The sequence below is a fragment of the Apus apus genome, chromosome 17, assembly GCF_020740795.1.
Source record: "Apus apus isolate bApuApu2 chromosome 17, bApuApu2.pri.cur, whole genome shotgun sequence".
Classification (NCBI taxonomy): Eukaryota; Metazoa; Chordata; class Aves; order Apodiformes; family Apodidae; genus Apus; species Apus apus.
In genome coordinates, this window is record NC_067298.1 from 11,736,578 (window position 1) to 12,016,332 (window position 279,755).

The 279,755-nt window shown below is 49.4% G+C and overlaps 10 protein-coding genes across 31 annotated transcripts in view; 3 read left to right on the forward strand and 7 right to left on the reverse strand.

Moving 5' to 3' along the window:
* Positions 1-1,027: 1,027 nt before the first annotated feature.
* Positions 1,028-6,018, reverse strand: CHMP6 (charged multivesicular body protein 6). The gene is made up of 8 exons (XM_051635185.1): positions 5,910-6,018; positions 5,491-5,600; positions 4,864-4,951; positions 4,197-4,283; positions 4,023-4,088; positions 3,723-3,803; positions 2,883-2,937; positions 1,028-1,357 (listed from the first exon to the last, which is right to left on the reverse strand). The coding sequence occupies exons 1-8, from the start codon at positions 5,970-5,972 to the stop codon at positions 1,305-1,307; spliced, it is 603 nt and encodes a 200-aa protein (XP_051491145.1). The 5' UTR covers positions 5,973-6,018; the 3' UTR covers positions 1,028-1,304.
* Positions 6,019-6,579: 561 nt separating this feature from the next.
* On the reverse strand, positions 6,580-134,300 carry RPTOR (regulatory associated protein of MTOR complex 1). 3 transcript variants are annotated; one of them, XM_051635127.1, is made up of 35 exons: positions 133,637-134,300; positions 121,138-121,240; positions 118,080-118,162; positions 99,555-99,713; positions 93,958-94,104; positions 88,239-88,414; positions 81,974-82,033; positions 74,008-74,108; positions 72,981-73,125; positions 67,333-67,408; positions 64,437-64,538; positions 61,439-61,522; positions 59,968-60,078; positions 55,854-55,928; positions 55,173-55,238; positions 54,369-54,560; positions 53,131-53,271; positions 51,121-51,238; positions 49,551-49,691; positions 48,974-49,132; positions 43,157-43,275; positions 38,128-38,231; positions 37,545-37,728; positions 35,974-36,084; positions 30,398-30,503; positions 28,043-28,157; positions 27,546-27,670; positions 26,246-26,350; positions 22,320-22,367; positions 15,639-15,745; positions 13,545-13,672; positions 13,376-13,462; positions 11,186-11,302; positions 10,496-10,625; positions 6,580-9,075 (listed from the first exon to the last, which is right to left on the reverse strand). In XM_051635127.1, the coding sequence occupies exons 1-35, from the start codon at positions 133,796-133,798 to the stop codon at positions 9,007-9,009; spliced, it is 4,056 nt and encodes a 1,351-aa protein (XP_051491087.1). In that variant the 5' UTR covers positions 133,799-134,300; the 3' UTR covers positions 6,580-9,006. The 3 variants fall into 3 exon arrangements, with proteins under 3 accessions (XP_051491087.1, XP_051491089.1, XP_051491088.1); XM_051635129.1 differs by lacking the exon at positions 99,555-99,713; XM_051635128.1 differs by lacking the exon at positions 22,320-22,367.
* Positions 134,301-148,252: 13,952 nt separating this feature from the next.
* Positions 148,253-151,266, forward strand: NPTX1 (neuronal pentraxin 1). Its single transcript, XM_051635180.1, has 5 exons — positions 148,253-148,705; positions 148,864-149,071; positions 149,446-149,690; positions 149,786-149,965; positions 150,074-151,266. Exons 1-5 carry the CDS (start codon positions 148,259-148,261, stop codon positions 150,293-150,295), a joined length of 1,302 nt encoding a protein of 433 aa, XP_051491140.1. The 5' UTR covers positions 148,253-148,258; the 3' UTR covers positions 150,296-151,266.
* A 12,956-nt stretch (positions 151,267-164,222) lies between these two features.
* On the reverse strand, positions 164,223-174,033 carry ENDOV (endonuclease V). The gene is made up of 9 exons (XM_051635183.1): positions 173,971-174,033; positions 173,469-173,640; positions 172,205-172,339; positions 171,743-171,782; positions 171,528-171,640; positions 171,363-171,431; positions 170,611-170,739; positions 165,551-165,627; positions 164,223-164,509 (listed from the first exon to the last, which is right to left on the reverse strand). Exons 1-9 carry the CDS (start codon positions 174,012-174,014, stop codon positions 164,479-164,481), a joined length of 810 nt encoding a protein of 269 aa, XP_051491143.1. The 5' UTR covers positions 174,015-174,033; the 3' UTR covers positions 164,223-164,478.
* Positions 174,034-174,054: 21 nt separating this feature from the next.
* RNF213 (ring finger protein 213) lies at positions 174,055-224,462 on the reverse strand. Of its 4 annotated transcripts, none has more exons than XM_051635120.1 (67): positions 224,210-224,462; positions 222,266-222,386; positions 220,761-221,080; positions 219,645-220,316; positions 218,853-219,034; positions 218,051-218,209; positions 217,615-217,808; positions 217,116-217,396; positions 216,057-216,301; positions 214,877-215,074; positions 214,159-214,357; positions 213,443-213,498; positions 213,030-213,183; positions 212,404-212,541; positions 211,757-211,855; positions 210,838-210,960; positions 210,291-210,471; positions 209,489-209,662; positions 209,129-209,269; positions 208,238-208,842; positions 207,778-207,943; positions 207,022-207,239; positions 206,366-206,506; positions 206,010-206,171; positions 204,440-205,580; positions 202,838-203,031; positions 202,291-202,443; positions 198,029-201,622; positions 197,074-197,210; positions 196,664-196,759; positions 196,121-196,239; positions 195,434-195,556; positions 194,732-194,817; positions 194,243-194,390; positions 193,738-193,873; positions 193,113-193,301; positions 192,519-192,658; positions 191,947-192,098; positions 191,375-191,587; positions 190,835-191,016; positions 189,966-190,086; positions 189,755-189,855; positions 189,326-189,505; positions 188,660-188,823; positions 188,466-188,568; positions 187,671-187,785; positions 186,925-187,135; positions 185,787-185,977; positions 185,387-185,515; positions 184,474-184,584; positions 183,977-184,219; positions 183,272-183,353; positions 182,610-182,644; positions 182,209-182,303; positions 181,032-181,191; positions 180,532-180,712; positions 179,632-179,726; positions 178,812-179,063; positions 178,363-178,495; positions 177,944-178,027; positions 177,417-177,597; positions 177,093-177,294; positions 176,868-176,945; positions 176,368-176,565; positions 175,493-175,582; positions 175,216-175,394; positions 174,055-174,644 (listed from the first exon to the last, which is right to left on the reverse strand). In XM_051635120.1, the coding sequence occupies exons 2-67, from the start codon at positions 222,366-222,368 to the stop codon at positions 174,491-174,493; spliced, it is 15,582 nt and encodes a 5,193-aa protein (XP_051491080.1). In that variant the 5' UTR covers positions 222,369-222,386; positions 224,210-224,462; the 3' UTR covers positions 174,055-174,490. The 4 variants fall into 4 exon arrangements, with proteins under 4 accessions (XP_051491080.1, XP_051491078.1, XP_051491079.1 ...); XM_051635118.1 differs by having other exon boundaries at positions 212,404-212,544; XM_051635119.1 differs by lacking the exon at positions 224,210-224,462 and adding an exon at positions 223,376-223,431 and having other exon boundaries at positions 212,404-212,544.
* Positions 224,463-224,676: 214 nt separating this feature from the next.
* On the reverse strand, positions 224,677-233,334 carry SLC26A11 (solute carrier family 26 member 11). Of its 9 annotated transcripts, XM_051635149.1 has the most exons (16): positions 232,955-233,320; positions 232,487-232,679; positions 232,207-232,292; positions 231,352-231,431; positions 230,440-230,582; positions 229,978-230,153; positions 229,777-229,849; positions 229,324-229,374; positions 228,935-228,995; positions 228,501-228,556; positions 228,244-228,384; positions 227,990-228,117; positions 227,489-227,588; positions 227,082-227,218; positions 226,660-226,732; positions 224,677-226,416 (listed from the first exon to the last, which is right to left on the reverse strand). In XM_051635149.1, exons 1-16 carry the CDS (start codon positions 233,135-233,137, stop codon positions 226,322-226,324), a joined length of 1,776 nt encoding a protein of 591 aa, XP_051491109.1. In that variant the 5' UTR covers positions 233,138-233,320; the 3' UTR covers positions 224,677-226,321. The 9 variants fall into 9 exon arrangements, with proteins under 9 accessions (XP_051491109.1, XP_051491110.1, XP_051491108.1 ...); XM_051635150.1 differs by lacking the exon at positions 228,935-228,995 and having other exon boundaries at positions 228,244-228,326; positions 229,777-229,899; positions 232,955-233,322; XM_051635148.1 differs by lacking the exon at positions 229,777-229,849 and having other exon boundaries at positions 229,978-230,582; positions 232,955-233,323.
* A 21-nt stretch (positions 233,335-233,355) lies between these two features.
* Positions 233,356-237,115, forward strand: SGSH (N-sulfoglucosamine sulfohydrolase). Of its 3 annotated transcripts, none has more exons than XM_051635176.1 (8): positions 233,356-233,571; positions 233,858-234,018; positions 234,271-234,376; positions 234,884-235,034; positions 235,277-235,433; positions 235,645-235,726; positions 235,810-236,013; positions 236,328-237,115. In XM_051635176.1, exons 1-8 carry the CDS (start codon positions 233,490-233,492, stop codon positions 236,885-236,887), a joined length of 1,503 nt encoding a protein of 500 aa, XP_051491136.1. In that variant the 5' UTR covers positions 233,356-233,489; the 3' UTR covers positions 236,888-237,115. The 3 variants fall into 3 exon arrangements, with proteins under 3 accessions (XP_051491136.1, XP_051491137.1, XP_051491138.1); XM_051635177.1 differs by having other exon boundaries at positions 233,861-234,018; XM_051635178.1 differs by having other exon boundaries at positions 233,493-233,571; positions 234,970-235,034.
* Positions 237,116-237,570: 455 nt separating this feature from the next.
* Positions 237,571-244,209, reverse strand: GAA (alpha glucosidase). Its single transcript, XM_051635143.1, has 19 exons — positions 243,803-244,209; positions 243,577-243,722; positions 243,104-243,269; positions 242,682-242,778; positions 242,480-242,599; positions 242,196-242,314; positions 241,948-242,079; positions 241,679-241,789; positions 241,419-241,532; positions 241,221-241,305; positions 240,980-241,097; positions 240,484-240,617; positions 240,205-240,356; positions 239,863-240,011; positions 239,562-239,703; positions 239,225-239,323; positions 238,876-239,040; positions 238,469-238,621; positions 237,571-238,031 (listed from the first exon to the last, which is right to left on the reverse strand). The coding sequence occupies exons 1-19, from the start codon at positions 244,187-244,189 to the stop codon at positions 237,972-237,974; spliced, it is 2,649 nt and encodes an 882-aa protein (XP_051491103.1). The 5' UTR covers positions 244,190-244,209; the 3' UTR covers positions 237,571-237,971.
* Positions 244,210-244,786: 577 nt separating this feature from the next.
* CCDC40 (coiled-coil domain containing 40) lies at positions 244,787-257,639 on the reverse strand. 4 transcript variants are annotated; one of them, XM_051635138.1, is made up of 20 exons: positions 257,588-257,639; positions 257,309-257,434; positions 256,467-256,583; positions 256,071-256,227; positions 255,695-255,852; positions 255,157-255,240; positions 254,850-255,069; positions 253,867-254,024; positions 252,528-252,650; positions 252,018-252,139; positions 251,045-251,288; positions 250,756-250,938; positions 249,604-249,849; positions 248,617-248,830; positions 247,909-248,078; positions 247,694-247,785; positions 246,848-246,968; positions 246,094-246,282; positions 245,699-245,857; positions 244,787-245,127 (listed from the first exon to the last, which is right to left on the reverse strand). In XM_051635138.1, exons 2-20 carry the CDS (start codon positions 257,405-257,407, stop codon positions 244,882-244,884), a joined length of 3,102 nt encoding a protein of 1,033 aa, XP_051491098.1. In that variant the 5' UTR covers positions 257,408-257,434; positions 257,588-257,639; the 3' UTR covers positions 244,787-244,881. The 4 variants fall into 4 exon arrangements, with proteins under 4 accessions (XP_051491098.1, XP_051491100.1, XP_051491101.1 ...); XM_051635140.1 differs by lacking the exon at positions 246,848-246,968 and having other exon boundaries at positions 246,094-246,151; XM_051635141.1 differs by lacking the exon at positions 257,588-257,639 and having other exon boundaries at positions 256,543-256,583; positions 257,309-257,333.
* A 249-nt stretch (positions 257,640-257,888) lies between these two features.
* Positions 257,889-279,755, forward strand: part of TBC1D16 (TBC1 domain family member 16) — a 31,297-nt gene continuing 9,430 nt past the window's right edge. The window contains exons 1-5 of one of the 4 annotated variants that reach the window (XM_051635147.1): positions 257,890-257,989; positions 264,309-264,544; positions 265,547-265,961; positions 266,127-266,177; positions 279,716-279,755. The exon at positions 279,716-279,755 is cut by the window's right edge and continues 158 nt beyond it. In XM_051635147.1, coding sequence (XP_051491107.1) covers positions 264,367-264,544; positions 265,547-265,961; positions 266,127-266,177; positions 279,716-279,755 — 684 coding nt within the window. In that variant the 5' untranslated portion in view covers positions 257,890-257,989; positions 264,309-264,366. Of the gene's footprint in view, positions 257,990-258,329; positions 258,490-259,933; positions 259,970-264,308; positions 264,545-265,546; positions 266,178-279,715 lie in introns of those variants that run through there. The other 3 variants (XM_051635144.1, XM_051635146.1, XM_051635145.1) reach the window with 3 other exon arrangements.

Sequence of the window (279,755 nt, forward strand, 5' to 3'; positions counted from 1 at the left end):
ACCAAATCACACAACCCCAAAGGCAGTTGCTAAAAGTCGCCAAGGACCCTCTGCATCCTTCTGCTGTTGCAGAAAGAGAACTTAAGGGTTGTGGTTTCAAGAACATAATAAATAAAGAACTGCAGTGTCCTGAAGAGCATCTGCAAGCTGGCAAACAGGCTTGTTCCCAAGAACAGCTGAATCTGCTGGCTGGGCAGGCAGAGTCCCAGAGACTCCACCATCCGTGCCAACCTGCCCGCCCCTACACCAGGCAAGCACTGGACTGTCCTCAGAAGGGACTGGTGTCCCCTCCAACTAACCACTGAGCAGAGTCTTCGGAGTGTTGATCTGAGAAGCTTCATGCCTCACACGTGGTACAGAACGAGCCCCACATCTGCCACAACCTGACAAGGAAACATCCAGCAGGAGCTGGTGCCCGGGAGCAGGATCGATCTTGGCCCATCTGGACGCTGCGAAGGTGAACTCCAACGATGGTGCAGACAAAACAAGGGATGACTCCTGGCTTGTATCGTGCAGAAGACTCCTTGCTGTAATTTGAAGAGGCTCATCAGATTCCTGTCACCCTGGGTGTCACTCAGCACCACGGGCCACCCTCCAGAGGCAGTGGGAGCTGGGTGTCCATTCCCGTCTGCTGCTGGCTCCGAGGCTCTTCCCCTGGCACAGGAGATCCGGCACCACCGACCTTTGCTCAGCTGAAACACCCTCCCCTGTCAGCTGGTTTTACACCAGACAGCCCGGTTCCTGACCTCCCTGCCCCCCCTGCCCCTTGGCAGCCACGCATGTGCTGGGGGTGATTTACAGCAGGACAAGAGACATGGGCAGCCCTTCCACAAACAATCCCAAGAGGAAAAGCAAAGGGATGGAGCAGAGCGCAGACACCAGCGTGGTCCGGGGGGTCCCGAGGGCAGGGGCTCCTCCTCACCCAGCCTTGTGCCCAGGGCAGCAGATTTAATCACACAGTCACTCCGAGGTGGAACTTCCTGGGGCCTCAGGCTGAGTCACCACTGACATCAAACCCTGGGAGAGCTTTTGGCTTCAGAAGTTTGAGAGTTGTTGTTTAATCCCGAGACAGCGCAGCTGAGTGAGTTCAGAATTTAAGTTACAAAAAAAAGAAAGCACTAGAAAATAATCTTGATACAAGAGCCATAATCAGCTGAGGTTCCCCACCCTGCACAGGGAATCCTGCTCCGCAATCCGCCCAGCACAGCTGGGGTGCTGCCAAGGCATTGCTTGTTCCCAGCACACACTGGGATGGCAAACTGTCCTGGGTGAAAGTTACGTGGGGGAATCCCCAGAAGTGGGAGTTAGGATGCTGCCACCAGCTCTGGTTTTGGCCTGTTCTTGACGGGCGACGCTTCTGTGGAAGAAAAAGAAACTTGTTAAAGGAACAGAGAAGGGAAATGATCCCCAGTCACCTCCTGCAGAAGAACTAGGACTCATATTCCATTCCCCCCTAGAGCAACAAATGCTTGCACAGCACCTGAACCAATACAAGTTTCTTGTAAGTGATTCCCTAGACCCAAAATGCCCCTTTCCACGGCACTTGAAGAATCCAAACAGTTTCAGGATGTGCCCAACAGAACTTCAGTAGCCACCACCAGCCCAGTGCCACAGACTGAGGGCAGCAGCAGGACAAGCTTTTCTCCTCACCCCTTTGGTCTGACAACAAGAATCTAAATTAGGAGCAGTCAGTGCAGGCAGCAAGGGCAGCTTGTATTTTGCTTGGCCATCCTGCTGCCAGTGACAGAGATGACACCTGATCCATGTTTACTACTAAGTAAGCACTGAAGAGAAACCAGCCACCCCAGATTTCTCCTGGGCAGATTCCACACAGGGGAAATGGCTTCTTGCAGCTCCTGGTTTTCACCAGCAGGTAAGTCCTGCACCAAAGGTGCAGTGTCCTGCTGTCCCAGCAGACAGACTCATCACCAGTTTGTCTTTTGGCATCCAGCTCTGGCTCCACCTTCAGCTCTTCAGCACAGACACCCATAACACTCTGTGAAGTCTCCTTCCCCAACAGGCCAACACCTGCAGGTGTCCAGACAATGTGTAGATGTGGCACTTCTGGACATGGTTGAGTGGGCATGGTGATGCTGGGTTTATGGTTGATGATCTTAGAGGTCCCTTCCAACCTTAATCATTCCATGATTCCAACAGTGCCCATCTGATCACCCTGCCTCATGAGCTCTCTCCCACTGACCTCTTGGCACTCAGCTGCACAGATCCTGCTGCTGGGGTTTTGGAGAGCTCAGCAGCAGATACACACCCAGCATCAGCTGTGTAGAGCTCATACCCCCACAGTCCTGGAACTGTGGGACTCCAGGGATCCTCATCCAGCTGGATCAAAATTCCTGCTGTTACCTGGAGTCAGGGCACAAGAGCCACGGGTGCTCCTGAACCCCAGTGGAACCTGGTTCTGTGCAGCCAGTGCCAGGCCCTGTGGTCACAGGCAACTGTTCCTGTGCAGCAGCACCTTGGGATGGGATGGAGGGAACAGTGAGAAACCTTTGCCTGGTTTCAGCAGAAAGACAAGGAAGGAGCTTCTTGTGGGGCTTCCCAGAGGAGAACACACTGGGTGTTCTGAGGGGAGCAGCAGTCTCACAGCAGGTGTCACAAACAGGAGCTCTTCTAGAGGAGCAACCAGATGCTGAGTGAACAAAGAGCCTGGACCCTCAGGCCCTCTTATAGTAAGAGGTCAGCTGGACTTGTCAGAGCCAGGCAGGAGAAGCTTGCACAGCCCAGATCAACAAGGCTCCAAACCAGAACCTTTATGTCCTTTCACACTTGCTAGGACAAGCCTTACATCAGGAGAGGGCTCAGCCCCCTGCACAGACCTGAGCAGAAAGATGAGACACCAAAGCTGCAGAGCACATCAAGCCTACCTGGGATCTTCTCTGGGAGTGGCTCGGAAGGAACTTCTGGAAGCTCCATCTGTTCCTGCAAGAGCATTAAAGACAACACATGACACACACCTCACCCAGCAGGCTGTGTCACAGCCTCCTGCACCACAGGTCTGTGCAAAGACTGTCTGGGAACAGAGTAACAGCAGCAGAGGTTTCATGTACAAACTGACATCTGCCCCCACAGCTCCAGGAAGGGCTGTGGGCTTCAGGACTAGCCAGTCCATGAGCTCATGGCTTTTTTTCTAATTAGTAAATGACACTTCATAGGACCCCATGTAGCCATGAGTGTCCCCACATCAATGCTACCTGCTGCTTCTCTCCATCCCAGTTTCCACTGGCTGCACATTCCCTACAGTGGAGCCAAGTCCAGCCAGTGCTTGGAGGAGCCACCAGCACCACAGAGATGGGTGGAGATGACAACACACAGTGACTCGTGTGGCCTGAGCACAACCTTGGACAGTCAACACCTTCAGCTGGTGACATGGAACAGACACCCAGCAAAAACAGAGATCAGCACTGACAGGCAGCAAATAAAGCTCAACCCTTGGAAGCATCTTAGTTGTAAATGACCCCTCTGTGTGTGGCCATTACTTTTATCTTTGATGGCACAATAACTGGGCACAAACAGGTGCAATTGGGATCCCTGGCAGAGTAAGATCATATCACGGAATGGTTTGGGTTGGGAGGGACCTTAAAGATCATCTAGATCCAACCCTCCTGCTGGGCAGGTGAGGGGAAAGGTGCTTTCTCCCCCATTACAAACCCCTTCCTTGAAAATGTGGATTAAAAGTAATTACAAGAACATTAGTTTAGTCCTACCTGAGTAATAGCATTTAATTCCTCTAGAATGGCATCTTCATCCTCCTCAGTCAGACTGCCAGCCAGGATCTCATCTATTTGCTAGGGAAGAGAGGAGGAGACACATTCCAGTCAAGACAGGTGTAGCAGGAGCAGCTCCAAGCCTTGCAGGACAGGAGAGCAGTGTAACCAGGGCTGAGGGGGCACTTGGAAACTATCAAAGCTGATTTTTCTGCAGGCAACTGAGGTTTAATTCCCAACTGATTGACTCTAAAGCCAGGCTGGGAACAGGGTGCAGAGCCCCTCACACACAGCACATACCCTCTGGTACTCCACAGCATCCTGGGTTTCACCTATTATTCTTTCTACTTCTTCTATTGACATAACCTGAAGAAAAGAACCAAAGACCCAGTGTGAGTGAGGCTGGGGGGGGGAGACAGCTTCAAACACCCAGACTCTGCCAGGCAGGAGCTCAGCTGACCTGGCCACACGTACCTGGTGCATTTTGTGCAGACATTCATTGCCTATTTTCAGACCCTCAATGACTTTCATTTCAATCTGGGTGAATTCAATGTCCTGGACCTGAAAGAGGATGGAGAAGGGGTTACACAGGCTGTGACACTCCCAGTGTTGGACAGATACAGACTGCCAAGATCCCCAGAGAAACCGTCTGGAGAAACCAGTCACAGGTTCTTTCTCTAGTCAACAGGGGATTAAACTACACCAGTAGTAAGAAACATGCACACAAAGAGCCTCAGGCAGCTGCAAAAGCAAATCCTGCAGCCCTTCAGCTGATGTTCTAGCTGGCAGCCTAAGCTGAGGCTGGAGTTTCCACGGCCACCCCAGAACAAACAAGCCCATTTCAGAAATCAAGGCACTGAGGCAAAGCCCAGCAAGTTTCTCCTGCAGCTGCTCAGTGACTGAAGTTTTATGAATGTACAAACCACGTATTTAACTTGCGACCTGCCCCACAGACTCCAACCACTCACCACCTGGTTCTCTGGGGAGGAGCCAGGGCACGTGTCTGATACCAGGGACATTTGGCCTAAACCCCTGTTGGGGCTTGACAGCTGAACTGCAATTCCAATCAGAAGGAGCTCCCAGCCCAGGAAAGCAGAGCCCTCCCCAGCACCCCCAGGGGCAGCCCCTGGTCCCTGCTCACCATCCGCTCCAAGTTGCTGATTTGGTTTTCTGTCTTATCCAGAAGTTGCTCCTGGTAACGCTTCTTCTTCAGCAGGAGCAGGGCTTTCCTGAGGGAAAACAGAAGGGGGACAGCTCAGCACATCACAGCAGGGGAAGCACATCAGCCCACGACAGCCCCCTGAAAGCTGAATTTGTTGATTGCTGCTTCTAAAAGAGGAAAGAGCAGGTGCAAATTAAAAGGCAACTCTGAACTGCTCCTGTGAAGAAGGATGAGCAATCAATAACGAGCAATTAATAACGTGACCCCCGTTCTGAAGCCCCGTTTTCACACCAGCCCTGGTTGCAAGTACAAAACTTCCAACGTCCTCTCTGAAAGAACCACCCGTCACCTGCAGCTCAGCAGCCCCTCCCGCCGCGCCTTTCCCTTCCCGGGACACTCACCCCGTGTTTTGCCCCGACGGGCCCCGGAGCTGCCCAGCCCCGCACACCCCCAGCCCCGCACCCCCAGCCCCGCACCCCCCCCAGCCCCGCACTCCCAGCCCCGCACCCCCAGCCCCGCACCCCGCAGCCCCGCACCCCTCCCAGCCCCGCACCCCCCCCCGCCCCGCACCCCCAGCCCCGCACGCCCAGCGCTGCCCCCACTCACTCCTTCCTCCCGTCCCGCAGCAGCTGCCGGGCCAGCGCCCGCTCCCGCTCCAGGTTCAGGCTGACCCGCTTCTGGTACTGCCGCAGCTTGTCCCGCTGCTGCTTCAGTTGCTGCGGGCAGGGCCGGGCGGACCCGCGCTCAGACGGACGGGCCGGGCCAGGCCCGGGCAGCCCCGGCCGGCACACGGGCCCGGCCACCGGCAGCCCGAGCCCCGGGAGCCCCGCGGAGCCCCGCGGCTCCCCCCTCCCCCCTCAGCCGCCCGGGGACCCGCCAGACCCCCCCCCCAGCCCCGGGGGGCCCGGCAGGGCGGCGGCCGGCCCGGGGACAGCGGCCGGGCCCGGGAAAGGCGCCTGCCCCTCGGCCGCAGCCCGGCCCGCAGCGCGGCGGGCCCCCCCGCCCCGCGGCCCGGCCGCGCTCACCAGCACCGCCCGGTCCTGCTCCGTGATGCGGCTCCGCCGCTTCCGCCCGAACAGGTTCCCCATCGCCGCTCCGGCCCGGCCCGGCCCGCCCCGACGGCGGCCGCGCAGGGCCCGGCCCCGCAGAGCGCGAAGGCGAGAGCGGAGCCAGGGCGGGAACGGCCGCTGGGGGGCGCGATGGGGCGCGGGAGCGGGCGGGGGTCGGGGGGGGGCGCCTAGGGGAGGGATGTGCAGAGGAGGGGGGGGTGTAGGGCATGGGGGGTGTAGGGCATGGGGGGTGTAGGGGATGGGGGGGTATAGGGGATGAGGGCTGTAAGGAACAGGGGTAGAGGATGCTATGGAGAGGCCCAGGGGCTGGGAGCTCTGGGGCAGAGGATGGGGCCGGGGGCACTGCAGGAGACTGACGGGGCAGGGGCAGCTGCAGGGCTGAGGGGCAGTCAGGGAGACCCTGTCCCCACCTGCCCCCAGAGGGCCCCGGCCCCGTGTCCCCACATCCCCGCACAGGGCAGGCTGTGGGTTTGGGGCCACAAGATGCTTCCCCCTGGGATCCCCACGTGTCACCAGCCCCTTTGCTGCAGGAAAACTGCCCCCCTCACCCCCTGCCCCCCACATGTAACCACAGCTGTGCCCCCTCCCCACTTCTGCCCCAGGAAACGACCCTCAGACCAGAAAGTGTTTCTGCATTTATTTTTTATTAACCATTTATTTGTTTGTAATTGTTTTACTCTCACATTACAATTGTGTGGGTTTCTTATAATTTTTTTTAATTTTTTTTTTTTACTTTTGTAAAATAAATAGAGATAAGTGAACTTTTTTAGGTAGGATGCTCTCCCGATCCTTGGTTAAACTTCATGATTGAATCTCTGCATCAGACCTGTGCAAACACAGCCCCACACATGCTCAGATGAAAGCTCAACAGGCCACATTCATTAAAAACCCCTCCTGGCCGAGGGGCACCAGAGCAGCAGTTTCCCACCATGCACCTTCGCCCTCTGCCAGGCATTCCTGGTTCCTTTCATGAAGACACTGATAGAAGTTAAAAATCTGTGGTTTTTTTAAGCTGTGTGTGTTAATGGGTTACGTGCAGATCCCAAGCTCTGGCCCCACGCTGGCCAGCACAGCCACGAGACATCATGGGCTGCTGGGATGGAGGCTGGGGCAGCACTGGAGCAGGCTGGGAAGAGGCACAGCTCTGTTAGACCATAATTAAACTTTTGGTAATTCAAAAGTGGACTTTTAGGTAGTTTTTTCTGAAGTTTAAAGCCTTTGATTCATCATCCTGGGAAGAGGCCCTTGGCCTCCCTGGTACAGGGGGACAGGGACGGTGCTGGGGTGAGGACACAGCCCCCAGCCCGTGGTGTCTGCTCCACCCTGGCAGCTCCAGGACCCCTCACAGTCCAGATGGGTGTGTGGCACTTTGTGCCCAGGTCCCCTGTGGCAGCCCTGGGACAGGCAGCAGGGCCCCCTGTGCCCTGCACAGCCCCACAGACCAAGCTGACCCAGTGCAAGGAGCAGGGACAGGTCAGGGGCACAGGAGCCACCACACAGGGACAGAACATTTCTCACCCCTTCCCACATCAGTACTCCCTTCACCATCAGCCTCATCCCTGGCAGCCTGCTGGGAGCCTGCAGACCCCCCAAACCCTCAAAGGAAAACTGGGAACTCTGGGACTTGGCAGGTCAAGCTTTGTCACCGCAGTGATTTTTGCACAGAGCAAGTTCTGTTCCTGACCAGGTAGATCACACCTTGGCAGCACTTGAGAGAAACGTGCCCTTTGGCTGTGCCCACCCCTTCCCCACACCCATCTCCAGACCCACCATGGGTTTCAAGGGACAGAAACATTAATTATGCACATGTGGAAGGTGCAGAAGATGGAGCAGGCCAGGAAAAAGCTGTTTTCCTCAAAGCAGGATGGCCTGCTGTCTCCCCCTCTTTTAGTGATTCTCTTGTGCTCAGACCCTGTGTGGCGACGTGCCCAGTTCTGCAGGGACAGACAGACAAGCCATGGCCACACAGTATGTGCAGCTGCAAACACACCACAGCAAGTGTGCAAATCCTCCTGGCAATCAGCTTGCTGAATATTATTAGCACACTGGAGCCAGGCAGAAGCCTGTGGCTTGACCCTGGAGCCTCCCTCGCTGTCTGGGCAGAGCTCCCAGGCTTCAAACGTGGTTGTGGAGTTCACTGTGGGCACAAGGACAGTGACTGCAGCAGTGACAGTGACAGAAATACCCCAGACCTTGTCACCAGCACTGTGTGCTGGGGTGGAAAGTGGTTCCATGAGTGACTTGCTCCTGGCTCGTGGGGACATTAGAAATGTCCATTCTCTTTCTTCCCTCTTCTTCCTGGGTAGGGTGGCATCCTGCCCTGCTCCTGCCATCTCAAGCCCCTCTCCTGGGCATCCCTGCCTCTCCTTGCCACCACGCTGCCTGTGTCTCTGCTTCTGCTGGAGAGGACGCTGCAGAGAGGACAAAGTTCATGCAGAGACACTTTCCTGTAGCACCAGAGCATGTTCCTTGATTCTGCAGATGGGCAGCTCAGGTCTGGCTGCCCTGCTGGAGGAATGCTGGTCTGGCTCAGGGCTGGCAGCAGCTGGGGGGGTCCCACAGCCTGGTCAGATGCACGGAGCTGTAGGTGAGTCCTGACTTCAGTCCTTAAAGCAACTTCCATGCTTCAAGCAAGGTTTAAATGCTCCAGCAGACCAAAGAAAGTCTAAACCAGGAAGCCCTTTTTCAGGGGTATTGCCCCATTCAGTCCTGCCAAGCTCAGGAGCCGTGTTTCTAATAGAGAAGCCAACCACCAGAAACAAAAATAAAATGTTCCTTTTCTGTAGCTTTTAGAGGGTATAGCTGGGAAAAAAAACCCCACAAAACAAAACAAAAAACAAAACAACCAAGAAAGGAGATTGTCTCTTCCCCTCGTCAAAATGATCAGTAGCTGTGTTAGGAGAAAAAAAAAAAAAAGTTCAAGTTGGGGGTCGCAGCAGCAGCAGCCACACGAGACATTCAAGTCGATGGTTTCACTATGTACAGTGGGTGAGACACGGCCCTGCCCGCCGGGATCCCCTCCCGCCGGGATCCCCTCCCGCCGCTGCCGCCGTTATCTGATCCGCTTCTCCACCGAGTACACCGAGATGTAGTAGTCGTTGCTGCCGACGGCCAGGTGAGGCTGCGGGGAGAGAGGCAGGGAGCTCAGCGCCGGGCACGACCCGGGGGCGGCCCGCGCCTCCCGCAGGACCGCCCGAGGTGCGGGGAAGCTGCATCACCTGCCCCCGCAGCGATTCCTGCCGGAACCTGCCCCGTCCCGGCGAGAGATGTGCCCATTTCAGCCAGAGGGGAAAAATGATGGCAACTATTAGTTGCTAACTGCTGACATCATTTTTCCAAATGACTGCAAAGCTGCAGGTTCGGAGCAGTTCCCGGGGCTGGGCAGGAGCTGCTGCCGCTGCGGGGCCCCGGAGCCGCCCCTGCCATGGAGACCTGGGCTGGACCGGGCTCTGGTTGCTTCGTTAAAGAGCAGAACGTTTCAACTGATCTGTCCCCCAAACGGTAGGACAGCAAAACCACTCTTCAGCTTTTTGAACAATGGCTCTTGAGAACCCAGGAGATGAGCTCTCCTCTACCCCTGCGGCCACCAGGGTGCAAACTGCTCTTAAACCAGGCAGGAAAAGTGCCTCCCCAGCTCACACCCAGGGACAGCACGGCCCCCTCCCCTCTGCCAGGCTTCTTGTCACTCCTGCTGCTCCTCCCCACTATGTATCAAATATTTGTGTTCTGCTCTGCAGGTTTCTAAAATAACTCTTTGTCTAAATGCTTTCTTTACCCTCCTCCTGTTTTTCCTGTCCACGTTTCTCTCAGCCCTTTCTTCTTTTGTTCTCCTCCCTGGCTGAGCAGAAGCCCATCCTGCAGGTGGGCACCTCATGAAGCAGCACCCAGATGGTCTGCCTAACGACTCTGCAGAGCCACCTCAGCTCTGGCAGATTCTGAAATTTCCTTTTTACTCTGATTCATTCTAGACTTTCTCAGCCTTATGCCTTTCATTTTTGCGGCTCTCATTTTCCTGAGGTGCAGTTTTTCCACTGCACAGCATCAGGTCTTCCCAAAGCCTGACTGAAGGAGGCGTCAAAGCAGCCCCAGAGACACGAGGCTGATCCTCCTGTCTGCAAGAGAAGAGGCACGGAATAAATAAGCACATAAAATGTTGTGTTGGAAGTGAGAGACTGCACCTCTCCGGGCAGCTCCAGGCAAATTCACCTCAGCCAACTTCTGTGGCACCAACTAATCCAGGTTGCAGTCCCAGAGTAAAGGGAAGAAATGGGAACATGGTATTAAGTTGATCTGCAAGTGAAAAGAGCTCAGGTGTGGGGAGTTCTAGTCACAGGTGCACACCATAAACCAGCAGCACTGCCAGGGTGGTTGTCTGGAACAGCCCAGAGGACAAGCACCAAGGGCCTGGGCTGGCAGTCAGGCTCAAAGCGTCCTCAGAAAACCAGGCTGGAGCTGGAGGAGTCTCTGTGCCTGTCCTGCCTCCAGCACAGACACCACCTAAGAAACGCAAACTCCAAAATCCAACAGGAGAGAATACAGACCCAGTGTGGATGGAAAGCCAGGCAGCTGATGGCTCCAACTCTCTGTCCCATGAATCCATCGTAGTATTTGATATTGTTGATCAGCTCTCCATTTCCATTGTAGATTGCAGTGAACTGATTCATGGAGCCACTGGAATGGAGAGAAGATGGTGTCACTGCCAACACTGTGGTAACAGTGACAGTGTTGCCTACAGCTCCTTTCCAGCTCTGTTGACCTGAGCTGTTCATCAGACCAGTGTGGGATGAGTTCTGGTAAGTGGGGAGACTTACTTTAACTGTACCATGGCAACCTGAGCACAGAGATTCACAGACATGCTGGAACCACAAGCTCCCAGTCACACTGCAGGAGTGTGACAAGCACAGGAAGGGTTGATGCACACACACGAGCACATCCCTCAACAACCTCCAGGACACGTGGCTGTGGAGCAGCTGCTGGTCCCCACTGAGAGCCCAAAAATACAGAATCTGACTCTGGAAAGGGAATGTAGGACCATACCCCAGCACTGCAAGTGGCCAGTGCAGAGATTTCATTAATGCATGTGAGGGATAAAATTCTTGAGCTGCCAGCCTGGGGAAGAAGCTGCACTGTTTGTGTTAAAACAAACAAAACAACCCCCAGACCCCCACGAGTGATGTCTGCAGGGACAAACTGTCCTCTCCATCCACCCCAGGGATGAAACCAGAACTTACCATGCAAAGAGGTTGGCTTGTGGGTGAATGTCAAGGGCCGTCAGCCCTTTGACTATCTGCAGGACCTTCATGGACTCGGGCATCCGGGGGTCAAAGAACCGCACGTCCCCGTTGACGCTGCCAAGACAGGAGTGCCCTGAGGTCAGGCTGTGCCCCAAGGTCAGGCTGTGCCCCAAGGTCAGGCTGTGCCCCAAAGCCAGGCTGTGCCCCAAAGCAGAGCCCAGGGCACAGAGCCACCTGCTTTCCTGTGAGCTGGCACCTCCATCAGAAAATCAGGGCAGAGGAGACACGCAGCCTCGCCTCCCCTGGCAGTGCAGCTGAATTCCCACTGATGTCACCTCCATCTGGTATCATCCACAAGGCACCAGGAGCTCAGCCCCTGCCCACAGCAATGAGCCGTTACCGCTTCCATCGCCCACAGCTCACGGCCAAGCGCAAGTGCCTGCCCAGCTCAGTCACACCCAATACCCCAGGCTGCACGTCAGACCCCGGTTCCTTCTCCTTTTCCAGCAGGGAATTGTATTAGAATACTCCAACCAGATGGGACCTGCTGGTACCATCCACGATGCCAAATGTCTGGACGTGTCGGCCCCCCTGAGGACTTCACCAGGGGGACGGGGTGGGAAAGCAAGAGCGGCAGTGACCGAAGCTCTGCTTAGTGGATCAAGCACCTTAAGTCTCTTATTGAAACTAAATTAAAAAATCAACTCATCTGGTCTTATTCTGCTGGGTTTTGGCACCACAACTTCTAAAGTGTTTGGTTTCTTCCCAGGTTGCTGATGGGACACACTCGGGAATCACCCCCAGAGACAAGAACAAGGAAAGCACTGAGCAGCACGTTGCCTTTCCTTTCTTTACCTCTGGAATATCTAATACTGATCAAAAGGCTGTTACACAAGATCACTTGTATCATCACAAGAAGCTGCAACTCCAGCTGTCACATAATTAAAATTCAAGACAAATTAAAATTGAGATTGATTTAGATCCTACAGAGTAGATGGAAATATTATTTGAGAGAGATCAAATATGCAGTAAATTCATTTAAAGCTTTGAACCTTGGTAAGACTTGAAAATGGTTCTGAATGGATTGGAAGACCATGCAAAAGGTTTAAAGCTACACAGGAAAACACATCCCAGATGCAACAGAGTACTCTCAAGATTTTCAGGAAGTAGTTAGACCAAGACCTGCCTATGTCCTAACTGTTTTTTCTTGGACCTTGCTGTCAACTGAAGAAGAATGTGAACTGGGAGACACTGAGAGCAAGGTGGCTTGTCTCAGCAAACCCCGCTCCTTTGGGTTGGGACCAGACCTGTCTGTTGAAGTACAACCTTCTCTTGTACCTCTTAAATCCTGAGAGAAAGTACCACAAGCTGAGAAGGGCACTGAGGAGAGGGGGAAAAAGAGCCTTCAGAGCCAGGCTGGCCAAGCTTAAGAGGCCTGACCCCTGGGATTGTTGAAGGAGATTACAGAAAGGAAGATTAAAAACTCTAATATGTGAGCCCAACAAATCTGGCAGCTGCATCACATAATCCCCTTTCTGAAAATCTTAATACATTTTTGCTGGCCCACCCCCCCCTCCCCCGGAATGTTCTGAATCCCAGAAAATTGTGTTTTGTTTTCATTTTGTAATCAAGAAAAAGAGCCTCTTTGTGTGCAAACAGTGGCTTTGTGACAATAAATTATATTCTGCTGTTCTTTAATGGCCAAATAAGTATATGCTGCTCTCTCTGCAGAATTTACCAGGCAGCAGAAATGGATTTATGTGTAGAAAATTGCTAGACAGCAAAGTAATCCTGCACAGCAATATGCCTGACAGATGCAACACCAGCCTTCCTGCTTGTCTTCTCCCTCCAATGACCCCTTGGAGATGTTGGCAATAAAGAAGAACAGCCATAAGACACCATCCCCAGCCCAGCTCTCTGCTTCAACTCCATTCCTCCCTCACATGCCTCGTGACAGTGATTTCAGCACAGACGCCTTCTTGTTTACTCAAACCTCACTAACAGGCTTCCAAGGAAAGCTTCACATTTCTGCCTTCTCTCCACCAAGTCTGGAGCAGGAGTTAATGACACAAATGTCAAACTAAAGAGCTTTACCCTCTTAGCCCTTGAACTTCCAGAGGCAGATTCGGAACAGAAAATAACCTTGTGTTTAAGAGAAAACATCTCCCACAGTCACATCTCCCTTACCTGACGCTCATGATGTTGCCCTCGGGGTGTTTCTGCAGGTAAGCCTTCACCACCCAGGCCGTGTGCTCCCGGTAGGTCATGACACGGCTGAGGAACAAGGAGAGAAACATTTTGAAGGGGAGGAGGGAGCAGGAGGGTCCCAGCCAGCCGGGGAGGGACAGGCAGTTACCACTCGCTCAGCGCCATGCGCCGGTCGAAGACGCGGATGGAACCGTCCCCCAGCCCCGCCACGATCAGGGAGCGATGGGAATCACAGGAAAGGCTGGTCACACAGCTGTCTGCTCCGGTGGGGATGTCCTAGGGGGAGAGCACACAAAAGCCAACCTGAGACCACAATGTGTCTTTAAGGCACTAGAGTCAAGGTGCTAAACCAGACGGACCTCGTGTCCTCCTCCTCTTCCTTTCCCCAGCCTGTAAATCCATCCAACACTAAACCAGTTTCCAGCTGTGATGCTGCCTCAGTGTGAAGCTATTCCTCAGGAGCCAGGGACATGACCAGAAATAAGGGGTGGGAATCCTGGGGATAAGGGACATGGCTGATGCCCTGTGTTCAAGCCACAAGTGCCATAGATCAACCCAAAGAGCTGGAGGAACTCCAGCAAAAGCAGCTCTGGCAAATCACAGCTTCACAAAGCAGAAGGAAGACAAGGGCTGTCTGAGGAAGCAGGAGTTCATATCATTCTCTACTAAGAACATCTCATTAGTCAAAACAAATGGCCTGAGGAGTTATTTCTCCATAAACCATCTTTGTTGTGTACACGTTGTAAATGCCACTGGAGTGGCAGGAAGGACAGGATATATTTGGAGGAGAAGGGTCATGTGAGACAAACACACCTGTGGAGAGTGGAAGCTCATCATGGCCCAAATAAAACCACACACAAACCAAACTTACAGAACACTATAGGTAACAACACCCACAAAAAAAAGGTGCAAAGCTGCAAGGTATTAGTCCTTTTCATTCATCAAATCAAGACCCGAAGAAGTTCCAGGAAGTTATTTAAATGCCAGCCAGAGCTGTGCCACCATGGGGACACGGGACAAGCAGATCCAGGGCCTCTCATTAGAAGCCAGACACTGTGTGTATTAAAAAAAAACTGATGTGGAAGGAGGAGGCTGAAGCTGGCCAGGCCAGCTGTGCTGGGAGCACAGGGCCCCCCTATCCCTGCTGCTCTCCCACTTTTCCCTCGCTGTGACCAAAAGAATAGCTTGGAAAATGTCTGTGCCTGCTAGCAGGAAAAACATTTTCAACTGAAACAGGGAAAAGAAGCAGGATATCAGTCAGGAGGCAAGCAGGCAATGCATTAGCTGATTTCACACCTCAGTCCTGTTCCTGGCTCCGTGCACATTCCCCTTTCCCAGCCACGACTCCCGGGCTCAGCCGAGCAAAGCTGGGGGGGCTGGAGGTGCTGGCCGGGGCTGCCCCCCCACATCCTGCCTTTGAAGCAGAAGTGAAAATAAAGCCCTTGCTTCTTCAGCTACATCCCCAGTGCTGCCAGAGGTTCACTCTCCATAGTCCAAAGAGTGGGAAGGCACCTTTATTCGCTGGGATGACAGAGCTCTGCTGCTCTTTGTGCTGAATTTCACTTTTCCAGTGTTACTGAGTCAGGCTGTTTCAATCACTTGAATTTCAACACAATCTTTGCAGTTAAAAGAGAAACAACCTGGTTGTAGACACTTTCAACACAATCATTAATCATCATAATTCAAAAGATTTTCAGCTCCTGAATTTTACTTTTGCCTAATGTACATAGAAAAAATAATATGTGAAAGTAATTAAGATTAACATAGGCTTAATGATCATGCATTGCAGGGTCAAAGTGTTGTAATTAACGTTCATCCAAAGTTAATTAATTTCTAGAAGCTTTGAAAACTAGTCTTCCTTTTTTCTTCAGCATGGTGACTCCATTCTCATGGACCAGCTGCTTCTGCCTCTCATTCCTGAGCAGCTTTTATTTGATGCCAACTGACACCCAGGCTTGCAGAGCCCTTCTCCATCACAGCTCTGCATCCCGGGACCCACCTGGGGATGTCCCAGCCTCCCCTTTCCCAGCCACTGCTGCACACTGCCTGGGAAGACCTGACCCCCTCACTAAGTGGGTGTGTATTTTTATTTATCTTGTCACGCTACCCTGAGGGCAGGAAGGTGAAGCTCCAGGCCCTGTCAGCTCTGCACAGGCCACACTCTGGCTGAGCACGGGGGAACTGGCTGCACAGGATGACTTCTGGGAGGGAAAGGGGGAAGGGACAGGCAGGCAGATCTTACCTGTACTTTCATTTCCCGGTCCGTGTCCCAGATCCGGATGATCCTCACATCTCCCGATGTCATCAGGAGCCCAGTTTCTTGTTCCCAGTCGACCACCATTCCTGCTCCTAGGACAGAGCACAGGCAGGGCCTGCAAATCAACCTCTGCACTAATCATAGCACCGGCCTTTATGACCTCATGCTACAGAAACTATCACTGTCAGAGGAAATAAAAATTACATACAGGCACATCCACACCTCCTCCAAATGGGATCAAATCAGCTGGCTCTGGATTTGACTCCAAAATATGACTCTGACCCCTTGTCTAGCTTCAGAGCTCAGAAAAGCTGTGGATCCAGGCAGGTGAACACAGCCCTCCAGGGACACTGGAAGCTGCTGGGCACTTCCAAGGGAGTCTTGATAAATTATCCAGCACTTTATGAGAACCTCAGATTACATGATGATTGAAGTAGACTAAACTGGTGACACCTCACACAGCAGGACCTGAGAGCCTCTGGAATACCATGATTCCTCATCCTAATAGAAATATGTGGCTAAGGGGAGATGTTTCTAAACAAGGAATCGCAAAGTCACTGCTGCAAGACATTGAATTAAACAGCTTGGGAGGAGTAAAAATCCATTTGCCACACAGACAGACAGGGAGGGGAGCAGGTGCAATAGCTACAATACATTTACAAGAGCTTTTGCTCCTCATCTTTGAGGGCAGAAACTGCTGGACAGGTGAAGCTCAGAAAAAACTCCCATCCGTGCTGCAAGAGAATTACAAGAGATTTTCTACCCCCAAAACACCTGACCCAGGCCCCTGCTTACAGAGGTTCACAGACTGCAGGAACTCCTGAGCTCTGCTGCTACTGCAGTTTCCAGAGCAGAGCACGTGTGTGTCACCTCCTTCCCCAGCTGGGGGAATAAGATGCCCAAAAGCCACCAAACAAGCTGGCTCTCCTGGGCACAGAGCACAGAGTATCAGAACAAACCAGACAATGGCATGAGGGAAGTAGCTGGCAATTAAACCCCTGATCTGGTGGGGGAACCTCCAAGGAGCAATTCTTGTACGTTTAATTAGAAGGACTTTTCTTACCTGTGTGCCAGCTCCACAGTACAGAAATACTTTCCTTAAAGCAGGGAGCTGCACAGCAATTGTCTTCTGGTTTTGTTCTGCAAAGGCTGACCAACCCCAAACCTGGGAATTTTTCTGGGAGACTCTTAGTCATACATTAAAACCACAAACATAAAAACCCCAGGAGGGCTATAGGAGGGAACCAGGGAACAACTCCAGGTTTTGTTTGTTCCCATCTCCCAGGGCAGGGCTCTCCCTCCAGGGCAGCATCCCTGCCTGCAGAGCCCTGGCTCAGCCTCTGACCAGCACCAAACGGGGCCTCTGGTGCTGAGCAGTGTTTGGTAACCACACAGAACCCAGAACCAGGACACACTCTGCAGCACCTCAGACCTGCAGCCTCCTGCTCCCAGCCCAGTACAGCCACTGTCAGTGGTATGTCTGCATTTCCACCCTGCAACTTGCTTGTCCAGAAGGTACAAATGTGAATTTGTCTCAATTTACTGCTAGGAATTAGTCCCAGAAGGACATTTAAACCTACCCCAACATGGTCTTTGTCACCAAAGGGCCATAAGTACTTTTTACCAGACCAAATGCCTTTACAGGGCACAAAGGACACAAGGGAGGCATCCTATAAACACCAAGTGCTCTTCAAAGATGATGAAATGTCCTTGTTTTGTGTAGATCCAGAGAAAATAATTTGCTCATCTCCCCTTCCTAGGCATCACACCCAAATCATTTCCTGACCCTGCTGCACAGCCCTAAGAAGGTTCCTGATGTTTACTGAAGGTCCATCATTTTACTGCAGGAAATTTGGGACTCTCAGCTAAGCCCAGAGCTTGCATCTTTAACATGAAAGTCCAATGGATTGTTACTTCAGCTTGCCTGGCAGCTCGGAGGGCTGCTTGAGATCTAAGGCAAACAAGAAGGCAGTGATTTAGATGATAAACATCACTGAAGTGTTTTCATTTGTCATCTTGTTTATGGTCCATGTGACAAGATGAACCTGGCAGGCTGAGACAGACACCGCCGTTGCCACCACGGATGGAGCGAAGCAGGCAACGTGCTCTTAGGCAGTTTTAAAGCTCTCAATTTTCCAGTTACATTCCCCAGTTTGAAGACAATGTTTTCTCCAGTCTGATGGGGAGCAGCAGCACCCAGCCTGCTGCAGTCCCAGGTGTCTTTCCTGGGGAAGGGGACAGAGGCAGTGCATTCCCAGCACTGACTGGCAGTTCTGGTGCTTGTCTTGGCATCTCTTAGGAATTTAAGCCCTGGGGATGCTCAGTGATGCCATCCAGGCAGCTTGGGAAAGTTTCACTGATGGCAGAAGCTCTGGAGGGGTTTTGCTTCATGCAAAATGGCAGAGAGATCTCCTGTGAGAGACAACCCGATGGAAAGGACACAAGCTGGCCCCAGACCAGGAGCTGACAGAGAGCTCACAAGGGAATAGAATGCATATGATCCTAGATTCATGGAATGGTTTGGGTGTGAAGGGACCTTAAAGATGATCTAGTTCCAACCCCCGCCTTGGGCAGGGACACCTTCCACTAGACCAGGTTGCTCCAAGCCCCATCCAATGATGCTGATCCATGGTGAGCCTTGTGGTCACCCAAGCAGCCAATGCAGCTCCTGCCTTTCTTATAAAACTGAAATAGTCCATCTAAGTGATAATTTCTACTCTCTGGAAGAGGCAAGTGCAGCATTTTGATCATCCCAAAACAAGGGATCTTCCCTTTCTACCACCAGCCTTCTCCCTCTCTCCAGGAAGCACAAAATACCATTTTGCTGCTTCCGATGCTCAGCACTCACAGGTGCTCTCAGGGCATCACCACCACCCTGGACCAAACCCAGCATCCACAGAAGCAGCACAACATTTGCAGAAAAGCTGCAGCCCAGGACAACTCCCAGCCCCTTCCAGCTGGGAGCCAGGATGGCCCCGTGCAGAGGGTGTGTGGGTGCTGAGCCCCAGCCCAGGGGCTGATCCTGCTGCAGCCCAGGCAGTGCCCTGCCAAAAAGGGGGTGAAGGGGGAAAAAGAACACCAGGATGCAACTGGAAACACTACACCAGTATTCTGAAAGGAAGAAAAGCCTTTGTAGATTCATTTAAGTCGTTCACCAGCATGTGAGGGGGAAGGAAGCTTTCTCAGACTGCAAAGTGTTGAACTCAAAGACAACAGGCACGGTGCGGAACGGGACAGAAATAACTGAACTATTTCTATGTACAAGGAAATATCTTCATGGTGGAAATGACACAGTATTGGCTCATGTTTTTATGTTAAATTCCTAGTATTTTGGGATGAGAAGCAAATGTGGGACAATACTAATTATAATTTCCTTTTTAATTAACAGAGGTCCTTCTCCAGGATGCTACAGCTAAGCCTGCAGTTCTCCTGCTGTGCTTTGGCTCGCAGGGTTGGCACCCGAGATGCTTCTCAGGCTCATTCTGGCAAAAAGGGAACGTCCCCTGCAAACCCCTGCAAGCTCAGCTCCCTGCCTGAGCCAGGCTGGGCATTACCTGCCACCTATTTCCAAGCTCCCACCTGCTTCCAGAAATGGAGAGGACAGGGACAGTGCTGTGACACCATCACCACCACCTGGGAAGGGTGGCAGTGAAGCCTGGTGCTCTCAGCAGGGCAGAAACAGGGACCCTGGTAACGCACAGTAGTTAAGGCACAATTTTCCCATAACAAACATTATGTTCTCAGATGATGAGCCACAAATCTTCCAGAGCTCAGGAGAAGAAATTTTTAAAGGTCTGTGTCTTGTTTTGTTGGGGTTTTTTCCCCATTTTTTTTATTGAGTCTTTTAAGGCAAGTACCTGCAGTTCTCTACAACTCCAGCCTATGCACAAGGCAAACACACCAGCCTCTCCTGAAGCTGTAACTTTCTATGGCTGTTCCCTCAGGATACCCCCTGAGCAACAGGCATTTGTCTGGATGGGATAGTTCCTTGTAGAAATGTCAATAAATAACACTGGTGTTGAAAGCAGCTGCATTACAAGGGTCTGCACTTCTCTTTAATGTCACTGGAACGTGGCCAACCTGCACTTGGCATTTCAGTGAAAGCAGGAATCCTCCTCAGATCACAACATAAAAGCATCTCGGATTCTGACTGATGATTTTCTACTCATGGGCCCTCCTGGATGAGCAACGAGGCTCAGCACAGTTTTAATTTCCAGGAAGCAGTGGGAGGGTTGTATGACCTCACTTGTCATTAATTTCTACAACATCCTTTCAGAAAGTGTCACTCCCCTTATGCCAAGGACAACGTGCAGCAAGTGAGAAGAGTAGCTGTGATGCTGGGAATCCAATTAAAAGAACACAAACCCCTGGAGCTGCAAGTTCTCCAGTTTTATTGCCATTAAAAAAACCTGACCAGAAATAAGGTGCTTTTCCCAAACTTCTTACTCCTAAAGGACAAGATACCAACCCCTGGGGAGACGTGGGAAGACTCACTCTCCTTTTCTCTCTCTCTCTCCTGTTCTCCAGGGTAAGCTCTGTCCCAGTTTGAGCAGCTCCTTCTGCAGGTCAGAGCCTTCCCTCCGCCACGTTCCTGTGTCCCAGGCTGCCCCACACAGCCCCAGAGCCCTCCAGCTCCCCACAAAACCTCTCTTCCACTGCCCTGCTAGCTTGTATGTCCAAGGAGGTGCCGAGGCTGCCCCTCCACCCTCTCCCACCCGATCTCTGCCTGCCTGCCAAAGAGTCAGCATGATTCAAAGCAGAGCGGTGCCTCCGGAGGCCACGGCCCTGGTTTGCTGCAGGGCAGGTACCTGATGTCTTTCACTTCGTTTTGGAAGTGCCCCTGCCCAGGAGAGCAGGAAGGAAGCAGGGAACTGGCAAACGTGCTTATTTTTTCTTGCTCGGCATCAGCATAAGTTTTCTGGAGGTAAAACAGAGCATGGCTGCTGACACAGCAGCACCAGCGCCCGAGGCAGCGATGGAGGGAGGTGGGCACAGGACAGAGGGACAGTCTCTTCTTCACACCATCTCCTTCCCATCACGCACGGTTGGGAGGCAAAGCAGGGCTGTGCTGAGATCCCAGGGGAGCTGGGGGGCAGGAGGTGAAGCAGCCTGGGCAGAGGGTCACAGGAAAGCATCTCAAGCCTCCCGCTGGCTCTGCTGGATGTGCTGGCTGCAGAACCTGCTCACCCCAATGCTGGGGAGTCGGGGTGACCTGATACCACCCCAACCATCACACCATTGCTCCTCCTCTCAGCTCCCACTGCCCTGCCCTACAGCAGTGCCCAGTGACCCCTGCCCACAACCAGCACCCAGCGATGCCAGAGTGAAGAGACAGTCCCTGTCCTGCTCTGGGCAAAAATTCCTCACAGCAACCTGGGCTACAAGACCAGATTTTCTGAGCTTTGGTGACAAAAATATTAGATTTTATCTATATATCACCCGTGTCTTTTTCTGTAAAGCAAACAACTAATCTCACACGTTTTTAAGACTTCTTCAGGGAGACAGAAGGAATCCTTTTGCTGCATTCTTCATCCGGAGAACACCTGGCCAGAAAATACTGGTAAATGGTTTTTATTGATCCAGTTCTTTGTGCTCAGGACAGAACTTGGGAGCAGCAGCATCGACCCCGGGAGGGGGTGGCTGGTGTTTCCTGAAGCTGCTGAGATGCCTGGGTTACTGAGCAGGGAATTCCCTGCAGTCAAGTCTTGCTAATTTTAGCCTTTCCATTTGCCAGTGGATTTTTGAGTGAAAGGCAGAGCTGGGCAGCAGCTCATCAGCTTTGCTAATTTCCATCCCAGTGCTCTGACTCTGAACAATGAGAGAGAGATTTGCAGAGACCCCAAGCTAAAGAGCTCTGAGTCACACACCATTGCCATCATCTCTGTCCTGGTAATCATTACAGGCATTCAGCTCTTATCAGTCAGCAAATATTAATAATTGATGAATAACCCAAGACTACTACGTCAACGTGAACATCCCCAGACGTGCACACACGGTGCCCTGACACATCAGCCATCTGTTTCCCCAGAGGACCTCGGAGGTGGAAGAGGGGACCAGGCTCCAGGGCAATGCAGACACTGCACAGTCCTGGCTGCCACAGATGTAGGCTGGGGAGTTCATTTCCCTTCCTTCCACGTGAAATAACAGAATTTGGAAAATTCATTAAGCATATCTTTGCCAAAAGTCCACTAGTCTAAGCCTCCTGGGAAAGATTCATCAGCTTCTCCTTTTCACATGATCCTCACAGCTAAAGTGTATCACAAACAGACCCCAGTAAAATCCACAGCAGCTCCATGGCCATTCCCATTTGGAACCTGCTGTTCAAAGCCTTTTGTCTAGGGATGCTGAGAAATCTGCCTGGAAGTAGAGAGTCTTGTACATCCCATCCAAACCTCTGCCCACTGCAGAGACAATGGTCCTTTTCCCAGTGGTTTGCTATGTTTCCGTAGAGAGCACAGGCACCCTCTGGCATTCCTCACAACTGTTATGGACACAAGGCAAGGAATGGGAGAGACAGGAGCAGCAAAGCTTTCAGGAACCACAAGGAAGCAGCTCTCATTCAGACAATGCCAAAAAAACCAACCAACCAGTCCATCAACCCAAAGCCAGAGGAGGAGGTCCTTCCCACCCCAGCTGGTCATAGGTAAGAGGAAAGAAAGCACTCACCTCCCTGTTTACTTCTGTCAAGATAGATTGAAACCCTTCGGGCCAGACCTGTGAGAAGACAGGGATTAAGGGGTTGACGCGAAGGGCAGGGCAGTCAGCCAGAGCCAAAACAAATCTTAAAAATAAGGATTAGAAAAAGCAACTCAAATTAAAGGAAAGATTGTAAAAGAGAAGCAGAAGCCCCGGGAGCAGCACAGCCCTCCACCCAGAGAGCAGGCACTGGTTCCACCACCACGTTCCTGCGAGAGCTGTCAAGGGCTTGTGGCGTGTGAAGCCAGTACTGAGGCTGGAGGGCAACAGCATGGATCTGACCCTGCTTCCTGAAGGAGACCAGCCCTGGGAGAGCTGGGCCCTGCTCTGCAGTACAGCTCACCAGGAAGCAACAGGCAGAATCCAAACAGCCCCAACACAGAACACAAAGGTTCTGCCAGGGAAGGCCTGGGCTCCCACAGCCAGTGCCACGGCCCCGGGGGCTCCTTGGGGACAGGGGACAGCTGACCAGCAGCACAGGCTGCAACAACCTGCTGGTGGCCCTGGTAAACAACCCCTGGTTAGCCACAGACATGGGGCAGTTTCCAGCCATCAGGCAGTCAGACAGCACTGTAGCACGTGGGGAAGTGAGAGGCACCTTGGAACAACCCTGGGAAGTCTTGTCCAGGAGCTCCAGGCATGCAGGGACAGACAGGACTGAGCCCTTCCCAGTACCCCTTTGGAGGTGCTGCACTGGTTCTCTCTGCTGGAGAGGGGAAAACAACACAGGCATCTGCAACAGCCCCGAGGAGCTAGGAGGGACACTGAGAAGACACATCTGATCCTGGGAAGCAGCTAGTCACACTTCTGTGTTCTCCACAGTCCAGAACTGAAATGCTTTAAAGGGCAGAGCCCTTCTGACCAGGGGACGGTGGCTTGTTTCCCTTTGTCACACAGGAACATACAAAACAGGGCATTTTCATTCAGAAGCACAAGCAGGGCCACTTGCCACAGGGTGATGCTGCCCCAGCCCCAGCCATGGTCCCTGTGCTGCTCTGCTCTCACACAGCCTTCCAACAGCCTTCTGGATAGAAACTGCCAGAACTCGCAAAGCCTCCTGCTGTGAGATCACAGCTTCAGAGCCCATCAGGCTTATGCTCTTCCTATGCTGCTCACCAGAAAATGCTGGGTTTTCCTCCCTCTTTTGAAACCCTGGGCCAACAACACCAGGCATTTGCCTTCTCCTCAGCCTCTCCAGTGCTCAAGCCAGGGGTTCCCAGTCACTCCTCACACCAGAGAACCTGGTCCCAGTGCTGCTTTACACACCCCAGCTTTGACTGAAAGAAACTTCCTTGGTACATCACAAGTGCAGACCTAAACGAGGCCAAAATCAAAACCTCAGACACAGAAAAAAGAGGGTGCCCACACAGGAGTTTGCCAGGGTTTAAATTAAGACTACCCTGAGTCTCAAGTCAACTGTTAAGTGCAATGAGCTGGGGCCAAGTTCAACACAGAAACTTGACTGCATCAGCTCATTTCTCCTACCTTGGGCTGCACATCACCATCAGGTCCTTCACTGAACGTAGAAGTTTAAGTTCTGTGCCTCACTTGGGTCTACTCCCCTCTCTCAGGCAGCCCCTGAGCACATTGCTGTAAACCTCCCATCACTGGGACAGCCCAGGGATGCCTTCCCAGCTTCCAAAGGATGTATTTTGGTATTGCATATTCCTCACTCCTTTTATAACTGGGAAAACTGCTGAGAAAAGTCAGTACTCTTGTTGCTGTCAAGAAAGTTATTAAATTCAGAGATGACTATGACACAGGGGAAAAGGGTGGGAAAGAAGGAAATCAATAGTAGGAGCAAACAAACTTCAGTAGAACTCCTGAGCTCTGCAGCTTCAAAGATGCATCTTCAGTTTTATGAGCCAGTGCTGGACCACAGCTACGGACTTGGCAGCAGAACTGCTCAGGGGAGTCTCATTTCCAAGGGGACCTGATCCACAATAGCTCTTTTGAAGTCACTGCATTCTTTCTTTCTCCACAAAGGAATCTGTCCTTCCATTTTTCTGAACCTAATTCTACTGCTTAAAGGTGCAACAGGACCCAGACTTCCTAAGACTGCAAGGGAAAGAAAAGGGCAAAAAGCTGTCTTAAGAGAACAGAATTAAAAGTTTCAACACTCTTCTTTTGGTCAGTGTAACCACTACATTCTCAGAGCTATATCAGCTCATGCCTCAGCTCTTTCCCTCTGCACTGCCCAACAGAGACACCAACGTTCCTTCCTGCTGTTTGAAAGGCCTGTAGAGAGCGAGGTGGGATCAGCAACTGCTGCCCCTGGTGAGGGCCAGTGGGAAGCAAGGTAGAGAAGGGGAGTCAGCCCGAGGGGTTCAGAACCAGCTGGTGCTCAGAGCAGCCTGGAGGAGCCTCAGCTCTTTGGGAGAGTCCATTCCAGCCCCAAGGGAGCAAGATCCTGAATCCAGGGATGGCAAACACTAACCAGCATCCCTCGGGAAAGCTGATGTTGAAAAAAAAGACATACAGACCAACTGAATGACACTACAAAGGGCAACTTGAGATGACTACTGGACACCTTCCTCTCCACTTAAGGAGGTCCAGGCCTTTCACCACTCCCTGCATTACCACTGTTTTCCTCCTGCTTTTCCTGACATCTCTGCAAAGAGCAGGTTTTGACCATGGCAACTTTCAGTGTGCTGCAAACTTCCAGCAGCTTATAATCAGTTTTGTGCACACACTGCAGTGAGGCACAGAGCCTGAAGTCACCTCAGCCACAGCTCCTCTCCCCTAAAACACCAGAGACCAGCCACGAGGTGCTAAGGAAAACATAACAGCTATGAGCTCAACAAGGCAGCACGGGTGAAATCCAATGAATAGCTAAAAGAGCAGTGTCAGACTCCTGTGATGAACCACACTGGCTCAGAAATGAGAACTGTCAGATTTTAAGGTCAGGATAAATTATTATGGTCATCTCATCTGACCTCCTGCATGGCACAAGCCAGGGAGCCTCACCCAGCAATTCCTGCATCAATCCTGCAGGTGCTGACTGAACCACCACACATCTAGAAAAACTTGTAGCCTTGATTAAAAATATTAAAGTGACAGAGAATCACCAGTAGAGCATTAGTACCTTACCAGGCCTTGGAAGGATGAAATTTCCACCTCCTTTAATGCCCTAAAACAGACCCCAGGGTTACTCAAACTGCTCTTCTGGTTTCCCCCTGTGTATGGCTGGATGCCAGTGCTCCTTTTTACAGCTTTTTCTATCCAACTTCTCTAACATTCAAAGGAGGTCAATGTCTAACTGTGCTGTCCTTCTGCCCATGTCAGATTTAGACTGTGCATTCTCTTGCCACCTCCTGACCCACAATAAACAGCAAAGAATAATTGCCAAAACTTGAGCTCAGGCTAAAGGAGGTCACAGGTGCAGCATGCAAAGCCGTGCAAAGGCTGAGCAGCCCACCAGAAGGAAAGAGGCAACAAGTGAGCACAAATCCCACCCAGAATAAGAAGAATAACTTCCTGTCATGACCAGCACAGAGCAGGCAGTGCCCTGTCCCACCCTTGTTCCACAGCTCTCTTCTTGGGGACACAGATAAGGGGAATGCTTGGGCGAGACAGCTGCTGTGATGCATGTACAGGACAAGGACTTTGTACCCTTCTGCTCATCAGCAAGAAGCTGCTCTGGTTGTTCTTCAGCCTGTGTGTGAGGTTGCTGTGTTGGACTTTCAGTTTTGTTGGTTTGTTTTGTGAGAACTGGAAGAGCAATTCTTCCCCAAGGCCTGACAAAGGCCATTTCAGAAGGCAGAGACTGTTGAACAAGGATGGTACCAATGGCTGAAGCTGAGAAACCCATTTTACTCCCCCCATCCCTAGAAAAAAACCCCACCATCACAAATTGTTTTTACCTCCTCCCCCACCAAAACTTAGTGGGGACCCACCTCGTGTAGTTGGCAGCATGTCTGACAGCCCCTGCCAGGCAGTTACCATCTCTGGGTTCTTCTCCAGGTCTGCAAAATTCTTCCACACTCTGATGGCACCATCATCTTGGGGAGCACAGAAAACAGGAACACAATGCAACATCACTGCTCACAATTACTTGTGCACAACAAAGGGAGAACAGAAGCAGAACTGTAGCATCCAAACTCCAGAACTAAGAGCGTCACTTGAACTTAATCCTTGTTTTTCCTCTCTAATCTTACATCCATGAAAGCTAAAGCATTGTTCTACTGGGAGCTGCTCTGGAAGAGTTTTTCTCCTCCCCTCAAATAACACCTGCCATTAGATGTCACTCCATTTCTTTGACCCATTCATTTTCTCTAGGACTTGTCTCTGTCCTCCGTGCTATCGGTGCTGAGAGCCACAGAAGTACCCTGCTCAATACAAAATCCAACCCCTCAGAAGCAGCTGAATCAAAGCCCAGCCCATCAGCAGCAAATCTTACAAGAACATAATGTCTTTTTTCAATTTGTTCCCTATCTGTGAAACTTTCATGTTAAGAATCAATAAATTGAAAGGAAAATGTCCTAAAGGCCCTCTCAGCTCCTCTTCCACCTCTCTTAATTATACCCAACCTGTAGATTTCAGCAACAAGTTTGAAAAGCTGTTGAAAACACTCAGACTGACAGGTTTGGAAGGGTTCCTTGGGAGAGGAGCAGATCTTACTCAGAGCTTCACAGCCCAATGAATGGGGAAGGGCTCTTCATGCTCCCTTACAGGAGGAACAGGGCACCCTACAGAACAGCTTCCCTTGGGTGAGCTACATGAACTAGAGAGAAACTCAGAACTCCTGGAGAGGTTTTGTGTCCAAAATAAGCCCTGCCTGCTCTAGACTTAAACCAGCACAAGTAACAGAATTTGATTTCTTCTACTTTGCAACACAATTTCCTTTTCAGCTCTGGGCATCCACCTTGAACAACTAAGATCACACTGGTACAGGAGCAGGTTACCATGAACCTGCAATTAATGAAGCTGGGACTGGAAACAGTTTCAGGGAGCGTTTGATCTGCTGGTTATCTGAAACCTTTGCAACACTTACTGAAGCAGTTCAGAGAACTCAGTGCTGCCAGAAACAACTCTCAGGTTTGATGCTGGAGCTAGCTGGGAGCAGGTACCAGGCAGGGAAGGGTCAGGCTGGGCCAGATCCATAGAGTGGAGAACAAGAGGACCAGAACAGCTCCAGTTCCAGTTCCAGGAAGCCCCCCCAGTGCTGCCTCGTACGTGGGAAAAGCTGCTCTTTACCTGTGGCAGTCAGCAGCAGGGAGCAGTCCTGCCCATTCAGGTATTCCATTGCTGTGATCCTGGTGTATCGAGGGTTCCCGTTGTGGAAATAGTCCAACTTTTCCCCTTTCTCCCAGTCCCAGAAACTGGGGGAGGAAAAAAATATCCTATTAGTTTTTGGTTCTCCGTGTGAGCTATAAGACATCCACTCATTAGAGCAAAGCTAAAAATTATACACAGTGGATGCCACTGTGACCTGTTTTTCTCCTTTGGTATCAGCAGCATTTTATTAATAATGACGTTGAACTCCTGCAAAAGCAGATGGATAAAATCCCAGCTGTAACTCCTGCAAGTGTCAGGACCCCCTGGCAGCCCTCTGAGCCAGCACAGCTAAGGACCTGGTGCCAGGCTAGGAACCCCGGGAGGACCCTGCTCTGGAAGAGGGATGGATGGGCAGGGAGGGAGCAGGGACAAGAAAAGCAGCAGGACAGGGCAGTGCCACCCGCAGGAGCTCCTACCAGATGCTGTCCTTGTCGGCCACCGCAATGCAGGGCGTGAAGGGGTGGAACTTCACCACTGAGGGGACCCCTGGGTTCCTGTTGAGGAAGATCTGATCATCCAGCCGGGAAATGCCTGCGGGGGGACAGAGGCAGCCAGAGCTCAATGTCTGGGACATCCTGCCCGAGGGACGAGGCTCTGACCCCTCAAGCTTCCAGTGCCACCGCTCTCCCCTTCCCCCCAGACCTCACCTGCAAACCCCAACACTTTTGTCCTCCCAGAACATTTTCTGTCCCCAGTTATTCACACTCATCTGACAGTCCCAGCTCCTCCGTGCTGCCTGCCTCATGTCTTAAGGTACAAACTAAAAACTGCAGTAACAACCAGGGGCCTTTACTTTGGCAACGGAAGAGAACAGGGCAAGCAAGCAAACCAACCCATGAGAAGCACCACTTTATGTTGACAGAAAAATCACTATTATTTTTTCAATTTTTTTTTTCAACTTAAAGCAGCGTTTAATTTTAGCTCCTGGTTTATTTGTTTAGGCTTCCATGAAAGTTATTTTCAATTTTAGGTTAATTTGCAAGTGAAAAATATATTTTCCAGGAGACACAAAAATAATGGTTAAAGGCCTTTCCCAACTTTTCTTCAGAACAGTTTGCTGTTAATGAACAGTTTTGGTACCCCTGACACTGCCATTTTTTGGCACAGTATGAATTCATCAAAACCATAAGCCCAAAGGAGACATTGACTCACTTTGTTTCAGAATGCACCCATTCAATCTCATTTTCATTAAAAGATTGTAAGTCTATTTTAATTCTTTTTAATATTTCACTTTTTCATTTTTTTTTAATGAGCACTGGCACTGGAGTTGCTCGGGTCAAGCAACCAGCTATGAACACTGTCTAGAAGATGATTTAACTTCCTCAGGTGAGCATGAAAAATCCCCTTCTTTGCATTCAAAAAGATCTCCCAAGCCACCTCCTGGGCTCCAGCTTCATTTCTGCGTTACTCTGGTTTATGATATTCTGCAGTTTCATGATACTAAGTTGCCCATTGTACTGACACCAGCCCAGCAAACCTCCAGACAACCAGGTACAGCAGGAGGCAGAGCCTTGGGCAGTTCTTCATTCAGCAAATTATTATTTCCAACCCGGCGTGCCTTGGTGAGCATCCCAGGGGAGGAACAGTCCCCATGCACACAGCTCTGCCCCGGGAATGCTGCCGGGAGGATCCCCAGAGAAGGGCTCCATAAAAACCACTCCTCAGCCTCTGCTGTTCCAGGCACACACAGGAATAATTTAAGCATGCAAATTCCTGAGAAAACATAATGGGGTTCCAGTATATTTGAATAAATTCCAGTGCTAAACGAGCTGTAGCCCAACCACTGCCTGGGGGAGGCACAGAGAGTCACAACTGCCAGCACCACCTTTTGGGGCACTGAAACGGGAAACTGAGGCCTGTTAGAGAAGATGTGTAGGCACACATAAAGCCATTCAGACAAGCCTTACAAATATGATGGGATATAGGAAGTAAGAAATCATGTACAGGGTTCAGCAGGGAAGGGAATATGGAAGACACGGCTGAGATCTCTGCTGAGCAAACAAGGACACGTCCAGCAGCTTGGTGGGGCTGGTTTGCCATCACCAGGCGACCAGATGGTTTCTAACACACATCCACACTGCCTGAGCCTCCTCAGCCAGGCTGCAGCTCTGAGTCTCATCCTACACCAGTCTGCCTTCTGTCCCCTTAAAAACAACTTCCAGCATCCGCCCAAACTGTGCAGAGCAGGGAGGAAAAGCCCAAATAGTAAATCAATAAGGTCCGCTCAGGGTCTGTGGATTATCGATTCCACGCTGGCTGCTCTGGCTCTGTGTGGAACACAGCAGAGGAGCTGCTGCCCAGCAGCCCAGAGGGCTTGGGAACAAACTCCTGCATTGGAAATAGGATGCTCTGTCAGCTCCTGTCAGGGGGAAGCCTGCCCTCAGGAAGAGCTCTCTCCTCTCTCAAAGGAATCGGTGCTCTTGGGTGGGTGAGCCAGCCTGGCCGAGCATCCTGCCTGTCACCCACACCTCATTCTCTCACACAGTGCTCTGGGTGTGTTTTCCAAGGGACAGGCAGACATTTGACATTTTAAGGTCCCCTTCCTGATCTGGCAAAGAAAAGCAGCAGCTGAACATGGAAAGGGGAGTGACCATTAGTGAACCCCCCCAGCAGCACAGCCCCACCAAGAGGAGCAAGCGTAGGGGCCCCTTCCCAGGCTGAGGGCCAGCATGGGACATTCACTGGAGCTTTACAGTTCAGCATCTTGGCTAAGGACAGTGCTTGGAGCTCAGGGAAGCTACCTACAGCTTGGGAAGAGTGGAATCGCTCACCTTTCTGGATGATCTTCTGGGCTTGCTTCCTGACCCGGGCATTGCGCAGGAACCGCCACTCTCTCTCCTTGCGGATCTGGCTCTCCAGGTCATGCTCTTCTGGGATCTTTCAGGATATCAACATATTCACAACATGAAACAACAGTGACCATCAAAACTCCATGAATTCCCTTGGCAACACACATCAGACTATGCCATAAATTCTTTAGGGTCTCCAGCTTCAGGCAGTAAAGGGAAGAACTCTTGGGATGATGGGTTATTAGATACTTGAGCATCTTTCTGATCTAAATCTTGCTCATCATCTCTAATCTCTTCTCATTTTGCTGTCCTCTATTTTGTTTTGTTTTTAAGTCATAGGCATTTATCCAAAGTGAATGACAAGGGGTCTCTGAGCAGCCATGCACACCCAAATCACTCACCCCTGTACTGCATGGGACAGGTTGGTGAGGAACCTCCTTTCACCGCACCCCCAGGGTCCCTCACTCCTTTCCTCCCGAGGTCAGTGCAGTACAGGTTGCTCTGCTTAACACTTTCAGCTGCAAAGCATCACGTAGCAATTCTGAGATCAGAAAACACAGCTTTGATACAGACATAAAGCTCAGCATACATTAAGATCTTTCCTTGCTTGCTAATAGATGACTGCAGGCCAAAAAAGACATTATTTTCAAATCCCCGAGATGCTCAAGTTCCCAACATCCCATTTACCACTAACAGCAACTGTTTCAGTTTCCCACATCAGAATTGATCACCAGAAAATGATGCCCCTGTGTCACCTTGGGTTGATCACACTCAAACTTCCACCCAAAATCAGAGTGTGACCTGGAGTAGCACCCAGCCCCTCTGAGCTAGGTTATGGTCTTGATTGTATTTATTGACACCTCCTGGCCCAGGCTTTGGGGCAGTGCTCTGGATTTCCCACAGAACGTGTCCTGTGGCCACAGGGCAGCTCTGGGCTCAGCACTAGCACTGCCTGCAGCTCCTGCCAGGGACTGGAGAAGTTGAGGTGCTGCTCTGAGCGACTGGCAGAGCATGGGTGTTCCTGCCCTTTGTCAAAGCACAGGATCAAAAGGAATAGAATCATATGATGATAGACTCAGGATGATTCTATATGATCTCACCCCTAAAACACTGCAGGAATTGGGTATGATATGTCTTTTTAAGCATTAAATAAAATTATCCAGGGCTAGTAACACCACTGCTCTGGAAACATCATTGGATCAATGAAGGAGCTGAGCTACAGGACTTTAATCCAGCTTCTTTTGCTAAAGGAAATGATGGCTCTTCCAACAGGAGTAACTCTTGGAGAAAGGAGACATAAAACACAAAGTCCTTTTGCTCCTTCCTCATTCCCCACAAACACATAGTTAATTTTCCTGGAAGTCCTTAAATTGTCTGTCACTGTTATATACTCTGCAAAATGCACCACACCTGGGAAAGCAACTATTACTGAGTGGAATTTCTGCTTCTTTAAAGCAAATAAAAAATAGGAAACCCACCCTCCATCTTCCCTTCTGGCAAAAAAAACCCCAACAAACAAAAAAACCCCACTACTATTCCAATTTTTCAGGAATACAACAGCCATTAGAAAGGCAATGACAAATGACTGATCATGCAAAGCAATAAACAAACCTAAGATAAAATACATCAAAGGAGATTTGAGAGCTGAGATATTACACCTTAATGAAAACCCAGTCTCTCTGGGAATAAATTAAAGGCAGACCTAAAAGGCCAAAGGAAGAGGAGGGAAGGAGTAGAATGGTAAATCCTCCTACAGGCACCTAGCAGCTTCCAGAGCCCAGGACCAAGAAGCAGGCAGCTGCAGGGCTGAGCAAAGCACTCTTCATTCCAGCAGATAAAGAATATCAGATTAAAGAGCTTCTGGGCTTCTCAGGTCTGAAGAAAAATAACTCAAGTCTTCCAAGGAGGCTGAGCAGGCAGTTGCTTTCATCATCTGCTATCAGTGATAAAGATTCCTCCTGTAAGGAGATCTCTCAGGGCATGGTCCCTGGACACACAGCCCAGTGTCCCGCAGGTGGCACCAGGCTGGGACACACGCTCAGTGCCAGGGACTGCAGAGTGGAACTCAGAGTGTGCAGGCTGCCAGCCAGGAGGTACAGTGACACAAAGGCAGTGCTCAGGGCAGGGCAGCCACAGCAGTTGGTGGAGACCAGCAGACACCCTACTGGACGTGCTGGGTGGTGACTGCCTGTCCTCCCAGGCTCACCAGGACAGGTTCTGCCCCAGCAGTGAGATGGGTTTGGTGCCAGACAGGGTCACAGTTCCCAGAGTTCCTCCACGCAGAGTCACTTGAAAGCCAGCAGAGTTCTTCTTCCTTCACACTCTGTCTCTCCCTCTCGACATGGAAGCCAGAATCCAGGGCAGGCTCAACAGGTGGCTCCAGAAGTCAACCCAGTTTCTCCCTGGTTACTGTCTCTACAGCAATTGCAGGGAAAGCTCACTTTTCCACCAGGACTTTGAACAACAGCCAAGCCACAGCGCTGAAGCGAAGGCAGGGACTTATGAGGAAGGATTTCTTATGTAATTCTCACCTTCCAGGATCCTTACCAGCTCCTGCATGTTCTGCCAGTCCTGGAAATGACAGATGCTGGCTCCCGCTCCCCTTGACTCAGGCTTCCTGACAGCTGGCAGCCAGGCTTTCCTGTGCCTCTCCGGCCAAGACCGCCCGTGGTTACCAGAACAGCCTCTTGCCATAGGAGTTTTCAGGAAAAGGAAAGACTTTTGTAGAGATCAGAGCTGGGGTAGGTAGCTGTTTTCCCTGGCACATTGAGAATTCATAATGCAGTATTTTCTTTCTCCATTTATTTGATTAGATAATCAATAAATCAAATTCAGCATGATGGCTTGAAACTGAGCCAGTGATTTACACTGGAAATTAATCCCTCAATCTTTCCAGTGAAAGCATTCTCAGAGCAAAGTCCATGAAGCAAAACTAAACTCATAAATTAAATATGACTAAGATGCACTCACAGTCGTTTTATGTTTATTCATTACAGGAATAGTTGCCTTGTGTTTCCCTGTTTATGATGATAGGCAGCACCTCCAAATGAAGCACTGGAATTCACCACCACCACCATCTTTCTCCATCAGTTCTTCATGAGGCTGAAGTTCCCACAAGACAGCAGCCACCAGCCAGGGCTGTTTGTTCCTTGACACTGCAGGAACAGCAGTTCTGGGAAAGGAGCACTCTACAGAACCCAGCCCTGAGTCCCTGGATGGCCAGTCCTGCTTGGTTACACCAGAAACGCCAAAGGAAGTTCTTGTAGAAAGACTTCTCCCCATCCCTGGCACACATCCCACCCACTCCAATTACAAAATTACAGAGAATTCCCTGTCAGTCCAGAGTAACACTCAGGGTTTTCTGCAGAAACCCTCTACGTTCTTTGAAAGCTGCTTAGAGAAGTAATGGGGAAATCAATTCCCTTCCTTGTGTTACTGGAACACACAGTTTCCTCTTACTCCAGCTTCTCCTAAAATGTTGCTGCTGAGGACAGCCAGTGCTCAGAAGACTCAACGCCAGGCAGGGGGCATTTCCAAAGGAAAACAAACACCTGGGGAACACTCACAGGACCCATCACCTCCCAGGGGAGCAGCTGAGCAGGCAGAGCCCCCAGCCCCCAGGGGACATGGCACATGCTGGGACTCGCTGGGGTGCTGGGAGCCTCCAGCTCCCTGACTCCCCCTCCCTGGCTTCTGTGAATCAGTACAGAGATACTTCATAAAGTAATTTCCTCTGTTTTATGCAAATGAAGTTCTAAACACACACACATACACTCCCTGTGTACCCACAGAACCTGCCTTCCATTGCCTACCCACTGTGATTTATTTTACTAATAAGACACCCCTCTTCCCTGGGAAAAGCTTTCCTTAGAAAGCAGACAAATGTTTTTAATACAAACTATGAGATGGAACAACATCCTCCTCCTCTTGTACTCTCTTCTAGACTTGAACCAAATACCAAAACTCACCTTGATGAGAGGAAAACCTGGTTTAAAGCTTGAACAAGCCCCACAGAGCAGACATTTGTCCTAATGAATTATTCTGGTAATGATACCAGCAGACAGTTAATTCCACTAGCAGCTAAGGAAGTGTCAGGCAATCACTTTACCATCCAGTCTTTCCTCCTGGTGATTCTCTAGAGGAATCAAAGCTACACAGAAGCTACCTGCCATGTACCTGGTCTTCTGATATCCTTAAACTTGGGGGCAATTACCTCAGCAAACAATTCAATACGCCCAAAGACTGGAAGGGGCAGTGCCCAGGGGCAACCCTTGGATGAGACAGCCCATAAAATGTACCATTTCTTCATTAGTAAGATTTAAATATCAGTAGCTGGATATAATAAACAACCTTGCCAAGTAGCTCAGGCAATGGCATTAACAAAGACTGTACATTATTATTGACATAAATTGCAACACCTCCAAGAAATTAACCTGGAAGTTCTGTTGCAGTTGGTGCTGCTGGGCTCCCAAGGCCCCTGGAGGTTTTCTCAGAACAAGGTGAGATTTACCTCTCATTTCATACTTAAAACTGAAACCTGATCTTTGGCTACAAGATTCTGGGAAATGCACGGTTTCTGTTTCCAGTCACTGACAATCTCTGCCCACCTCTTAAGAGCTCTGCTTTGTTTTTTCCCTGGGACAAGGCTTCAGTGTGTCTCTCAAAGCCAGTTTACCTATCAGAACACACTCCCTGCTACAGAGATCCCACTGGAGGTCTCTCATCACTACCCTCCTTTGCCATAACTTTTTTTTTTCAGCTTTTAAATACAACAATAACACTTCCAAAGCCCCCCCAGCAGTTACTGTCACTTTCTCTTTTTAAGTTCCAGGCGTGTACACAGGTGCCTAGAAGCACAGCACAGCTCTGAAGACAGACCACAGTGTCCAGCCTGGCTCCAAGTGCAGGGCATGTTCTGCTACCTCTGGGGGACTTTGTCCAGGGCAGCAGTTTCCACCATTTCTCTGCCTGTTTTAGCATCATCATAGCCAGGAAATTCAGCTCAAATGTCAGAGAGAAAACAGCATCTTTCCTCCTTTCGCCTCTTACAGCCCTTTCTGGAATAAAGGACCTTCCTGATTCCATTTATTTATGTTTAAAAATCAATTTTTATCATAATGCAATTTTCAATTTACAAATAAGCACAAGATTCACAAGGGAACAGCTCTGCAATGCAACCTGCAACTGTGCCAAACTGCTGGATCCAGAGCAACCACAGAACCTCTCCTCATTCTCCCATTCTTTCTTGCAGGTGCTCCCTGGGGTGCAGAGCTTTTGTTCCAAACTCTTTCCCCAGTAACACCTCACTGTTCCTCCTGTCACTAACTCTTCTGCTCCCTCCAATGATTTCTTCTCCCTTACTTTCCAAGCACCGTGGTCGCTCAGCTCCCTAGAGCAGCACGATGCCAGTAAGTCCATTCCTTTCCCTTCCCAGGCTGAAGGAAAAGGAAGGGAAAAAGAGCTGGGAAAGCCACTTGTCCATGCTCGGGACAGCAGCACTTCTCAAGAGCTGCAGAGCTGGGATTCAGAAAGCATGGACAGAGATAACAAGGAATTACCTTCATGACTGGCTGAGCAAAATACTTGGCACTCCAGTCACAAAAGCCCGTCTGCACCGTGGCCGAGATGAAACTTTTGTGTCCAACGGTGTCATCGGCGTCGTCAGCCGTCTGTGCAGAGAGAACTGCAGTTACAAGGAGCACACCCAGCAGCACCCAGACTGCCTCCAACACACCCCCAGGCAGAAAAACACTCACACACCTTGCCAAGGATATGGAATTTTGACATTTAGCTTTAAGATCATGGTCATCACATTAACTCTTTTGAAATGTGCAAATTCCCTCATCTGCACAGCACAAGACATCACTGAGCGACTGCACACATCAGGGCTGAAGCATCAGTGTGTCATCAAAATGATGAGTTTTCTGACTGTCTCCCAAGCATCTGGCATGAGAAACAGTGGAGCAGGGAGGATGAATCAGGATAAAGCTCAGTGGGACACAGCTTCACATCAAGGGACTGAGTATTTGTTATGAAGCACAAGACATACAAAAAGAAAACAGAAAGACAGCTCCATTCAACAAAGTTTCATCCAGTTTTTCAGAAGTATGACCCAGGCTAGTGCTGCCATCCCCATGAGAAGTCAAGGTGTTCCTGCTAAGGCTTCAACATGTTTTCTGTTTGGGTTTTTTTTGGTTTGCTGTGAGATCACTCTCTGAAGAAAGGCAGAAACACCAGTTTGAAGTCAAGAGGGAGAAGCAGACAGAAGTTATTGCCAGATGGCCAAATCCTGAAGAACACTGTCCATTGATGAGCACTGTCTCTGTCTTCATGTGATGGCCACAAGCACGTGGTGCTTGGATTCAACCACATTCATCTGACATGACTCATCTGAAGGTGACTCTGAGGATCCTTTGTGCATACCAAAATCCGACTGATTGCTCCACTTGGCACCACATCAGTCCTTCCTGCTTCTGTAAATGGAAAAATGCCCAGTACCCGATGACTGTCTTTAGAATGCTAAAGTGTATGTAAAGCCCTGGCTGGCTCACTTGTGTGCTGAGGGAGGAGTCCCTGCTGGTCCTCCCAGAGGTCCCCTCAGCTCTTCACTATCAGCTCTCTTCCAGCAGGGTGACCTGCACTGAGCTTCGGTCTTCCTGGGCTCACAACCTCCCTCATGCACAGTGGAGAAGGGCTGCCAAGAGCAGGGTGGGTACAGGCTGCTGGAAAAAGGGGAACACTCCATTGCAGAAGCACTTATCAGTCTCTCGAGGAGAATGCCAGCTTGTATGGCACAGGAGGAGGAATCTCTCCTTTTGCTCCTCAGCCCCTGCTTGGCTGAGGATGGAGAAAAAGCATCTGAGGGTCACAGATCTGACTCTGCATTATCACTCAGGTAGACAAATGTTTATGAGAGAATAAACTATCAACCCTGATTAAACACTTCTCAGTAGCAGCAGAAGTGAGTAATGCCCTCTGAAAAGCCATAAACCAAAATTTATCCTGAAGAAAAAACCAATGTTTTTAAATTATTGGTTAGAGGAAGCCAACCTGGAGTTAACAGCAAACAAGAGAGATGTAGAAATAAAAGACAAAGAGCAGAATGTGTAACAAAATAAAACCTCTTTACCTGCTCTGGCCCTTTGTCAAACATTTTCCTTGTCCTGGGGAACTGGTGGGAGTGGGGGGTGTACTGCACCCCCATGTTGCCAACATTGGCAGGTCTCACAGATGCCATGTCCCGACTGACTGGTTGTTTTGTCACATCATTTGTCAGGCTGGAGCTGCTTGTACTCGTGGTTGGAGGTGACCCTCTAAAGATCAAAAAACAGGGAAAGGATTTAGATAGCACTGGCCATGAGACACCCTCATTTGCTGAACCACTGATGTGTCCCCTGAAACCTGACATGTCTCAGTGAACTGTGGTGCTGACGTGCTCTCCACCTTTGACAATCAACCTGGTTTGCCCCAAACAGAAGGCAGCTCAACGCTCCCTCTCTGCCCACCAAACATGGAGGGCAGAGGACACCACCAGCACCAGTGGTACCTGCTCCACTGCCCCTACTCATGGGAATTACCCTACTCACCACACACTTCACTGCTGTGCTTCCTCTACAAAACCAAAACAAAGCCAAATGACCCAACCCCTGAGCGAGGTGACAGGCAGCGAAAACCTAAGGGTGGAAGTGCTGGAGGGCCCAGCTGGAGCTTACCCCACTTGCTGGATGTGCATGCCCTTGTTGGTGGGGCTGGCAGGGGCAGACTGGGTCAGTGAGGAGGTGTCGAGGATGCGCTGGGGACGAGCGTTCACTGTTGCCTAGAGAAGGAACAGAGCAGAGTCCTGAGCAGCCCAGGCCAGGGAGCAGCAACTGGCTTGTGATGAACACAACTGCACACCTGGGGCTACAGGGGGTCACACTGTCGGTGTGTGTGCTTAAAAATGTGTATGAAAAAAAGCCCCTGAGCAGTTCCCAACACATACGTTGATTGTACTAGTGTTTTAGTCAGAAAGCACTTACCAGAAAGTACCTTTCTGCTGCTTACAGGGAACTGGCTCTCACTAACACAGAAGCCCTTTCCCTACACCCGCTGCAGCCTCCGACCTGCACTGGCACCTGGAAACTAGCTGCAGAGCCCAGGGCTTCCCCTTCAGCAACCAGGCTCCCCCTCTCGAGCACAGGACTGCATTCCTCACCACACCATTACCTGAGCACCCACCCTGACACCCTTCACATTCTAGTCAGAATTCTCCTCATCAATGCAGCAGCCACCTAAAACTGCCTCCTGCTGCTCCTCCATCTCCCCTAGCGAGGGCCAAGCTTCTCCAGGGCTGGCCAGAGGATGCCCTTTCCAGCAGGACCCAGGGGGAGAGAACCGTTTCTGAAAGATCCTAAGAAATTATTGTCCTTTCTCCTGGGGAAGGCCTGAAGCACCAGCCAGGGAAAGGCAGCAAGAAGCCACCAGCTGCACCAGCATCTCATGCCCCTCCAGGCCAAGCACTGCTCACACCCTGCAAACAAGCCTCTGGAGAAGGGGAGAAGTCCTCCATGGCTTACAGACTCCTTTCCTCTTCTTCCCCATTACCCTGCCTTCTGTGAAATGGTTGAAATCTTTCGCATACTGAAATCACTTTTAAAGGAAGCCCCAGACTGGCACAAAAAACCTGGGGGGACAAATGGAGCTGTCCCCCAGGCCCCTCTGGACACTACAAAAATCCCCATCTCACAGCGCAAGAGCCAGCCAGGCTCTCGGGTGACAACACTGGGCTCCTATCCAGCTGAACCCAAGCTAAGCAAGGTAGGACCAGCAGCTACAGAAACAGAGAGCAGGCAGAAAGCAAGAGCTGCCTACACAGTCTCCTGGAGCCCAGCCAGCTAACAAGCCTGTTATAAGCAAACGCAGAACCAACAACTATGGTGAACAAGACTTTGCAGTCAAAGCCCACACGTGTCTGCTGCAGAGGGAAACGTGAGGCACTCATGCTTGGGAGACATGCTGCCCTCTCCTTACAGGAGCCAAAAGGTCTTTGGACATGATCTCCACTTCCCTCTTCCTCAAACCACCCAGTGAGGTTTCCACCCCCCTCGCTGGGTCCAAGTCCTCCTGAGCACCGTTTGTTGGGCTCTGAAGCTGAGGAGCAGTGATGACCATGACCACCCAGCACTCCTACACACGGCAAGCACCAGATCACTCTGGTTGGGAGGACAAGTGCCACGACCCCAGTTAGCCTGGCTGCCTCCAAGCTGGCCTCTTATCAGACACTCAACTTCTGTGTTATTTTCCTCCTTGTCAGCAGGGGGTGGGAAGGTCCTAAAGGCATCCATCTCTCCATCACCCAGGAATGCCATGGGGTCTACAGAGAGCAGATGTCACTGCATGGGGCTGGGGCAGATGATCACACCATGAGAACAGAATGAAAGCAGAAACAATTTAGCAACTAGTGACATGTTATTATTCATAACTTATTTTAATTAGTCACAGAAGGCTCAGTTTTAAGATTCTTGCAGTCAGGTGTCAGTCACCTGAAATGGGTCAGGTCACCTTGTTTCACAGCAGAGGGACAAGGTCAGCTAATGATAATTTGCTGAAGGGGTAGACAGAGAGATGAGCATGGCAGGCAGCTCTCCTTTCCCTGGGAAAAATAAAAAAGCAATTTCTTTTCCAAAGGCAGCAGGCAGAGCAAGGGCTGCAGTTCAGGGACATGTCAGTGTGTTCAGCTGGAGGCAGCAGCTCCCTGTTTCCTGGGGATTTGCCCCTCTGCCAGTCAAACCATCTATTTTCAGGAAGGGAGATGATAATTCATAATTTTGCAAATTAACTCCAGGTTAAAAATTAAAAAAAAAAAAAAAAGAGCACACTGTCAGAATTACTTGGTTATGCACAAAAAAGCCTGAACCATAGAGAGAGGTTGTAGAGGAATAACTCCTGGGATAACTCAGCCTCCAGCCTTCCATTAAAAACAGCTGGATGAAGTAACCTGGGAGGAAGCAAACTCCATTTAATTAATTGTGATTTCAAAGTCTCAAAAGGCCAGCATTGCTTACTGGGTCCTTTTTGTTTGTTTTGGTACAGGCAAAAAGCATGTTTGGGATTTTTTAGAAGATCAGGCTGGGAATGAGAGTTGTACCATTCCCACCATTATCACAAATATAAATGACAACACGGCACAGCCTGTGTGAGAGCCAGGGAGGTCTCACCAGCCCATGGAACCCAACAGCACATTCCCACCCAGGAAGCCTGCACGTCTGTGCAACCTACTCATCGGCTGCTCAGAAAGACTTCTCCCTATTTAAAGACCCCTGGAGCTCTGCAGCAGACAAAGATCTACACTCGTGGCTCCATTAGAAAACATGAACAGGACTCATCTCACGTCACACAACCTGCCTGTTTTGTTCAGTTGTGTTCATGTCAGGACACTTCTGCTGTCCAAGTTCCAAAATGAAGCCTCTTGTTCCCTCAATTTTGCATTACTCAGCACAAAAGGGTTTAATCCCTAGCATATTTAAGTGCTTCACCTGAAGCAGTATTTTTGTTTAAGCAAGATAATCAACTTTTGCTTTTATTCAGTGAAAAATTCAAGCAACAAAATGGGAAATGTGCTGCTTGCACACACTCAGGAGGACCAAAGGGCCTGTCGGCAGCATCCAGGCTGCTCCCTTTCACATCCAACTGAGCTTGATTAGCACCAGGCAAACATCTCAAGATACAGTTAGCAAAAATATAATTGTTACTAGTTTGCATTACATATCAGACAACTCCTGCAATCTGAGCTCCCACCAGCAGAGTACACGGAGCTCAGGCTGGAAATCCTGGCAGCAGAGCTCACAGTGGGAGCTTTGTCCATAATGACATGAATAAAGGCCAGATCATAACCCAGAATCTGAAGCCTTAACTTCCTTTTTGATGGGTTCTTAATAGGGTTGTGGGTTTTTTTAATTAAAAAAAAAAAAAAGGCTTTTTAGAAGCTACCTAAGCCAGGTGGCACTGGCACAAGCAAAGCCCACAGTATGAGCAGTGCACAGCACTTAGCCCACCATGCAGGCAGCTGCCCAAGCTGCTTAGTTAAATACTTTCCTTATGGATCTTAGGGCAAAGGCAAAGAACAAATACGTTTGCTTCACTGAAGCATCCCCAGGTACAAACCTTTGTAAATGGGAATGTTTCTTTTATTATTTTGCAAAACCATTTGAACAGCCACTGCCTTAGAAAGCCATGGACAGAGCAGCTGCCTGAGCAGCAGAGAGAGAGAGAGGTGCAGGACACCCATCCACTGGAGTTTTTGGACTCCATTCAGTACCAAGACATTTAGGTCCAAACTTGCCACAATCAACAGAGAATTTACCACATTGGTCATAACATTCACTACAGATAACACAAGATAATGATCAATATTCCTGCTGGCTGAGCAGCCCCACAGCAGCACTAGTGAAGAAATCTGCAGCAGCAGCTTTATTAATATCCACATATCTCTGTCCACCAGCCAGGGAGTGAGTCCTGAAAACATACTTAATACAGGAAAAGCAGATCCAGTTCCCTTCTATATATCTTTTAATCCTACAGTAGGAGTAACATTCCACTTTCTGAAAAGCCTTCCAAAACACAAAACCAACCTAGTTTCATGCATGGTGAGCAAAGAGGGAAATCTGTCACCTCTTCATATCCACCTTAGTCTGGCCATCTCCAGCCTGGCAGTGACTTGCTTTACACCTCAATCATCAGGGCAGAGCTGACCCTGTTGCCACCACTGCCAAAGTAATTCTCTGTCCCAAACCCCAGACTTCACTGACATGGATACTCTAAACAAAGAGTAGTTGAAAAAAAGTAACTATTTTCTCAACTGCAAATCAGATTTCAAAGCAATAAAGCTCTAAGGCATTGAGATGGTAGTGCACAATGCTGGCATCTCTTACTGCCACTTTAGCTTAGAAGCCTAAGTCTGGAGCTTTAGGATTATTCACCAGAAGTCACCAGTAAGAGACGTCACCTTGCATTGCAATGGCTCATGGTCTGGATGCTACAGCAACTGGGAAGCAGGTGGGAAGGGCTGGGTCAGAGAGCTTCCCCACACCATGGGGCAGAGAGGGGAAGGCAGCTGGTGAGAAGATGTTCTGGGGTGGCCTGGTGCTTTGTTCCAGGTGGAAGGTGAGGGTGCTTCTACAGCTCCCCAGGCTGGCGGTTCAGAATCAGCAGTGATGGCCTCCAGGGACATCCTGTCACCCTTGGAGAATGGGATGAGATGAGGATGGTGGTTTAGGCGGGTTAGGCCTGAGTTGGAGAGGTGAGTAGTGGCAGGGGTGTCTGCATGCTGACTCACATGTACTAGTTCACCTGGGTTGGAGAGCCGTTGTGGCTTCAGTCTGCAGGCCAGTCCCACTTGCATAATCTAAATCAGTTTGCAAACGGACAATTTAATGAAGTATACTTGAGGTTTCTCCCAGGGACTGATCTAGATAAGTAGACTTCTAAATGAGACCTTCTGTCAGAGGTCTGTACCTAATTTATACCCTAAAACAATCCCAGGCCCTCCCCCATTTATTTCCTTTACCTGACCAAGAGTTCATAGGAGTGTTTATCAGCTTGAAACATTAAAATTTCTTTCTGCAATAGATCCAGACTGAACTAGGACCACTTACCAGAGCCTCCGTGGGTCTGCTCACTTCAGTTTACCTATGCTTTGCCTAAGCATGAAAAGAATTAACAGACAACAGCCTCAGGGACACACACCAACACAGGAAGGCATACCTTGTAGGCAATACTGTTGAGAACTTTCATGGCCAAGTCAGAGACGTCTGGATAGGGGTCAGCAGCTAAGTGAAGGAGTACTCTCCAAATCTGGGTGTAAACACTGTTGAAACTCACACCTAAAATAATATTTTAAAAAGTATATCAAAAAACAAAGTCCCATAGCACATGACAACCCATCAACTCAAACTCTTTGATCTTATGTGAGAAAATTCATTAGAACTCCAAACAGCACAATGACATCTACAAAAACATCAAGAGAAGAGCTCAAAAACACCTTACGTGGGCATTTTGTCTCCATTTTGTCTCCTTTGTGAACTCTGCAAGAGCTTGTAAACTGAAAGTGGGAGAAAGCAAACTAAAGGCTCCCTAAATAAGCTTCAGTTAAACTGCAGGTTTTCTAGGCTCCTGAAGCAAATAAACTGAAAAGGCCAAATGGAAGATCAGCTAATGTCTTTGGAGCTCCTGAGCTAAAACTCTAAGCAGTATAAAACCACTGTTACTGGCTTGTATTTTTATGGTTATTTTTATTGCTGTTTTAAGTATTAATACTCAGCTCGAACATCCAGGGTTTTATATATTCTACCAGTTTACTAAATGTCTAGATGGTAAAAATGAAGCTTTAGGACCTGTACCTTTCAGAAGCAGAAAGCCTTTCCCACTGACATTTGTATCAACTCCTCAATGGCCAATTTGTTATCTAAAGAGAATATCTGCCATTTGGTATTTCAGCAGAAGGGACTGACAGATTCAAAGTACAAATCAAATTAATAAGCATTTGCAACAAGTCACAAAATTCTGTGAACATTTTATTTTGCTGCTTTTAGGCAATTATTGAATTTGTTATTCTTTTCTTTAGCCCTCACAGTGTCTAATAGTTGTAGCACCGTTGTTTGGGAGTTGAGCCATTTGGTCCATATTAAAGTGGTTGTACTAACAAAAAAAGGAACTAAAATAGGGATTTCAGATGAGTCACAATTAATGGTAAATGACAGATCAAGCTGTTACTGCATTTCCTTTTGTGCTTCTGGAGGCATCTAAATATAAAGTGTTAACTGAGGAAGAAAGGGCTCTTTGGTCAACAAGCAGCCTCTCACCTTGGATAGCTGCTACACCTGATACTCAAACCCACAGAAAATAGACTTGGACAGTCCAGTTTTGAACTCTGGCTGAAGGACACAAGCAGTGCATGGTAATAAGCTCCAGGAGTACACAGGCTGCACTTCATGTGCTTGTCTGTGTTGGCCAAGGGAATCTTTCTTCTGCCAGAAAAAAAAGACAAAGCACTCTGAGAAATGCCAAGGCAATGACTCAACTCCAGCCCCTCACCTGACCAGCAAAGGAAAGGGTCTCTCCTCAGCTGACATCATTTTCCAAGCACTGTCTGCTCACAGTTTCCCACAGAAATCACACAAATCTTTACGACAGCAGCACTTGGACAGTGCTGCCCTTGGCTGGGGCCACCTACACACCAGGCTCCTACAGCTGATCCCAATCCTGCCAAGACAGGGGAGACACAGGGTCTGACAAGGACACAACAATACTGAATCCACCCAGGAAAAATGAGGAAGTTGATGATCTGAGTGAGCAGTAACAACTGTCAAGACACAGTTGAGTCAAAGGCTGCTGATCTGTCTTGTCTGGTCTGTGCCAGCTGAGGGTAGAACCCAAAGACTACAACATGAAGGAACAGGTAAGGACAGTGGGCAGGAGCCCAGAAGCTCTCATTTCCATATTTAAATAAAGAAAAGGTTAATACACAATAAAGTAAGCCTCTGCTTGGGGGAGGGCAGGGCCTCCCAACCATAAAGGATGGTGACAAAACACTGCTCTGTCTTCTCCATGCTTCTGACCATTTAGGTTGTGGTTTTGCTCATCTTGGAAACTTCTGTTACCACAAAAGAAATAGAGGAGGGGGAAGGAGAAAGAGCAAGAGAGGGAGAGAGACAAAGTGCTGTAAAGCTGTAAGAGGAAAAAAATCCTCCCCAGCTGCCGAAGCAGGCAGGTAATGTCACCCAAGGTCTGCGCAGAGCTCTGCCTCCCACACTGGTTCTGTGCTGGAAGTTACATAAGGACCAATGGGAAACGGGAACGGCTCCATTTCTTGTAAAGCTCTTGAAAGAGAGTAAAAGGAAAGGGAGAGAAAGGCAGAGCAAGAGGGTACCCATCAGATTTTCCAGTGTCTCTGATAACCACCTCACTCATGACGCAGTCATGAAGAAAAAAAAAACCAATGACATTTTTTATACATCTGAGCATAATGAAAAAAAACCCACTTGAAGGCAGAACTGCACCAACACAATCCCTCACTCACCCGCAGCCTTTGAAAAGAACAGAGGGAATTTCTAGAAAGGCAACTCAGGCTCAGAGCTGGTGCTCAGAGGACCAGTCCTTTCTTCTGCCATCCCCCCCTGCCCATGTTGGTTGTTCCTTGCACTGACTCAATCGAGCGACACGTCTGACACTGCTCCTTGAAAAATCCTGAGCACTGAATCAGTGGGATAATGGGAGGCAGCAGAGGTGGCAGGAGGAACAGCAGCTTGATTTCATGTAATGGACTCAAATGCAAAAAATATCCATGAGATGCAAACAAAGAGCCGAGCAAGGCGGACGGGGTGTTAATCTAAGCAGACAGCTCTGTAATTAGTCAGACTGATTCAAAGCCAGTTAAATGGACCTTGCAGTACAGATTTATGTTCACAAAATGATTCCTCTCCACTAAGAGTGTCAAAAATAAACTGCCTGCCTTTACTGATGACTTTGATTTTCTTTGCATATGCAGAACTTGGATCAATTAACCAGCAAGCTCCAGGAGGCCTGAGAAAGGCCCTGGCTGAGGGGCTGAGCGGGTCCCTGCGCATGGAGGGCAGAACCAGCCTGGCTGCAAAAATGAATGCTGAGGGATCTGTTTGCTCCTTGTGCTTTGCCAGGCTTCCTTCCCAGTCCCCTGTAAAAATGACTGCAGTGACTTTAAGCCTCCATCTCCGGAAGAAGGTGCAGCTCACTCCCCACCCAACACAGCAGCAGAACCTGGCCAATAGGCGCAGGGACACGGGGCCTGAGCTCCTGCGTGGGAGCAGCAGGGTCCATGCGCGCCAGGACACGGCGCTGGAACGTGCCCAGCTGGATGGGACCTGAGGACCTGGGTGTCTGCTTCCCATCAACACTCATCCCACCTGCTTTGTAAACCTGCATCCCACAAGTCTCTCCTCTTCCCTCGACTGACACAGAACATCCTAGGAGAGCTCCTGGGATGAGGAGAGCGTCTGAACTCCAGGCTGCTCTCTGGCCTGTCCCTGGAGCAGCACGGTCGGCAGCCTGTTCCCAAGGGAGCAGCACATCCATGCTCCCTGCCAGCCCTGGCAGGCTGCAAGCTGGTCCCTCTGCACAGGGCCGTGCCAAGGGGCTCTTGCACCCTCCAGCCCCTGATGCTGATTCACGTGGCAAACATGAGCTTTTCATGTTTGAACAGAAAACAGAAGCAGCTCAGTAGGAAACAGTACGTTCCCCCCAAGCAGGAGTGTTCCCCTGGCTCAGGGCTGTCACAGCCACAAGAAAGCAGCCCACCATGACCAGCCTCCACATCAAGCTTCCACTTCCAAAACCCACTCAGATCCCTGTATTTTGCTACTATGTAAGTTACTATTTATAAATGCTGCTGGTTGGCCAGTTACTTCTCATTATGTCTGTGCATTTACATATATTGTCTAGTGGGAGAGCAGGAGGCTCTACCTATCACAACACTCACTCTCATTTGCTGCAGCTCACTGTCCACCTACATCTCTTGCTCTCCTCACCCTCCCTGCTGTAACCTCCAGCTTCAAGTGTTACAAGGCAGCTCTTCAGGGCAGATCCCATGACATGGCAAACAGGTTTCTGCCCCCAGCCTCTCCTGCTGGAAAAAAGAACTATTCCCCAACATTGAATCACTCCAAGACTTATTTTACCCCTTCTTTGATAATTCCTTAATATAATCTTTCCAGTGATGCTCTCTGTAGGACAAAGACTTTAATCACGCAGTTTTGATATTAATAATTAGCCTCAAGGTACACAAAACTTCATCTTAATTTCTTCTGTTTTCCTGTCTTAAAACTAAACAAAAAATTTCCAGGACAGCAAGATTAATGACCAGTTGCATGGAAAAAGCAGCAGGGTTCAGCTCCCCATCCAAACTGATGTCTTTGTTGACTAACCAAAAGCTGCCTCTTGCCAGCTTGAAAATTTGGGCCAGAAATTAATGTATCTTCTGGTAAAGAGGATTGTCTGGCCAAGGAACAGTCTGATACAAAACAGTACATCTAGAGTAAACGTATATGTTGTATTTCAGGGGGGCATGACACAGGGGCAATTGGGGCTGTAGTTAGCTAAGAATCTCTTCATAAAATGGCACAAGAAGGAACAGAGAGGTTTTCCTCAAGTTTATGGGAAGAACCTCACCATACAATGCTGCAATGCCAGTAAAGTGGGTAGACTGATCCAAAAGAATCCTTCTAGCACCTTGTTCCTAAAAACTCAGAGACAAATAAAGCCCTGAGTAACACTGCAGAGTCCAGAACACAGAACTAAACTGGGGCTGAAAATGTCTACTTTTATTATCACAGCCTCAATTTCTTCTTCCCGCTCTGCCCATCTTAAATTCTTGGCAGATCATTATTGCAGAGCCAAACCACCATTACTGCCTCCAAAAGACAGAGAGTAGAGAAAACATTTCTTCAGTGAAGACAAGTCTGTCACCCCAGAGGACTCCTTTCTGAGTTCCCCCACCCCTGCTAGCTTCACAGCAGCATTTTATTGTTCACTAACATGTTGAAGAAAGGGGTTGAGCTGAGCCTGGGCTGGCTGTGCCGCAGAACGGCCAAGGGCAGCTGGGGCTGCTGGTGTTCCAAACACTCCTCCCTGGGGAGCAGGAAGGAGCAGGCTGGAGGGTGGTGATTCTTCAGCAGCAATGAAAAAGACTGGCTTTCAGCAGCCACAGAGGAAGGTAATGGGATTCTGTGAGAGTTATGAATTTTAAACACTTCTATAAGCTCAGTCGTTTCCAGCTGGATATGAGCTCTTCCAATTGAATAGGAATGAGGCAGGCTTTGGAGAACTGCTCTTTTTGTTTCCCTAGGTCTCCCTCACTCATGTCTAGATTCTTTTCCAACTACTCTTTAAAGCTCTTGTGAGACACACACAAGCCATCAAGCAGACACCAGTTTACACCAGTGGAAATGAGGAAAACTCCAGTTCCAGCTTAAGATGGTAAGAGGGAGAGAAATTTCCTAACATTCCTGCCATGCTTTAGAAGACCCCATTTCATTACCTACAATAACAAGTAAAGGAACTGATCAAGTTTCTAAGGAACACATGGCTTTAAACTGCCACAGGGGCACAGGAGTTACAAGCCCAGGAGGACACTGTTCCAAAAGCCAGGTTCTTCTGCACATGCCTGTGCAGGAGGTGGTGAGACACTGGCCCAGGTTGCCCAGATAAGCTGTGGCTGCCCCATCCCTGGAATTCTTCAAGGGCAGGTTGGACGGGGTCTACTGGGAGGTGTTCCTGCCCATGCAGCAGGGTTGGACCTAGATAAGCTTTAAGGTCCCTTCCAAACAATAGCATTCTGTGATTCTATGATTCCCAGTCCCTCCATCAGAGAAGGAGGGACTCTGCTCTGCACATCACCCACCCAAACACAAGAGCAGCTCTTCTAGTGTTGTGAGAAATTCAACTGGAGTAAGATCTAGCAGGAGCCAAGATCCAAACCTTCCACAAAAGTTACTGCAAGTGTGTGAAGAAAGGAGTCAGCAAAGGAAGGGTACAAGAGGCTTTGCTCACCTATCAGTGAGTTCAGAGAAGAGTACGAGCTGACTCGTCTCATCTTGTCAATGGTCTCGAAGGACAGGATATACTCCTCGTTCTCTGGGCTGCCCAGGGTGCTGCTGGCACTGCTGCTGGTGCTGAGATTCCCAGGAGAAAATGCAACAGAGCTTCCAGCTGCCAAAAGAAAAGAGGACAGATGCTGAAACCAGAACTGGTGAGAGAACAAGTTTCACCCAAGCCTAACAGCCCTTCTCTAAATCCTGCAGCACGCAGCGAAGCTGCAGGAAAATCCACAACGTCCCCTTTTAAACATCCAATGTTTAAATACAGAGTAAGCATCAAGGGGTCAGAAAAGATTCAGTTAGAAATCCATGCATGTTAGGAAGTCAGAAGGCTCCTTTTTGGTCCCCAAACACTCAGAAAAATCAATACTAATGACCAAAAAATTGAAACTAATTATGAGGGGGCTTCTCACCTAAGCCCTTGGAGCTGGCAGTTGCAGCTCATGTCTTGCACGTGGTGCTTCCCAGCTTGCAGAAGAGGGGGAAACAACAGACAAAGAGAAATGAAAGAACTTTAAAATGTCTCTTACATTCTTCATTCAAGCTGAGGTTCTGCAAGGACTTGTTCAGGTTCCTGGCTGTGGTAACTGCTCGGATGTTCCCGTAGGAGCTGACGGACCGCAGCCTGGGTGTGCACGGCCCATCTCGCACTGGTGTCAAACTGCCCCCCTCTGTGGAGGCAAAACGTAGCACTTAGAGATGTAAGCAAAGCAACCACAGCCTTATGATCATGTCCCAGCAAATACATAAGTCAAATACTACCAATATGAAGGGAATTTAGTCCTTGCTCCTTATGCTGAAACAGAATGAGGTGCGACAGAGGATCCTCTGAGCACAGAACCAGCAAGGACCACGTGTCTCTGCTGTGCAGGCTGTGACCCCCTTGCACCAACAGAACCAGGTGAGCTGAGCCCTGCAGTGTCTGCAGACCACTCAGGAGAGACACAAGGACTCTTCTCTCCAGGTTGAAGCTGGGCCACTGCCCACACACTGTGCTAGGACATGAAGCTGCAGCAGATGCCATTTAGCAGGCAGCACCTGCAGGGCTCTCTCTGCTGCTGCTCATTAAAGATCCAGTACATTTTCTCATTATAAAGAGTTATGAAAATTCTGGTTCCCTGATCAAACTTCAGGCCTAGTTTCAACTCATGTTTCACACGACCTGGGTTCTTATAACGTCCCAGATGTTCTCCTTTTCACTCCTGCATGCACACACAGGACCATGGCTTCAGAACAGCAGTTTTGTTGCACTGCAGGGGTGGCTGTTTTGGTGTTGGGGCCAGTGCTTCCAGCACATCCTCCTTACAGGATCCTTTAGGATTCTTTTGGCTATAAAAAGCACTATATAAATTGCATGCAATGTTTATTTCATGCAGCAAAAAGGCCAAATGGGAAGAATATTATTTTCCAAAATTATTTAGTTCTTCAGACAACAGGGAGATTAAACCACTCATTGCTGAGACAGAGAATCCTCTTGTCTCCAAGTTTCCATTGCAACAGTCCCACTATCCCTCAAGATTTCCAATGTATTCAACATCTAAAGAAAATACAAAGTTAACAACAATTTCACTAGGGCTTTTCATTCCTCACATAAAGCAAAAGACAAAACAAAAGGGGTGGGACCATAGGCACAGAACATAAAGTTCTTCACAGCTTCTTGTTTGGTGCTTTAGAGAAGAAAAGAGTCTCCTTGGCTCCCTGTGGTGAGGTGATGCTACTCAGGAGGTCAAAGTTTCAGTTATAACTTGAAGGGGAAAAAAAAAAAGTCTGGTAAGTCTGTGTACTGCCTTGAGAAATATACTTCAATCTTGATCTGAAGGGAATCCCTCTGAATTTGACAGGGTGTTCAGGTTCTACAACTTGCTGGTGAGCTATGGCCGTGTTTCAGATGGAGGCTCAGCAGAGGATGCATTTCTCCAGTAACAATATATTATGGTGCTGAAGGGACATCAGAGCTGCCCACCATGTCACTCATCTCTGTAGCAATGGTGTTTGATAAATCACCACCTGCAAAAATTTCATTGTGTTGGGCAGACTCCTCAAATGAAACTTCCCAGGTGCTTTTGGGCTGTACATTTTCCTGCCCACACAAACACCCACCTGGGGCTGCTGGAGAAGGGAGAGGGTAATTCTTCTCCTCTTCCATGAACTGCAAGGCCACGGTGCAAAAATTGCTCTCATACTGAACCACTAGGTGACTTAAAGCCACCACCAGCTCCTGTGGGAAGAGCAGAAGAAACAAGTATTTCATGATTAAGTAGGTCAGAAACAGAACAATGTGGTCGCTATTGTTGATGTTTTTGAGTGGCTGTCCAGACTAATGATTGTCCCTTCACTTCCCAGGGTTGAACTGAAGAAAGCCAGCATGCTGTGTTTCAAACCTAATTCTTCGCAAGTCTTTTACCCCTGAACAGGCTCCCACTGCTCTTTGACTCTGCCCAGTATTGTCAAACTGATGCAGTGTCACAGAAAGCCCTGATCTGGTGACTGGCAGCCAGGCCCCTGTGCCCACCACAGCCTGGCCCACAGGCAGTGTGTCCCCTGGGAGCAGGATGAGCGGTGCCAGGGATCGGTGTGCTCAGCCCTTCAGGCACAGCCCGGCCCCTCCCGTGCTGCACACCTGGGCAGGGAGCAGGGCTCTTGTCCTCAGTCTTTCCTGTGTGTGCTCTCAGCTGAAGGAAACTGAACCTGACCAGAGGCCCCTGGGGAGATGGCTCAGCTTTCCCTCAACGAGTCCTGGCGCTGAGCCCCACAGCCTCGTACTGACCTGCAGCACCAGCAGCTGAGGTGAGAAGGTGCTCCCCACTCACAGGGGACCCTCAGCCCCTTCCTTCCCTCAGCTGCAGGCTGAGAACCTGAATTACTGGGCTGGGCAGGGCAGAGAAGGTGAAGTTCAGACCCACAGTTAGGCAGCACTTGAGAGACAGACACTTGGCAACAGCAAAGAGGAGAGGTGGAGAGCTGGCCTGGGTTGCTGTTCACTGTTCAGGGGACTAATCTCCAAAAGAGAGATTTATGAATCTGGAAGAGCATATAGTGTGACATGCAGTTCTCTCTTGAATTAAACTGATTAAATGCTGGAATGAGACAACGAAAATTAATCCTCACAATGCTGGTGACAACTGTCAGGGTGTTGATGTTGCAGTTAAGTAAACACAAGCATTAAGCAGGACACCCAAGTACACCCATCAAGAACAATCCAGAATGTCAAAAGCTATTTAATGTACTATTGATGTAGAATGGCACATCAGAAATTGTCATTCTCCAAAACCTGGTGAATTGCTTTGAAACAGCCTGTCATCTATCCTTGGGGTTTCTAAAAGCAGCAACATCTTTTTGTTGGACAGAGATCTCATGTTCTCTCCACAGCACTCTTCCTCCCTCTCCTCTTCCTCCCCTAGGACTGCCACTTACTCCACGTTTCCAGCAACACATTACTATTGCATTTAAAACCTGAGATCCTTTAATGTAAAATATTGCAATCCAAACAGAACAGTAATCAACAGAAAAGCATTAGTAGAAGAGTAGTCCAGCAAAAATTCTCAGTGTTTTGTGCACCTGAAAAAGGCTTCAGTGTAATTGCTCTTTCCTTAGCTCTGTCTTCACATTCTCTTCAAATTAAAAAAAAAAGGATATAAAAATTCCCACAAAACCCCTGAGATTGTTACTCCTATTTCAGACATTAGCTCAGAGGAATACACAACCTGAATCAGAGGTCCACTGTTAAGCAGCAGACATATTTTGATCTGATCAACAATCTTGTCAACACCTGGACACCAGGACAGGCTACCCCAGTGTCAGCCCTGTCAGTGGGCTCCTGGCACTGCAGAGGAAATTCTGCAGCATGTGCACTGAAAAAGGGCCAGTGGATAAAAGCATCCCTGAGCACTGCTCCATGTGACACCCTGGGGCTCAGCACAGCCCTCAGCCCCAGCACAGCCTGATGCTGCAATTTCCACTGGTGTCATCACTGTTTCCTAGCAGAAACTGAAGTTAAAATCAACATGATGGAACCAGTGAGTCAAATTCATTGAAAATAACACACACTTTGATTAAGCACAGCTCAGAGCTGACCAAGGTGAGCCCTCCCAGCTCCTGCCCTGTCCATACCTTCCTGACCATGGGGCTCCCATCATTGATGAGCTGGGCCAACATCATGGCCACGTTGTGGTCGATGGTGGTGGAGTGATCGGTCCGTTCTGCAGAGTTGCCCACAAATGTTCCCAGAGCAAAGACTGCAGCACAGCGAACCTGTCAGACACAAACACTCATCAGTATTTTCCTCTTCTTTCCAGCCTGAAGTTTGCCAGCGGGATTTTTTTATACCCACAAATGAAATCTCTGGAAACCTGGAGTACTGTGCCAGCTAAACAGAGAGGGTTAAAGGGAAGCCCATGGAGAGTAAAAACCAAAACAGGTTCAGCAAAGCACCGAGTTTTAAGTATTCACAGATGCAGGAATACATTTAATTTCCCAGAATACTCTGTGACCTCCCCATGGGTGATTTTTCCAGTTGATGTTGCCTAGAATATTAATTAACAGGAATAAGGTATACAGGGAGTTACTGTTGGGATGTGAATCTCCTTAGGAAGAGTGCTGAGCTACAGTCTTCAGATAAGGGCTTACAGGAAGGTAGGAGATGATGTAAAAAGAGCAGAAAAGACAGCAGCTCAAATTGGGGCAAACTGTGCCACGTGACACACAAATCAGAGGGATCGGGGGGGCAATCTTACAGCTGGCCTGGGCTGAGCCTGCCAGAGGTGGAGGCAGGGCAGAAGGACTGAAAGTGAAGGGGAATCCAATATTTAATTCCTGCATGTTGGCCATGGTGTTTATCTCCAGGAGTACTTCTCCCACATCATGGAATTCCACTGGGGCCTGACAAGCTCTGTCAGTCACAGCCGGGTCTGCACAGGAATCACTTCTCTCCCCCAGAGTTTGTCACCAAGGTAAAACACTTAAAGATGTATTTTCACACATACCAGAAGAACAGTTCTCATACTCGGACCAAAAGGCTAGAGGGCTTTTTGCAACACACACTGAGTTTTGGGACCACATCTTTAACAAGCTTCTGATATGCAAGTAAGTAGAAGCTGTGGTGTTTCCTAACTCTGGTGCCAAGATTCCAGGGCTTTGGGCTGCAGAAACTCCCCCTGCTTTTCTTTGGTTACTTCTCCTGCAGGGCTTGTATCATTTGCACTTCCTTGAAGAAACAGCAATAAGATCCTTCTCTGAACCAGACACAATCATAAAGCTCCTGAAGGCCCTGGTTTTGTAAGCAGTTCTGTAGCCCCCTGCCAGAATTCTGACAGTTTAACTGCCATTTACTTAAAAAGTTGGATTTTTACCTCTGGGATTGGATCCGAGAGGAGGCTGTAGAGCTTTTCATGAGCACTGTCTCTCACACCACACCACCTGGCTGAGTCAAAGTTCTGCCAAATGCGTCCTAAACAAATGGCCACCCACTGACGCAGGAGAGGATGGGGATCGTTTAACTGCTCCAGGCAAATAGCAATCAGGTTTCCTTGAAGGCAAGCTTCCTAAAACACAAATCAATGCAATTTATTTTGGATGACAGCTTCCCACCTGATCATCAAAAAAGAAGATTATTTCTGAAATAGACAGGAAATCAAGATAAAATAATTATTCTGCGGATAGATACTGACTTTGTTAGAAAACACCATTTGGAAGCAGCATGAAGGGAAGGTCAACTACACACTGTCATAGCCAGTTAAATAAATAGCTGAGCACTAGAAATGCTTCCTGCAAGGCATAAAGCCTTTCCTCATTGGAAACATTCCTTGCACCTAAGCCCTGAGGTTTACGGCTCATTCCATACACCCTTCCCAAGAACACCACTACAGCCACCAAGTTCCCACTTGACAGGACCAGGCACCATTTCTCTGACAGCCCATCAGGCACTGCCTGCAGGGGCAGCTGAGTGACTTGTGTCCTTAACCTCCAGTTCCGGGTGCCAGGCACATCAAGCCTTCGTCACACCTCCAGGCCGTTGGCTTTTTTTTATTGACACAAAAATAAGGAAAGCAATCTTGTGTTTCTGTTTTCCAGGCCAAGATACTTTGATCGGAGCAAAGGCACAACGCAGAGATGATGTAGGAGAAAATGAATGGGAAAAGGATGCTGGGACTCACCTGTCCAGTGTTGTAGTTGTTAACAATCACAGCCAGGATGAAAGCTGTCATGGTCCTGTGTTCAGCCTTAAAACAACATACAACTACTTATTAGCTAGAAAACAGGCCAGAGAACAGCTCTATCCTATGCTTTCTGAAACATGAGATTATTCTAAGTGTAGTTTGTAGCACACTAAAAGCACAAGAGAGGGAAAGCAAGCTAGAATGTTCTTGTCATCCTGTCCTGTCACTAGTTCTATCTGGACCTTCACCAGACTGTCAGTACAATCCTTTCAACCAACCTCCCTCTCCTGCTCTGAGAAGGGACACAAACACCTTCCACAGCAAAGCACAAAACAACTTTTTCAGAGGGGACTATGAAAGTTACAGAGCAATCAGGCTGCCTCTGTGCTCAGCCCCGGGAGCCCCAGCTCCCATGGTCACCACTGAATAATCTGCACTGATACAACCCAAATCCATGTTTCCTTTGGCTGTTTGCACAACCCAGACTGGCAGGAGCATGTTGGCCTCCCTGGTCACTGACCCCACAGTGCAGCTGTGACTGCAGCGGGGCAGGGGGTGCCCCAGGGGGTGGAGGTGGGAGGCAGCCCCACGTGAGCACCATCACAGCAGCAACAGAGCAGCAAAATGACAAGCAAAGCAAATGCTGGAAGAGTCTGAGTAAAGATGACTTGTCCTTACTGGCATATAAGGATCTGCCAGCACTGAAAGGAAATACTTGTGACCGTTGTCCTTCACAAGGTCAGCTTGGCAGGACTGAAAAATGAGACAAAGAAAAACACAATGAGCATTCTAACATAATAATATTTTTTCCTCTGATGATGTATGAATTATTTCATGTCTTACTCATTTTTCTCAAATCTATTTTTCATTTGAGAAGCAAAATAAAGCACAACCCTCCATGGGGGCTGGAACCAAGCACCCTGCAGGAGCAGGGCCAGCAGGGATCCCTCTGCCCCCTCCAGCACAGCTGTCTGGTACCACCTTCCACACACAGGACAGCTCTTGGACACTGCTGCACACAATAAACCCAGCACATGTTTCTCTCACAGGAACCCACTGAGCAATTACCAGTAAATCTGTAAGGATGGGGGGTGGAGGAGGAATTACTCATTCTTTAGATATTCATTCTTCATATTCTGTCCAGTTCCCCACCCAGGAAGGGCTTGATTTTGACAAGAAGATTTCAAGTCATCTACCCAAACGAGACCAGTGGCTGTGTCCTTCGGTCACACACTAACGTGTATTAACCCCTCCAGCAGCAGCACACACACCAAAAACTGCTGAGCAGCTCCCCTGCTTTGGAAAGCCTGCAAGGGAAGGCAGCAGGTTCTCCTGGGGCAGTATCAGCCGGGAAACACATGGTGCACACCAGGGTTTTGCTCACATACCAGCTCAGGCTTCAGGCTGACACGTTAGGGTCAGATCAAAGCACACACACTACCAGAGGGCAAACCTAAGGGAGGGAATTCTGCCCTGGCCATCCCTGGCTCCGTTGTGCGCTTCACGCTGGAGACGGGATTGTAGCTTTATTATCAGGCATAGAAGGTGAAGGAGGAAACTAATGGTTGAAAGGAGAGGGGGTGGAAAGACAGAGATGCAAGTGAATATTTTATTGCTGAAGGGAGTAAAGATGCTGGGTTTGGCAGACCAAAGAGCAGCAGGAATGGCTTGATGCCAGGCTGCAGCACGAGAGGCTTTCCTGACTTGTGTGCGATGCTGCACGCAATCCAAGCTTCCTTTCCCCACCTCACTCCCAGCAGGAACCTTTCTGTGCCTCACAAAAACCAACCTCCTTGCTACAATGCAGGCAGGCACCAAGAAAGAGAAGGCTGCCCATCCCCACACTGCAGGTACTGTGCTGCCACTGGTACTCCCAACACCTGAGCCTGGAGGGAGGGAGGCAATTCTCTAAAGCCAGTGTACTTGCTCAGACCCTTCCTGCTTAGATCCTGGGAGCAATATGGAATAAGCCAGCATCAGTAACACCTCCTCCTCCTCAAGAAATAAGCAGCTACACTTGTGAATAATAACACAACATGACCAAAACAAGCTGCAGGCTTGTGACAGTTCAGAACTTACATAAAGGACTCAGTGCTGGGGAAGGACTGGAGCACAGATCTCCTCTTTCTCTTCTATGTGACTTACTCCTAAAAATCTCACAAGTTCCTGGAATCCAGCAGTACAGCCACAGCTCGGGGTGTCCTGGGCAAGCACACTGGGCAGTGAACCTCATCCCTGTGATGGGCAGTTTTATCAAAACACCCTTGGGGAACACTGACCATGAATATTTGTATCAATCCTAAGACGAGATATGGCAGCCTTTGCTAACAAAGGACACATCTGGAAAGTAAGCATACTAATTATGTCATTCCATTGCTTTAAAAAGATGAGAAATGTTCTCTGTTGTCTTCAGCACTTCAACCAATTGCTTGGAGTAGAAAGATCTCTTTTTTTTCTGTCTCACTTTAGTAGTATTCACACTTGCAGTACTGTTTAATGTGCAGGATTTTTTGGTCTTGCTTAAGTTCCTGATTATTCTTAGCCCAGGCAGGGGAGAGATTTTTTTTCCCTTTCAATTCAAGTATTTAAGATTAAGAAGGTGCTGTCTACTAAACATTATCCATGTTGCATGTAGTGAATTCTTGACCTGAACTGTACTTGCCAGTGTGACAGCCACCTCCATGTGGCAGCACACAACATGACTCCTGCCCTACCTCCCCCTGCCAGATCCCTGCAGGAAGCAGCCCTGGATCCCTCACCACACAGCTCTGCAGGTGGATTGTCTGGAAATACTCCCACAGGCTTCAGGCAGAGATGACCAGAGTCCTCAATGCATATCCTTGAAAAATCGTCTGATTATACATGGCACTAAAGCAGACTAACCTGAATATTCCAGTGTTTGCTAGGGACACCTTCCTATCACACACAAACAGTTCTGAGTGAGGTGCAATGTTTCTGTAGCACTGCTGACTGATCCTGTGATTTGTATGACACACAACCCTCCCCAGCACACCCTGCTTCCTGAAGGTCTGACCAGCCACATGGCACACCACTCTGCTGCCAGAACACCTTCCTTCTGCCTCCCTGCCCAGGGAGGGAGGGACCACCACAAAAATGTTCTCTTAGCAGGATCTCCTGCTCCCCAGGGCACTACAGAGGCTGATGCAACTTCTCAGTCACATCCAAATCAAAGAGGAAGGAGCAATCAGCTGAGCTCCAGTCCTATGAAAGCCATTTCAGCAGCTACATTCCTGAAACCAAACCAAACACAGAAGGGAGAGCAGCTGAAGGAGAGAGCCAGCACTGCACAGTCAGGGGGAGGGTGAAGATTACCTGGGAGAACGTTTGAAAATAAACACATTCCTGCCTGGAGGATGGAGGTGGCACCCACTCAAACCAGAGCTGCTGACATGAGATACAGCTGTTTTTTTGCTTCCTTTGTGCTGTGACCACTGGAGTCACTGCCTGTCCCCTCCCTCAGCAGCACCCAGAGCCCTCCCTGCTGCCCTGCCCTCTCCTCCCTCCTCACTTGCACCTCTTGTTTGTGGAGCTACTGAGTGAAACAGTGGAAAGAAATCCAAATACAACACTTTGGAGGATTTTTTTTTGTTGCTTTGTTGTGAAGCACAGCCCACCACAGGAGTGGGGCCATCAAACACAGCATAGGAGGGAGCAGGCTGATGGTGGCAGAAGGGGATGAGGGGGAAAGAGCTCTCTCAGATTGGCCTCACCAGCAAAGAGGGAAGGATGACACAACACTCCATGTAAATTATCCATGAACCTACTCTGAAACGTACCTGGGGCTGAGGTGTCAGCCATGGAGAGGCATGCATCAAAAATAAGCTTTTCAAGAGTAGCTTTAAGATGAATAGTTTTCATTTTCTTTGCTTTCCAAAATCCTCTTAGGATGTTAATGAAAATATATTTATAAAACCAAATCTGACAATGCTAGATCAACAGTGGGGAAAAATTCCAACAAATTCAATATCATTCTCCATACTGAAATGGAAGAGACACAACAAAAATAAACCCCCGAGTAGGCAAGATCCAACTTCTACAAGCAATTCAGACAATTTTATATCAGCTTATAATCGTGCCTGCAATTAACTGCCTGCACCCCTCCTAATCATTTTATATTGCTCGACTAATTGCACCCACAAACCACACAGTCATTTATATGACTACACAAACTTAAATGCAATTATTTACTTGCTTAGTTATTTAAACTCCACAAACCAGAGCTCTGGCTAAAGCCATCTTTAAAAATCAGGGCTCAGATTTTAAACCTCATCCCAAAAGGTGCAAAAATACTGTAGAGAAGACCAGAGTCCTGGACCCACGACAGGAATAACCTGTTGTCTGTGGGGGGTAAAATTCTGTGCCAACCACCTTCCATGCATCAGCATGTGCATTAGACTTGGAGCAGAACTTACAAGTTGAAGTCACCAAAAATTACTTTTGATTTATTTCCAGAAAAATTCTGTGTCTGAAGACTGCCCACAGCCTGTTTTGACAACTGACAGGAACAAAACAAGTTTGATACCAGCCTAAGTGAACAAGCAGAGGGAGAGTCTGAGCATGTGTGCTCTCACCTGGGAATATGTGACAGAAGCTGTCATACCAGTGCAATAAATTAATGAGATAATTTGCTGGTCTCCAGCTACTGCAGCGTGGGTTCCAAGGACCTCAGGAGAAAGTCTCAAGTCTAAAGCAACTGGATAAAGCATATGAGGGGTGGGGGGGAAAGGCTCGTTGCTGAAACCCAAAAGCAGCCAAGTTCAGAAGTACTCACGCTGTCCACTGCCAGGATTTTGGCCCAGATGAAGACAAGAAGTGGTCTCAGCTCACGAGCTGAACTTTGAAGCAGCTTCAGCACATACGGGAAAATGCCAACAGAGAGGGCCTGGGGAGGCAGAGAGAAGAGCAAACCCTGGAGAGCAGCTCAGCTCTGCCACAGGGGCAGGACTGAGCACTCGTGAAGGCGCAGCCAGTTTAACAACACAGATGAATTTGGTAGGAAACAACTTCATACATTTCTAGTGAAGAGGGGATCCCTGTGTATTTATCTATTGCTCGTTTTTATCTTGGATGCCACTAGATATTTTCAGACTCATTTGGTTCGCAGAGACTCAGAGTTAATCCAGCCCTGGCTTTTACTTGTTACAGCATCAGGCTCTCCTCAGACGGGGCTGTTTGCTCTCCCAACTGAACATTCTGCAGCAGCTCAGTCACTGCAGCCTTCCCCCTAGAAATGAAACAGGTCTCTTGCCCTGCATGGACTTCTTAGCAAGCCTTTTTAGGGGGATTAGAGACCATGCTCACCCAACAGGCAACGAGAGAAATCTTTGAGAATCCCCCGGCTGCTGCAGACACCCTTCCCGAAGGGCCACGCAGAGGGAAGGTCTGGAGGGGGGTCATCACCCACCCAACCTGGCAGCAGCCCAGCAGCATCCAGTGACACGGCCAGCAAGGTCTATAAAGCACCTAATATAGCCAGAGCAAAGGCCATGGGGACTGACCTGCAGCTGTGCTTTGATCTGCACAAAAGTTTATAATCCAGAAGGCTTAAAATCTCCTTTAATGCATAATTTCTTCCTACTGCTGAGGGCTAAGCTGCATGCAGACACAGTCTTGGCTGAGATGAAGAAGGAAGGCAAAGAAAACCACTAAGAAGTCCCATCATAGAGCTATTCCACAACCAGCTGGTGGTTTGTCTTCATCACTTATCAACAAATAGCTCCATTTACAAGAGTGTTTTAAACTGCTCCTCTGTTTAATTCTTATTTATTATCCACACTGTGCTAGCCACTTCCCAAAACACTGCTGCCTCTGAGAAGAGCTTATAAAATCCAGACACCAAATAAATAAAGGGAGAGAAGAAAATGATGCAGCCAGTAAGCTGAGAGCACATGACAATCATACGTGCTATGTTTTTGTTAGTGATTTTACATAACAAATATTCTTCTCTGACCAGAGATTTCCTCCTGTTTTGTCCCTTACAATATTTTACACTGAACTGCTCCCCAGGAGCTCCTCTTTGCTGTAATGCAAACAAACAGCTATCCAGCCTTTTTGATTAATACAAACCACTTTTCTTTTAGGGATGCTTGCTCCATTTTACACTCGTGAACACACAGAATACCGGTCATTTGTCAGATCTGTGGAGTATCTTCCACATTCTCCTTCCATAAATCATCATTTGTATTGATGCCTATTCTGAGAGGAACTGAACTTTTACAAGACAATATGGAACATCCACGCACCAAGCTAACTGCCCAGGGGCCCAGGTCCAAAAATCTTCCCAGCAAATCAAGAGCTCGCAGCCGATGCACCTGGCTCAGCAGCACCTGCAGAGGAGAGGGACAAGGGTTATTGCTAAAAAGAACAAAAACCCTGGAGCCTGCAGAGCAGAAGCCAGAGGAGCTCAGGGTTGTTCTGTGACTTGGAACAGGCTGGTGGTCTGAACGAAAAAGCTGGAAGACAAACCCTGAGTGCTGACAACCTTCATCCCAGTGAGCAATGTCACCCAGGGTCACTGCCCCTCCTTCCAAAGCTTCTGCAGACACGTGCAGATGTTTTCCTAGGAATGCTGTTATCCTCAGGCTCCACACCAGCGCGCCCTCGCTCCCTTTGCTGTGCCCCTGGAGCGTGGTGGTTCCCATACAGCAGAGTTCTGCTAGCTGGGAGCAGCCCCTATGGATTTCCAATACTCCCCTCATACCCCAGCAGAGCAGGAACACGACTGCAGCTGCAGGAAAGATTCAAAGGTGAGGAAAAGGCCCAGCCCCCCATGACTCAGAAGCAGAAACAGGGGCTTTACTCTCTTTGGCAAATCGATGTAAGAGACTTAAGAGGGAATCAAAAGGTCACATTAGTCATTAATAAAAATCTCATTAAAAGGGAGTCTGACAATGATAACGAGGTGGTAGTTTACTGGCTTATACCTATCCTGGTGTGAAATATTAACAGACAGACTTTCAATTCTTAATCTCCTTAACAGATGTAAGATATTGGAACACAACATTTAATCCTCAGTTTAAATTGAGTAACATCCCTCAGTGTGGGTCTCAGGGAGAGAGACTCGTTGATTTAGCTCCCCAGATCCATCTCCTTCTCAGTGTTTTTCCACACTGCATATTCAAATTAAATTTTTCTTCATGTTTAAAATTGAAGAATAACTAAATTACTTGGCTCATGTCTCATGCTTTGGACAACTGATACAAGATACTAAAGTTGCACCGAGAAAGTTCAGAAAAAAAAGACAGGAGGATGTGTTAACTGCTCTCATCATTTCACCTCTGAATATCAGAGCTTAGATCTCCAGAGAGGTCATAAGAGAAAGGATTTTGGTCATCCTGCTCTAGTTGGCATCAGACTATTCCATAAACTTACTACAGGCACAATTAACAACAGGCTCTAAAGATGCCCAGCACAGGAATAACAGGGGCAGCTGCTGGAGATTAAAGCAGTAACAGAAACCAGGGCAGGGGGGGAAGCTGGGGCAGGGCTGGAGCAGCAGACAGGAATGTGTCCAGTGTGGGGTTGTGGGGAGGTGTGCAGGTCTGACAATGCTGCTGTTATCTGACCTTCAGAAAAAAACATGTAAATCCACAAATCTTGTTGTAGCTGGAGAAAAAAAGGATGTAACTGAAAAGGCTTTGCAGGCAAAGACAGGACTGTTCATCTCTACACTGCCAGCACCCCACAAGAACCTGGAGCCAAATCAGACTGTCTTATTTTAAAAGCTCCATTTCATTATTTTCAAAACCAAAAAAATCTATCAGACTCTCTCAGGTTTTTATATTCCCACTTCCCAAACTGATTTGCACAATAACTTGCAGCCAAAACTGACACAAGTTCTAGAGGCTTGGCAGAGGATGTGGGGAGTCTGTGCAACATTTATGAGCTTGAGTGCAATCAGGAAATTGTCACACTGTGCCACCACACACACAGCACTCCCTCCCCTCTCTTCACCAGTTGGTCTCTGATTCAAAGTATCTCAAACCTGTTAACAGGCAACCTTATTCCACTATACAATTAATATGCTTCAATTATAAGAATAATTACCTCGTCCTAGCTCATTTTTTGCTCCAGGAAGGGAAGCAGGTTCCTTTGCCAGGTGACCTCTCAGTTCCACTGCAATGCTGACCTACCTGCAGAGCCCTCTGGTGCCAACCCATCGGCTGGGAAGCAGCAGAGCTGGTGCTGGGGTGCAAGGCTGCCCTCCCCCACTGCAGCGACAGGGACCAACCACACCTCTCCTTATCCCTCTGATCTCTCAAGGCTTGGGAGGCTCAGGGAAATTAAGAGCTGGTCTTACAAAGATTGATGGTGCTGTCAAGTCACAAAACAAGCTGGTAGCTAACACAGGCAAGGTGAGTCTTCTTTCATCTAGTGAAAGAAATCACAGCCTTCTTACCAGTGTCTAGAATCATATTCCTTTGAACAGAAAGACTTCTGCTGCCTGGTAGAGATAAGACCACGGCTACCTTGACAAGATTTTGTATTTCTGTCAATACAAACTCCCAGGGAGGAGAGGGCAAGAGCAGACGGCAACTGTGATATGTGCCTTGTCATAAAATATTATCAGAAACGAGGTGATGTGTTTCTTCTAGATTTCCTTCTCCTTTATACATATGAATTTTGCCTAGTCTGAGGAAATGACTACCAGAACTCTACATTCCTTCCAAGAATGGTCTTCAGAGACTTGTTTCTACGTTCTTGCAGCACATTTTCAGCATCACATTAAAGGGAACACTTTCCAGGCTGTACCAGCCAGATAAAGAAGCCATTTCCAAACTATTTACACTGCAGTAACTTCCACTTTCTGGAAACAGAGAGAAGATGAAGTCTCTGCCTGAAAGAGCTGGCATGTGAGAGGAGATAATACAGGAGAAAACAACAAAGATGGGCTGCTCTGTGAAGAATTCTTGCGACCTCAGAGCACAAGAGGAGGCAGCAGAGCCTGATGCTGTTGAAGCTGCAAATGGATTATAGCAGGATGCTTTGCCCAATAGCAAGTGCAGGTTTGGGGGAAGAACAGCACTTTGTCTTCATCTGCACAGGCCCAGTGCACAGGCAGGCAGCTTCCAGTCAGACTGGGGAGCCCACGTAAAGTATGCAGCCAAACACCATCTGGGTGATAGCAGAGGAGTGGGTGGGCAGGGGGAGGATGCTCAGATCCCCTGCCCTGCTGGTGCTGAGCCCCCCACCCTGGCCACCCCGAAGCCCCCAGCCCAGCCAGCCCCAGCCCCCTCTGACCTGCAGGACGATGGGGAGCTGCTCCGGGGGGTTGCGGTTCTCCACGCCCATGGTCAGCCAGACCTGGAACGCCGTCAGCTGCTCGGCAAAGAACGGACTGTGCTGTGGGAGCAAGGGCAGGATGAGGGCTTGGGGTTTGCAACAAGAGAAACAAGTGAAGCAAATAGTTTTGGCACCTCTGGGTTCACACAGTTTACTGCTTCCAAAAATGATTATTTTTAATTGGCAAACATTTGTTTGAGGCTGCTTTGATGAATAAACATTTTCCAAAAACTGACCAGACACAGACTCTGTATTTGTGCTGGCATTCTCTAGTGGTTTTGAAAGAAGCAGAAGGAAAGAGTAGAGGAACAGGAAAAGATACCACAAAAGGTCTCAGGGAAATCTGGATGATCTTTTCCACACGAGAAGCAGGTGGAACAGCAGAAGGTTGATCTGCTCTGCAGAGCCAGCTCCACTGCTGCAGCACACGGTGCTGCCTCTGCCCTGCCCACAGAGAACACCATCCAACAGCAACCAGAAACCTGCCCATCCATGTCTCAGGCCTTCCTGGCTGCCATAAACCTCTCCCACAAACAGGTGGCAATTCAGATATACTGGTTTGGGCTATAAGAAGGCTGCCTCCTATTTATCAGTTTTTTAATTCAAGCCTTTTATTTAGTAAATATGTTAGTAAGTACAGGTAAACAAACAAACAAATTACTTAAGATAATGAATCCACTTATTTAAATAGAGCTATTCTGGTAGTGTGAGTAAATGAGCATAAAACTAACATGCAGAGTGCTACAATATGTAACAGCCTTTACACTAGTGTCCTACTAGAGATCTGGGGAGTGATCTCCCACCTACCAACACCCACCAGTTATATTTTAGTACTTAGTACTTCACGCAGTTCAATCAGAGGTTATTTTACAAAATGCATCTGAATGGCATTCAGTAAATATAAAGGCTTCTGGCCTTCTTGTATCATCTCCAGACAGAAAGTAATCTAGTTTAGGGGACAACCCAAGCCTGCCAGAAGGCCACTCACTCCCTCACCGCCCCCAGACAAGAGCTGTGAGCCCCCAGGCCCTTCTCCAGCAGGTTACTGTATTTTCCAGCTCTGACTAGGAAAGAATACCTAGAGAATAAGCAGGAGTCAGATGCACATGGTTTATACTGTGCTGCTGAAACGTAACAGCCCTGAAGAGATTATCAGTTGCTTTATCTAGGGCCAGCCTGGACTCCAAACCACAGGGAAGGGCTGGCAGCAGGTCACCCTGTGACTGCCCCAGGTGTTGACAGCAGGTCACCCTGTGACTGCCCCAGGTGTTGACAGCCAGACCCTGCCTGCTGCTGCTGCCAGCCAGGCTAGAGAGGGGCTGAATAACCTCCAGAACATCCACTCCCTTCCCTGCCTCCCCCAGGCACTGCTGCCCAGTAGCAGCCAACCCCCCTGACACACAGCACTCCTCTGGGCAGAAATCCAGAGGTTTGGGAGCAAAATGTTGATGAGGACACAAGGAACAGATCAGAGGTGAGCAACAGCCTGTCTGCTCTGAGCATGTGTCACAGCACAGAGCTGAACCTTCCACTCCCAAACACCAGCCAAGGCTCCTGCTGTGGGTGCACCACAAGGAAACCTTCCATAGGACAACCTGTCCCCTCCTACAGAGCAGGCACAAACCTACACAGAATTAATCCTGCTGGGTTTTAGATGGAAGTGTAAGGAAGAGGTCAGAAGACTTGAGCCTTTACCCACCTCACATTCTAATCACAATTCATCATCATTTACATTTTTCAGGCTTAAAAATCTGCTTGCAAATTGTTTCCACCCTACCCTGAATCAATCACTAGTTGAGAAGTACCACTCTTATTTGCTGGTATCTTCCCTAATCCCTGGCAAGAATTTGCCTCCTCTCATCCCTGAAGTACATAGAAATTTGCTGCATTTCACCTCACTTCATGGTGAGTGCCCACATTAGGTCTAAGACCAATATAAAAGCATCCAGTGACATTGTTAGAGACCTGAAATAAAAATGAAAGTTAGCTAGGAGAGGAAAAATCATATTTGTTTGAATTTACAAATACACCCCATACAGTTGGGGGAAAAAGGAGCAGGAGAATAAAAACTTTAGGGCATCTTTATCAACCCCCACCAGAAGTCCACAGCTCTCCTCCTGTACTCAGGTCTTTGGAGACAACCTGCAATCACAACCAGAAAACCTTTGGGAAGTTTGGTAACATCAATAAAATGCAGGAATGTTATTGTAAAATTAGAGACACATCAAGGTGGGAGAGGTACCTGAGGTTCAGTTGAAGGTTTCCATTCATGAAATGTCAAAGGAACCTCAAGAAAAATCCACACTGACTAGAACAATTTAAGCCAAATATAACATTAAAAAAAATTACTTTTCTATTCTTTGAGACTAATTAGAGAAAAAATACAAACCCTGTGACTCATAGTAATGATACTGTGATTCAGGAAATTCTTGGGACAGACTCTCAGGCTCTAGTTTGTGTTTATTTGAAAATAACTCCACTAAGAGATAATTTTTGTGTTCAAATTTTTAATCTCAAAATCATGCTGACATGTTAGGATTTTTTTTGGCAACAAGGTTGTTGGTCAAGACCAAGTGCTCTGGAATTTCTAGAGTCGGGTCTCAGGCACCATTTCCACTGATAAGAGCTCCCTCCTCACCAACAGGTGCAGCTGAATCAGCTCATACAACAGTGAAGAACTTAAATTTGATTTTCAATCTGTTCCTCTAAGGGAGGTGAGTAGACGTTTACAATTTTCCAAAAATATAAACCCTTAAACTGCAACAATTCAAGACTCAAGAAGTCGAAGCAAACTGAGGTTTCAATAATGGGTTAAAATTGGGCACACAAGTTTTCAGGATATTCTTCAACTTACCCTAAAGGCAGTTCCTTCCTCTATAATTGTAGGTAACTGGGAAAGGCAAATATCAACAGCAAGGTCCCATGCTTGCCTGGAGAAAAAGGCAAAGGAGGAAAGAGACATCAGTGAAAGTTACCTAGAAGTAATATCAAGGTAAATTTAAATACAGATCATACTTGTATGTGCACAAAGCAGAAAGAGGACCACACTGAAATAAATGCATTTGGTCTCCAAGGTTCCTAAAGCACCTCTAAAAAAGTGAAACAGTTACTTTTTATCCCAGAAACTATTATTCCTACTCTAACCATGAAGTTCCATGCACTTTTCATTTAAACATGTGAACTGATCCACTCTGAAGTGAGTCAAACCACCTCCTGCTGGGTTGCTTACACAAAACAAACTAATTCACTCTCCAGACACATCTGCTCTTCTGTGGCTTGTGGCCATCACGTGTTAACATCAATAGGCCAAGCAGTTTTTCTTCTCCTAGAAACATTTGCAGACATAAGGCCATAGGTGATAATCAATACAGTTTATTTTAGTTACTTGCTCTAATAAGTTCTAAAATCACCTTGGTTTGAGTCAAAGTCTTCCATCAGAATGACTCCTGTGCACAATCTATCCCAGCAGCCTAACTGGCAGCTGTTCTCAACCAAAATCCATCTCTCCAATTAGATGGAAAATAAACTATAAGGCTCTTGCATTTTTTCTTTGGATTCAAGAGATGCAGCTTGTTTTAGTTGCCCCAGACCTTGTCCCTCTGCTCCACACCTTCTACCTGCCAATATGCTGCCAATATAATTAGGAGGTAATCAAGAGGCAATCAAAACTCAGGCAACAAATGCTTCCCACATGCTCAATAAAGACCCATGCTGGAGACAAAATGTTCACAGAGCTGATGAGAGAGAGATATATTCCTGATTGAGGCAGAGGCAAAGTAAATTAGTACAAATATAAAGGTAATTTTACCTCAAGCAAAGAATGAATCCTCCTGAATTTCTTGGAGGAAGGAGTGATCCCATCCAAAGAAATTCTCTCAAACATTAGAAAACATCAACACACGGTGCTTTTGAGGTAAGTTTTACTACACGAGGGAAAAAATGTTTCAGAGATCAGAGACAACTGGTCTTACTTGGGCTGCCTAGGAAAGGATCCTGTGTAGGTCACTACTCTGCAGAGGCACAGAACTAAGATGCTGAGCACCTCAAAGTCATTTTAGGTAAGAAGCACTAATACTGCTATCAAAATGTCCAAAGCAGCCCCACAAGGCCAAATCTCAAACATTTTAAGTGCTTTTCAGAAAGAACCAACAAAAATTTAGGAAGAGATTTTAGTAGATTAAACCACAATCTCTTTTTACACTTCTAAAGCACAGGCAATTAAAAATCAAGGCAGCCACACAGCCAGTTACTCAACCTTTTAAAAGAGTAACCACTAACAGAAGATCTTAACAGAGAGCTGCTGATCACCATCCATTCAAACACCGAAAATGATCCTCCAGCCTTTCCCAGCCAGTACAGCCTGGTGTTGCTCTGTCTCCACGGGAAACTGAAACCCTCCCACCCAAGGACACACATAAGCAAACACCAGCTGGGCCTGAAGACAAGCTTCAGGAGTTCCAAGCACTTGAGCAGCCACACATTCCTGGTGAGACTCTGGGCTGACTGGCGACTGAGCGCTGGCAAAACAGACCATGGTGTTAAACAGGCACTGCAGTAATTCAAAGATTCCAAACAAGCCCCAAAGAAACGGTAGAGAACTAAGGCCAGAGAGGATGTGAAGAGAAAGAGAAGGGGAAAAATACTTGCTGCAGTCATGGTGACAAGCAGGGCTGGTGGTGGTGGAGGGGGAGCAAGGTGGGCACTGGCAGGGGGGCTGGCTGACATGAGCTGGCACCTCAGCACACAAACAAGATACAGATTTGGGAGCAGCAGGGAACAGGGATGGGGGGTGTTGCATCCTAGGAATGATTTATGAAAGCCAACCCAGGAGATCATCACCTCCCTCCCTTCTTTGCAGAGGTTGCTGTTTGCAAACACTTTGGTAGATTTGTTTTCACCCCATTAGGTAGGAAAGGAGCTGGGCAACCCCTCAGCACTGCTCCCTCCTCATCCTTATCCTGCTTTTCCGAGACCCTGTGCCCCCCCCTGTGACAGAACGGCAGGGTGATGTGACAACCTGCTGACACACTGCAGCCCTTCAACTTCACCACATTCTGCTACTGAAGAATGTGTTAATAAGGGGTTTTATACAATGTTGCCCCCATGGCTCTGTAGGTACAACAAACTGACTGAGCACTGGCACTAGAAGAGAAGACATCTCCTCTGTGTACACCTGGTTAATTAGATCTATCACACACATAAGGTTTCATACACATTCCTGTTATGTCTCCCCAAAAAGGGCAATAAAACCAAGCAATCCCATGCAGTGATTGACCTGGCCTTTCCATCACTCCCCACCTATGAGCAGGAGTGGTCACTTCTGTGTGGTCCAAACCCAGCGTGTATGAGGCAGTAACTCAAGAAGGCCTGGAAAGAGGCACCACAGGAGATGAAGCTCCAGGTACCCACCAGGGTATCTGCTTCTTCTGAACTGTCTGGAACTGGTAAATATTTCAGACTTTATCAAGTGTGTTGGACAAGATTGTTCCTGTTTGTTTTTTCTGCAAGTCCAACAACATCCCCTGCTTGGCTGAATGTTCAGATTTCAGCCTGAATTCACTCATGCCCCAGTGACACTGAACTCCCTGAGCCTGCTTTATGGGACACAGCTGGGGAGCTGCTCACAGCTAGTTTAGAAAATGTGTATTGCTGTGATTATTTGTTACAACCATGACATCCTTCTTCCTTCTAGCAATGCATTCCCCTGCTCTAGCCACAACTTACAGCACATGCTTTGTTATTTGTGTCCTACATTTCTCTCCATTAAACTCTTTGCAGACTGTGAATGGGTCTTGGAGAAGTTAAGATTAACACACAGACATTAAAAAATCTGGTTAAATCAACAGTGTAATCTGCACTAATCCAATCCTTTCAGTGTCAAACAGCTACAAATACCCTTCCAAACAATCATTTTCTTCTTGCTGAGATACTGAGACTTTCCTGTGCAGCTGAATGAGTCTAATTTCTGTGAGAAATGGGTGCCCAGACCTGCATCCATCCTCACCCCTCTCACAGCCCTCAAAAGCTCCAGCTCTTCTCTTACCTGTAATTGGGTTGCTACATTATGGTTTTCTTTTCAGCTACCATTTCAAGCTTATTTTATTTGCAGTATCTGTTATGACTTTCCTTCAACTAGAATTTCATGGCTGGTGTACACAATATTACAGTATTTCTATTCTGGACAAATCATAGCTCTTCCAAGGCACAATTAAGGTTCTTGATTTCTAATATATTACCTGTGTTAGGAAATACTTCCAAACACATTATTAGGTCTTTTCAAAGGCCATGAACATAACTTACTGCCAAAGCAGTAATGTATAAACCATAATCCATCACAACAGAGATATCAAGGTGCTGACAGAGCACCAGGCCCCCTATTCTTGCTGCACAATAGATGAAAGGCCTCTGGAAGTGGAACAGCAGAGCCAGGCAATCAATAGATATTAATATTAATACTTGTATTGTAGCAGTGCCTGCAGCAGCCAAGAACCCAGTGCCAGGCACCACACAAGTGCAAACAGCCCATGCCCAGAGGGCTTGTGCCAAAGCAGGAGAAAGCCAATAAAAGGAAGACAGACATGAAGGAATGAAATAAGTCAGACCTGCCAAGCGAGTGTTAGGTAAGTGTAGGTGATTATTTTTAGAAAATATTTAGGCAAGCCCTAAATTAGTTTCTAAATACGTCCTTACTAAGAGTTCACAATAATGAACTGAGCCACCTCTGGCAAAAGTGGAATTTTCCCCCTTCCTAGATTTGCCTCAAAGTGAGCACTTTCTGGAGGACACAGAATAAAGTGTGTCACGGGACCTTTTGCTCACTGCCATCTGCTCTGCTGGTGTTTGTGATTCCAAGGATAAAAGGCCCCGTGTGTGACTTTTCTTAAGGAATTTCTTCTGGTAAATTCTAAAAAGTGGCACCAATACCATTATCCTGTGACTCTGAGGAGCTTTGCAAAGGTAGTTACACACCAGTTTGCACCAGGAGAAACACAAGAAAAATAAGTATTCCTAGAATTCCTGATGCAGCCACACGATCTGGGAGGGGCACAGAATGGAATTCAGTTCTTCCAAGTTCCATTCCTGTGGGGCAGCACGTGGATGGCAACACCAAACTGCAAGTCAAGCCATATGCCCGTGGGAAACCAGTAATATTGGCTTTTAATAGTCTGGCAGGAAGAATGAACTCTATTCCCATGAGGAACTGGCAGTACAGGGTTCAACATGCTGGCCACAAACAAGCTACAGATAAAGCAAGACATTTACTGCTTTAATTTCACAATTTCTGCAACAACGTGTTCCATCCCACAGCAAGCAGAAAGACACAGCCCTGTGGCTCAAGCTCTGCCACATCCACCTGCAGCATCCTCTGAAGGACACCACGGGAACTCTGGTGGGTTCTCCTGCTCTTACCTTCTGAATGTCCCAGTCCCTTATGTGACACAAGGACAAAACAATTTTCCACATTTACAAACAACCAAAACAATTTTCCCCAAAAGCTGCTAACCCAGAACTTCAGAAGATTGTTTGCCATGGACAAACACAGCTAGTGAGGCTGCCCGGTTGCTGACAGCTCCATCCAAAGTCTCCCTTGTTGCCTCCAAGCTTTTCAATAATTAAATCAACCTGGCACCTGCACAGGCTCCCGGGGCTCTGGGGGTTATCTTGTCTCCATCTCTTAGAGAAACCACAGCACAAGAATGGAACTCTGAGATGCTGCCACCAGTTTCACACTGGTCAGCATCCCTTCATACCTCCTCTGCTTTTGTTTCCCTCCACAATTTTATGGAGGACACTTATCAAAAGGATTCTGAAGATGCAGGCAAATGGAGCCCCCACAGCTACATTTACCTGCCATTTTATTGGCCTTTCAGCAAGTTTCCCAGATCCCACTTTCCCCTACAGGGACTACATGAGTTTGACTGAATGAAGCTGAACTTTGTACTGCTCTATTCTTCATCATATTGAATAAAAAACTAAAAGTGTTTTTGCTATTACTGTTATTATTATTTTTATTATTATAATTCACATTAGTTTTTTGATAGTCAAAACCACATTGAAGAGCTTTTCAATACCTGTGCCACCTACATCTCCATTAATCATCTTAAAAGCAACAGTAAAAGGGAGATGAACTTTGCAGCAAAACATTTCTTCTACTTCAACAACACAAGTTCAGGATTTTTCCCCTCAGGCCCTCAGCTCTCCCCTGCCTTCACAATCACAGGTGACTAGCTTTGCTTTGTGAAGATAAGGTAGCAGCTGCCCAATTCTTTTTCTGTTTGGAGAGAAAGATGACATGGCAGCACTGGAGCTTCTGTGTTCCAGAACTACATTATCATTAGGTTTGGAGACAGGCACGATGCTGCCACATGCTGCTGCATTTCTGATCCACTGAATTAATCAATAAAGCACTATGTAGACTTAAGGAGGAACAATCTTTCATGGCTGCAGTGCCCAAAACCTCCTGAAGGCCTCAGCAGGCAGCCCTGGGGCCAGAGGACTTACCACATGGCGTGCATGTAGGTGGGCGGCAGGCGGGGGCTGCTGACTGGGGTGCAGTTGTAAGATCTCATGATCCTTTCTGCCAACAGGAAGTTACGGAATAAACTGGCCACAAGCAGGTCCTGCCTGAAGAGCTTCTGGAAGAGATCTGCCAAGAGATTGCATGAATTACCAGATGCAACTTGAGTACCTCAGGTAATAAGCAAAAATAATTTAGAACGTTAAAATATGTTTATATTTCATTCATAAGGAGGAACCTGCAACAGTTCTGCAGTGACACAATGTGACAACTAGTACACAGAAACCTGCCCTCTGAGTTCCCTTAAAACAGTTGCTCTCCATTAACAGAATTAAATACTTTCTACCTCAGGTTGGTTTTTGCCTTTTCTGGAGAAAATGCTCCTGTTGGTGTTTCACTTAACCTCAGCCTCTCAACATTGTTGGAAATCACTGAGAGAGAAAAGGACCTGTGTGTATTATTTAAACAAGAATTATACATCTGTTAATTGGCAGTTTGTAGTGCTCATGAGAAGCCAAAATTAATCCTAAAAGATAGAAAACGCACCTCCCTCTACAGAGGCAAAGAAGAATTTACATTGTACTGAGCACCAGAAAGAGCCCAGTTGGAAAACTGTTTACAGACTTGGGCACCCATGCTCCAGAGGAACTAATTCAGAGCAGAACAGAGGCAAAGAAATGGGATTCAGTTACTCCTGGGAGAAACAGACTGTTTTACCAGCAAAGAGGAAAAATACCTTTCTTTATGATACTAATGAAGGATGAAAGAAAATAGATGGCTCTTTACAAATAGAGTCAGAAAGGAAACCATGGAAGCTAAAGCACTCCTGTTAGCACTAGACAGAACCCTTCTGGTTTCTAATGACCAGGCTGCTGAAATGCTTTGGTAAAAGAGTGAATTTTAAAAATGTAACCAGCTTTCAACCTCAGGCTTTCATTGTTGCCTTACTTCAGTCTCATTTATCCTGCAACGCTCACATCTGATGCAAACCTGACCCTGCCCAGGCCTCACCTCTGGGCAGGACGTTCCATGCAATGGTGTCTGTGATGGCTGTGAAGATCCAGTTCAGCTCTCCCAGGGGAGTTCTCCTGTCATTCAGTCTTCCAGGAATTCTACAAGCGGGAGAAAAAAAACAAGTACGTTTCCTATTGGAAAACCTGTTGTTTTAGGTACAGACACACAGCTCTGGGCCTCTACCAAGGCTCACAAAAGACAGGGTTTCCAGAACCTTAATTCTTGACCAAGAGCTAATGTTGCCAGACAAACTTTCCTTATCCAAAATCTGTTACATTTGAATTTGTTTGTGATGTGAAGAAGACAAACAAGGAGTTGTTTACAGACAACTGAGCTAAAGGAAAACATCTGGGAACATCTCACAGAGATGATGTTGATTTCTGAGATTCTACAGAAATGCTTTTCTTATTCACTTCTTGTTGAAATATTTAATAACTCAATTTATATTATAACCTGTATGCTCATGATCCATAATGTCCCCATGTAAGCACTTTTGAGCAATCATATTCCAGAAAAAAAATTAAAATTCAAAGTCAGAAAACTCAGAACAGTTGGAAAACAGGGTCCTTTTGTTAACAACTGTCTGACAGTAATGTATTGCATTACAGCTCCCTGTTACTGCAAAGTGCTGCCTGTTGGAGGAGAAACCTTTGCTGTTTCTTACCAAGACACACAGTGTTTCAACCAGTAGGTTCTTTGAAAACTTGAGTTCATTAATTTAGTGCTTATCTGTCTAAGATTTGTTGCCACCAGGGCTGCATGCAGGTGCAAATACAGTATCTTGTTAAAATGTTACTGAGCATAATCAGCAGCTTTTCAGAGAGGAGACATTTTCTGCAATTAAGAACTTTCCAATTAGTGCCCTGGCATTCATGGAAATCAGTACCTCGAATGCCAGCTCCTTAACCTAATACAAGATTAACCTATTGCCCCACAGGACCTCAACAGCAAAAAACACATTATTTCTAAATTCTGTAAATCACAAACCACTAAATCTAGGGTGAAAATCATCACTTGGAGAAGCACCTTTTAAGGAACCCACCAAAGGGCTGTTGGACACTCTGCTCCAGAGCCCTCCTGGCCCAAAGTCCCAGCACCAGGGGAGGCACCAAACCTCAGCCTGTGCTGGCATGGGCAGGATTTGATGCTTGGCTAGGAAGTATTTACCCAAGCCAGGTGCTGGTGTATTCACGTTCTGGCGTTCATTTGAACTGCTTAAAGACAGGACACACAAAATCTAGAAGGTGCAGAAAAAGCTTACAAGAAAAAGACAGTGAATGAATGTGACACAGGGAGGAACTCAAGGAGGTCACCCTAGCTACTCTATCAGGAACAACTTAAACACTGTGGATAAACACCCACAAGAGAGAAAAATCTTAGTGTCCACAAATACTCAAGTGGAGAAAGGAAGAAGAGCACTTGACCCTTGAGAGAAAGGGAAGCAATTCAATCTTCACCTTTCCAGGTTCAAGACAGACACACAACACTTCAGGGTTATTTGGCTCTGCTCAGGAGGAACCTGGTGAAATTCCGTAGCCCCAAATATGCAGTTCAGAGCAGACAAACTAATGGTCTCCTCTGGGCTTAACATTTATTATTGTAAGGACCAATACACACAGAGACAATGGCCTGACCGAAGCACATTCCATGAAGGTTGAATAGTAATGTCCACCAGGAATCTCACTGGTCCAGGATCTTGCTTTTGTGGACTGATACTCAAATGTATTTTATCCAGGGGCTGAACCAAGACCTCATAGTGTATTTTTTCATTTGTAGCAAGACATGAGGTCCAGAGGAACTGCAGCCCAGTGTGCAGTCTGGTGTGAGTGATTTAGGAAAGCAAACCACAGCCTGTGGGGACTCAAAACCAGCACATGCACAACTCCACTAAAAGGAAAAAATATGGCTGCAGACTGTTCTTCATTATCTCGCAGCTTCTGCCCCAGTCATCTTCCCTGAAGATGCTTTCTGATGCTTTTGAGCTTCTTACAAAAACAAGAAAAAGGAAAACCAGGAAGCCCACCCAACCAAGCAACAACAGACTCTGTCCTGTCTTGTCAATCCTCAGACACTCAAACACATCAACCCAACCTGGTGCTCTCAAGCACAGCTCTTTTCCCCCTGAGAAAGCATCAGAGAGAGGATGGGGAAGTTCCAGAAACATGCAGCCCACCTGGTAAGACATGCAACAGATTCAGTCCCCATGTGCCCCAGCTTCCCTCCTGCAGCAGGTTTTCAAATATTAAAAGTATCAAGCCAAGATGAAGCAAGTGCTTCCTCTGGGGCAACTTACTCCTCTCACGTGTAGAGCAGTGTTCTTCCCATGCAGGTTCAGATGAAGCAAATTCCATAGCAGCTAGAAATTAACAACTTATAAAAAATTCCTGTCTGTCTTGGTATCAGAGGAAAAACCTACGTATCTAAACCAGTGTTTGTTAACTGATCCCCACACAGGGCCACCCAACTGCTCTTGGGAGGATTCCCATCAGTGTTTGCATTGCAGAACACCCTCTGCAGCCAAACCAGCCCTTCCTAAGTCAGAATGTTAGCAATTAAGAACCAAAGTGATCCTTGCTGAGATTCCCTAGCAAGCCAGTTGCTGAGCTCAGACCATTTGATGGCCACTTTCAAGCCAGTTTTCAGTGGAAACAGCAAGAGGGTGTTCATGGCACAGTTTGAATCACTACATGAGATGCAGAGCTCTGCACACTGCTCATACCAAACTGTCTTTATTAAATGCAGATTGTGAGCTGGTATGTATCTCACTGATGGTATGAAGCAGGAATGAGAGGCTGAAATCCATAGTTGCTGCTAGCAGCCCAGCCTTGGAAACTCCTTGACACTTCAATAATCTCACAGAATCATAGGATCATTAAGATGGAATAAGCCCTCTGAGATGATCAAGTCCAACCTCCCTGGGGAACAAGGTATGCTGCTTCTCTTTAGTATTTAAAGATTTAAAATAACTAGGTAGTGTAGTATAGTATAGGTTTTATTTTGGATTTTAAAATGCATCTGCTGTTTTCCCACAACATGACTGTCCTTTCTAAAAGTTACTGCAATATCCCTAGAAAATCCAGCTACCTAGGAGGGGCTGCAGTCAAGAAGCAGAAATTAATAGGATGTCATTCTCACCCCAGGTGAGGTCATTTTCTTCCTGCCCTCATATACAGTCTGGGAGACACTCATTTTGTACCCAGCTCCAGTGTTCTGAAGATTAATGCTGCTCAGAGCTTTGAACCTCTGTATTACGTGTTAATGGGGAGGGCAGAGAGCGCAGGGAATGGCAGCAGAATGAAAGGCAATCCATTCCCATAATGGCACAAAACCCTACCTGAGCTTTCAGGTTTTGAGCTGGAACGAGACAGCAGCTATTAAAGGGCCTGGCAGCAGGGCAGCTCTCTGTGCACACAGGAATCAACTAAAGCTGCAGCAGTCAGCAGTAAGAATGGGCAGATGAAAATAAACACCATGTATTTTCTGTTCCTGGATGAAACTACTCAAAATCTCATCCCAGGAACTGAAGGACAGTTTGTAAAACTCCAGTGACAAGCTGAGTGACCCTTGGAAGGGATTTTTAAAATGGTATCACTCAATGACAGTTGATCTGAATCATTTTTGGGAATTAAAGTTTAAGCTTTCAAAGGCAATAGAAGAGTGATTCTTAGCTCTCAGATTGCATTCCAACATACTCTGAGGATGGGGATAGTTATGCACTTTTTTTTTTTTTTACAGCACCATCCATACCTCTCTTAAAGAAGTAGAGGTCACTTCACTGTTATTTTTGCAGAGTTCCACTACAACCATTTAATTAATGTCATTATTCAGAGGGTTACATCTCCCTTGCACAACATGCTCTTTCCAATCCATCCTGGCTGTAAACCAAAGCTTCTTTTAATTTCTCTTTGGGCATGCAGCTGCACCACTGGAAGGTTGCAAGGCTCCTGAAAGGAATTTTCCCCACGAGGAATACTGCTGTTGTCTTGATCTCACTTCTCCTGGTGTCTTTCACATTATGCCCTGACAATCAGCAAGAGCCTTTGACAGTAAGGACAAAGCAATCTTCATTTGTAGAAACTGTTCTGGAGGGAGGGAAAGAAAAGGAAGAAAGGGCAGGCTGTCTCAGCTGCTTGCTGCAATTTAACATCTCTGGACTCTCAAGTGCTTCTTCCATCAGCTTCCTGACAGATGCCTTTACAGAGACCTAAATCACGACAGTCTATTGTGAAAAGTGAGGACTACAAAATGTCAGGGTCACTGAAGAGCTCATGCAGGGTGTAACTATCAATGTCCTTGTCAGAAATTTAGCAAAATCCCATGAATCACTTTAATTACAGGGGAAGTGTTGGCTTCAAAGGATGCCAGGTTTTCCCTCTGGATGGGCTCCATCATTATCTCTACTGTTGGAACATAAGGAGTGTAACACTGGGACTAGACTTAGACTTCAGAAAACCAGAGGCTTTGGCATCGATATACACCTGCAAACATTGGCAGTAATTTTAGGCTTTTTTGGGAAAAAAAGTATGTATATCCCACATCTCATTCTTTCAGGAAAAAGGGAGAGAGTATATCCCAGAAAATGGTAAAAGAGGAAACAGGCAGGATACATCCTGTCAAAATGTCCTGAACTGGCAAGAGTTGCTTAGACAGGATCAGTGCAGTTGAGGTGCTCAAACACACTATGTCCTTATCCCAGAGTGACAGGGATGACACAGCTGTGCCATGACTGGGCTCTGAAACCTTGGCAAACTGCTCGAGAAAGACAAAACCTTTGAGGTTCTTAAATTATTTGTTCAGGAGAGCTGAAAGGCTTTGTACATGCGTGCTCAACTCAGTCATCCCCCTGCATAAAAGAGATGAAGTGTTGCCATGAAAACCATCCTCTGAGCACAGTCTTCACTACGTATTTACAACAGACTTTGCCTACACTAGAGACTTGACACCCTGTAACAATGAGGATAAAATTAAACAGTGCATTTCAATAAAACCAGATTTATTATGGAAGAGAAACTTTTCAGAATAACATTTTTCCTCAACTCCAGAGCTAATGAGCAGGACATCACCCCCCAGGCAGCCAGAGCAGCCCTGCTACACCGTGGCTAACACTGCTTCCTAAAGCACACTCTGACATATGCTCCAGCACACTCTACTGCATTTTCTGGAAGAAAACAAGGGGGCTGAGAGCTGCCTAACCTGGGTCTAAAGGCAAACTAAGAATTTTAGGTTTTCCACTATAAATAAAATAATAAATATAAAAAACCCCAGGCTGCAGGATTTCAGAATCTGGACTAGTGCACGTTTGATTAAATATCTACAAAGACATCTCCACTTGTGGCTGCTGTGATGACACAGGCCACAGTCCTGCCAACACTAGAACTGCCCTACTGCCTTCAACCCCCTTTAGTCACTTGCTCAAGAGAAAATTAAGAGCATTTTCCCTTTTAGCCCTGCTGCAAATAACAGAGCTCTTCCAGTCAAATGCCTCCTGCAGCAGGTTGCAAACCTCACCTCGATCCCAGCTCCTGCTGCACCTCCTGGTGCTTGCGTTTTGAGGCACCACTGCATCCTGATGGAAACACAGTTGCAGTTTTACATTTGGCCTCATTTGCTCTCCCAGAAATAGCAATTTTGTTTATTACACAGGGTAATGTGTGTAACACTGTTACCACTCACTTATCCAAACAAACCACCATTTCCAAGGACTGTCCCATCCCGGAGGCAACTGGCCAGCTCAGTCAGGAGGGCACCCACCAAAAGTATCCCCTATATTACAGTTTCATTTCTACATTTTCTTCAATGACATTAGTTTTGCCATGTGGCATCTTGGGATTTTATTCTCCCTACTTTATCCTTAAATTGGCTCCTGCTGAACCACTGCTCATCAATAACCCACAGACATTAAAGCATTAATAATTTCCAGTCAGTGACGTCTGGCAACACTTAGAGAGGAAACAAAACTAATTTTAGTCTCAAATTTGTTATTTCTGGCAATTTTAATAAATGGATTTTGTGCTGGTGAGTGACAGCCATGGGATGGGCTCTGCTCTCAGAACTAGACAGACAAGGCTCTCTCTGCTCCTGGCCTGGGAGCTGCCACCAAACAGGGCCCGTGGTCACAAACCCCTGGGAAAGGGACCTGTGGCACCCTATTCATGTGGTCACTTAAAAACACTGTCTTCCAAGCGGTCACACCAGAAGCATCTCAGGTCACTGGAATCTTTGTTTAGAGAAATCCCTCCCTGTGCAAAGGGAAAGCAACAGACCATTCCTGCTCTCCTGAGAAGGTGATTCCAGGAGGAGCCTAACACAGCAGAGCAGATTAAAGCATTCTTGTACCTCCCTGATTCTTGGCACCCAGCTTTGTATGCCCACCCTACACCAAGTCCAACAATCCCTTAGAATTTTTTCCCCAGCTCATTCCCCCCCGCAGCCACACACCCCTGTGACCAAGCCAGGGCCTGTGACCAAGCAGACAAGACCAGCCAAGGCAGGGATGCCTGGCAGGGATGCTGTCACTGGAGAGTCCCAGGAAGGAGCATCCAGGGGTTCCTGAATCCCTAGCCCTCCACCATCATCATTTTCCTTCCTTTTTTCTTTACATTGTACTGTCTGGCTCCAGCAAAGATCTCTGTTTCTAAACTAGGGATTATTTTGGCTTCCTCTCAGAAGATCTGTAACATAAATGCACATCAGGATCCACTACATTTATTTACCAGGATGCTGGTGCAGCCCAGATAATTACATCTGAGCCCTCCAAAGAAGGTGCAGCCTCATTTAGTCTCAAAGTCTGCAGCCTAATTGCAATATAAACTGCTTCAAAGACAACAAAATTATAAATTACAATATACACAGAGGCAATCCATGTCTATCTCAAGACTGTAATAAAAAATGTGTTTTCTGTAATTGATATATGCAGCAGATTAAGATCATGAGGTTTAAATATTTGATATCCACAGAAATCTACTTCTGGCATGCTTGTCATGACAACAGCCACTGAAGAATGCCTGTGAGCTGTGGTGTTACCAACAACAGTCAAGAACAATGAAGAAAATTATTTTTCTTGCTAGTAAACCATTATTTAAAAGAGTATTTAACCCCCACCAGCACAGCCCAATGTACAGTGAAGCCAGTTCTTGACTTCCCTGCCTCAGACCTTCATTGACCCTCACCATATGGTTTGATTAGATAGACTCTTGTAGCAATATGTTAATTGCAATTAACATCATATAATCATTATACTGGAACACATTTATCCAGTGGCCTGAGGTGATCTCAGTCCGTTCTGATGATGAGCCCACTAGCTCAGGAAGTACCTCTGCTCACCTGTCCTGTCATTAAGAATATGTTTCCCATTTAACAAAATAACAATAAAAATCCTAAAACCCAGCAGAGATTACAGTGGACAATTAGCATTATTTCACGGTCTGCCCTGTTTGCATAAACTGAAGTAGAATTTGAAGAAAAGTTGCCTTTGTTAATAATCAGTTGGCCTCAGCTGCCTGACGACCTGCAATCATGCTGAAACACTGCTCGGATGAAAGGACTGCACTGGTGTTAGGTCTGAAACACAGCAGCCCTAGCAGACAAAGAGCAGGAGGCCAGCAGAGTGAAGGGAAAAACTGTATTTTTGGTAAGTATTTTTCTGTTCATTAGTTGGTTTTGGTAACCAAATGCTCCTATGGTCAAAACCCATGTCAAAACCAGCCGCACCCGTGGCTTTTCCGTGCTGGACTCCCAGGAAGGCGGCCACAACCTGTGCCTGCAGAGGCCACTTCCCCGGGCGGCCCAGGCCAGGGCCCATTTCAGCAATGCACAGTGAGGTAAGAAATCACAAACACTGCAGCTGCAGAACCTGTGAGAAGCTTCTCAAAGAAATCTCCCCTCTGACAAGCAGGAGAAATGCCAGGAATAAAGAGGAAATGAAGAGCAACAGGAAAACCAGAAATGATAACATTTGGCTTACTTCTCTATCAAATCCAGCGTGACTCCTGGCACCAGTCTGACACTCTTCTGCATGCAGAACCTGCAGGGAAGGGAATAAAAATAAAACACACTAATTGAATATTTAATGACAAGGCTCTGTGGAAAGAATATGGAAGGAGGTTTCTTTATTACAGTGTTTTTGCTTTTATAATGGTGTTCGGGTAGAAAACTTCGCCACAGCATAATAAGAATCAAACAAAGCCCTTAATATTTGTCACACTCATGATTATGCGGCGATTTCCATCGTCAGGTGTCAAAACTGGGGTATTGTAGCTGTCAGAGTGACAAGATTTCCAGCACACAGCGTGTGGGAAAGGGCTCAGAGTCATCCAGCACAGCCCCTCGGGAGCAGCGAGGCGACACAAGAGCCGGGGAGCTGGATGCTTCTGGAATCATGATCAGCCTGGCTGGGTTTCCCTGAAGAGATCTGGCACCGCAGGCAGGAAAGCAAGAAAGGGAGGGAATGAGGGGGATGTGTCAAGTTCAAACACCCTAGCTATTTAATTAAAAAAAGTGCTGACTCCGTTTCCTCAGCATTACAAATATCAGTGCCTCAGGAACACCAGCCCTGGAAAATGCAGAGTCTCGTTAACACTCCCTGTGCCTGGGAAATCCAAGGTGTCACTAAAGCCCAGCAGGTGTGGGAAGGTGGCAGGACAACCAGTCCAGATTCCCAAGCATTTCTCTCCCAGTCCTCCAGGACTCCCAGGGGCACACTTTGTGGCCCAGAGGGCAGAAGTGGGAAACAACAGAACTAGGAAGAAGAAAAACAAGCAAATTCCACTTGATAAATTGCTTCCTCAGTGATACCCCTGCCTTCCCAGCCCATTTTCCCAGTACTCCAGAAATCCACTCTCTGTTCAGTGAAGAATTTACCCCTCAGTGTAACCTGTAAGCTGATATTTAACCCCTGTCCCTCATGCTGTGCCAGACCAAGAAGCTCCATGGGCACTGTGGGATCGGGAGGACCTGGCTGCCCAGGAAACCCATGTCCCACATCCAGCAGCAGCTGGAATTGCTGCAGCCAGAGCCCCTCTGCTCACCAGAGCCACAACACCCACATCCAACAGGCTCTTCTTCAGGTAAGGGAGAGAATAACTCCTTCTTTACAGACCAGATATGTAGAACCTGTTCTTGAAATCTTGAGGACCCTCCACAGTTTTCTTGCTGCATCCCCTGCCTGTGGGACATCCCTTATTGCCAGGAAAAGGGATGGGCTCTGAAAAGCTAAGTCGTCTCAGGCTGCTTTTCTGTTGTGTGCGTCATCCACCTTAAAAAAAAATAGTCATAAAGCTCTCTATGAACACTCCAGTGGGATCCCTAGATAATCTGCTAAAAGATAAAAACCTTACAGCACAGCTTTACAGAACCAGGCAGGGAAATACCCTCCCAAGCCAGGACTGCAGGCAGGATCCAGAACAGCAGAACTAGGCCATTGGAATCAGGCCGGAATCTCCCCACAGGACAGGGATGCCAAAGACTTTCTAGCTCCTCTGTCAGCGCCTCTACATTACAACACAGCTGAATGAGGACAGAGCCAGCACACCTTGGCGTTGTCACACATTTGCTTTCTATAAAGAAAAGAGAGTCCCACCTCTCAGCACGTCACACAGTGCTCTGTATTTCCTTGGGAAGCCTCATCCAGGCCATTAATCCACCTGACCTCACTCCCTCAGAAATATTGTACAGGCTGACACTGCTGCAGGACTCAGTGTGAAAAAGGATGAGCATCCTACCCCTGCTCAGCACAGCCTGGCTCCTCTGAGCTTGAGAAGGGCTGAGTAGGCTCTGGCCTGGCAGCTGCACACTTGCCACAGGGCAAACAAAAACATTAGGCTCCTTTTTCAGGGATTTCTCCTAAGCACAAGGCTTCTAATCACAGCTGGTTGGATTGGAGGTGGACAGCTTGCCCCACGTGTTCAGGACACACAACTTCCATCACTCCAAGGCTCTAACTGGAATGTCTCAAGTGGTGGTTGGTGTCACCAGCATGAACATCAGGTGAAATATGGTAGAGCTGCATGGGAACGTCCCAATAAACACCAGACAATAGAGGAGAAAACCAGAAATGCACATAACAATGCTCAGCTGGGCTCTGCTCAGGTACCACAGGAAGATTTTGAAACTCAGTTTAGATTTTCTGAAGAAATCTGAGACAGAGGATTGGCTCAGCTAGCCTCCCCCCCCCAAATCTCAAGCAGAAATGCAAAATAAATACATCAGAAAAAATAAAACCACTTCAAAAGTTTGGTTTAATTGACCGGATAAAAAAATCAGCCGTCACAGGCCAAGTTATTTTTCCTGTGCACCTACAAGCTTGCTAAGAGTGTCCTGCTGCACAACTGCATATCTGAAATTCCCCACTCTGAGAAGTTCCCAAACTTTTTGTAGCTTTTTTGGCATGGGAGTTTTCCAGCACTTTTCAGGAGCATTATTGCTCTATTATGAGTGGGACTTCGTGGTTCAGAGCCAGAAGGTCCTTAAGACAATTTCGACAAGCACAGCCTTCTCCCTGATGTGTAAAATTCTGAACATTTAATTGCAGCTTGTTTATGTCTTCAGGGAATGACGACAATAAAAGCCTGTGACTCACTAATGATCACAACTTCCAATAGACTTGATTTTTGCTTTCGGCAGCATGAGACATAGATTTGTGTAAAACTGCACCAAACACATCCTGATTCCTGCCTGTTCCTGCCAGAGCTGCATCCTCTTCCTGATCCACGCATATCAGTCATGGTTAACAATCCACACAGCTTATCCCTAAGCTTGTCTCACATGTGGCTATTTATAGTTTCAACAGATACCTGGAATAGAGCAGCTCACAACAGTCCCTGCATATGGGGACAGGCAGCACCAGGTTAGCCAGACTGTACACCCCGCACTCCTGAAACTGCCAGTAAGTTCCATGCACCACGTTCAGAGGGCTCTATTAACCTGTGTTTCCCTTCCCAGCATCAAGTTTTCTTCCCCTGAGATTAGACTGAAGTGGATGCATCTGTAACCCTATTTGCTAAGTGATTCTGTCCATCAGTTGTTTTCTTAAAATACCAAGCACAAAATGGGATGTATAGAAATTCATCAAACTTTTATTTGCCCATAAACTCAGCAGATGAAACCTTAACTGCCTGTCACTCCAGAATTGCAAAAAATGTTCTATTTCAAAAGCAATTCTAGATCAGCTTTAGTAAAAGAGAATTTTTAATGATAAAGGTTTTCACCTCCATGTTCAGTTAACTGTCTGCTTTGGGACACCAACATTCTGTTTGCACCAAACAGCTGGAATGCAGGAGTGGGGTCTTGCTGTGCTCCAGTAACAAGCTCTTAGTAGTTACAAGACGTGCATGGATAAAAACACATGGTAATAATACCAATCATCAGGCAATGTAAAAGGATCATAAACTTCAACAGGGAATATTGGAGAATGTTTTCTGTGTGCAGTAAGCAACACAATGACCACTGGATTGGAGCCAATAGGAAGTGCTTTCCTACCCAGCAGCTCACATGACACCTCCCCGCTCCAGGAGCAGCTGAGGTTGAGATTTTCAAACCCTTCCCCTGAGGTGCACTTTTACTAACGTGTTTCCTGTCAAACACAAAGGAGACACAACTTGGAGAATCTCTCATGCTTGTGGCAGGTGAATCTCTGATGAAGAACCTGCCTTGCCCACCCCCTCAGCCATGTTCCCATGGAGATGAAATAACAAGATTTCTGAACAGCTCATAATTACCAAAAACCCCTTTCTCTGTATAAGGAAACTGTGCATTAAGCACTGTTGTATAAAGCAGTATAAATGACTTTCTTCCAAAAAAATAATCCAGAGAAACAAAAAACAAAAGCCAAAACAAAAACCCCAAACAAAACCCCTCCTACAGAGCCACAGCATTTTCATTTTAAACATGACACAAGCAATGAAGCTTGATCCTGGGAACTGCAAGGGAGGGAGAACCCTCAAGTCCCAGTGTCAATAGCTTTCACTTCTCTCAGGAAGCTTCAGTTTGTTATAAACCAGTTAATCTTCAAAAGGCACCAACCAAAGCCCATGCTGAGGATTCTCACAAAGATTTAATGAATTAGTGAAAACAACAAAAATGAAGTGGTGTTACTGCCTGCACAGTATTGACTTAACACACATACACAACGAGTTATTCAGAATAACCACCAGGCTCAGCACACCCATCCTGCAAAGCAATTGTTTCTTGCTCCCCTCCACTGTAACATGGTATTTTGGTGAAAACATTTTCCCTTGAACCTGAACTTCAACCTCTGTTTGCTGAATCCTGTGTCACTTTTTATTTATTGGTTGTGAACTCCACTTCAACAAGTAATTTTTTCAAAAGCATCATTTGTATTTACAAAGTTGCATTCCTTGTCATCTGCTGATAGTCTGGAGCTAATCAGGTGGAACATTAAGTTAAATTTCCAAGTCTTTCTCCACAGATAAAACCAGCAGACACCCAAACTCCTTCCTGTTAGGATAGCACCGATCCAAAGGCAGCTTCATGAGAAAAGTAGTTCCCTGCAACCTTATTTTCCTGGTTATAAAACACAGGGTATCCCAAAGTTCCCCTATAGGAATTTTGCCACAAATTAATTTTCTTTAGCTTTTAAGAAGGATTTAAGCAGGCAGCTTGAGACTCTTCCAACAGCAGGCAGGGTTCAGAGGGAGCCACCACCACTCAGCATGGGGAGAAGCTCCACGTCAAGACAGTCAGTTCAGCAGCAAGGAGCTGTCAGGCAACAGCTATACTGGAAGTGAACCTCCTCCTTCCTTTCACCTGGCCCAGAAGGAAGCAAATCATTCCTTCAGGACTAGATAAGATTAAATGTCTCTGGCTAATCAGCAGGCTCAATCCTGTCGCATGCCAGGCAAGCGCTCACTGGTGAGTTGCGATGAGTTGTTAGTACAGCAGCCAGACTGGGAGCTTGGAAAAACAACATCATGCTCCATTTTGACAAAAAAAAAAAAAAAAAAAAAAAAGGCAGACAAAAAGATCAAAAGGATACTAAAGCTGTGAAAGGAGCACACACCTGCCAACTTATTCAGAGTTTGCTGTTCCTTGGCTGAAACTCTAGGCTAGTCTCCCACTACTTCAGACTCCTGGTCCATGACACCTGGGTCAGAAAAATCATTTTCTTCCCAGCTCTCAAAACCTTCCCTTGAAAATATGCCTAATGTCACTGAAGCTCTTTGCCCTGCTTTCCATAATTATCCAAGACTTCTGCCAATGTTTACAACAGAGACTCTCCTCTGTGAGAAAATACCCTGTGAGTTCACAAAATAAAAAATGGGTCAAAAAATCAAATGGATCTTCTGCTGTCCCCCACATGAGCAGAAGGCACCAGCAAAAGGCACTGTGTGTCTAAACCAGAACCTGGACAAATTAACCCAGTTTGTGCTTAGGGAAGTGAGAAAGAGTGTAAGAATTGACAGTTATTATCAGTATCTCCAAAAGATAGCTCACAACTCTTGAAGATGTGGGGACTCAATTGCTCACCCTTGTCTGCAACATCCATAGGCTCCCACCTATTTTAACCCAGTCTGGCAAATGACCCAAAGTTTTTCATTCTGGACCACACTCATAACCTTGAGAGGATCAAGTGGAATGTGCTGGCAGAAATTAATGGACAGAGGTCTGTACTACCTGGCTGCACCCACCAGGTTCCTCACACTGTGTCCTCAGTTGGCACCACAACTGCTTGTGATCCCTCTGGTGTTGGGTGCACATAGCTCCTCAAAAGCTACTGCTATCTGTAGCAGTCTTTTATAACTTCCTGCCTAATTAACTTGCTATATCATTCCATAACATCTTTCCTTTGTTTATTGCTCAATTTCTTTCACTACAGCATTATTTAATGCCACTGCATTATTTACAGCAGCTGCAATATTTGGAACACAACTTGCACAAAGGACACAATTCACAAAAAGTTGCACTGCATGATGTACTATTTCTGCCCTCTGAACAAGCAGATATTTAATTCCCAGAACAGTAAATCTCTTAATCTGAGCAAACCTAGATATTGAGCTGGAAACTAAAATGTAATCAGTAGAAGATAACAATACTTTCACCTTTCTAGTTCTGACTAATAAAACACTGTCCCAAATGCACAGCTCAAATCCCATCATTCAATATTGCAGAGAAACTTTAGGTGAGATGAAGCACTTGGATTAACAAATCTATCAGTTCAACAGACAGGTTATACAAATAATGCACTTGGCTTCAATCATGGGGAAGATACTCACCATCTCAGAGCAATTTTGATGGGTGTAGTAAGGCATGAGGTGAAAAGGTCTGCGGGCAGGTCGGGGATCATGGGCAGCAGCTCGTTGGCCTCGCAGGCTGCCAGCTGGATGCAGTTCTTCATGGAGGGGGGCAAAGGCATCTGAGCAAGTGGGTGGTTGGGGTTAATTGCAGCCACCTGAAGAGACCCAGGAAAGGACCCAACTGGTGAATTCAGTACAGTCAATTTTCCACACCACTTTGAACACAACCAATGAAGAGCTCATTGAAATGTTGATTAAGAGTATGATTTTGGAGACCAATAATTCACAGAATGATAAATAAAAATACTGTTTCCAGTGCCTTACTTGAAACAAAATTAAAACTTCAGCCACCTAAAACTTTCACATCACATTCAAAGGTTCTTACAGGAATAGGAGGGAAAGAAATGTAACACGTGGTGTGTTTGTTGCCCTTTCATCCAAGAGTCAGAAAGCAAAGCCCCATCCCAGAGGTCTGCAGGCTGTGCTCTCCGTAACAGCAGCATCTTCTTTCAAAGACCAGCACTTCAGCCAGTTGCATTTTTAAACCACTGGAGTAAGGTGATGCAGTCGACTAACAAACTCATTCTTTACCACCTTTATACACCAAAACTTCCATCTATCTGAAGAAGAAATCTATTTGGTGTCTCAGAAGGGTCGATGGGGAACAGAATGCTCGTGTTACCGACGCAGAGCCTGGCACAATCATACACTTCTTCTCTAGCAAAGCAACCTGGGAAGCTATGGAGAAGTTCCTGATGCTAGTTCACAAATTCTGCAACCTAGTAAGTTTTTTGATTCTTTAAATGTATTTTTTTTTTCTCCCTTCTAATCCCAGAGGCAGCAGTGACACACTTTGGCTTTCGCAAGTCATCCAAATTAGCTAAGACTTGTCCTCGCTCTCAGCTGAGTTGTGCTGCTTCAGCAAGGACTCATGCCACACCTTGGGGGACAGGAAGCTACACCTAAGTCCTCACTTGTCCTCTAGTGATATCTACACTTAATAAATCTTAAGCTGTATGCTAATAATAAAAAGAAGGTAATTAAAATACCGAATAGAACTTTTGAGGAGAAAAGCATGAGAAACAGTGTGGAAAAGCATTAGCTCTTCACAAATTTACACACAAAGCAGGCAAACTGCTTAGCCATGGCTGTTCCCTTCCTGAAGAAAGACTCGCCCTCTGGGCATCCTCATAAATGGGCTCTGTAGGTGGGAGGTACATTTAGATGGATTTTCTGCTTTCTGAGTAGTGTGAGGCACTGATGACTGGGCACTTGCCATGGTCTGGCAGTGTTCCTGGGTTCAGGGAAGTGTCTCATGCTCCAAGACCTGCTCTCTTGGCTTCCACATAGAAAGGCAGATTATAGAGGCTGTGACACAGGCAGTGCAAATATTTGTCCATTAGGAGATGAACTATTAACAACCATAAATGAACATTCAATACCAGCTACTAATTGCAGATCTTCTCAGACTCCTAGGGATAATGATGTGCAAGCCAAGCTTTTACAAGAAAGGGCAAGGGGGGAGGGGGGGGGGGGCGGGAAGAGAGGGTCCAGTAAAGCCCACTACAAACACTTATTTTTGCATCCTTAGAACATCCACTAACACCAGACTTTCCAGACTGCTTAGTTCCCTCACAAATGTAAATTTTTATTAGGGCAAGATAACAAATAAGTAGAAGGCTAAAGAGTAAAAAACAAACTGGCAAAAATGTACTAATTCACAACAGTAAGAACAGTGAATAAAGTATGTAAAGTGACCATGTACAAAAGGTTATCAAAGTTATCAATATGCACTTAGCTACAATCTTTGATTGTGGTGGGGTTTTATACGCCAGCTGTTTCTGTAAGCAATTAATTAGATGTGGGCCTTACAGCAGCCACAAGGAACTCAAAGCTTCCTTCAGCAGAAACAGTCCCCAGGCAAAGTCAGGCCTGTTTTCTGTGTAAGCTTTGTAAGTAAAAATCCCTTATTACCGACAGAGTTCTTGTTGTGCTACTTATTGTTATTTCAGGGCAACTGATAATCCACAGCCTTGCAGACAAATTAATAGTGGTAATACAAATTTATCAATTACACTGAAATATGCTGTCACTCCTGCAAGATGGTAATTAATTTGTTCTGAATACAACCCCCCCTGCCCAAGCTAAGGAGCACTCAGCTTTGCCGCGCTCCGTCTGTCCGGGGGAAGCGCCAACGGATCTGCAAGTTGTAAGGCTTGTAATTAACGGGAAGGGGAACAATATGTGTGTTTTACTGTTCCTGAAAACACTTCTGTACCTATTAATTAGGCTGAGGAACAAGCACTTGACAGAAAACCAAGCCTTTTTTGAATTAACAGCCGTGTTCCAGGTGAAGTTGGGAGGAACTCTGCCCCAAGACAGAATCCAGCAGTTGTTCTTCCAAGCGCTGACCAGACCTGCAGCCTCACACAGCTCCTGCTGTGAGAATCCTCTGCCCCTGGGGAACACAGCACTGCAGCTACAGGAGAGATGTTCCTCTCTCCCAGCAGATGGTGGCTTAGAAAAATTCTCCCCCCAGACACAGTGCTGTGCCAGAAGACATTCTGCTGTGCTGCTGTTAAGCTAATTTTTTTTTATTTCTTTTTTGCGAATTAATTTTGAAGAAGGAAAAATAAAAACTTTGAGTTCCTCAGCTCCAATTAGGACTAGTTAGTCATGTACCCTGCTAGAGGGGAAACCAAACAGGCTCCCACCACAACATCCAACTCCTACGTGGGGAATAAATGGAGTCAGTTCACAGCTGTAAGGTGTGTGGTGGAAAAATTCACACAACAAAGCTGAAAATGAAGAAGTTGTATCATGCAGCAAAACACACACCAAGGAGACATATGTCAGCCTTCACTTCTGAATGTCTCCAGTGTGGCCTGAAGACAGCAGACCTTTGCTGTATGGAACAAGTATGAGCCAATGTCACATACAATTAGACAGAAAGTTTATCAGAAATAACCAGCCTAGTGTTTTATCATTGTTAGCACAGCACTTAAAGTGCCTGCTTGATGCTCCAGAGCTACAGTGTATTTTTATACCCTCACAGAGTCACCAGAGCTGGCTAATTACTAAGAATGGTGGGGACTGGCAGACTTTATTAGCTTAATTGTTGCCCTACACAAAGCTACAACAAATGACAAAATAATCTTCACATCTGTCCATCCCCATCCCAAAACACAGTTCCAGCTGAACTGGCTCTGGCATCTTTAGAGCCAGTTCCTTTGCCTTCACCCCCCTCCTCAGAGAAGCACCTTGTTTAAGATACAAATACTTCCAGGGGCAATCTGTCCCCAGGGTGAGAGAGGACAGATTCCTGCCTCAGGTAAACAAACTCACCTACTTAGTGAAACCCAGATGCTTCAATTTGTCTACACAGTTCTCCACTCACACACACTAGCCATGTTTTATTTACTAACAAAAGGCAAAAAAAATAAATGTATTTACTATTCAAGTGCTATTTTGGAGGTCTCTGAAGAGGACAATGCACCGTGCAGTGCTACATTATCATCTTTGCTCAGGTATCTCAGAGAATCATTAACTGCTTTTCTATCATCCCCAAGTTATCGTTTCTTTTAGTGCTTCCTCTCTTTGGAGGCTGAACATGATTTAGACTTTACATTAGGAAAGAGCAGGAGCCTTTAAAGCACAATGAAAACCCAATATAACTGGCTTGCCTACAAATATGTTTGAATTAATTTTTAAGTTTCTGGTGGATCTATGTATAATCTTATGGCATCTGGCCAGTGCTCTGTGCCACCCAAAAAAGGGATCCCGCCAAAAATAACACAAAGAGCCATGGCTCCCCTCAGCCTTCACCCCGTCACAGCAAGAGCACAGCAAGATCCTCTAATCTTCTTTCAGTAAGATGGGTTAACAATTATCTTCATCACTCTAGCAGCCCCCCTTCAGTGCCAGTTCCAGCTTGACTTCACTTTTCATGAATTTGAACAATTCTATCACTTCTAGTTTTCCAAATGAATTCTCATCCATGCTTTGTATGGCACCGTAAGCATGTTCCTATCCCTGTTATCAAGTCTTCTGCTTTCTAGAACTCCCAGGAGCTCAGAAAGTGGTCAGCAGTTAAGGAAACCTAAAGGCATAGGATGGAAAGCTGGTTAACTGGTGGCTTTAACCTGTGCTGCAGAGAGAGGAAACACTGCAGCAGTTTTCCCATGTAACCTCACGTACTTTGCAAAATAAAGTAAATAAATTAACCAGAGCAAATGGCATTTAATATTTTTGTTGGAATAAAGACTGACAATGTTACTTGTGCTCATCTTTCTCCTGGTGAGCAGCTATCCCTGTCTGCAGACAGGCTGGTGGGACTGACTTGCAGGGAGGACCTTTTCCTGCACAAGCTTCACTGGAGCCATTTCTGTCTCACAGCAGTAACCAGCAGAGATGCCTGTGGCTGCCTTCCTTCCAGAGCAGCTTCACAGAGCCCAGCAAGAGCCAAGGAGAAAAGGAAATTCATGCAGAAAGCTGGACAGCAAAGGCTTTTAACCTACCAAGGAACTGAGAGAGAAAACAAACCTAAAACCCAGAAGGTGTGAGAAAGACCCTGGGAAATATCACAATGGGACCCACAGCTGAGAGGAAGACTTGGAAAAGGAGAACAGAATTTGACCACCAGACATTCTCCTTGACTTGAAAAGGTGGTAACCTTCAAAAGGCATCTGTTACCAACACCACTGATCTGTGTCTTGCAGTTTCATGTCCTTCCCAAGCCACAGACTTTGGGAAGTTTCTTGTATTTACAAAATATGGCATTATCACTGACTGAAGAGAAGGAATAAGGAAACTGCCTAGATATCTCCAGCTGTTAGACTGTCTTCCATCAGTAGAATGGCATTTCCACCTGCCAAAAGAGTCACCACAAAAGCATCTCCAAACCCTGACATTTGGAATGAAAGAAATTATATACCTGGAGATACTGTTAATACCTGCTTGAAGGCTGTACTTGTGACAGTCACTTGTCTGATTAATTATATTCCTTCCTTGAAGCTTTTTGTGTTTGTTTTAAAATGCAGTGTCTCAGAAGTGTGACAGTGTAAGAAGTTACCCATTAGAAATGTGCTTTCTGTGTAAGCCAAAGCCAGCAGGACTTTCTGGCCATGGGGGTTCTGCCATCCTCAGCTGCTCCACAAAGAATCCTGACTTCTTACCTTCCACTTTGCATTTCAGATGGACTTCAATACATTTATTTGTGATGACATTTGCAATGAGACAGCTTTTGATGAGAAACACATTCAACTGAAGCACCCTGTGGGACTTAAGACTACCAGTGACAATCCCTCTGTGTATCAAGGTTGTTTGATTTTGTTTCACATTTTCACTTTCAGTTCAATAGCACAAAACTCCAACTGCATCCAAACACGTGCCCAGATACTAGACTTTCACAACTAAAATAAATATGTCTAGTTCACCTCCACATTTATCTCAGCAGAAAAGACCATTAAGGCACAAATTGATTCTATTAACATTACCATTTAATTAGCACTTGTATTAAAAATTGTTTCAAGTTTAATAGGGTAGTAAACTGAACCAGAAAGATTGGAGTGGCAAAATTATTTGCAAATTAATTTGCCAACATAGTTTTAAACTAATTTCTCAGCTGTGTCTATAGTAAAGCAAGTTCAACTTAACCCCGAGGCACAAACACAAGAAATCTTGGCAATAGTGATCTCACCTCCAGCTCTTGCTCCCTCTGTAGTGCAAATTGTTTGAAGGACTTGACAATAAGGCCAGCGTTGGAGCAGTCATAGACAAAGATGGAAGGACTGCCCATCCAGGTCTGCAGGTCATAGATGGACAGAGGGATGTACTGAGTATAGTTCTGCAAGGAGAGAAGAAACACTTGAGTTACAGACAGACAGAGAAGCAGCAGAACCATCCATGGAGAGATATTAAAACACATCCCAAAAATTCTGAAATCACAAAATAAAACCCAGATTGGACACTGGGCATGTTAATCAATCCAAATACCAAACAACAGCTACTAACTATGAGGACTATGAACTCAAAACCAACACAAATGACAAGTAGATTTCATTGTGGTATTGTTTGAAATGCTAAACTCCAAGCAACAATTCTGAAACTCAGCAGAGAGCTCTGAGTGTGCTAACAACTCCAACCAGCATGTGACAGTCCCATTTTATCTCAGATTTCTGCAACACTGCTGAAGGATGTAGAACAGCTGTCTTTAATTTAACATCAAATCTCTTAAACTGAAACTCCATCAATAAGTCAAGATTGGTAATTAAAACTATGCAGCCCATCAGCAGCTATGCCATCTCAGTTTAACAAGATGCTTCATAATTTTATTACAGCCTTTAACTTCTAGGCAACTTTCAGAATTATCCAATACAACTAAACCCAATAAAGTCTCCCTGCAACAAAGTGAAGTACCAGCCATTCAGTTTCTGAAAATAGGAATTATTTTGTTCTGTCTCTTCCATCTTAATGCCCCCAAATAATTTGATGCAAGAGCTTCTTAAAGGAGGATCAAAAATCAGGTATTTCAAATTAGCTATGAAGAGCCACACCCTAAACCAAGTGGCAGAACTGAACCAACCAAAGCAGATTTGTGCCCTTTGGGCCTGCAGAGCCCAGTGAAAGAATCCTCCCCATTTGCAGCCAGAGGGCAACCTGTCCATGTCCCTGCTGCACTGAGCTTGGCCCAGAATCTACAGAAAAAGCTGAGATGTTCCTATTAACATCAGCAGAATGATGGATAGGATCATAACTCCCATTTAAATTCAAGAGACTTAAAATAGCTGTAATAAAACCAGTAAACTTTTACAAAAACCCAATTTTCAAGGACATGTATCAGCCTATATAAAGACAGGAGGGACCACAAAGTAGATGTTATGCACGGTAGGAAACAGTCATTTCAAAATCCAGTCTTGCCCATATAGAACAGTTTCATTGTTTCATTAAAATTAACAGGGAAAATTGTTGATAAAAGCCAAAGCTTTAGGGAGTTGGGAGCATTACAAATTGTTGCAGACTAGAACACACATGAACTACCCCCAGACCTTTCCTAAGGGCATCATTCAGTTTAAGCACGTTCCAATCGTAGCAGTTTACATACAAAAAGCCTGCTCTGACACACATAATCAATGAGATTTTATGGGCAATGCATTGTTTTAACTTCGTATTTACGGTGCACACTGCTACAGTTATGACTGGATTATAGCTCTGATTAATATGATGATATTTCCAACCACAAGGATTTTATTTTCCAGCTTTACTGCGAGGGTCACACATAACTTATCAAATTGGCTAATGACATGTAAATGAGACAGTCTGAAGAAAAAAGGAGTGTTACAAAATAGCTTTCTAGTATGGTTGCTCAGGATGATCTTTTGATGACTGCTCATCTTGCCTCTGCCACCCTGGGGCTGGGAGTAGGAAAGAACTTGTCCGTGTGTTTTGTTCTCAGCATTGGCTTTGGTTTCCAGCAAGAAAGTTTCTACAACAGCTCCCACCACCCCTCTGTGACTGTTGGGAGGCACGACACAACAAACAACTAAACTAGAAACTGATTTTGATGATATTTCATAACCAATTCTTTAACAAACAACTCAAATTAAAAAAAAGAAAAAAAAAAAAAAGAAGAACAAACCCACCCTTCAGATTTTGCAAAGAAGTTCCCCAGAACTTCAGAATAAACTAGGTTGAAGTGGGAGGGGGGCTGGATTTTTAGCTTTTTGAAACCATGCTGGTATCTGGGATTTTCTGAGAAAATATTAGCAAGAAAAACCAAAAAGAGAACACTGCTCCTTACTAATACAACAGCATCCACAATAAATACACAAGAAGCATATTATTGCATCTTCAACACCTGGTAAAATGCCAGATAATGCCAAATTAACAGCTTTACAAGGACTGTCTGATCCTTCCTTTATGCACCAATGCTGCAGAGTGAGCCAGAGCAGGAAACCTACAGCAAAATAATGTACAAGTCCATAATTAGGTACTGGCTTGTAACACATGTCATCAGGAGCAGACAGTTAAAACAACAAGCCAAGAGAACCTTCTTCAGCATGCAGGAGGACAGCAGCTCCTGGCCCTTGTCTGGTCAAACAGAGGGTGTTTCAGCAGAGCTGTGGAGGGGAGGAGGAATACCTAAATACCTTCCAAAGGACTTAATAGGAAGACAATGATGGTGCACATTCTGTGATTCACATTCTGTGATTCACATTCCCGTGCTAGCAGCAGAGTTTGCTCCTGACAAAGGCCAGGCTTCACCTCTCTGTGCCACAGCAGGACACACCAGAGCCAGGAAAAGGACATTTTCTAAATAATCATTCCTTCCAAAGCATGGTACAATTTCTCTTTCCATTTCCTATCAAAGATGAAATGATGCTTGAAGAATATTCTCTACAGAGATTCCTCTCAAGCTAAAATGTTTCCCCTGAAGGTTGCTGTGCTCAGCTTCAGGCCTGGGATTTCTGCACTTTGTGGAACCCCTCAGAAATCTCAGGAGATGAATCTTGTGACAATGAGCCTATGGGAATCCACCCCCAGTTCTTCCTATACATCTTATTATCTCTCTAACTGAAAAGGTTCAGGAGCATTTTGTTTGTTGAGGTGCCAGTTCAGAGATCAGCTACAAATCGAGGAGCCTCCCTCGGACAAAGCGGGGGACAACCCGGCAGTGCCACAACCCCCCGGGCAGAGGAACAGCAGAGCCAGAGCAGGGCTGCCCATCCAGGCCTTCCTGGGACACCTTCAGGAACCTGCCAGCCCCTCTGTCAACTCATTAAATGTTTTTTTCCAAGGAGTAGCTAATAAAGCTTATGAAGGAAGCATCCTCCTTATATTACCATTTTAAAAGAGCAGTTCAGACCAAGCACCAACTGTGCAAGGGCAGAGGTCTAAATTAATTCTAAAATACCAACTCTTGAGAAATTAAGGGGAAGATATTAATGATCTAACACTTTGTGAACTTTCTCTAGCATCATTACAAAGTGCTCCTCCACCTCTACATCTATTGGCTGTCTCGGATAGCCTGCTGGCACACATGGGGAGGTTTGAATGTGACACTAGAAAAAGGTGAAGAGAAGCACTAAGGTCCTCTAAGTTTCCAGGCTCCCTGGTAGCAGCTCCCAACAGCTGCAAAGCTGCTTCACTTCTCCCCTCACAATAAAGCACCACAAAAGAGACATTGAACAGACATTGAGTCTGCTGGCCCATGCATCCTGGGAAGCTCTGGCAGCCCGAAGGCACAAGGTCATCTCCAATCCAACAGCAGAAGTCCTCTCTGTCCCCATCTACACCATCAGCTCCCCAATGGCTGCACAACGATTTTATGGAAGAAAAAATGAAAAAGGAAAGGAAAAATGAGCATCTAGAGACTGAAAACAAAAGTATATTAAAAGGTTTGGACAGATTCTGGAAATTCCATTGTCCTTGATCCTTGCAGATGTCCCTCTCCTGCCTGCCCCACACCTCTGCCCTCCTGCACAGAACCTGCCTGACAGGCCTCACCAGGACCACGGGCTCTGGGGAGCAGGAGTAGGATGCTCAACCTCACCCCAGGGGAGATGGGTGTAAATCCAAAATCTGTTGTTTGCTCTGACAAACACAGGCCAGCCTGTACCACACCACCAGCAAGGCCTGTCCCACTCCTCTTGGCCCCTCACTTGGATGACCTCAAGGTCCCTCTCAGCTCTGCCTTCCTGCTCTCATAACTGAGACTTCAAGCACATGCACAAGCATTTCAAACCACATTTTTAAATGTCAGCACAGTCACATTTCAGCACCTCTACTACTTCCAGTCAAGAGGGCCCTGACACTGAGCCTCATCAGGCCTCTGCTTAGAGCTGAGACTGAATTCTTTAGGACTCATTTCTAAACGGCTGATTTTCTCCTTCCAGTATTTCCTTACATTTAACCAAAATAAAAGTTCCATTCCTGACTCTTTCTTTCCAAAAAAGCCAATATTTAGTAACATGAAGCAAAATTTACCAAGTTTCAACTTTCCCCATCAATCTCTGTGACTAATATTTCTCCCCATCTGTAAGATACACCAGAGCAACCCCAGCTCCCAGTTCCCAGTGGTGCCACACCACGTTGCTCCAGCTGATACTGCAAACTGGCAAATGTCCAGAAAGCTCTTCACAAAGCATGTGGCACAACACAACTTCATGGAGCAATTCCCTCTTCTTGCTGCTCATTGCTCTTTGTGCCATGTTTAGTACCCACCGGCTGTTAAGTAAGGAGGTGGTCACTACTGTTTCTTCTTACAACACCAAATTCAGCTTCAAAATGCATCAGTATTCCCAGCAATTGTTTATTGGTCTGTATGCTAACAAAGCCTCCAATATAGAAGCAGAGAATGAAGAGATACCCTCTCGCACCTCCTCCCCTCCCCTTCTGCCTTGCTCTTTCAGATTACCAGTGAATGGTCATTCAATTATGAAAAATAATACACATGAAGTATGAGAAAAGCAGCTCAATTAATCCCCCAAATAAAACAGAAGCATATCTAATAATAATGTGAGTCATATCATAACAATGTGGCAGCTGAATGCACCTTTCAGCCACAAGCAGCATCTCTCCATCTCCTAAGACTCCCTTCTAAATCAGTTACCCTTGATAGACACTAAATAGCTTCACTGAAGGGAAAGCAAAGCACATTCAGGTCACACTGGAGTCACTCGAAGGGTGCTGCACGTGATCTGTGTAGCTGCACACTGCATGGCCACAAACCATGGCAAAGCAGGAGGCACAGAAGTCTTCAAAAGAACAGACAATTATATTGTGCTGGGAGGCTCTTCAGTGCCCTGGAAGGAGAGCCAGCCACCGGGTTTATTGTTCTCAGGCAGTATCTCTAGGTAGTTTGAACAATGGCTTTTTGGAGTTAATAGACATTTTAAGCATAAACTGAATGGTAAGAACTTAATAACCAGTCACTGACATAAGTAAGGCAGCAAAGCCAAGGCCACGGGGAGCCTCACTGCGTGCCCAGGACAAAGCTGTGGTGCCACCTCTGCCAAGTAGAGGAAGCAAGGGGCAGTCACTAGGTGATCAAAGTTTTGCACATGAGCTTCAAGGCATCTGAGAGAAGACCCTCCAGCCCCACCAGGGGTGAGGGACAACCCATTGAGTCCCAAAGAACTCCAAGAACACCCAGCAAGCAAACAGCTGTCAGCAGGAACCAAACACACACCCGCAAACATATTTCAAACCCTGAAAACCCCATTGTTGTCTCCCCGCACACTGTGCCACAGCAGGGCAAAGGATCCAGCTGCCCAGCACTGCTTCCCCAGGACGCACCTTATTGAAGACCCAGATCTCCCCATTTACTGTGGGCCTGGGGACGCCATGTCCATTGTAGTGGAAAAGAACCCGCTCTTCCTTGGCGTTGCGCCGCAGGGACGTACACAGTTTCTTAACTTCATCCACCGTAGGATCAAGACTCTGCTTGTACCTGGCCTAGTAACATAAAATGTAAGATAATCTTTGTAAGTGTACAAACAAATCTCTTTAAGATGCAGGCACCTAGTTAAGACAGAAGCATGGATACAAATGGGTTATGTTGGAAAAGGAAAACGCAAAACATTTACTGTAGAGCTGAGGAAAGAAAATGTGTCTGATGCATGTGGGACTGCACGGGTCTGAGTGAGCTGGTTGTGGCTCTGACCTCCTCTCTGTTTCGCTTGGGGATTATCAACATTCAAAAAGCCTTAGGAAGGTCAAATCTGTTTTCAAAGTGAGCCAGCCTCAAAAATAACCCTGCAGAATTTCTTAATCCTCAAATTCATACCATGTACTTCTCCAACTGAACAATATTCCCACTTACAGAGGGAAAATTGCATAAATTCTGTAAACCTCAAATCTCATCCTCAAGTGTTCCTTCCCTCCCATCTGGAAGAGGGACACAGCTCTTGCTTCAAGACTTAAAAGGAAGGAAAATACCAGACTGAAGGGTAGAGGAGAAGCTCAGATAGCTATCTGGCCTTCATGGAATACGTATAGCAGCAGCCTCATCCTCTTCCTAAGCCCCAGCTGGTTAGTTCTTTTACTAATAAGATAGACATAAGAAACCTGGCCAACACCTCTGCTGCTGAGCCCAGATGGAGTTTTGCCTTTTCTAGACAGACCCACAGCAGACACAGTGAAACATTCTATGGCAAAAAAAGTTTTGTCTTCAAGAAGACAAGCAGCCAACTTCTTGCAGCCCTATGGGCACACTCATGTTCAGTAATGAGTTTACTTTGAACTTGCAGACCTCTCCATCCCAGCAGCTCATCACCACTGGTCCCACCAGGCCAGAAACACGACTGGTTCAAGAGCTCTTGTCTGCTCTTCCCACACAAGAGGCAGAGAGAGACTCCTGGCTGAAGGCACAGAGGTTTTGTGAGCAGACTGGGTACCTGCAGACACTAGAAGAGACTTCAGAAACCTACAGAATTACAGAAAGATGAACGGATCTGCAATCAGCAAGTATATGATAATTTTATTCAATGTTCAGTGACAGATAAAAACGGGGGGGATCAAAGCAATCTAGCATAACACTAACACACTTTTAAATTTGCTTAATAACTTGGAGCAGTTAAGATCAGGTTACACCAGATTGTACTGCACCCCTCCTGCAGAAGGGTTATGAATATCACCATATTTCATTAACCTCACCCCAAGCGGCTTATACTTTTTAAGACAACACTAAAGTGCACAGAAGACCCAGGAATCTGATATTCACAGGGCTGGGTAAAAATAGGAAAAACTGATTGAGAGCCCTTGGCAACTGGCCCTTGCTTTTGGAAAAATGTCCTATTTGATGTCATCACACCTTTGGCTGTGCACAGTACATGCTTCTTCTATGTTGGAGATAGAAAAACCTGTTAAAAAATCCCAATACTTCAAAAACATTTTTCCTCAGCTAGCTCAAGATGTCTATGGAGCAGCTAGCTTGTCATACTCAGAAGTGCATTCTTTTGAAGCAAGGCCAATTAATAACCAGTCTTTGAACTGTCCTTCGAAAGACGAAAGCCTGTTTCTTCCTCTCTTCTCCAGAACTGCAGAGAGAGACCGAGAACCCAGAATCACAAAGGCTTAAAATTAAAGCTGTTGTATTGAAATAAAGAAGCCAGTTTAAGTGCAGGACAACAATACAACAACAGACACACCTCCACCAAAACCTGCTATTGGAAGCCTCTCTGGAAACCAAATAAAGGTCTCAGAAGTTTGGGCTTTTAAAGAGTTTCTTCTATGACAAGCAACAACAAAGTCTTAAACTATCATAGTAGGAGAGGATGAAGCACGTTGATATAAAAATGCTTTGCTTATCTATGAAGCTTGAAAAACAGCTCTAATGCTGGCTCAGTGATCAGCATCTCAGGCCAACAGACACGGTGAGCACGAGTGGCATCATTTGCATGGCTGCAACAGTGAAGAAAAGCATAAGGAGGGAAAATTTGAAGACTCAGTGCTCTGAAACAGCCTTTTGGGGACCTTCCACACCAAGTAAAGATAAGAGGCTACATTCATCTTCACACAGATCCTCCCGTGTCTCTTTCTCTCTCAGTTCAATGTTGTTATGAAGGTGTTGATTTGCAAAAACGTGCACCTTAAATCACCCCTGTCCTGCTGGGCTCTGGTGGTTGGTGATTGTTCAGCTCCTTTTTTTCATGCTCACTGAACACTCCTCACAGCCTTTTAGCATAAATATTAAACACAGCTGGCAATTAATGGAGGTGGATTCACACTCTGAAACTAAAGCCTGTAGATCTAAATATCCAAACTGCAAACTTATCATATGGGCATGAGAACCACCAGGCTGAGAAGGATGAAATGGAGAGGAGGGAGCCCATAAATAAGCAGACAGTCTTAGTCCTCCCTGTCAGGCCAGGTCTTCCAAGTGTGAGTTTATTACACATCCTTCCTGGGTATAGGACAAGGAACAGGGATCTTAGTCACAAATTAGACCAGGGGTTGTCTTCCCCCCCCCCCCCCTCCAAAAAAATTACCTTCAAGACTTTTTTCATTGGTTTGCAAAAAAACACCAGGTAAGTACAGTAAATACAACAGATGTTCAGGGCTTGTTCATCTGATTGATGACACAGGGTGTTAGTTATGGGGGAAGAGGAAAAACCCAGCCAAAACCCTTGAAAGGTCCAATCTTAGCAACTTCTGCATCAATCACACAGACACACCACCAAGCTTTAGGTTTTGTTGTCCCCTTATTATGAGCTAGTGACCAGTTTCATACTGTCATTGTGTCTGACAACCACAGTGGTCTTCCCTGCCTTCTCTGGTGTCTGATGACAGATATTTTCTGGTGTTTGGTGAGGAGTCTTTGCTTCCTGACACAATTACCAGCCAAGCCAGCCTAGCCTTGGATCCCTGGGCAGCTGCAGCTCAACTCTATCTGCTGCTCCAGTTGAGGCTGCAATCTATAGGCTAGGGCTATATATTAGGGCTGTATCTGGTTTGAAAACTGTAATTAGGATCCCACCAGCTCCATGTCCTTTTCACCAGCAGTGAGCCAGAGGGGAAGGAGCCAGGAGGTTCAGGAAGACACCAGGGAAAACTGTCAGTGGGCAAATAAAGGGGAGTTCCAACTGGATGGGTGTCAGCTCCCAGCCCAGCCTGCTCCAGGGGCAGCCCTGGCCACACCAGGACTCCAACAACACACAAAGCAGCAGCAGCAGCAAAGCACCAGCATTGTCCCACTTGTTTCATAAGGAATTTAGTTCTTTCAAAGGATAAACAAAACACCCACACATTCACCTATTAGCAGGTGATAGCTGCAGCCTCTCCAAGATGAGTCTGTCTGGAGGGGAAAAAAACAATTTACTGTGTTCATCTACTTCTGCCTCACTGGGAAATGTCAGTATGTACTGGCTGCCTCAAGGAATCCCCCCCCCCCAGTTCTGTGGATTCTGTGCTTAAATTAACAGCTCTGCTTTGGAAACTTCACCTAATTACAGGGTTTTTCTTTTACCAAAATATAAATCCAAGCAAGTCCCACCAAGCTATGCCCAAAAGGGCAGGGGCTGCAGGAGCTCAGTGGTATCATGAGCTTTTGCTGTCACCTCAGAACTCGGCACATGGCTCATGATTTGCTCTGCAAACCCTGGTGTGCTCAGTCCTGCCAGGTGCTGAGCTCAGGAAACTCACTGCTGGATTAGGGCCTATAAAAGGGAAGAAACACTGAATGCTAAAGGTAACAACTTGAGAATAAGTGATTTAAGTTGCTGATGTTGCTTAAGTATTAATGGGCAATGGGGAGAAAAAGTGCTTTGGAAGCCAGGCCAGGTTTCCATCATCTGGCACTCCTTGATCCAGCAGTGTGACATGCTGGAGCACTATGGCATTTGCATCAGGGAGATGATTTCTTTCACCTCAAAAAAACACAAGGGCATGCCTATTTTTATAAAATTTGTACGTTATAAAATTTAAGTCTTGATCTTTTGTTTTCCTGAAGACTCAGACCTCACTCTTGATTCCAGAAAGACTTCATGAGACTTAGACCACAGTGTGTGGGTGGTTCAATGCCAAACCAGCAACACTGACCACAGCAGGTAAGAACTGTAAGAAAAATTCACCTTTTGCCTTCACAACCCCAACTATTTATTTTTATTGCTCTCTTTTCATCCAGCATAACAAAAGCCCTAAGTCATTTGCCTTTTATCCCCAAGACACCTTACTAAACCTGATAGACATAACTTCCATAAAAATAAATTCCTACTCCAGTTGTTGCAGCTCACACTGGCACATGATCCCCAAGTTGCTTTCCCTGGGAACTGCACATCACTGAGGTGTGATGATCTGGGTAAGTCTGGGTTGAAGAACAAAGGTATTCCAGTGATTTCCCCACTGCTGCAGAGACACTAACCAGTGTGCGCTGCTGTAACGAGGGTAGAGGGTAAAACTGTGCTCATCTGAGTGGAGAAAAGGCATCACCTGCACAAGGTCAGAGGCTCACACTTCAAAAACAAGAAATTCTCTGCTGTAACTTGGTTAAGCAGGATTTAAGCCTCAGCCAGCATTTGCAGATGAAGCTCTACAAGATTGGCAGGAGTAGGGTTACAGGGCCCCAGCAGGAAACAACTTGAGAGAAGTGACTGGAGGTGAAACAATCCTAGGAAACAGTCTGAAACAACTTGGAATACGCTGTATAAAGATCGAGGAAGCTCTCCATGAAATCACAGCTCTGTTTCTGTTCATGTCTGCCCTCCTCTCATTCCCATCTCTCCTTGAAAGGACCAAAAATCACCCAACTGACACTGTGTCAGGTCCAAGATTCCTGCAGCCTGCCATCTTACTGCTTAGTCCCCCATTACCTCAGACAGCGAGGCTGGGCTGGACTCCCTGCAGTACTCTACTCCCATCCCAGTTAACCTGATGCAGAATCAATTCCATCCACCTCCCTCCTGACAACTGGCCATCCAACCTGTGCCACAGCCTTCCTACAGCAGGTGCCCAGATCCCTGCAGGGCAGTAAGTGCTGCGTCTCCCTTATCCTTACAAACATCTCCTAACATTGCCTAATTCTTCCTTATAATGATTCCTAACCTTTTCTGCTGCATTCTTCAAAGCAACACTCGTGCTCAAGGTGAACCTCTCCATAAATGGGACACCACAGGATGTTGTGCAGCTGCTGCGCTTGGATCAGATCTGAATCCCAGTTTCCAAATGCAGAAAATACATTAAACCTGAGACTTTGCCATGCACAAGCCAGCCTGCTTAACATGATTTAATTAAAAGGAATCAAAGCAATCTAATTATTTCAAGAGAGTGTTTTTGGAACAATGCCCAAATTTGGAAAATGGAAATATCAAAAGCCTTACAAAGAAGTAAGTTACTAAAACCCAGGCGTGATGAAACCAGCACTTTTGAGGGTCAAAGCTGTGCAGGTCCCACCCTGCTGCTGGTGGTCGTGTGCATCCTGGGGCCTTCAGCCCAGCACACAAATCCCTCTGCTGCTGCTCAAGGGGTCAAGGTCACTAACCGTGACACCACCAGACATCCCACATCCCTATCAGCTCCAGGAGCTACGGAACAAAAGTGGAAACTAAATTAACCCAAGCATCAAATTACTGAACTTGGACTGAGTTTAAAACTGCCTGGCTCTCAGGAAACATGCAAGCACAGAGGATGACATCATATTTTTAAATGCATCCACAGCAGTCTGCTGGCTCTGCTGAGCACACTGGCAGGAATAATAATAAACAAACAGAAACATGAATAAACACCTCAGGGAAGAGCCCACTTAGCATTTATAATGAAGATTCATGCTTTTTTTTTTTTTTAAATCAAATTCTTATATTCTAGAGTTTTTTAAAGAAATCAAAGAGCACAGAGATGAGAGGAAATATCTTTTTGATATAAACCCATTTTGATTCCCAGAAGACATTTAGCAAGATCTTAACACCTGATTTGGAGGAAAGTCCATATATAAAGACTTGCTTATAAAACAGGCAGATGGGGGGAGAATCATTAATTTTGTCCCTGGAGGGAAGTTGCACTGGATCCAAGGGCATCAGTTTTGTAGCGTGAACCATTCAACACATTAATAAACACTCCTGAGAAGGGAGGGAACAGAAACACAACAGCCTGCTGATGACAGAGGGTTATTCAGAATTCCTGCAGGCAGAAGCGTGGAAAGGGACATCCAGTACAGACACATTTACGTGTTGTGCAAGACGAAACTCCATTCTGGTTTTACACAGAAAACAATTATCCTTGAACTACGGAGAGGCAAGATCCTGGGGTGTCATGGGCACAAGTTGCTCCTGGGGAGATTTCGACTGGACACAACAGGTAAATTTTTCACCATCAGGACAGTCAAACATTGGAATAGTCTCCCAAGGGAAGAGGTAGATTCCCTCACACTGGGCAGTTTGAAGTCTCAGCTGGACAGGGTGCTGAGCCATTTCATATCAACTACAGTAGTTGGACCACATGATCCTTGAGGTCCCTTCCAACCTGGCATTCTAGGATTCTAGGAAGGAGCTGCTCTGTATGAACATCAGCCCATGAGCAGTGATAAAAGCAAGCACAGAGTTAGGAAAGCATTTCATTAGGAAGCCAAGCAAGAAGCCCCCAGACCACCATTCCACTGGGGAGACCCAGCAAACATCTCTAGCTTGCAGATGGCTGTTTGGGTTTTTTAAGGTGTGCAAGGGCTTTCACATGAGCAGTGATTAAAAGGCCAAGGGTTCATCTGCCAAGAGATAAGGATCCAGCAGCTGTGGATAACAGTGGCCTGTAAAATGAGAATCCGGGAGGTTTTATTCATTTTCCCTTGGCCAGCTATTATTTCTTCCAATACTAGAAACAGCAGAAATAAAATTAAAATATCCATTGCCATGTTTAGTGGAAAACAACAGAGACACTCAGCTTAACTAAACATTGTAGATAATAACAACTTTCATTACTAGTTGCTTTATACCCACTAATTTATTTTCAATTAACTTCATTACCATGGACTTGTCACAATGCTGTTACTCCCACATTTTTCTTTCTCTATACATGACACTAAGCTGGCCTCTCTCCAAGTCTTCTGACGTTGAAGCTATTTTAGTGTAAAACTACATACTTCATTCATAATAAAACACTTTGTTCTTTGGTTCATTCAGAATTATTATTAATATCTCAATCTTGTGATTTACCATGATTTAATTTTCACAGTTACTAAACACATCCATTTTCTCACATCAAAGTAAGACTTAGGATCCTGAATTTACACTGGCTTTGGAAACACATCAAAGATTAGACAAATTTAGAACCGTACACAAACTTTTATTTTTGCACAACTTCACAATAAATGAGCAATCTACACAGAAAATAATTTATTTTATGAGTAGGAGAATCAAGCCAAAATTTCCCCAACTTTACTGCTCATTTTTGGATTTTCTATCACCTAAATAGCTCTTTGCAATCTCTTTCTGAAGGTTTGGGTGTTAATGGTGTCTTCTCTTCCCTCCCCATGCATGGCTGGTTAAATCTGATGAGGGCTGGGCTCAGACTGCAGGCCCTGCCCAAACTGACCAGGAGAGTGACCATTTCCTCAGGAAATCTGTCCAAAATACATCCAAGTCTTTGGAATCATAGAATCATAGAATGTTTAAGGTTGGAAGCAACCTTAAAGATCATCAGGTTCCAACCTCCCTGCTATGACACCCCCCACCAGCCCAGGCTGCACAAGCCTGTACACCTCCAGGGAGAGGGCAGCAATACAACAACCTCCCTGGGCAACCTATTCCAGCACTTCATCACCCTCATGGTGAATAATTTCTTCCTAACGTCCAACCTAAATCTCCCCTCTTTCAGCTTAAAACCATTCCCTCTCATCCCATCCCTCCCTGCCCTTGTCCCAAGCCCCTCTCCAGCTTTCCTGGAGCCCCTTCAGGCCCTGGAAGGTGCTCTAAGGTCTCCCTGGAGCCTTCTCTTCTCCAGACTGAACACCCCAACTCTCTCAGTCTGTTGGAATTCATGCAGCAACACATCCTGCACCACTCTGTGAGAAGCATTTGCTTAACATAACCCTTACAACATGGATGAGAAGAATGTCTTGCAATAAACATGGATCCTTTTCTCTAGAGCCACTGACAGTTGATCCAAGAGCAATGCACTTGACCTCAGCTGCTTCCACATCCATCCCAAACAAGGGAAACAACAGCAACACCTCAGTGTGTGTGACAGCTTCAGAGACTGATTCAGCAATGTAAGCAGTGATCCCAGTTTTAGGCTATGGGCACATGAAATCAGCCTGATATAAATTCATGAGGATTAATCCAAGTTAATCAGAAACTGTATATTTAAGTAGAAGGGAGTCTTCTGGAGGCCCCCAACTGATGTTACACCAACAGCCTAACCTGGTTAATGCAGCCCATGAAAAGGTGGTTCTGATAAAATTACTAGTTATTGCTAACTCAAAAAATATTAATTACAGTGAAGACATACTATAACTCACAGACATTTACAATTGAATTTGAAGCTAAGCCACAAGTAATACTCTCTCAAGTCCTGGACAAGTCCTCTTTAGATATCTGGTAGCATTTAACAAATCCATCTCAATCTCCTATGTGCTAATATATTCAAAAGCAGCCCAAGACTTAAACAGCCTAATTTGCTAGATGTCTGGAATCAAATGCATTACCAGAGCTAGGCTGTAAAGGTGGAACATTTATTCACTTGACTGTAGTCAGCAGTGTAGTGACTTCTCCTTTCCTCTGCAGAGTCTTTGACCTTGCTTTTAAGTCCAATGTGAAATGAGTTCTAAAGTATCTAATCCTCGTTGTGTGCACTCAGTATCCAATAATACTCCCAAAAAATACCTTTGAGCAGTCTGTTCATGAGACCTGATGTTGGCAGGGAAGGCAAAAACCCTGAGTCTCTGCTACAGTAGATTGAGGAGCCAGGCATGTCTCTCAGCAATTCCAAGCTGCTGCACACTACAAGTTTGCTCCGAGATTTACAGAAATTCTACCCACCAGCATGCCCTGGATGGTAGGAATCCCTCCCTTTCCTATCTGTTCAAAAAATAAACTTCCTACATAAATAAGCACTTCTGCATAAATATTAGTTTAATTTTAAACAAAGGAAATTGTAAAATAAGTTAAATCTGCTTTTCCTATGCCAGCTCCCTGTCCTCAGGCTGGCACTTTGATGGGTCACATCACAAACTGCTCTAACAGGCTTTTCAGTACACACCAGGACACCTCTTTAAAACCTACTTAGTCAAATAACATAACTCCTAAGCAACAGCATCACTTTTAGTACTATTCCTTCTTTATAACCTCTACTTTAAGAGCCCTTAAAAGTTTATAAAGATGCTCTAAGGTTTGCCTAAAACTCTGGTGTCTATTCAGAAAGAAACTGTCAGTTCCATGTCCATGTTTGCAGGGACAGGATCCTTGTCCAGCAGACACTGTGTGGTAGTTAGCAAATAAAACAGAACCAGAGTGGGTGCAAGTGGATCTGCAGAAGGCTCCTCCCTGTCTCCAGTGATTCACTACTCCCCATGGAACACATAGACAAAGTATTTTTAAATAGGTCACACAGAGGCTGGGTGGTAATTACAGACAAACGTTAATCAGATTTGAAGAGGCAGAGCTGCTTATCTCTTTCAAGAAGCCTTTCTACACATCTTAGGACAAACTATCAGTAAGAGCACAGTCATCACATAAAAATACCTCAGAATACACAAATCTTGCTCATCTACCAATTCTGGTCTAATTTTGGTGACAAAATACAAAACAGAGAGGGAGTGCACAACATGTGAGTGGATCTTCTTCTCAGAAGACTGGAAAGCAGAGCAGGAGAAAGCACGGCCACTGAACGGCTGCGTCCCAAAGGAGGATTCCAAAATTAGTAAGAGTTCAGATGCCGGGTGATAAAGCAGAGGAAAAGCATTTCAGTGGCAGTCTCAGGAAGTTCCTCCTTGGCAAGGGGTGCCCACTGCTCCCTCAAATGCAGAAGTGTGTAAGGGAAGGGAAGGGAAGGCAGCAGGAAAAATGAGAACCTGGTCCCGGATGGTCTCCTGCCCTCAGAGGTGTCCTTGCCCTGCAGCCCTTCCTGACCACACAGCTGGAGGTCTGACCAGGCTGCTCCAGGTGTTCTCAAGGGGGCTGTTCAAACCATGCAGCACTAGTGGTGGGTGTTCTGGAGCCTCCATCCTGCCGTGAGGTGGCTCTGCCCCTACGCCCAGCACAGCAGGGCAGGCACCACGGCCCAGCAGCTGCTGGAGCAGCTGGGTCATTTGGAGACTGCCACGTCCAGAGCTGCCCAGCAGCCACAGCACTGCATCCCTTCCTGATCCAACAGGAAGGAACGCTGCTTACAACTTAAATGTCACTTTCATTGAGGTTCAAACTCATCTTTCCAGAGTTTGGCAACAGCTTCCCCTTTGCCCCATTGCCTCCAGCCAAGGTCACTCCTGCCTGCCCTGCCTGAGACTTTCAGCAAGATGGAAACACCCAGAGGATTTTCCCACTAAACTGATTTTGCAAGTTTGTTGACTTAGTTCCAGAATGCCAGATCACTGCTCATCTGCAATGCATGAACAGTTCCATTCACAAAAGAGCTTCATGCCCTTTCTTTGTCTTTACAGCTCCTGAAAACACTTCATATAAGTTCACACCTTTCACTGTTTTTTTCTTTTTTGTAACTCATTTTTCCACGAAATTGTCAGGGAAATCAGCATTAAGTACATGACTGCTGCACTTCCACAGCTTCCACTTTATTTTTAGTGGTGTGGTATTTACCATATTTTATTTTTTCCCCCCACTATCAAATGAATGAAACCCTTCTCCTCAGACAGCCCCAGAACTGCAGCAGGGAGCTTTCCACATGGACAGCTCACTCCCAGATCCTTCAGCTATCATTGTTAGAGATTTTTTTAGGTCCCGGTGGTTGAGCTGCTCCCACACAAAGGCAGTCACACCAGCAGTGCCTACAGTTCGCTGCAATTCAGGCTGCAAAGCCCCAGGGAACCTCTGCAGTGGTTCAAGATGCTAAACCCTCCACAGTCAGTCCTCATGGCTCCCTCCTGGTGCTCAGTGCCTGACTGCAGAGGAAAAGAGATGGCCCAGTTCAGAATTTTCAGCACAAAAGAGAGCAGCTTCAAGGCAAGGCCTCTTTGCTGATGGTTCCCACAGAGTCCCTGGTCTCATGCTCCCCCTGCCAAGCTCTGCCCTGGATAGGTGGGTGGTTGGGTTGCAGAGCACTCTGACAACTTCCAAGAGGAAAACCACAACTCAGATACTGATACTCAGATCTACTCAGATACAACTCGATATTCACAAGACATAAAAAAGCAGCTTTCACCATTTACCACACTTACAATCTGTACTTTTCTGGCTAAACTACCAGTTCTTCTGGAGGGGTATTTTGCAGAAACAGCCCATGGCCAACAGGCAAACTCAGAGTGGTTCCATGACCATTCTTTTGACAGAATGAGAATGTGACTAACTGGTTTTGGCATTTATACTTGTCGACCTCTCTTTTATGACAAACTTCTTTTTCTGGAAAAAAAAAAATGCTGGTTTATGCTGAAGACAGTTGATCTCTAACAAGACAGCAAAGGATTGATACAGCAAAATTTTTCAGAGCCTGAAATAGCTGCCAAATTCAAGAGGCTGTTGGGAAATAAAAACCAGCAAACGAAGTCCTCTTAGGAAAACCTGGCTTTGTTAAACAAGGTCACAATGTCTTCTTTTTTCTTTTTTGGTCTTCATTTTTTGTTACATGTTCCTACATACGCAGAGCAGGGAGACCAAGTACAAGTTTTCATTTCCCCCCTTGGAATTCTACAGGGTTTCTTTAGCAGAAGTAATTAGTATTTGCTGTTGTTTTAAAAGAAAAACCCTACAGAAATAAAGGAAAGTATGACTCACAGAGACCAATAATTAGGTCATGTGTTCAATTAGTTTTCATGCTTAACTAGTTACTCTTTAGGAAATGCTCAACCTTTGATGTGCAGCAGGCAACTTAGCAATTAATTAGGCAGAAGGAAGCAATGCAAGGAATGAAACCTCAAGACTGTATCAAAGCCCAGAGATATCTAATGAGGGAAACAACAGCATCAACAACAGAAAACATGTACAAAAAGGTAGACACTCTAAATTATCTGTTTCAAGTATCTTGGCTGCACTTCCTTTGAAATTAAGAGAAAAGGGCTGAAAAGCAGACTCAGAAGAGAGAAAGAAACAGGCTCATTGGATCAGAAGAGCATCAGTGTTTCCTTGAAAGCTGCCACAAGAAGTATAATCTGTCCTTGTTGTATGACGTTTCCTCAGAGACCATCACTCCTGGGTGGCTGGAAGAGCCATCACACACTCTGTGACACTGGATTAGGGGGAAAAAAAAAGAAAAACTTTTCTTTACAAACTTGCATAGTTAAGCACAATGGGACAAGCAAACTGCTGAGAGTCTCAATCTGGAATAAAGAACTTGGGGGAAAGGATAATATATAGCCACAGCTTAACTAACACTTGTCTTAGTGCCATACACAAAAGGAGCAGGAATTCCTACTTGGGAGCAGCTCCCTGGGGCCCACTGCAACACCAGATTTCTGCAGTTGCTCCTCCTTGGTTATGTCACCTCTTTGAACTGAGTGAAAAAATGGGTACAATCACAGGAATTAAATGGCCTGGAAAGACCTAAACCACACCCAGACCTGCCAGACTAATGAGCTCAGACACGTTACTGCCTGTCTCTTGTAAGTGACACTAATGTGAGCAATGGAGCGTCAAGAAGAGGAGTGCATAAGGGACAGAAGCAAAACAGCTGTGTGACAGTGTCCACTGCCTAAATGGAATGTCTGAAGCTCTTTGGTGTTCCTGGTGCTGGTTGTGGCACGAGGAGGTGCAGAAGCCCTGGAGCTACAGTCTGAAAAGGCAGGAGGGGGAGTGGGGGAAATAAAGGTGGCACAGATGACAAATTACAGACCTTGCTGTGGTTAAATCGTACAGGGAGGCACAAACCTCTCACACTCCATTAAGTTCCTTACCAGAGGATGTAAAAAATCCGAAATTCCATAGAAGAACTGACCTTCAGCTTGAAGTTAAAGTCTCTATACAAAAGTAAGATCCCACTGAAACAGTTTTGCAGGATCTCAGAGCGCCTCACACCTCTGCACCTTCACTGGCTCGGTTCCAAACCTCTCCCAGAGCAGGGCCCAGCTCCCTCCAGCTGCCACAGTCTGTTTGGAGGCACCTGAGCACCATACCACTGCCCCACAGACAGCACTCAACTTGCTAGATGGGTCTCCAGATCTCCTTCCCCCTCTCCTGGAACCTCTGTACACATCAAAATAAGGCATCAGACCAAAGCCGACCTTAAATATAGCAGAAAATGCAGCTTTCCTTTCCTCCTAACCCATCCGTGGTTCTCAGCTCCTGTGAGCTGTAAACTACAGCTTTAATTTCTGTAACAGCCCAGCTTAAAGGGATAACAGCTCCACTTCAGTGGAATCCCTTCACGTGCCACAGAGGGGTGTAAGTGTCTCTGAGACAGCTTTCCTACCCTCACCTCAGGAAGAGCTATGAACAGCAGCTTTTGACCCTTCAGTGGCAGGACTGGGAAAGTTTCTGTCAGAGAATAAAGAGCTGTATAGCAAAAAGCAGCTGGTGCAGGAGTGCCCTAAGCTTCATCTGGACTGGGAGAAACCACCACAGAAGCTTTGAAATTATTGGGCGAGATGAGAGAAAGGAAGAGAAAAAGTCCTGTGAATTCTGGCCAGTTTAGAGCTAAAGGAAGAATCTGGCCAAAAGCCACAGCTAACACAAAGGAAAAAAAAAAATCTATAATTTCATGCAAATGTAATAAATATAAGCTCCACACTGCTTCATACCAGACCCTGAATTACGTGAATTGTGCATCATTCAGCCTACAGATCTGCCTTTGGCTCCACAGCCCTGATCTCAAAGGCACAGACACAGGAACGGAAGGAAACTTTACTGTCTTGGGAAGGTCAGAAGCCAAGGAATGAGGTGTCCATTATGGGTGGGGAAGAAGTAATCTGGGACCCTCCTAAGGACGAAGGCAGCAATCATAGTGACCCTACCTTGGAGCATTCTGTACAACACTGCACACAACGATCACCTCACAAGAGGGAACCGGTGCTTTTTGTACAGAAGTGCTGCAGCCCAGCTCAGAGAACTCCAGCCAAGAGGATGCAGAAAAACACACTCTCTCAAGCCAGCTCACCAGAAAAGGAGCAGCATACTGTGCAGAGCAGCAGAAAGCTGACTAACACCTTCATCCTCTCCACTAACCCCTCTGCTCCAGCTCTGCAGTGTTACAGCAAAGAGCCCAAGTCCCAGTTGCTGCTGATAAATGGATGCAAACTGGGACTTGAGTAACAGTAACTCCTGCTCATAAAAATCCCCACCAGCTACTGCATCTCCATAAACCACCTCACTGCAGCAGCACTCATAATTCGCAGTCTATTATTCCTATTTTCAAAGTCTGATGACTTTTAAACCAAGGAAAGTTCCTGCTTTTTGAATGGCATGATATGCAATGCTGCCAAGAAAGCTACATTTGCATCCCCACAACAGGGAAAATATCTGCTCCTTGCTGCCAGCACAGCAGAGGAGTGAGTGCTCTGCTGGTCACTGAGCACCACACTGCACCTAACACAGGTGGCATCCTGCAACGGGCAATAAGTGAAGATCAGAAGCAGAGAAATACCATTTCAGTGTGATCAATTTCTTATCTAAATATTTTAAATACCGACCGTGTGATGAATCTTCAATACAAAAGTAAAGTATTTTCTTTTGGGCAACTGAAGTGATCTAACCTGCTGTCTCAGGCTCTTCTTTTCCAGGGTGTGCTCCTGACACTGCCTGGCACACACTCTGATCCAGGTCCTGGCACTGCCAGGCCCCACTTTTGCTCAGCCCCAGCAGCCTCTCCCTGACCCACCAGCCAGCAGGTTCCCCAGTGGCAGAGAAGGTTCTTCCCCTCCCAACAGGCTGAGCATTCCGGGGTCTAGTGCTCACAACTTTCTCTGCCTTTTCCTCCTTTCATTCTCAGCTGCTTAAGCTGCCCCTTTTATCCCCTGTAATTGAGCCTGCTTTTCAGATTACCCTCAGCTGTAACCCCTTCCCTGCCCACTGACACTCAGCCCCCAGAACGGTGAGAGTAGAGAAGAGGTCTTATTTTCTTTCCACTTTTTCACTAGCACCTAAATTATCTTTGCACTGAATTGTAAGAACTCTTACTTGTTCAGACAATTCTTTACGAAGATAGATAAAACCTACAGCTTTGTCATCTCCTACCCTCTTCCCCCAGTAAAATTTTCATTTGAGAATTGCAATGAACCAACCGAGTATTGTTTTACAGATGAAAAAACAGCTGATGTGTTTTTCACTCCTGCAGCACACAAGTTCATGCAGCCACACAAAAATAAAGCAAAGTCTTAAATTTAATCAGAAGTAATACTTCAAGCAATGGCAAGCTGATAAATTATTTAGAAAGGGGCTCACTAAGACCTGGAAGGAAATATCCATCAGCTGTGCAGCCTGGGAGATTCCAGAAACAAAGAATTTTTGTGCTTACCCCTTTTAAGGCTTTTTTTTACCTAAGCTATTTGTAGTTAACAAAAACGGGCATCTATTTGAACACGCTACAGATGCTAAGCAGACAAGGGCTAGATAGGGATGTCACAGGACTTCTCCCACAGTTAATTACTGCCATGACCCACTTCCCAGCAGTTGGCACCACTTATGCCCTCACAGCAGGTCACTGAGCACAGGCACTGCCCAGTGCAGGACCCACACTGGAGCCCAGGAACACTGGCTGTTTCTGAAGATCATGAGTTGGTCGTTTGTTCAGACTGCCTAGTTTCCCCCAAATGGTCTTCCTTCCATCAATTCTTCAACCATCCCAAAACACTGAGAAATAGACAAAACTAGATGTATTAGTATTTATACAAAAGTTCTAGGAAATTCAATAATGTTCCTATTGTTTTATTGCAGATGGCACATCAACTTCTCTTTATTACTGCAGAAAACTCAAGAGCCCTGCAGAGTGCAATAAAGCAGGACGTGTTTAGCTTTGCAATGTTTCAAAGGGCTGTGATTTACTGCTAAGAACCAGGCACCTTGCACACAAACATCTGAGCTCGGTAATTGCCTCATGTTTTGTGCAAACTCTACAAGGCAGCGTGAGGTCAGCCCACACAGGCTCCCTGCTGCTCCTGGATGCCTGTCCCTCATGCCTCAGTAATACCGACTCTGTTACTTAAGAGGGGAGAAAAAGGTTTGTTTTCACCTTTGCATCAAGATGTTTTACTCTCCTGTTTGACTTCAGACACTATTCAAATTTTCTGCCAAATTCTTGGGCTGGTAGAGATTAAAAAACTGTCAATATACCAAGCAGAAAAATGCAGAAGTAAATTCTCGTCTTAAATATACCAGATCCGTGCTCCCAGCCAAGTCCTTCTTACATAAATACACTTACAAAACGCTTCAGCAAAAAGCATACCCACAGATTTAGTTGTGTAAACACTTCAGCTCTGCAAACAGTTGAGTCTCCTTCAGGCAGCACATTCAGCTTTTACCAAATGACAAACTCAGTTCTAGTCAGTCAGCCCTGAACAGGGGGACAGGAAGTACCACGCAGAGACAAGAGGTAAAGAACCAGTATGAACCACGTTTACATTTCTCTGGATATACTATTATTTCCATCAAGCTTGAGTCAGAAAGAGGAACTCTGCATCATCCATAGAGCAAACTCCTTCAACCAGCTGCCTCAAACAGCACACACACCAACAACTTTTTTTTTTTTTTCAGTGAAAAATGTTCTCAGCAGTGTCTGGCAAAAGAAAAGTTTGTATTTACTGTTGCCAAGGTCATCTCACCACCACTTGGCCTTTATCTGAAGGCACTGGTCCTTCATGCAGGAATGGAAGACTTGGGGGACAAAACCCCAAAGCCCGCCAGTTGTGTCTCCCTGTAGGAACAGGGACACTCGGAGCTTCCAGACCTGAACAAAACGTCAGCAGTGACAATCTATTCTTATTGATTTTAATAAATTATAAAGAAACAAGTGAATGAAAGTAACTCACAACAGTTTAAACAGACAAAACTACCTAAGAGCACTGCTGCCTCAACCAGTTGGCCTGTCCAGAAGGTAGGAAAATACCAGTAACCTTTCCACTGTAACCATGCACTGGCAGACACTGCAGAGACACTTGGGTGGTTACTTATACATTAAGTAAAGCCGTGAGCAATGTTAGAAACAGAAAAGACAGTCCTGGTGCTCTCAAAAATGCACATAATCGTTATTTCTGAAGACAATCTAAAAAGAAGAAACAATGTATCCTTAAAAGAATGAAGACCAGGTCAGTATGCACTCCACAGCAAAAGGGAAAAAATACTAAAGGAAAAAAATATATTAAAGCAAATCTATAGGTAGGTTCACTCAGTGGAGTTACTATTTCTGTTTGGGGCACACATCACATGCTTATGATGATAAATTTATGATGTAGTAGTCGATAGTGCAGGTACTTTCAGAAGAAATATGTTGACCCAAAGTGCCCAGAGCATACAGATAAGGACAGGAATGTGCTGTGGAACAGGAACAGAGAAGGTGATCCTAAAGTTTGGGTTTTGTCTCTGTTTGATAAATGCTGCAGACTTGGAATTTCATTCCTTAGATCTTTCTGTAGTTTACTTACTGAGACACATGAAACCCTGGACATTGAAATATCCAGAAGCAAAACACTTCCTCAAGGTGAAAGAGAGAGACGTTACAGATCAGGAAATGACCAGTTGTAACTCCTGCCACTATTGTCCAAAACATTCCTTTTCAAAATGTACACACACCTTATACTTTTGTTAGAATTAGTGCCACCAAAACTCTGAAACTGTGTTTTACAACAAAACCAAAAGCCTTCCTCAGCTACTGACTGTACAACATTCACTGCTCCCAAGGATAACAACAGTACTGAGGAGAGCTGGGACACAGGGTGTGGAACCAGCTGAGGCCAAACACATTTTTAAACCAGAAGAAAGTAGAAACTCAGAATGAAAAACTTCAGAATATCTCAAAAATACAACAGTCAGAGGAACCTAAATTTTTTTTTAAATCACTGTAGGACTTCAAACAAACACCCCAGACATGACCAAAGAAAGTGCTGTCCAAGGGGGCATCAGCTAGAAAGCCACAAATCTGACCTCTTCCAATAATTTATTCCCAGGGATGGATGAAGGAAGCAACAAATGCTGCAAGACCACCAGGCCACACAACAGACACATCCCAGCTTTCAGCCCACACTGCCTGCTCTCAGGCATCTCACATCTCCAGCTGCAAGGGGAGGGAGGCCCCAGGGATACTCACTCGTGGCTGCCAGTTCTCATACTGCTTCTGCAAATTCGCACCGATGGTCTCCAGAGCCTTTTGAGGACCCATGGACAGAGGATCTAGGACATACAACACGAAGGAGAATTTTTGACCACAAATGAATCACGCAGCTTGACAAGAGGCTGGAATTATTTCCAGTTCTATATGTACTTAAACCTTAAGCTACAACAAATTACATTTCTGTAAAATCCAGGTCTACGACCTGGGAGACCCAAGTCTGCATCACAAATAGTACGTTCCTTGTGGAATTTACTTGGATGCAATACCTAAAAATTATCCCCAAATTTTCATGCAAGTACAACATAAATACCATTAAAGACTGTCAAATTTGGAAGATTCAGAAGGTAACAAAACCAATTCTGCTTTGAAAGAGAGGAGAGACATAACTTTCATTTCTTTTAGTAGTGAATAAAAGGTCTCTAAAGTAAATAATGACAAAAATTTAAATTGGTTAAATATTTGATGACAAACATTTTTTCTTGATGAATGCAAAATCCTTCCTTATTTACTTGCATTACTTCCTGCTTCAGAAATTACACATCGTTTGTAATGTTCAGTAAGTTAATTTTATCACTAGATCATTCCAACCATCCATACACACTAATAAAGCTTCTGTGCTTTACTCAAACACCAAGGCCATGTAATTGACACTATAACGAGTTCCAAAAAAACTAGAAGCTAATATCTCACAATTTGATATAAATTATTTTTAAAGCATGAAACCAAATCAATACAGTTATTAAAAAAACCCAAACCTTTACAAATATATTACCTTGTACTGTCAGAAACAAAATACAATGAAGTAGGATGAAAGCAGGATTTTATGAGTTATTTTCTTTAAATGAATAAAAGCAAGGGTGTTATTTAAATGTCAGTGCACTTTTGTAGAAATGTTTAAGGTAATGTGAGTTCCGTTCAGGTTTTTCCAAAACAAACACAAACAGTGGTAAGTTGTCTGCTGCCCTTGGCTGAGCTGCAACTGCTGCTCCAAAGCCTCTCCAGAGCCACCTCCAGGATGGAGCCAGCACCCACTCCCCACCTCAAACCCTGCCTTTCAGAAACACCTCGGTGTCCTGCAGCAGTCTGTGCTGAACTGCTGCAGCCCCCTTGCTATTTCAGGCAAGCTTTGAGCTGATCCCCTCAAGATGTAGAACAGCAATCCCCTAAAAGTATGTACTTTTCCTCCTCTTGTTAATTAATAAACCATCAGCTACTGCTCACATTCTAAAAAGGAAACAGAGAAATGGCATAAACACACCCATTGTTTTTTTTCTTGAGGACCAAACTGAACTTCAGCAAAGAAACATGCACTTTGAGAGCAGAGGAATGTAGTCCCTGGGCTCTGGAGTGCCTTCAGACTCATTAGCACTATTAACAATACCCTCCCCATGAAAATAAAGCACAGTGGTGCCATTCCAAGAGCCAAACAATGGAAACAAACTATTTTCCTAAATATAGGTCGTGCCAGTAACAGGAGCTTTCAGCCTCCCTTGCTGAGTGCACATGCAGGCTGGTGGAGGCAGCAGGTCCAGCTCCAGGAGACCCTCAGTATGACCAGGCACGAAGCTCCCCGTGCCTTTAAGGGTGCCAGGCTGACACTATGGCACAAGTGTCAGCTAAGGTTGAATTCTGGAGAAAAACAAGACACTTGAGCTGGTCTAGAGGTGCCTCTGGAAGGGGCAGTAAGAATCACCAGCAGCTTTGTCTGAGCCTGTTCGTGCAGAGCTCACAAGCTGGTGACCACAGCCCAGCTGCAAAGAGCAGCAGGTGCACCACAGCAGTTTCCACACTCATTTGCACATCTAGCAAGGAGATGATGTTTCCACAACACACACCATTAGCTGCTCTTGAGACTGTTGCAGAGAAGAAGAAAAAACAGGGAATATTTTTGCAGTTACCTTTTTCAGAAGCGCAAAGCTGGCTGGAAGTGCAAATGAGTGCTGGGGTATATACACACATTAAACATTTAATTAGAAAACTGCATTCAAAATTCTCTTTGTTGATGATAGTCACTAAGAACTTCATTTTAATGACTTTGCAATGCTCCTCATTCTCTTTGCTCTCCACTCATGTATCAATGAGCAATGAGAGCTGTTCACTGAATAGAGGTATTTGTTAGTGTGTGCTCATGGCTTTTCAACTGCTTTAAAGTCATCAGCACTTCTAGGTTGAAAAGAAGAGATGCCCTGATTCCCAAAGCAGGTGAGGCAAGGTTAGAAACGAGGCATTCTGGAAGTTTTTAAAGAAACCCAGTTTGTGCAAAGACCAGTTTGCTTCTGCAGCCTATCACAGGTCCCAGGGTTCAGGATCACAGTGCTCTGCACCTTACTTGCTGAAGACCAATCATTTTCAATTCCTAGATAAAAGCCAACTCTCTCTTAGAAAGCTTTTTACACAAGGTATTTCTTTCTAATACTACTTCAGATTTGTCTTATCTTGATAATCAGAGTCGATCTCCAAAACCAAGGGAACTTTTCCTTTCTTAAGAAAAATCTAGGAATTTAGTCCAACACTGCATCAAAGTAGCAAGCCCAGGTGCTGGAATTGCTTGGACATCCTTGGAAATAATTCCAGGTCTTCTGAATTCATGGTCCCAATGAAAGAGCCACAGAGCAGTCACCTCAACATGCAGTAAAGTCCACGTATTTTACAGAAACTCATTTCTCTATTGTATGATGCAGGGTAAGTTTAAACCTTTGCAGATCACATTTCTAAGGATGTTACTGCTCAGAAATTTCCTCAGGTTTTTATAAATCCACAACAATTAAAAGGAAGTTAAACAGCTAATTGTTAATATTTTTTTCCTCTCCAGGCTCTCTCATTTTAGATTAAGGCAGGAGAAATTACCTGTGCAAGGTTACTGCTGCACACTCCATAAGCTCACATAGGCAGAGTGAACTCTGTTACCAAATTCCTTCTGCACACCCTAGTTTTAAGCCCAGGAAACACAACCTCCAAATGACTGTATATGCTACAGCTCAGTATTTATAAGACTAAAACAGTTAACTGGAGACTGGAAGTTCTCAAGCCTTACCAATCCAGCACTCCAGCCGGGCACAGGGAGTTGTTTTCACCACATCAGGAGGGTCCACACCAACATTGAGGCACAAAACTAAGGCAACACTGACAGTCTTCATCTGCAAAGACAGACAACAAAATGCTTGCTTAGTGTAGAAACAAAATTAATTTTCACTTGAGTGGAAATGTTATAACTTTTGATGAGTTTCAGCAAAGCTTTGCTACGTGCTCTTTAACACAGACTATTTTAAGCAAGGTGTGACTGACTAAATCTTTCATTTCTTCTTCTTTACTAGAACAGTACTGAGATTTTGTGTTACTATTTTTATTGTTATTTCCAGAGCCCATTCTTCTTTTACAGACCATGGAAATGGATATCATTGGACTTCTGCTACTCATCCTAAATTAGACATTGTCCAACTGAAACACATTATTAAAACATGAGAAGAAGCTGTTCAGGTCCCTGATGGATATCAGGGTGCAGCGGGTCTGCCCCAGTGCTAGAGCGAGGAGCACTGCGAGGGGGAAACCCCCAAGTGATCAACCACACCATAACAAAATGTTTGGTCCATTTGTTTTGTTTTGATCACATTTTAATTACCCTTTATATTATTATTTTAGGAGAAACCACCCCCTGGCTCCCCCCAGCCCTGGTGTCTCCTGCAGCTCCAGCTCCCGGGGCTGACACTTGGACACACTCAGCAGCCACAAGGGGCACCATGAACATGCAGCATCCAAAACCACCGATCCCTTCCCCAGGACACAAAAGCTGCACTCAACCCATGACTCAGCACTGTGGCCAGTAAATACATTGCTTGAAAATTATTACTTCCCTCCTTTCTGCTCCACACTCCCTCATCCCAATATCTAAACCACAGAAGGAAAATAAATGAAGCAACGTGGCTCGTGGTACTTCTACCAAGTGTCCAGCACTCCCTGGCAATGCCATCCACACCTCCACCTCCCCAGGGTGCTCACTGCAATTCAGAACAGCAGGAAAAAAGATGGAAAAGAAAATCCAAACCCCACACTTGCAGAAAAATCTAGAGCACACAAATATATAATTTATAAAGAAAGTGGAAACTGCAGGAGAGAGACACTTCAGACCGAGGAGGGAGGACAGGCTCTACAGTAAGCCAGGAAGGCTGAGCACCCACCACCTCATGTCTGTGCTGGGAACCCGGAGTGAAAAATGAGCAAGAAATCTGGTTAATGGCTTCATCCCAACCACGTTCTTGCTAACAAAACCCTGCAATCACGTAGGAATTCCTCATCCCTGTGAATGAACAAGGAGGAAGCAGCAGCACCTTCCCAAACACAGACGTTCCCAAAGGAGTGTGCACAGGCAGGGGGAAAGACACAGGGTGGGAGCTTAGCACCAAGTATACATGCACTAGGAATACTGGATCAGAATTAACAACACAGTGAGTACAGTTTCTGGCAAAATGAGGAGCAGCTGGAAGGCACAGCTGGCTCCCCAGGGGCAGCTGGGCAGCCCAGAGGCAACAGGACCAAGACTCAACCTCCTGCCACCAAACCCGAGGCTCGGGGTGGAGAGCAGACAGCTGTGCTGACCACCACCCTGAGTCACTCCTCTCCCCCTGGAAGGCTTTTCCATCCTCCTCTCTACCTGCTTCTCATCTTTCACTTTCATCTTTCTTTTCCCCTCACTTTCCTTCACTTACCTTATCAAGACCAAAGTGTGCCACCCATGTGGTGCCGACACTGCTCACATTGCTCACACACATCTCACCCTTCCCTTGGGTTTTTTTGCTTTGTTTAGAAAATAATTTTACCTGGACACAGAGCAGCTGCTGCTCTAGTTTTACAGAACCCATCACAAAGATCCCACTGGTGGTTTGCTACAATAAAGCCTCCAATAAAGGCCATCCTAGGACAGCTGCAACAAACGCCCAGTGTATTTACAAATGTAACAGGCACACATGACATTCTTTAACTGGGTGTACTTCTTGTGAACAAAGTTACTTCAACATCCAAGTACTGACTGTTTTACCTCCTGACCCAAAGCACACCCTGAGAACCCCTGAGCCCCCAAACAACACAAAACTCTCTCCCCAGCCTGAGAACCACACACAGCTGCACAGGGAGCTCTTCTCAAGACACATCAAGGTAACAAAATAACATCCAGCACTAGTAATAGGAAGAAGAGTTCTACAATTTTTGATTTTTCAATTCACATAGTGAAAAAATGGTGTGCTATAAAAATAGTCTGATTTTTACAAATGATGAGAGAGACCTGGAAGCTCCCTGCACCTCCAGCTCCCAGAACACTGGCTCTGAACAGATCAGCTCCCACACAATGCAGGTGTGTCCCCAACAGGGACAGTTGCACCAAGGAAAACATCGTGTCACTTTGGTACTGCAAGAAACACTTGGTGCAACAGGCAGTTTGAAACCTTCCTATTCCTTTTGAGAAAAGATAAGGAAATAGCTCCACTTAGAAAGCAACATCTTTCAAGATTATTATTTAGTGACATATTTTCCTGCCTTCCCTCTCCCAAAACCACTGAACATATTGAGAGCAGGAAGAGGGACACAGCTCCTGGTGAGACTTTGGCTTGACCCACCTGTGAACTGGCAGAGACAAGACACTGATCACATTTAACAAAAGCTCTTAAATGGGTAACCCTTTACTATTTCAAGCAGCACGAAGTGTCATGTACCAATTATGCACATTTGTTGGGAACATTAGTGCTCAGCAGTGTGATCTGGGAGAAAGAAGGAAAAAAAAATAATGATTAAGAAAAAAAATCCCCACCAAGCATGTGACCGTTACAGAGCTACGTGCACAGGCTGCGCTGTAACCTGCACTGGAGGACACCTTTTCAGTTTGCCACATCCACCTCCAGCTCCCAGCCTCAGAGAGAACATCCCGAGAAGTGACCACACGCTGGCAAACGGACACTAAACACCCAGAAGGAAACGGAGGAAACTACACAACAAAATAACTTATTGGAAACAAAAACATACAAATAATTCTTTCAAGAGAAGGCAGCCTGCCAAACGATCTTCCCTGCCCCATTTCTTCTGTGTTTCCCACTGTGGTCTAATGCTGACTTGATTGTCAATATTTTACTGGTAATGTCTGGTCTGTGACTTGCACTGAACAGGCTGATACTTCTTTTCCATTCCCAAGTCCTGTGTTTTAAATAAGCACTTCTCCTTGCGAGCAGACAGCAAACCAGGAATGAAAAGTAACAGTCCAACAGATCCCAGACAAATGGGGCTGTTTCCCTTCTGCCCACCTCCCCTCCAAGGGTGTAAAGTATTAGACTTCACGACTATTTGTTCTGCTAATAAAGAGCACATCTTCAGGAAGAATTACAGCTCGCTCATCCTCCCCTCTGACTCCTACTCAACATCCATCTGTGCTGTTGAATCATGACAGATCAAAAGAAAACCTGAGCCCAAGAAACTGAAGAATACTTTTCACATTTCTAAACTGTTTTTGAACACACGACCAGAAACTTTGTAGCATATTTAAAGCTTCTTAATACAAGAAGTACCAGGACATTCTCATCTGTCATTAAGACAGTGGAAATTTTCTTTTCTACGTTTCAATAATATATCCACCTGAATACCTTCCGATGGGTATTTGTTAGAATTTTAAAATGAAGCATAAGAATGTTTGGCAAGCTTCTAGGAAAACCAAAATATTTTCTTAGCAAAGGCTCAAAATCAAAACCACAGAAGCTCTTACTGTGGGCTTTGCTCTACACAGTGCAATTTGTAGGTGAAAAAAAACTGATACAATTTCCAACTTTGTATTGCATTCAATATAAAATTATTTCACAAGCCTGGGTCAGAACTTGCAATACTTGTATTGCAAAATCCATTTGGTCAAAAAGCTCTTCCTGAGAAGTAATGCACTGAATTGAAAGCCCAAACCCATCAAAAATAGAAGTGAAGAGAGGTAGTTCTGTCTATTCATAAGAGAAGATGTTTATTTGATATTAAAATTTACATATTATACTAAATATCAGAGAACTTGTAAAAGACTTTTAATCTGCCTCTTACTTCATAGAGACAAAACAGAAGAGAGAGAGTAACTTCATCCCCAGGCAGCTCAAGCCAAAATTACTGCCATTCGTGCTGGTATTTTCAGCTAGAAGAAACATCCTATTACCTTCATAAGAACAGTTTTGATTTGAAACCTGAAGTTTTATCATCACAGGGAGCCCAAATTATCCTATTGTAGCACACTTGAAAGTAACTCCAGCCCAGACTGTAACTGAGACACTGCATCTCAGCAGGTGCTAAAGGTTTCCTCCAGGCTAAGGAAGAATAGGGTTAGCAATTAAGAAGAGTAATTTAACTGTCCTAGCTTCTAGTTCAGTCATATCAAGAGCAAGTCTATCAATCAATTTATGAAAGATTTTGCACTTTATGGTAAGACCCTCACCTAACATTTCAGAATGGACATTTTAAAACCCATACATATTTTATTTCCACACCACAGTTTTAAAGCTGAAACATTTTTGTGTGGACACTCCACAGATGAACATTCAGCCATTGTAAACTTGCCTGGTTTTATGACAGTAAGTTAAAATTGCTACTGAGTTAATATAAACACAAGGTTAAGTCAGCATTAAACATAAAACAGATCCTCCTACATTATTTCACAGAGCTAAGGGTGAACTTAGCAGCATTAAAGACAAATCCTGGGCCAGATTTCCAGAGTGGGAAATCCTCACATCTCTCTCCTCTGGAAACCTTCACTTTTTTTTTATTTATTATAAAGTTTAAGAGAAATAAATTGTTACGGGAAAAAATCTCAATGTGCTTCTCCACAATGACAAAAATAGTAGAAGGCAAAGAGCTGCTTGAAGTTAACATTAATAATTCAACACCTCTGCAGGTAGTCTTCAGCCATCTGTACCCAAAAGGTCGGTTCTTGCTGTGTCTGTTGTGACAACACACACTAGATTCCTAGATCAACTCCTCCTTACTGCCTATTTTCCTTTTCTAACCTCTGTAATTCTGCACTAATACCATGAATTTTCTTCAGAGGTTTTTCATGTCCAACATGTTCATTTACCAGTGAATGCAACTACTACTATACAGAGTTCAAGCACAGCCAGCAATGTTAACACAGCTCCTCACAACACACACTTTTACCCGCTGGCTGCAGTATTTACTTGATAAGCACTGCTCACACTAGGGGATGAATTCCCACTGCCCATCAATACCCAAGAAATACCTGTACACTTGCTATTTACTTGCTGTGGGAGCAGTGTGCTTCTCTGACAGGGAGCACCAGCACCTGGTGAGCCCTCAGGCTCTGAAGGTGTCCTGGGAGAGCAGAGGTCAGAGCTGCTCAGAAGGTTAAAAGCCACAAGGTCTAGTAGCAGTAGGCTGCTTCACTCTGCCACTGCAAAGCATCAAAGTATTGCCTTTAAATCCCTGCTTTGTTGCATTTAATCAAAATGCTGTTTTCTTGTCCCTGCCAATCATTTCTTAAAAATAATGGAAAATAATATGAAGCAAATATGTTCCTTTTATGATCTTTGATTTCTTTATACAACATGCAAAAAGAGACATTTTCTAGATGGCATTCCTCATTTGATCTGTGACAACAGCCTTCCTTCTCACCTCAGCACAACTCTCTATCTGCCTTGCATTCTGTACAAGCTCCTTTTCATCACTCCACCACATTCCCACTCCTGTCTAGCACTATCTTTAAAAAGGTGCCCATCTTTCCTTGCACTGACTTCCTCGTCTTCAGATCTTCCTTACAAAATAGCATTTCAAATTATTCCTGGAAGACATGTTTAGATCTTAACTACCTGCTATACAACATCCATTTGATCAGGAATCACACTGTCCCCTTTCAGTGGAGCCCCTGAACTAAAGCCAACTTCACTAAAATAAAATAGGAAGCTTCCTGAGCTTACGAGAGCAAATAGGAGGAAATGCTAAGGACACGATCAAGTCCATAACTTCAGCTGAAGTGTCAGCAACAGAAAGATTAAGATGTTTGGTGGCATTTGAGAGCCACAGGGTGCACAACGCTGGACTCCTGCCTAAGAAGGCTCAACCACCTGGTGACTTCAAGGGCTTTAAACTCCTCACTGCTTATGTGCCATGGGGAGAAAGGAGGGATCACTGAGAGAAGACAATCAAGCTTCTCAGAGCAAACCATGCTGCAGACTGTGCCCCTTCTATAGGGAAGTCAAGCAGCGGGCCAGCCAGGAGCAGAGCTCCATCAGACAGCTGCCTGCACAGACAGGGAGGGAATGACTCAGTTCATCACCTTCACCAGAGATGATCTTGTGCACCTCCAAGGCACTGCTCCTCTTCCCTGCTCTGCAGAGCAGAGCACTAATTATATTGCTGCTCCCATCTCTACCCACCTACCCTGGCTGTAGATCACCCTGACAGAACACAGCAAGGATAAATAAATACATACAAACAGAGAAGTAAAAATATTGGTGAGGATGTCACTGGTATAACCACTGGGATGAAAAGATGAGAGGATCCTTTGGGCCCTGAGCCCCTCTGCCACCAAGTGGAGCCCACATCACAGCTGTGTATTGAAGAATGTCATTGACAGGAACCTGGTTCTGTTAAGTATTTCATTAGATAATTTATCTAAAGTGCATTCCTTACAGAAGAATAGAATAGCAAGAAAAACATCTTGGGTTTGTCAGATTTACTTGAAAATGGCAGTTAAAGCTCCAAGACACAGACCAATCAATAAGCTCCCTCAGTTCTCCAAGGCCACACTGTGCTGACTGTCACCTTTGGAAACGCTCAAGGATAGAAGATCAGCACAGCAGCGAGACAATTAAAACATGTCAGACAGAAAAACAATCAAAACCCCTAAATTTGACAGAAAAACTACATAATCCATGGAAACAAACAAACATGAAACTCCAAGCAAGTCTGGTGCCCTTGAGTTTCTCTCTCCACAAAGGCAGAGAGAAAAAAGGTAAGAACCAAAGAAGCATTAACAAAATGTTTACAAAACATTCACGTAACCTTCAGTCTCTCAGCTCTGGGAACACACACACTGCCAAGACAGAGTGGTGACTGTCAGAACAGATGTTTCCCAGTCTTCTCCACCAGAGCTTCAAGCTCTGTCCCATCTGCCTGTTTACACCACACCAGGGCTGTCCCCATGAGCAGCAACCCTGGCCACACTTGAGGAACGAGAGGAAGAGCCTCATACGATGATGAACATTGTTAATTAAAGTATGCAATTTGCAGTAATAATCCAGCACTCGTATATATTTCAAGGCGCATATTTTTTTCAGCATCCACTATTCACAGACCTTTCAGATTTCCACAGACATGCTGGGGGGGGGCAGGAAGGTAATTAGCCACCCCAACACAGATGTTGATTTTAACTAGCACTAATTGCCTGACTCCTCTCCAAACACAATATGCCCAGCAGAGCAGCACCACCAGTCTCCAAGACTGCCCTTCTCTCCAAGACAAAAAGTGAAGCACGTTATTTATGAACACATGCTCTTCCATTGCAGGTTTTGAATGGAGAAGCACAGATATGTTCCTGCTGTCACCCCCTGTGCTCACGGGGAGGCCGCTCCACTCTACAGTTATCCCTGCACGTGACAGTGTTGCCAGCTCCTTGCCCACACGTTACACTGCTCTTCTATCACTTACTGCTCATCTTGCAAATGTAATTACAATGAAGCACTCTCAGAGAGCTATTGAAGGGAATAAGACTCCTGTACATTTCTTTATATTAAGCCGTTACAATTTCAGATTTACAAAAACTATTTTCTTTCCCTCCCAACTGGTAGAAACTCACAACTGCACAAACTCACAGCTACTCCCTGTGTTCAATCATCATTACAAATTTGCTTTCCATCTTGCAAAAAGTCCTCACAACAATCTTACGAAAAATCAATCCCTGGGTATGTTCAGCATAAGAAATTACCTAAACTCCTGGAGTTCTCCTAACGCTCCACCCAAGCTAGTTAAGCACACAGCAGGGGTTCAAGCCTAACAGTCTCCACAGAAAAATGGAGAGACCACATCATTGTCCTACCATGAGTCTGGTTTGCTTGAAGTTACCCCAGTAGCTGTGGTACTGAGATCCAGGAGAGTGCCCCTGGGAAGGACAGGGTGTCCTGCTGGCAGCCACCACCCAGCATCCATCTGACATCCCTGTGGGCCCAGCTGGAGTGGGGCAGTTCACAGAATGAGAACAGGATTGACCGAGTTGCAGATTTCAGTGTTTCCTACTGGTGTATAAAAGCGAGATCTTTTTCTTTCCAAGGCTGTGACCAGCTGTACTCCTCAGGACTGTTAATCACTCTCCTCTCTGCTTGGACACAAGGCCCTCTGCAGATGGTGGCAGGTCCCAGCTCTGCCCAATCAACACACACCCATCTCCCTCCATTCACAGCTAGCTTTGTTCCAGGGAAGAGAAGCTACCAATCTGTAGCTCAGATGACAGTGCTCATGACTTACAGCAGGGCTTCAGTTTTTGCTTGTTTTTAAAGACATCTGCAAACCAGCAGGTGCCCTGAGCTCCCACCCCACTCACAGACCTCACTGGGAAGAAGTTGCCACTTGTAGTGACAATTGAGCTGCACTGGATTGCAACCACTGACCTGGGGAGAGGGCCTCAGCAACACCAGCACTCAGGGCAGCGCTACAGTGGCAAAACAATGTGCTCCAAGCTGGTCTTCTTCATACCAGGGAAGAGGAGAAACTCCCTGTCATTTGGGTTAAAGCCCAGGCTGCTCCCTGGGTTGTGAGCTTCCCAGCCACCAGCACAGCTGACAGTCGTGAGCAAACAGAAACCAAATGTTTCAGATGGAGTAAGTCAAACCCAAGCAAAGGCTGCTGCCAAAATACAAACTCCCACCCTCTCCCCCACCAGGTTCCTGCTGCTTCAGCTCAGCTCACAGGAAACACACTCAACCAGACTGAGAGGGGGGAGATGAGCCTCAGTGCTCCAAGGACAAGCAGTGCCCAAGCCACAGCTGTCACAAGAGGCCTGGAAAGCTTCCTCAGAAGGACACAACTACTTCAGGCTGAAGTGAGACACACAAACTTCCAGTGCTACTGCCCTTCATTCATCTCCTTTGACACTTCTAACGTTTCCCAAGCAGGCAGGTAAACCCTGCTTGTCTGAATTAAGCACATTTGTATGCAGTCCTGCTTCAATCTGCATTTCCATAGAAACCCAATTGTGCATTCCTCTCCTCATAAAAACAGAATTTAATTCTCACTCAGCAAGTTACAAGGCAGCAGGAAAAAAATGTTAAAGTAAAACTATTATTATCAGCTTTGTTGCTCTCTGCTTATTTCAGAAATCAAGACAAGTACAGCACATCTTAATTTAAATACTCTGAATTTAGTAGCAACTTGTCAGTAAAACCTGGTGTATTTGAAATCTTTGTATTTAAATCAAATTTCATGATCCAGTTGCTACTGAGGTTGAGAGATTTAATTCAATACACAAAGCATAAGTCCAACCCTCTCATGTTAAAAACATCCTTTAAATAAATCATAGATCAAAGCAGTGTCACTTTGATGGCACAGGTACCTCAAGAGAGCAGGAGATGAAGGATTAAATGTTTTCAGTCCTGGAAGAAGGGGGGCGGGGGGGCAAATATATGTTCAGTTATTTTATCTAGATCTACCACTCATTACTTTTCTTATTTGATTCTTCCCTCTTACTAGAGTTCTGCCTTCTAAAGAACCTTCAAATTCATATAGACTCTGGGGTTTTTACAGCAATGAAGCAAGATTAAAAAAAAATAATCCCAAATCTTAGTGGATAATTTCCTCTAACTACAGCAAAGCCAGCACCAGTCCCTGGGACCACTGCAGATGGTGAGTAAGGGCAAAGTTCCACCAGCACCCACATTTTTTCATGACCTACAGGGGAAAAATGCTACAGATCTCTCTGCAACTTGGGCAGATAGAGCCTTGTTTTGGTTAAACTTTCAGAATTTCTTGATTTAGAGCTAGGTTGGTGTGGTTAAATACAGGTAGTATTTCCCATCCCAGTGGGAAACGCTTCATACTAAAACCCTCACCAGGCTCAAGTTCCTGCACCTTTGTCGAGGTGATTGGTCTCCTGGACAAACCCATTACACTCCAGTTGCCATTTTCAGTTGGTCTGTGTGAAACCAGCCAGCTTGTTCATGTACCACAAGGTCAACCCAGATTATATGAGTTCATGAATAATTTCACAGCATGAATCAAGCCTGAGTTAGCTGGGGGGAAATATTTAACTGCTGTTTTCCATACAGAATTCCAAACACCCCATCTTCAGCCCCTTCCTTCACCAGCTGAAGTTCCAACAAGTTTGTTACATCTCATCAAATGCTAAGGAGACACCAGTGACAGCTGAAAAGTTGGATAAAATACAAGACATGAGAAATCACTGTTAAGATCATAAAGTAATGAGATTGAGCATTCCCAAATCAGCTTCTCTTCCTCTCTCAGATATCTTTACATGCTTTATATATATTCCTGTATATTTCTCTCTACATTCCCTGTTCTATATATTCCCTTTTCTATGTATTCCCAGTTTTAAGCAAAAAGTAATTAGACACAACAACAAGTTTGTCCAAACAACACCTGATGAAGCTGTCCAGATACAAATGACACACGAGCAGCACCACTGATCTTGACTGAAAGTTATTTATTCCAAGCTGATGGTGAAAACAAAAGGACTAAACAGAATATTCTGGATTTTCTCATGTTTTCTTCATTTATAAAAAGAAGACTCAGTATCCTGACTCAGAATCACAGAATGCAGGAAGGGACCTCTGGAGACCACTGAGTCCAACCCCCTGCCAGAGCAGGACCACATCTAGGACAAGTCACTCAGAAATGCATCCAGATGGGTCTTGAAAGTCTCTGGAGAAGGAGACTCCACAACCTCTCCGGGGAGCCAGACCTGAGCTCCCTCCCAGTGGGCAGTTCACTGCTTTGTGGAAGGCACACAGGGCTCTGACCAGCAGGAACTGCAGCTCCCCAGCAGTGTGGGTGGTGGAAACTGGGCTGGGATGATCACTGTGACCCCTGCTCCGTCTTCACTGACCTGACTCTCTTTGGCTGTAAAATGCTTATGAAATGTTTAACAATACCTCTAGGCAGGACAGCTGGTTACCACCACGTTACTCACACTTATACTGTCCAACCTATTGATTATCTTGATCAGGTCAATGTCATTCCCAATTTAGAAAGAGACAACTCTGCAGATCAGGAAACAAGTGAACAGGAAGCTTTGCAGAGGGATCACTAAAATAGCCAAGCAAGCTCATCACACCTCCACAGTCTAGTAGAGAAAAATATCTTCTTTGCCAAAGCCCTTTAAAGAAGACACACCAGAAAACTCTGTGTTCTGTGGCTCATTTAAATTCCATTAAAAAAAATGAAAACAAACAAACAAGTAAACAACCACCTCAATTCAACCATGGATGATCTGCCAAGCCAAATTTTCAGCACATGATTCTACTCAGTCAAATTACTCTGGTTCAGCCAGGGCCTTCCCAGGACCCCTGAGTACCACAGCCAGGTAGGTGAACACCCTCTAGGAAGGTTAAGACATGAGTGTAACATCTTCATGCCTGGTCATAATGCCTCTGGAAAGAGACTACATGACAGAGCTTCACCAGCAGTTCCCAAATTATTCCACAGTATTAAAAGAGTGATCATAAACAAAACAGAAGTTTGGTCACCAAAAAAGTTCATATACCTTCACAAGCAAAGTTTACAACACAACTTGGGAGACCTACAGAATCCTGTAACTCAAAGCAGACTCCGAGAACAGAACGAGTGGAGCTGATTTCCATGACCTCTGTTAGTGCTTTGTTTTTAACTTGAGCATTTAAGCTGGGACAGGGACACCACATGGGCCTCAAGATTCCCTGGCAAGGATCTTTCCTTGACACATTAGGCTTTGTCAGTCTAACATGCAACATTTACCCAATCACACAAGAAGCATTTTGCTTTAATCCACTAAGGGCTTCATTTAATAATTATTTTCTGCCTTTAAAATCACCCAAAATTCATTTTCCTCACACACAAAGGATGCCTTCATATTCCACATAACATGCTGGTGGCCAACTTCAAAACCACAAGGCTTCCATGCATCCTTACCACCAAACAACTCTAATGACTACATTTATTTCACCTTGCGCTTGCACCACTAACCTGCTGATCCAGAGAGCTCTTTAAGAGCTCAGGAATTTTGTTGCCTTCCCTGAAAAACACCGAGTACTTAAATGTCACTTAAAGATGTTCACGGAGGGGGCTACTCAGAGGATGCACTCCCATGAACTTGGAACTGTTACTTCTCACCCATCTGCACGTTTGCCTCCCCTAATACTACACTGAAGATCCACAAACTAAAGGCAAGTTAGACTCTCAAACACCCAGGGCTTTCTCTGAAAATTAATTGCTGCTTGAAGCACAGCAGCCCTCTCAGCACTTTTGCCTCACTTTTCACCACCAGTCCCCCCCACTCCTCCTCCAAAACCCATCCTGCCCTTCAGCATTACCCGGTCCTTCATCCTCCAGCTCTGAGCCAAAGACTTGGAGCCTTCAATCTTCTCGCAATGTCTTTTCTTCATAAAGGCCAGAGGCAAGTTCCAGTCAGTTAGGTCAGACTCATCCTCCTCCCCCAGCCCCAGAAGAGGCGACTGCAGCATCTCAGACTCCATGGGAGGGGAAGCGCCGGGCAACAAGCGAGCAGCGAGCGGCAGCGGGGAGCGAGGGGTCCCTGCGGCAGGTGGATGCCCGGGGAGGACGGGGCAAGGGCAGCGGGAGGCTCCTCTCCCAGGTCTGCAGGTCAGGACGAGCCCGGGGGAAGCGGCGCCTTCCACCTGGCCACTCTCCTCCCTCTCCGTCGCCCGCGGACCGCAGCCCCGTCCGGCTCCCGAGGGACGCGGCGCCTCCCGGCCCCGCGCGGTCCGAGCGGCCGGCGGGGAGCGGGCCCGGGCCTCCCCCGCGCCTCTAGCCCCGCGGGCCCTGCGCTCTCTGCGGCGGGAGGCGCGCCCGGCCCATGGCGGCTCCCAGCGCCCTCGCACACCGGCGGGCCGCGAGCGGGCGGGCGGGCTGCGGAGCGGGAGCGGGCGGGCGGCGGGAGGAGCGGAGGAGACGCGTCCTGCGGCGCCGGAGAGCCCGACTCCTCTCACCGCCACATGCAGGAGGCGGCCATCTTCCCCCGGCCCACAATGCACCGCGCTACGGGCACCCGGGTGGGACAAGCCGAGCGGCCGCGGTCCAGCCGCTGTTACCATGGTTACAGCGCGGCCTGTCCCGGGCCTAGCGCGGGCCAGGCGGCCCCGGGACCCTTCCCGGAGCCCCGGGACTTAGAGCAGGCCGTCCTCCTCGGAGCCTGCGGGGACCGCCTGGGCAAAGGTCTCGGGCTCTGCCGGCCCTTCCCCGGCGGCGCGCGGCGGCAGCGCAGGCTGGGCGGGCCCGGGGCTGCCTGCGGGCTGCAGGCGCTGCGGGGGCAGAACCGGCACCGCGGGGATCCCAGCCCCGGTGAGCCGAGAGGCTGCCGGGGGGCGCGGGGCTTGGCCGACCCGGGCCGGGGGTGACAGCCCGTCCGCGCTGCGCGGAGAGCCCGGAGCTGATCCGCACCGCGCTGCCTCGCGCTGCCCCCGGGCTGCCCGGCCCGCAGGCTGCGGCGCCCGCGGCCCCTCCGAGGCTCTTCCCTCCCGTAGCACGGAAGGGACGGATCCGTTCAGCACTTTCAGGGCGCGAAAAAGTGAACACGCCACAAAAAAAAAACCAAAACACCCCAATAAAAATCAACACGACTCAGGTTTCCATCGCTTGCAGCAGCACAGGACTGACCGCACAGCACAGCGAGCCTGCCAGGCCGGGCCGGGCCCCTTCAGCAGGGCACAGATCAAGCCGTGCAGCAGGAGCTGCCGGGTCCTGCTTCCCACGCATTCCCACACGCATTCCCACACGCGGGCACCGCCGCTCGCCCCGCTCAGAGCTCCCTTCCTCCCCGCGCTGTGGCCCTTCACCCCGGGGCAAAGGAGCAGCGCGGTGCGGGGCAGCAGGCAGCGCGGTGCGGGGCAGCAGGCAGCACGGTGCGGGGCAGCAGGCAGCGCGGTGCGGGGCAGCAGGCAGCGCGGTGCGGGGCTGCAGGCAGCACGGTGCGGGGCTGCAGGCAGCACGGTGCGGGGCAGCAGGCAGCGCGGTGCGGGGCAGCAGGCAGCGCGGTGCGGGGCAGCAGGCAGCGCGGTGCGGGGCTGCAGGCAGCACGGTGCGGGGCTGCAGGCAGCACGGTGCGGGGCAGCAGGCAGCACGGTGCGGGGCAGCAGGCAGCGCGGTGCGGGGCTGCAGCCCGCCCGCGCCCGCACCGACCCTCACGGCTTCTGCACAGGAGGAAAAGCAAACGTGTTATTCCAGGAATCTGTCAAATAAACTGAAGGTTAATGAATATCAAATATCGTTCCTAATCGAAGTTCTCAGTGTTTGCTCTTAGCAGACAGAAATGAAGCCCAACCGCATTCGTGTTTGTAATATTTTAGATGTGTAAAACTTATTTCAAAGTAGAAGTCAAAGAACGGCTGCGTGATGTGATGTATAGAATCATAGTATTTTTCATTAATATTTACGCTGTGCTTACACTCATGGACTATTTTAAATGCGAAGATCGTTCTCTACAGGAGATGGGAAGATAATGTTTCCTGGAGGCTCTGGGGTGGCCGCGTCTGCTTTTCCTCCCGGGATTTAGGGGCTGAGCTGGATTCACGGCTCCGCGGGTGCCTGATGCCGCTGGCTGATCAGAACTGCCTGGTTGTTACTGAATTCCCGCGGCCTGGAAAGCTCTTAGGGCCGCGTTTCTGCAAACCTGTCATGAACTCCTCAAACCACGGCAGCTGCACAAAGTGGGAGTAACAATCCCAACACACCACCTGAAAAAAGACCCCGGGCACTGGGGCGCCGATCCCGGATCCCGGCAGCTTTCGGGAGCCGGGCGGGCTGCTCTGCGGCCGCTCCAGAGGTGCCTTTGAAGGACACAGCGGCCAGAGGGCAGGGAGCACAGATCTGCCTCGCTGCCCGTGTGCACGGCTTTAAAACCGGGATGATTTAAGCTAAGGGCCACGTGTTGTCACGGTCAGCCCGGCAAAGCCCATCCCTCTGCTGGAAGAGCCACGCGTGCCCCGTTCCCTGCACATCCCTCTGGTTTAGGGGTTCTCTGGAGCACTGCCCTGCTTCTTTGAGGCTCTCGGTGCTCCCGGTGCTTCCATCCCATCCACACCAGCATCTCTGCTGGGATCCCCCTGAGAGGGGCTCCAGGGCAGGGGAGGCAGGAGGGCTCCGCAGGGCAGAGCGACGGCCGGGCCGCCGGGATGAGGGACAGCGGGAGCCAGCAGATTCCCACACAGCTCTGCGTGCAGCAGTGCTCCCATTATCCCAGACAGGCACTTCCCAGGAGGACCTCAGTCTGTTCCCATTGAGGATCCACCCCGTCCCCACGTAGCTGCATCCTTTCTTGCCACCGCTGGCCAGGAATCCCGGTGCTGCCGGCAGCTCCAGAAGGAAGGCAGCACACGGTGGCGCGTGTCACTGCTACCAGGTCCCCTGGTTTCCTGCCTCTGGCCCCAGATTCGTAGAATAACAGATTAAATCAACAAATTGCAACGATTCTTGCCTTGGCACAATAGGTCTCTACACACAAGCTGTTCCTTATACCTGTGATTCATTCCAATTTCCATCAAAAATTGCAAAATTAGGAATTCAAATGGAGACTGATCCTCAGTGACCTGCAGAACGTGTCCTTTAGAAAAGGGTATTTCTGAGGATTATTCAGAGATAAATGCAGATAATTTTTTTCATTTGATATTTACTGGCTCTGGTCAGTTCACAAATTCCCAGTCACAGACTTGCTGAAACTAAATGTTACGCCCTTTTCATGGCATGTTCAAAAATACCATCTATTTAGCACAGCGATGATGTCCTCCCAGCCAGGTCTCAGAAGGTGTCCCCAGACCAGCCCCTCCTTTGCTGTGGTTGGGGGGCTGTGCCCTGGTGGCCCAGGCCTGTGCTGGGGGGCAGCAGTTGGTCACCCGGTGGCTGCAAGTGCTTCATTCCTACCCTTATTTATCATCCTGCTTATTTCTCCACACTGGAGTGAAACAAAATCTTTTTAGACTTCTCCAATTTGTCCAAACCTTTCTTAATTCCATTCCCATCCCCTGACACCCTCCAGGCACACTCAGCTTTAGTCTGATAATCTACTCAGCACGACTCGGGATCACTCATCCTGGCTGGCAATGGAAGTCCCCAAGGCAGCTCCCAGCCCCAGATGGATCTCTGGAATGTCCTGCTCCTTCCATGTGGGCAGCGAGCCCTTGATAACACTTATCAGCACCCGACCTGCTGTGATTTCATCTGGAACACACTTCTGATGACTGCATGTGCCGCGTGGTCTGTGCCAGGCAGGTGCCCGTGTCCATGCGAGGCACCGGGGCTGCTGCTGGAGACCATAAGGAGCTGGTCAAGCCAGTCAGCAGAGCCTGGGAGTGCAATTCCTCTGGAAAATCACAGAGTGAAGCGAACTCTGTTCTCAGGTTGGTTGGCAGGTCTCTGCCTGCCCAACAAGGAGAACATCAGTCCATTCACTCTGGAATGCCAGTTATGTTTTAGTGCTCCAAAAATCCAACTGCGAGTCCCCCAGCCAAATGCCCAGGTCATTTATTCTCCTTTACATTTCAACACCAGGGAAGTTTGTAGTGCAAGTGCAGGAAGATGCTCCAGCACCTGCTCCCTGGGGAGGTACTTTATCAGGTTTGTATTTGTTTAGTGCACTCCCACAACCACCTGCCTGCAGGCGGAATTTTTCCCTTGGAATTCTGTGTGGCACATATCACCTAGCTGGCTTTGCACCCTCCTAAAACACACAGACACACTCATAGGCAGAACTTCACCTTCTGTACTTCAAGTTGGGAGCTCACTGTGCTTCAGATCCCTGGGTTGCAGTCCTAGTTTTATCCTTTATAGAGCTAAGCCCTAGTTCAGTACACCTGCTCTCAATCACATATCCTTGATACAATTCCCTGGCATTGTAAAACCCTTGTTGCTAGGGAATGTGAGGAGTGGAAACACCATGTCAAGGAAGGCACATTCAGTGATGTCCTAAAAACCAAAATGCAGAAGGATTATCTTCCAGAAACACACTTGGACAAATTCTTCCACCTGTCACTCTTTTTAATGAAAAATCCTCCTATCTCAGCCTCTGTCAGTGTCCTTTGTTTTGCTTTATTTGGCAGCTAATTCTGATTCCACTCTTGGCAGGAAGAACGGAAGGTATGGAGAGAAGGTTACTCAAAAATATCAGGAGAGATTCTATCTTTAATTTTTATTAGTCAAAATCACAGGTCACTAAATGATCCCAAGTCAGAGGCAAAGGTCTGTGCCCTCATCTTTGCCTTTCCCAAGGCTTTAGGAGTCGTTTGTTTAGATGCACACGCATGAGAACACCCCCTGTCAGCCAAGCACTGCTTGTACAGCTGTGGCTGGGGTTGTTTTCAGCATTTAGGGGCTAACAACAAGGTTTGTTTTAACACTTCAGCCAGGGGAGCTTTATCTCCTAAAGACAGTAGGTAAAATATTTATTAGGAAGAATATCTATTTTTAACTACGTGTGATTTCAGTTCTATTATTTATGCATGTACAGCACATAGACTTCCACACTTGTCTCCTTGCAGTAAATGGGAAGCTAAGGAGCTTAGATTCAGACCTGAGGCTGGAACCAGGGGGGAAGGGATGGGGAGGCAGGTGAGAAGGGGGTGGTGGGTGTTTGGCGCCGAAACCAACACACAGCAAAAAATTATTCATAAAATTGACTCTCCATCTCGTAAAAGAATCCCAGTGAGCTCCCTCTGTATGAATGGGAACTGATGAGTCTCTTCCTGGCACTGCCACGCTCTTCCTAACCCGCTTCCTTTCCACCCAGCTGGCGGGAAGCGCGTGCCCCTCCAGCGCTGCCGGGAAGTGGCTCTAGCCCTAACCATGCCAGACTGGGCTGGGAGCTCCTGCCTGCCAAGGAGCTCCAGGATAAAATACCACCTCAGGAGGAACTGCTGCTCGACTCCTGCTTTCCCAGCAGTCTATCTGCAGCACAGGGGTGGGAACAGAAAAACTGGGGCTTTCCCCTGCCCAGACAAGAACTTGTTGGAGAAGACTGAGTACAGAAGATGAATCAAACCTGAAGCAGAGGAAACAACCATAGGGCCACCAAGCCTTATCCCAACTCCTTTGGCTTCCTGAGAGGGGAATACACATCCATAGGGATGGGATCACACCACCCTGCTCAACACAGAGCCCTGCAGCACCTGCAGAGCAGCCACCTCTACCCTGCAGGAAGGACACAAGTGTCCCTCTGAAAATCCTTTGCCATCTGCATTTGAGCATCCCACAGCTGACACAGAGGGACCTAGCAGCCCCTTATTCCAGGAGATGCAGACAGGCCTTAGGGAGGGCTGAGGATCATGTCCAGAGCATTTTAGATGCCAGTTGTCCTTAAGTGGCCCCCACCCTCCTGCCTGATGCCATGAGCTGTTATGAACACACTCAGACTGCCTGGAAATTATGGGAGACATAAAATGGGTGCAAAGCTGAGTCTGAGTCAGGAGTGCTCCATTAGGAATATGATGGATTCTTCTCCTCTTCTTATGTTGAAAAAGGCCAGAATAAATACTAGGTCAAAAATCTCTCCTTGCCCTTTTAGTGGAAGAAATGCTTTGACATCGGGGAAATTTTTCACTAAGGAAAAGCAGAGAAAGAGGAGGGGATGCAGCAGCTGGAAGCAGAAAGTGTGAGAGTTCTCTCCTTTCTTTTTGTCACTACTGAACTATAAAGGGGCAAGTTTCTTGGTGAATCACTAGCTAGAGAGTTTAGTTAATGAGTGTATTTGACATCCTTGGATACAAGGTAGTAAAGGAGTTAGAAGTAATTTAGACTGTGAAGCAATAGCTGCTTTTCACCCCAAAGGTGGCTTCAGGTCACCGACAAATGTAAAGATTTCTGTGTTCCTGCTCACACGGGGGCGACTGAAATGACCACTCCAAAGACCAACCAAAATTGGCTGCTTAATGGAGATGTTTTCCTCATAAAGCCTGAGTGAAGCTGCACTCAATACATTTGGGGATACATAGATTAGACATTTTGTAGAAGCTGTTAATAGAGTTCTCAGACCACTTTGCCATCCATCTCAATGAAAGGCGTTGCAGAAATGTGAGCTCATTTGTTATCATTATCTCCCTTTGTCTCTCTGCAATCTGGATAATTTGCTAGGTTATCGGGCTATGTGTGTTTAAAAACACATGATAGATGTCACCTCGGCAGATATTTACTGCTTTTCTCATTATTATGAGCAGAAATGTTTCCTTAATCAGTCTGTAGCTATTACAGATCAGTATCAGCCCTGACTCAGTGACAAAACCACCCCAATACACCAGGAGCAGAAGTCAATGAACTCTGCTGGCTCCTTCTGAGTCTGTCAAAACTGTTCAGACCAAACCCTGTTTCCTGGCATGTCTCGTTGCAATTAGCTTGCCAAGCACACCTTCCCACTGACTCAATATTGCCTTTAACCAGAGCTGAGCTGGCTGATAGGAAGTAATTCAACATTTTACAGGGAGTTCTCAAACCATTTTCTTTTGGGGCTTGGGAATGGGGAAGTTATTTCATGGAGCAGCCTTTAAAAAATGCCTGAGCAGTGATGCAGAGATTGTATCAGAATCAGAACCACCACAGTCTGGTTTCATGATGGGCAATAACAAAGGCAGCAACCAAGAGACTTGGATCCAGCCTAAAGAAACCCTGAATAGAAAGACACAGCCTGGGTTGGCCCATGTAGTGTTACCACTAACATTGCTGTAGATGGACATAAACCCAAAAATCTCTCCCTACACCCAGGAAATGTAATTACCCTCAGAGTCAGCACAATTCTCTAGTTCTCTTTTCACCATTCCCATTAAATACATCACTCAAAACCTTTTCCTTATGCCTAGGATGTCTCAAACTCAAATTTCTGATACAAAGTGACACAGTGATCAACACTTATTTCCCAAGCCTTGGTGGGTTTCATGGCTGGTATGTTACCTGCTGAAATTCAGCAGGCTTCTAAGAAATTGGGTGACTAGTCTCATTATAATTAATGGAAGTGAGATGAACAGATATGCAAACTTCTCCTCCTGTCATTTACACTGGGGAGTATCTATACAGCTGGAAAGGAAAGCCTTTTCTACATGGTAAAATAAGCACTACATAAATATAAAATGTGAATTTATAGTACACTAATGACTTGCCATTAAACTGCTGATTGAACAGTTAGGATGCAACAAGCATGAGAAGCTTGTTCCACTTCCAAAGACCATGCCAAGACTTTCTGTCCTTGGAAGCAGTGCAGCATAGCTAGCATATTCTGGATTCAGGACTTAATTTATTTTGCATTTCCCATGCAGAAAAGCCCTAAGAAATAAGAGCACGAGGAGATCAGCCCCACAGGCCACACGCTGACAAGGCTGTTGTTGTGCCCAGTGAAGCAGGGCAGTGCTGTGCCTTCAGGTTTGGGTGGCATTTCTGCAAGTCCCAAATGTTGTCACAAACAACACAAGGAATGTGTTGCTCCAGGAGGAGCCCAGAGTTTTGCAAGTCCTTCTTTCACCTCTGGAAGGACAGTGTTCCAGGGCTTCCACTGCTGTCCCAGTCCTGGCTCAGAGCTGGCTGGGAGGGCCCTGTGCTGGGCTCCTGCCATCCCTTGCATCTCCAGCTCCAGAAGCACCAGTACCAGCCAACGTGGCTCCAGCTTCACTTACTGCCTGGAAGCAGCTCCTGTGTCATTCCAGTTACACTCACTATCTCCGCAGCTTCTTAAGCCTCAAGTCTTGAACAGGAATCAATAACACACCCAGCCCTAATGGTATCCTTTCCAGTAACAGATCTTCAGTGCCCTGAGAACTCCTTTCTCCCACTGACCCTTTGGGTAGGGGTCAGCCCTCCCAGCAGGCAAATGCAATGAATTCCTGTTGCATGATCACATTTTTATCTATCCTGCCTCCAGAACCTTGCTGGTTTTTAACTCCAAACCATCATGAGCACAGACATTGACTTTGGCACAGACAATCCAAGCTCTCACCCACCAGGCAGGACCAGAGTGTTCCCCCCTCTGGGGAGCTCTGTCTCTCTGGGACCTCATCATCCCTGCTCCTGCTTCTCCCTCTTTGGGAGCAGGTGCCAACACAGAGCTCCCAGCTCCCTGACCTGGGGCTTGCATCTTCCCTGCGCCTGCCTGGCCCGGACCAGCTGTCCATCTGCCTCGTGTCTGCTCCTAGCTCCCTCCAGACTGCCCAGCCACTCTTCCCTCACTCCATCCCAAAGGTGTGCACAGAGGCAAGCCCAGCCTCCACAGACATTAACATAATAGAGCAGAGAGCGTGGGAGAAAGAGAGCAAGAGACTGTGAAAAATGATAAATAACCACGGAAAAAACTAGGGCACCGACAGCGCTGCTGGCTTTTGATGTTTCCCTCTTATCCTGCCCTGCCTTTTCTCCTGTGAAAAGGGAGCACTGCAAGGTGGGAAGAAGCCCCAGAGGGACAGGGACACAGGGCTGCTCCTGGTCAGAAGTGCTAGCAGGATTACAGCTAAATATTGAAGCTATCAAAGAGGCTTAAAGGATTTAGGGACCCACTCCCCATTATTATCCTCTCTGGGGGGAGGGGAAGCAATCTTTTACAGAGACCTACAGCAAACAGCAGGACAGTCCTGACTTTGGGAGCACCCTGCTGTCCTCAGAGAGTGCCTCTCCTCCTTTGGGCAGGGAAAAATGGCAAATGTGGGTTTTATAATAGAGTCACAGTTTGTCTTGTGGGTGCTGCAGCAAGAGGCTCCATGCAGACCACCTGTGTTAGATGGAGGTTGTGGGTAGGAGCAGCAGGTCCCATCCCACTGCCTGGGCAGGGCTGGGAGGTCCATGTCCAGGTCTGGATCCATCACCCAGCTGGCACTCTGCTTTCTCTTACAGCAGGTAAATCCTGAGGAAGCTGGAAAATTACTTCAGGGATGGTATGGAAGGAAAAGCTGTTGGTTCTTCTGCTGTTTGTGTGTGCAGACAGGGGCGGAAATTACTGTACAAATCGATTCTGAAAGGGAGAGGCGGGTGTGGGATGTTTTAAACCTGCCTCCATTCAGACCTGCTGCTGGGGCGTCACAACAAAACCTCATTAACAAAACATGACACCGGCCCGTTCCTGCTCCACATTCAGTTCCCACCACAGGACAACTTCCCTGACAGAAAGGAAACTGTGAATGTGCACCAGCGCAGGCCAGTGGAGGAGGATGTGTCTGTGACCTGCACAAAGCCATCAGCATCCTCTCCTCCGGGACTCCTGGGCTCACAGCTCATTCCCCAGGAGCCTGCAGGAGACAGAGCCCAGCTCCTGTCCTACAGCCCCAGGGCACAGCACGAATTTCTCTCTCCTTCTGCACTCCCCAGAAGTTCCTGTCTCCTTCCCACACAAACTAAATCCCAGATGGGTGCACGAGGCTGGGGTGTGGTGCACTGAGGACGGGGTACGGCCCTTTTTGTGCTTACACTTGGTTGCTAACCAGAGACACGGGTTAATGCTCAATTCTCTACTCAGAAAAGGCATCTCACAGCTGGCAGGAACCCAGGAGGAGGCCGTACAGGCAGCTGCCAAGCCTGAGCTCCCTCCCTCTCCTGGTCCAGCCCGCTGGATCCCTGAGCAGGGAGCATCACCACGGCACCCAGCCCCTCCTGCAGCTCTCCCTGCAATTTTGGCTATTGCAAGATCAGCCCTCAAGCAGCCAAAATGGTTTCTCTGCTACACTTTTAAGGGAATGCTGCAGTTTTAAACCACAAATTAAATTTTTAATGAAACTTCATAACTGTTGTACCCAAATGTAATGTAATATTGATAGGAACTGTGCATCCAGCTAGCATGAGATTGCCCTAGAAAGCCTTTTAGGATGTTATGCAATATATAGCCAAATTAATTATTTGTAATGAAGGGATCTGTGTCCCTATAGCATCACTGAGACCTACTAGTACAAAGAACACACTCCTCATTCTCACTGGACATAAACGTCAGGCAATTTAGAAAGAAATTTACTTTTGAGATGCAAACAATGAAAAAAAGGGAGAGAATGAATGTGTGTGTGTGAGAGAGGGAGAGAAACAGAGAGGGAGAGACCTGCAAAGAAAGACTGCAGCAAAATGCAGCAAATTTCCAAACTCCAGTCCAAAGTGTTTGTCTGTTACAGAAGGGAATACTCCACTTTACAGGCACTGTATTTGCACTAGTTCCACACCAGGCTCAAGCTGCTCTCATGGCAGCTGTAGATTTTAGAACGTATAAAAAAATAAAAAGATTTTACATATGCACTATTCTGCAAACTTAACCATGGAGCTGCTGAGGGCTGTGTGCTGGTTTTGTGTGTCTTGTCTGGCTGCACAAGGCAAAAGGCTTTGGAAAGGGTCCATGTGTGGGATCCACCCGGGCAGTGGGGCTGCAGGGTAACCAAGGATCCTGTTCTTGCTGGAGGCTCCCTGAGAACAAGCCCTTATATTAATAAACCCCAACCAAACAGCATCACAGGCACTGCCATGTCCTGCTTTAAGCATGTTGGGGATGGGGGTGCAGAGCCAGGGGCTGGAGTGGATGATCCCTCAGGGAACCTCAGAGACAACACAGGCCCAACCAGCAGCTGAGCTGTGGACCAGGTGGATGCACAAAGGGAGAAACGTTTCTTGCTCGGTGAAGTCTGCTCACTACTATTCCTGTTGCAAAGTTGTCTCCATCTCAAAATGGATCATGTTGTTCCCCCTCTGCAGAAGGGACTGAACTGTGGAATCAGCTTGACCCCATAGGAGATGTTTTGTGTACATCAGGCTGCACAAACAGGGGAGGAAGCTTCCGCTCCCTGCTCCCTAGGGCTCCAGCTCCTGGGATTAAAGAGATTTGTCCACTTAAAAAAAAAAAAAAAAAATCTAGCTTTGAACAGATCAAACCTGCACATTCCTTCCCTCTGCACCTGACAGCTGGGGGGGCACGGGGAGCCAGGCCCCCTGAGGGAGCACCCTGGACTGTCCAAAATTATACTCATCCATCACAAATACAAATGTGCCTGCTGGCTCCTGTTCAGAACTAAATCATCTCCAAGGGTCCTTGATAGCTGTGCTCAGCTCTTTTCAGCCTCAGAGCCATAAATCAGCTACAGAGTGCCTTGGGAGAGGCAAGAGAAGAGTTAAAAATAATAGGGGCTCCATTATTCTATTATACCTATACAGCTCCCAAATCTATGAAAGCAATAACGGATCCTACTGCATGATGCAGTGATTCTGGGAAAGCTGAAATCTTGATTATATTTTCTAGTTCTTTCTTTGCATTAGGAGACACGGGGGTTATCTTGCTTATCTCTTGTAGCTCAGCTTTGTTGTTCTCTCCTATCTGGGTGTTTAGAGCCTCCATCACCACCGTATCGAGTGTTTATTTTATTGCACCTGTCACCTTGGTCTCATCTCAGCATAATGTACTGTGGGTGACAAAAGATTCCTGGTGAAATTGGTTTGGTAACATTAACAGCTTTGTCAATATCATGCAGATGCTGCCAGAAGTGGGTACTGCTCGGGCTGCCTCTCAGACCAGTTCCACGCTGGTGTAATTGTATCGCCTGCAGTAACATTATTTCTGGTTTGCGCTCCTGCCTGTGGCAGAAGAATTAGACCTGCAGTCTGATCAGCCTTTTACCATAGCGTTCCTTTTCTCAGAAAGAGCCCAAACCAAATCTAAAACAACAGAACAAAACTAGCACAGAAGGGAGACTGGTCTGCCCAGTAAAACATCCTCCCTGCCCCCTCCTTATCTCCTCTCTGTTCCATTCCTGTTGCACTGAAATGCTGCACAGCACAGAGAACAAACCGGAGGCAAAGTAACCAGGGCAGTCAAACCAGCAGTGAAGAACCCAGTGGAAAAGCAGATTTCCCCCCAGAATTTCCTGAAGCAAAGCACACAGCACCAGAGGTGAGCTGCCCACAGGTTTCAGGGGCTCAGAACCACTGTGTGGGGGCAGGAGCAACACTGAGAACCAGAAGCCTTAGGAAGGCTACACGTAACAAGTCTCTGCAGTCCCCATGAGCTCTAGGACAGGTTTGATGGAAAGTAGCAACAAAAGGACTCCAGGATCCGAGCAAAGGTGCTGCAGAAGCACTGGGCACTGTGGAACATCTCCACACCTTGTGGCCACATTTGTCCCTGCCCTGTCCTGGTCCCCTGGGCTGGGCATCACCAGTTGCACCCAGCCCAGCAGAGAAATGGGGTGTTTGCCAATCCCACCACCCTCCTTCTGCTGTGCCCCAAGACAACCCCACAACTCTGGGATTGGCCATGAAATACTGTTTAAACTGTATCCTACAGAGCACTGATTGGTGAGAGATGGGACCTCCCAAAGGCAGCCGAGACACCTTGGGGAAGAAAAACCTTCATGCCCAGGCTGTGTGTCATCAAGCTAGGGGGGCTGGACAAGCACCTGCAACAGAAAAGGTACCAAACGGAGCCACAGCACGACGGGTCTGGCTGTGAGCAGCTCCGGGTGCACCAGCTCCCAGAGAGGGCTCAGCTGGCCACATCAGAGAGGAGATAAGTGGAGGGAAGGACCATGGATGGAGTGGTCATACTTCGTCTTTTGCAGATCCACGCACTGAAAAGGCTTTGTATTTTACTGACCCACTTCACTAATCAAAATTAATTGCTTCATATTTCACAGGATAACTTGGCATTATGTAAATACTCCAGCCATATGGACTGCTGCAGTGCAGGTTGGGTAGAGCAGGCAGTGAACGGAGCTGGGAGGGCCAAATTCCCCCCGGTATCATCAGAAGCACATTCAGCCAGGGGGTCTGCAAGCTAAACCTCGCAGCGGTTCAGGCATTTCCTAACACAAGACAACACCATGGAGAGATGGGGATAAAACGACCAGGTAAGGAGAGTCCCAGGGAGCTGCGGCTGCAGGGGCTGGCAGGGGCCAGGTCGTGCCCATGAGTCTTGGCCAAGGGAAGGCTGTGAGGAACAGCTGCAGGGAGAAGCCACACGCTCACTTCTCCAGAACTGAAGAGGAATCAGCCTTGGCTGAACTGCTGAAGAAGAAAAAGACAGCAGCTCTGGTAGCCACGAACCATTTCTACCAAGGACAGATCCAAATATTACCTGGGGATTTTTATTTTTTTTCCTGCCCGTTAAACACGAAGAAGAAAAGCAGCCGCTGTTCTCCTGTGCCCAGAGCAGAGCTGTGCACCAACACCACCGCGCTGCAACTTATTCCTGAGGACAAGAGGGATTCCGGGCTCGGTCCGTGCTCCAGCAGCACCCACCCGGGGCCCGCAGCCCCTCAAGCCGGCGCTCGGCTTCGAGCCCGAGCGAGCGGCTGGGACCGGGGGGTGGGGAGGGGGCAGCGCCTGAGGCTCAGGGGGCAGGGCCGGGGGTGCCCGGGGGAGTCTGGGGGAACGGCTTTATCGAGCCGCCGGGAACAGCCCCGGGGCGGTGCGAGAAAACGGCACCGCCGACACCGAGCCCGCCCCCGCAGCTACCCCGCAGGCAGGCGGGGAACCGTGCGCGGTCCCCACGGACACGCGGAGAACGGCAGCGGCCCCGTCCACGCACGGCCCAGCGCGCACACACGCACCGCCCCAGCCTCTCCAGCCGCCCCCCCGCGGCACCGCACGCACATCTGTATGCACGCGCACTCACTTGCACACACGCACATGTGCACGCACATACACGCACATGTGCACGCACACACGCGCAGCCCCGCACACCCCCCCGCTGTCGCCCCCTCCTCCGCACGCCCGCCCCCGCTGCACGATCTCGCGCCGCGCCCCCCCCCCCCTTCCCCGTGCGAACACGGACACACGCGCGCACCCACCCCTGCACACACCCCCCCTGCTCACACCCACCCCCGCTCACACTCGCTCTCACACACTCACGCTCACTGTCCCCCCCCGGGACTGCCCCCCCCGTCGCGCGGCCGGGATTCCACGCGCCGTGACGTCAGGTCCCGCGGCCCCGCCCGGGCGCTATAAGAGGGGCCTCGTGCCGCAGTGGGCCCGGCGAGAGCGGCGGCCCCAGCGCAGCCATGGCCGCGGGGCTCCCCGGCAGCCTCCCGCTCCTCCTCTCGCTGCTCTGCCTGCGCGGCCGCGGGCAGAGCTTCGGGCAGACGCGCTTCATCTGCACCTCGGTGCCGCTGGACGGGGACATGTGCGCGGCCACCGCGCCGGGCACCGGCTCGGCCGAAGAGCTGAAGAGCACCGTGCTGCAGCTGCGGGAAACGGTGCTGCAGCAGAAGGAGACTATCATGAACCAGAAGGAAACCATCCGGGAGCTGACGGCCAAGCTGGGCCGGTGCGAGAGCCAGAGCGTGCTGGAGGGGCTGCCCGGCGAGAGCAAGGGCGGCGGGGCCGGCAGGAAGGGGGGCTTCTCCAAAAACACCATGGGGGACCTGTCGCGGACACCGGCGGCTGAGACCCTCAGCCAGCTCGGGCAGACGCTGCAGTCCCTGAAGACCAGGCTGGAGAACCTCGAGGTACGCGCTCCATCCTCGCCACCCCGGGCGAGCCGCACCGGGCACCGGGAACCGCACCGGGCACCGGGAGCCGCTGCCTGGAGCGGAGCGCGGGAGCCTGTCCGGGTACGGCGGCAGGTCGGGCGGTAACAGCCCGCCCCTGTGCTCGCCCCTTGCAGCAGTTCAGCAGGATGAACTCCTCCAGCCAGACCAACAACCTGAAGGACATCCTGCAGAACAAAATCGACGACTTGGAGAAGCAAGTGCTGTCCCGGGTGAACAGCCTGGAGGAGGGCAAGTACAACCCCAAAAACGAGTCCGAGGAGCGCGGCAAGATCGAGAGCACCCTCACGTCGCTGCACCAGCGCATCAGCGACCTGGAGAAAGGTACCGGGCGCTCCCCAGCCCCCCTGTCCCCGGGTCACCCTCCCGGCGGGGTCCCGGAGCACCCCCCTCCGACACCCCGCACTCGCCGGGGACCGGGCTGGATGCGGATCCGCTCCAGTTTTGTGCCTGTTCCCCACCGCTGGAGCGGTCCCTTTCTCCCGGCTGTAGGCAGCCGGTGCCCACGGGCTCGGTGGCAGGAGCCGGGATGCTCCGGGCGCTTCCTGTGCTGGGGATTAGGGAGCCGCGCGGGGCTGGAGGGATTTGCTCCTCACTGCCCGTTACATAAGGGGGGTGGGGGGGCGGGAGGAGGACGGACCCCCAAACCGTGCAGAGAGGGGGTCTGGCTGGAGCCCACTGCACCTCTGCCCCCACAGGCCAGAAGGACAACCGGCCCCCGGACAGGTTCCAGCTCACCTTCCCGCTGCGCACCAACTACATGTATGCCAAGGTGAAGAAGAGCCTGCCCGAGATGTATGCCTTCAGCATCTGCATGTGGCTCAAGTCCAACGCCTCCCCTGGCATGGGCACCCCTTTCTCCTATGCTGTGCCGGGGCAGGCTAATGAGCTGGTGCTCATTGAGTGGGGCAACAATCCCATGGAGATCCTCATCAATGACAAGGTACAGCCCTGGGGAGGGTGCGGGGCAGGGAGGGGACTGCCTTGGGGGCTGCATGAGGGACCCCCACACCCACCACCCTGACCGACCACCCGCAGGTGGCCAAACTGCCCTTTGTCATCAACGACGGGAAGTGGCACCACATCTGCGTCACTTGGACCACACGGGACGGTGTGTGGGAAGCCTACCAGGACGGCACGCAGACCGGCAACGGCGAGAACCTGGCACCCTACCACCCCATCAAGCCCCAGGGCGTCCTGGTCCTGGGCCAGGAGCAGGTAAAGGGTGGGGGCACAGGTTTGGGAGGGTCCCTGCTAGGCTGGGTGCTCCCAGGGTGGACGGGGCAGCCTGGCCGTGTGCCCCCAGTGACGGTGGCTCCTCCACAGGACACGCTGGGCGGCGGGTTCGACGCCACGCAGGCCTTCGTGGGGGAGCTGGCCCACTTCAACGTGTGGGACAGGAAGCTGAGCCCCGGGGAGGTGTATGGCCTGGCCACCTGCAGCACCAAGGCGCTGGCGGGCAACGTCATCGCCTGGGCCGAGGCCAACATCGACATCTACGGCGGGGCCAGCAAATGGACTTTCGAGGCCTGTCGCCAGCTCAACTAGGGCCACGGACAAGCGAAAGAAACCTCCTCATCGGGCTCTTTTTTTTTTTTTTTTTTTTCTCTCCTTTTTTCTTTCTTTTTTTTTTTTTTTCCCCGCGCAAAGCCAACGGAGAACGAAGCCTCCCGGCCGGTCCCGAGGAGCGGGGATGCCCCGGCAGCGGGGCCGCCCGCCCCCGGAGCCCCACGACCCTCCGGTTTCTGTCTTGCCAACGTCCTTCAACGCCTGCGTGCCTTGGCCTGGCGCGGCTGCGCCCCCTCCCGCCCCCCTCCCCGGGCCCGGCCCCCGCTTCGCCGCCGCCTCCCCCTCCGGGGCAGCCCCGCTTGCCCTGGGCACCGGCGCCTTAAAAGGCTGCGGGGCCCGGACCGGAGTCTCCCCCCCGGGCTCCTCTCCCTCCAGCCTGAAGCCCCGTCCCGGGAGGGTGATGCCCCCGGAGCCGGGGGAGGGTTGCAGCCCCCCCGGGGGTGCTCCCACGCGGGAGCCGGGGCCGCAGCAGTGCCCAGGGCTCCAAGGAGGGGGCGACCTCCCTGCTCGCACCCCCGGGGTAGGGAACCCTCCCCTTCCCCGACCAGCGCCGCTCTCCAGCACCACAGCCATAGCCCCGGGCTGCGGCGGGCACCGGGACGGGACCCTCTTCGACGGGAACCCCCGCCGGCCCCGCTCCCCGACCTGCCGCACTCAGGTACGTCCCCCCGGCCCCGCCTGCAGCCCCCGAGGCCTCCTACGCGCCGTAGCTGGTGAAAAAATAGCCTTTACCGTCCCCTGGAAGTTTAGCTACCACTAAAAAGTCTGAAGCCTTTCTGCTTTTGATAATACACTCTTGTTTTTTCTCTTACTGTAAAGGGAAGTTTATTACCATAAAAAAAAGGTATTTTTATGAAGATAAAAAATATAGAATTAAGCAGTGCTCCCTGAGAAAAAAGTACTTTGAGATTCTGCAGGAAAAAGAGATAAAGATGCATATTTTGAAATAATAGATGCATTTTGTATGGTTTCCTTTTCTAAACTCCTGGTTTGTACTATGGATTGCAGAAATCACCCCCTCCCCCCAGCCCCCCCACTGACCCCCCGAGGGCTGCCCTGGGTGGCAGTGGAGGATGAGGCAGAGAATTCCCACAGGGTTCCAGAGCCTCCCTGATCAGCTCTAAAGATGTGGCAGAGACGTGCAGAGTGGAGGGGCCTGCAGGGGCCAGGGGAGGCCAAGGCCACCCCTGGCCAGGAGCACAGAGCTGGCCCAGCCGCTGCCACCTCGGGGAACCAGCGCCCAGCCCGAGAGCAGCACACGCACCCCCAGGTACCTCTCTACCAACTGTGGCTCAGGGCAGCTTATTTTAAACTGTGCTCTTTTTAAAACAAACAGACAAACAAAAGAAACCAACCCATCGTGAATCAATTTAAGTTCCTCCTAAGAACCTGTTCACATCAGCAAAGTGACAAGCACAACCTGCTGAGAAGAACAAAGCCACTGAAAAGGTTTAACCTACAGTCCCAGGTGCGTCAGATTTGCCAAAAAATAAGGGTGTGATGTCAACACAATGTACATAGTGTATAATAGGGGAGAATATAAATGTATCTTAATTTGTCATTATTTTGCTAACCAAAGCTGTACATTTTTCCTGTTATTTGCTCTCTGTCTCCTTTGGGTTTTGAATGGGTTACAATATACTGCACACCTAGTCCACAGCAGCAGTCCTGAAATGCACTGTTTCTACTGATACTCATGCTTTTCCATTTTACTGCCGAGATTACATGAATTGTTGACTTTATTTTTACACAATAAAGAGCGAAGAAAGACACTGGGTTCTCTTGAATGTGTCAGGTCCCAGAGCCACCAGTGCTCAGGAGCTGATCTTAATCTACAGGAAGGTTCTGCCTGCATAAAGCAGGAGTTTCTCCCCGCTTCCCCTTGGAGCCTGCACCCCCTGAGCCTCTGCCAGGCTCTCTCCATCTCCTGCAGCACTACACAGAGCTTGCCCTGGTTTATGCAAGCCCATCATGCAAATTAATTCTGTTTTTTCCCTCCCCAGGAGGCAGGCTGGCAGCTCAGCTCCCTCGGGTCGCTGTGCCAGGCTGGCCATGGCAGGGACAGTGACCCCCACAGCCCACAGTGACCGAAGCCCCTTGTGTCCCTGCAGCCAATGCTCCTGGTGCAGGCAGGACCGTGGGGCTCTCAATGCCTCCTGAAGGCAGGAGCTGCGCTTGGGGCATTTAATGAGTCCTTCAGGGAGCCAGGCTGGGCTCTCACTGCTATTCCCAGCAGGATCACTCCAAGAACAAACCTGAGCATACGGGTGACACTGGGGCACCTGGCTTGGAGGGTGGCATGGCCAGAGGCCATGCGTGTGTCACAGGGACTTGGTGGCATGCACAGGGCTGTGCCCCACAGGGGGGGTTATGCTGTGCCTAATGCTATGAATTCCCCCTGGTTACACATCTGCAGCAGAACAGACTTGCCAGATAAACAAATGGCTTTGAGTGTCAAGGATACAAGTAGGAAAAAAAATCACTATTTACTCCTTATAACCAGCCAGAAACAATTCCCCCCCTCCCAGTGCAGCTGGGAATGGGAGCTGTGTGTGTCCTGCTCAGTACTGCTGCCTCAGGCACCATATCCCCTGGAGACACCAGGTCTCCCCTTCCTTCCTCCGTAAGAGCAAGGACATGGTGACACAGCCGGAGGGATGCAGCAGAGCCCTCCCTGCTGCCATACTTGTGGCCAGTGGGTCTCAGCTTCCAGGACCTGGGGGAGTATGGGGAGGGTCCCACAGCCACTTGTGCTGCATCTTCCCAAGCACCATCTGCAACCAACAGCATCCCTGACTGGTCACCCACCAACCCTGCAGCTCCTGCTGCCAGGGAACAGCCACCCCAGACCCTCTCCTTCCCCCAGTAGTGCCTGCCACCCTAATAAAGCCTCTTTTCCTTAGGAGGGTTTGCTTCTGTGGATGCTCCAGGTCCTTTCCAGGATGCCTCAAGTCATAACCATCATAATACAGCCAAAAAGGTGAGGTAGAGGAGGAGGATGCCCCAAGCCAAACTGCAGGTCTGGGGACCTGGTATGTGTTGCTGTGCCACCAAACAGCAGCAGATGCAGAATACCAAGCACCACACCCTTGGCAGGGGCTGGTCAGCATTGGGAATCCTCTGGGGTAAGAGGTGAAATGATACATCAAAACTTTTAAGGCATTTTACTGAGCACCCCAGGGGCCAGGCCGAGTGTCAGACACCACACACAGGTCTCTCCTGAGGGGGAAGAGGAAGGAGGCACAGATGAGCTGTCCAGGGAGCCCCGAGCAAGGTTCCTGGGCAGGCAGGATCAGGAGCAACCAAGGATGGGAACTACCACAGGAGCACGAAGCCAGAGGACACGGAAGGGGTGTTGAAGAGGATGGTGCTGCCAGGTGTCTCCTCCCCGATTGCCCAGATCCCCCCCAGGCACAGAAGGGTTTTAGCTCAACATCTTCACAGCCTTGCAAAGGCACCAATATTGCAGAGGTCCAGCCAGAAATCCCCCTTCCCCAGCAGCCCCGGGAGCAGAGCTCAGCCCTCTCTGGCAATGCAGATCCCTTCCCCCCCACCCCTGAAAACCAGCTGCTCCAAGGACAGGCTGTTTGGTTTTGTGTCACTGGGAACAGCCTACATCTTTGCAAGGGGAATGCTATTTTTACCCAGGGAACGGGTGACAGCTCCTGTATTGTTCTCAGCCACCGCCAGCCCACCCAGCCCTGGCCCAGCTCCGAGCAGGGCTCTGCCCGCGGGGACAGCAGCTTCTCAGCCACCCCGGGTGCCAAAACTACAGTGCCCACTTGCTCCTGGAGAGGGAAATCATACCCTCAGCTGGAGGCTTGTGCTGCACTACTATTTAAACTGCAATTAAAAAAAATAAATAAAATTACACCCCAACAGACATATTAACGTTTTGCTGCTGGAGCAGGGAAGCGTTGCGGGGCCAAAGCGGGGCTGTGGCAGCGGGATGGCACGGGCAGGGATGGGGCTGGTGGATGAGAGAGCTGGAGCGGCTGAGGCTTCTGCCTCAAGACCTCAACAAACCTCCTGGCTCACCAACTCCCAGGCTCCCCGAGGCCATCAGGGGACCCTTGTTCTGCCTCTCAGCCCCACAAAAACTTGTGGGAACCGACCCCCCATACCTGCCCTCCTGCTTACAGACCTGCAGGGGTGAGAGAGGGGCAGAGCAGCCTTGGGGCCACCCCTGCCTGTCCCTGCCCAGGCAGCTCAGCAGCAGCTCCAGGCGTGTGCCCTGCATGTCCCAGCACTACTGCCACTGCAGCGGTGGCAGTTCCCATGCAGGCTGACAGGGAGCCAGCACAGGAGATGAGCAGCACAGGCCCATCAATAAGACACACCAACCCTGGCACCTCACCCCACAGCCAGAGAGTGCTGCTGTGGGCTGAAAGCTGGCTAGTGGCACCAGCTCTGCCTGGTGATGCTGGTGACAGCCTGTCCCGCATCCCCTGTGGGCACAGGGATAAGGAGAGTGTTACCGGCCCGAGTGGGCTAAATCCAGGAGGCTTTTAGAGCTGCAGAGCAGATGGAGCTCTTGGGCTGCATGAGGACAGGCCCCACGACTCAGGAGGTGGCTCAGAAATATTGACGGGGGCGAGGGAGAGTTCTTAAGGGCAGGATACAGCTGGGATTTACAGCTCTGATCCGACTTCTCGCTGGTGACTCACATGGAAGAGAAACCACTCTCGCGCGCGGGCATTTTGCACCCCATTACCCAGCCTCTTCCCTCCCCGGCTCAGGTCAGCTCCACCTAGGGCTTCCAAAAGGTGAGAGGAGGTGATGGGATAGATGCCAAAATTAAATTGGCTGCTTCTTATAGCAAAACACCCACAAAAAAACCAGAGACAGCATGTCCTGAGATGGCCTCTCCCACATCCCTGCCCTGCGCAGGAGGGCCCAGGGCCATGCAGCCCTTGGAGGGGAAGGGCTGCCTGCAAGCACAGCTGCCTGCAACCCTGGGTCCAGAAGCACCCCAGAGCATCATTGTTATGCAGTGCCCAAGGCATGCTAGGCACATAATAACACGAGGCTAGATTAATTAGCAGTGTGTCATGCTGTATGCCTGGCTGGTGTGCTGGGAGCACACGGATCCACGAGACTTGGTTTAAACACCCATGAAACACAGAGCAGGGAGCCTGTGTGTGGTGGACACAGATCCAGGAGCTGCAAGGGGGTGCTCAGCTCTGAGTATGGGCAAGGCTATGTCAAGTAAATGACAGAAATGTTGCCACATGCCTAAAGAAAATACTTGTCTTCATTTCACAAAAAAATAGGGATGATGGAGTGGGGTGGGTGGGGAAGAAGACAGCAGGCAGGGGTGGTAGAATTCCCTGATGTGTGGAGATAAAGCATCAGGACAACACTGCTGCAGTGACAAGGCAGGAGGAGCAGGACAAGAACAGGACCCCAGAGTCAGGGGACACCCAGAGCTGTGGGGGCCATGGCCGAGCTGTGCTGCTGATGCTGAGGGAACACAGGGACCAGCTGGGTCCCCGCGGGCGGCTGGACGCGACCCTGGGCACAATGTCAAGGCTGACAGACTGTTCCGGTGACAGGGTGAGTCATGGCTGGTGACACAGTGTCCCTCAGATGCTGCTCAGGAGTCTTGGCTGGCAGAGCAGGGTCTCCCCACACCTCCGCAGCACAGCTGTGGCACTGCCTGGGCTTCCCTTCCAGGCACACGCCAGGAAGGGACTTCCTCAAGCCCTTCCTTGCCCCTGGGAAACCCAACCAGACCTGGCCAGGGCCCTACTGAAATGGAGCCAGAGGTGCCCTCTACAGTGCCCTAGCAGGCACATAACACAGGCCCAGCCTGTCCCGTGCTGCAGTGCCAGAGGAACATAAAATCTGTTTAGCACAGCAAGACAAGCCTCTGGCCGGACCATCTTTATCCAGGACCTCGCAGAGACTGTTCCTACAGCAGGAGTAATGAATCCTTAACATGAAAATCTCCCCTAAGACACCAGCTCCAAGATCCCTGAGCAAGCCAGCCACAGCTCCCAGCACAGTCACAGCAGCTCAGACCTCAGCCAGGCTGCAAACCCTACCCAGGGTCTCCAAGCACCCACACATGGTGGGACAGCACAGGGCACCCCTTCTGCCTTCACCCAAATGGCACCAGGAACAAATGTCATTTCACTGTGCTGAGCCATAGCTGCAGTCAGAGCAGCAGCAGCCTGGAGGGGGTCAGGGGCAGCAGCCCCTTCACAGCCACCTGGCAGGGAGAAGACGTCAGTAGAGGCAAGGGAGAAGGTGCTGCTTCCTGGGGGTCCCAGGTGAATCAATGGAAAAGGGTCCCTTTGGTAGCCCAGATTCTGCAGTTTCACTGGGCTTGCGGTGGCTGCAGGATTTAACCAAATCATGAGGCACTGGGGAGACTTGATGCGGAGCAGAGAGCCCTGCAGAGGTCTGTGGCACATCTCCAGCCCATGGACCCCACAGCAGCTTTGGACACAGCCTCCTCAGTCTGGCCTTCTCAGAATATTTTTGCAACCTTCTGCCATGCTCCTCCTCCTGCAGTTTCCCAAGTTGCTGCTGAACACCCCCCTGACAATATTGAGCTCCATCCTTTCCATCCATCCATCCCTGCTGATAGATTACGGAGGGGCTGGGATCTCAGCAGGAGCCCCAGACTCTGCCAAGGAATTTGAGGGGGGATGCTGCTCTGGCTGGGGATCCCAGGAGGGATCCCAGCCCTATTCCAGAAGTGTGAACTGCAAAAGCAACTGATTTCCCAGCAGAGGGTCCCCGACTAAGCACCACTGCCATGGGAGAGGCTGCCGGTGAGCACGGAGCAGAAGCAAGAGTGTATCTTCCAAAGCTGATTAAAAATAGATGCAGCATCCTGCTAATTATGCTGTGTAATTAGCATTTGTTTTCTGCTTAGCAGAAATCTGCAGGGAGCAAAGCTGAGCTGGACCCTGTGTATCTCATTTGCCCCAGCTTGGGCACAGGAGGCTCATCCCAGGGAGGGAAGGGCTGCAGGGGGGTCACAGCCCCCCCGACCTGCCCCAGCCCCACACAGTGTGGGTCCCTGCACCAGCCAGGGCTGGGGGTAGTGGGGCAGCAGAGCCCGGGGATCCCACACATCCTCTCCCACATTTAGGTCCCTGCCAGCCCATCCACAGCCCAGGCTGTAAGCAACAGATGACAAGATCACAGCGATGCTGGAAATTAGGTCAGCAATAGCCTGCAGCAGATTTTAACATTTATCATCTCGGGGAGGCTCTTATGCAAGTCAGAGCTGCCCCAGGGCAGCCCCGCGCCAGCGGCCGCCCCCGGCCCAGCTGGCCGAGAGCAAAGGAGGGGTGCAAAGGCCTGGACCACCCCCAAGCCCCCTCCTGCCAAGGAGGGAGAGGAGGGGCACAGGCTCCACCGCGCCGCTGACTCGGTGCTTGTGAAAGCCAGGGACCAGCAGCCTCCCCCTCCCCGACACCCACACGCCTCCCCACCCTCCTGGTCTCTCACCCCACACGCCGTTAGGGTGGGCAAACCCCCAAGTGCCGATTTATTCTCTCCCAAAAGGAGAGCAGGACCCCAACTCCCCAGCAGAGCCCTGTACGCAGCCCCAGCTCACACCAGCCTTTTCTCTCCAGCCCCCCACCCGGTGCCACCCCATGCTCAGAGACCGGGTTGGTTTCCTGCCCTGCTGTTACACCTGGGATGGTTTGTGCTTCACGACCGGCAGCGCCTTCTGCTCCTTCCCAGGTCACCCGGAGATTGGGCCGTTCATACTCAGGAGCTGGGAGCAGGAGCCCCCGCCCGGCGCTGCCGCCCCCTGCCCGGCGCCCATCCCCGCGCTGCTGACGGGCTGCCCGATGCCCAGGGAGGGCAGAGCGCGGCCAGGGCTGCCCGGCCCGTCTCGGGGCTCTCCCCCGCGGCAGGAACACTCTCTGGAGCCGGATGTGCCCGCAGCCCCTCCACGCCGGGCTCAGCCCCGACCCTTCCTCAGCCCCACCCACCTCGCCCCCCCGACACCCAAGGGCCCTTCCCGAGGGCTCCTACTATTTAGGGAGCGGCTTTTGCACCCTCGGCTGCTTGCCTTGCTCCGGACTCTGCCCCCGCAGGGTCCGCGGCAGCTCCCGGGGAGGAGGCAGGAGCGCAGGGAGCGGGCGGGGCGCGGGGCTGTTCTCGCAGCACGGAATTCACGCACCTCCTGCGGGGCCGGGGCCACAGCCCGGCCTGACCACGGGGCTCCGACCGCCGGGCTCCGCTCCGCGGCAAGGGCAGGAGACCTGCGGTGTTATCCTCACCGGCTGGGATTTCCCGGCCCAGGTGCTGCCCCACGGGTGGGCACAGCCCTGCCCCTGCCCCTGCCTGGTCCCCCAGGCCGCGGTGGTGTCAGTCACAAGCAACAACCACATCAAATTAATCGGGTACCGGTTTACTGCAAGCAAAGAGAAACCAGGTGATGTTTACCTTGCAAACACATTGATACCCAAGCAATTTGTTGGAAAAACCTTGTTTTATGCCAGCTGGATTTCCCAACCCCTCCCAGTCCTGCTCGTTACTAAAAAGGTTTGTGTATTAAGCAGAGAACTTCAATCATGTTGCCACCTATCACGATTTTCAGCAAGTTACAAAGCTACCAGATTTACCACAAGCTTTCAGGTCCCTCCAGACACACCTGGTGGAGCACATCCTCCTCACCAGGAGAAATAGCTCCAGTCAAAACATCAGCTGGGGGATGCTGATCCCCCCAGCAGAGCCACCCATGTCAGGCTGGGCACGAGCAGGAGCCCCAGCAATCACCTGAGGCCTCCCAGGCACAAGGTTCTCGGGAGTGCTCAATAAACATAACATAAAAAAAAAATAAATTAAAAGTCAATGCAGTAGCTCACAAGGGCCAGCAGTGGAGTGTGACCAGCTGGGGCTGCAGGCAGAGGTACAACAAACCAGGCAGCCAGTCCAGGAACAGCAAGAAAAAGCACGTTCCTAAGGAAACATTCTACAGCCAACCCTTGAGTTGGGAACTAACCCGGGAACTAATTACAGGCTGATTTTATGGCCTTTACTTTGTGTGTTTAAAGCTGGTCAGGCCTTCAGAGCAGGAACAGGGGGCCTCAGAATGAAGCTGGCACAGGCAGGGTCAGGGGAGCAGCCGGGTGCAGGGCTGGGGGCTGCACCCAAGGGAAGACCCCAGCCCCACTGCTCTGCCTCCCTCATCCTTCCCCTCCAGCCCAGGCGTGCAGGAGGAGGCTTGTGGCTGGGTCTGCTCAGCACCCACAGTTCTGTGGCCCCCAGCAAATCCATCCCCCTCCCCAGTCACCTCTTTTGGGGGGTGGGGGAGAGGCACAGGCACAGCTCTGCTCAGACACAGCCACTACCCCCCAGAAAGGAGAGCTCTGTGTGTGCTCTGCATATCTGCTGCCCTTTTTTTGGGCTAAGCTGCTCCTTCACCTTAATGACACAGCTTATAATTATCTCATTCACTATTAATTTGGATGTCAAGAGAAATTCCACTCATTTGCTTTTAATTAATATGGCCTTAAAATAAAGCCAGGGGGCTGGCAGGACTCTGGCAAGAAGTGTCTGCATCAGTACTGGAGAGGATTAGCCAAGACCAACACAGGGAAGAGCAGTTGGGATGGAGAAGTAGTTATAGGACAAAAGGAGACAACTGCAAGGGAATGTGATGCTTCCCACTCTCACCAGTGCCCTCTGCACACACAGGCACTGTCTGCTTGCACCAACGGCCACATCCAAAGCACAGGAGGCTTCTGGATGTCCTGATGAGGCTCAGCTGCCCCAGAGAGGACCAACACTAAAACTGCCTGTTTGCAGCCAGAGACTGGGGTCCAAAGCTGGGGAGTAGCCTCCCTGCTCCAAGCAGAGCAGGAGGGTTGGAACCAATGGCACAGGGCACAGCTGCCCTGACCAGCTTCACACAAGCCAAATGCCCCAGGAATATGGGAGGGGAAGCTCAGCTGCTTGTGGCAGGAGCTCAGTAGATGCACACTGTGCTCTCTGCCTTGATGCCACCAGTCTACAGATGAACCTGGTTTGGGGGAAGCATGGGGGAAAGTGCCCCTCCTAAATGCACTTGGCCAGCACAAGCCAAAAGGGAAGAGGAATGAGAATTGAGGGGGCAGGGTTGGAAATCCAAACAAAGCCACTTTCTGTATCCCCAGCGTGAGTGTCCTGAAATGCAAACCCAGAGCTCAGTCCTTGCAATACAAGCTGCACAAGCAGCATCCAGCTTACCACAAGTCTCAGACATGGGGGTGGGAATTAATCTCACTCAGATATCTGTTAGATTCCCTCAATAACCAGAGAAGAAACACAGACTTGCATCCTAAATCATCTTCTCTCCCTTATTGAGAGACCCTATATCCTAATCTCCAGGTGTCCACAAAAATAGAGAAACCAGATCCAGAGAACCTGTAGCAGAAAAATAATTTAGCCATTGTCTGGCACAGATCTGCCACCCCCTCAAAGGGCAAACAAAGCTGTGAAACCAGTGGCCTTAAGAGCTCTCAGGAGTCAGGTGAGAAGCTCCTACCTGGATGGGTGGCAACAACACTGAGTTCAGAAGGGGAATGGGGTTGTTTACTTCTGCCAGCCCAGGTTTGGATAGAGAAGCCTTTGATATAGCTCTAATTGTGTGCAGGGCTGAGCCTGACCTGCAGAAGTCAAGCATGCAGTGAGGAGGCTCCACATGGGGCAGCTCAGGTTTAATTAAACCAATGCAGGTCGTGGCTGTTGATGAGCCTGCAGCGTGGCAGCCAGAAAGGACTCTCCAACATGTGCATCTCAGCAGGGCAAGCGGCTCCCTCCATCCTCCCCACCAGTGAAGCCAAGAAATGGTTCCTGCTTTAATTACCAGCTTCCTGGAGGAAGGAGCTGGCTGCAGGGCAGTAGCTGGGAGCCCTGGAGGGACATGCAGCCTGTCTTGGCTCGGAAGCAACCAGGCCACATGCTCCACAAGCAGATGCTGTGCTCGGGAGGCTGCACAGGGCAGGTCTCTAAAGCTTCCCCACTCACACATCCCCTCCCAGCAGCACATTCTCACTCAGGGAAGGGATACCACACACTCCACACCTCCAGCACCACTTCGGCAGGAAACATTTTGCAAAGCTGTCTCGGTGCCTCATCTCTCGCAGAGAAGACAGCAGAGAGTCAGGAAACCCAAACCCACAAGGCATTTCCCAACAGCAGGAGGGGGCTGTGCCACAGCCCAGCCCCACCTGGCAGCACCAGCTGAATGATAAGGCAGCAGAGGTGGCAGATTAGCTTAATTGAAGCTAATCAGCCTTGATCTATCAACCAGGTGCAGAGTAGAGGGGTCAGCATTGTGTTACAGTTCACAATTTCACTGTAGTGAGAAGCTAAAGACCTATCCCAACAACCTTCTTTTTACAGAGTCCCACCATAGCCATGAGAAAGGATGTAACCACCTTCCTGCATCTCCCCATCTTTCCCTTCCCTTTCACTTCATTCTAACTCTTCTTCCCATCCATGCCCCAGATTTCTGCCAGCCCTTAGTTACTTGTATTCAGCAATTAGCACTAGTGAACAATCCTGCCCCAGCCCTTGCTGGTCACCCAGAGGCATCACCGCACAACCGCGTCCCTGCTTCCAGCAGCTCCAGCCCCACACCCTGGTCACCAGCAACACTGAGGAATTCCTGAGGCAGGAGACCGCTTCAGAGACTACTGATTCTATCTGACTGTTCAGGAAAGAGAAAAGTATCTTCAGTGATCACAAAAGGCAAGGCTTATAACATGGCAGCAATACATTGTTTGGAACAGGGGAACTTAGCACCCAATAAAGCTGATTTTCAGTAATCAGAGTTAAAAAGGAAGAGATGTGAGTTTCCCCAGGAAGGACACTCAGGCTCCAGCCTCCGAGTTTCCATTAAGAGAAGGTTTCATGCACTACAAAGCGATTTCCCCTTCGCTAGTTAATAAGCCAATTAGATAAAGACCAAGTTAATCCCGTATTGTGTTCAGAGAGCCACGGGAGCACCAAACACAGCGATTAGTCCCCGTGTTTATCTGCCGGGCCAGGTTCGGCAGCCAGAAAGCACCGGGCAGCGGCGGGGGAGCCCCGAGCCCGGCAGAACCGAGCCCTGCCCGCCCAGCACCCCGGGAAGGCTGCAGCCCGGAGCCGCCCCCTCGGGGGGTCCTGCCCGCGGGCACCGGGACGCGGCGCGTCCGGGGGAAGCAGCGACGCCCGGGGCGGGCAGCGCAGAGCGAGGCTTTTTGGCCTTTGGTTATCGTCAGCTTTCCCGACCCCTTCGCCCAGCGCTGCTGCGGGGCACAGCCCTGTCCTCCTGCTGCCCGGGCCTCACGCACCCCGCAAAGCCCGGGCGGACCAGGAGAGGCCCCCCAAGCTGCAGACCCGGCACAGCGGGAGCCTCATGTTCCCGTCGAGAACCCCAGCTCAGTGTGACCCAGCTCACATCTTCTGCTGCAAAGCCTCTACTGACCAGCACATCCCGACCCTCTCGTGGTCAAACACAAACCAGAAGCGCACACGAAATCACCAAGAAATATAACAAGAGAACTTAAAACTGCAAACACTCACCCACTTCTGTTGCATAGCCAGGTCAGGAGGAGCTCCAGCCTCATCCACAGAGAACACCCCCTTATCTAGCAGGGCAGGAGCTGCTCTGTTCCCGACAGACCCTCCCTAGGCACAGCTGAGCCCCATGAAGTGATTCAGCACCCCTGAGGTCGATTTACAGTGGGAGTGGTGAGACCCAGGACTTGGGCTGAGCTGGGGCTCCCTTGGCCAGCAACACCCAGGCCAAGGCAAGCAGGGGGAAAAATAAAAAAGATTTATTTCTCCAGTGACCTACCCAGGAGAGCCAAGAACCAGCTGTCCCCTACTCACAGTGTGTCATATGTGCTTAAATTTGTGACAGGCTTCAGAAGAACCTGTCCCCATGGTTTAGTGGAGTTGCTGCTGCACGTGGTTGGAATGAGGAATGGGTGGAAGCTGCCAAGAGCAGTCCCACAGCTGCTGGGGAGAGCTGGGAAAGGTCCCAGACCATTTCCTCCCAGTAGGAGCTCACTAGGTGATGCCCCTGTCCCTACCAGCTGGGGGGTCCTGCAGGGCTCACCCCAGGCCTGATGGGAAGAGGAAAGGGGGGTGTTTGTGCTCAGAGCAGAAGGCACTGGCTGTGCGCCGACACGGGAAGCACAGAAGGGGGCTTCAGGAGGTGTGGGGGTCCCCAGCCAGCAGAGCTCTGCATGCCAACAGCTGTGCACAGCAAGCCCTTCCTCGTTAAGCCTGAGGTGCCTGTTGCAGGGAGAGTGGGTCACTGCTGCTAATTACATGACTAATGCTCCTCCTGCACAGCAGGTCACTACCAGGGTCCTTCCTTCAGGAAGAGCTGGTCTGCACCATGAGCCTCCTGCCTCACTCACTGGCAGGAGGGTGACAGTGGCACCAAGCATGTCTGGGTACCATAATCCCCACAGAGCAAGTTCCCACCAAGACCAGCAGCACTGGAGCACCACATGCCCAGCACGGACTGTGACCCACAGATCATGGGGTTGGGTGTCTGCTGCACAATCCCCAGGCACACAGAGCCACTGACACCAAACAGGCAGAAAGCTCCTCAGGTGCTGGAGCTCAGATCTCTGAGCTTCTTCCCAAACCCATGGCAGAGGGTTGGCTCCATCCCCTCCCTCCTGAGCCACATGCCCACCTGAACACCCGTGCCCAGGGGCTGGCCCAGCCGGGGCGGCGCTGGGCTCCTGCTCCCCAGAGATGTGGAAGCAACTGTGAGAGTGCAGGGACAGGGGGGAAGCTGTGCCAGGAATTATGAGAAGGGAAGTCTCTGTGCCAGAGGGGTGGAGTGTGAACCAAAGGCCAGCTCTGGAGTTTGTTCAGTGCCTCTAAACCACCTCCTGCAACTGGCCAAGTATGCAAGAAAGTTGTTGCAAAACTACAAGTGTACATTTACGTATGCAAATATTTTTACAATGCTTAAAAATCAACCCTGAGAAATACACTCTGAGCATTATCCTTGAAGAGAAGCTGGTCTGCCTGCCCACCAGAACCACACAGAGTGGCTGGTGTGGCCTGATGGACACGGTCCTGCACAGCTGTCCCCTGGGGTGGCACTCAGCTGTTGCACTCAACAGAACCACAGTCTTGGTGGAGGAGAGGATCCAGGGAAGAGGGGCCCTGCAGTTCCTTCTGGCACCAGTCTAATCATCCAGTTCAGCCTCCTTTTTAGTGCTAGGAACAAAAACAAGGATCACAGACTTAAAAAAAAATAATAGTTGAAATCAAGCAGAACAAGTAACTACGTCACTTGGTGAATAAAGGGCTCAGAGACACAGGTTTTGAGGCACATGGTCATAGAAGCAACGAGTTTGTTTTTTCTGTTGCACAGACCTCCAAACTAGTCAGCCTTTGTGTGAGCTTCAGCATCTGCCATGGCAGGAAAGTGTTAGAGATGAATCTCCAGCAGAAATGGGGGACACTCAGCACAGGGCTACCCCCATGGCCTGGCCATGCTGCACAACTGCCACTACAAGAGTGGAGAAAGGCCCTTGTGCTTCTGGCTGCACAACTCAAAGAATAGAGGAGGTGAGCAGAGTATGAGGATTTGCACCATCCAGGTGTTCTTAAGGGCTGCCTCAGTAATCCCTCACCTCTGCCATCAGCAGCCTTCACTCCTGGTCCATCAGGACCCTCAGAGCAGAGTGGGCTTTGAGTCCTGGCAAACTTTGTTCACCCCCGAGCAGCTCTTCTGGCCACTCTGCCTGGTGTGTGCCCAGCCTGGTCCCAGGGTGGCTCTGAGGGAACCCAGCACCACCTTGGTGAAGTGGGCTGAGGGGGCAGCGTGGCCACCAGGCCAGGAGCTCCGGCGCCTCCGGGCACTTGCTGTGGATTTTACACCCTTGACCAGAGCTGCCCACGTTATGCAAGAGTGGGGCAGCCTGACCCCCCCCGCTGCCTGGGGCAGAACCCAGCTCCCTGCAGGTGTTTCTGTTCACCCCCGTGTCACCCTGGGGGTGTTGGTGCTCTGCTAATGCAGGCGCCAGAAACAGCTCAAATCCCCAGTGACCTTCCCCGGCCCCGGCTCTGCCAACAGCCTGGGAGCTGCCTGGGCTACAAGCACCAGAAATCACCCTTTTTGGAGGCAGCAGGTGTCCTGATGTCACTTGAGCTCACCTTGTTACCCTGCCTGGCCCTTTAATGCCATTACTGAAGATCATTACATGAGCAGATCCCCTTTGAAGAGGCAGCTGCTTGGGCTGCCCACACACCCACCTCTCTGGCCCAGCAGACAGGACCTCCAGCGGTGAGCACAGCTGCTTCCGAATATACTCCCTTGACCTCATATCAGCCTGGATTGAAGGAGGAAAACAAGTCAAAATGGACTGACCATCCTGCTTGGTGCCTGCCCTTTGTTCTCTCAGCACACACCATGGTGTCAGCACGAGACAAATCGCTCTTGTTCAACTGTGTTGCAAAGAGGAACCTGCATGTTTCCTTCTTTGGTTTCCACAGTCCCTGCAAGCTCACTGCCCACTCTTCTATGTCCTGGGATCTCCCTCATCCTTTTTGCTCCAAGCTAGTGAAATCCCTCAGCCTACACTGATGTACAAAAGCAGCATGTTCCTTGGCTCCAGAAAGTTGTTGGAAGTGCTAAAACCATGTGGGATATGAAGGCAGATCTCTGCAGCATTGCAGGGCAACTTGGCATGAGAGAGGGGCTCACTGACCCCTCCTCAAAAGGGGGGGAACAGCTGGAGTGTTTCACTGACTTGTCCTAGAGCAGCAGAACGTCCCACGGACAGGGACTCCACTCCCACTGCAGCCTCCAGCCTCACAGCACTCAAAGATCATCCACAGTCTGTGTAGCTGTGGCACTGTGATGTTCCCAAAGGATTAGCTTTTCTTGTCACTATCAGCTGAGAAATAGGACTCTGCCCTCCCCAGCAAACTGTGCACCGAGAGGGGGAACAAGGCTATGGAGAAGGCTGTGAAGAGCTTGGGAATATGGCAATGGAATCCTCAAGAAGAGATGGGATGAAAAGAGGGAAGCTGGCATTGCCTGTTCTTGCACCCATCCCTTTCCTTCCTCTGTTCCAGCAGCTGCATGTGCAGCAGCAGCTGGAGCAGCACCACTCATCTGCTGTGCATCCTCTTCTCCAGCCAAGAGCCTGGCTCATCCTGCTTGCATGCCTGGTGGCTGCCTGGGCAGCAGCAACTCTGCTGCTAAAGCAGGTAAAAACATCCACCAAGAGCAAAGAGAGAGAAGACACCATCACATCCTTGGCTCCATGGCTTCTTGGCAGCAGCTGCAAGTGGCTGGCACACCCTGCACACTGTCCTGCCTCAGGAGACCCAGGGCAGAGCTGCCAAGGCACCATCAGGTCCTGCCCATGCTCTGGGTTCTGCTTTCCAGTACCAAGATCAAAAGGACTCATGCTGACACTCCACCAAGTTCATGGTTTATTGCCCTCCTCCTTTGAAACAGAGCATCAGACCCATCCTCATGCAAATATCCAGTTCCTCCCTTCCTTTTCTGACACACCCTCCTGTGACATGAGCCCCCCTGAGCTCACCAGGAACACTGGATTACTGGGTCTCACCAGCAAGGCAGGACAGCAGGTGGCCAGAGCAGGGCAAGGAGAACACCAGCAGAAAACCCAAGAGCTACAGAAAGCATTGCTGGACATTTACTGCATGACCTTGTCCCTCAGAAGCTATTGACCAGCTTTCCAGTTAAGAAGACTCTTCTATGCTATGACAAGCACGCAGACCCTGGGCCCCTGGACAACTCTGAGAACTGGCAGTTGATTTTTACATTCCCTCAAAGAGTTTTTCTTTTCTTTAGAAACCTCTGTCTCAAAAACACTGCCATGACATTTTAGACCAGCTGCTGTGCCCCACCTCAGAGGCAGAGTGTCTCTCTCCACTTAAAAAGCAGTATGTGACCTTCCCAGCTGGAAAACCTTCCCAGCATATGACGATCACACTAATAAAGTGGGTTAATGCACCCCCAGTGGCACTTCTTGAAGCCTTTGCTGCTCTCACCACTGTCCTGCTGAAGAGCCCCTCCTGCACCCCAACATGTTCCCCACCACCCCCCATCCCTGCTGCTCCCCTGGGATGGAGGCTCTGCCTGCTCCCTGCTGGGAACACAGCTCCATAACTGCTTAAGGATTCCACAAGCTCCAGAATGAAAAATAGTTACATAAGGGAAGGTTTGTTTTGGAGATTTATTTTTTTTTCCCCTTCTCTCTATAATTGCACAGTTTCATAACTGAACTGACAAGTAACTTTGATCACTCTTCAGGATAAGAGATTACGTGATGCATTTTATAACAAGGGAAGGAGCCTGTTCAATAGAGTCCTTGCTGGGAGACCAAGGCAGCAAGAGTCACATCTACAAACTACTTTTCTAGGGAAGAAAAACCCCAACCAGTTTCTGCTGGTAACATCAGCTAACACCTGATCAGGTGGTGAGTTACTGGCCAGTCCTCACTCCTGAGGCAGAGCTGAGAGACAGCTTAACCCCAGGCATTAAGCAGCAGGCTAATCAATAAGATGGATAACTGTCCTGCAATAATCCTCACAGATTGTTTCTATTTTTAGAGGGGACTAGTGCTGGCATTAGGGTCTGGAATTGTTGCTCTGCCTATTAGGTGAGGGGCAGTGGTGACCCCTGTGCTCACAGCAAGCTTGCAGCAAGGGCACATATGGAGGGAGCTGGAATTTCTGATTTCCCTGTGGAGCAGCAGGAGCTGCTGGCAGAGGAGGGGGATGATGGCTCATTTCTCAGTTCTCCTGAGGCAAGTGTGCAACATTTCACATGGAGTGACCTGCAGAAATGAACAGCTCTGACTCTCAGACCTACTTCTGTCCCTCTTGGTGGGCTGGAGCAACATCAGGCTGTCCCACCAGCTACTTTCTGAGCCAGTGGGAAGCATCTGGCTAAGGGGCCAGCCAGAGGTAAAAGGATCAGGTGAGCTGGAGGCTGCTGTGCAGCCAACCAGGAGCAGGGAGAGCAGAATCAGTCCCAGTGCAATCCCTGTCAGCTGAAGGGTGTTAAAGCTCCTGTTTCCCTGCTGTGCATGGGGATGCTGGGGCTGAGCAGGCTGGGGGGTGGGCAAGCACTGGAGAGGGGTCCTGACCAGGGCAGCTGCTCTCGGGAGGGGTTGGTGCTGTCCCAGAATCATAGAACTATTCAGGTTGGAAAAGCCCCTTGGGATCACTGAGTCCAACCATCATCCCTACTCTACAAAGTTCTCCCCTAAACCACATCCACCAACAGAGCCACCCAGTTTGAATGCTTTGCTTATTAATCTGTGATGACAGCTCCTGCCTACCTCAATCCCTGTCTGGGTAGCTCCAAATGATCAATTCTCTGCAGAAGAACCTCAAAATCTCTCAAGCTGGCTGGGCAGAGAGATCAGCCCCAAGCAAGCAGAATTCTCCCAGAGGGGCCTTGCACTTCCACGTGGGATAAGGAGTAAGTGGGTTGTAAACACTAGCTGCAGGTGATAATTAACTTCCTTCTGCTTCTCTGGGAGATCACTTCCCTCACCTGCATCTCAGCCCCAGTTCCTTTGGCAGCATGACCACGTTGTGGGCTGGATGCAAATCCAACTGTTTCCAATCCCTGCCCGGTCAGTGCTGGGTGCTCAAGAGGCACAGCTGTCCCACACGGGCTGGCAGGTGCCTCCAGGAAAGCAGGAGGTTCCAGTTCCCAAGCAGTTGCCCAGTACTCCTGAGCTGCAGCACAGAGCTGCTTCCACACAGGCCACCAGCACAGCCTCAGGAGGGGGGCAGCTGAGCTCTCCTAAGAGCATTACAGTCCTAGGGCCACCAGAACCTGCACGCTAAGAGCTAATGATCCAGAATCTTTGGTGATGCTGGGAAAGCCAGAAGCACATCAGGTCTGCAAGCTTGTCCTGGGGACACAGCAGAGCAAAAAGGCCAAGTCAGTCACCCATGGCTGGCCTTCCCACACCTTCCAGCCCCCAGCTCCAGCTTTAGGTACTCACAAACTGATGCTTCCAGCACTGCCCTGTGTCATGATCTGTGACAGATACCACACAGAACAACTGTGACAGGGACAGGTCCCACAGAAAGGTTTAAGGACCTCATCTCCTGCCATCCCTCTCCCTCTACCCTAAACACACTCCCTCTGGGTTTTCAATCTCCCAGAAGAAAAGCAACAATTCGTTACATCCCTTTTAATAAAGGTTGTAGTTAGAGAACTGAAGAGTCTCAGAACACAGACACTGGAGATACTTGGAAGTGAAATGAGGATGATGAAAAGCTCCAAGACACCTCTTTGTTTCCCAAGGGAATGCTCTTCAGCTATCCTCTGAGCTTGCAGAGCTGCAGAGCTAGCTCAGAGCTCTGCAGAGGCATCTGTCCCTTGCTGGAAGAACTTACATAAGGAGCCACCAGCCCACTCCCATCTGGCAGGTGGTGCTTCCTGAGACCAGAACTCCAGCTCTGCTACGGACACTTCAAGGTTTGTTTTGCTCCAAGGTGTGAGATTTTTGTCTGGTCTGTAATACTCTGCTTTCAGCAAACGCTGCAGTGCCAACGAGAGGCTCCCGTGTGCAGGGACAGTGGAACAGCCCCCGGCAGGACCCGAGGAGCAAAGGTGGCCAGACACCCACCAGCACGCTGGGGTAGGAACCAGTGGCGTGTTCCAGGAACACGGACATGGGAACAGACCCTAATCCCTGGACAGGCACTGGTACGGGCCTGCCTGAGCCACCACCAGCAGCGTGACCCTGAGGGAAGCACTTGTCAGGCTAGAAGTCCTAGGGGCTTCTGCCTCTCCAGATCCTTCGTCAAGCCCTGCTGCGAGTCAGCCAGTCTGAAGGCTCGGAGGGAGCGCGGCTCCCTGGGTGATCCAGTGCTGTCACCTACTGGCTGCTGCCCGCAGCTCCTTGCGGAGTGCAGCAGCACGGAAAGCCCAGAGGAGCAGCACTGCAGTCTGTGCTAAGGTCCAAGAGCCCAGGAAAACTGCATTTCCAGCTCCTGTGTATCAACATCAGCCTCCCAGAAGTTGCCTGCAGAGAGGATCCACGGAATCAGTCAGGCTGGGTCTGCAGGGAGGGCTGTGTGTGCTGGGCACTGCATCAGGAGAACAAGGAGGAAGGAGCAGGTAACTACCACATGAACAGCAGTGCAACAGGCTGGGGAGAAGAAGGGTGCCCACTGCAGAACTGCCAGCTGCAGATGAGAGGAAAACTGAGGCTCTGAAACATCACCAGAGGCTTGGCATCCACAGCCCCCTCCACTGCCTGCTTCCCTGCTCCAGGCCTGTCTCCCCCTCCTCAGCTCAGCTTCAGTACCTGACGGATGGGCTCGGGGATCCGGAACCTGCAGCAGGACCTGAGCAGGCGCACGGCTGTCCCCAGGCTCACCTTGTGACCCACGGAGACATAAAGAGGCCTCGAGCTCTTGCTGTGGCTACGCAGGGCCTGCGCGTTCAGAAACAAGAAAGATCAAGCACTTAAGAGGCTTATTTTAACCAACACAGAGTGGCAGATTAGTTCTAAGCTAGCCAGTTGTCTACAGAAGGGATGGTGGCTCTGTGTGGTAACTCCCTGCCTTCTTCATCTTCAGCCCCCTGGTATCTCCTCGCAGGGACTGTCTGCCCTTCTGGACCCCAGAGCCCCTTCCCCAAAAGCCTCACCCTCCTGTGAAGCAGTGAGACTTGCTACTCCAGACTATGGTGAATTAACTCCAGACATGGGAAGTTCCTTCCATCTGTCTGTCTCCCGTGCAGCGCTCTCTGGGGTTGGATGCTCCAGTGTTTCCTCCTGGTATGAGCTGCTACGGAACTGGCACCTCTCCATGCCCATGGTACATCCACGGGGGGCTGGAGCACAGCACCTCAGATGCCACAGACGTGAACATACCCAGCACCTGAACTGTCAACTTTGCCTACAAATGTCTGAGCTCATAGAGAGAGGAAGGGTACCTGCTCACACTGTACCTTCCTGAACAACTACCACCAGGACAGCCCCACCACAGAGACACGACCCTCCAGTGCTCCCAGCTACACACAGCTGGAAAACCCAAGAAACTCCCCACAGCTTACCATGCCCAGGACTCTCCCTGATGTGCCCATCAGTGGGAATGAGTCTCCTTCCCTCTGTAGGGAACGAATCTAGGGAGGAACATGCACAGGGTCAGTTGTTTAGAAGTTGTCACAATTCTCTTAAGTTATTAAATAAGCGGAAATAAATTCCCAGCCTGGCCTAACCTGCTCTTTGTGCAGCTCATCCTTGGCCAAGCCATCCACATGCAGGAGATTCTTGGCTACACCAATGCACGGTATATCTGTCAGGACCCCGAGGTGACAGGCCACACCAAATCCTGCCAACAATGAGTTATGGTAACTGCAGGACACCAGGGAACAGGAATCTCATGTGGCATCACAGGGACTCTGGAGGGCAGGGCTCTCCAGTAGAGTCCTACCTCTGGGATGGAGCAGGCCATTCCCATCTACAAGAAGAACCTGAAAACACCAAAAAAGAAATGTTATTTCCTGTGTACTGTGACCCACTTGATCAGGCAAACAGTGACACTGGGCCCATGAAGGAGGAGAAGCATGTCTGTCCTGTCAGCTCTCTCTACAGGGCTCTTCCTGTGGTGCTGTCTCCACCTGACTACAGGATCAGCAGCAGGGGCTGCCAGCAGCTGGCATTGCTCCTCACTGGTGCTGCACACAGGACAGAACTCCCACTGCCATGGGAGGTCTGGGTGTTCTTGGCTGAGCATCCCTGGTCCCCAGGGAAAGGCCTCACTACAGCTCACGCTGTGCTTCCTGCCCTGCCAGCGGAAAACAGGCAGTGAGGCCTCAGGAGAGGGAGGAACACCTCCCAGCAGCACTCTGTGACCTCCTGACATCTCAACTCATGACAAAGAAATGTGACACACCTGAGGCGTGAGCCTGGGCTGCTCCTGCTGCAGTCTCTGAAGAGCTTCCACCAGGAAAGGGACCTCTCGGAAGGCCAAGAATCCTGCCACGTACGGGGCATCCACAGCCACCATCCGGCAATCCTCGTACAGCACCTGGCAGCGGCAGGACAGCAGGGACACTGACCTCCAGGACTCTGCTGCTCGCTTCCCGACAGTTTCAGAGGCATCTCTGCTGGTTCACGTCCCTAACTCTCATATTTTTTTAAAGCAGTCTGCTTCTGGATCTCTCCCACTAAGCCGAGGGGTCGTGGCAGTCTGTCACTCAGGGCAGGGGGTGGATAATGGACTCTTGACAGAAGAGGGCTGGACATCACCACCAGACCCTGCTTGAGAGCAAAGCCCTTGAAACAAAACTGGGGCAGCCCTTCAAACACACAGTGGGACCTGAAAGTTCACCCAGCCAGAGCATGATCAGAGGTGTCTGTCCGTGCTGGGAGAGGCCAAAAGAAACACTGCAAGTCAAGGCAGGTCAGAAAACAATCATGCAGGGCAAGTCAAGAATCAAGGCAGGACTTGAAATTCTGTTCATAAAAACCCCCGTGTCCTGTAGCAAACTTTATTTCTCTGCTTGTTATAGGTTTTATAGTTAATTTTTTCTACCATTTTGAAAGCTGGGAAAGAGACCAAAAATCTTTATTAATTCAAGTAAAATGACTGTAGGATTCATGGCCATTTGGAAAAGGCTTTTATACGTTACATCCCATGTTATGGGGTGATTCCCAGCAGGAACTCACAACCAAGACACCTGCTGCTTGAGTGCAACAAATGCTTTAATTTCTGCTGTTGACTGGCCCTGAAACAACGGTCCTGTTTGTGCCCTGGGTACTGGCCATGACTAATTCTTTCCAACACCAGTTCAATACCCAGACCAGTGCAGGTCTCCTGTGCCTGGCCCCAGACTGCAGCTCATCACAGCATTTTCTGATCTACCAACTAACCTGAATGCCAAACCTATCCCTCCAGACCTTGTAAGTCCCCACAATCCCACCACACTCTTGCCAAATTAGGAGCAGTTTGCATCACATCTTCCTGAATTCTGTCTAAATCCTCACATAATTCTTTTTTCTGTTTCTTGCGAACAGAGGGTGGGAGGCCTGTCCCGTCCCCCCGGGAACTGCCTGACGCCCCGCCAGGCGGAGGCACAGGAGGTTACAGCCCTTCTGGAACCCTTCTCTGAACCCCCCTCTACTGGACGCAGCCCCAGGGCCGGTGCCTGCGTTACCTCCAGGCCCGGGTAGCTGAGCACCACCAGGGACGCGCAGGCGCGGGTCTCGTCTCCTTTCACATAGGACAAATCCACGCCTCCCACTCGCTCCAGTCCCGCGAAGCCGGGCTGTCGCTGCCACTCCTCGGTGTCCCGCTCCAGCACGCCGGCCCGCAGCCGGGCCTGCTCCCTGCCGGGGGCACGGGCCGCGCTCAGCGGCTGCCCCGCCCGCCGCACCGGCCCCCGCGGACGCGGCTACGGGGACCGAGCACCGGGCGGCCGCTCCCGGGAGGTCGCAGCGCTTGGAAGGAGACGGGAGCCCCCCGAACCGCCCCCCCCCCCCCCCCCCCCCCCCCCCACCGCCCTGCAAAGGGGAGCCCGGGGGCCGCCCAGGGAAGGGGAAGGCCCGGAACCGAGATGCGGGAGAAGGCGGAAAAGCGAGACACCCCCCCCCCCCCCCCGGGCCCGCCCGGGAACGCGGCGCCCGGTTGCCATGGTCACCGCCCCGCGCCGCCGGTACCGGGCCCAGCGGCCGAGCGCGTCCTGCGGCGGCGGCCCCGCCATGGCGCCGGGGCGGGGCACGCGCGAGGGAGGAGCCGCGGGAGCCGAACCAGAACGAGCTTTATTGGGAAGCGGCCCCGCGGCGGCGGGGAGCGCGGGGCCCGGGGCCAGCCGGGCTAAGGCAGCGGCGGAGCAGGGTCCGCCGGGCGGGGGGGGCCGGGGTTTGGATCCGGTTTGGTCCTAACGCGGGGGTGACGCCGACACGGCTCCTCGCAGGGGGGAGGAAGAACCTGAGCTGCACCATCATAAAAACAAACAAAAAACACAAACAAACCACCAACCCAAAAAAACACCCCAAGGCCCGCGGCTGCCCCAGCGGGGGAAACGGCTCTTTGAAAAATTCCTTCATGTGTACCGGGGGGGGCTGTTCTTCCAGGCAGCCTCTGTCTCTCCATCCTCCTCTGCACCAGAATCAGTAAAACCGCCCGCCCCTCGCTGGGCACAGCGAGCCCCGGCGGGGCAGGGCGGGGCCGGCGCTCCTAGCTGCCCCTGCGCTCTCTCTTGAAGCCAGCGGCTGCTTTCCAGGTGGCTGTGGCGTGGGAGAGAAGGATCTGCCCTGGGAACAGCTCCTCCAGCTCTGGAGCCAGCGCAGAGTCTTTTGCCTCGAGGTGAGGAAGGAGCGAGTCCCTCAGCCTGGAAAACAGAGCAAGAGGCATGTGAGGAGAGGGGGGGCGGCCAAGGGCAAAGGCCAGCTGCTGGTGTGGGGGGCAGGAAGGCACCGGGCTAAGTGGACAGAGTTTTAATGTGTTATAATGGATAGCCCGTCAGATTTAGAGGCTGCAGCACCCAGAAATGGGAGCTGCAGGTCAGAACCAAACTGTCAGGGCCAGGCTGTGTGGGGGGGAAGCTGAGTGAGAGCAGAAGTGCTTGTGTTTATCCTCAACAGCAGCTCCTGGTGCATCACAGCAGTGTTCCTGAAACGGAGCGTGTGAGTGAAGATTGACACATGCCAGAACCAGGCAGTGTGTCAGAACTAGCTGCCTGTTCTACATGCTAGTGGTTGTGCTGTGTGTCTAGCAGGACAGTCCTGTCCCAAGGGAAGAGTTTAATGGAATCGTTTTGGTTGGAAAAAAACCTTTAAGATCACCAGGTCCAGCTGTTAACCAGCACTGCCAAGACCTCTAAACCATGTTTCCATCTCAGGCCTTTTCAGAGGCAGAAAATCTAAACAACTGTGGGTTCATTTGGGCTGTGTAACTGTTACCCGTATGTGGGATTGAATACATCCACAGCTTGGACATGTCTCAGCTTCAAGATGATCATTTCATGGAGCTCCCGCAGGAAGGTTTCCAGCCTTGAGTGGACAAGGAAGATGTTGAGGAGCTTGGCCATCTCTTGAGTGAGCTCAGCTTTGTAGGCTGTACTGATGTCTACAAAAGGATCCTGAAAATGAAGCAGTGGGGAAAAAACAACCATACACACCCGAGCAACAATTTAGAGGAACCAGCTGCTTAGGCACTGAGGTTAGTGGTGTATGGTACCTGTTTGAGGCGCAGAAGCTGCTCAGATTTGCAGGTAGAGAGGAGATTCCAGAGGGCAATGCTGTGCTTTAGGTGGCACCGTCTCAGGACCTGAAAGAAGGACACACAGGGAGTGAACATGGGTGTGAAGGATATATCCAGGAGCCTGTCCACAGCCTGCAGGTCAAACCTGTGGAGCAGCACAGGCACAGAGCGAGGTCAGGAGCTGTTCACTGAGCCCTGCCAACCCAGGTGTAGAACCTGGTCTGCAGTGGGCTTCTCTCCTCTTCTTCCCCATTTTGCCTTCAACAATCCATCCTATTGCTATCATGAAAGGGAGTGAGAAAGTGATAGGGCTGGTGTCACACAACTTGTCACAACATAGTGCCTGTGTCAGTGAAGGGCTCTTTTCACACACCATTAGCAGAAAAAACCTCCTACCACCACATTTGAGAGGTAAAGGGATGTTTTCAATCCTGTTCAGCACCAGGCAATCCAGTGTCACTCAAAACTGACTCATAACTGAAAGTTCTCCCTTTTCTCAGCTTTAGCATTGCAACTAATCATGCTGACACTCAACTGAGAATTCTCCTTCCTGGTGCTGAGAGAAGAGCTTGGATCTGCAGAGAAGGGTTTGACCTTCTGCACACCTGATCTTTCTGTAGGGTTTGAAGGAACCTGATGAGCATCACAAGCTATCAGACCTTCCCAAATACTGGTTGCAGGGAAAGTGAAAATTATTTCTCCCTTGCTATGGAATATGATGGAGAGAGAATTCTACACATTCCTTTTCAAGCTGAACTTTTGCTGGGCTTGAAGATCAGACTGGCTGGATTTAGTATAAGCCAGTGCAGATTTGATCCTGTAAGAAAAAGAGCTTTGTTCTTGGGACTCACCTGCAGTACATGAGGGTTTGTCTGATCCCCCATCTGTAGGACTGTTTCAACGTAGTCAGTCAGAGGCATTTCAGGATTCTCTCCAGCCATGGCCAGGAATCCCAGGGTGATTTCAGTGACAGACAGAGCATCACAGACATCACTGTAGGACTGTAGCTCCCCACTGATCGTGGTCATAACAGAGCTGGGGAGAGCACTCTGAAAACCATGAAGTCAAAGCAGTTCTAGTATTAGTTTTGAGCCATTTCTTACTGCTGCTGAAGTTGCTAAAGTCACGGAAAATGGCTGAGTCCCAGGTTTAAGAAACTGAAAGTGCTTCACTGTGTCCCCTTCCTCTGTACATCTTAACACAGAAGCCCAGTTTGTACATATTCAGGACACGCAGAGCTTAGCAGACAAGCCTTCAGCTGAATAAGGCAACTGACAGAAGACAAACCTAACATTTCTTGGCATGTCAGCAGTCACATGCTTGCCCTACTTCCTCCAGTGCAGAAACCCACCTGATCCAGCTTATTCCTGACATCACTGAACAGCTGTTCATAATTCCGATCATGCCTGTACACAAGGGTAGGTATTCCCTGTCAGGAGAGAAACCCATGGCTGAAAAGCTTTGGCAACATTGCTAACCCTGCTAGAGGGCATGCCTGGCTGCAGCAAACACTGCAGGGCTCCAGCAGCAGCCAAGAAGTTGTCTGCAGAAAGCCCATCTAGCTGCCTTCTCCTACCCTCAGGGTGATGAGTGGTTTCCCCTGCAGGAACTTGCTGATGACTTGCTGCTGGATCTTCTCCAGATCAAAGTCCTGCAATGTCTCCCCTCCCTTCTCCATGCTGTACTGGCAGTTGGATGAGATCAGAGGGATCAGGTCTCTCTCAACCTCGTAACTGATCAAGTGCAGCTCAGCCACTTCTGAGGCACTGACCAAGTACCTGCAGAAGAGAATACAGGCTCCATGTAGAGCAACAAGTCCTTATGGGCCAGGGAAGGCTGATTGTGTGCTAGCAGGGAATAGAACAGAGCCAAAAAAAGCCCAGCTGGAATGGCAACATACTTGTCATCTTCCTTGGTGTGTTTGTTCACAGAGTGGATGAAGTTGTTGTGCAGACCAATGAGGTAACTGGCCAAGGCTGTGGAGCAGAGCCCCAGGCCTCGCCGACGTGGCAGAAGGACCTCAAGTCTGTCATCCAGGGTCAGGTCAGCATCACAGTAGCCTTCAGGAAGTTTAATTTCCCCTGAAACAAAAGGCAGAGAAGACTGCTGGGGGTGGCCCAGAGCCAGCCCACAAGGAGCAGGCCTCTCCTAAGCTGACCCAGGAGGAGAAAGGATAGAGCCCAAACAGACAGGGCACTTCCCAGTGCTTATAAGCACCAGAGGGAGCAAGGTGAGAATACTACAAGAGGGAAACACTTCCATTTGCATCTTAAACCTTTAATGACCAAGGTCAGTTCTGAGGATATGTCTCAGCATCCCTGGTGGAAGGAACCTGAGCTGCTGAAGGGCAGAGGAGCATGGTCTGACAGCTGAGAAGCTGTTGCTTCCATCCTTCTCAGAGCAATGCTGAGAAAGAAGAGAACTAACCATTGGTGTCCAGTGAACTTCTCAGCTTGTTCCAAACAGACAGAAACACATTCACTCTCCTCTGGAACACGTCCCTCATCACATCTGAAGAACAACAAAGACAAACCCATGAGACACCTTTTACTGGCAACACCATGAAACTCAGTAACATACCAATGCTCAAAGCACACCATGGAACTCCAGGCAACTGCTCAAACAGATCACAAGAGACTAAACAGACATGAAACATGAAAGCCACCTGCTGACTTTTCCAAGCATAACTCCCAAGGTTAAGGTCTCCAATTCATTTGGATGGGAATTAACAAGAAAATAGGAGAGCATAAGGTTGCAAACTCAAGGGAAGTTTTCACCTTAGTTTTCAACCAGACTGTCCAGTGCTTTTTGTTTCACTAATTACTGTCTTGGTCAAGGCTTCTCACCTGAGAGGGGTTCGTTGAGGAAGTCTCTGATGGAGCAGTGCTTGACATCACCAGTGTTCTGAAATCTCCTCACCAGGTCTCTCTGCAGAGCCAGAATCTCTGGTAAGAATTTAATCAGCCTCAGTTCTGTTTCCTGGAAGAGAAAAGGGGGTCTATGAGTAAGGGTGTCCTTGGACAAACCAGTTTTGAATACTTATGGAGTTACTTTTTAAACATTTAGTTTAAAAATGTTTTACATGTGCAGTTCTCAAGAATATAGAAAGTTAAGAGACTCAAGACACTGTATAATCCAAGAGTGGCTTGGTCCTGGGAAACCAGCTCTAGGTGACCCTGCCTGAGCAGGGGATTGGACCAGGTGACCTCCAGAGGTCCCTTCAACCTCAACCATCTGTGATCCCTTGAGCTGATCTCTTGAATGTTGCAGTCTCCCATCCCTGTGTCACACCCACCTTCTGCAGAAACTTCCAAAGGAGAGGGACAGTGTCCTTGGCATTCTTTTGCTGGACTACATGGCCCAGGTTCTCCACCGAAATCCTCTTTCGGCAGCTCCACATCTTGGAATGATGGATGTGACTGTCCTTGGGCAGCTGGGACAGGAAGGGACCTGGGTCCCCATACACTATTTTCACTATTGGATTGGAAGAAATTCTCTCATCCTCTTGTATTCGTCTGTTTAACTGCAGAAGTTTTTTATCCAAATCCTGCATTTAAAAAAAGAAATGCTATCAGAACTGGTAGCATCCTGCATGTTGAACCTCCCCTAGAGAATATTTCCCCAGTAGCTTGGTGGCCATTGACACAGAAATATGTCAAGGCAGAAGATGAACTCCTAGGGAAGGCCTGTAGAACACACAGCAATACAGCTGTTTATACCATGAAGTTCTCCTTCTTTCTCCTGCTCATCCCTCCTTGAGATGATAGGGGGAAAAAGGGCAGAGAGGATCCATTCGGGGCAACCATATCCTCCCATGCACAAATACCTTCAGCTGAGCTAAGACATTTCTGCTTTTTCAGCTACACAAAATCCTCACAGCACAACTCTAGTCTCAGATGTTCATTTTCACAGGTAGAATAAAGCTGGCTGACTCCTACAAATTAAAGCTAACCTGCACTTATGCCATGGATGGCTTGGCTTTAGGAACAGCTGGGTGAAAAGTGTAGCACAGATGTTACAGCAGGTCCAAGTAAGTGGATTTTGAACTGTAGTAGGTTGTTTGTTTGTTTTTTTTTTTTTTCAACTACTTAAGTTTTGTACAGCAAACTTCTCACCTTCAATTCAGGAGCAATAATTGTGTTTGCAACAATTTCTTCCCATTTGTTTCTCTTCTCCTTGGTGGAGAGCACGTTATCAAACTGAACTGGCCCTGCAACAGGAATATTTAGTCTCACATCTGCAATATTTCAGTTAAAAGAAAGCACAGATTCTCTAAGCTTCCAGATGTGACATCCTTGTGAGCATGATGAGTCAAGAGTGATTACAGAAGTCCTAGAAGCTAAACAAGTATCTTGGTCTAGCTGGAGAGTGTCCTCCAAAGCAGCACACAGTGGTCACAAGCTTTCAGAAGCTCCAGTCACTTCATTATTTTGAATGGTGGGGACATTTGTACAAGTAATTATTAATCCCAGAAAGGTTAAATAAGTTGTCCAAGCTCAGATCATGATTGATGACAGACCAAAGCACAGAGCCTGGAATACTGATCTGTGCTGTCACACTAAAAATGTGGTTATTATGTATAAACACCCACCATGACACAGTGACTTGTCAACTTGAGCTCCAGATTCTACCATGAACCATCCCCTGCCATCCCTCTCCTACCAAGCAGCCTCTGGTAGTCACTTAGGGGGCAGTTTACAGATTATACACAAGAGCCACTGTGCTTTGAGTAGTGCCTCTGAAAGCTCTGCCTATTGTCATGAGGTTATCTATTCAATAATCCCTTTCCAGAATTGTGCACCAATCCTTCCAAACCCCACGTACTTAATGGAAAGAGAAGTAAACAGCAGAATTCACTCCCTACAGCAAGAAACAAGCCTCAAATCTCTGGATCTTCCTCATCAGCTCAGTTACTGCCTGTTGGAAAGGGCCTGTTAGCAAAGGAGCTAAATAGCTCCTGCCCTTGAAATGCTGCTAGAGCCTTAAGGTGTGATATGGCAGGTAGTTTTCCTTACACTGGTCTGGGTGCTGATGGGGGTCCCTGAGAAGGCTGCTGAGGACAAGATGAAGAATATTGATAGCGTCATCCACACTCTTCCCCAAAACTCTGGTCAGCTGTGCCAAGTCCTCCTGAATATGCTGCTGCAGGAAACTCACTGGGTTGTCCACCGGTGGCTTGATAATACTTTGCAGTGCCTGAAGAGAAACAAAAGGGAAGAATGAGCACAGCCAAAAATGTCCAGGTGAAGCACAAGGCATGCAGAGCCTGACCAGAGAGTCTCAGCTCCATCCTATAGGATCTCTACCACTTGAACAAATAAAAGCAGGTGTGTGCATGTAAGTGCAGGCAAGTGCACAAAGGAGCCAAAAATCACTCCTAAGGAGGGAAGAGAATTTGGATCTTACACCTTGAAAAACTACCCAAGTCACTTGGCAACATGATGGAAAGGACCAGCATTGTACAAAGGTTTCAATGTGTTTCATGTGGCTGCTTGGAACAGTTACTGGAAGATACCTGAGGATCTTTTATGGCTCCCAGCAACATTGTGAGATGTGTGAGCACACGGATCAGAATGAAGGCCACGGGGGACATGGCCCGCTCAGACACTCCCATTGATCTTCTGTGCTCTGCATCTCCAAGGATGTGGCCAGTTTGAGTTCTGTCTTCATGATCCCTGTTGGAAAGTGTATATATATTATTTTGCCTTGACAAAAAAAAAAAAAAAAAAAACCACACAAGAGATGTCTTTGATACCCAGTAATGTCTTTTTGACTCCTAAGTTCTTTAAATGCCACAATAGCTGCGCATTGGAAGTGCTACAGGGGAATGAGGACTTCCAGTAAGTTCTGTACATAAATAAACCCATTTGGTTTTGCTGGCTGATTACTGGCCCTTGGACATCTCTTCCTAATATGTTTCCTATGGAAGAGGCAACATCCAGCCCTGTAGGGCATGATTAGCCAGCTCTGTGCTGGAGAGATAAGAAGCCACTGCTGCTAGAATTAGAAACTAACATTCTTACACAAGGGCTCCAAGTGCTAATCCAGAGAGCTAAGGAGGAGCACAAGTTACAGTTACCAGAGCTCTAGAAGAAGTTCTTCAGTCATGCTGATCCATGTTGGCTATTATTGTATGCTGGTGCAGAACCACACAACCTGGATCAGCCTGGGTGAGCAGGAGGTGGAAAACCCTAAACCAGCAGCTTGACAAGATCCAGTACTTGGAAGGGGCCTACAGGAAAGCTGGGGAAGGAACTTTTACAAGAGTGTGTAGTGATAGGACAAGGGGGAGTGAAGCAGAACTGGAAGAGGGGAGGTTTAGATTAGACATTAGGAAGAAATTCTTCCTTGTGTGGGTGGTGAGACCCTGGCCCAGGCTGCCCAGGGAAGCTGTGGCTGCCCCATCCCTGGCAGTGTTGAAGGGCAGGTTGGATGGGGCTTGGAGCAGCCTGGGCTGGTGGGAGGCGCCCCTGCCATGAGGGGGAACTAGATGACCTTGAAGGTCCCTTCCAACCCAAACCATTCCATGATTCTGTGACCTTCTGTTGAGGCAGTTTCTGCAAAACCCGAGTCATGCCCGCACGCCAAGAGCTGAGCCTCTTCCCCTCTCAGCGGCCAGGTGAAGCGGCTGGTACCTTTCGCCCTCGAGGCACGAGGGGGAAGTGCTGCCTGGTCCAGCACTGCAGACCTACCCGAGCGCCTGGAAGCCGGGCACGGGGCGGTGCTGCTGCCCTCCCACCTCTGCCCCGCAGTCCACGCAGCGACTGGTCTCCATGGGGCGCCCGCACTGCCAGGAAGCACAAGGACAACACTCAGCCCCAGAGAAACAGCCTCTCCAGCAGCCAAACAAAACCCCAAGCTCTAACTGCTTCGCTCCAAACCTGCTCCATACCGGGACAAAGGAGCCTGCCTCTGGTCTCCTAGATTTACGGCATAAGCTGCTCAGAGCTCAGAGCTGCTCTAAATGTTACATGACGATGACAAAATCATTAGTAATATAGAGAATTTTGGAAGTTAACATAAAAATCAATAAATTAAACAGTTTGTGGAAAACACCACCTGCTTTAAAAACCCACCACTCTCAAATTCTTACCTCTCCCACAAGGCAGGGGTGGCCTTTTGGACACTCTATCAAAAAGAAAAACAAACAGCACATTGTTATAAGACAGACATGTATAAAGCCCCTGGTATTTCCTGTCACAGGAACCACCACCTTGGAGCAAGAGATATGCTTCAAGATCTCATCAAAAGCCCTGACAGCCCCAAAGCTCAAAGGACACATAGGCCCACACAGGAACCCAAGGGATTTTTCAGTGCTTCTTTCCTTGAGGAACAAGGAATGGAAGCCTAAAAGATTCTGCTGCTGAGCACCAAACAGGCTGGGAAGCATGACTTCTCCCAGGCCCAGATTCCTAGTCTGCAGTAAGCTCCTACTGTGGAAAGCAGAGAACTGAAAGGTGGCCAGGAAGGGGGCAGAGTACTCCCCTGCCCCTCACACCACTTGAGCATTGCCAGAAGTAACAGGACAGGTTTTCTGAGCACTCAAACTTTGTAAACAGCTATAGAATTGAGACTAAATAGAAGCTCGATGCACTTCAGTGCATTACTCACATAAACTGTAGCTACAAATCTTATTTTGCAAAGGATAACTCATGCTGAGGAGAGGAGTGTGCCTGTCCTCACATTTGGAACAGTTTCATTCAAAAACCAAGGATTATCCTTTAATTTCTTTCACAACTAGTCAGGAGCACTTACTGTACCAGTGCAGAGAGCTCAGTCCTTCCCAGGTCCTTGCCTGGGCCAATACATCTTCTGGCATTGTAGGCAGAAAGGAGTGCTGAGGAGGAAAAAGGAGTGAAAGGGGATTAATTTATACATAAATCAGTTCTTCTCTGCAGCAGTTGCTCAGTGGCTCCTTATTCATGAGGAGGAAGAAAAGACATGTACAAGATGAGGTACATGCCTGTTTTTAAATTCTGCCTTTGAAAATCCTCTCCCAAGAACTGCCAATATTCCTACACCTTGCACATGCACTCTCCAGACATGCTGGATTCCTCCTGAGGTAGCCCAGTGCACCCTGGTGGGTACCAGCATGTTTCCTTATGTCTTGGACAACCAGCAGCAGCTTCCTCTGCCCCGGCTCAGCCCAGGGTTCCAGGAGCAGTTAACCTGCCCAGGATGACCTGCCAACTCTTTCAGACTTTCTCTCTCAAATGTCAGCAAAAGTATTTGCCTGAAACTGTTCAGGATGCAGAGGTACCTTGAAAAGGTCCCAGTCCAGAGCTGCCTGTTGTGCTAATTAATCCCAACAACACCAAAGTCATTGTACACCAGTAATTCACAGCTCAAACAGTAAGTTGGTGCTTTTGATGTTAAGAGAGGTCAGGCTAGAGAGGACCCAGCAGACAGATGAAAGAACTAGCAATATGTTGAAATACCAATTGAGTTAAATCTCTTTACCTGCATGTCCTGTGGGTGGAATGCCAGATTCCTCAAGGGCTGCAGGAGGGGGCTGTGCCCACACAGCAGGACAGCTGCAGTGTGAACAGCCACCTCAATGACAGCCCCATCCTGGCTGAAGCTCTGAGGATGCACTTCCAGTGAGGGCACTGCATTCCTCACAAGAGAGGCTGCAAAGTGCTGCAAGTCTGGAGAACTCAGGACTTGGGAGTTGTTGATGAACTCAGTCATAGCATCTGTTTGCTGAAAGCACATATTTTAAAATAAATAAAACCAGCATGGTATTGCCCACCAAACTGAAGAGGACTATCAGCTGCTTCCCAAGGTGTGCTGCTCCTGCTTTGAAAACGTTTTCAAATGTTTTCAGTCCCCTCTGATCAGGACATAGCTGTATTTGGGGCAGAAGAACAACAGGCTCTTTCACCAATGATTTAAGTATCATTCATCCTCAGCAATGAAGCGTGTTTGTCATGAGCTTCCAAAGTGAACTATCTTACCTGCTGCTTGGGATGAAGATTTGAGTCACTAACTCCATACAGGGCAGTGACCTCCCTGAAAATAGCCAGGAGCAGATGGACAGATTGCACAGCCTGGGAGCTGCTGGATGCCTAGGAAAGAAAACTGATAAGGCACAGAAGGGGCTATGGTTGTGACAACTCAGATTTGACAAGGTTTCAGCTGGTTACTGTGTGTGCAGGCTGCAGCAGCTGTGCAGTGCAGCTCTGCCCACAAATGAGGGGGACAGTGTAGAAATGGCTGCTCAAGCCATAAATAAGTAATTTGACAGCACTCAAGCTGATTGAGAGAGTTTTAACACAAAAACCTCTCAGGTATTTCATTCTTCTAACATCTGGTCAGAATTGTGGATGCAATAGGCAGCAACCTGTACGTGCCTTCCATCAAATCTACACACAAGTGGAAAAATCCAGCCAGAGAATAATAGTTGGTAACTGAAGGGCACGTTGTTTGCAGACTTCTTCCTGAGGATTTTCATGCACAAAATACAGATTGGAAAAATGTTCCAATTGCACAGAAATCCCGTTTGGTTTTTGTGTGGCAAGACACCAGGCCAGGCTGAGGTGGGCAGGCGGGGAAGGGGCACAAAGCTTTGTTTCTCATCTGGCTGCTCTGCAGTCAGCTGCTGCAAGGGGCCTGTTCTGCTCCCTGCACAGCAACCCATGTGGCACACTGCACGGGAGGAGTGAGAGGAGGCAGGAACAACCTCAGAGTTGTGTGTGCTGAACACGGGTGGGAAAGCAAAGCAAAGGTGTCTGCCAGCAGAAGCCACAGTGGCTTTCAAGCAAGACAACCCAGGCATCTCCACTGGAAGAGACGTTGCCAGCAGGAACAGCAGGCTTCAGCAGTGGCCATCCAGGCCCACAGGAGGACTCGGGTGAGAACGTGGCCTACCTTCTCAGCCTCCAGAAGACCCTCAGTCTTGCACTTCATCATGGCCTTCCCCACAGCGTCACGCAGGACTCTGTAGCTCTCACCACATGCCAGGTAACGATCGATGTGATTAGTCTGTCTGTTCTGCACCTGCAGAGGGAAAAGCCCATGGTGAGCACTCTGGACATTCACCAGCCACTGGACAAGGCAGAATCCCCTCTGCCTCCCAGGAACTGAGGCATTTCAGCCTTCATGAAGGGACAGCAGGGCAGGCGCAGCAACCCAGCCAGCTCCTCACTGCCCTAACAGCCTCCATCCACCAGAGAGGGAGAAGAAGTCATCTTTATGCAACAGCAGAAACCCCCCAAAGCAGCACAGACTGAAGGAGACCAGAGCCCTCTCCAAGGAGACACCTCTTTACCTGTTGCAGAATTTCTGCTGGGAACACCCAGTTAAACCGTGTGTCCATGACAAGCTTCTGAGCAAATTCCATCCCGTACTGACTAGCAATCTTCCTGATGAGGAACACACGGTGCCAGTTGTTCTTGGCAAGGCTACAGAAAGACCTCACATTGGCCAAGAAATACTGCTTCTCCTTCACCTGCTTTTGCTCTGGAAGGGAAAAAAAAATACAAACACCACAGGCAAAACCACATCTTACCTTGTAACACTTTTCTGTCAGCACTAGCTGCAGCCCCAAGCTCCTTTTGCTAGTACTCACTAACTACACAGGAGATCTTGAGCCCTCTCTTCCTCAGATACTCATCTAGAGTGTTTCCTCAGATTTTACACAATTACTCACTTCTTCAACAGAGTATAACATACTCTACTTCCATTTCCTTCTCTCAAGGACAAGTTTTCCTATTTACTGGTAGTTTGTTCTCAGCACTTTTCCATCTTGTTCAAGAATGTCTTTCCACCGTCTCAACTGCCAAGGTGATGGTGCTCCCTAAGAACAATCTCCTGGGGTGATTTCACTAGTCTGATCCTCAGTGCAAGGGCTGGATCCAAATTGGTTATGTTACTGCACTTCAATGCTTCATGGACTGCATAAGTATCAGACTTTTCCCAACTGTTCTCCTTTATTGAGTCAGTAAATCAGCTCAAAAAAATAATTAAAAGGAGTTTTAAGTATTCATCCTTGTTAGCTGTGCAGAGCTCTTATTCACATAAAACACTAAGCCTTACAGCCAAGCATCTGAAGCATCATTTTATGCTTTATTCATTAAAGTTCAATTTAGTTTGCCCTAAATAAAATTTCATTGTTAGCATCTGGAGAATAAATCTCCTTCTAAAGGCCTGGCTGCTGTGCAACTGCACCCTAGGGGTCACCAGCACCTTGCTACTAGTTATTGAGCACTGCTAATACATGAAGAGGGCAAATAGTAACTGACACTCCTAATGAAACAGAAGAGAAAAAGCTGATGCACTCGCTGTTGTCCATGCATCAAGACAAGTTCTAGCACAGCACAGGTGCACTGGCTGTGCCCAGCCCACCTCCTGTGGTACTTTGCTCTGTGTACAGCATTTCCATTTGACAGCAGGATAATCAGACTCACCTGTGGGCCTGTGTAGGTCATAGAGCAGCTCTGCAGCCTTGCTCAGGTACAAGCGAACCTTGGCTACTGCCTGCAGGTACTCAACAGATGATTCCTGAGGAGCTTCTCCATTGCTCTTTGGGAGGTAGTTCTCTGGAAAGCCTCTGTCTCCATGCAGATAGTTCATATGCTTATATCCAAGGTTGCCCTCAGACTTTTCACACATGGAATCCTAAAATGGACCAGAATATTGCATGAGTGGCAGAACCACTGCATCAGTTGTCCTGTGCACTGGTACTTTATACCTTCAATGCAGCCACACTGCAGTGAGCACATGAAAGTTTCATGTCTCACAGCACCCTGCAGCCCAATGCCATTAGCTCCTCCCTCTGACTCTGTGGTGCTTATCCTAAAGCTCTGCCACATCAAACACATTCTTGAGCAATATATGCCCAAGCTCTCCCCAGTATGTTGGATTTTGAGTGCAGCTGGACCTCATGTAACACTTAGACACCTGTCCAAGGTGCCTATGAGAAAGGAGAATTTCTGTCATGCTGCAAACACACACAAGCCTGACCTGGAAAACTAAGGCTAGTTACTGAGAGCAGGCTCTGACCAGGTGATTTGATATAATCTTCCTTTTGGGCTTTCTAGTTGGGCAGCTGGTATGTTAATGAACTTGCCTAACAATGAAAGAGAATTGCTATTCTTGACTTTATTTCTGCAACAGCTGTATTGCCCAGCTCTTACCCTCCCAGCACTCTTACCTCTAAGCAGTTGACAAACAGCAAGTAGAGTTCCTTTTTATCATTTCTCTCTAGGATCTCACTGTGCTCCACCAGGGAGAGGTAGCGCTGCACGTCGTTCTTCACTTCCTTGAAGCTACAGGAGAGAGAAACACCCCCTTTCCACAGCTGCAATACTGACACCCTGCCTGTGTTGTACAGCATGATGGAACTACTAGCCATGTCCATGGTACAGGCAGGGGTCACTCTGGATCCATCTGGAAGATGGAAAGGCAATTGTGCCACCTTTTGCCAGACGACATCTCGCTCCACACTGAGCTAGGCTTCTCATCAGCCACGCCAAGTTGGCATCCCTAGGGTATAAGTTGTTTAATCTGTTCAAGGCATCTAATTGAGGAGGTGATCATGCTTGAGAAATGGTTTCTGTGTACTGGCTGCCAAGGGAGGCTGGTGTGAACTGAGAGGTCTGTGTAAGCAATCAGCTTGACCAAATGTGTGTGGACAAGGAGCACTGCTGTGCTGATCTGGAGTGTCTCCATTGGTCAGCTACCTCTGGGTCACCCAAGCCACCCACAATAAGCACAGGTTCAGGTTAAGAACAGCCAGCTACACCCTGGCACAGCCTGGGCATGTACTGGACACAAGCTCCAAGCAGACCAGCCAAGCTGCATAACTAATGCATAGGCACAGGATGAATGTCACCCTGTGGCAGTTCAAATTCAATGAGTAGCATGAAGTGAGGAGAACCATCAGACTCTGGTCTGATGAAAACCAAAGCTGAACCAAGTGTAACATCCACCATTTGTCTGTGCTCACCTGTACTTCAAGAGGAGCTTCAGCATTACCGAGCGGATCATGGGAGTCTCATCCACTTCCTCATCAAATGGGGACAGGAATTTTGTGTAGATCTCCGGGTGGTCTGAGGAGACACAAGAGATGAGCCCGACAAGTGACAAAGTGGCAAGAGGATCAGGTCCATGAGGCCGAGCATCAAGGTGAAGGGAGCTCACCTGAACCTTTCAGGAGGACTCTGTGAACAAACAGCAGGTCAAGGAGCTCTCTGATCACCTCTGCCTCAGGGGGCTCATTGTCCTTGAAGCACATGGTAGTGACCACATCGATGAAGAAGTTATTGCAGCACTGCCGGAACTTGGCGTTTCTTGCTATGGCATCTCTGGGGGAAGGCAAAAAGCATGAGGGCAGCATTCAAACACAGAACCACCCCAGTCATGGGTGAAGCAAGGCAGACACAGCCAAGTCACTGAAGTAAGGCCCTTCTCCAGCTTTCCAAAAGGCTGTTTTTGTGCCACACCTCAGTAGCAAAGGCTGCTCCATGCTGACAGGCAGGACCACGAAAGGCAACATGGTGCCAGGTACCTTCACTGAGAGCTTTGTGCTGTCACAAAGCAATCCAAGGTGACAAGCAGTTCCCCTGTCCCATTCAGCCACTGACAGTGCTTTAGCTTGACCATATTTTGTAACTAGTTTTCTTATAGGTCCAAGGCAACTTCCTCCTTTCTTTTGAAACAGTAAAGAGAAAAGAGACAGGACCTGCTCATGCTCCAGAGAGCAGAGTTCCCTCCACCCATTCTGCTTCTGCTGGCAACTTCGGAGCTGCCAATCAGAATTTCCTCACACAACCAGCCTGACTGCAACACTTGGACAGGGTTAAGTACCTGAGCTCCACAGAGACACTTAAATTCTCATCCTCAATGGCCACTCTGCAGCACGGACAGTGCATCTGTGCTGGCACGAGCCACATTCGGATGCACTTGTGACAGAACACGTGGTAGCAAGGGAGGGAGACTGGATCCTTCGGCTCCCCCAGGCAGATGGAACAGGACCTCAGATCGTATCTGTAATTCAGAAACAGCAACAAACACAATTGCTCCAATGTTGTCTAACCAAAAGCCTTTAATAAGATACTAATCTGCAAGTAGACCAAGAGGAGATAATGCAAAGCCTGTTGGCTGTCTGCTTAGCTTCAGGGTGCTCTTCACTTGGCTTTTATGACATTGCATGTGGCAGTGCCTTACACCCAGAAACAGGCTGGCAACAGAGGCACTATTCCTACCAGAGCCTGCAACTTGTCTCCATGTCACTACCTGTAGAGCCTGCTGCTGAATTCCTCCTTACATTGGCACAGAACTTTCATCACTGCAACAAAAGTTGGATGAGTCTTCATGTCTGAGCCGTGCTGAAAACACTGCAGAGGAAAAGGACAAAGCTGAATGACTCAGCTCTAAGACCAGAGACAAAAATTCACAATATCAGCAGAGCCAAACAGGGAAGAGGTGAAATCACCTCTTTGCTTACCTTGCCAAGTAGTAAAGTGTATTTTTTCACCACACTGTCAAATCCTGGCATCAGAGTATTGACATCAAGCAACACATGTTTGACAAACAGGGACATGGACAAGACCCGGTTCCAGCAGACTCTGGGGGAAGGAAAGGGACATTTCTCTGAGCTGAGAGAACCAACAGAAGGGCAGTATGAGGTCACTAATAATCTCACTGCTTTTTGTGCTCACCACTAAAGCAGTTGTGCACTTTAATGCAATTTCTTCCTTTGCCCTTTGGTTTTCAGCCCTGGCTTTTTGTCCAGGACAAAACACATACCAGCACCTCACATGGTGAGTTCATGGCACAGGAACCTGTCCTGAGACACTGCAGCAGAATGAAAACCACTGTGAAGACGTTCTCACACCTCTAACTTCTACATTAAGGAAGTAATTTTAAAAACTATCCACAATTAACTGTGCTTTCTTCATTTTGCTTAAACTAAACAAGGTCTGTGAGAAACTGGGGCAGCTCTATGGGCTTGTCTGCCAAGAGACAAGACTCCATCTCAAATGCATTGAATTTCCCCATCTCTCAGTGTTTATGCACATGGGATGAAATGAGGAGACATGGCTGGATAACAGGAACCTAAGAAGAGCTTTAAATACCTTCTGAACCCAGCTGGAATGCACTGAAGGACACTACCAGATTTAGAAGGAGAATCTACATGAGATAAGGAAAGAAAATCTGGCTGTTGATGCTTGGTCTGTAATTGAGCCTAGCAGGAACCTGGACAGGCTTGAAAAGTCCTTGAGAAAAGCAGCACCAGAGCAGCTTTCAACCTGTACTCATGTTCTGAACAGCAAGGCAAAGGATTCAGATTGTCAGTGGATCTGAGGTACATACTCAAGTTCTTTTAGCAGCTGATGGCACCAACTCCTGCTCCTCTGAAGATCCTTCTCCTTACAAAGAAATTCCAGAGGCATTTGAAGATTCTTCACTTTCTGCAGCCAGATCTCTGGGTCAGTTCCCTCCACTTGATTCTCCAGCTCCTCAGCACACGCTGTTGCAGCTAGCACATCTAAAACCTAGACACACACAGGGTGTAAGGATAAGGCACCAATTGCATTTCAGAATGATTTATGAGCCCTGGGTTCTCCATCTGCTTTGCTAGAGCACATGTTCTACTGAATAATGTTCTACTTGATTCTCTTAAGCTCTGGAATGCTCATGGCTCAGATAATTAGCACATCCCATTAACTGATGTGAAAGCAGGGCAAACTATTTTAAATCCTGCTAGTAGCAACGATAACAGAGCAGATTATTCCTGAGGATTCTGAGCTTGTGCTTCCTACTTCACTGTTCCTGAAATCAAAAGGAAACTGAGCAGCTAATTCAGTGAAGACAGAGCCCTGAGGATCACAAAGTGTCTGACAGTGACTCTACCATCTCTTTATGAGATTTTCCATCTCTTGTCAGGTTAATAAGGTGGTGAACCACATGGGGGTGGACAGCCAGGATCCTGGAGAAGTTCTGCAGGCGGCTCTTGAACTGGTTGTATCCAAGGTGGACCCAAGGCAAGGATGGCACCATCTCCTCTCTTCTGGGAGATGCTGCTTTCCATTCCTCTATGCAGGATAAGAATGCACTTCGCAGACACTGGAAGTTTAGAAAAGAGTTAACATAATTAAAAAGAACTTTTATAGCCCATTTTGTACTGGAAACCCTGGGAAAAATCAATCCTCTGAAACAAGAGAGTCAGTATTTTACGAGGAGAGCCTTAAATGATGCCTCAGCTCATATGGGTGCTCCTGTGGAATTGCTCTTCTGAGCAAGGTCTCAGCAATTTCAGCAGCCATTCTGTATCAAATACATCTGCTTTGTGGCCACCCTGCTATTAGCCTGTCTCAGAGGGGATTTTATCTGAGAAGAAAAGACTGATACAGAAGGGCATGTCCATGGGCATCACACTCTTCTCTCCATCCAAAGGGTTCCCAGCTCTTGTTCCAGACACTGACCTGCAGCTCTAGTGAGGACACACCAATGCTCAAGGCTATAAAGTCTGTGATGTAGCACTGGAAGAGCATCTGCCTTTCTTCCTCAGTCAGAGCAGAGATAAATTTTCCCAATGCAGTTTTCTGGAAGATATCCAGAAACTTCTCAGCTTGGTCTGGAAAATGAGAATGTAGATTAAAACTCCGTATTAGGAGGAGCCTGGGTTTGACACAGCTTCTATCCTCAAGAGACTGACACCTAATTAATCACTGATGCATATGTAACTCCCCTCATTCAGAGCACTAATGAGGGATTTGGGGCCAGGCCTTCTCAGCCCAGGCACCAGGGTCATATTTATGGAATCTCACCTTGTTCTTAACTTTTGGCATTTCCACAGCCTTTTGAATACAAGGGCACAGAAAGAGTAAGAAGCACAAAGAAAAGCTACTTGGACAAAGCTCTGCTGGCTCCTGTGAGCACAGAGATTGAAGGTGGCACCAGATTGACAAAGGTAGAGGCATAGTAGTGACAAACCAGAGTTTACAGGGCAAATGGTGGAGATGCTCTGTGTCAGGAGCTCAAGCCAGGCTCTCACCTTCAATGTTCTGGATGTACTGAGCTTCCAACCACATGTCATCCAAGTACTCCTTTATCCTCCAGCTGAAGGGCATTTCATTCCCAGCATCAGCAGACACCATCATGTTGTTCTGCACCAGAATGATCTCTGGCTGAGAGCTAGGAGATTAAAAGCTCATTAATAGACTAGGCTCTTGCCTGGGAAACACATTCAGACAGAGGCAGGAAGGTGCAGAAACCAGAAAGTTAGACCCAGAAGGGAATGGGAAGGGGAAAGAATCAAAGGACTCATTAATACAGCTGATCCTGCTGACTCTGTAGCATTAGGACTAGCTCAGCATTCCCTCGCAAAAGGGCTGCAGTAGCAGGACACGTGGGCTTCAAGAACTGGGTAAGAATGGTGACTATGCCAAGAGCTGGAGAGCAAAGCCCAGGAGCACCAGGGACAAGGTAGAAAGAACAGGTTGGTGAAATGACCCAGGACTGCCCTGCTGCCCTCAGCACAGCACAAGGGAGCAACCAGCAGTGCTCCTCTCCTGTGTGGATGCAAACCAGTGCTGGACTGGTCCGTGCTGCCAGCCAAGCACTCCTGCTGCTCCCTCCAGGGGCTCACCTGTTCTTGCCCACACTGTAAGGGACAGTCAGAAGTTTTGTATCACTGAAGATGAACATCCACAGGTTTGTCACCCACTCAGCTGCCGGCCTGGCCAACAGCTCCAGGTTCCCATTTCTGTCTATGACAGAAATCAGGAGAGCCAGGAACGGAGTGATCACACTCTGGACTCGCTTCCACAAGGTGTGCCTGTGGGGGCAGAAAGAGATTAAGACACCCCCAGGAAAGGTGAGCAACAATATCTGCAAATCAGGAGGTGGTTGTCCTGAAAAAACGCTGACATTTGCATGTGAGAAACTTCTGATCCTGCCTTCAAGGCAAAGAAACCACCATCAACAAAAACCTCTAGACTTCTCTCTCTCGTGGCTTGTCTGTAATCCCACTGCTCCTCTCACAGCACTTGTGCATTTGCCCATTCCTGCCCCCGTACAGCCCATTCAGCAATAAGTCACCCTCCCTCAGGAGCCAGGAGAGGACAAAACTGCCTTCAGAAAGTTTCCAGCACAGATTGGAGACTGACATTGCAAATATTCAGATTACACAGAACTGCTGTCTCTGCTGCACAGCTGCCATTTGCAGATGTTTCTTGGGAGCCTGCAGGTTCCAAGAGCGTTTCTGTGCTCACCTGAAGGTGCCTGCCTCCTGGAGAGCACTGCTGTTGAAGGCTACCCGAAGCACCCATTTTTTTGGGTTAAGAGAATTTTCCTCTTGCTTCTTCAAAAGGTTGGAGAGACGAGCCTTTGTTATCTTCAGGAAAGAGGCTGGAAAGCAACAGGGAACTTGCATTTTCTCTTCTAATAGCATTGGATCAAAACCCAAATATCACACTGAGCACAGCATTTTACAGTTGTGTCAATAATTGGCTAAGGGGAAAATAAAAATCAGCCACCAGTGTTAGCCCAGACAGAGAAAAAGCCATGCTCTGAACTCCAGGAAGAGCCCTACAGCCATCAAAGGAGCAACAGACTGGAGCACAGACACATCCCTCCTTGGGAGATTGCCTGGGAGATCCACCTTGTCCACAATACAGCATAGACCACTGACCTTTGGGCCCCCAGTGAACTAGCTCATGTTTTGCTGGTCCCCTAGACCACCAAGGGCACTGTCTGCTGCAGCCAGGGGGCACACACCTTTCAAGTCATCCTCTTTGGACAGAAGACCAAGGAGTATCTTAATTCTCTTTCTGCTTCGGCTAAGGTCTTCATTTTGGTCCCGCAGCATCCCCACAGCACCCTGCACACAGGTCCTCAGGAGCACAGTGGTGTCCAGGATTTCACCCTTCCCCGGAACAGCATGAAAACAAGTTCATTACTCTTCAGCCTTACACCCTCCAGGGTGCAGAAAGACAACAGACACTTACAAAGCTGATTTTTAAAACACAGGAGTGTGAAATCACTAAGGTATTAGAGGGTCCTTAGAATGGTTTGCTTCTTTAATGATGCTGACTTTGATTGGGCTGCAGTGGGAGGAATTTATGTCTGATCATTAACATGATACAAATAATCTTCCTGATGGATTTCAAGTGAACAGGGATACAAAAGGTGTGTTGCACCTGTGGATGGCAAAGTGCAAAGAGCCATATTGACAGCTGAGAAGCAGACAACATGTTCTGAACTGACCTCATAGTGCTCTGCTTCTGGCATTGGTGTTTCTACCTCCATTTCATTTTCCTCCTGTTCTTCTTCATTCACAGGCAGAGCTGAAACTAAGGAGTAGACTTTATATCAGAAAGAAGCAGTACACTTCTGCATCAGTCAAGTAACAGTTTATTTAACAACTGGATCCCAGAACATCTGCCAGAAATCCATCATCACCTGCATGAGAAGCTGAGATCCACCTCTCCAAACACAGCTAAGCTGCTAAGGCTGTCAAGCCTCAGGCAGCAAGAACTGGAAGAAACAAGACACTAAATGCTCCTGGACTAAACTCTGCCAGAATCCTGTAGGGCAGGATGGTGAAAGGAAAAAGTGTGAGAAAAAAAATGAGGTAAAATAAAAAGTATTTTCTAACCTTGCTATAGGTTTAGGTCTATATTCACACAAGATATATTGTCTGGAGTGATTCCCTGCCAGGAGTCTCTGAACAGAACAGAGGGTGCTGAACAGAACACTTGTCAAAAGGAAAAACCACCAAATGATTCAACGTTGCTGTAACAAACTAAACAGAAATACAAGTTGGCAGCCATGTGGGGACCCCCACAAAGAACAGATGCTGAGCAGGGAAAAGCATTAGGTTCCACTAGCACCAAGTTGAGACCACATGTCCCCTCCTCTCCACCAGTGTAACACCACCACTGGCTGCAGAGCCAGCATGCAGCTCACCTTGGGTTTTACCTGAACCCTCACAGAACATCTGGCTGATGGTGAAGTTCTGCAGGGCAGTCAGATCAGAGATCATGTCTTTGGATCTGCGGAGATCATCTATGTGCACTGACTGCCACAGTCCTAAAGGCAGAGGACCAAAAAACCAAATCATTTTGTGCCTGCAGCATGCTCTTCTAGAAGAGCTTCCCTAGAATTATCTCCCGGTACCTGTGGGCTAGCAGCTCACATTCAGAGTTTGCCTACTTTCACTTCTTGATGTAGAAAGAGAAAGCAGCAATGCCCTTTTAACACATACTCTGTCTGCAAGGCTGGGAGGCTCCCAGGACCCACCACCCATGGCAGGAACCTCTCTGCTGAAAGCAGAACACAGGAGGACATACTCAGGAACCTCCTGGAGGACAATATGCAAATGCAATTAGCATAATGATTGCTGCTTTCCAGCTGGCTAGAAAGAGGACTCGTCTGTCAGTGGGCAAGGTGAGGAGCTCTCCCAGGAGATGAGGACTCCAAGGCACTGACTCCCTGGGGGCTGTCCCTGTAGGTAAGGGAAGCAGCTCTTGACAACCCCCAGGGCAGATTCCAGATTTTAAGCATTAGAAGGGAAAGTGAACAAATGAAATGTTGCTTTGGTATGTTTGCCTGAAGCCAGCTGAAGAGCAAGGAGCCATGGTTGGCCAGACCCACCTCCATGGAATCCCACATAGGATGTTCCTCCTTCCACCCGGGAAAGCTTCATAATAAAGTAAACAAAGACAGAGACTTCTCCCAGGTCCACCTTGTTGATCTCATTAACAACAGTGTATCTACAACAAAGAGGAAATGTGGTTGACAGATCACAGGCAGACAGAGGTTCATGGCCATGAGTCCTTCCTGTGTCAGAGGACAAAAGTGACTCACTCACCCCTTCCCTCCCAGCCTCCAGTTGTGTCCCAGTGATACCCCTGGCCCTCAGCTCTTTGGGGTTTCTGCAGCCATTGACAAGAATTCACACTTCAAAGGTGATTTTTTTTGGTGATCTGACCCAGCTTAGGGTTTGGTTTTTTTTTTCACTTGGGTTATGAATTCTTATTTGAAATACAATTAGTGCTTCTAGATTCATTCCAGTACAGAATAAAGAAAGGATTACTCGCTCCTGATTCTGCAGTCCCCAAATCAGCACTGAATCAGATGGGGGTGAGGAGACACCAGCAGAACAGCAAGCTGGGAACCACTCCACACTTGACTTACTTGGCTGAGGCAATGAGCTGGGCATTCTGAGAGCCATCTTCAAAGTCTGTCTGGATAATAAGGACTTTGTTTCCTGATGTGGCATCAAGGAAATCTCTGAAGAATGAAAGGAGATTCAAAAGGAGTCACTAAGTGTAAAAACAGAGCATGGAAGACTGTAGAAGTAGACACTCCACATTAGCTTTGGCTGGTGCAGGCAGGAGGAGAGATTAAATCACCCTCCCTACAGGGATGCAGAACTTCAACAGCCCATCTGGCTACGATGGAGCTCAGAGTCAGAGCCAGGCCACTGCTCAGCACAGCAGGGCCACCTGCCTCCCTCTTCTATATGGGTTGCTCCAAAGGTTCTGCCCATGCATCCCCCACCCAAGCAGCCCATTCAGAGCAGGATGATGCACACCCAGACTCACCGGATGCCCTTCAGGAATGAGTACTCTGTGTCAAACTGCTGTAGAAACAGGATTTGAGGCTTCTGTGCTTTACCCTGCACTTCTCTCTCCAGACAAGCAGCGTCAGCGCTAGTGAGGAGCCTGGAGAAGGTGGTGACCTGGGAGTGCAAGAGGTAGGTTTGCTCTTTGCTTGGGAAAGCAGCAGACCCTTTCTCATCTGTGCTCCCAGATGCTGCTACCTTGCTGCAGAGCTGGACTGCACCCCAAAAAAGGCCACTGCCAGGTATCCTGACACAGTGACTCTTGGTGCTGCCAGAGGTGGGGCCAGAGAGGCAGCTGAGAAGGGGCAGCCCAGGCTTTGAGGAGGTCCTGGTGAAGCCCTGTAGAAGTTCTGTTCCTGCCAGGGAGCACCAAGTCCTGCCCCACAGAAAGCACCTTGTCTCCACATGAAGCAGGAGAGGGAGAAATTCTCCATAGCCCATCACAGCTGAAGCCTTTTAGCTTTAGTACTAAGCAAAAATAAACCAGAGATATCCCCATTAAAGGCCCACAAGATCTCTGGCTGTTTGCAGCTCAACTGGGCTAAAATCTTTTGTATCTTTAAGCCCAGAGGCAGAGAGAAAGAAATGAAGGTTCAAAGGCTCTTGAGGACTTTCTGCAGCCAGCAGCCTGTTTGGCAGGCTGTGTTCATGGAGATAGAGCTACTTTCAAAGCAAAGAGACACATCAACCACCCAAACTCACTTCAAACTCCCACTTGTCAAGGAGCATCAAATACTACGTCACACAGGGGAGGCATCAGACTCTCCAGGATGCAACGACCCACCTGCTGAAAACCCAGCTCTGCACACCAGCTCCTGGGCAGCAAGGCCATGACCAAGACCCCTCTGGTGTAGCCGCAGCAGAGCCCTGGCAGCACCAACCAGCCAGCTCAGGGCAGGCTGGGGGGTTTGGAGAGGACACTGCAGAACACTCACCTCTGTGAAGACGGTCTGGCAGCCAGCCCCAGTGCAGACGTGGGCTCGGAGGAAGTCTGCGAAGGAGGTGTGCTGCTGCTGCCTGAAGTACTGCCTGGCCAGGGCACCTGCCACGTGCAGCCCCACTGAGCTGCAGCGCCGGATGACAGAGTCTGGGGTGGCACAGTTCAGCAGGGCCAGCTGGCCTTCCCTCACCACGCGGGACAGGAGCTCACCAGGAGGACACTCCTGTTTCAGCTTTTCCGTCACCTGCAGGACCACCGAGGCGCAGGTGGTGGAGTGGTAGCCCACAAACACATCCGAAGGGCTGTACTTCTGCTTGCCTATCAAGTGCTCTTCTGCACTGGCTGCAGTGAACTCATGCACCCACTTCTGCAGCTCCTTCACAGCTTCTCTTTGCCCCTTGTCCAGGACGGTACTGATATCCAGGTAGTGCTTTTCCAGCCTGTTGATCAGCGGGATGGGGAAGTGCTTGTACACCACGTCCTTCTCCTCAATGACGATCAGCCGAAACCTGGGGTGCACCCGGCACTTCACCCGGTGGGTGCCCAGCCCCAGATCAACATACTTCTGGCCAGCCAGGTACACATAGTATTGATTGAGGGCATCATAGAGGCTTTCATAAAGGTTTTGCAAGTTGAGCAGCACAACCATTTGGCCAGTTTCCATGCAGACCTTCACACGGTTGATGTTCCTGCATATCTGGGTATACTCCTGGTCCTTAGGGAAGCTGGAGCCAAAGATAATTTCTGGCTGATGTCGGGCAGTAAAGAAAGCTTGCTGGAGGATCTGCAGCGCTGCGTAGTTCTCAGTCAACACGAGCAGGTACCTGCAGTCACCAGCCTCACCACTGCTCTGAATGTTCTGTCGCACCAGATCAATTCTACTGATATCATGAGCACGAATTTCTCCTTTTTCTGGTAACTGTGAGGTGAATATTTCCAAGGCATTGACATCATCTTTGCCACCAAAGTTACGAAGAACAAGTTCTGCTATGTCTTGAGGCGTGGGATCACTTTTGGTGCTTTTAGCTAAGGCAAAAAACATCTTTATGAGGCTGTAGTAGTCACGCAGACCAAAAAACTCCCTGTCTTGGGCCTCGCAAATCTTTTCATATGCATCTGCAAAGTGAGAAAAATACTGTTCAATCTTCTGCAGAGCCCCTCGTGCTGAGCAACAAATCCCCTTCGCACTTTCTACAAGCTCTTTTTTGCTGGGGTCACCACGTGAGACAAAGATGCCTCGATTCATTTTAGCAGGGTCCAAAGCCCAGTTGGAAATCCCAATGAAGCCAACCTTTTTGTGAGGAAGAGGGACATCATCTATGCAGCCATCTTCCAAAAGGGGATGCAAAGTCTTCAAGGGCATTTTGGGAGAGTCTTCTGCCAGCCCAATCTCATCCAAAACCACCACTGAGACGTATTCCTCTAAGTTCTTCCCTTCCTGGAATCGAGCACAGTGCTTGAAAGTGCCTATGATGCCCTCTGGAGTGGAGAGAGGGCTGCACTGAAAAGACACCAGATGGATCTGCTTCAGGTCCTTGAACAAATCTGACTGGGCTGCTTGGCCCTGCATAGCATCAGCCACAATGGTTTTTGCAAGGGATTTGGAGCTCCCAGGCTTCCCAACAAGGAACAGAGGGATTTTCAACTCAATGCAGATGACCATCATGAAGACATTTTCCTTTAAGGCCAAGTTTCTTGCTATGGTATCCCGGACTTGCACGCCACTCAGGAATAAGTCCTGCATCAGAGAGATGTCTTCCAAAATCTTTTTCTGGTTACTGTAGGGTCTTGGAAGGACCTTGCTGATAGCACTCCTATATTCCTCCTTCTTTTCCAAGGATGCATGATAGCAGACCCCGACTGCCAGCACTAAGGCCCAGATGATGTCGTTTCTCTCATCGGTGCTCTTTGAAGGTTTCTTCTCAGCAAGGTACTTCTCCAGCTCTCTCAGGAGCAGCTCACTGTGCCTGTGAAACCACTTGAAAACTTCCATGCAGCGTTCCACGTCCCGCAGGCTGACGAAGGTGCACTCATCCTCCCTCCGCCTCATGTACTGCTGGGAAGCAAAAAGCACTTCTGTGATCACCTCGGCCTCCAGCGACGCCATCGGGACGTGCTCTGTAACTCTCTGCACAATCTGCTGAATATACATTTTTTCAGTTAAGTTGTTCAGCTGCCCAAAGTCCCACACTAAAGGGATCATGCTGGGTGGGAGAGCATGGACCCGGTACACAAGCTGTCTCAGGGGAATAGATCCAAGCTTGTCCTTTGTCTCCTCTGCCGTGACACGGTAGCCCAACCCAGCTAATTCCAGGCGCTGGATCATCTTTGGTGTGTGCTTACGGTAAGGGTTGCAGGCTGCTATGATCTTCAGGCCAGAGCCAGAGACCAAAGGCTGCCCCTCTACTGTGTGGTCACACAGAACTTCCTTGATGCTGCTTACAGCCTCTGTGGTGTTGGCTTCATCAAAAAAGAGGACTGTGTCCAACCCGTGCTGCTCCTTGTTGATTTTAGCAAGGGCTTCTGCTTCTCTGATCCTGGCATAAATCATCTCTGCAGTGGTACCTCCGTGGACTTTCACAAGCCTCATGTTCTCTACCTCTAAATAGCTCCTGCGTAACTTGCACAGAAACTTGATAAGTCTGGTTTTCCCACAGCCTGTTTCTCCCATGATCACGACTGGGATGTTGCACCTGAACCGCATCTCAATAGCCAGGATTTTCAGCATGTTGTCCGTTGTCAGCTCGTATGTCTCATCGGGGTCAATCACCCAGGGGATGCCCAAAACCATGCAAAGCTTCTCTAGCTTCTCGTGACGAGGCAACTGGTCAAATGGAACATTGAAGGGAACTCTTTGGAGTAACAGGCCCTTGTACAGCCTTGTAGTCATGACATTTCTCTTGATAATGCTGCCATCCAAAGGATTAATGGCATCAACACCGTGATGGCCATTATGCTGGAAGTGGAATCCAATGAATGTCATAGACACACGATCTTCATTGAAAAACAAGTATGGATGAGGCTCAGACTCCCACTTTTTCCGAATGCGGAAAGGAAGAAGATCTTCTTCTGCAATGTTCTCCAGGTGGAAGGCCTTCCTTCCTGAACTTTGATCAGAAATGTTTAGGGAAGGTGTTGCAAAATCCCTTGCCATTAAAATCATGAAGGCAACGACAAAGGTTTTGAAACCTTGCAAAGTGTCCTGGATAAAGTCAGGGTTGCAAAAGACAGAAGCTTCACAGTCTCTCAACTGAGTGTTGAGAAACCAGGTGAAGTTTCGCAGTTCTGCCCAGGAGGGCTCCGTGACCCCGCAGTGCAGGAGGAGCTGCTGCAGGCATTCTGCTGGGCTGCCCTCCACCGAGTGGGCTTCATAACAGAACATGTCCAGATCCTGCCCCTGGTCAAACCTCTTCAGATACTGGAAAGGTCTCTGGAAGGCCTCACTGCAGAATTCCTCCTTGTCCATTCCTGGGTCTGAAACATCCCCAGACTGGTTCCCAAGTGTCTCCATTTCTAGTACTTCCTTGGGAGACTTGCATGTTACTTTAGGGAACACATCAAAGAAATTAAACTTGTGGCTCACTGACATCTGGAGTAAAGGAACAGAAAAAAATGTCATTACAAAGCTGTAGCCTCAACCTTCCTCAGGCTGTTTCATCTGTTCTTAACAGTGCTCTTGCCTAAAATTCCAAGGCCTAACTGAATACCAGCAGCTGGCCTATGTAGCCATGACACTTCTTCCACTGTGCATCACTTCTGCTTAAAAAATTAATCCTGTTTCCTCCTGCAGTCTCCTTCCTGAAGCCCTTTTGTCAGCTCCAGCCCCCTCTCAGTGCTACCTCAAAGAAAACTAAGCCCAAAACCTGTTATTTATCCCTGTCATTTCTACACTGTTCTTATAGCTGCCTATAAATATTCTGCTGCTTTCAAACATGCAAAGTAACATGGGCAAGACTAGATTTTGCATTTTTGTTTCCTATAAATATTTCAGTGGGGCCAGTGAAGCTTGGACTAACAGGCCTTCAGAGATCAACCCAAGAAAAACATATGACAGGTATAATTTACTGCCTGGTGTTACCATCACTTTGTACAACAGCAGAGACATCCCTTGGGATGCACAATGTCCCCTGATACAGACAGGGAGTCCCTATGCTATGGTTACAGGTATAGTCTCTGCAACTCCTGTGTAGCTACATACAAACATACATGCAAGATGACTGAGGGACTGAAAGCAACCAGGTGCTGCTGTGTACATACATGTCTTGCTGCTTTCTTTGACACTGGTGATACCTCAAGGATTTCAATGATGTACAAATGGCTCTGCTGCCGTAACCACATATTTCCATTATTATCTGTCAGGTACTGCAAAACCAGCAGCTTGAACAGAAACTCTGGAATTCCTCTTTGTACCTGTCACAAGAGAAGACAGAAAGGCATTTCCTCTTTATTTACTCATCATAACTTCATGGAATCATAGAGCAGTTGAGGGTGGAAAGGATCTCTGGAGACCATCTTGCCTGACCTCCCAGCTCAAAGGCTCAGCTAGAGCAGTTGTCCAAGACCATGGCCAGTCAGGCTTTTAATATCTCCAAGGTTGGAGACTCCACAGCTTCTCTGGGCAACCTATTCCAGAGTTCAGCCACCTTGATGGTAAAGAGTTCTTTATGTTACTGACTTACACAACAATTAGAAAACACATCCTAGGAAATGGCTTACTAAGCAACAAAAGCTTTGGAGAAACAACGTCTGGAAGGATGCACATAGAACTTGTAGGATAAGGCAGCCATGGGAGGGATGTACTTACTGAAGAGGTGATATCAAAATGGAATATCATGGGCTTTGTCTGATGTTCTTTCTTCAAAAAAGGCAGAAGAGATTTTAGCACTTTATCTTCATCCACTTCTGGTTCAATTAGTCTGATGGTTTTCAGAAGTTCTGTACAGTCAGGCTGCTCTTCTTGCAGTCTCTCATGTAGCCTTTTCACATACAGAGATTTCCCTGTAATCATAAAAACCCAAAGGAATTAAAGTTATCTTTATCAATTACATCCTATTATGATCATAACAGAAAGAAGGAAGTTAAAGGCTCAAGCACTGTGTTCTCTGAAATTTCTGAATTTTAGAAGAAAGCCTAAAACTGATCAATTTGCCTAAATGTGCAGCCTGGAATCCAAGCCATTGTTGTTGTTGGCCACTGAGGGCTGTCACTATCCTCATGGATTTTTTTGCTTAGACTACCTGAGGAAGAGTTTACGTTTCATTAGGACTTCAATCTACTCTGTTACAAAGTTGCCTCTCAAGCCCAAACATGGTGGAGGGGAACGGTTGCTGTCAAGGAGAAAAGCATCCTACAGGATAAGCTGGGAAACTTGAGGAACTGATTTTCCCAGTGACTTTGTTGCTTGCAGCTGGCTCTAGTCTGTATCTGCTGGGTTTGTACAGACTTCCAGACTGGAGCTGAGGCAGCAGCCATTTCACAGTTAACACCCAAGAGCTGCCCTGGATTTCTGAAGTTTGACAAATAACAGAACTTGTTACCAAAACAGTTTGGGATTTTCTCACTGATCCCTGGAAAACAGTGTAGCACACTTTTCCCTTGGAGCCCAGCCATTTTCACTGGGGTGGTATTCTGTCAAAGCCCAGGAGCAGTTGGTGTAAGGGAAAAGCAAGGTCTGACGTTGCTCCTGTGTGTGCACTAGAAACTCTTCAGACTCAAAGCTGACACAAGGAGCAGGCAGAGCTGGGCAGCCAAGGCACTTTCTGGACCAGTAGTGTCTACCAGGGGACAGCAGCTAAGGAACAGGGTGAGAACAGAGATGACACACAACCACTCTTTCCCAGTCTTTTTCCAGTGGTTTGCAGCTCAGGAACTCCAATGTCAAAGATAGCATCTTTGTGTTTGTAGCACTTCACAGATGTTTCTCTCATGACTTTATCTAATAACTTTTTAAGCCTGTGTAAAGCCTTGGGTTTCACAATTTAATGAAGCACTGGTTGAAGAACCACCTTTTATTTGCTTTTCAGCCTGCCAAGTACTTCCTGCCCTCCAGCTTTTTGCATTAAGACAGCCAACCATCCCCTCCTAGGCAAGAATACCAGCCAGGTTTTCCAGCCCTTGGCCCATCTCACATGTATTTTCCTGCAGGCATGTTTTAACCTCAGGTCAGATATACCTCATCATAACTAGTTTATGTTAAGGATATAAGTCAGGTGTCAGATTAGCAAGATGAACCATCCATAGAGGTGTCTGTGGACAAGGCTTACAGCTTTCACCTCACTCCACTGACTGTAGTGTGAATCATTCTTTTTTTACTAGATGCTTATCACTCAGGCAGAAAACCTGGCAAGGTGAACACTGCTCTGGTTTTCAACACTCAGCAGACCCCACTTGGCATGCGACATCTTACCCATGCCAGCTCTTTTGGAGGACACGATCCCAACACACATATTGTCCTTGAACACAGAAGCAGCTGATCTCGAAGGCTGAGCGACTCTGTAGTGGTGCTGAAGGTATCTCTGGATTTCAGCTAGTGACCTCTGGGGTATCATGTGCACCTTGTACTGGCTGAAGACAGAAGGGATGTAGCTGTGCTCCCTCTCGCTGCTGCAGAGGATGAGGAGGCGGTAGGCACTGTTGCAGTGCTGCAGGTGCTGGAACAGCTCCTCTGCTCTGCAGCTGACATCGTAGCTCAGCTCATCTGCATACAGCATGGTGTAAATTTTCTGTCCTCTGCTGCAGGGAATGAGGCACCTCCTGAGGAAGAGCCCCACTTGCTCTGCAGTGGTCTGAGGGGTGCACAGCAGAACTTCGTCAAAAGTGGGAAGGGGCTGGTGGGGGCTGTTCATGTAAACAGCCAGAGCAGAAGTGAGCACCTCAGAGCGAGGGCACGTGATGAGGTTGGGCTGGCCAACGGACAGAAGATCCTGTGGAAAGTCTCGTGTGACATGCTTTGTCTCCCAGCTGGCCAGGTTCCTCAGCCACCCACCCAGCGTATCAATATCCAGGCAGTTTGGAAGGAAGGAGCCCATGTTGCCCATGTAGGACTCCCAGATGCACCTCAGCTGTGCAGTCAGGTCCTTCTCCCTAACCAGCCGCATTTGCAGGTCAGAAATAGCCCTCCTTGAACTGGAAGGCAGCTCTCTCCTGGAGGCTCCAAGGACATCCTGCTGGGTGCAGTTGTGTTTTAGGAAGGAAAGCATCATCAGGGCCCTCTGGCTGGGCACCTCCTGCCCCAGCTCTGTGCACAGATAGACCAGCTGCTCAGCACTGTAGTAGTTCAGGTAGAAATGCTGGAGCCGTTTTTCATTCATGAAGCTTTTCCAGCTCCCCAGGAAACTCTCCATTGTCTTGCAGATGCTTGGGAGCACAGCTGCCACATCTCCTTGCCCTTCTAGCACAGGGATCAGTCCCAAAGAGAAGTCCATAAAAACACACGACTCCCTTTTGGGTGAACAATACAATTGAGCAAGCCAGGAGCGGAAGAGCATGTTCCCAGCTGAATAAAGGTCTATCAAGGCCTGTGCAAGTCTTTGGACATTGGAAAATATCTGTGTGAGGGTAGAGGAGACAAAAAAACACTAAGTTGATTTGCCAAGACAAGCCCCTTTTAGGAAACCACAGAAAAGAATTCAAAGGACAGGCTTTGGTCCCAAGCCAGGTGAGGCAGGCCTGACCTAGTAACCAAAGACTCTGTGGCTTTTTAACAGCAATATCCCCAGGAAAACAGTAAAGAATCCCCAGCTTGCTCCAAAAGCCCAGCCACCCTCCTGGCCAGGAACATTCCCAGAGGATGGGGGTACCAGACTACTGTCCAGTCTCCAGCTTAATTCCACCATAACAGGGAACCAAAGAGGCAGGAACACCTGCCTGCCACTACTCCTCCCCAGCAACTCAGCTGTAAACCACAGCTTTAACAGCTGCTATTCAAGGCAGAATCCAGCCCCAGCACCACTGAAACACTGGCTTTGAAATCTGACCTCAGAGAATCTCTCCACCTCCAAGCCTTGCTCTCCCTTTGCTGACATGAGCATCAGTTTGTTCTGCAGTTCACGGAGCTCTGCCAGAGAGTATTTCCATGATGCCTGATTATCCCCAGAGCTCCCTGGGAGGGTGAAGCACAGGACGTTGTCCAAAGAGACCTGACAGAGAAGAAGTCATTAGTGCTGACGAACACTGACGCTCTGCTCCCGAGGCTCAGCGAGGGGAGCACTTGGCAGCAACCCCCAAAAAGGAACTGTGCAAGGTGGGAGAGGAGCTGCAGCACATTGCAGACAGTCATGATCATGAGAGCAGTGTTATCTGCAGGAGGGGAGGGAAAGCCAAGCAGCCTCACCTTTTGGCCATCGGCTGGTGCACGGAGAACATAGATCCCTCTGCTATTGATGGCAGCTGCCAGCGACAGAGAGGACAGCTCCACAGAGCCGTGGCTCTCCTTCACTGTCTTCAGCCACTCCAGGTGCTGAGCTGAAGCACGCTGTGGGGAGAAGAGACAAGACACTGCCTAGCACAGCTTTTCAGGATGACGTGTGTCCTGGACAAACAGCTTGGGCTGGTGGAAAAGCTTCAGGATGGGGAAGGAAGACAGGAATGACCATGGGCCACAACACCATGGGAGGCTGAACAGACAGAGCCCACAGTGCTGCAGTGCCTCTTGCTGTAGATCATGCCCTGCTGCAAAGACTAAGAATCCCACCCCTCCATCTGCCTTCCCTCTTCTGCATCCTCATTCAAATTCCTGCAAGAGCCAAGCTACACCATGTCATGGTGGAAAGCCTCACCCGTGCTCTAGAGAGATCTGTGCTGTACCAGCTACAGCTGCTGCAGTGAACATCTGTGCCACAGAAATATAGGACATTTTTCTTACAACACCAAAAGCTGCTGTGATGTCTCCACACGAGAGCAATTTGCCCTGTGCAATCAATCTTCCAGACATTCTTGGAAAGCAGAAATACAAGAGGATGCAGAAAAACCTGCTCCAGCAGGACTCACCAGTTTCTTGGGAAGATTCTCATCACTGTCCAGGGCTCGCCAGAGCTTCTTCAGACAGTGCATGAAGTCCTTAAACCCTGACTCCTGCCTGAGCTCATACAGCAGGGAAGAGTAGCCATGTACAGTGTCATGGAAAAAGGCCACACGGTCCACATCCGTGTCATTCTCCCCAGCAGAGATGGAGGCCAAGTCTACAAATACCTTCAGCTCATTTATATCTTAAATGAAACAAACACAGGAATGAAGAGCAAATGAGGCAGCTTTAATGCAATTCCACATCACCACCTTTCACAGAAAATGCAGAAGGGATGCCTTGGAACAGCATCTCCTGTGCAACCTCCCTCCACCCACCCTGCCAGCAACTTCACTAGCCAATTCATCCCCACTAATGACATCCTGGGCCCTGGTTTTTCTCCACATTGCCACAAACAGCAGGTTCACAGGCAGGATGGAAGCAACACAAAGGGTGTCTCTCTGCACGTAAGACAACTAAGCTGGCAGACCCAGAGCTCAAAGCACTGCCCAGCTATGGAGCAGGTGCTGCATGGGACTACTGTGGCATGGGCATGCTTAAAAGGACAGCTTCATAGCATGTCCCACAAAATCCTTGAGATGCTTGTAACTATCAATACCAGAGGCTGTGGCGGCATAAAATAGATAGCAGATGAGTCAGGGACATGGCATTCCTTCTGCCCCCACACAAACTGGCATCCCTTCCAGTGCTGTCTGGCTAATTCCTGGGTGAGCAGCACACACCTTTCAGTGCTTCTCTGACCCAGCAGACAAACTCCTTCTGCTGGGCCAGCTCCCTCAGACACCCCCGGCGGTTCACAGTGATCCCCTGCAGCAGACTCTTGGCAGACACAAGCTCAGGGCCGATGGAATCCAGCGTCTGTGTCTTGTATGAGTCAAGCTTTTCAGTCTACAAAGCAAGTGGTGCAAACAAACATTCAGTCTGAAAATGGGAACTACAACCCATTCTCCAGCAGGGAAAAGAAAGCCCTCTGCAAAGGCACACCCCAAACAGGAATAGCATCTTCTCCCTTCTCAGAAAGATTAAACAAAAGCACTTTGTTTGAACACTTAATTTTTATCTCAAGTATTCTGGGACAAGGAAGAGCTCTTGACAGACTGATATAGACTTGCAAGAAGGTTAAGATTTACCCAAGCTCTCTAGCCACCACCCTGACAGTACAGAGCTGAAGTGGATACTTACTATGTCCAACAAGTTTTCCAGGATAGTGAAGTCACCAGAGAGGTTTAAATTGTCTTTGACATGGGCAATGATCTTGGCAGCATCCAAAGTCACATGCATTTCATGGTACTGCTGGATCTGCTGAAATCGCTGATCCACCCAGTCGCTGGCTTCTCCAGGTCTAAGCTTACATATGGTATTTAGTTCAGTTTTGATATCTTCAGGATTGCTTACGAATTCCTGAAAGATTGTATCAACTGCAGAAAGTGTGAGACTTCCAGACCGGAGATCATCATACAGCCTTTCATAGCTGGCAAAGCACGGGGTGATGAGACTGCTTAAAACACCATCAAGGTCCAAGGTAGGAATGTCCTCCTCCTCTCCTGCACTTTCCCATTCCTCTCCATCACTTTCCCACTTTTCTCCTAGAGTCTGTGCTGCTTCCTCCCAGAACTTCTGGAAGATCAGGCTATCCTTAAGAGAGTGCATTTTCTGGGCAAACTTCTTCAGCTCTGGACTCAAGCTGTAGTAGGTCTGCAGGGGTCTCCTTTCCACAGTCACAAATGTGTTTAGTCTTTCTGAGCTAAGATCTTGCAAGTGTTCATGTTCCACTTCATGTACATCCACTTTAAAACAGAGAGACAGGTCAGATATTGGATATTTAGCCCATGTCCAGCTTCCTTCACCTCATCCACCGAGTTACAAAATGCTACTGGGCATGTAGACTCCTACAACTGTCGTTTGATGCATAAGCACTCATTTGATCCCTTAAATGCTCTATGTTTACTTCCCCCATCCCTCCTCATGCTCACTGTGATTTAGAATAAAACCTGTTTACAAAGCCTAGTAGCGTTCAGAGAAAATTATGTTTTCTGGAGCTGCCACTTTCAAATCACTCCCCCCCAACACTACCTTTCACAGATGCCTGCACCTTCCTACACATGCTCAGAAAGGTTCCTATTGCTTTTTTCTCTTCTTTGAGATGTGTCAATTCTTCCCGCCTCCTCTGCAGCAATTCCTTCAGTTCTTTGTCTCCAGGTAACTGCTGGTGGTCTGAAAAAAACCTCAGCTGTAGTCACAAGGCAGCCACTTCCCACCCCCTGCACCCCCTTGGATTTGCAGCACCACAGCACAGTGAAATGCAGACAACACACTGGAGCTGGGAGCTCCATACGAAGCACAAAGCCAAGGGCAACATTGCTGCCTGCTGCAGCACCTCAGTAGCATTACTGATCACTGAAGCAGGTTAACAGATCATAATGGTGCTCTTACTTATCTCCCAGATACAGATGAACTGCTTCTCATGCTGGAAAATCTCCTCCAGATGTTTCACAAGGATACAGCCTTTACAGAGGTCATGGCTGACATTCATGAACACAGAGTCTGCTATGGCCATTATATTCTTGGCTTCATCTGTAAGTTTCTCTACAAGCTCTTCATTATTTCCTGTTGCAGAAACAAAGCATGAACACCTGAGCATGAACACCTGGTCAGCCCTACTTGGCAAGAACTGGGCATAACCAGTAACTGCTCAGTGTCCTGATGCAGAGTCCTTCCACTTCCCATTCAAATCCCTACCTAAAAGCCTGTGAACTCATCATCACACCACCCTCCAACCCACCCCCCGCCATGCTTTTCTGAACAGAAATGGCCAGGGTTTCAGGAGAGCACTTCAGAAACCTTCCCATGGAGAGCCCATACCCAAAAAAACCTGTGGAGGAAACACAAGCCATTTTGTTCGATTCACATGACAAAGACTTTTGCATTTTGGTGTAGCAGCAACTTATTAGAACTTCTCAGAGAAAGAAGTTATGTTCTACAAATACACATGGACTGCAGGTTCAGCAGTCCAGTACAAATCCTCAACTGGCCACAGTGGATTAACACCCAAGGAATACCAGCTCCCTCTCCTTAGCCCTTCCTCTTCAGTAGCAGGCTGAATACCTCAAGCTTTCAGATAGGAAATAAAACAAGACCAGGACACTTATTATATATTTGTTTACTACTCTGCAAAGTGGGAATGGCAAGTCAGAAAACAGCTTTCCATAGACTGCTCTAAATCTAATAGACATACCATGGAAGCTGAAGACATGTTTGATGTCAGGCCACGTCAGCACGTGGTGCAAAGCCTCATCAAAATGCCCCTGGGACCATTCACTCTCAATTGGCCAGGACTTCACAATAATAGCTGACACAAGCTTGCTAAACTGGCCTATGCTGCGGGAAGGAATCTTCTCCAGGAGATTGCTCTCAGTCTGTTGGAGGCAAAGGAGACAGAGGGAGGAATGAATCAGTGCTCTGGGGATCAGGCACTGATGACAAGAAGTGACCAAGTGACACCTCCAGTGCTGAAGCACGTGCCAAAAAAGGCACATGATGTGACTGACACCAGAAGCCAGGATGGCAAAAGCATTACAAGCATTTTTCATTGTCCCTGCATAAGTGAATCTTCATTTCCTGATTTTTTGTCAATATTTTTGTGTTGGCTTAACAAACTTAAATCATCTACAACAACTCAAGCAATGAGAGACTGGATGTGCAGGTCCCCTTCCACCACAATGCACAGCATTCCTATGCAACAAGAAATTTGACTTTTCCTACCTGGAGGGAAAATACAATACCTGGCAAGCTACAGTTACAGCCTCTATGGCACAATTACAGAAAGACCAGTCAATGGAAGAGTCAAGTTCTGCAAACCAGGGGTGTTGACAGCAGTAGGCTAAGATTTGGTTAACTGGAGGCTCCTACAGGGAAAAAGGGAGATTTCTTATCAACTTTATTCTTTCAGAAGGAACACTTTAGAGAATGAGTGTTGCTACTGAGTCAATAAAAGGTATTAACTAAAAAAAAATTAAGTTTCCCTGTGCAGCCAAGCACCTGCCCGCTTATCATAGCTTGGAAGAGAGATTCAAAACCAATAAATGCCTGAAAAATCTTTTACATTGTTTCCATCTAAAATGTGTGATTAGTTAACGTGCACCTCTTCAAGCCAAGCTTCCACCAGAAAAAAAAAAAATGTCTCCTGATCATACCATGAAAATCAATGGCTTAGAGAATTTTGCAAGTGATGTAGAAAGGAGATGAGGAGCTACAGAAGCTGAGTTCAGAAGGGACCTACACAGTGTGTGCATTTGGGAGCCTTAAAAACAGTTTCTGCACAACTTAAAAAGAGACAACTGCCAACTTTGCTTCTGTAAGACCTTGAGGGCCTACTTTACAGCCACTGCTTCCTAAAACTATAGGGGTGGTAATTGCTCAAAATGTGTCATTTCCTTTAGAGCATCAGGATATCAGTCACTGCTGGAAACAGGTGCAGGTGCTGGAACCTGACACCAAGAACACAGCTCGGGGCAGTTTCATGTCCAGGCTCTGAGCCTCCACAACATGGTTCATAACAGCAATGACAATTTTATGACCAAAGTCAGTGTTTCCACGTGCCCGTTCAGGCTCTAGAAGCTACTCTGTAAGCTCAGCAGAAGACTGACTACCCAGGCTGAACTTGGCCCCTGGCACATGCTACCTGCCCACAGTCCCCCCTACCTCCTGAATTCTTTTCTTCAGATCTGCAAGTAAAGCCTTCTTCCACTCCTTGGTGAACTGTTCATCTGGAAAGCTGATCCTCACAAATTCATCCCAGGCCTGCAGGTAAGGAGCAAAAAAACCAAAAACATTAAGTGCTGAGTTTTAACATTCAAATAAGGCAACTAAAAGAACTATGCTGAGGAAAGGCCCCACACAGATGTTTCCATCCAGAAGATAGAGGAGCACTCCCAGAGCTGCAAAAAGCAGTTTTTAAGCCCAAACAGTGTCAAAATGTCCCAGTTGCTAAAAGAGACATTTGGATGCAACACTTCCACCTTGATGCTGGAAACTGCCCCGGGGAGGGCTGGGGTCAGCTGCTCTGAGCTCAGCCAGATGGAAGGCCTGGAAGACAGCTCAGGCAACACACAGGGTGAGCAACACCTCTTGAAAGAGCCAAGGAAAAGGAGAAATAAGGCGAGGTGAGCAGCAGCAATTACAGCCTCTGCATTTCAGCCCAACGGTGTTTAAAACACTGCCCGTCCTCATCCCGTTCCTTACCCAGCCACAGCCGCTGTGGCTCCCAGCAAGGAGCCCTTAGACTCAGCACCACATTGTTAAGCTAGGGTAAACTACCTATTTATTCATATTATTAGAAGATGACAAACCCGAAGTTCCATGGGAAAAGAGAAATAAACGTGATTCAGAGATTCTTTCAGTAACTCCTTGTTTAAAACATTTCTGAACCAGGTTCGAGTGTGTCCCAGAGCGTCTCTGAACGCTTCCTGCACAGCACCTCTGGGATCCTGCTGCACACACAGGAGAGGAAAAAAACAGAACAGTTCAAGCTGGAGAGCAATGTACAGCTGATTTAAATAAGTCTTCCTAAAAGAGAAGGCCTGAATACATCCAAAGCACAAACATGCCCAGCAACAGTGACCCACCACTACTTGAATAAAGGATAAAGGGAGGCTGGGAAAATGCAGTGCTTAGAAATGGTTTGTGCTTAAGGATGGTTATTCCAGGAAGACAACATACATTTCAGGGGAAATAAACCAACATAAAACAAAACCCATGACAGCCAACCTAGGAATTTGACCTTATTTTCAATGAGAAGACTCAAAAGCGTTAAATGATTTCACAACTTTCTGGAAATACCACAGCCTTGGTTAACTGAGAGTATTAGGTTTTCCAGTTTAAGAATGGAAATGTTCTGAGGCCAGTTTGAGCCACTCTTGTAATACTTCCAGATATCTTGCTCATATCAGGCCCTGGCAGGTTCCTTGGTACTCACTGCTGTGGGCTGAAGTTTGGCAACCTTTGAAATCATCAAGGCAGAAGTGGCAGGAAGCATGTAGAACTTTACAAACTTCACACTCTTGCAGACCATCTTGTGCAGCTTGAGGCAAGAGGTCAAGCAGGACTGCCAAGAGCAAGTGTCCAGAGCTCTGAGGGACAGCAATAAAGAAGAATTTGTTTTCTGCTTGGAGGAAAAAAAAAAAAAGAAACCCCACCAAATTCAATACAGTGTGAGCACAACCATCCCTCCCTCAGATGGACTTAAAGTGTTGCTGTCTGACAGAGGAACAGAAACATAGGATTCTTTTATTCATCTAGATTTCAGTGCACACGGTCAAGCTCCAAGTATAATTCCACCCCACAGGCACGGTGAAAACAAATGCTCTCACAGCAGCACATTTCAGTTACCTGGCCTGTTCCTCATCCAAGGTACTCAGCACTGTCTGGACGAGTTTCTCTACTACCTAAGAATTAAAATATAGAAATATTAAAGTGTGGAAGGAACATTACAAACGGTTGTCTCCTTAGCTGAAGGGAGGCTGTGGAAGAGGACATTCAATATTCTTCCAGGTCTTCATCAATTATTTTATAACTACACCCTAAAACTGCAAAAATTATTTACTAGTTGTCAGAGTCAACATGTAGGTGGCTATTACTGTACAACCAAAACCTGCACTTCTTACTATCTAGGGGTTTTAAAACTACTATTACTTCTTGCAGTGTCCAGCTCCTGCTGCCCTCACACAAATACAAGTGTTCTCGTGACAGGCAGGAAATGCTCTCAAAGCAGCAGCACTGAGCCCAAACCCCCAAGAGCTGTGCAGAACATCCTTTCAAGGCAGTCACCTGGGGATCTCAGGGCTAAAATATTTGTCATCAGTAACTAAGACCAAAGCCAGAGAAGCAGGCCCTTCTCTCAGCAATGCCAACATTTTTTGCTACAGATACATTCCCTCACCTCTTCTTAGGAAGCAGCTACTTTTGCTTTTAGCTAAGTGTTAGGCTCTTTGTGCTCTGCCCTGCTATCAACCACATTCCCCTCAGTGACAGCTCTGCTTAAAGGCACACGACAGCCCAGTTTCAGTCTTTATCCCTTAGCTGGGTAAAGCTGCCAGAAGACAAACCTCGCAGGTCCTCCATGGAAGGTCAAGATTCTCTAGTCTGTAAGAAACACCTTGAAGAGCAACTAAGAAATCACTGGAGAAGTCCTTTATAAATTCAGCCAAGCTCTCCAGGGGCAGCACACAGATCCAGGACTTGACCAGAGTTGTATCGAATTCCATCAAGTATTTCTTTTCTTTCATTAGCTGCAGTAGGGTTCTCCTGAAGGGAAGAAAAAACAAAATATTCAAGTTTCCTAGGTACAACAAAAGCTGAGAGCTTGTTCAGCCCATGCAGCACTTTTATTCTCAATCCTGCGTTTTTTTCATTTACAGTTGAAAAATCCATAGAAGACCCCAGGACACAGAGATCACAGCAGCAGTGTCAAACCACTGAGCAGAAGCACTCAAGGAAATAAACTCCAGGTTTTGCTCAGATTCTGCACAAGGCATATCACAGGCTGCTTTAACTCACACCAGGCATCACCAACCAAACAAGCTTCACCTCAGCTTGCAGCATGAAGGGTGGTTTGTGTCTAAAAGTAATAGTGCACAGCTTTGCTATGCACGATTATCTCTGAGCAACCACTGTCTGTGTTCAGGTATCCTCAATGTCCATCATCAACACACTACATTTCTTACTTTTTAAAAAGAAAGGAGAGGAAAAAAAAAAAATATAAGAGGTGATCACCAACTGCAGTGTCAAGGCACTGGATGTAACCAGCAGTTCTGGAAAACTCACGTATCTTGCCTCTTCCTGGTTTCAGCAAATGAAAGCCCTTCCAGCCCTGCCCAGACTTCTTCTGCCATGGGCAAGTGGCGACGCTGACACGGAGCCACGCAGAGATGCAGCAGAGGAAGGATCCACACCCACTGGTCTACTTGGTCATCAATGCATCTCTGGCACAGGCATGTCAGGTAAATCTTTAAATCAGGAAAACTGTCCAAAGAAATACACACAGTAAAAGAAAAGCTTTTTACAGGACTCAAGAATGTCCCTCAGGGTGTGGGGGCTACATCTCAATCTCACTATGTACCTTGAAGTAACTTCTGGTAATTATTTTGGCTCAATCTTATCATAGAATAGTTTGGGTTGGAAGGGACCTTAAAGATCATCTAGTTCCAACCCCCCTGCATGGCAGGAACACATCCCACTAGACCAGGTTGCTCTAAGCCCCATCTCTTCGTTGAAGAATAGATATGGCAAAAGTTTAAGACTCAAAGCTGTAATCTTACCTGAATCTCTCTGCACAAACCCTAAGAAGTGCCAATACTTTATTTACAATTCCCATGTGTGTCCCCCGAGCTCAGTGGGGGACGGGGTGACAGATGCAGAGCCAGGCATTCTAGGGACAACTCTCAGCCTCCTTGGTTGGGCTGAAGCACTACAGAAGTCTCAAAGGGAAATTTAATAACTCCAGCTGCACAAGTGACAAAGCACAAATTCAAGTGCCAGATAAACAGTTAGATAAGAGTCTAATAAGCAGGCACATGGAGGGGAAAAAAAACCCAAGCAAAAAACCCCATGTGTAATGATGCACGTCAGAGGAGACAACTCAGTTTAAAGGAGTAACCACATGATGCCCTCGATCACTGCAGGCTGTAAGCACAAATAGCAAACAAGTAAGCAGGTAGAAACTGCCTGACTGAAAAGGATAACAAGTAAGATTTTTATAATAGCTTTAACTCAATCTATACTCTGACAAGAGTGACAAGTTGCACTACAGAAAATCCTGTTTGGACAGAAGTAAAATGTTTTTCACATTGAGGCTGGAACAGAGACCTCTAAAGACACCTTCAAGTTCTCTTTTTTTTTTCTGATTCTCTGACACTAGGGAGCTGAATCCCTCCTTGCCTTATCACACAGTGCTGTGCTTGCAGCAAACCAGCCCAGTCTTGAAGTGCTGGAGTCACACACATACCCAGGAAGCGTGGCAAAAGCCTTTTTGATTTGATGAAAGTCATCCAGCAGGGCTTGCTGCGGCACCTTGTCCAAGCACAGGAGGCTGCACAGCTGAGCCAGATCACTTTTGGAGGGATCAAGATTCCAAAAGTTCATTACTGTGAGAATGGTGAGTCCCAGAGCAAGTTTACTTTTTATTACCAAGTCCTCCTGTGATGAAAGAAGACCTATTTTCCTCATGTATTGCAGCAGCAGATCATTCACCTAGGATGAAGGGAAGAAACAAGCCAGCCACAGGATTAGGTCCACAACAGGTCTTTTTCTTCTGAAGCCATTTTCTTCTGCTGGTTACAGCGAGGACACTCAATAGCTCTATACACCCCACAGCACTGTGGTGGTTGCAGGTGGCACTGACCACCACCAGAACATCAGACCTGGCACCCCAGTACCTATGACTGTTTGGTATCCCTCTCTGTGCTACCAGCTCCCACCACCCAGTTACTGCTGCACCCTCCCACAACCAGCAGATCTGGGGAGCATCAAGGGACTGTGGCAGATCTCAGGAAGGGACTGATGAGCTGAGCAGCTGTACACCCAGTGTTGCCTTAGGTCCTCCTCACACACCACAGTCTTACTCAGCAAGCAGACTCCAACTTCCCAGTGGACTCAGGCTTAGTCAGGAGCCAGGAAAGGGAGAGATTTCAGTCCTTACCCACTGGCCCCAAAAGCTATTCTGAAACCACATCCAGGGGCTCCATACTACTGTACCTGGCATCACCAAAATCACCCTCCTGAAAAACAGCAGCGATACAAAGCCCCCGTGTGCCACCTTGTGGGCTCTCCCGAGTCCCCAAGGAGGAGGTGGGCTGGGAACCAGCAGCCCTGGCACTGGTTGGAAGCCCCAAAAAAGGCAACGTGACATTTCTGCCCTATTTCATAAATATGCTAGGCAAGAAATTTAGGACTCCAGAAGGCTGAACCTTCTGACTGAAAAAGCAAAATTAACCCAACAATCTCAACAGCAAAATTAAAGTTCTGTGTTTAGTAACTGAAAGTCTGTTTTCTAGCTCCTGTTTACCTGACGCATCCCAAAGCCTAACTCCGTCCACAGCATTTGCTTCTCCTCATACACCTGTGGCTCTTTTGTAACCACATAGAACTGCCTCAGCTGGAAGAAGAAGTTCCTCAGGTTGTCAGGACTCCAGGTTCCAAGAATGCTGAAGATATTTTCTAACATAATATTTGCAGCTATTATCTTCCCTTCCACCACATCTTTGTTTTTATTGCCAACAAACGTATTCCAGAATATTTTCCAGGCAGAAGGCTTGGCACACACGATGTCATCATACTGGTGCCACTCTAGAATAAGCAGCACAGGAGAAAAGTCATTTGAGAAGCAGACACATTTGCACCTGCCCTCATTCTTTCAGCTGTCACTAATACCCCCTCTGCCCCATTCAGTTCCCAGCTTCAGACAGTGCTGTCTGAAAGGAATACAGGTTCATACAACGTTAGAAATCACCCCACCAAAAACCCACAGACCACTCCAAAATGCAGATCCAGGCAGAAAAGCTCACCTCCATTGTTGAGCAGTTCTTCTCTTATATATAAGCAGCGATTCACATGTTTCTTTGCTACCGGACGCTTGTAAATGAATTCATAGTCCCCTTTGCCAGAGGCAACCCAGTATTTGTAAGAAATGTATTTATCCACATATTTTTTTGCAAGAGTTACAGTGCCTTCAATGAGGTATCCATGTTCTCCTAGACACCTAGGAAACAACACAGCAAAGGAAGGCAAAGGACACATCAGCTGATTTATACTTGCTTTTCCATGCATCACTCCATCTTTAACAGGAATGGTGATTATTATTTCATCACTAATGTTTTAAAATCATTATCTCCACTATGAAAACCCTCTGTAGTAATATCCACCTGTGGACTTATAGCCACAGTATCATTGCATCCTGTTCTCCAGGGCCAAAACACTCCTGTGCCTCCAGAGGGTACTTACTTGGTGCAGGTCAGCTCACAAATGTTGTCCTTCATGTCTGCATAGGGAGAAATGCCCTCAGCCCTGATGAACACTTTCTCGGTCTCAGGGTCTATTTTGAAGTCTTTGGATAATATTGCATGGAAACACACTCTAACACCATCACTTTGGCTCACAGAACTACAAGGAAAAGTTAGAAGGAAAACAGAAAACAACATCTAACTTAGACCTTAAGCAACAAATAAGTTTTAGCCACTACTTTACTGGATGCAAGACCCACAGGCTCTGTCAGCAGTTCACTCAAATGGCTGCTACACAACAGGCCCAGAGCAAAGCCTAGTGCAAAAAGGAGAATTGGGTTCCTAAAGGCAGCAGGCAAAGTTCTGGCCATATGCCCCTGAGACACAGCACTTGCCAGCCAACAGAAATACCTCACCCAGCAGAGTCCCCCAAAACAGCCGTGCCTTCTGCCCCAGCTCACACACATTCAGCAAAACAAGTTATACTAACCAAAACAGCTCTTCACACCACTGATGTGGAGTTACCTGTGTGAAGCACACAGTGCTCTTAAGAAATAACAGGTCAATCTCTTGTTTATTTATCAGATACTCAAAAAGGTTCAAGTAGCAGGGGTACCACGTTACCCAGTCCATGACCTGGGCTGCAACTCCCAATTACACACTGGCTCTCTCTTGCACAAGCAGCAGTTTACCTCAGTTTTGAGGCAATTCTATTTCCACATATCCAACTGGATACTCTGTACTTTAATCACTGCTTCAGTCTGGAGTCCTCTAGTCTGGGGGAGCAGTAGGGCTGTTCTCACCTTTCTTTAGTCTTATTCACAGGTCCCTGGTTCCCTGGTTGCTGTTTGGCCTTGCAGCTGCCCGTCACAGCTGAAGCATCATCCTTTTGAGCAGTCTCAGGTCTTTTGGCCTGACTTGTCTTCTCAGTTTTTTCATGCACTTTCTCACCTGGGCTCTTCTTTTTCTCCTTTGTGTCTTCATTCTGTGGTAGGAAGACCCACAGAATGACCAATTAAACAGGGGACTCTGGAACTATGTCTGCAGAAACATCCAACATCTCTTCAGATGGCAGGGAATATCCAGAAATCACAGCATACCAGGTAGCTTCATGCTTCTGGAAAAACTAATCCCTCATTGCAAGAAGCTACTAGTTAAGGAAACAGTGCAAGATTGCAAGAGGAGCCCAACCCAAACACACTGGTGAGAAGTCAGGTTGTTAAGCCACAGGTCTCCAGAGGCTAGAGCATAAAGAAAACAAAAGATAACCCCCAGCTTAACAGGCCCATCTGTGAGCACAGGCACCTAAAAAGCATGAACATCTCCTCAGAAATCCAAGAGAGCTCAATGGAAGAGATGGCTGGAGAGGAGACAAGTTCACAGCTCCTGGGGAGAACTGAGCAACCATTCAGTGAGAGAGCTGGGCTAGAACTAACACCCCAGGAGAGCAAAACTTGAAAGAAACACTTGACAGTGACCCCTGCTTCCTCCCCACATCCCCACTCTTGTGGTCTTCAGCCTTGCTGACACAGCACAAACGAATCTTCTCCAAAGAGAAACTTTGCCCGGCTCACCCAGGTGACACCCACACTCACCTGGGAAGCCGAGCAGCTCCGTGGCTGGCTGGGGCGTCCTTTGTCCTTCCCAGCCTGCAGGCAGGAGGAGGGAGTCTCTGTGTCTTGGCTCCAATGTCCAGCACAAGGAGCTGCAGGTTTACTTGTAGGTGCTTCTGTAGCAAGAGACAACCCAGAGGAAATGTTCACTCCCTCTCCTGTTGATGCCAGTTTCTTCGTGCTACCCGAGGACTGGGAATCTGGCCTGGTTCCTGGAAGCTGGCCAGCAGCAGAGGCATGACTGCCCCCTTCCACATCTCCACACTCTGTGGTACTTCCACCCCCCATCTTCTCCTTTAGCACTGCAGAGCTTGGGAATGGGGCAGCCCCACCATCCATGCTGCTCTGCTTTGGTGGGGCCATCACATCCACGCTGCTGGGACCACCTTCTGCAACCACTTCCAGACCTCCAGCTTCCCTTCCCAAGTGACACACAGCACTGTTGCTTTCCCGTGTGCCTCCACTGTCACCAACAAGGACATCAGCACCTGGTTTGGCTACTTCATTGCCTGGGGATTGCATTTCTTGTGGAACAACGTGTGTATCAGGCAATTCTGTGGTTTGAGCTGGTGCTGTGCTTAGAAGAGGCAGAGAATCCTGCTCTCGAGAGCTGGAAGAACCATTATTTGTTTTCTTCTTCTTCTTCTTCCTTTTCTATTAGAAAAAAAAAAAAAAAAAGGAACAACACAATGTCTGTTCATTTATTGTCAAAGAAATACTTTGTCACCTCCTTCATTGCAGCTGGTACCAGCACCTTCCTGCTACACTGGGTCAACAGAGGACCATCAGGAAGAGAAGGAACAAGACCAGCTACCATCTTCTAGCATAGGTGAAATGCAAGTAATGCTTGAGAATTCTGTAGGTTTAATACTCAAGATTCTCTCAGCAGGAACTAAGAGCAGCACGATGTTCACTAACAAGATCAGACCAATTACTAAGCTGAATTCTGTACCAGTTCCCTCAATGCAGCAAAGGTTCAGTTAGGGACACCCTCAGCATGCCAGCAGCTGCATACACAGCACATCCCACAAGCACATAGCCTGCAGTCTGCCTGGGAACCCTGGCAACTGGAGCCAGATTCTGGATTCAGATTCTTACCTTCTTCCGTGACTTCTCAGGAGAATCCCCAGCCATGCTCTCAGGTGCAGTCTCTAAGCTGTCACCTGGGGATGTTACACTCTCCAGCAGTGATGTTCCCTCCTTCTCCTCCTGTGTTCCAACAGAGGAAGGAGGCCCAACAGCAGTGCACTCTGGTGTGGACTCCAAGGGGTTGATCAGAGGTCCTATGTTCTCCATCAGCAAACCTCCCTCCTTCATTTCAATGGAAGAAGGAGGCCCATCAGCACCTTCTCCCTTCACATCTCCCCCAGCCTCTGCTCCTGTATCTGAGTCCAGACCAAGCATCACCTCTCTTCTTCCTGCAACAGAGGACAAGGCTCCTTGTTAAACTAGAGAGCCCAGGAAGAAAACGCTTCTCAGCTGGTGGTGAGCAAGCAAGGTCTCCCACGGCCTAAATGTATCAGTTGAACACACAGGAGCCACTTTGTTGTTCCCTGTATAAGAGCTCCCACTAGCAATGACACCCTCCTCCCTAACACAGCCTCCTTTCCTCTCCAAGGCCCCTGCAGCCAGCAGCAGAATAATTGAGATAAGAAACCACTGTGCAGATGTACTGACCTATCCCTATCCTACCTCCACCTGGAGGTGACCTCTACCACACAGTGATGAATAAACAAGAGATTGACCTCTTATTTCTTAGGAGCAATGTGTGCTTCACACAGTGTTGTGTCCAGGAAGGCACGGGAAACTCTCTTTTTATTTTTAACGCTTTTATCCAGTCCTTAAAACACATGGAAAGGCAGCTCAGTTCCGAGCCTGGCATCAGAGCAGGTCTCTGCCTCCTGCAGGCACGTTCCACGGGCTCTTCAGCACTGCCTCTGCACCAATTTTGGGAGCAAAAGCTTTTAACCTCTTTGAGTGGAGATCAACAAACATCAACATCAAGAAATGTTGATTTCCTCTGGGTATTTTTGGGAGGAGAAGCATAAAAAAAAATTTAAAAAAATCACAGCAAAGGCAGCTCACAGCCCCTTTCTGGATTACATTATACTCTATAAATATATTTCCCCTAGTGTAACTGCAGTAATTGTGTATTTGATTCTGTTGCTGCCACAGAGGCAGAATTAGTGTGTTGTCAAATAGAAATTCAGGGAGTGCAACAAGAAGTTGGAGATAGGAAATTCTGCTTAAAGAGGGACTAGACAGGTCTTTGAAATACAGCAATCCATAAAACCAACATCAGTTCACTGGCAAAACAAAAATTAGTTCAACACTGGAGATCTGAGTGTGGAGAATGTGTGTAGGGGGCATCAGCAACTGACTCTTCCTCCTCCATCCCCCACCAGCCACCACAAAACGAGGAAAACTCAGTCTCTGGCCAGGAATGCAGAAGTTTGAGATAAGAGCAGCACGTCATGACCTGAGCTGAGCAACCCAGAGACACAAGAGCACTGGGGCTCACACAAGAGCCAGGGACGCCCACAGCCTGTGCTCCAGCCAGACCCCACACAGTGCCTCCCAGCCCCCCCACAGCATCCTCCTACCTGAGTTCTTGTCCTCAGCTCCAGGAGCCAGCTGGGCCCCACATTTGCTGCAAGAACCAGGAGAACCATTCCCAGAACCGAAGTGACACTCACAGCACTCCATGCTTCCCAGTCACAAACTCTGAGAAAAGTTGTTTGGAGTCACAGAGGGAGAGAAAAGGATGGGCAGAAAGAGAAATACAAACATGAACATGAAGGCATGAACCTTTATCACACAACCTTCCTCCCAGCTCCAGTTGCATTTTCAGGAACTCAACTGTGACCCTCAGGAGCGGCCACGGGGGCTGCACCAGCTCCCAGGCTGGGGAATGAACCAACAAAGGCCTGAAGAAATAAACAAAAATAGCCGCTCCGCTGTGCGCAGAGACCTCTGCGAATTAAGCTCCCTTGCGAACGCACCGGGCGCGGCGGGGCAGAGCGAGGGCGGCGCGGCCCGGAGCCGGCTGAGCCATGAGCCATGAGCGGGCCGGGCGGCCCCGCCTCGTGCCCCTGGCCCTGAAGGGCGATGTCCCGGCAGGAGGGCCGGGAGCCGAGCCGAGCCGAGCCGAGCCGAGCCGAGCCGAGCCGAGAGCCCCACCCGCACCTGCCCCGGCCGGGGTGGGAGGCGGGCGTGACCCATGGGCGGAGTCTATATTCAAATGAAGCACCCCTCCCTCCCCGCGGATTGGCGGAGAGCCCTCCATCCCCCGGAGGATATGCAAACGACCGGGTGGATGGGCCAATGGCATGGCGAAGGGCGGGAAGAATGCAAATTAGCTCCGGTATCAGAGGGCGGTGCTGTCGGCGGGGCGCGATCTCCGCGGGGGGCATCAGAAATACTGGGGGGTCCCGGGCCAGGATGGCCGGGAGCTGGGAGGCACTGGGGGGGCCGGGGTGCACGGCGGGGTGCACAGGGCTCACCACGGGGTACGGGTGTCCCGGAGGAGAGAGGGGAGGAGTGCCCAGGGCACGGCCGGGCGCACGGGGGTCCGAGCGCACCGGGGTGAACGGGGAGCACCGGGGGGCTGCAGCGGGGCCCAGAGCCCGCAGCATGCCGCCCCGCCCCTACGGAAGTCCCCCGCAAGCCCAGTCCCGGTGCCCCGGTCCGCCGCCGCCCATAACGCTACTCACCGACGGGCCGGGGACCGGTCCCCAGCGCCCGCTCCGCCGCCTCCTGCGTGACGAAGTTTCGCTTTTCCCCCGAGGTGCCAAGTTTCGTTTCTGGGACTTCCCTGCCACCGCCCCCTCCCGGCCCCGGCCAATCCCGCAGCACCGGGACCGGCAGCCGCTCCGGCCACCTCCCACCGGGCGGCTCCCACCGGGGTCCCGCCCCGCCGCGGCTGCCGGGGATGGGGGGGTCTGTGCCCCCCAGAGCAGACCGGGCCGCTGGGCATCCTCCCGGGCACCGCTGCGGGAGGGGGAGGCACCTGCCTCGGTACGGCTGCATCGGGAGGGCTGGGGAGAGGGTCTCCATTGACCCGATGGCCAGTTCCTACCCAGAGCTGGGTGCCCGCTGCTCAGCCCCCTCCCACATCTCCAGCAAAGCCCCTCTGCTTCAGACACACCAAACCCCGCCCCCACTGCCTGGAGGGAAGAGTCCCTCGGGCCACGATGGATGGTTTCTTGTCCCATCCGGTCTCTGCGCTGCTGCAATAACACGGGGAGGTCATCAAGGGGCTCCCGACAGTGCAGGATGCAGGAGGGCTCATGCCGGCAGCCGCGGGGAGGGCAAGGGTGCCGGAGGAAAATACACCCAGAAAAATACACACCAACAGCCAGAAGTGGGGACACTGGTGTCACCCCGTCCCTAGAGCTAACAGGGACCGAGCTGCAGGCGGGCTCCCAGCGCTCACACATTCTCACATAGACGGGTTCGAGCACGCAGGCTATTGACACACGACCAGCCCTTTTTACCCCCATAGCCCCTCTTTTTCCCACTCTTGCTGCTTCGGCATCCTTGGTTACCTGAGATCTCCCCTACGCCGTCCGGCTGATCTCGTCTGGGTGTGCAGAGCAGTCCTTCCTCGTCTGGGGAAACAGAGGGATGGGCAAAGACGGACAGATGGACGGGCAGAGAGGGCCCATGTGCCCTTCCAGTTCTGCAAACGCTTTTACCCTCTGCCGGAGCAGCGAGGGATTCAACGCCGAGAAGCCCCCCCAGGCCCTGGCGATGGGACCTGTTGGCCCTGGCGGGTCCGTGGCTCCCGGGCAGCTCTGCCAACCCCCAGACCTGCCGAGCCTTTGGCAGGAGGAGCTTGTGCCTTCCGGCCGTGACCCACGGAGCAGCCTCAGCTTGGTTTCGCTTTCATTTCCCTGGTCTGCTCAGCAGCGGCCAGAAATGCAAGCTTGATTTTTTTCCTTCCCACATGATAGGCAAAAGCTTTCCCAAAAGGAAAGCAGAAACCATGCTGACTCATTTGCAGTTACTGCTTTATTATACTCTCCTTACGGGAGTGTCAGCCAAGGACATTCCAGGAGAATGTCTTTCTCCTGAACCCAGCCCCCCTGCCTGGCCATTGCTTTTTGCACCCATTTCACAGCAAGGCCAGCACAAGCTGGTGTCCCTGGGCCTGTCCCCTTGGGTGCCTGGCAGAAGTCAGGCAAAGGGCTGCACCCACAGGGGGACAGCCCAGCCCTGCCTGATGGCAGCATTTGGCAGAACACCCCACAAACCAAGAGGCATCAGTAAGGAGTAAAACCACTGCTGTTTTCCATCTCCCAGCAGGAAGAGGTTGGGAACTGCAGCCTGCCCTTGGGCAGCACCAGCATCCTTGAAATTCACTTTGACAAAAGTACCTGCTGCATCAGAATTCAGCACGTCCTAGAATAATAAAAGTCTCCATAATTAAAATAGCTGATTTAAAAAAAGACAACAGCTTCGAGGATGAGGAAGGCCTGGAGGAGGGATGGATTCTTCCTGATGACACTGACAGGAAACAGTTTTGCAGGGAGCAGTTTTGCCCCACTAATCCCTCCCATGGACCACCTGTCCTTAGCCGTCGTCTGCCCTGCCCTGCATGGGACATGGGGATGGTCCCAGCCTGACACACATCCATCCCACCAGCCACCCAGGACGCAGGAAAGGGAGGCAGCTCCCATGGAGGCTGTTGGTTGGGTGTCACAGTGTGCTGGTTTTGGCTGGTATAGAGTTAATTTTCTCCACAGTAGCTGTCAAGGTGCCACGGTGTCAGTTTGTGCTTTTCTTACTGCTGAGCTGTGCTTACATAGTGTAAAGGCCTTTTCTGCTCCTCACCCCAACCCACCAGAGACTGGGCCAGGGGTGCACAAAAAGATGGAAGGGACACAGCCAGGACAGCTGACCCCAACTCACCAAAGAGATGTTTCAAACCATATGTTGTCATGCTCAGCGTATAAAGCTGGAGAAGAAGAAGGAAGAAGCGACGGCTTCTGTCTTCCCAAGTCACCATTATGTGTGAAGGAGCCCTGCTTTCCTGGAGATGGCTGAACATCTGCTTGCTGATAGGAATTCCTTGTTTTGCTTTCTTGTGTGGACAGCTTTTGCTTTACTGATCCAACTGTCTTTATCTCAACCCAGGAGTTTTTACACTTTTACTCTTTCAATTCTCCCCCCCCATCCTGCTGGGGGGAATGAGCAAGCGGTTCCGAGGGGCTTAGCTGCCAGCTGGGGTTAAACCACCACAGACCCTTTTGGTGCCCAATGAGGGGCTCAAGGGGTTTGAGATAACAACAGATTTGATTGGAATGTGCTAGGTGGAATTCATAGCTGTTTTGTTGTTTAGCTATTAACTGGCAGGCTCCTGTCCTTGACATAGGGCTTGCTTGCCTTACAGTAGATTAGTCTCATGTTCATTAGGAGCTGCTTTCTGCTTTCACTGCTCACTGTACTGCTGCACTGCTTATCACTTGAGTCTGCTGAGCCTGGGAACGTTCTGATAACAGCAGTGGTGGTGGCTGGGGCACCACTGCTGGTTCTGTGCTGGACAGCCTGGAACTCCCATGTGACCTCGAGTAGTAGGGACTGTGACCTGTGGATGAGTCCATGGAGTGGAGCCAGCATGGCACTGCTGAGGAGAAGGTCCCAGGTGGCTCCTCGACTCACTGGATGAGTCCTGTGGGCAGCAGTGAGCTCTGGCTGGTGCTGGTGAAGGGGGCTGCCCTGCCACCCTCCGACTCTGCTCCTGCAGCCCGCTCTGAGAGAGGAAGGGGAGAAGCAGGACAGAGCTAAGCCAAGCCTCACCATGAATCCCCAAGGCCAGGGTGCCCTGCTCTCTGGAGGAGTTCCTGCCTTCCTGGGAGCCAGGGCCCTGCAGCCCCACGCTGCAGCTTTGGGCTAGACAAAGGCCAGACAGTCAGGCTCTTCTTCCAAAGCCCTCTAAGCAGCAGTCTGGGGGACCCCCGTCCCAGGAGAGCACCTGGGGCAGCCCACAGCTCACCTGCCTCTTCCAGGCTGGGGAAATGCTGGAATCCTTCTAAGTCTGCAGACAGCAGGACTTGGAGAACAGTGTCCTGAGGGCAGAGAAAACTGGGCTGGGAGAGCCTGCTGCTGGCCCCTTCCCATCTCTCAGGGGTGTGAGCCCCTCACTCAGCCCAGGGCAGAGGATGCAGCCCTTCCCCACCACCCTTCATCCCTCAGCTGGACTGAGATGCTGCAGCCTCCACCTGTTTGAGATGAAGGCACTTGAGATGATGGAAGTGCTACCAGAAGAGAGTTGGCAGCATCCTAAGGGGGGTGTGCCAGCAGCAGGCACAGACCGTGTGGGGCTGAGTCCACGGGCACAAAGCCTGTGGAGCAGATCAACGCCTGGCACGGGCAGCAGGAAGGGGCAGGGGGCAGCCCAGGCTGTGTCCCACCTACCTGCACGCTGCAGAAGGCCAGCGAGAGGCTGTGGTTGTGCAGCTCCTGCAGCAGCTCTGCCAGCCCCACCACCGCCGTGTAATCAATGCTGCTGATGTGGTGACAGTCCAGGATGATGGAACGTGGTGGAGATGGTGCTGGAAGAAGAGCATACGGTCATGTCCCTGTTGAGTTCAGAAATGACCAGCCCAGGGGACACAGCCCTGAGAGACAGAGCCATGGCTGGAACAGGTGAGACAGAAGAGCAGCAGCAGCCTGGGGCTGGTCCCCACCACAGGGAAGCTCCTCTGGCTCTGCTTGCACTGCAGGTCTGGACAGCACAAGTCCCTGCCCCAGAAGTGATCCAGGTGGGCACCAAGTTACAGCTGGGTCTCCAGGACAAGCCGGCGGGGAGGGGAGAACTGTACCTGCCAGGGCACGGCTGCAGATGGCGTCCCGGAGGCACTCGACGGCTGGGAAGTGCAGGCTGCTCCCCGGCTGCACAACGAGCACGTCCCCCTCCAACACCTGCGCAAGACCCCGGAGGAGGGGGACAAGTCACAGAGAGCTCGGGAATGTGACCTTCCCCAGGCAGGGACAATTGCCTGTGTGACAAGGCAAACCACTGTCCTCCTGGCTGAAGGAGGACACACGGAAGCCCCCCATCCCTCAGAGGAAACCCCTCTCCTGCACACGCCCCAGTATCAGCAGGAACAGGCACAGGAATTCCTCCATCTCCTGCTCTCAGCTCCTGGGATGCCCCTTTCCTCGTGCTCCTTGAAAGGCATCCCGGCAGACATGGGAGAGGGTGGGAGCAGGACAGAAGCACCCTGCAGCCCAACACTCCAGTGCCCTCAGGGTGTCCTCTCCCAGCTCCCTGGTAAGCCCAGCTGTCCCTGGCACATCCAAGAGGAAGTTATGAAGCCCACCTTTATTGGGGGCCTGGCAATTGAGTAGAGGAGGAGAATCCCCGAGACCAGCACCCCAGCCACAATGCCATACTGGACCTCCCAGAAGCAGAGCAGGAACGTCACACAGAGGGGCACGAGGTCCAGCCCTACAAGAGATGTGACCCAGGCTCAGGTGCGCCTTGTCCCCGTGTCACAGGGCCCTCCGGGACAGCGCCTGCTGCCGGCAGAGCCGGCTGCACCGGGAGATCGACCGTCCCCGGTGGTGCCCTCACTCTTAACCCGCCACAGCGTCCTGAAGATCTCAGCGTCAAACATGGGGACCACAGCCGAGATGATGACAGCGGCCAGCGCTGCTCTGGGGATGTAGTAGAAGAGCGAGGTGAGATACGCCAGTGAGAGCAGGACCAGGGTGCCTGTGGGAGGTGGGGAGCTCCTGAGCCGTGGAGCCCCCGCACCCAGGACGCCTGGGGGAGTGGGTGCTGGGCACGGGGGTCTGCAGAGCACCTCACGGGGGAGTCAAGAGCTCTACCTGTGACCAACCCTCCTGCGGGGGTGCAGACACCCGACTGCGCGTTCACGGCTGTCCTGAAATGTGAAGTCAAGGTGACATCCCAGACTGTGCTGGGGCTGGCTCCTGCCCCCACCCACTGCCCAGAGACCCCCAGCCCATCCAAGAAAACCACCCCCATTCCCCCCCATCATACCCCACCAGGGAGAAACACAAGCAAGCCCACGGCTCCCACCCTGCAGCAGCACTGCAGAGCACACAAGATGGGAAGGAAGGTCTCTGTGGGACACAGGCATGGCCCAGCAGCCAAAGTGGGCAGGTGGGGAGCTGCCATGAGCTCTGGGACCCACCAGGTTCTGCAGAACCTTCCACCCAAGACCTTGCAGGGCCCTCTCACCACACAGCCCCAGCGAGCATCCTGCTGCTGGGGCTCTGCTCCCCTTCCTGCTACCCACCGGCCAAAGCTGCCCGTGATGGGATACGACGAGACAAAGGATCCCAGGATGTTGGCAAAGCCTGCAGTGGGGAAGGAGAGGGGCTGGGGAGGCAGCTCCTATGGGAGGCAGCACCCAGGGCTCTAAGACTGGTCTGTGCCCCTGCTGTCACTTCCTCTATCTCCAGGCTGGTACCCAGGGCCAGACTGGAGCCCATCCAGCCACGTGAGATAGGCTCAGGGTGCTCTGGAAACTGCTGAACTGTGAGAAAGGCTGGGGGGGCACCATGCAAGATGAGAAAGATAAAACTTCAGAATGGGGGTCCCTGGTAGCTCAGGGGCTGTGGAACACACAGCAGTGCTCAGACCAGACCCCCATCGCCTGGCCCCCTGCTCTGAGCAGCCTCTTACCCAGAGCCAGCAGCTCCTGGTTGGGGTCAATCCTGTAACTGTTCTGAGAGGCTGGAAGGAGAAGAGCAGCATCACCCAGAGCTTCCAGCAGGCATGACCTGCCACGCACACAGAGTGGGGCTGGCAGTGCCTGGGACAGCCATGGGACCCCATACCAGCAACCCCCAACCCAGCACCACCAAGCAGCCCAAAACAATGCTCAGCTCCAGCCATGCACAAAGCAGGACCCCCCTGTCCACTCCCCACTCGGGCTCAGGGCAGCTGCCTGGCCAGGGGAGGGGTCAGCAGCACCTGGTGGGAGCCCCCCGGACAGCCCACACAATGAACCAAGCTTGGCATGGGCAGCCCAGTCCCTTGCACTGCCCCCATGGGAACAGCAAAACCCCCAGCACCCCAAGCCCCCCCCAGAGACCCCCCTGGGAGGGCAGGGGCAGGAGCCTGCTGCAGCTGTACCAAAAGCCTTGGCAATCGCAATGGTCTCCAGCAGGCCCATGAGCGGGACCACGGCCAGCCCGACCCCCATGTCCTGGGAGGGAAGGACACAGTGAGTGTTACCACCAAGGGACAAAGGTCACCCTGCAGAACAGGAGTCAGCAAATGAAGGAGATGGCAGCCCATGGCGGGCCCAGCCTCCGCCAGCAGCCTGGCACCCACCTCCACCATGCTCCGGAAGGGGACGGTGCCGTTGGGTGCAGCCATGGAGAAGCGCGGCAGCCGGAAGGCCGGGAGGCCCCGGGGGATGCTGCCGGTGAGTGTCAGTGGCTGGGAGCCCATCACCTGGAAGGAGTAGGCAACCAGGCCAGCAAACAGGACCACCAGGGCGTTGCGTGCTGCAGCAGAGAGAGCAACCATGAAAACATGCCTGGAGCCCAGAGCAGCAGGAGGGACAGCAGGAGGTGGGTATCCGGGCTGCTGAGGACTTCCAAGCCTTAGGAAGGGACATGTACAATGGCAGGACCAACCTTGGGACTTGGTCCTCAGTGACCCACCTCCAAGTCTCAGCTCCTGCTGACCTGGTCTTTACCAGTTTCAGGCTATCTCTTCCCTGCCCCAGAGAGACAGGACCCCAGCAGGGACAACCACGTGAGGGGAGCGAGCAGGGGGTGGCCAGCGCACCCGTGGCAGTGGTCCAGACGATAAGGTAGCTGACCCTGGCAGCCAGCGGCTCAGCACCAGCAGCTCGGGGCAGGCGGCTCTTCATGGCCTGGAGCCCTGCCAGCGCAGCCAGGCAGGCCAGCCCCAGGACGGCGTCCCCAGCCCTGCAACAGGAACATCAGTGCCAGCCCAAACACTCTGCGGGGCACAGGGATTGCTACCCCGGAGCCCCACGGGAGGAAGAGTGTGCCCAGGCACACCCGTGGCAGCTGGCAGGGACGCTGGTGACACCTCCGCACCACCAGCAAAACACGTCATCTCCCTGGGGGACAAGGGAGGAAGGTGGTATGATGCTAATGGGTTTGTGGGTTCTTTATAAAGAAGGAAGAAGGTCCCCTGTGACAGGCAGGATCCATGTGGTGGGATCTGCCTCCTCCCCTTCCTGATGCTGCCCCTCACAGCCAGGCAGGGAGGTCTCTGCCAGCCGGGACGAAGCTGTCCCCTGGTGTCACTGCATGTGAACCCCAGACTGCAGCATCAACCCTGTGCAGCTACAAGGAGCAGGTGGGGATGCACAGGGATACCTGAGCTCCCTCTTGGACTGTCAAAAACTGGAGGAGGACTTGCAGCACAGTCAGTCCCAAGGGTATATCTTTGGGCTGGCAAAACCCTGGTGTACATAACTGGGAGTGGAAAACTGGGCCAGCCTTCCCCATCCTCCCCCATCCTCCCCTTTCAGCAGCTTGGGAGCCTGTGTCCTCCCTCATCTTCAAATTTCCAGATCAAATGGAAATGGCTGAGAACAAACACTTGCGTCACAGCTCTGGGCAGGCACCAAGAAACCAGTCCAAGGTGTGACCACAGAGATGGGGAGGGAAGCAGCAGAGCCCCAGACCCCGCAGCTGTGGGGGACGGCACAGGGACGGTGCTGACCTGGTCTCCCCGATCCTCCGCAGTGTTTCATACACCTGCAGGAAAAACTGCCGAGGGATCCCCTGCAGCCCCAGGATGTTCTGTACAGGAAGACAAAGCCCGGTGAAAGCCCAGCACAGTCCGAGCCGTCAGGTGCCACAGAGGGACTGCCAGGAGCACCAGGGCCAGCCCTGCACGGGGTCCTGGCACACACATGGTGTGGTGCTGCTAGTGGGAGCAGCAACACCGGCTCCATGCAGGCAGGGCACAGAAATGCTCTGTTTTTTTCCACACTCCCAGGTCCTGCGATCCCTCCATCCCATCACACACACCCTCACAGAGGGTGTTCAGTTCAGAACCCCAGCCCTGCCATCCCCTGAACCCTGCCAGTAGCAGCAGCAAGGGCCCAGCGCTGCGACCGCAGCCATTAGCCAACACCAGCCCGCTGGTTCCTGGCACAGCCTGACACCACCTCCCAGAGCCTCTGATTTTGGTTAACCACAAAGGAAGCACTGCAGCCCCAGAAGAGCCAGAGTGACTCAGGTCTCCAAGAGGCCGGCAAGGGAGAGTAGAGCTGCAAACTCACCGTGCTGAGAGGACCACCGAGCACCTCTTGCAAGTGGTCAAATCAAATGTCCTGTTTGACTGGTGTCTTGAATGCCACCAGCTGTCACAGGCAGAGGGTGTGCTCAGCTTGCTCTCCTCAGAGTAAAGCACCAGAACCAGAGGGAACCTGTGCCTATTTGGGGCTCTTTCCTCTCCTTCCTCTCCCACCAAGCATATCCCCCGGCCTGATACCAAACATCCCAGATCTGCAGCACGACTGGCTCCAGCAGAGAGCAGGCAAGGTGTCTGGAGAGCTCCTGCAGACCCTACCTTGACCTGGTTGAAGCTAATGGTGATGGAAGCAGCCGATGTAAACCCTTTAATGACCGGGCAGGAAATGAAGTCCAGAAGGAAACCTGCACAGGACAGGGGGCGGTAAGCACGCTTCTGGCCCCGACGGGGAGAACAGGGTGTCTGCAGTACACGAAGCTGCCACAAGTGTTAGCAGGAAAGTGCCAGTGTCTGGGAGAGCACAGGGGAGAGGGGGAACAACTACAGGATGTACAGCAATATCCTAAAAATACAACCACACATAGCGAGAGCTTCTCACCGAGGTGCAGGAGCCCCATGGCCAGCTGGATGCAGCCGGAGAGGAAGGCAAGCAGGACGGCATAGACAGGCTCGTGGAAGGCGTAAGAGGAGACAAGCAGCGACATGATGGCTGTGGGACCCAGAGTCACGTCCTTGGCAGTGCCCAGGAAGCAGTAGACAAAGCAGCCCGTGAAGGAAGAGTAGAGGCCGTACTGCACGGGGACAAAAGGAGCAGTGGGACAAGGCTCGGAGCCGGGGGATGCCAAACGCCTGCAGGGCGAGGAGGGCCGGGCTGCCCTCAGGTCCCTCCTGCACCCGCAGCCAGCCCTGAGCAGACACGCGGCGTTGTGTGACATCCTGCCCCGGAAAAATGGGCGACTGCCCAGGACCAGCGCCCGGCCGGCAGCCGCCCGGCCCTGCCCGCCGTGCCCCGCGTCAGGCTGCCGGTGTCCCCGGGCACCCACGGCCGCAGGGCACTGCCACCCACCTGCAGAGGCAGCCCGGCCACCTCAGCGTACGCCAGGGCCTGCGGCACGACGGTGAGCCCCACGGTCAGACCGGCCATCAGGTCCAGCTGCAGCCAGGCCAGGGAGTAGCGCGGCAGCCAGCGCAGGGCCGGCAGCCACCGCCAGCCCCCCGGGCACGGGCAGCACTGCCGGGGACCCGGCATGGCCGGGCCGGCGTCCCCCTGGCCCTGGTCCCCGGCACGCCGCGGGGTCCGGAGCTCCCGGGGCTGTCACCGGGCGGAACCGGCCGGGTATCCCCGCGGTACCGGGGGCGGAGCGGCGGGGGCGGAGCGGGAGGCGCCGGGACGACCCCGCTCCTCCGCTCGCCCGTTCCCTGCCACGGAGTCGGCGGCTCCGCCCGGGCCGGATCTGAGCTCCGGGGCCTCCTCATGTGACCGGGGCAGAGGAGGAGCCGGGGCGGCCGGAGCAGCAGCCGAGCCCCGCCGCCTCCCGGCCGCTGCCGCTGCCATTGCCGGTGGCGGTTCCGGTGCCATTGCCGGTGGCGGTGCCGCTGCCATGCGGTCCTGGGCGCTGGTGCTGCTGCTGAGCGCTCTCCGGACCGGCGGGGCCCCGGCCCGCAACGTGCTGCTGCTCCTGGGTGAGTGCGGCCGCCGGCCCGGCTGAGCACCGGGACCGGTCCCGGGTGTACCCGCCGCCCCAACCCTGGGACCGACCCTGTCCGAGACTGGCTTCGGGGGTCCCACGCTGCGTCCCCCCTGCTGGGACGGGCACCGCAGCACCGGCCCCAGCGCGGGCCATCCCCAGCCCAGGGATGCTCCCGGGTGTCATTAGTGTCCCCTGCGCTTTGCCCCTCGCACGGCTGGGGACACGCCGGGTGTCCGGCCCGGTGCTGCGGGGCTCATCCCGCACCCCTCCCGCTGCAGCAGATGATGGTGGCTTCGAGAGCGGCGCCTACAACAACTCGGCCATCCAGACGCCCAACCTGGACGCGCTGGCCCGGCGCAGCGTGGTCTTCCAGAACGCCTTCACCTCCGTCAGCAGCTGCTCCCCGAGCCGGGCCAGCATCCTCACCGGCTTACCCCAGGTGGGGGCACGGACCCGCACGGGGTGGGGGTTGCCAGTCTGCGGGGGCACTTGGGGTGACCACAGCCAGTGTGCTTGCAGCATGGTGATCGGACCTGGCAACCCCCCCATACCACTGACCCCCTCTCTCCCTGCCCCTGGACCTGCTGCCCAGCGCTGCAGCTGCAGCTCCCCGTCTTGCAGCGCGGCCAGGCTTTTTGTGGGGCCAGGGGGCAGACATGGGCCAACCGTGTTGTCTCCCCGCCCCCTGCAGCACCAAAATGGGATGTATGGGCTGCACCAGGACGTGCACCACTTCAACTCCTTCGACAGCGTGCGGAGCCTGCCCCGGCTGCTCCGCCAAGCACACATCCGGACAGGTAGGGAGCTAGGAAAGTGACACGGGTGGAAATCCCCTCTCCCTGCACAGAACCCCATCGGTTAAGAGAGCTTGATGGCTGACCTAACCCTGCTCAGTGGTCATACACGGGCTTTGCTTCGCTTCCCCCCACTGCTGCTCCTCTGCCATCCTCATTACACCTCACTTTCATTTCTGTTCTCCATCCTGCTCCTTCCTGCTTCCCAGGTTCACACAAGGTTTCAGCTTGACCCAAACTTCCACCTGGTCCATTCAGCTGCTCTAGCTCTTACCCTCACCTGTGACAGGGGCAGTGTGGTTGTCAGGGGGGTCCCTTTTTCTGAGAAGATGTGGAAGTGCCTCTGCAATGGTTGGAGAAGCCAGCAGCATCTCCCACTCTCAGCAGCGTTTGCTGAGTACAGCCATGCTGGAGCAAATGAGCTCCACCAGCCCCAGGAGGGAGACAGCAGCCCATGTCCTGCCCCCCAAAACCCCCGCTCCCACACAGCACCTGTCTGTGTTCTCCCAGGCATAATTGGGAAGAAGCACGTTGGGCCCGAGACTGTCTACCCCTTTGACTTCGCCTACACAGAGGAGAACAGTTCGGTTTTGCAGGTTGGGAGAAACATCACTCGAATCAAAGCGCTCGTCCGGCAGTTCCTGCAGAGCCAGGACCAGAGGTGAGATGGACCCTGTGGCCCTGGGGTGGGCTGCCAGGGGGCACAGAGAGGAGAGGGGAACTAGCCACCCTGAAGACATGTCTCTATGTCCCAGCTGATCACAAACAGGGACACCTTGTCTCTGCCGCATCCAAAGCCCAGATTAGGTGGGAGTCATCCTGCAGACCCAGCCCAGCCCAAGGAAGGTCTTGGGGAACATGGGCAGCCTTTTGTGACACCACCTCCACCCTCCCCATCTCTAGGCCTTTCTTCCTCTACGTCGCCTTCCACGACCCCCACCGCTGTGGGCACTCCCAGCCCCAGTACGGGACCTTCTGTGAGAAATTTGGCAATGGAGAGAGCGGCATGGGCTGGATCCCTGACTGGAAACCACAGCTCTACCACCCGGAGGAAGTGCAGGTGGGAGCCTGTGGGGCTGCTTGGGGCTGGGGAGGGCTGTGCGGGGCCCCATGGGTGCTGCATGTGACAGCAGCCTCCACGGGAGCCTGGGTGGCTGCAGGCTGTCCCCTGCCATCAGCATTACAGGCAAGAGCTGGCAAAGGCCACCCCAGCATACCCATGACCTCCTTCCCCATGGCTGCCACGTGCTACTTTCCCTTTCTCTGTTTAGGTCCCTCACTTTGTTCCAGACACACCAGCTGCCCGGGCAGACCTGGCAGCCCAGTACACAACCATTGGGCGCATGGACCAAGGTAGGAGCCACAGGGGCCAGGCTGGTGCTGGTGAGCCCTGCAGTCCCTCCCATCCCTCCTCAGCTCTGCCCCTTCATCCACAGGGATCGGGCTGGTCCTGGAGGAGCTGCAGCACGCTGGCTTCCACAACAGCACCCTGGTGATCTACACCTCTGACAATGGCATCCCCTTCCCCAGTGGCAGGACCAACCTCTACCGGTCGGGCACTGCCGAGCCCCTGCTGGTCTCCTCCCCAGAGCACACCACGCGCTGGGGACAGGTCAGCCAGGCCTTCACCACCCTCCTGGGTAAGAGCCTGTACCCCCTGGGAGGAAGAGGCATCAGCTGGTCCCCACCCGCCCCATGCCAAATTCCAGGGTCCTCTCCCAGAGGACATCCTGCAACCCTTGGCATTGGCATGGCTGGCCCTGGGAAGGGAGAGGAGGGATGATGGAGCAGCGGGGTCTCCTGCATGGATGGACATCATCCTGGGGCTCAGCTCTGCAGCTCATCCCAGGACCACCCACAGCAGCAGACCCCAGGGACCTTTCTGCCCCCACAGAGGCTGAATTCCCTCCTATGAGTGCCAGCCCCTCCTTTCACCCTTCTCTTCCCTCTCCAGATCTGACACCAACCATTCTGGACTGGTTCTCCATCCCATATCCTCATTACAGTATCTTTGGCAAAAAGCGTGTGCAGCTCACTGGGAAGTCCCTCCTGCCAGTGCTGGAGTCAGAGCAGCCCTGGGCCACTGCCTTCAGCAGCCAGAGCCACCACGAGGTGACCATGTACTACCCCATGCGAGCCATCCAGCACCAGCAGTTCCGCCTCATTCACAACCTCAACTACAAGATGCCCTTTCCCATCGACCAGGACTTTTATGTCTCACCCACTTTCCAAGACCTGCTTAGCCGCACCAGGGCCGGGCAGCCAACCCACTGGAACAAGACCCTGCACCAGTACTACTACAGGGACCGCTGGGAGCTCTTTGACTGCAGCCGTGACCCCACCGAGAGCCAGAACCTGGCCCCCGACCCCCGCTACGCCGCCGTCTTCCAGCTGCTTCACTCCCAGCTCCTGAAGTGGCAGTGGGACACGGGTGACCCCTGGGTCTGTGCCCCTGATGCTGTCCTGGAGGAGAAACTGACCCCCCAGTGCCAGCCACTGCACAACGAGCTGTGAGCCCCAACTCTGTCCCCCCCTGCCCTGGGACATGCCTGTCAGACATGAGGGGGTCAGAGCAGGGTGGCAGCTGGGCCAGCCTCAAATGCCTGAGTGGCACCCCAAGGCTCTGCTCTCCCTGTCACAAACACTGCCTGGCCCTGGTACATTCAGGGATCCTTGTGCCTTTATTTTCAGTCAGAAGTGCCATAGGGCCAAGCTGCTCCTCAATAAAGTCTCTTGAGGAGAGGTCTCTGCTTTTCCCTAGAGCTGAGCACATCCCTGCCAGCTCCTGGCACCATGATCTCTGAGCAGCCCTACCTGCTGCCAGTCCTGGGGCAGAAAGGGACAGCAGGTACCAGCGAGGAGGCAGCAGTGGTACAGTTTAATTTAGCAAAATATCCAAAGTGCCCAGTGCCCCTGAGGAGCATCTGCTCCCTCCCTGCTCCACCAGAGCCACAGGGTGGGGGCCAGGCCAGGGCCACTGGAGGGCAGCAGCCCCCAGGCTCAGAGCCCACAGGCTGGAAGGCCAACTGGCTCCATGGCACAACAGAGGCTGCAGGAGGGGCTGGAGGACCCCAACACTCTGCAAAATGGGGTGAAGCCTGAAGGGGTGCAGGTGGTCCCAGGGGAAAAGGCTGAGCCAGGGCCCAGCAGCACATTTCAGGACAGGCAATGGAGAGAGGAGCACGGACACAACCTGCTCCCAGCAAACAGTGACTTTATTCACAGCACTGTTCCCTCACCCCCTGTGTGGATCCCCCGCAAAAAACAGAGCCAGGGACTCCCAGCAGTCCCTCCACAGGTTACTGGTCTGGCACATTGACAGGTTTGCTGTCTCTCAAGGCACTTGGGTCTTTTTTTCCCTGTTTTGGAGGGGATTCCCCATCCCCAGAGGTTGTGCAAGCCACCCCAGTTCAAGTCTACTGCTCACATCTCCAAGTAACTCACATTAGCATGAAGGGAAGCTGAAGCCCAGGAGCCCCACTGGGTGGAAAGAGCAGCAGCAGCTCCAGTTTTACAAGGGATGGATGGGATCAATTTGGCCCCAGAGCCAGGGGAGCAGCATCACCTCCCCCTGCCGAGCGGCAGGTCTGGCGTGGGCTCAAGACCAAGTGATCACAAACTGCTCCCACATTGGCAGTGACAGGGGAACTCTCAGCACCTGGTGGGGGAGAAGGAAGGGTCAGCACTGCCAGATAGCTGATGGAGCCAGAGGGGTGTCCTGCTCCCCTGGAGTGCATGCAGAGCCACAGCCTGGCACAGTCCCACTCCTGTGATCCCTCTGGAAAAGGTACCCATGGCAGACAGCCCTAGGAGCAGAGCTGTGCAACTGCTCCTTTAGCTCCAGCTCCATCACCATGCATCCTTGCCATCCTCCATCTCTCCATCCTCACCCCCTTGCACAGCCTACCCTGCCCCAGCCCTAGTGCAGGAACCCAGCCTTTGCTGGGCAGCCATTAATGCACGTTGGTGCCAGCAAAGCAGGCACTGTGCCATTGCTGGGGCCAAAACCTGCCAGCCCCTTGGCTGGGCCCCGGGTTCCTTCCAGCAGCTCCCCTCCCACCATCACCCCCTCCCACAGGGGGGCCAAGCACTCACCTGGGTGTCGCTGCGATAAGAGAAGTCATCCACAATGGCACCATTGGCCAGGACTTGCCGGGGAGGGCTGGTGACACCCAGCACAGTCACAGCCTCCAGCAGGACCCCGTCAAGGTGGGCGCTCGCCCGCAGGAGCTGGCTGAGCACAGCACCCTGTGGGGACAGGGGGCCTGTCACCCCATGCTCCCAGGTCCCAGACACCCCACACATGCCCAGGGTTTCTCCATATGCCCTGCCCAATGCACTGTCCAGCTGCTCGTTCTGGCACTTTGAGCATGACACAACTTGGCTGCACCAGGACACGGTGCTGCCCGTGACCGTGGGGCCACCAGGGCCACCAGGACCTGTGTGTGGCAGTGAACCCCCATGCCTGGATGCTCCCCTCCAGCAGCCCCCCCATTGCTCACCCGTGTGGCCAGGAAGAGGAGCTCAGTGTAGTCCCCCTTCTCAAAGGTCTGCCAGCTCTCCCCATCATCCCAGAACAGGTCTCCCCTGGCAAAGCCATCGGGTGTCAGTGCCACGACCAAGGCCATGCCCTTCTTGCGGGACTCGACAGTGCTGAACGCAGGCTCCTGGGGAGCAGGGTCAGGCACAGCTCCAGGTGCTGCCGGGGCCCCCAGCCCAGCCAGACACCCCAGGCTCAATGGTAACCGTGTTGCCACTCTCTGCTCTGCTCTGCCCTGCCCTGCCCCACACATGGGCAGGGTCTGGCCAGGCAGGTCACCACAGTGTCACTGCAGCACAGAAGAAACTCACCTGCAGGGGCAGAATGTGCCCAGCACGGACATGGACGTTAATGGTGTCCAGGGGAGCTGGCAAGAGGATCCACTGCCCTTTGCTGTGGATGGTGGAATCCTAAAGCACAACAAATAAAGGAAAGAGCAGACGTAGGGTGCAGAGTGCCCAAGGGGGTCCCAGCCCAGCACCTCAGCCCTTGAATGGCCATGAGCGAAGGCAGGTGAGGCACGAGGGCTGAGCACAGCCCTGGGGGGGTCAGTACCAGTGGTGGGGTGCAGGGACACACACACGGCCCTGCCATGAAGCCCCTGCACAGCCCCCTGAGAGCCCCACCGTGCAGTGGGGGAGCACCCACCCCCATGAGGCTGTACCACGTCCCTGCTGGGAAGTAGCCCATGACTTTGGTCTTTCCTGCCTCCAGCACAGGAGTGACAAGCAGCCCCCCGCCCCACAGGAGCTGGCGGTCCACGGTCCAGGTGTTGCGGTCCTTGGGGAACCTGGGGAGGGAAGCAGGGGTCAGTGGTGGTAAGGGTGAGCTCAGAGCATCCCCCCAGCTCTTCCTGGGGTTCCCCACAGTGCCTGGCAGACTCTGCACCCACCTCCCACTGAGCCCGGGAGGACTGGCACCCATCGGCCCCAGTTTGGCCAGCACTCACTCAAGGAAGAGGGGCCGGGCCACTGTCTCCCCAGCAGAGTGAGCCCGGTGGAAGAGGGTGTAGAGGAAGGGCAGGAGGGAGTAGCGGAGGTGGAGGGCGTCCCTCATGGCAGCCTGGGCAGCTGGGCTGAAGGCATACGGCTCCTGTGGCTGCAGGGGACAGGCCAGAGGGGGACACTTTGACCACGAGGGGAGGAACCATGGGCACCTTTGGGGGGATGCGGGATGGACTCCCAGCACGAGCCCAGCACCCATGGCACAGGCAGGCAGGGCAGTGCTAGGCTCCCCGCTCCTGCCCTGTCCACCCATCCCCTGCCCGCAGGGCGAGGGCTCCGGGTCTCACCCGGGCACCGTGGTCGTTGTGGTTCCTCATGAAGGGGTAGAAGGCGCCCAGCTGGGTCCAGCGCACACACAGCTCCTCCGTCGTGTCGCCTGCGAAGCCGCAGATGTCGGCGCCCACCAGCGGCACCCCAAAGAGGTTGAAGAGCAGGATCTCTGCGGAGGGGACACAGAGGGCACCGGGCACCATGATGCTGCAGGCATGGAGCCTGCAGAGAAGCCCCAGGCTGTAGGGGAGGCACTGGGGGGAAGCAGGGATGGACCACAGGACCCTGCAGCCTACCTGGCACAGAGTAATACAGCTGCTCCCAGTTGCTGCCCACATCCCCTGTCCAGTGCCCTGCGTAGCGCCCGTGCCCAGAGAATGTGGAGCGTGAGATGACGAAGGGACGCTTGCCCCGAATCCTCAGCAGGGCACTGTGGGCAGGACAGGGTCAGCTCTGCACTGACTGGCTGGGGAGGGAGCTCAGTCCCCCACCAGTGGCTCCTGGCAGCAGCACAGAGCTGGCTCACAGGGCAGGCGACATGGGACAGCACTCAGGATACAATCGCCCTGCCCAGGAGCCAGCACGGCTGCACCACACCAGCCCCAGCCCCCTCCAGCGCTGGGCTGGCAGCAGCAGGCAGCACACTGGGGTATAAACCAAACCCTCACCCCCCCAACAAATGCCCCCCAAGCCCAAATTGCACACATGACAGCATAAGGAGGGGGTCTCTCTCCTGGGTCTGGTGTCCCCTGGAATGTGCATCCCCCAGAACAGCAGGAGCCCTAGGCTTACTTGTGGGAGGCGATGGCCTCAGTCAGCCCATACAGGCTGTGCAGGTTGTAATGGGAGGACAGGAACTGCTGGCTGGAGGCACAGATGGTCCCAGCTTGGAGGCGTCCCCCAAAAACACCTGCACAGGAGAGGCAGTGGTGAGAGAGAGCTTGGAGCCCACTTGGATGGAACCAGAGCACCCCCGGGCTCCTCCCGGGGCTCCATGCACCCCTGGGAAGAGGATGATACCTGCTCCCCATACCTGGCACGTAGGGGGGCTGCTCCAGGCTGTTGGTGGGGCAGCCATCCTGGGAGCCCTCCACAAAGTTTGATGGCTCATTCATGTCCTGGGGAGGGAAAAGGGAAGGAATGGATGTGCTCACTGCCGCACCAGGGCCCAGCAGAAGTGCAGGGCAGGAGCTGAAGAGCCACAGCCAACAGCTCTGCTGGGGCCACTCACAATCCACATGCCATCGAAGGGCACTTGGTCATGGAAGTCCTTGACCATGTCATGCCACCACTCATGAGTCTCTGGGTTGGTGAAGTCTGGGAAAACTGTTGGGCCCGGCCACACCTGCAGGGAGGCAGCAATGGAAAAAGCCCCACTGTCCCTGGCCCACTGCACCCCATGCACCCCACAGTCCCCATGGCCATTCCCTTGGTGCTTCTCTCCAGCCCAAGCCCCCTCCCGCAAGGACTGGGGCTGCTCCTCACACACACCTTCCCGACCAGGGGCTGCCCTGTGACATTTCGGATGAACACCCCTCTCTTCAGTCCCTCATCATAGGGCTTGTAGGTGCCAGGAGGCCCCGAGCTGCTGATCCCAGGATCCTGGCAGGGTACAAAGCCAGAGCTTCACCAGTGAGAACAGGGAATGGCCTCCTCTGCCTTCCTCATGGAAGCTCCACCATGGGCCTTGGGGACAGCTGGAAGCCCCAGTGCCAGCCCAGCCAAGCGGGAGCCCTGGCACAGCCAGGGGTGTCACTCACCACAATCAGGATGTACCTCAGCCCACGGTGGTGGAAGTCCTGCACCATTTCCGGGTAGTCCTTAAAGGTTTTCTTGTTGAAAGTGAAATCCCTCTTGGCATCTGCATAATCCAGGTCATTCCACTGCACGTCCTGTGGGTGGAGGCACCAGGGCTTGGGGAGGAGCAAGGACCCCTGCTCCATGGGGGCTCCCCATCAGACCCATGGCTGCTTTTGGGCAGAGCCTCTGGGAAGTAGCTGAGACCTACCAGGGGGAAGCGGGCTGCTGTCATGTTGGCCACCACCTGCCGGGTGATGTCGGTGGAGGAGTAGCCCCAGCGGCAGAGGTGGAAGCCCAGGCCCCAGTACGGGGGCATGAAGGGGAACCCTGGAAGTCGGAAGAGCAGGTGCTGACCAGGCAGGCACAGGGGAAGCACAGCATCACGCTCCCCCACAGCCCTGCTCCACTACCCCAGCCCCGCCGTGCTGCTCACAGCATCCCAGCAAAGCCACCCCAGAGCCCCTGTGTCCCCCACCTGTGGCTCAGCCCTACCAATGACGTCCAGGTACTGCCGCACCACGCCCTTGGGGTCGGGGCCCAGGAAGATGTAAAAGTCCAGGATCCCGCCTGTTGTGCGCCAGGTCAGGGCTGGGCTGGGCTGCAGGAGCACATCTGGGGAAGCACAACACCAGAAGAACAAGCTGAGGATGGAGACAGGGGCCAAGCCCACATCTGGCACTTCCACAGGACTTACCCATCGCGTTGCTGTTCAACAGAAAGACGCCGTGAGCTGACCCACTGTCCTCCATCACCAGGTAGAAAGGGTGGGAACCATAGAGGTTGACCTGGGGCTGGAGCAGAGCACAGCATGGTGCTGGCGAGGCTCTGCAGGAGACCCCGGCGTAGCACCCCCCACCCACCCACCCCTCGTCCCCAGCCAGGGGCACCGTCATGGCTCGGGGAGGCCTTGCAGTCCCAAACGCTGCCTGAGCCGGCAGAGCTCTGCTCGGAGCCAGAGCCCTGGACTGCATGAGGGAAAGCAGCTTCTGAGCAGCGTGGAGTTCCAGGGCTGGGGCCGGGCCCCAGAGCTCAGCCTGCAGGGACACCTTTCCTCAGCCCCAGCCAAGACACGGGAGGCTGTGGGGCCATCTCCCTTCCCTCAGCCCTGCTCCGTACCACGGGTGCCATGTCCCTATTCCAGAGGGTGACCCTGGTCCATGCCGTGTCAAGGATCAGCGGTGTCAGGTGCTCCCCCAGCCCAGAAATGAACCGGGAGGGCAAGGAGGTGGAGATCTGCAGGAACTGGTCTGCGAAGAATAGGGGCGCGACGGTGGTGTTCATCCTGCCGGGGAGAACGGGAGAGTCCGGCTCACAGCCCCGGCCGTGCCCAGCGCCGGGAGGAGGGAGCCCCCGAGCTCCTGCGGGGGGGACAGGGGCGCTCGTCACCACGCGAAACAAAACCGGGTTTCAGCTGAGCTCTGGGATTCCTGCTTCCCCTCCCAGCCCCAACCGCAGAGGGGGTGAAAGCAAAGCCACCCTGCTGCTGCTGCCACATCCCTGCTCCCATCCCGTGCCACGCTGGGGCCGGTGCCGGGTCCCGCTTCCAGACTGAATCCCTTCGGGAAGACGAGGGGAGGAGGGGCACTCACAGGACCTGCCCGTCGCTCTGCCGGTAGACGACGAGGCCGAAGGGGTCGGGGTTGACCTGCAGCCCGTAGAGCGCGGCGGCGGCCCGGCCGCTCCCCCGCGGCGTGGCCAGGGGCACCTCGTAGCGCTGCCGGGCCGGGTCCCGCAGCTGCGGGGCAGAGAGGGAGGGTCGGCGGGGGTGGGACCGGGGCCGCGGCAGGGCGGGGCGGGCCGGGGGTCGGGCCGCACCGTGAAACGCAGACGGGTGGGGGTCTCCAGCGCCAGGTCCAGCCGCAGGCAGCCCACGTCCCGCGGCAGGAAGCTGGCGGCGACGCGGCGGAGCCGGGCGGTGTAGCCGCTGGCCGTGGCCGTCAGGTTCTCCGCCCGGTAGCTGCGGTAGCCGCGGGGGAAGAAGCACCAGGGCGGGCCGGGGCCGAGGTCAGGGCCGGGGCTGTAGCAGCAGCCCCGCGCCTCGCAGCCCGCCCGCGACAGCAGCCGCTCGGGACCGCAGTCGAAGCGGTCGCCCGGGGGCACCTCGCAGGCGGCCCCGGGGTCGCCCGCGGCGGGGGGGACCAGCGGGACCAGCGGGACCAGCAGCGCCAGCAGCGCGGCCGCAGCCCCCCGCGGCCCCGGCATGGCCCGGCCTCCCGGCGCACGACAGGCCACGGGGCGGGCCCGGCCCCGCCGCCTTCCCCTTCCCGTTCCCGGAGCCAGCCCGGCCCCGCCGACTCCTCCCAGGTGTTGCCGCTTGTCCGGGGCTGAAGAGCCGGTGCGGGAACAGCTGCAGCTGTGCTTGGGGGGCGGGAACCCCCAGGTCCCTACGGCCGGGAGTGGGAGGGAAACGGGAACCCTTTAACAGGTGAAACGTACAGAGAAACAAACAAAAATTTCCAATGCTTCATCTTTAATAGATGTTGCTCCTACAACTCCCTGAAGCGAGGGGGGAGTCGGTCTCTCATTTTACAAATGACAGAAGAAGAGGACACGGCCTCAAGTTGCACTAAGGGAGGTTTAGATTGGAACGATTTCTTCCCCAAAAGGATTGTCAGGCCCTGGCCCAGGCTGCCCAGGGCAGGGTGGAGTTCCCATCCCTGGAGGGATTTCAAAGCCGTGTAGATGGAGATGGTGCTGAGGGACATGGGTTAGTGGAAACTTGGCAGTGCTGGGTTCCTGGTTGGACTGGATGATCCTAAGAGGTTTTTTCCAACCAAAATTATTTGATCACTCTAAATATTCCACCTTACACTTATTTTATTTATTAATTTACAAAAACTGCAGCCTCTCACAGAACAAGAACAGCTGTTTCTATGTACTTTGTCCATGTCTTGTCAGGCTTCCTGCGAGCCGAGCCTGGATTCCAAGCACTGACTGAACCACTGGAGAAGGCTTTGGTGCTGAAGATGCTCCTGCTGGATCTGGTGGACAATGGCATTAACACAACGGAGCTGGTCCTGCAGCTTCTCCTGCTCAGCTCTCCGGGCCTGCTCTGTGGAGCCCAGGGGACTGTACTTCCCCTCCTTCAGAGCCTGCAGGTGCTTCTGGCGTGTCTGGTAGGCCACAATCTCCAACAGGTTCTGAGAAAAGCAACAATGGAAACTGCTTTGACTGCACATAGAAAAGAACTAAGGTAGGGACAGGATTTGTGTCACAGCTCCTGTCACCATCGTGCTGTGAAATGGAAGGACACTGCTGTGTTACTGCAGCCAAACAGCATCCCTATTCCCAGTGCTGCACAGGTACAGTCACATCACAGAATTCCATAAAGCAGAGAAATTCCTCCACACACAAGGCAACCCTTGCCAGGACAGAGTTTCACCAACTTAAAAACCTAGCAGGAAGGCATTCAAGACCTTGAAGCTGTAACACGAGTAGCCAGCTGGTGCTGGCAAGGGACAGATGTTGGCAGGTATTTTCAAGCCACAAACCACGTCCTCCAGGCTGGTGTTTCCAGGCAAATGCTGCCTTGCTGGGAGTGCAACTGCAGCATCAGCTCAGGACCACGATGAGCCCTCAAAATGTGCTCAGTTTTCTTAAAATGTTGCTCAAGTTACACGCCCAGCACGTTCAGGGTGGTGGTGAGACAAAGAGACAGGGAGCAGGCAGGGAAGCAAAGCAGGTTCTGCTTGGCCAGGCAGACGTGCTCACCCATCGCGTCTTGTTCCGAAGACACTCTGTGTCGGAATCGAGGCTGCAGGACTCAGCCTGCAGCCCCAGCAGTTCCTGCTGCTTTTCCAAGAAGGAAGCACTGAGGGATGCTTGGGTGCCCTCCAGCTCCAGGGTGGTTCTGTTGCAGTCTTGAGTGCTCTAGTAAAAGGGAGAGAAGGAAATGCCAGATCCTGGTTCTTTAGGTGAGCTGCATTCCCACCCATCTTCCCAGAACTGATTTTTTTGATTTTTTTTTATACTGGGGTTTCCCAGGCAGTGCTGTGCCTGGGCAGGTGCAGGCTCCATGTCCTGACACCCCATGTCTCTGGGCTAGGTGACATTACAAGGCAAATCTCAGATGTCTGAACTCTGGCAGCCTGGCTTCCCTGGCTCACCTTCTGATTTTTGCTGATTTTCCTCCTCAGCTCCTCTGCCCTGTGGTGGAAGTCACCCCTGGTGAAAAGTTTCTTGTCAGTTTTGTTCTGCCCCCTCCCCCAAACAGCTATTGCTTCTCTGCGAGCAACAGATGCCTCCATGTCACGAATCATCTTCTCATGCTGCTTCATCAGCTGGGCATAGCAGACCTGCCATTTGTTGAGATATAAAATAGGCTGAAAATAATAAGTGTTTACAAATAGCACCAACTGAAGTCTCCTGTGTGGCACATCCCATCAACATAAACCAGGTACACATGAGCCTTGGCAAGCCACATTTGGTCTAAATCCCAACCTAGTGTGCCCTATGTGGATCTGGAAGGCAGAGGCCTGGGTTACCAACTCATCTAAAGTAATCTGCAAAATGTTTCACTGAAACTCATCAGCAATAGGGAAAGCAGAAGAGCAGAAGCATCCTGAGAACAAAAGGGAAGAGTTGTTTTGCCAGAAGACTTCTCTATCCAGTGATTAAGATGATGCAACATTTAGTAATCAACATTTTGTTGCTAACAGATCTGGGTCACAGAACAAGGTGGCTGACATTTAACTGTAGATACGTTTCTCGGGGACATCTAGCCCCTGCTGCAGCCCATTACACAGCACACATGCTGCTTCTCCAGCCTGTTTCTCATCCCCTGCCTCACATTTCAGCAACTCCAAAGCTGAATATATGGTGCAGCTTCCCCTCCTCAGTCCTCCCCATGGAGTGGCTTACTTGCATCCTATGAATCTCTGTTTTCATGGCTTGGATTTCTCCTTGTGCTGTCCCAGAATCCACCACTGCACACATCTCCTTTGTCAGCTGGATCTTCCTCTCCCACAGCATGATTTGGTGCCTTCAGTGACAGAAAGGGAGAGCAGTGCCTCTGTGAACAGGGGCGAGGACACTGGCTGTATGGGACAGTGGCAGGACGCTCCCGGGACGCCTCTGAACACACTGAATCCTGCAGAAGCAACTGAGGATTTGCTCAGCCTGGGTGTGAAAGGGCAGCAACGGAGCAGTGTGAGATCAGGCAGGAACTCTGCCCCCTGGGAAACGGCACAGGGACTGCAGAAACAAGCCAGCCCAGACTGACAGGGGGCTGGTGGACCCCTGTGAATTGCCACACTCACTCTGAGCTCTGGGCAGAGGACACAGCAGGCAGAGTCTTCCTTACAGATCTTGGCACATCCAGCACAAGCTGGAATCATTAAAGCCAACATCCCTTCAGCTCTTTCTGGTTCCAGAAGTGGTTAGAACACCTTTCAACTTCTGCACTTCAAAAATACATTAAATTCCCTTTCACCTTCTCCAAGGAGGAGCACTGGAACAAGCTCCCCAGGGCAGTGGTCACAGCACCAAGCCTGCCTGAGTTCAAGAAGTGTTTGGATGATCCTCTCACTTGGGCTGCCCTACATAGAGACATAAGATGTGACCCTTCCAACTCAGCATATTCTATGATTCTAAGGACAGAAGCACATTTGCTGGCACTGGTTCAATTTGATGACTAGAGAAGGTGACATGGACACATCTATGAAAGCTCAAAGACTGTTACACAAAGCAAGAACCTCTGGTACCTACTCTGCTTCCAGCAGGCTGTTCAGGAATCTTTCCTTCTCCTCAGCCAATTGACTGTGCCTCTCCTGCATCTCAATGGACTCTTTTTCTGCCGCCTAGATTTGGGAAGCATAAAACAATACAACATTGTCAGACTGGGCAAAATTTACAGGATCACTGACTGCCTTTGATCTGCAGGGGAGGCTGAGATCTGGGAAGGAGATGTCAAGCCTCTGTACCTTGAGGGTGCGTAAAAACTCGTTCTCTGTGATCACGCTGCCGCATCGCAGCTCCTCGAAGCTGCTGCTGTTCTCATTGATCAACACATTCAACGTTATCAAGTCATTGGACATGCTCCTCATGTGACACTCAATGTTTTTCTGTTCTTTTATTTCCTGCTGGATTTCATCTACAGGTGAACAGAAAAGTCTCAAAACTCCCAGGAGCACTGGGCTGAGCACAGGCAAGGTATGAGAAGCTGCAGTTAGAGCAGAGGACGCTGCATGTGGAGCCATCAGTGTCCCACAGACCCAGCCAAAACATTTTTCCACCAGCCCAAAAATAAACTAAGGTTTACAAGGAGACTGCTGTGGGAAAGACCTGGGTTTGGCCAAGGGAAGCAGTGTCATTGGTGGGGACATTTACCTACCAGCTACTTGCAAACTTTATTTAGGAAGTGTAACACAGGACAGTTCCCATGAGGGTTCCACCGTGTCAGCTGAGAGCAGGGCTGGTGGTTGCAGGAAGTAACAGTGTGGAAACCAGCAGGAGGGGCCCAGCTCCTGCCCCACCTACAGTGCTGGGGCTACTGGCATAATTGTTCACACACCCAGGGGCACCAAGGACATGCTGTGGGGAGGGTCTACCACTACCCACCCGTGAGCTTTCCCTCCCTTTTTCTCCATCCATGGGTGAACACTTTGGGAAGGAGGGAGGGAATGACTCACTTTCAGTGCGCACTTTCTTCTGCTGCATTATCGTGATCTGCTTCTTCAACATATGCCAGGAGGTTACTTGTTCCTCCCGTTCCTGTGTTAGCTTCACCATCTCCTTCTGCAGATTGAGCCAGTACTTCTGCAGTGTCATCACCTCAGAATTACATTCTTCTACCTCCTTGCTCAGCTTGTTGATCTCAATTTCCAGTGGTCCAAATTCGTGCCCCTGTACAAGGGCAAGGTTTGGGATCAATCAAGCAGAAGCTGCTGGAGCACTTGTTTATAGCATCAGTGCAGCAGGCTGGTCCAACTGCTGAGCTGCCTAATAAAAACTTCAACTACACTGTTATTTTGTTAGTCAGTTACTTTTGTGCCCATTTCCCATGAGCTCAATTGGACAAGTAATTCCTGACCTCACCAGAAAAAATGCAACAAAAGCCCAAAATGTTCTCTGTGGCACCAGATCCTCCTCAGCTCTTAGAACTGGAACATCTGGACATCCAAAACCTTGGAAGCAAATACCACAGCACTCCTTTTCACACTGGTATCCACAATCTTGGAGCTGACAGTGCTAGGGACAGATCTGGACATTGACTGATTGGGGACAATCAGCAAGTGACTGAAGCCACTCTGCCTTTTTTCACTCTCCCATTGTCAGTCTTCGTGGACTTCATAAAGAGATCCTGTTTACTCCTGGAGTATTGGTGTCATCCCACATTTTCAACAGGTGTAGAAAACTCCCTGCAGGAATCTGTGTTAGGCACACCCTTATTTCACAATTCCCTAAGGCCAGCTCCTCTCCATGTGCATTAACAACTGCCTGACAAATGTAAACATTGACATTAACCAGTGCAGCTAGCTACTAGTGCAGCTAGTTACATCACAATTCTGATGCCTGAGAGTTTTAACTGTCCAGCACTTATGCAGTTACATTTATCAAGAGCATCTGTGGTAACCATGAATAATAAAAGTTTGGGACTGAAACATAAAGGTACATACCCCCAGCTGAGAAAGAAGGGTCTCCAGCCTTTTGTTGTACTGGATGATGACCACTTGCTTGTTCTCAATCAAGATACTGCACTTTTTAATCTCACTTTCACTGTGCCTGATCAGATCATGCATGTTTTTCACTTCCTTGTCCAGCTCACAAAGTGTTTTCTGGAGAACAGTCAGCCTGCAGTTGGTATGAGTTGCATTCAGAACAAGTTGGGCAGTATCACTCTCAACTTTGGAAAAATGCAGCTCCTAGGAACATCAACAAACAGAAAACAAGTAACTGTCACCAAGAGCAACTCCTGGATTAGCAATGCCCACCTACCAAAGCACAGGAATTAATGGATTGAGATTCTGCCCCCAGATCTGTGCTACAAGCCATAATCTTCTCTGTACCTTTGTCTCTCCTGCTGACAGCAGACAGCAGTACTGACCCCTGCCATAAGGCTGCTGAAAAGCATTAAGGAGCCTAAACCTCCCCAAACCCTTTAGGAGACCGTGCTCATCACTTCAGCCATCCCCTTCCCTATACGGATGTCTCTGGTTCCCTGGCTAACAGTGCTGAGATGGTACTGAAGTAACCCCTGAAAGAACAGAGGTGTGAACCTGTTGTGTTAGTGCCAGCCCACACAACTCCATGCAATGAATGCTACACTGATTTTTCTAGTTTGTTCTATCTGTACCAGTTACACACTCCCAAAGAGAGCAACTCATCATGCCCTAAAGGACAGGGGGTCTGGTCTGACTGTTCCTTGGACAGTGATCCTTATTTGGAAACTAGGAGCATGTCTGGATCACACCTCTAAGTACAGAGACAGGTTAGTTTAACATGGAGTTTACAAGTGCCAGATACCCACTGTCTGCCTGCAATGCTTAAGGACTTCAACCACCCCACAGTAAATACCCCCAAGATCCATCACTCTGCCCCACTTCTTAAGGATGGATGGTGTGTTCTGCATCAGGCCTTTTAGACCAAGCCCTCTGGCACACACCGGCATCCTGCAACCAAATCACTGGAAGAACCAAACTGGAGCTGCAAACCCAGCAGAGTTTCAGTTGCAGCCCTGAAAACCAGAATGAAATTGCTGACAAGCACACTCAAGAACCTGTCCTAGGCCATTTTCTCCCCCTGCCCTCCAAGGGGAAGCAGGACCATACCAGATCTGTTACTCTACCACAAAGATCTGCAGCCAGCTGTGAGAATTGCTTGGTGGCTTTGCTGGATATCATCTGGTCCTGCAGCTTTGCCATTATTTCATTCTCCATCTGCTCTTTGGCTCCAATCCCTTTCTCTATATCCTTACTGAGAGACTGCAAATCCTTGAGAAGAGCAGCTTGATCCTAAAAAGTATATAAGACAGAAACATGGTCACCACAACTGCTTGAGGAAGGGTATTAATACCAGTGTCCAATTCAAAAGGGTTCTTCTTTCATTAACTCTTCTCACCATGCTGGTCTTGTTGAGGGCCTGCTCTGTCTCCTGGAGAACTCGAGTGTAGGTGCCAGATTCAACCCTCAAGGCCTCCTGCCTCAAAAGGCTCTGGGCAATCAGTTTCTTTGAGGTGTTGGCATTGCTCTGTGAACGGTTCAGGGTGGAGACAAGCAGCTCATTCCTCTCCTCCTCCTTTCTAATTGCCTTTCTACACCCTTGAATGTCTACTTCTAGGGACTTGAGGTCATGCCTGTATTTGCTGGAAAGGCAAAGAGGATGGAAAATTATCACAGGGATTGCTTCATGTGCTGAACAGTCATCTGCAGGTTCCTCTTTTCACACATGCTGTTGCAGCAACAACTGACCAAGACAGAAGACCTTTGCAAGGCCAGTCTGTGGTGACAGAGCAGAGTTATCAGAGGATGGATGGAGACATTAAGACTTAAAAGGAAAGGTATGTAGGAAAATTAAATCCTTCTTTCAGTCCTGTCCTCACTCCACACATTCTTCCCAGGATGCCTCCATATAAAAGCATATTATTTGTTCTCAGAGAGTCACTCAGGCTTTAAGACTCCAGAGCCAATAAACACTGTCTTTGGCAACAATAGCAAGATCTTCCTGAAGGTTTCCAAAGGCATCACAAAATCCTAACCAAAAGGGACAGATAAATCCCTCCTGCTCTTTGGGGCAAGAGATGCTGCAAAGGTGAAGGAACTCTTCTAAAGGAATTGATTATGAACAGAAAAACCCTGAACAGCTTTTTAAAATCCACACATTTTGAGGGAAAGTTTTGAATAAAGAAAACAGTAACAAAGACCTGTAGTTCTTGTCCTTTAACCTTATTATGTGTTTTACAGCAGCAAACCTGTTCTGCCTGACATATCCTGCCCACACAGCAACGAACTTGGCCGAAGACACAATTCTCTGTTTAGAACCCCTGCTATCCACAAGACTGGAGGTGTCTCCTGGGCTGTGCTCAGATACAAACCTCAGCAATTCCTGTGCAGCAATGCAGGCCTCATCTCTTTGCTTCATTCCAGCCAAGCTGCTGTCCCAGTGGCTCATCAATCGCTTCTTTTCCATGTTAATGGCCTGAACCTCCATACAGGCCTAGAGAACAGAGAATTGGGAGACAATATTAATCTATACTGTGTTGAAAAAACAAATTAAGGTTACAATGCAATATTTTTCTTCCTAATATGTTGGGCGGGAACAGCTTCAGCTAATATGTGCCTGGTTTATTGTCCCTCTGGATGACAGGGCACAAGTCTCCAAGAAAAAAACATGCTGAGAAGGTGGGGGAGGAAGTGATTTACAGACCATTCTTAAGGGCAAAGGAACTAAATTTAAAAAAGTCTTTGTTCCTGCAAACAGGAACGAATGATACAACTCTGGCCTAGATTCTACATAGCATGAGAGCATGAGCCAAAATGGTCAGTCCTTCTGGAGGGAAATATTGACCAGAAGTGAAAAAAAAAAAAAACCACAACTCTCCTACCTCATTTACTGCTTGACGAGTTGCTTTGGTGTCCTCTGCCTGGGCCACGAGCTGAGCTTCCAACAGAGCAATCTGCTCTTGTAGCTCGTAGTCTTTCCTTGTCAAACTGTCTACCAGGAGATCCTAAAGTCAGAGCCCAAAGTTCAGGATGAGTAACAAAATCTGTCTTTACAAACTGTGTTGTACAAGAGTAATACAGGCTACCAGGGGGATTAAAATGGCAACTGGGTGAGATTTGATTCCTACTGAAACTGTTCCATCCACATACAAATGACTCAGGAATGCAGCAGGGACACCTTTCAAGAGAACAAGACCTTCTGTGCTGATTTTGTGTAACTCCATTTGCAGCAGTAAATCAATGTTGAGATGTGAAGCAGCACTCATTCCTGCCAGCATGGATTACCCTGCACCACCTCCTCTCCAGCAGCCAGTAAAATTAACCATTTATGTTTTTAAATCCTTCATTAAAAAAAAAAAAATATCTCCATCCATCCATTTTCTCCCGTTTCCTCGCAGCTTCACAGCGCTGAGCAGCGCGGCCAGCAGCAGAGGGAGCTCCCGCATCCCAACCCGCCTTTGCACCCTGGAACTCACCCGCACTCCGAACCATTGCCGAGACAGGAGCAGACCATACTCCTTTTCTAAATATCCTTACCCCCACACCCCCTCATGCTTGAGTGAAGAGTCACTTACTATTACAGAATCACAGAATAGTCATGGTTGGAAAGGACCTCTGAGATCACTGAGTCCAACAATAAAAAAACCATCAATGAAACAAAAAATCCCAACCCAAAACAAAACACACAAAAAACCCAACACGACAAAAAACAAACCAAGCAACACAAAAAAGCAAAACCACACATCACCACAAAACATATCCCAAAATACCCCACAAACACACAACCTACAACCTCAGCCACTAGAGCACACCCTGAGGTTCCCGATACACACGTTTCTGGAACACCTCCAAGGATGGTGACTCCACCACCTCCCTGGGCAGGCTGTTCCAGGGCCCGACCACTCTTGCAGTAAAGAAATTCTTCCTAATGTCCAATCTAAACCTCCCCTGCTGCAACTTCAGACCAAGGCTTGCCAAAAACCTCTGGGCAGTACATGCCACTATCCTGCTGGGGGGAATTCTTCACATTTTTTGAAAAACCTTTGAGCTTGGGTTTTGGGGTGGGGTTTTTTTTTTCAACTATTTGGGAAAAATATCCCCACACATTCCATGATCCAGTCTCTACAGTTTTCCTTCTGACAAGGCAGCACCTCCTCCAAGACTCACCACTACCTGTCATCTATATTTATTTATTTATTTTAAAGCAGTTTTGCTTGATACCTGTTTTTTATTCTCCATCTCAGCCTGGAACTTCTCAGCCTCAGCCTTCTTTGCTGACTGTTTCATGAGTAAAATATTATGGTGCAAATCCTGCTCCATGTTCTGCATGTAGAAGAGCTGCAAGGCCAGGTTTTCAACCTGGGTCTGCAATGCAGAAACTGGGGAGGCAGAAGGAAAAACATTGAACCAAGTACTTCTGTAGGACACACTTCACACAGAGAGAGAAGGGACAGAAATACAGCAGCAGCCAAAGCAAAACCTGCACAGGTACCAGCTAAATCAGTCCTCCCTGAAATGGAAATTTACATCATCTTTGGACTATAGCTCCAAAATCTTGGGAGATTCCTTGACTCCCAGTACACAGAATCCAAGGAAATCCAAGAAGGAGACTCAGGAAGCTGTGAATCTACTCCTCTGCCCTAAAACAGAACTGTCTGTTTCTCAGTCTGTTGAATGCTTCTCTAATTTTTTCAATAATGTGCAAAAACTTTCTAGGTAATTGATTTCAATGCTTAGATGTCCCTGCCAGGGACATTGTTTGACTGTTTCCTACCCTGCAATGCAAGAACAATGAGTCAAGCCCATTTCTCTGGCTGGAACAGGCTGCCACATGCATAGTGCTCTTATACTCCTGGACACCCCTTGGGACCTACAACCTTTGCAATCCCATCACAGCCTCACAGAGGCACAAACAGAACAGAGCAATGGGAATGTTGCTCCTGCTAAGCCACAGAACAGCCTGCCTGCCAGGAACAGTTTATGGTTTAATCCTAAAGACCTTGTAAGAAAAGTCCAATGTAGTAACAAGGTCTTAGAAGCAGTAGGATTTATATGGTGACCAGGAATATCCCTGAAACTTTTCAATGAGTGTGCTATTTCTGATGAACTTCACTGCGTTTTTCAATCCAGTGCTTGACTTCCATTCAAATTCATTTCTCCACAGTACTAGAACTAGGCAACATCACAAGGACTGCCTGGGTCACCTTTCTTGCGTTCCTCATCTGTGTCCTGACACATTTTCTGCTGAGTGAGCCTGAGGCCCTGCAGCTCCTCCTCCAGCTGCTGGCAGGCTGGGGCCATCTGAGCATGGTGCTGGTGGCTCCTCTCCAGCTTCAGCTGCAGCCGGGCCAGCTGCTCCTGAGCTCCGTACAGAGTCACCCCCAGCTCCTCTTTCTGTCCTTTGCCCTTCTTCCTTGCCATCTTCTGCAAACACAAGAGGAAACCAGCTCTCACTGCAGCCTGGACAGGGCTGGGCTGCTGTGAGAAGGAAAATTAAAAATGCTGTGTTACCAGTTCCTGGAAATCTAGGGTCACTTTCTCCAGCTCCTTAGCAAGGTAATTCTTCAGGGCAGCCTGGAATCTTCGCATATGAGGCTGTAAAGAGCACAACGTTGATAACTTTAACACACTTTGGTAAATAAATTACAGGGAAACCTTACAGCTACTCCCACTATTGAACAAAACATTGTGTTTTCTGCCACAGACACTTGCATTCTTGTTTTAGCTCCACTCACTCTAACACATGAGAAGAGTTAAATAGTGGGTATGTGCTGAGGTCAGAAAGTGACTACTGAGATCACCACCTCTCACTCTTGCTGCAAATCCTTCTCTTTCAGAGGAGTACCAGATTTGTCCCTCCTGGACCTGCAGCTGTAGGGTGGGCACTGCTGAGCAGACACTTGAGGGAGATGATCCTTTAGCAGAAGCTATTTTTAAGCACAGAGCCTGAGCACACGGCTAAACCATTGCTTATGTTTACCTCACACTCTTATACAGATAAAAATAGCAAGTCTGCAAAGAAGAACGACAAGATCTGAGGACTCCTCACATGTTCTGGATCCAAGACAACCAGCTCTCTCTCTTCTATGGCTTCTTCACATCTTTTGCCCATTTCATGTTCCTTATCTCCATGCTGCTGCCCTTCCCCTTCCCATCTTTGCTCTCCATGCTCACTCTCAAGCTGACTGAATTGCTCCAAGGCAGACCCTGAACAGAGAGAAAGAGGTTCTTCAATGTTACCTGGAAACCAGCACACACCCCACCTCACACCCCCCACCCCCAAAAACAAAAGATAAAGAAGAAGGCTTAGATTTCATAGCATTGTGCCACCAACTGGATTAACAATCATCAGAAAGGGAGAAACCTGAAAACTGCTGGACAGGTGGTGTCAATTTTTGTCCTGTTAACAAGGAACCAGGTGATACCTGACTCTTTGCAGCTGTTCAGCTCCTCTGACCACACAGGTGCCTGCACAGGAGCCCCTGGAGGAGGGGAAGGGTCTCCTCTGCCTGTTACTGGCTGCTCCATGTCACCCAATTCAGGTAATGCCACTTCATCCAAGGAAGTTTCTGCAGGTTTCTCCTAAAACATAAAATCCATCATCTGAAACAACTTTTCAACCTATTTGCCCATAAAAAAATCTGCTTAATTTTGTCCTCATGAGACATGAGCAATGCAGACAAAGAATCAACAAGAGAGCCCTGCTCTACCATCACTGCCAAAGCTGTGTCACTTCACACTTAAACAGCAGGACAAGGGACCCTCTCTCTATGACTAAGATTAGATTTATTATTATAGTGTCTCATTTCTGCAGAACCAACGAGCAGCTCTGTAGCTCCACCAGCTCCTCCTTCTCCTGGGGGAAATGTCTCTTCTTGGTTCTCTGGAGGAACACACCCTTCCTCTTCATTGTTGCTCCCATCCTCTGCCTCTGTGGCCTGGCACGCAACACAGGAGAGAAGCAGAGCAGCAGCATTAGAACGGGCCACGTACCTTGTTTAACATTAATGCTACAGTGCTCTAACAACTGTTTTTTGTAACAGGGCACAGGTGTTTAATTTAGAAGTTTCATCTCATTCACAAACCAGTCACCCAGTTAGCTCTAAGATAGTAGAGACCTCGACAAAAATTCTACACACTGCCTTTAATTTCACATCTATTAAAAACTTCACATCTAACTCACATCTATTTTAAAAAACACCCCCAGGTATTTATCAGAGAAAATCTTCCAGCTTGCACTACATGTAACCAAATTATTCTCTCCTTTTGTTCTTTTTAAGGGACACTGGTCTAACCTATATCATCATTTGCTAAATTCAAATATTGTGCAGCACTAGTGGAAGAAAAAAAAAACCTCATCCCCAACAAACCTCCAAAAACACAAACCCAAGTGTGTGCACCTGTGAAACGTGGATAACTTCCTTTGTAAAGTGTCTACAGCACGAGTGTGCTAAGAACTGAGAGAAACACCTATTTCAAGATGCTGCTGACACACAGGACAGTAGCTACATTTACTTTTTAGTCGACTATTTTATGCACAGGGCAACACTGCAGTAACTGTTCCCTTGCTTTACTTCTTCCTGTTGGAACTGCTTCCACGAAGTCGTGGCTCTGTACGGAGCACACGAACGCGCTGCCCTGGGAACGTTTCAAGGGAAATCACCTCCATAGCAAGATGCGATGGAACTCTGATCACATCCCGCTCAGCGGAGCCGAGTGCCACCCCGGACTCCTCTGCTGCGGCACCGGGGGCCTCCTCCATGGGGCTGGGGCTGGGGCCGGGCTGTGCCTGCAAGCAGAGCGCTCCGCAGGAGAGAGAATGAGAGAGAGAGGGCCAGCCCGGGGCCCGCCGGCTGCAGGCCGCCCCTTCGCCGCGGGACCGGGGCGATCAAGGGGGTCCCGGGGCGGGGGTCCCGCGGCCCAGGCCCAGCCCCGCACTCACCCGCCGCCGGCTCCACCATCCCCCGTTGCCAGGCGACGCGTCAACAGCCGGTCACGTGAGGGCGGCGGGCCGCACCACCGGCCCGCGGGCGGGGGGAGCGCGGGGCGCGCCCGCTGCAGGCGGAGCTGCCTCCGGCCGCCGCGGCCCCGCGGGGCAGCCGGTAACGGCGCCGGGGCCGGGCCGGGCGTGCTGCAGCGGGCGGGCCGCTTTCCGCCGAGCCCTAGCGGAGCCGGCCCCGCCTGAGGTGCCGCCGGGCACCCGCGGGTCACGCCGGCGGCGGGCGCACCCGCCGGGCCGGGCGGAGCGGGGCCCGCTGCGTGGCTGTCCGGGGGCTGCCCGGGGTCGGGCCGGTCCGTCCAGCTGTGGGAGCCGCCAGAAGTTTCGCCTGCTTCATCTTTGCCGGTAAATGCGCCGGGGCCGCGCGGGGCGTCGGTCGCCACGGGCGCGTGGAGCGGCGGGGCCGGGGCGGGCGGCGGGGCCCGCTGAGCGGCGGCTCCAGCTCAGCCACGGGCCAGCTGCTCCCCACGCGTGCCACTGTCACACGAGTTCATGTCCTGGGGACGAGCTACCCCGGTATCCTTCCCTGGGGACGACTCCATTTCTCTTTCCCCCTCTTTGTCTCCCCTCCCCGCCCGGCCCCCCCTCCGCCGCTGCCCCGGGGCGGTCCGTGTGCTGCCGGCACGGAGCGGAACCCACAACAATCCTCGGGCTTCATCTGCTGCCGTTCCGCAGCGGCTCCGGACCGCCGGGCTGTTCCTGTGCGTTCCTTTGGTGGCTCCCACCCGACCCCAGCATCTCCCTCTTGGTTTGCCGAGCTCAGTTACCAGCAGGGACGTGAAGATGGATGGTCGGGATCCTTGGCGATTATGTGCTGTGTGGCCTCCAGGCGCTCCGGGGCAGGGGTGAGGTGTGATATATCGCTCGCTGTGCTGCTGACGCTCTGTAAAATAACTCTGCTCCTTTCTCCAACGGGTAGCTTGTCTTGCAAAGGTGTTACGTTCTTAGTTGCCACCCCGAATAGGAAGTAAGAAAGATCTTTTAAGAGAAAATAGTAGGCATGTTAAGTCCAGTACAGCTCAGGGTAAAGATCTGGGGCTTGCTGCTGCTTTTGTAGAAACCTTTAGGTTTGTAGGCTTAGAGGAGCTCATTCTGGTGATAAATTGGCTAAAAACAAGTATCTGAAAGCTGCTTTTCTGACCCAGTGTTGGGTTTGTTGAATACCCAGGTTTATCCTGTGTGTCTGGCTGTGTGGTTGGTGTGAACTTGAGAGTCAGGATGGCAGAGCATGGAAAGGAGGCATGGTCCTGCCTGTGGCAGGGGAGAAGGAGGCTTTTGAAGTGTCAGTGTGGCAGAAAAGACTTTGCAATCAGTTCATCAATTCAGCTGTGAAACCAGGGTCCTGGGATTATTTTAGCTGTGGATATTTAGGGATCTAGTACTGTGAGCATTTCCTGGCCGTGGCTACAGGATGCTGGAAATAAAAAGCCATAAAAGTGTTGCCTGCTGCACAGGCACTGCAGTTCAGTGCTATGAAATGGTGTTTCACCTCGGGATGGGAGGACATACGGCACAAGTAATTTCTCAGCGCTAAAGCGTGTGTTGTGGTTTGACTTGCAGTGCTGGAGGGGTGGGAATCTTTTTGTTTGCTTTTCTATGCCCAGGCAGGTGTGGCTGGAAGCAGCAGGCAGGCCCCGAGGAGAGCGTTTCCCTTTTTATCTCTGAGTCACCAACTTGCAGCATTCAGTCTGCTGCCCCTTTTTTGCCTGCCCAGCTGAGATGCATCTGAGCACAATCCATCCCACTGAAGTGCTTGGAATTGGAGTTGTGGGAGAGTGGGGATGTCAGCCCTTGCTGGTGTCTGTTCTTGCTCTGCCTTTGCTCTGCTCCACGTGGGCTGCACCAGCCGGGCCGGGATGAAAAGACTTTTTTTGTGACCTACATAATTCTCTTCATGAAATGGGATAAATTCAGAATGGCTTCCTTTGGTAAACTTTTTTCCTGGATTTGGCTAGGTTACCTGAAATAGCTCCAGCTAATAGCAGTTTTGAAAGCTTTTTTTCCCCCTAATGTAGAGGTATTGCAATACAAAGGGAGGGTCATTATGAGGGCTCTCACGTGTGCACAGAGAAGTATAGATCAAGTGAGTGACTGAGTGTTGCACAGAAAATCCAGTCAGAGAACTGGAAGGAACCTGTGAGTCCTGGCTCCTGGGCTCCTTTTCCAGTCCCTCTGCCTCCCAGCACGCTGTGACCTCTGCTTCAGCCTCCAGGAATGCACACCCAGCTCTTGCTCTTCCCGAGGGGAGAAGGAGGCAGGGACTTCTGCTGAGTTTGAGACCTCCCCACTGCAGTGACTGTACTCCTTGAATATGTAACATCAAATGTAAGTTATTAAGGGAAAAAAAAAAGAAAAAAAAAAAAAAGCGCCTGTTGCATTTTTCTTGCTTTGGGGGTTTCATGCTTAATGGTGCCGCTGTTTCAGCAGCTCTTGATTCTCCTCTGTGCCTGGACATGCTGTAGGTCTCAAGTTTCTCTTCAAGAGCCCTGTAGCTTGGGTTGTGGTGCTTGTAAAGCCGTTAAACTTGCACAGCAAATTTGCCTTTGGAGCCACAAGGCCTCAGTGGTGTGACCCGATGGCCACCACCTGCCTCCCTGGGCTAGACTTACTGCCAGGGAAGCCTTGTTTCTTCCTGTGCTCCTGAGCTGCTCTGGGGGCAGTGTGTGCTGCACAGGCCAGGAATAATGTGCTGGAGCCTGTGTCAGGCCAGGCAGGAGTCCTGCATCACCCTCCTTTGCCAGAATACAGGAATCTTGTGCGACCGGAGGCAGCAACATTTGGTCCAGCAGTGGCTGCCAAGGTGAGGATGCGATCTGCCAAGGCAAACAGGGCTCTGTTGTTTCTCAGCTTATGGGAAAGGGAAGGGCATTTCCACGGGAGATGAGCAGCTGGTTTTATTTGAGATGCTGCTGGCTGGAAATGGTCAGGCTCTTGGGCAGAGGGTGATTTCAGGAGTTGGCTCTCCAGTGTGTTTCTGAGCTCTGGTGTAGTGGAGAGGTGCTGGCAGTGACTGGGAGAGCAGCCAGGGGCTGTGTGAACAGGCTCAGTAGCTGTAGCAAGGATTTTTAGTAGCGACAGTTGATGTGTGGGAGAAGAAAATGTGTGTGTGCTTGATAAATATTGGCACTCAGCAAGAGCTTTTCAGCTAATTCAGTCCTTCAGTTTCTGGAGAGCTGGGTTGTCTCTGCCTCAGTGGAAAGAATCCTTTCAGATCAGGAGTTAAATAGAAAATTAATATGAAAAATACTAATTTTTTTTAAAGGTGCTAATTTGATGCTGGCTTTGCTGTAGGACAGTTCCCACCTGCCTTCCCAATCCTGCACAGGAGGCAGCAGCACTGCCTGCTTCTCCTCACGCCCCGTGGCCTGTGTGTGCAGGCCTTGTCCCACCCAGAAAAGGGCTCAGAATAGAGCAAATCCTGCAGATTTAGTCTTTTTGTTACTTGCTGGTTTGTGTTGTGTGAACTCCTGTCTTCTGGGAAGAAGAGGCACAGCCACAAGCTGTGTTTCAGAGACTTTTTGGGGTTGAACAAGTAGACTAGATGAGCTTTGGAGTGCAGTCCATCACCAGGGCCTAGCTGAGGCTGCCTGCCTCATTGTGTCTGCAGCCTGTCTTTAAAACCCTCCAGTGGTGGAAACGGCCTCTTCAGGTTGCCCTGTTCTGGGACACAATTGTCCCTGATATCAGAGTACCTAAATTAGATATTCCTTGGCACAGTTCCGTTGCCCTGCTGCTTCTCCTGACCTCCACAGATAGCTCTTCCATTTTTTGGCAGTGACAATTCACACGTATGAAGACACTTCCCTTTCTTTAAGCTTCCCTTGACAATCTCTTAACAGATTAGTCTTGTCACTCTCCTTGAAACTGTCCAGTGACTTGTATCTGTTTTTCTTTAATGTTTTTCTTTGGTTGCAACCAAAGCTACACAGAATCCCCTAGCCTGTGGCAATGATGAGCAGATTAATTTAAGGCTTGTTGATACATCTCAGTATCTTTGGCTATTTGTTTGCAGCATTGTAGTGGACTCTCTTTGATTTCTGATGCATACATCTTCTGCAGTACAAATGCAGGGCTACGTTTCTCTGCTGGCAGGACTCCATACTCTTCAACTCCTGTTGTGTTTTTTTGACTCCTCCCAGCCTGTGTACAGGTGTATGTACCTGTACACTGAGGTGGTGTGGAAGCAGCAGGTGTTCTGCAGGGTCAAAGTGATATTTCCCTTTAAATTCCCCCTGCTGTCCAGGGAGCAGCTCTTGGTCTTTTACCTGTTGCTTTGTTCTTTCTTTGCTAGGTAAAAGCTAATTAAATGCTTTCTCTGTTGGCCAAGAAGTCCTGCACCTCTGCCTGCATTCTTGAGAGCCCCTGGAGAGCTGCAGAGGTACATCAGACAAGCTCTTGTTTTGTACATGCATCTCCACCTACTGTCCTTAGCTCGCTTTTCCAAGGAAGAATTCCCTGGTCAACAGCCACAGCCACTTGGTACCAGTTCTCTCCACCTTTGCTTTCAAGGGTTTTGCACTTTGAGAGTTATGCTGCAGTAGGTGACACAGCTGAAGGTCTGGACATCCAGGCTGGTTTCAGTCTTGACAGCAGTGGGACCCAGCTGAGCAGACTGTGCTGCGTACAGAACGTTGGGGTGACAGAGGAGCCTCCCCAGCCGTGCTGGAGCCCGAGGGCCTCTCATGCTCTGCAGGTTGCTCCACAGCTCTGGGCTCCCTCCACGCTCTGTTGAAATGGTGTGTTGTAACTTGCTAGTGGGAAGGAGGAATTGCAGCAGATTAACTGTCTGTGTTCTTGCAGGGTGCAATGAGAGGAAAGGTGACTCGCTCTTTAAATGTGATTGGGGCAAATGACTTTCTCCAAGATGTCACCCAGAGCCTGAAACCATACTGTGTTTTTTGATGATCTGGACAGGAATGAGCATAGGGCTCCATTGGTGTTTGGGTTTTGGGGCTGAAAGATGAAGATATGTGCTGTGTTTGGAGCTGGGAGACATGGGTGCAAAGGACTTGCAAAGTGATTCTCTTGTCCACACACTTGCTGGGCACAGTGCACAGCAGGGTGGAGGCTTCTCCATCAAGCTCCAGCAAAGACTGAAATGCAGAAATTGCTTTTGCTGTGATTCAAGCTGACAAATCCAGCAACTGCCAGTTAAACTGATAGTTTGTCCTTTAGTGAAGGCTCTGTCAACAACTTGGCAGTCTTGTTTGCAACCTTCTGTCCACACAGATCTGTCAGAGCCAGGACAGCTCTTTTCCTTCCCTGCAGGTTCCTGGTGGTGTCCCCTCTGCCCTCCCACTTCCTCCTTTGTCTGCAGATACCCTTCAAACTGTGTTGAAAGAAATCGGATTTCTTCAGTGTTTGACCATGTTTGCTTTAGGCCCCTAAATGTTTCCTGCTAACAAAACCCCTGGCAGTACCACCAGGGCCTGTCTGCTTTTCTTTCTGGCCACCCCTGCTGCGTGCTCTGTGGGCCGTGGTGTGGGGCTTGTCACAGGGAACGCTCTGAGCTGATCCCACCACATGCTGCCTGTGGGCCTGGCACCGTGGCACTGTGTGGGGTGTGCTGGGTCAGACTGGCCTGTTCTTGAGTAAGTAAATGTGTGAATACAAAGGAACAAAAGTCAATGCTTCCTCTCCTGGTGTACTTTGGCAGAACAGAAACTGCTGTGCCTCTGATGGTCTGCTTCCCAGCTAGGGATGGCAGCAGCAGGTAAAGTTTGCTTTGTCTTGAATTGTGTTGGGCTTCCTGTGGGGTTGCTTTGTGCAGGACCCCACTGGCTGTTTCAGCACATCAAATTGTCCTCCTGATCTGTCTGATTAACAGTTTATAGCTTGGATGGCCCCTCTAGCTCACTGCAGAGCTGCTCTTCAACAGCTCCGATGAGGAGCACGTCACTTGAGTACAGCACTTACTCGGTGATTAGTTGGGGATCTTACTCCACAGTGAGGTGGTTCCCTATTGATGGAGGAAATGTTTGCTTTGGGTTGGTGTGCCTTTTTCTGCTGTTGGTGTCTGCCCGCTCTGCTGAACATGGGTCTCTTGCCACTTATCTCTGAAAATCTCTATTTAACCATCACTGCTCCAAAACCAAAACAAAACTGCAACCCAGAAGCCTCAAATGCAGAACAGGCTTATGCCAAAAATCAGTGGCCACAGGATGAACTCTTTTTGATTAATGTGGGGTTTTTTTGGAGATCAGAGGTTACTGTGGATGAAGTAGCAGCCCCTTATTTAATGTCACAGCCTCAGCAGTTTTTCTGTGCTGAGTGAATCCTCCAGGGTCTACTCTGACTCTCTGTGTCATCCCCAGGACAGTGACACACCGGGCAGCTCTGTGTCACTGAGATATTCCCTTAATGGGCAATTTCCAGTGACAAGCATTACTTCTCTGTTTCTTCCACACAGTAACTACTAAAATGTGCTTTTTTTCATGCCTTCCTATTACTGCACTGAAGAGAAAAACATCCTGGGATTTTGTACTTCAGCATCTTTAAAACACAGAGGTGATGTTACAGATCCAGAGCATTTGGAGGCTTTTCCTTGAGTTGTAGGACTGATGCAGCAGTTGATAGGAGACCTCTTCCTTCTCAGACAAATGAAGGCACGTGCTGTGCTGCTTTTATGTTTGTTCTAACACGGTTCTTTCCTCCTTCTTGGCAGATCTTCTGAATTTGGCTCCTGATTAAAGCTGACAGATAATGGAAACATTTCCTCGGCGATGTCTCTGGGGCGACTCCTCCGTCGTGCCTCTTCAAAAGCTTCCGACCTCCTGACCTTCAGTCCTGGTGGTGGCAGCAGTTCACCTTCCATACTTGACGGGGAGATTATCTACTCTAAGAACAATGTCTGTGTCCACCCGCCTGAGCTGCTGCAAAGCATCGGGGAGCATCATCCAGGTGAGACAGTGTTGCAGACACTGCTCACTCACTCTTTTTCTCTCTCCCAGGTTGTGTATTTGGATCAAATTCTCCCTTTTGGGCTCTAAAGAATGAAGTGTGGACAGGGTAAGACAGACTTAGAGAGGACTAAGGAAAGCCCCCCACAGGGTGTTCCATCAGCTCTTCTTTTAGTAGAAATCAATGATACTTCTCCTTTGTGTTCTGTTGTCAATGTACCTGTTTTAGTAAGTCCTTTCGTATTGCCAGAAGATGAGCAGCTGTCACTGGAGGACAGCAACTTCTGTTGCTCTTTCAAACAGGTGCATTGTTCAGGAAAGCCAAGTATAATCTTGCAACTGTCATTGCTGGAGTGGCCTCAACAGCCACTGGTAAAGGGAAAAGAAAGAAAACCTGATTGTGACTGCATGTGCTGGAGTCAACAAAGATAAATACTGCTCTGTCCCTTTACTCTCATCTGTTCTTTCATGTTGTCATCAAATAGAGCTGTGGTTACTGGCTTAGCTTCACAAAACCAATTATTCTGTGAACACTGACCCACGCTTCCCTTCTTGTATGTGTGATACTCTGTTTTCTGTTTGCTTTCCATGAAAATTATAGCCCTTTAGCTACACTAAGGTAAATATTCTTGAGAAAGAAATGTTTAGCTGGCACTTGCAATTGTTTAACTAACAAACAGCAGAAGTTTTTCATGTGGCAGCATATTTCAGAATTTACTGTCGTTTAGTAACCCATCCAGGAACTTGAAGTATTTGCATGTCATTTCTGTGTCCACTTAGGCTGGAGGGAATTAAGACTATTCAAAAGCCATATGCAGACTTGAAATCAATTGTAAATACTGAACTCTCCACAATTCATTTAGCAGAATGCTGGTAAATAGAAGGGTTTGTTTTGCCCATAAGTAATGGTGGTGAAGTGGGGGGGAGACTGGGAAGGGCAAGTTTCGCAGCTTCCTAAGGGCAAAGCTGTGTCGTGACCGATGGCTCCTTTGCTCTCCCGAAGGCTACTTGTGTCTGTACATGGAGAAGGATGAGCTGCTGGGAACCACGCTGATCCTCGCCTGGGTGCCCAACTCCCGTATCCAGAGGCAGGACGAGGAAGCCCTGCGCTACGTCACCCCCGAGAGCTCCCCCGTCCGCAGAGCTCCCCGCAAGCGCGGCCGCCACGCTCAGGGCTTTGGCATCGCCCGGCCGGCCTCCCCCACCGAGCAGAGAGGGGCAGTGCTCCTGAAAGGAGATGACATCCTGACTGTGTCCCAGCTGGTGAAAGATGTGGCTTACATCAGCTCCCCCCCTTCGGAAGGGGAGAAGCTGCCCCAGTGCTGCCCTGCGGTCGACGGCGCCCGCCGGTCCCCCCTGCCTGCCCGCAGTGACTCAGGGATCCTCTCGACAATCAGCTCTCAGGAGGAGCAGAACAGGTCGGAGCTGTCACTGGAGGGGACAGAGGAAGGTCTGGACTGCAGGCCAGAGCCAGGGGAGGACGAGGGCTCCTTGGAGCTGTCCGCTGATGATGTGAGCAGGGACAGCACTTTTGACTCTGATTCTGATGCCTTCTCTTCCCCCTTCTGCCTCTCTCCCATTAGTGAAGCTCTTGGGAAAAGCACTAGCTCTGTGTTTCTGGATAATGAGAGCAGGTGAGTGCATCCTTTTCTCTGGTTTCTGGGGTGGCATTGGCTGCATGTGGCGATGCTGAAGGAAATTCAGAAGCATCACAGTAGCATTGAGCTGGATATCCTGTCTTGTTTCAGCCTTACTGCAGGCACCTGCATAGTCTACAGGAAATGGTTTCACAACCAGTCCTGTTCTGCCCAGTGAACTCTGGCCCTGAGCATTCAGGGCTGTATATGTACAGTCTTTTGGGTGAACTGGCTTGAGCTCTGGAAGCAACCTTACTAAATTAAAAAGGTCTTTTGTGGGTCTGTTTGGTTCTGCTGAGGAGATGTGCTAGTTACCTCTCATGGAGAGCCACATCAAAGTGTCTGTCTGACTTCCTGTGAGCCGTGGGTGCCTCTGCAAGGCACTGTGTTGACATGAAGTCTGCATGTATGAGCTTGTTTTGCTGGTGTTCAGAACATGGTCCTACTTAAGACATATAAATATTAATTCTTATGTGTCTAACCTGGATGTTTTAGTCAACACTGGTATGTCTAAATGTCAGCCCTTCTCAATGGCATCTGCAATAAACTCCATGCAGGGAAAAGAGGGCACCTTAGCAAAGGAATATAGAGCTGCAGGATACCTGTATCACAGGCTGTATTGATCCATGATGTTCCTGCTGTTCTGGTCTGCACAGTGTCACTCATTTCCATCTCAGTGGGGGACAGGTGTGTTGCTCTCATGGAGGACCATGGGGCTGATTTTAAGGACAGAGCTCAACTTTGAAACGTCTGAAATAAGGAAAAATTAGTTCTTCTTTGTGTGCGTCAGCAACGTACAGACCATGTTAGGCCTTGACATTTGGAGAGATTTTGCCTCTTTATTTCATGGGTTCTTCTCAAGGCCAGAGAGTGCCAGTAAGGTTTGTGAAGGAGGTATTCTAATTGATTCAACTCTTTCTGGGTATTTAAAACACTTCAATGCAGTGATCTCAGACTTCCTATCAGCTTTGCCTTTGATATGTGTCCTAGCAGTGTGCCTCCAATTTACTGTGAGCCCACAGGGTTTTCTGGGCTGGAGCTCTGCAGCAGCTGGGGGGGCAGTGGTTTGAGCAGTGCCTGGGCCAGGCCAGCATGACTGTCCTATCCTGTCCTGCCCCATCCTGTCCCACTCCAGCTCTCCCTTGGCTGCAGTGGGGCATTGCACATCAGGCCCAGGATGGGCCTTTGGCTTCCAGATACTGTTGAGCAGTGTCAGGTTGAGTGTCCCTTTTTAGCCCTCTAAATATGATACTTGACAGTCTTTTTTGACAACTCTTAATAGGAATGTAGAAGATTTTGAAAACTACACAATTGTCAGGAAACCCACCTGGAAAAAATCTAGAGAGGCTTTTGAATTAACAAATCTCACTCCTAATAACTGACTTTCTTTAGCTGGTTCCTTGGCATTTCATCCCATTCAGACTGTGCTCTAGCACTGGCTGCTGCTTGGGGGTTGAAACTTCACTTGCAGCCACTTTCCAGAGAATGTTGGTTTAGAAATTTCTTGGCCTTGGCTTTAAAAAACAGGAAACCCCCAAATCCACTACCACCAAATCCTCTGCTTGTTTAAGGTGTGTAATTTTTTTTTTTTCCTTGAAGCTGCACTGACAGTCTGTGTGTTTGGTCCTGTCTTGATCACTCTGGAAAAGTGAAGTTTTGGGGGTTTAAGGGATTTTTTTAAAAAACTTTTTTTTTTACGTAAAGTATAATGAAAATGTTTTGTCAATATTTGAGTTCCAATGGTAAGATGGCCCAGTTCATCTGCACACCCTGAGGTTATTGTCCCCACCTTAGTGGTTCGAAGAGGGGCAGGTTCAGAGTAGCATCCTACCTGCTGAAAACCAGGGATTGAGCTCATCCTGGGGCAGTCCCCATCCTTGGCCTGGGCCATCAGCCCAGGGACTGTCCAAGGCTGCAGCAGCCTTGTGCTTTAACTGTTGTGCACAACGGAGGCTCTGAGCAGAGCAGTGTCGGGGAGGAAGGAAATGCAGTTAATTGCGTCTTCACTGCCTCGCCTGTGGGTTCATGCGGCGGTTCCGTGGCTCGGGCGAGCCCTCTGCTGGCATTCCCCGCCTGAGCCCTGACAGCTCCAGCCGCCCACAGCCTGCCTTTTCAGACGCTGCTTCTGGTAGACTCTTCTTATTTTTTTATTCCTTTTTTAACTCCTCTGGCACCAGTCTGGAAGCCTCATACAGTGTATGCAGTACTCATAATTTGCAGCAGATTAATAAAACAGACCTTTCATTGTTTGGGATTTCAAACTTGAAAGGCTTTTGTCCACTGTGTCCATTTTTTATGCCAATTTGTTCTGCCCCACAGAGCCCCCTTGCATGGTATCTGCAGGGTCTTACAAACCGTTTGAGTCAGATTTCACATAGAAACTTTTCAGAAGTCTTGTCAAAAAAGTGTTCCCTGTTTTCCTGCATTCATCCCAGCATGTTTGGGGTGAGGGATGCTGTTTCAGAAGTCAGTACAAGCATGAGAACAGCTTCCTTGTTTCTTAATTTTTGTTGTTTGTTATTTTCTGCTGGCTGCTTCCCGTTGGAGCCAGAATTGGAGTGTGAACAAAGTTTGTGCTGCTGGCAGATTGTTTAAACTCTTTTTCCCTCCCTACCCCCGGGTCACCACCACCTCCTCCCTGCAAAGAGGAACGCATGTTTCTGGTTATTTCCCTCTGCACTGGGGAGCTGTGTATACAGGGAATTCTGCTTCTCCCCGTGGCTGTTTCAGAAGCTGAAGCAATGCCTTGCATGGGTGGTTCCAGTCCAGCTGCCTTTCTGTGCAATTAGATGTTGTCAGAAATGGAAAAACATGACGTTGTGGAAGAATTAGGACATCTGTGTAGACTTGGATCAGATGAGATCAGGGGCTCAGCAAGCTCCTTGCCAAAGTACCTGTATGACCAAGACCACAACTCACATATCCCTCTTGAAGCATCATCTGGAAAGGTGGTATGGCCTCCTGGGCAGAAGGGAGCCAACAAACTCCAGAGGAGGAAGGGACGTAGGCTTGGAAATGTTTGAGTTGCACAAGAAGTCAGTCATTTTAAGTCAACAATTTGCCTTGTAGAACATAAGGAAAGAAAAACATATCCATTGTGTTTTGTTGGGTTTTCTCCTCACTGCTTTTCAGTTTGAAGGGCTGCCAGGGATCCCATGCAGCGACCGATGCATTCCTCCCATTTGCACAGTTCCTCAGGCTGAGAGCTAGGGGAGTGTCCTGTCACCAGGACAAGCCTGGCATTTCTGTGCAGTGCTCTCCCCTCTGGTAGGAAGGTGACTTTGCTCTCTCAGGCTCTGTGTCGTGGTTATCTTTGGGGGCCTCTTTCTGCTCATCATTCATGGTGCCTACAGGGAGTGAGCCAATGTGAGAAATGCCCGTGTTGATGGTGACTTTGCAACTGACTGTATTGCTGTAGGCAAGGAGGGATACTGGAAATAAAGCCATTCCATTCTTTTCCTTTCTCCTATTCCCGTTGTCTGCTGTCAGGAAACATTTGCCTTGTGGTCTGAAGGGCACTAATTCAGGACAACCATACTCAATACCCAGCTCTGGCTTGCTGCCACCCTGCCAAATTACTCAGCTTCCATTTTCTCCATCAGCAAAGTGAAACTAAAAGCCTTTTGTTACATCCTGGCAATCAAATACCATCTGACACCTATATCATGTCTCTCAACTCAGGCTTCTGGGGTTATTTTAACTGACCATGACATCAGATCTATACCAGTTGGTCGCGCAATAAGTTAGTGCTCTGTAAGTGGAGTTTGGTTTGGAGTTTTTTCTGTGCCATGCTGGAGTGATTTCTGATTAAGAGGAGCTCTCCCTAGCAAAGGGTGGTGGGGCTGCTAAAGGCTCTTCACTTCTGTAATAATCAGCCGTTGGTGTTACCTGACTAGCACTGTACCAAAATGCTGAAGAGGACAAATAAAGGCTGGCATCAGTTCCTTCACTAACTTCATGTTGGGGTGTTGGTCGATACACTGAGAATTTGGACAGAGAAGTCTGGGTGTTGGAATCATACGAGTGGAGCTTGGGGCAACACCTGGCCAGAAGCCAGAGCATGCCAGCACGATGGAGCAGACACCAGCTCCAGCTTCCACAGTGCTTGCTGGAGGGCCAAGCAGAAGCCATGTGGCCAGTGTGGTCATGGATGTCAATGCAAGAAGGAAACGTTTTTCCTAAGAGGGTGATAGTTTCAGCAGCCAGTAAGAAAAATAATGGAACATTCTCATAGTGGAGCTAAACAATGGTACAGCTCCGTGTTCTTCAGCAGACATGAATTCACGTAGCACAACTATTACAGTCCAGGCAAAGCACACAACACAAGGAAGGACTCCTTTGGTGTCGCAGTTGATGCAATTTTTACAGATGTGTTGCACATCCTGTTGTTAAGCCTCTTCCCAGGGAGCTAATCAGTAAATTACCTCCTCAGGAGGGAGCGGAGGCGCAGTGGAGCGGAGGGTGGCAGCAGCTGCGGGAGCGGGTGGTAACAGAGCGTACGGGGTTGCATCATGTTGTTTTGGCAGCTCACCTGAAAGGCTCAGTGCTGCTCAGACCTCTGCAGAATAAACAGGAGGCAAAATTATAGGGGAAATGAGCTGAAATTAATGTGAACTGGCAGGAGCTCTGGAGTTAGCAAGAGGTTGAGAATTCATTGCTGTTGTAACAGAAGTTATTATATTCTTAGAACCAGGGGAATTGGTCACAGACTTCCAAATCTCCTGTAACTTCTTTCAGCATCTTGTGTCATACTGTCCTGCTTTTGATGGCTTCAGCCTTGGGGATGTGTGCACAGGATGCTTCTGGCTCAGGTTCCAATTCCCCAGGACTTTTTGTGAACCAGTGTAATTGGTGATGCAAGACACCAAAACACCAATTCCATTTGTACCCAAACCCACGCCCAGGAAAAAAAAAATATCCCCAAATCCTTTTCCCATTAGAAGGAGAGTCCTTTTCCCCTTCTCTTTGAGTCCTGGGGTAGATATAAGCTTCACCTGAGGCAGTACTTGGAGGTGGTCTGCACGGAGCTGGGGAAGAGGAGCTGGCCTCAGCCGTTTGCTGTCAGCGATGCTGTGTAATCAATTCAAGTTGTTACCGGCTGCAAAGCTGAGAAGGTTGGACAGATCCAAGAGACTGCGGAGGCATACGGCTCTATCTTGCTTTATATAAATATTTGAACAGCAAGAACATTAATTATAGCAGGTTTGTTTTTTCCCCTCCGTTGGTTCGCTTCCAGATTTCTTTGGAAGAAAACAGTGGCAGCGAACTCGAGATCAGGAGTCGCAGCTGGCGGGATGGAAAAGCTCTTTATTGGGGGGTTTTCAGGGGAGGAACAGTGAGGGGAGCAGGGGAGGCCTAAGGAGGAGATCCAGCGGGAGCGATGGAGCAACGGAGAGGAGCCGTTTTGTCCCCCCGCCCTGGCTCTCCGGGGTGCCCGGCGTTCTTGGGGTTCGCTTAGGAGGACCGGGAGGGTCCTGCGGCGCCGCCGGGCCGGGGCGGCGGGGCCGGGCCGTGGGGCTGGCGCGGTTCGGCCACCAGAGGGCGGGCTCTGCCCAGCGGCGCTGCCCGTTCCCGCCCGGTGCCCCCAGCTCCGCTGCCCACCCCCCCCTTCCCGCTCGCTCCCTTCCCGCCCAGCCCGGTTACCCCCGATCCCGTCGCTCGGCCCCCCTCACCCCGCCCGGCCGGGGCGAGCGACGGGGCTGGAGGGTGGTGGGTCCACACCAGCGTTCTTTGGTGTAATTGCAACGAAACGGAATTATTTACAAAAGATGACAGCGTGGGCTTGTCCTTGGGAGACAGAGTGTCCGAGGGAGTGCGGGGCTGCTCTCCTGCTTGGGCAGGGGGGCTGGAGGGAAGGCTGAGGGGACGGGGGGGTCCGGCCTGGAGAGCAGGAGGCTGAGGGGCGACCTTCCCGCGCTGCAGCGGCCTGGGAGCAGGTTGGGGCCAGGGGGATCCGTCGCTTCTCTCAAGGAATAAGCGACAGGACAAGAGGAAACAGCCGTAAGTTGCACCAGGAGAGGTTTAGATTGGATCTTGGGAACAATTTATTTCCCAAAAGGGTTGTCAGGGCCTGGCCCAGGCTGCCCAGGGCAGGGGGGGAGTCCCCATCCCTGGAGGGGTTTCCAAGCCCTGGAGATGGTGCTGAGGGACGTGGGGCAGGGGTGGCCTGGGCAGGGCTGGGGAAGGGTTGGGCTGGATGATCTTAAAGGTCTTTTCCAGCCAAAATAATTCCATGATTCTATGATAAGGCGAGCGTGACCAACTGTCCTGGCTGCCCAAGCAAGGCTGCAGTACAGCAGGGGCTGTGTTCTCTGGGAGGCATCACAATGAAGTGCCTTTTCCCAGGATATTCTTGCATTTCTTCTGTTCCTTATTTATACGATCGTAACGCCCAGAAATCCTAATTGGGAGTGGAGATAAATGGTGCTGGCAGGTATCCACAGCTTTGTGAGGGAAGAATTGTGTTAACTGGATCAAAATAAAGAGCATGTCCCCTCTAAAAGTACAACAGTATATGCAAATAAATCTGCACGGTCTGTCTTCTTGGCTCGGTCCTCGCAATTATAACAGCATTAAGCATTTACAGTAACTCTAAAACATGCTTTTAGTCAGCTCTCCTTTTTCCTCTCCCTTTTCTGCTACTTGCAGAAAGCTTCCCCCTTGGGAAATCCGCATTGTATTGTGGAAACAGTGAAATTCTCTCTGGGTGGTGTTGGCTCTGCTAATACCGGGTCAGCAGCAGCGCGGAGTCCAGGGAGTTGGTTAACTTTGTCTGTCAGTAAAAAGTCCCCCTGAAATTCCCAATTCATTGCTTAGAGCCAAGAATATAAGAACAAAGGTAATCTTCAGGGCTTTCAAGGGACCAGGGGTTTGAAGGCTTGATTGTAATTAGCATAATTAGTGTAGAAATTTTTTTTTTGCATGGATAAAACTGAAAGAAAAAAAAGCAAAATAATCCATTGATTTTAAATATAAAATAAACACTGTTAAGAAAGGTCCCCTTTTCCAGTCTGGAATAGCCTGAAAAGCAAACATTATTTTTTGAGCTTTGCTGAGAAATCATTTTTTCCATCTAAGGAATTTTATTTTTTTTTAAGTGTTGCATTTCGACTGATTTATTAATGAGCTGAAGCCTGGGCATGAGGTGCCCCTTCTCCGTATGGATTGTAAAAATCTGCCATTCAGCTTTTGGAATATTTTCCTTCCTTCAAATGAAGGTAACATTTGCATCATTGAGCAGCAAATGTTTGGGCTCTAAATGATTTGTTGTGTTTGGCTTCTCGGGAGTTATGTGTATTTTATTCATAAGCATTGAACTGCTAATTCTGCCCCTGCTACCTCACTGCAACAAGAAGTCACAGAAAAAAACCTTGCTTGGGTTTGACCTAGGCAGCCTACACCTGTCTGGAAGTCTCATCTCTGAAAAACAGATTGCTTGTCTTTGAACTGAAGGTATATGTGGACTACATTCCAGACTTCGATTGGGTAACAGAGATTAAAAAACACATTAATTCACTACAAACTTCAGATATTTTTTTTCCTTCCCATTTACATTCAAAATAATTAACTCAAGAATTCTCAGTTTATTTTGGTTTCCTTCTAGTTTCATTCACAGCAGTTGAGGGGAACCCCTTGGAGGTGAGCGGGGCTGTTTTTCTAATGTCCCTTCTTGCTGGCTAAAATTGCTCGGCTTCCCTTCAGGCCACCAGGACTTGGAGGAATGAGTTAGGAGCAACAAAGCCCCCACTGTAGTGAGGCTTCTGGCTCAGCTGCGGGCAGGAAGGCAGCACCGAGCACCAGGCAAGAGGTGGGTCAGCCCAGGGCTTGGCTTTTGTCCGCCAGGGTTTGGGGATGATGGACCAGCAGCAGCGGCAGAGGCTGCGTGTCCTACCCATGCTGGGCAGTTGTGTGTGCTCTGGGAAATCACTCAGGGTGCTGGAAATGGGATTGCAGTAGCCCCGGAAAGCATAACAAATTGTTTTGATCTTTATTTCTCAAGGACAAATCAATTATGCCTATCAGAAGGCAAAGCTGCATAATCGGGTTTCCTTGAGTCCCTTGTTTCGTTGTGTTAAAATGTTTTATTTGCCGGGCTGGTGTTGGCAGACTTGATACTAATTCTGAGCCCTGTCCCTGATGGTGAACTTGCTGTTACAGTCCAAGGTCAGAGGGTGGATGTAGAAATTGCCACCCTCCCTGCAGCATGTACTGGTGAGGTGGCCAGCGTGTAGATGGCTGATAGCCGCAAACCACGTTCTGCTCCGTTCCTGCACAGGGTAAGGGAGGGATTCCAGGCTTCTAAAATGTAAACAGCTTGTTCTTTGAATATGGTTAATAACATCAACAATACAAAGAGTGACTAACAATAATGCACTGACTTTTAGAAGTGCTGTTAAACCTGCTTCCTGGTGCCGAGCGTGAAAGGATACAATTATTTTTCATAACCTTTTATTTTCCCCTTATGGCAAGCTAAGCAAAGCAAGTTTGTCAGAGGCAGAGTGCTCCTAATTTGGTCTCCAGTGACCTCTGTGGCTGTGATTGGCAGCTGGGTGTCAGGAAGGAACTTGTGCCTGTGAGATAGAAATGAGCAGAACAAATGCCGTAGGACAGCTCCAGTTCCCTGGAGGACACAGGCTAAAAAAGGTGAAAGAAGTGCAATTACAGGAAGTTTTCAGCACAGAAAGTTAATTAGCTACTAAATAGCATTTAGTACAGTTCAATGCGGGGAAATTTATGTTTTGAAAGCAAACAGATCAATGGGAAGCCTGTGGAACAAGCTTTTGGAAAGTCCACGTTGATATTCGTGTACTTTGTACCATGGTGTCCTGGGCAGTTCTTCACAGGTTTCCCTCACAAATAGGAAGAATAGTTGGATTTGTTTCCATGTGTGTTTGCAGATGTAGAGATGCACTTCCATGTGAGGATGGTTTGGCATTTAATTTCAGAAATTCTGGTTAGGCTCTCACCCAGACTATCTTAACACCTTCCTCCCTATTCACTGAGGTCAGTATAAATCAATTGTGTTCAGGCTGAGGCAAAGGAACTTCAAGCTCCAAATATTTTCAGCCAAAGGGTGAATTTAACACGATTCTTAACCTAGTTACTCCTCTGAGCTGATCAGATGTGAGCTGCTGGTGTGACTGCAGCATTTCAGTTTGCTGTCTGGCTCTGTGTGGCCATGTTCCTCTGGGATGTCCCTGCTGTCCAGCAGGAACAACCAGAAATATTTTAACCAACCTTTTTGAATCCCAAATTACCAATCTGTTTTCTTTTGTACATCTTTTATATGTCACTGAAGTCAGCATGTTTCACAATTCATAATACATGTATGTTGCCAAGGTCACTTGTTTTAGTCAGAACAATAGATGTGGATTCCAGCTGCCTGGTATTACCTCACTTTGTACAGTCACTATGCTCAATTTTTAGGCATTACGGGACAGCTTTGAATTGTATTGATGGGTTATGTATTTGAAGCTGTCTTAGATGTTGGAGGCAGATGATGCTGCCATGAGCTATTTCACCTTGATGGAAAGAAGAGGAACCTAGATGGTCAGTGCCTGTGGGGACCAGTAGAAAAAGAGAGAAATGCTAACCCCTGGAAAGGAAAAGTGCCATGTAATTCCCATTACATGGATGCTCATACTTTATGATGATACTTATTGTCTGTAAATGATGCTTCAGAAGCCAGTGTGCAGGAGCAGCTCAGGCTTTAAGGAGAGCTGGTACCAGCAAAGGTGTGCTTCAGTAGAGTGGTGATGGAGAGCCAACAGAGGAGGGTTTGGCTCTTGCAGGAGGCTTACTGAGAATCGGGTGGTGCACGCTGGCAGCTTAGGTGACTGCCACATCATGGCTATAATCTTCAGCCCCTTTCTCTCTTATAATCACATTTGTCACATCGTGTTGTAAAATGAGTTATTAGATCTTTGCTGCTGAAATAATCTTCCCACGTAATTGGTGCAGGGCTCTACCCTGGCTCTATAATAGAAATAATAATTGGTTTTATCTCTCTTTATGTTTTAGGTGTGTATGAATGCTTTGACCAAACAATAAGTCAGGTCCCATTGCTACATCTCAGCATAGCCAAGTCTCCCTTGTGGAGCGTGGCCGAACCTCCTGGAGCGGGTGTGAGAGAGTTCCCGTGCGGTGGGAGGGAACAGGGGCTGCTTTACACCAGCATTTGCTCTCTGAGGAGCTACAAAACCTTGAGGAATGCAGATATGGTTGATTGCTGCAGTTGATTGTTGAGTGGAGAAGCACATCCCCACCTGGTCTGGCTCACCAGCAAGAAAGAGATATATTTTGAGACAAAAGAGTAATGGGACTTCAGTGGGGGGAAAAGGCTCAAGTGGAATCATTAGTATGTTTGTGGGTTTCCTGCTGCAGGTCTTGCTAATCCTTCTTATTTTTCTTTTCCCTGTCCCTTTTATTCCCATGGACCATTGCACTTGTTCACTTGTTTTGCTGAGCAGTGCTGTATACTAGCTGGTGCTTTGTTTTTCCTGGATCCAGCAACCCAAAGTCTCTCTGGAATGTTCCTCCAGCTATTTGCCTTGCAACGCTTCAGCTCCCTGCTTCTGCAGGGCACTCTGGTATAAATCCCTCATCCAACAGATAGAGCAGTCTGATTTTGATAAATAGTAAGTTGGAGAATTCTTCCTTTGCAACTGTGTACCTTGCATGCATATTCAGAGGACTATCCAAAATCCACAAAATTAGCATTGATCGCACTACTTGTTGGTACTGAAGTACAGAATGATCTCAATATTAAAATTATTTTTTTAAGTAGTCCAACAGGTTAGAATCTTTCCCATTTTTTTTAGTCAATATATACAGGAAAAAGTAATTTTAAACACAGTGAGATTTTCCACAGTGACTAAGTACACACCAGTGTATGAGGTGGTGCATCTGTGCTGAGTATGAATGCGTGTGTTGATCAGCCTCTCTGAAGGGCATGGGGTGCACAGATGCCTCTTTCAGATTTCAGCTCCATCAGTGAGAAAGTTGGGATTTCCCTGGGCTGCACACTCCGAGGCACTGTGCTCCCTCCCTGGCTTTTTGCTGTCCAGAGAGGGTGCCTCCAGTGATGCACGTTGCTCCAGCTTCCACGTGCTGGCTTGTGTGCGAGCTGGGAATTAGTGGCTAATGGGAACTGTAAACATTTGTCTTGAAGAAGCACATCTTCAAGAAATACAATCTTTGTGTCTGGGCTCTCCAGCCTTTGAGTTTCCTGGTAGCTACTTGCCTATCTGAAGCAGATTTTGGTGATGTAGCAGGAGCTACAGCTGCAGTAGCATTTGATACTGAGGACCCACATGATTCCTGGGACCCAAGCAAGCCTGCCCAGCTCTGCTGGTAACTCCTCTCTTGGCAGTTGTCTCTCTGCTCACTGGCCTTTTGAGATGATGCTCTTGAAGAATGGGCACGTTGGCCACTGTGATGATGATCCTCACAGCCAACCTGTCTTCCAGTCCTTTGTTGTACAGACCAGTTCATCTTTGCAAGAGTTTTAGTAAATTGGTTGCCTCTGCTTAGTCTTTGAGCTGGTTTGAGTCATCTCTTCCAGGAAAATCCTGTGTAACCAGCTGTGGCTGTTATGAAGTGTTGCTCCATAAATACCAGATGCTTCTAGCAAGCAGTCCAGCACAAGTGTCTTGTAGCAGGACTCCTGTTGCTTCTGCATTAAGATGAGATACTGAATGCTGCAGGAGAGTGCTCTACTTTGCAGCTCTATCAGAAAGTAACTCTTGATTTTTCAGAAAGGGCAGTACAATTTTCATGGAAAAACTCACCAGGTTCCTATGATGGGGTGTAGCTGTGCTTGTGGGACTGGAAGTGTCCTGGTGTCTACCCCAGCAGAACTGCTGCTGTTCCTCTCTGAGTGAGTTGGGGTCCATGGTCAGGTCCCTGCTCACATGGTGCTACTGCCAGGTCATGGCCACCACCTCAGCCTCCAAATGGCTCGAGTGTGAGTTTTGCTTCAATGGTTTCTTTCAGAAACATGGAGCAGCAGACCTTGGTGAGCAGAGCAGCAAAGGGGCTCTTCTAGCTGAAAGTGAAATACTTTGTCTCATCTACATAATGCTGCAGAACTCAAGAGGGGATTTATTTCCCATGCGTGTGGGCGTCAAGGTTCTCAGTCCTACATGTGAACCGGGCGGCTCGCGAGGGCTCGGTTCAAAATATAACCCACAACCAACAGGGATGTCCAGGGACCTGTGCATTGGAATGCAATGACCTGAACCATGGCTAGATGCTGTAAATAAGGCTCATCCCTGTGGAAGAGGCACTGCAGCCAGGCTTGGAAAGCATACTGATGTGGTGTGCTGCAGATGCATGCTGAGGGTGTGATTTTCAGCGTTCAGTGCCTACATTGTTAGATAAGCGGATTAGAAAACATTGCATAAAGTGGCATTGCAGGGGGCTGGCTTTATACCTGCCACTCGCCTTGTTTCGCAAGCCCTGATTTCACAGCAGAGCCCATTCAGGGCCTGCACTGAGATTGTTCACATGTATTGGCCTTTTTAAGAATCAAGGGGTCACAGTTTCAGATTCCCTTAATTCTCAAAGCAGTGATATTCTGCTTTTGGGATTGGGGCTGGTGGCAGGCATGTGGGGTTTTTGAATCTAAACTCAGTTTACTCCTAAAGATAAGTATCTGGGGCCCAGTGAGCTCCTGGTGTACTGGGAAATGGTTGGATTCACCTTCTCTGCTTTGTGGTGGGTTAAAGAGCTCATGTGTAATTTCCTTCTCCTTAACTCTCCAAAGTTTCACGTTTGCAAGTGGAAACCATTTGTCTGAAGTTTGTACACGAGTCCAGGCTCATCAGGTCCACTTGGAAAGGCATAATGGGAAGCTCAAGTTCAGGAGAAATGTCTTTAGATCTCAGTGGTGGCAGAGGGAATTTGCCAGAGGAGATCCCTGCTCTGTGGTGCTGTTGGAATGTGCTCACTCCTGTCCCCAGCTGGGCTGTGTGCTGAGGGGGTTGCTTGAGCTGTGAGGCAAGTCCCTTCCTTTGGAAGTTCTTCCCTGAGTGCTGCTGGGGCTGCTGCACTTCTGCAGCCATGGTTTTTCACAATGGCCCAGTGTTTTCCATCCCCAGAGGCCATCAATCCCATGATGGTTGGCAGGGGTCCTGCAACTTAGGGCTCTGTGGGGTGGGCAGGAGGGCAGGCAGGTGCCTGTGCTGCAGTGGAGGAGCAGGGGACAGGCCCTTCCTCGGAGCAGTCTGGGCCGCTCCCGCACTGGGCTTCTTCATTTTGCCTCCTTCAAAAGTTAATGTTCTGTTGAATGCTTTTGGCTTTCCTCAGTTCTGTGTGCAGTTTAGGATCGTTTGTTGGGATAGTAGGGGGTTAACTTAAATAAAATAATTTATTTTCTGTGTGGGTTATTGACTCCTTAGACCTACACCGAGTTCCAATTTCAGAGTCCTGTCAAAGGATATTTAACTTGGTCCTTCTGTGGTTATTGCATGTAACTGCAGTCTTCTTCAGCTGATGTCATGTCGGGCTTTCTTTTTCCATGCCCCTCTCTGCAGGGACACGTGTGACAATGGCATGACCTGCTCCACCAGCTCG

Bases quoted from the DNA above. Each gene is read 5' to 3' on its own strand.
- RPTOR (XM_051635127.1), bottom strand. From the start codon at position 133,798: ATGGAGTCTGAGATGCTGCAGTCGCCTCTTCTGGGGCTGGGGGAGGAG. The intron at 88,415-93,957 runs GTGAGATCACTA...GGGTCTCTTCAG, and splicing joins AGAGGGAGCAAGAGCTGGAG to GTGGCTGCAATTAACCCCAA. The intron at 26,351-27,545 runs GTAAAGAGCAGC...GTGCTCCCCAAG, and splicing joins CCTGCTGCTGACTGCCACAG to ATGATGGTGCCATCAGAGTG.
- GAA (XM_051635143.1), bottom strand. From the start codon at position 244,189: ATGCCGGGGCCGCGGGGGGCTGCGGCCGCGCTGCTGGCGCTGCTGGTC. The intron at 242,080-242,195 runs GTAGGTCTCAGC...CTCCACCCACAG, and splicing joins CAGCAGCCCGCTTCCCCCTG to GACGTGCAGTGGAATGACCT. The intron at 239,324-239,561 runs GTGGGTGCTCCC...GTTGTGCTTTAG, and splicing joins CGTGGTACAGCCTCATGGGG to GATTCCACCATCCACAGCAA.
- CCDC40 (XM_051635138.1), bottom strand. From the start codon at position 257,407: ATGGAGGAGGCCCCCGGTGCCGCAGCAGAGGAGTCCGGGGTGGCACTC. The intron at 250,939-251,044 runs GTGAGAAGAGTT...TATACTTTTTAG, and splicing joins CCCTCAACAAGACCAGCATG to GATCAAGCTGCTCTTCTCAA. The intron at 246,283-246,847 runs GTAAGCCACTCC...AACAAATGGCAG, and splicing joins CAGAGATTCATAGGATGCAA to GTCTGCTATGCCCAGCTGAT.
- ENDOV (XM_051635183.1), bottom strand. From the start codon at position 174,014: ATGGCGGGGCCGCCGCCGCAGGACGCGCTCGGCCGCTGGGCCCG. The intron at 170,740-171,362 runs GTAAGCTGTGGG...CTGAACGCGCAG, and splicing joins CAGGGAGAGTCCTGGGCATG to GCCCTGCGTAGCCACAGCAA. The intron at 164,510-165,550 runs GTGGGTGTGTGG...TTTTGTTCCTAG, and splicing joins CTGTCTGCTGGGCCAGAGAG to CACTAAAAAGGAGGCTGAAC.
- NPTX1 (XM_051635180.1), top strand. From the start codon at position 148,259: ATGGCCGCGGGGCTCCCCGGCAGCCTCCCGCTCCTCCTCTCGCTGCTC. The intron at 148,706-148,863 runs GTACGCGCTCCA...CGCCCCTTGCAG, and splicing joins CCAGGCTGGAGAACCTCGAG to CAGTTCAGCAGGATGAACTC. The intron at 149,691-149,785 runs GTACAGCCCTGG...GACCACCCGCAG, and splicing joins AGATCCTCATCAATGACAAG to GTGGCCAAACTGCCCTTTGT.
- SLC26A11 (XM_051635148.1), bottom strand. From the start codon at position 233,137: ATGCCGGGTCCCCGGCAGTGCTGCCCGTGCCCGGGGGGCTGGCGGTGG. The intron at 232,293-232,486 runs GTGAGAAGCTCT...TGTCCTGTGCAG, and splicing joins CATGGGGCTCCTGCACCTCG to GTTTCCTTCTGGACTTCATT. The intron at 228,118-228,243 runs GTGAGGGCACCA...CATCTCTTGTAG, and splicing joins GACGCTGTGGCGGGTTAAGA to GGCTGGACCTCGTGCCCCTC.
- RNF213 (XM_051635118.1), bottom strand. From the start codon at position 222,368: ATGGAGTGCTGTGAGTGTCACTTCGGTTCTGGGAATGGTTCTCCTGGT. The intron at 191,588-191,946 runs GTCAGTGTCTGG...CTAAACTTCCAG, and splicing joins TGTCCTCACTAGAGCTGCAG to TGTCTGCGAAGTGCATTCTT. The intron at 179,064-179,631 runs GTGAGAAGTTTG...TTTTAAATGCAG, and splicing joins TTATTGCTCCTGAATTGAAG to GATTTGGATAAAAAACTTCT.
- CHMP6 (XM_051635185.1), bottom strand. From the start codon at position 5,972: ATGGGGAACCTGTTCGGGCGGAAGCGGCGGAGCCGCATCACGGAGCAG. The intron at 4,089-4,196 runs GTACGTGTGGCC...TCTTTTCTTCAG, and splicing joins GTCTGCACAAAATGCACCAG to GTTATGTCAATAGAAGAAGT. The intron at 3,804-4,022 runs GTATGTGCTGTG...TCTCTTCCCTAG, and splicing joins ATGCTGTGGAGTACCAGAGG to CAAATAGATGAGATCCTGGC.
- SGSH (XM_051635176.1), top strand. From the start codon at position 233,490: ATGCGGTCCTGGGCGCTGGTGCTGCTGCTGAGCGCTCTCCGGACCGGC. The intron at 234,377-234,883 runs GTAGGGAGCTAG...GTGTTCTCCCAG, and splicing joins CCAAGCACACATCCGGACAG to GCATAATTGGGAAGAAGCAC. The intron at 235,035-235,276 runs GTGAGATGGACC...CCCCATCTCTAG, and splicing joins CTGCAGAGCCAGGACCAGAG to GCCTTTCTTCCTCTACGTCG.